This window comes from Cannabis sativa, chromosome 6 (assembly GCF_029168945.1).
Source record: "Cannabis sativa cultivar Pink pepper isolate KNU-18-1 chromosome 6, ASM2916894v1, whole genome shotgun sequence".
In the NCBI taxonomy this organism is placed as follows: domain Eukaryota; kingdom Viridiplantae; phylum Streptophyta; class Magnoliopsida; order Rosales; family Cannabaceae; genus Cannabis; species Cannabis sativa.
Genome location: NC_083606.1, coordinates 7,042,409 through 7,330,766, shown reverse-complemented (window position 1 = coordinate 7,330,766; position 288,358 = coordinate 7,042,409). Strand labels below are relative to the sequence as shown.

The window sequence follows — 288,358 nt, the reverse complement described above, 5'->3', positions numbered from 1 at the left end:
ATAGACAAACAGAGAGGTGTCAGATCGTGATGCTTGAAATCCCCATTGCAACAAAGTAGTCCTTAGCTTTTCATTCTAAGCTCTAGGAGCTTGCTTTAACCCATAGATAGCCTTGTGAAGATGACAAACATGATTAGGTTTGGTGGGGTCTTCAAAACCTTTGGGTTGTCTCATGTACACAGTTTCATGTAAGTCACCATTTAAGAATGCATTACTAACATCTAATTGTCTGACTGGCCAATTTGAAGTAACAGCAAGAGATAGGACTGTTCTAACCGTAACAGGTTTAACCACAGGACTAAATGTCTCCTCATAATCTATTCCAGGTGTTTGTAAGTATCCTTTAGCAACTAATCTTGACTTGTAGTTATTTAGAGAACCATCAGCATTGAGTTTGATTCGGTACACCCACTTGTTGTCAATGACATGCATATCCGGATGGTAGGGAACAAGAGTCCAAGTGTGGGATTTGATCAAGGCTGTGTTTTCTCTTTGCATTGATTGAAGCCATTTGGGATCCTTGAGGGCTTGCTGAGTTGTTCTAGGTTCAGTTGGGAAGAGAGATTCTTGTAAAGGATGTCTTGTTGCCATGTATGCCTTAGGTTTGTAAATGCCACTTTGAGATCGAGTTTTCATGTGATGAACCCGATTTATGATGCTGGAAATTGGTGCTGTAGCAGGGACATTATCTGGTGGAATAGAGGGATTTGTGGACTGCTGTAGCATTACAGTAGCATCTGTAATTGAGGAAGTGGGCAGTAGTAGGGAAGATACAGTCAAGTCAGGTATTGGTGATGGAACAGTAGGTTGCTGGTGTGTAGTTGCTGGGTTACTGGGTGAAATTTCTGGTTGAATAGATGGTGGAGGGACAGGTATTGATGCTTGATTGGTTGGGGCAACATTTTGGTTGGGCATAGGTATGGGAGAAGCACCATGAGCACAACCAGGAGATGAGTTAGCATCAGTAACAAGGTTATTATGAAAAGAAAATGTAGGAAATGTAGCAGAAGAGGAAGATTGTACCTGACTGTTATTAAAAATTGTAAAGGCAGGAAAGTGGCTTTCATTAAAGACCACATTTCTTGCTATGTATATTCGGCCATTGGAGTTTTCACATTGATAGGCCTTGTGATGTGAAGAATAGCCAAGAAATATGCATTGATCAGATCTATATTCCATTTTATGATTGTTGTAAGGCCTTAAGTGAGGAAAATACGCACAACCAAAAGGCTTTAGAATCTTGTAATCCAGTTGAGTCCCAAACAAGCTTCCATAAGGAGTTTTAAACCCAAGAACAACTGTAGGAAGCCGATTGATTGTAAAAACAGCACATTGAAAAGCATACCACCAATAGGACAAGGGCAAACCAGCTTGAGCAAGAAGAACCAAACCGGTTTCAGTTATGTGGCGATGTTTTCGTTCAGCCCTTCCATTTTGTTCATGATCATGTGGACATGGATGTTGAAAATGAATCCCTTGATCACTAAGAAATCGAGCAAAAGGCCTATACTCCCCTCCCCAATCGGATTGAACACTTTTAATGGGCAAATTAAATTGTTTTTCAACCATGCTTTTGAATTTTATAAAAATATCAAATGCTTGAGATTTGAGAGTTAAAGGATATATCCAAGTATATCTAGTGTGATCATCGATAAAATGAATATAGTATTTAAAACCTTCTTTAGATTCAACATGGGACGGCCCCCACAAATCGGTATGAATTAATGCAAGAGGTTGGGAAGCATGGCCAGTAGATAGAGGGTAAGAAAGTTTATGACTTTTCCCTTTTTGACATGCAATACAGAATTGTAAATCTTTTAAAGTCCCACTATGAGAAATATTTGGTAAAAGTTTGCTTAAAACAGTAGCACTAGGATGGCCCAATTTTTGATGCCAAATGTTGACATCTTGTTGCAAGGTAGTAGATAAAGCAGTTGAAAAACAATGTAAAGGGTAGGCTGAATCAATTTCTTTATTATTGAGAGATGAAGTACAAGAGTCTACTGTCATACCAGTAGAGTTATTACAAAAGGATTTATGAGAAGAAACAGTAGTGAGATTGCATTGTAATGCAGGAGATGATGAATCCGATTCACCAAGAACATAAAGGCCATCTCTAACTGGTCCCTTGAGAAGCACAGCCCCTGTGAGTTTGTCCTTAACAAAACAACAATGTTTGTGAAATTCAAGATAGACATTATTATCATTTGTTAGTTTAGACACACTAACTAAGTTCTTTTTAATTACAGGAACTTTAAGAACAGAGTTTAAACGCAAGGGATATGAATTATTTGGAGATATGAAGGTAGACCCAACATGAGTGATGAGTAATTGCTTACCATCACCAACAGCTAAGGACTTGGTTCCAGTGTAGGGAGAGGGTGATTCAAGAGATTCAGATCCATTAGTCACATGAACATTGCTCCTGTATCAACAAACCAAAGATTATCATCACCAAAGTCAGGAATAACGGTTGAGTTATATACCTGATAGTCATCTGCAGTGTCCAATTCAGTAAGATAAGCCCGTGGAATATCATTGTTTGGCTTTGGAGGAACAAAGTTCTTATCAAAACGATAGTGGCAAACAGCAGCCGTGTGCCCACTTTTGAGACAAAGTTGACATATGAGACGATTTTGAAAGCCAAAAGAGCCACGGGGTGGCAGTTTTCCACCAGTTCTTGAAAAAGACTCAGAGGCATTTCCTCGAGCAGCTGGTGGGATGTATCGACCGGGGTTGTTTCTATTGTTTCCAAAGGCCATATTGGCTTGAAGCTTCATAGAGACATCGGACATGGTGCTGTGATGTTCAAGTCTACTCTCATGAGACATGAGAAGAGCTTGAACCTCATCAAGAGACAAAGAGTCACTTCTTGAAGTGATGCCAGAGACAACCGGGTCAAATTCAGCACCTAATCCATTCAAGATCTGAAGAACAATGTCTTGATCACTAATGTTAGAACCAGCAATGATCAAGGAATCAGCAAGACTTTGTACTTTATCCACATAGTCAGAAATCGAGAGAATTCCTTTGTGAATATTTGAAAACTGACCTTTAAGCTGTAAAAGTCGAGCACGCGATTGACTAGCAAAGCGTTGTTCCAACGCACGCCAAACCGCGAAGGAGGTATGATGATTTGCAACCGAGGCCAGGACACCTTCAGTCATGGATGATCTGAGCCATGAAAGGAGGAGTTGATCACGTTTCTTCCACTGTTGATAAAGAGGGTTTGGGTTGCCATTGATCAAGATTTGAGAAGGAGGAGTGCCATTGAAGAGAATTTCATCTAAATCATGCCCAATAACAGTTGGAACAACTTGGGATTTCCAAGAAAGGAAATTCGCACGATCAAGCTTGATCGTGAGGGATGTCGACAGGGAACTGGAAAAGGGATTCCAGACAGAGGAGCTAGCAATGGAGGATTGGGTCGTCAATTCTGGAGGAGGATTTGTAACAGTAGAGGGAGTAGGATCGGGAGATGGAATCGAGGACTCCATGGAAGACTTCTGATACCATGTAGAAGCTAATCAAGCATGAATTGGTAAGAACCAGCTATAGGTATCACCAAGAGAGTAAAACTCATAACAGAAAGAAACAGAGAAAATGCAAGAAAAGCTTAACTCATTTGAATGAGCAGCTGGTTTTATTTATAGCAGTAGGCACTTTACATCAGTTAGTTACAAAACAATAAACTGACAACATAACAGAAAATTAACTAACTAAAGGAACGGTTTAGTGTCTAATATGGTTTCCATGATCTACTATACGGTGTTCTAGGAATTATGGGCATTGTTAGTAGTTATCATCTGAATCTGTGTTGGAATATCTTTGGTTTTATACAACACAAATTTTCTTATTTCTCGTGTGTTGCTGCTTCGGTTGGGACAGGTTTCTTTCAAGACAAAAGTTTTCCATCCTAATATCAACAGCAATGGTAGTATATGTCTCGACATTCTGAAAGAGCAGTGGAGCCTAGCTCTTACCGTATCGAAAGTAAGACAGCAATGGCAGTATTTTTTGAGGATGGATATAGATATCATTCTTGGCATCCCGTTGAGAAGTGGGGTTTGTGCAGATAGCTGGTGTTGGCATTATACTTCAAATGGGTGCTATACTGTAAAGAGTGGGTATGCGGTTGCTCTTGACATGGAGAGTGAACATAATGGAAGCTCTTCTGTGAATCAGGCTCACTGGTGGAATGGGATGTGGAATTTAAAGGTTCCACAAAAAGTCAAAAATTTCCTTTGGAGAATGTATCATCGGGCTCTCCCGACTAATTCCCAGCTTATCAAGCGTAATCTTCCTATTTAGTCGATATGTCACAGATGTGGTGAGGATACGGAGACTCCGGAGCATGCTTTTGTTTTTTGCTCTTCATTGTCTCCAATTTGGTCTAAGCTGCGGATTTGGAATCTTCTTTATCGTGGTAGGCGTGGGTCTTTAGCGGAGTTGCTTGTTTATCTCTTTGACATGCTTGATCATAATAATTTTGCGTTATCATCTATGTTATGGTGATGGATGCAAAATGATAGGAACTCTCTTCTGTTTGGGAAAAAGCAATCTAGATTAGATGTGATTGTGGAGTTAGCTAAGGAAGCTTTGGAGGAGTTTCAGGGGGTGGTCGCGAGTGGTGGATGTTGGGTTTTGGGGGCCTGTGATACTGGTGGCTCTCGATTGGGTGTTGGTTCGGTTGGGGTTGGGCAGGGGCAGGCAACGAGTGGTGGGTGTGAGGCTAGGAGGGAATGTTGGTGCCCACCGTGTTGGGTGAGTTTGTGATGTCGGTTGATGCGGCGGTGACTCCGGGTAGGGGATACGCGGGGTTTGGGTGGGGGTGGGGGGTTATTCGAGGCAGTGAGGGTGTGATTTGGGCGGCTTGGGCAGTGGGCGCTGTTGGAGTGTAAAGACCGCTTAGTTTAATTTGGAAATTAGCAGTTAATCACGTTTAATTATGAAAATTATTTATAGCTATTTAAATAATTATTATACTGTTATTATTGAATTCAGAGATGCATTTTTATGTCATGTAGTAGTTTTCATAATTTTGCATTCCGGTGCCCGGTATTTTGGAACTCGGTTATTGGCTCAGTAAAAATCACAACTTAGTATGTTAATAGTTTGGGACGGTTTATTAGACATTGGGAATGTCGGGAATGGCCGGGAATTTAGAATTTCCCAAAAATACCCCTTTAGTGTTATTTATGTTATTTTAGTGTGGAGGGGCAAAATGGTCTTTTTGCCACAATGATATTTTGTCTTCTAGTGACTTTATTAATTGAAAATAAATGTTAATTGTTTATTGTTGGCTGAAATAGATTATTGCCTAAGTATTCCATTTATCTCATTTTCAACACTTAGAAAAAAAAAATAGAAAAAAAATTCAAAAACACTCTCCCTTTTCCTCTCTCTCTCTCTCGGCTGGTTGCATGGGATTCTAGGGCTGGGTTTTCATTGATTTTCAAGCTAGCTTCAACCTAATTTGTGAACTCTTGTTGTGGTATGTGCTCCCTAGCTTTCTTCCTTTGTTTTCTTGGAAAAAAATGATGAAAAATATGAGTTATGCATGTTCAATTTTGATGTTATTGCTGCTGTAGTTTTAGGTTATTTTCTGTGTTTTTCTATGCTTGAATTGAATGGAATTAAGTAGGTTTCATGCATGCTAGTTACTTGGTTCAAGTTTGTGAAATTTGGTTCAAAAAGCTATGATTTTCTAAGAAATGTGTTCAATCTGTTAATTGCTTGCTGTAGATGTTTGTTATTGTTTTCAGAGGTTATTCTAGGCTTGATTAAGTAGATTTGAGCTAGTTTGGATGCATGTTATTTAGGTTTACTCAAGTTTGAGTTTGGAACTCAAAGCTTGAGCTTTAATGGTGATTTTTGTTATTGTGCTTTCTGGGTGGTTTTGAAGCTTTAGAAATGTTCTAGGGGATATATAGAACAGGTCTGGAAGGTTTCATGTGAATTGGAGTTGATTTGATTGAGTTATGAATTTTTGATGTTGCAGCCTCTAACCCTACCAGAACGGAAGTGGGAGGATATCACGATGGATTTTGTGGTCGGGTTACCTAGGACCACGGGTTTATTTGATTCCATCTGGGTAGTGGTGGATCGATTTACGAAATCTGCTCATTTTTTGCCGGTTAGAACAACATTTACAGTGGATCAGTTGGCAGAGTTGTATGTCAGAGAGATAGTAAGACTTCACGGGGTACCGAAGTCTATAGTTTCGGATAGGGATCCGAAGTTCACCTCCAAATTTTGGCAGAGTTTGCAGCGAGCAATGGTACAAAGCTGAAATTTAGTACAGCATTTCATCCTCAGACAGATGGTCAGTCCGAAAGGACAATTCAGATATTGGAGGACATGTTGCGAGCCTGTGTTATGGATTTTGAAGGCTCATGGAATAAATATCTACCGTTGATAGAATTTTCTTACAACAACAGTTATCAGAGTACGATAGGGATGACTCCCTATGAACTGTTAGACGGTAGGAAGTGTAGATCTCCCATTCACTGGGATGAGACATGGGAGAGGAAATACCTAGGTCCAGAGTCAGTACAGCGGACCAATGAGGCAATAGAGAAGATAAAAGCTAGAATGCTTGCCTCACAGAGTAGACAGAAGAGTTACGCAGATCCGAAACGCAGAGATGTTGAGTTCCAAGTAGGGGACCATGTGTTTTTACGGGTATCTCCGATGAAGGGGATCAAACGTTTCGGGAAAAGAGGCAAGTTATGCCCTAGATTTACAGGACCTTTCGAGATTCTCGAGAAGATAGGTCAAGTGACATACCGGTTAGCATTGCCTCCAGCTTTATCAGCAGTTCACAACGTATTCCATGTCTCAATGTTGAGAAAATACGTTTCAGATCCCTCTCATATACTCAGTTATGAGAGCCTAGAAGCTAACGACGACATGACTTACGAAGAACAGCCAGTGCAGATCCTGGATAGAAAGGATAAAGTCCTTCGGAATAAGACCATAGCATTGGTCAAAGTTCTCTGGAGAATAAGCAAGGTGGAGGAAGCCACCTGGGAGCTAGAGTCAGATATGAGAGCTCAATATCCAGAGTTATTCAGGTTAGATTTCGGGGACGAAATCCTTTTAAGGGGGGAATAGTTGTAAAGACCGCTTAGTTTAATTTAGAAATTAGCAGTTAATCACGTTTAATTATGAAAATTATTTATAGCTATTTAAATAATTATTATACTGTTATTATTGAATTCAGAGATGCATTTTTATGTCATGTAGTAGTTTTCATAATTTTGTATTCCGGTGCCCGGTATTTTGGAACTCGGTGTTTGGCTCAGTAAAAATCACAACTTAGTATGTTAATAGTTTGGGACGGTTTATTAGACATTGGGAATGTCGGGAATGGCCGGGAATTTAGAATTTCCCAAAAATACCCCTTTAGTGTTATTTATGTTATTTTAGTGTGGAGGGACAAAATGGTCTTTTTGCCACAATGATATTTTGTCTTCTAGTGACTTTATTAATTGAAAATAAATGTTAATTGTTTATTGTTGGCTGAAATAGATTATTGCCTAAGTATTCCATTTATCTCATTTTCAACACTTAGAAAAAAAAATAGAAAAAAAATTCAAAAACACTCTCCCTTTTCCTCTCTCTCTCTCTCTCGGCTGGTTGCATGGGATTCTAGGGCTGGATTTTCATTGATTTTCAAGCTAGCTTCAACCTAATTTGTGAACTCTTGTTGTGGTATGTGCTCCCTAGCTTTCTTCCTTTGTTTTCTTGGAAAAAAAATGATGAAAAATATGAGTTATGCATGTTCAATTTTGATGTTATTGCTGCTGTAGTTTTAGGTTATTTTCTGTGTTTTTCTATGCTTGAATTGAATGGAATTAAGTAGGTTTCATGCATGCTAGTTACTTGGTTCAAGTTTGTGAAATTTGGTTCAAAAAGCTATGATTTTCTAAGAAATGTGTTCAATCTGTTAATTGCTTGCTGTAGATGTTTGTTATTGTTTTCAGAGGTTATTCTAGGCTTGATTAAGTAGATTTGAGCTAGTTTGGATGCATGTTATTTAGGTTTACTCAAGTTTGAGTTTGGAACTCAAAGCTTGAGCTTTAATGGTGATTTTTGTTATTGAGCTTTCTGGGTGGTTTTGAAGCTTTAGAAATGTTCTAGGGGATATATAGAACAGGTCTGGAAGGTTTCATGTGAATTGGAGTTGATTTGATTGAGTTATGAATTTTTGATGTTGCTGCCTGCGAGGAACCGGAATTCCGGATGGGGTTCTGAAATTTTCCAGAACCGGAATTCCGGTTGGGGAAAATTCAGGAACCCTAGATTTCCTCAATTTTATGTTTTTGGGGGTATTGCCATGCTTTTTATCGATAGGGTAACTTTTAGTTCCTAGTTTAAGTCCCCGGGAAGTGGTTTAGCGTATCACTTATAGTGTTGTGATTTTGATGGTTTAGGAGCCTGTAATCCGCCGCGCAGATAAGTTCCGGTCGAGGGTTGGCCAAGCACACCTGAATTCGGAATCCAGGTAAGATTAGTATAACAGTATGCATATGTAGATTACATGTTTAGCGTGCATGTAGGAAGCCTGTTAGATTACATTAGTTATGTATGTTGGCTTCGAACCATCCAACTGTGTCATGTCGGTACAGGCTGGAGTATGACCAAGAATGGAGTATGACCGGTTCGACCGATCAGTGACACTTAGGTTGGTGGTTCCGTACTATTGACGTATCACGTCGGTACAGCCGGAGTATGACCAAGCACTCGAGTATGACCGGCTTGACCGATCAGTGAGCATCCGTAACATCGTCAGACAGCCGGAGTATGACCAAGAAATGGAGTATGACTGGTTCGACCGATCAGGCTGTTACTTGTCAATAGTACCGTCCCTATGAACGTTCAGAACTCAGTACCGTGTTGGACACGGCAGTTAGGGGGACTCAGTATCGTGTTGGACACGACAGTTAGGGTTATGATCAGGGGTATGGGCGTCTGATCATGACCGGGTTTTATGTATGAATATTATTATGCTTTTCTTACTGAGTCTGTCGACTCACAGAGCTACGTTTATGTGTAGGTAAAGGCAAGGCTAGAGCTGATGGACCGTGAGCGAGCCGGTGAAGATTGTACATGTCGGGGCGGTTAGGCCTGGAGCGTACGATCCTCGGGACAGCAAGGCTAATTTTTGTAACTAGTCGCTAGGCGACAATTATTTTGTATGAATAATAAACTTTTGTAAATGATCTTGTAATCGGGATCCCGAGTCTTTTGTATAAATATTTTATAAGTTTAATTAAAAAGCAAAAATTTTAATTAATCACGTTTTCCATAAACCTCGTTGACTAGCAACGAGCTGCACAACATGTTTAAAAATCACGTAATATGCCTATGTTAGTTAGGGTGTTACATGGAGACTTTCAGGTAGTGGTGGCTGAGCTCCTTGCAATCCGTACGGGTCTTTTGTGGGCTGTCAGGTTGGGGTTTAATTTGGCGCGAGTGGAGACGGATTCTTCTGTTGTTAATTCTTGGATTAATTGTCCGGATAATATTCTTATGTTTAAACCAATTGTTGAGGAGATTATGTCTCTTTTAATTGTTGTTGGTGGTGATTCTTGTTGTGCCATTTCGCGTGATGCAAATGGTGTGGCCCACGCACTAGCAAAGTCTGTTACTAGTTCTTTTCAGTTGTGGACTGATGATTGTCCTAGATTTATTAGTGCTCCTGTAATAACTGATTTGATTTGAGTTAATAACATATTTTTCTTAAAAAAAAAAAAAAAAAATCAAAGGGGCGTTGGGGATAAATGCCTGAAATGAGTGGTCATCTTACATTTACTTATTTATATTTGGTCTCTTCTCTTCTCCACTCATATCATATCCCACAAGCTTATCACTCTCTCTCTCTCTCTTCTCTCTCTCTCTCTCTCATTCTCTTTTAGCTAAAACTGTCTTCTTTTTCTTCCTGTTGGCAAGCCTTTTTCTTTATTTTTCTTTTTAAATTGTGATTTCAAAACCTTTTCTTTGTTGTCAATTTCTTTCCTAAAATTATATAAACATAAAAAAGAAAAAAAAAATTGGTTTATAGTTTATTTCTCTTCTCCCTTAATTTGTGTGTAAGAAAGCTTAAAAACAAAAAAAAAAAACCTTTCCTCTGTTTGAGATATAGGATCTTGGGCTTGTAATTTAGTAAACTTTTGTTTAATTCCATTTAAAAAAAAAAAAAAAAAAAACCAATTCTCTGTTTGAAATATAGGATTTTGGCTTGTAATTTAGTAAGGTTTTGTTTAATTTCATTCAAAAAAATAAAAAAGAACACTGATGTTTTCGGAAATGAAGGATTTTGGTTTTTATTGTTAAAGAAGAAAAAAAAATTGGTTTTTATTTTGTTTACATTGTTAGAATTATTTTTTATTATTTTTGAAGGAGAGAGAGATCTAGCCTTTAATAATTTGTGTTTGGATTCTGGGAAGACTTATTCCTCTACTAACCATTACAAGGTACACTTTTTTTTTTCTTTTACTCCTTTTTATTATCTCTACTAAACCATATTATGCTTTTTTTTTCAATTATATGTGAGAATTTAGCATTAAAATTGTTTTTTTTTGTTTAAAAAAACATTAAAATTGGTTGTTTCAGACAATTGTTCTCTTATATGTGGTCAAGTCAACGTGAGCAAGTGTGAACCAATTGATGAAGTGACCATAAATCACATTGACTTGGGTAATTTCACTAACTCTTTCTTTTTCTTTTTATTTACTGTATGTGATTTAAGTAAAGATGTATAGTTATAGTTACTTTACATATTTATTCTTATTTGATTTGGTATTATTGACAGGTTTTTTCACTTTAACTCGTGCTTCACTTCAGAATATACAAGTTTCATTACAATCATAGGTTAGTAATATTGTTTTATTTATGTATGTATTCAGAACAGAGTAAGTAGGTACTTTATACTAAATTATGACAAATTTAAGTTGTGTACTTTATACTAAAAATAATTATGAATTTTAATGTACTCTTATGTTAACATTAAATAACTTAAATAATCAATATTTAAATTTTAATAACTATTTTATTATACCTAATTATTTTTTATTCAATCCGTGTATTTATTTACTTTATTTAGACACTAGGAAACAAAAGCCGCGCGTTGCGCGGTTTTAAAAAAAAATCATTAGCTATATATATTATTGAAAAAAGTTTATTTTTTAAATGTGAATTTTTTACAAAGTTATATCATAGAAAAAACTGAAGTTTCTAAAAAATAATAAAAATGCATTGAAAAAATATGATTTATCTTATCATTCTTAGTCTTACATATATAAATTTTTTTAATTATTAACAATTAATTTATTAAAATATCTTTTGAGAAAATTTTTTAAGGTGTATTTTTTCTTAAAAATCGACGATCACTATATTTTAAAACAAAATTAATAGTCACTAATAACACACATAATTTTTCACTGATAAATTAATAAAAAAAATATATAAAACATTATTTAAACTTTCAATAATAAGTTACAATTATTAATATTAATTATTACTTAATTTTTCTAATAATAGACATACAACTACTTAATTAATTAATTAGCATTATTCATAATTTGTTATAAATATTAAAATTACTACATAAATAGAGAGATTAGCAAAAGAAGAATATACCGCCACCTCTTTAATTAGTTTTTTTTTGTTGTGGGAAAATTATTATCATATTATTGTTGCATTTATTTTTAAATAAATATTATAAGTTGAATGATCATGTAACTTTACTTTTTACTTAATTAAATTATTATTATTATTTTAAGACAAATCAATTATTTAATTATATTATTTATGTGAAATTAAAAATTGAAATTATCAAAAATTATGAAAAATAAGATATTTGAAAAATAAAGTGTCATCTCATCTCTCTATATTATCATTGTTTTTTTTTTCACTTTTGAGAGTATTTTTTGATTTTAACAATAGAGATGAATTGTTATTGTTCAATTAATTTTTTTAATAATAAAAATGAGTATCATGATCACATAATAATGTCAAGACATTTATTTTATTACAAATATAGAACCATTAGCATTTATTAACACAAAATATATTTTAAATAAATAAATTAAAAATAATATTTTCCATCATGTACTTGTTGTAGTTGCCTCTATTTTTAGGTATGATCATTATTATTTTGCATCATCTACACTATTGAGAGTGAGATAACATTCTCTATGCATTAATAAATCATCTCAATATTTAATGAGAAAAAATGTATTGTAAGACTAAAAAATTATACAAATATTAGGAAAGAGAAAAAATGAGAAAGTATCTAATATTACACTATATATATATGTAATATTTATACATGTGTATAAAAAATAGAGTAAAAAATGATAAAAAAAATGCAAATATATTGTTAAAATATTTACATAGAGAAGTGAAAGGAATGAATACTTGACATTATAAAATGATGATGAAAATAATAAAAAAAAAATTGAATAAATTTAAAAAAAAAAATAGAGAAAACAAATAATTAGAAAGAAACCTCATATAAAATGCTATTTTTTTTAGCATATATGATCATCCATGGCAATTTGTTCCAATCTTTTTAATCTTCTTCTTAAAATTCTTTTCCCTTCCCATCTTCATATATGTGTCAAAGTGTTTGTATTTTTATATCTTCAACTCATCTATATATATTATATGAAAATATGAAGAGGTATAACCAAAGGTCTCTTAAAATAAATTTTGTAATTATAACATGAATTTATTGAATAGTTTTTTTTCTTTTGAAGAATGCCAAAAGCTTTATTTATCATAAAATAAATATAAATATGAATTAACAGATAATTAATTAAAATAATTAGAAAATGAATAAAAATTTGAGAAAAAAATAAGAGAATAGAAAAATTAGCTCTTTGAAAAGTTAAAGAATTACATTATCTATCCTAACATTAGAATTGTATAATTATATATATAAATATATAGACAGATATATAAATATAGCTATATGTATATACTTTTTTGCAATATAAATATGTATGCATATATTTTGAATTGTTAAAGATTAATCAATTTTATAGGTTTACAAAATTACTATACATATATTATATTTTTTTGGGTGTAATAAAATATCTATATATATATATAGAGATGAGAATACTAACAGTTTAAAAGAATACTAATAGATTATAAAAAATTAATAATGGAGAGGTTACATTATTTTTTTCTTATTATTCAATAGAAAAAAAATTAGAAAACATAACAAAATAGAGAAAATAGAGAAATGGAAGGAAAAGATGCCACATCAATGCTCTTATGCTTTCCTTTATTTATATATATAGATATATAGATTATATTTATTTTCTTAATTAAATAATTCATTTTTGGTTATTTTGTATGACAATAGGTGGAGTGAATAAAGTGAGTATTCAATCAGTGATCTTTTGGTGTTTGATGGAAGACTGAACTACAAATTTCAACTTAGTTAGTGGTAATTAAATATATGCATATTGATCTATACATTATTTTGGACAGTAATCTTTATCAGTTTTAGTTGCTAAATATTTTATAATATCTAACTGTTAATTTTTTTATTTTTTATTTTTTGAAAGGGAGCTGTTAAATTGTTTTGGAGTTAGCAAAAAAAAAAAATCTATTAAATTGTGTTTGGATGCCTTTAATTAAATTAAATGAGATATTTATTTACACTTTCATAAAGACAACTACACTCTAATATTAAAAAAAGTAACTTAAAATAATTTTTAGAAAATGCTTTTATATTTTTAATTTTATTTTCACATTTTTTTCTCTTAATATTAATAATTATTTTTATTTTATTTTCATATTTATTTTTTAATTTTTTTTAATAAAAATTATATAATTTTTATTTTAATTTTTTTTGTCTTAATTTAAAATAAATTTTATTTTTATTTTATAAATATATTTTTTTAAGAATATGAGATGGAAGAAAAATAATAATAAAAATAATATAAATTAGGAGAATTAGTCTCTACACTATTTATTTTACTTTTTTTTTTTATTAATTTTTACGGTTGGGGTCATTCTGATATTTGCTGCGAGGGTTAATATATGGATTTGGGTTGCGATTTAGGTTGTTATGTGTATTTCCGTATAAATAAAAAAAATGCTTTTAAAAGTAAAAAAAAAAAAATCTTATAAATTAAAGATATATATTTTATATAAAATAAAAATTATTAAAATGAAATGTTTTTGTAATTTTTTGGGATGGAAATAAATGTGACATGTGATTAGATATTAAACTTTAAAGAGTACATAATATGTCTCTTAAAAAAAAAGAGTACATAATATGTTAGTGTTTGGTAAATGGTATACAACAAAATAATGAGAAAGGTTCTAGAAGATTAAGCTGATAAGGAGGAACCCCCTGGGGCCTGATGATGAGATAGATTTGGATTTGAATGCATATCAAGATTCAACCTCACAATGTACTCACTCAAAATGTGGATTTTAGATCTATACATTTAAAATGTGTATTAACTTTTTGTTATAGATTTTTTTTTTGAAGAAAACTAGTTTTATTCAAATCAAAAATCAGTTAAATAAGTTGAATAAACATTAGGCAGAACAATAAATTTCACAAAACTACGATCGTAAAATTGTGAAAGCAACAGGTACATAATGTGGTGCTTTCTTTACCTGGACTAATGGCCAAAAGTGGCAAACTCTCATTAGAGAAAGACTTGACCGGGCTCTGGGTTCTGCTGACTGGGTAATTCATTTTAAGAAGGCCGGAATTAAAACTCTTGCAACTAGACACTCGGATCACTCGACCATTGTTCTCGACACGATGAGAGATAGAGATAATATACGGGTGCCTTTCCGTTATATTGATGCTTGGTCTTGGGATGAGAAGTGCCATCAGGTGGTGAGGGATGCTTGGGCCACGACTATTAATGGATATCATAGCTTTATTCTGTCAAAGAAATTGGCTTCTACCGCGATCGCGCTGAAAAAATGGAATGTCGAATACTTCGGCTTTTGCAAGGTGAAACTGAATATGCTGGAAAATGTCTTTCGGGAGATTCAAAAGAAAAGCCCGTCCCATGAGAATGCGAAGCTGGAAGAAGCTATTCTCCTAGAGATGGAGGAGATAGAAGCGAGACAAAATTCAATTTGGCGTCAACAATCGAGGGAGCTCTGGCTGAATGAAGGGGATAGAAATTCTAAATTTTTTCATGCCTCGATGGTGATTCGGCAAAAACGCAACTTCATATGGGTTATGAGAAATGATCAGGGTGAATTCGTGGATGATAGACGTTCGATTGATGAGCATATCCGCAGAAATTTTGATCAGGTTTTTGAATCTTCTTTGCCTTCAATTCCTGATGATTTGTCCTCTATGTTCCCTAACCCGGTGAGTGAAGCGGAGAATCAGACTCTTCGGGCTCTTCCTTCTTCTGAGGAGATCAAGAAAGTTGTGTGGAAAATTCCCCCTCTCAAATCCCCTGGCCCTGACGGTTGTCCAGGTAAATTCTTCAAAAATTACTGGGATATTGTTGGAGGTGAAGTGGTGAATACTGTGCAGGAATTCTTTCGCACAGGAAGGTTCGTGGCCGAGTTGAATCGTACTTTTATTGTGCTGATCCCTAAGCGTTCCAATGCGGCCACCTTTGATGATTATCGGCCTATTAGTCAGTGTAACACTTCTTACAAGATCATTTCGAAGCTGCTGTCGAATAGGATTCGTAAGGTGTTGCATAAGTTGATCTCCCCTATCCAATCGACTTTCGTGAAAGGTAGATGGATAGCTGAAAACTCCATAATTGCTCATGAAGTGATCAACTATTTTCGTCAACAGAAGGGCAAGAAAGCCTTTGTTGGAATTAAGTGCGATTTGTCTAAAGCTTATGACCGCCTTGAATGGAAATTTATTGAAGTTGTCCTACATGCTAATGGATTCGATGCAAGATTTATTAACATGATCATGTGGTGTATTAGTTCGGTTAAATTCCAAGTTCTGCTCAATGGAGGCCTTACCAAAACCTTCGTTCCTAGAAGAGGGATCAGGGAAGGCGATCCCTTGTCCCCCTATATTTTCATTTTGTCTTCGGAGGTTCTTTCAAGGTTACTGCTAGCCAATGAGGCTACTGGGGCGTTGGAAGGTGTTTCGGTGTCTCGTCAAGGGCCTTCTATCACGCATTTGATGTATGCTGATGATACCCTTCTGTTTGCAAAAGCGGATCTTAACTCATTGAGCTGTTTGTGGGATTGCATCGACAAATATTGTTCTTGGTCTGGTCAATGTTTAAATCTCTAGAAGACTAAGATTACCTTCTCTAATAACTACTGTCATTTCTTGCGGTCGAAAATTGTTAACTCGTTCGGGCTAAAAATGATGAATGGAGATGAGCAGATCTTAGGAAATCCTTTCTTCATTCACGGAAACAATGTGAGCAAGTTCAAATTTGTGGTGGACAAGGTGGCTAATCGGCTTGAGGGATGGAAAGCTAAACTCTTATCGCAAGTGGCTAGAACGGTGCTAGTTCAAAATGTTATCCAGACGGTTCCTCTGTATTCTATGGCGGTTTTTAAACTCCCTTCGGCCATTCTTGCAAATCTAGATTGTCTATGTAGACGATTTTAGTGGACTGGGGATACTGGGAAGGGACGATATCTGTCGCTGGTTATTTGGGAAAACATCTGTAAACCTAAGATTTGTGGGGGCCTCGAATTTAGAAAGTCTGGGCATAACAATATGTGTCTTCTGGCCAAACTGGCATGGATGCTAGCTAGGGAGAGTGATGCCTTGTGGATTAAGGTTATGAAAGGGAAATACTTCCCTCATTCCTCCTTCCTAGAGGCTGATAAGAAACGGAATATTTCCTTCGTGGCAAGGGGAATTTGGGATGTTAAATATTTAATCGAGGAGAATGTCGCTTGGAGGGTCGGTCTCAATTCTAACAGAAATCTTTAGGATTGTGACTGGCTGATTTATGATGGTTTGAGGATCGGAAAAGACGACTTGAATCCTTTAGTGAAGGAGCGTCTGGTTATTAATGAGCTCATTGATTGCGATAGTGGGGATTGGAATTTGGCCAAACTTTCTGTGGTGTTTTCCCCTGGGGCAGTGGCTAATCTTCAATCGATAGTTCCCTCAGATCTCGACTCTCATGACTCCCTGGTATGGACTCCTAATTCTAGTGGTAATTTTTCTGTAAAATCTGCTTACTGGGCTCTTAACAAGCACCTGTTCTCCGTTGATAACTCTCTTTATAAACAATTGTGGGAAAGTTGTTTTCACCCTCGTGTAAAACTTTTCCTTTTGAAGTTATATAGAGATGCCCTGCCTACAGGGTCAAGATTGGCGGCTATATTTGGCAATGAGTTTGGTCCGTGCTGTATGTGCCATGCCCCGTCTGCAAATTCAACCGAACATCTTTTTGGGCACAGTGATGTGGTCAAGAAACTCTGGTTTCTCCCTAAGTGGGGTATTAGGATCGAAGCTTTTGACTTGAGCAACGGAAGGAAAGTACTTAATTGGATATTCAATGCCCCGTTTTCTAAGGAAAAGGAGGCTCGGGCGGTTGATGACTTTAGAATGTATATCCAGCGGTGCTTCTCTACAAAATTTGGTTTTTTCGAAACCAAGCTTTCCATAGTGGTTGCTCCTTACAACTAGAGATGATGTCTAAACTCATTGGCCGAGAATTCGAGTTTCATTGGAATTTGGCCTTGGATAATCGGGCTCCTCCTCCTCCTCATCCAATTGCTGGGTTCTCTCACGAACCATCTGATGGTTTTATCATTGAAGTGGATGCTGCTTTTGGCAAAGAGAACATGACAATGGGGGTGGTTGTTAAGGATCAATCCAAGCAATTGGTCGCGATATATGTTAGCAAGTGCAAGCTCGTTGGTGTGATTCATGGCGAACTATTGGCAGCTTTGAAGGGGATAGAGGTCTCTCTTCTGCTGGGGCTCAACAGGGGGGTGATTCTCTCTGACTGTCAAGCTCTTACTAAGGCAGTCAAAGCCAAGGCGGTTCCTAACTGGTCCATGGCTTCTTCTTTCTCCAAGTTCCTGCAAGCTGTTGAGGGGGCTGAGTTCTCTCTCCATTGGATTCCAAGATCGGCTTATAGGGGTGCCCACACCCTTGCTAAGTGGGGTTTAAATAATTCGTGTTCGGGTTTTGTTAGCTTATGGGACGTGAATCCCATGTGTTCACCATTATCATTTCTAGCTAATCTAGTTTTAGGGAGATGGTTCCCTTTGTAAGCATCATCCTTTTTTTTTCGTCTTTTTCAATGAAGTTTATTTTTAGCTAAAAAAAAAAAAAAACAGGTTCATAATGAATTAAAGAAACATTTGGCAGAGAAGCTAGTATACACTTTCAATTTAATTAAATTAGGTGGCGTTTGGTAACACTTTTTTAATCAGTTTTCTGTTTTTAAAAGTAGAAAAGTGAAAATATTTTTCAAAAACATGTTCTATAAAACTGTTTTTACTTTTCAATTTTATAATTAGAAATCAAAATTTTAAAAGCAAAAAAGATCACTTTCAATATTTTTTTAAACATTTTTTTTTTTTCTTAATCAATCTTTTGGATTACGACCAGACCCAGACCCAAATCCCCTCTCCACGACCCTGGCGCTGAACCCGACTTTTGACTTGAACCCGAATCCAACCTCGGACCTAGACCCGACTTAAATAAAATCAAAAAATAAAAATAAAAATAAACTTTACAGAACACACTTTTGTTTTCTGTTTTTAAAATTGAAAAACAAAAGTGGTTATAGAACGCATTTTTGTTTTTCAAAAATAAATTTTTTAAAAACAAAAATTTTACTTTTATTTTTTTATTAAAAAATTTAAAAACAAAAGTGTTACCAAACGACACCTTAATTTGTAAGATATCTAATTATCTTATTTGAATTAACTGACACTTTTTTTTAGAATCAACTAATTAAATATCTACTTTTGTTTAATATCTTTTTCTTATTTTGGTATTACCAATGCCAGGTTGGACTTTGACTTGTGCCATCAATTTGGCTTGCTTCTGAAGATATCAGTTTCACTTCTACCCATAGGTTAGATTATTATATAAATATTTCAATTTATTTTAAGTCAAATTGTGTTTATTTATAAATTTGACTCTCTCAAAAATAACGAAAAAAATAACAAAATAATATAGTTATATAATATCATTTATATCATATAGAGAAGAAAAGTGCACATAATTTAAAAATGAACTTTTTATTTTATGCAAACTATTGCTTATATGTATATAATGCTGAATAAAAGTTATACTTGTAACATAAATATTAAATGTGATACAACAGATTAGAATGGTGAGCTATGCTTAAGCTCTTGACTTTACTATTTAATGTGTTTGCAGTGTGTGGTGTGTTTTTTAGCTATTTTTTCAAACCAATTTGCACATGCAATTTTACAATTTGACTCTGCTTCTGAACATACAGTAGCCTTGTTTGTTAGCTAATTTGTTAATAACTAATCTAGTTGGTTAGATTAGTTGTAATCACAACTGTTAGCTTTCTTGTTACTATGTTACTTCGTGTAACTATTTTTAGCTTTCTTTTTAGCCAATTCATTTAGCTTGTATAAATACAATTCGCTCTGTAATTCTTATCAGACTGAAAATTTCAAATTACCTAATTACTACGATTGATTACCAATTTTCAATTTAATCTAATTATCAATTCATTTAACCAATTCAAGAATCAATTGATCAATTTCAAATAGATAGAGACAGAAATTTTACAAGCTTCCCCTGCATCGTAAACATAATTCGGTCGGGTAGTGCTTGGATTTCGCGAACCAGGGTAAATAACTCCACTAAAATGATTTGGAAATTTACAATTTCCAGTTTTTACAATCTTGCAAGATCCTTACAGAAGTAATTACCCCAAACAACCAAAACCCTTGGCAGCTCAAGCAAGATCCCCTTACTTCAAATCATTGAACTCCCTTCAATGGAAGTCTCGATCTGAACTCCTTCAGATCTCATGGTGAGGATGCAACTAAAATCCCTTCAGTCTGAACTCATCATCTTCAAATCTTAATCAACAACTTTGGATCTTCATCCACAAAGTTCTGAGCTTTAACCTGTAAAATAGAGAAAGATAGAATACAAAACAACAAAGCCCGACCTAAAGAATCTCCGATCAAAAAGTTATTTAATGAAAATAATAGCAATAAAAAGTCTCAGTGTTAACAGAAAACCAAGACAGTTGTAACAAAAAAACCTAAAAAAGTCTGACGTGGAAAATACTAAATCATAAAAAGCTAGTTACAGCAGTCTAACATGCTAGACATGACAAGACATAAGCTCTCATGACTGGACATGACTTGGAAGTGTTTGCATGTGACTTTTATTTGATCCATATGGGAAGTGCCGAGACAGTTGAGTGGGGTGTGTTGGCTTGTAAAAGTTTCAATGGGTGTAAGTCACACAAAGACATCCATAGAGATGTGAAGTTGTTGAATGAATGCATCAAAGAAGCCAACAAGACTAAGAAGACGGAGCACAAGCGTTAAGATGGCGCTAAGTTTGAGTGGAGGCCAGAGGGATGTGCCAGTGAGACTTAGTAGTCATGTGAGCCTGCGAAGGTCAAGAAGGGTGCTAGAGTTTGCTTGAAAGCCAGAGGACTGCATCATTCGAACTTAATACATCGTGGGAGCCGGTACGACGTGATGCTAGTGCAAATTAGTCGGATGGTTGAGTGGACAATGCATGCATATGGAAATCGATAGGAGTGCTATTTGAGATAGTTGACTCAAAAGTCACATCATGCGGGATGCACTTTTAGATGGCATGGTGTGCATGAAGAGTTGCGCGGTCAGACATTCGCGTGTGAGCTTGTTGTCAAGGATGCCAACAGATGAAGTGGGGGAGAGACCCTCATGGTTCACTCATCAGACTAGGGATTCATTACAAGCATCGAGATGAGTATCATGTGGATTGATAGTTGTTCAGTATGTAAGGTCAAGAAGACTCGGGACACAGGCAGTGTCGGTTATCTAGGGTGAAAGTCTACAGGACTCAGGTACTAAGATAACACTATGGCAATATTGGCCTAAGGTGAAAGTCAGCAGGACTAAGGTACTAAGGCAACATAGAAATGTCGAGGGGCGAAGAGTCAGAATAACCGAGGCATTAGTTTAACTTCTTCATCAAAGTGACATTTGGAATGGAGGGACCGTATGCGAGTATGCGGTTAGCTTGCGAGCTATACCTTGAGAGGTATTCTTCTAAGAGAGAGAAGTTCTTCCCAAGTTGAGGTGGGGGAGCCCACTAATTTATATGTTTGATGAATTAGGGTACTTGTTCAGTTTTGGTATGTAAATCCAGAGAGAAACAATACAACAAATGGGTTGTTCAATGCGAAGACTTGCATGATTACTACAAGCTACAAATAGACAATATGCAGGGGCGTAGGCTGAGATCAAGACTGAGCTAGTTTGCGGCATGTTATGGGCATGCTTTGTGTTTATGGAAACACTGGTGTTGTATAAGACATTGTAAGCCGAATGTTTTAGAGAGCATATGCCGATGGGAGATAGCAGATTGCGATGACTTCAAGTCTTAAGGGTAAGACTTTGTGTTATCAAGTTTGTCGAAATTTGGCGAGTTATCAGAGGATGTAGGGTTGATTTTGGGAGATGGACTTGTGACACAGTTTAGAGAGCCAACACGAGCAAGAGCCAGAGGGAAAATTTGTGGTTTTGGGTGATTGTTAGATCATTAACAACGTGAAAGAAGCTCAGAGGAACAGGTATCTAGTGGGTCAGAGAGGCCTTTTGCATGAAGTCCTGGGTGTGTGGTAGGGCCGGAGGGCCAATATTTTGAATACTTCGCTAAGAGATTTTGTGCAAGAGTGCCCTTAGTGCTGCATTGGGTGCAGTTGGCTTGCGAGCCTCGTCCAGGTGGGACGCATCAAATTTTACCCTGCAATAAGAGTGTTTTGCTCGATTTCCAATAGGAGGATGGTGCGCCATGGAATTGGCGTATGAAGTTTTCAAAGGGACTTGTTTAGAGAGACTTAGCTTCAGTGGAAGTGTGTTCTGTAGGTGTCGTTGGGTACGGTTGCTTGGCAAACCTCACCCCGAAGAGTGCACCATACTTAGTCCTTGTCAAAAGGTGTATGCATTGGACAATTGGTGAGTGAGCTACTATCAAAGGAGGTGTTAGCTTCAGGGTCAGTGTTGCAAGGGCTACTTAGTTGACTGGAGGGACATTGTGAGTGACTCGAAGGAGTTCGTGTTGGGGGAAGTATTCTAGTGCAGAGGCACTACTCCATGGGTGGTTCTGAATAGCGACAGTGGCACAGGTTCTTTGATCAAGTCTAAGAGTGGGCGAGGGAGATCGTCGCCAAGAGGGTGGGTACAAAGATAAAGGGACAAGTGCAGACTTAGGATTCGAATGAAGCTTGGAGTAAGCTTAAGAGTCGAGATCAGGAAGATTTGCATGCGGTCTGTCGATGAGGGCATCGACATGTTAAAGTGGGGGAGAATGTCATGTGCATGTCAAGATGGCACGTTACAAGCTAGGTGATGCCCACAAGTTGGCCAAGTGGTGGTCAAGTGGTGGCGCATGTTGTTGTGCATGTTGGTGGCATGCTGATGCTTAGTTTGTACGACAGTGGCATTTTCGTAAGTATCTTCAATATTGTCCGAATTAGGATAGGACTTGGTATTCGCTATTTATTCGGGTCTACGAATACAATGACGCAATTGGAAGTGAGAAACTATGTGATTTGGTATATGGTTTGACCATATGTCTACATAGAAAAAATCATATATGGTCCTGGTAGAAGGCTAAAAGCTTAGAATGTTCTTTAAGGGGGGAGTACCTGGTGTCAGCTCTCCACCACCCCATGGCACCTTGGTGCTAAGTGAGCTACTACTAGTCAGTGGGACTAATAGGGCGGGCATATGAGGACTACGAGGGGGCTCATATGTCTCCATGAGTTGGAATACTCATGGACATTATCGGGCCAACCCGATAATGCGTCTAAGAATGCTGTCAGAGGTTAACGGGTACGTTTCCATTAGCTTGTCGGTATCCCGCTTGCACGGGATGTGGCCTAAACCTACAAGAGATGTTGTGGTGCGTCTTAGCCACGATTCTCAACACGAGATGACACGGGTAGTCATTCGTGGGCTGGTTTGCATACGCGCATGGGACAGATGCACCATGTTGGAGAGAGACAGATGTCTAATGTGTGCAACTAGTTTGGTGGCTTGTCTCGAGGGCCTGCCACATGCGTGGAGGCATGGTGCCTTGAGGATTGGTCGATGAACGTATGGGAGTGCTTGGACGATGAGAGAGACTGTTCAGACAGTATCGAATTGGGCATGATGGAAGCGTTGGCACGTCAGCTTAGTGTTGGCATCTTGCCACACATGCTACCTTGGTCACGAGTGACTAGGTGAGCGTCGATGTTGGGATTTGCCTTATCTTAGTGGGAACCTATGGACAGTGCGAGTATCTTGGCTAGAGAGTCTCGATGCATGGATGCACTCATGGATGCTTGCGAGCATGACTCGGGGAGAGTTGTTCGAGAGACAGAAGTGTGCACGAGGCACACGATCGCGCAAAAAATGAGCCCATTATTACTCGGATGGTTGGAAGACTGACCTTGTCTTAGAGAAGTCAAGGTGCCGCACGGGTGATCCGCTACCTGAAAAGATGAGCCCGTGACACCAGGGGATGTGCAAGTTTGGCACATGGACGCGTAACTTGCACATCCATGGCCAAGTTACTTTCATGTTTGCATGGCCAAGGAATGTGAAAGTTTGACACATGGCCAAGTGACTTGCACATCCATGGCCGAGTGACCTTGATGCTCACATGGCCGAGTGATCTCGATCTTAGCATGGCCGAGTGACCTTAGTCTTGACATGGCCCAGTGACCATGGTTCTTCACATGGCCGAGTGACCTTGATGCTCACATGTTTGAGTGACCATGGTTCTTCACATGGTCGAGTGACCTTCAACCCTACTTGGCCGAGTCACCTTTATCCCTACTTTGTTGAGTGACTCCCAAGCTAGGGTTTGGTTGAGTGGTCACAGGATATACGCGTGACCTGGTCATTGCTTGGGTGATTCTTAAAGTCAGTTTCTTTCACTTCTTGAGACTAATCGTTGACTAATTTCGAGAATTAGCCTTATAATTTTTCAGGATTAACAATAGGTAATGGTTACAAATTGTGGTCATTATGAGATCGTTATAAATAATAATAATAATAATAATAATAATAATAATAATAATAATAGTAAGTATTTAATTGTACTAATTACAACGGTTATAACAGTTCTATAACTCCTTGATTAATGATACTTGAATGTTTGATCGTTATCTTTGTTGATTTAATGCGCATTTGCACTTTTCCTAGATGATACCGCAGTTTGATCAAATATAGAGAGGTCTCTTTCGATAATGCAAAGTACCTATTTTACTTAATATTGTGAGGTCTATCATTAGTATAGTCTTTCTCGCGGGGAGAGAAAATTTATCCCAATAACATTTATCTATAGCATGAACTATTTATATATTTTTTTAATTGTTTTACATAGTAAAATAATAATTAAATTATTTTTTTTATATTTTTAATAAAAATATTAATTAAATACTTTTGCATCAAGTTTTACAATTGTACATTAAAGCACAATACTATAATTTGATGCAAATTTATTACAAAATTACTTTTTGTATCGAATACATCTTTTACCTCTCTCATTGGAAATAATCTAACAGCATTATTTTTTAGGGTGTTTTTTTTTTTTTTTTTTAATTGTACAATAAAAATAACATAATTACAAAAAATATGTCAAAAAAATAATTTTTAAAATGTATACATTTGAAGACATATTTACATAAAACTATACAAATTGATCATTAAATATTATTATGAATTAATGAGTAAATTTACTATAAATATACATAACACTATCCTTAACAATAAATATTTTTAGAATTGTAATACAATACAATAAATATTCACATTGATATTAAATATGTGGACATGATTCTAATCATGTTAGTGATATTCAAAAATGTTTTCTTACTCAATAAAGAATAAAATCTCAATTAAACCCAAATCAACATTATACTACATTTTTTATTTAGAAGAATTATATTAATAATATAATAATGTAGTAGGCTTATTATAGTAATGTTTTGGAATTTTTTTAATAATAATATAATATGTCATTTAAATAAAAAAATTATTTTATATAATAAACATACTAAATATTTTTTTAATTATAATATAAATGTTTATGATCTATTTTAATATGATTTATTATAAATTTATGTTTATTTTATAATATAATTATTAGAAAATATATAATTTATTACAAATATAAGTTGTTTTTTAAATATAAATAAACATGTTTCAAAATAAAATTAAATAAATAATAAATAGTTTGATATATAATAAACATACTATTTTTTTTATTATAGTATACATGTTTATTATCTATTTTAGTATGATTTATTTTAACAAATATTTAATAAAAATAATAAACAACAATGTCTTGATAATTATATATGTTTAATTAAAATTAAGAAAAAAAAAATAACCGTACAAATAATTTTGCAAGTTATAAATATGTTTTATATCTATAATAATTCTATATATTTTTTACCAATATATATCTTTATTATTTATAATATCATATGTTTATTAAAAAAACATTAAATAAACGATTTCATAAAATTAATTAAATAGTCAGAATATTTTTTTTAAAAAAAAACTAAACATACTAAATATTCTTTTAATTCAATAATTAATATTTATTATTTATTTTATTATGATTTATTATAAATTAATATATAAGGTAAAATTACATTAGTATTATTTAGTGGCGGATCCCCAATTTAATTTTAAAGTAGGCTTAGTTATACATTGAAAAAAATCCAAAACAATAAATGACTAAACTAAATTTAAGTATAGGTTTAACAACATCTCCCTATTCTTCATAAGTTTGAATTTGGTTAAAATCTTATACTTTGTTGGTTTTTTTTTAATAAAAAAAATTTAGATACACTTTGAAAAAAAGGAGCATGAGGATTCGAAACATGGTCTCCCATGTAAACTCAAAGCATCTTAACTAATTATTCTATTTAACTACTATATATATATATGTGCAACCAACAATTATATATTAATACATTATCAAATCTTAAGGTGGGCTTTAGCCCTCCTTCAACACTCTTAAGTCCGCCTATAGTATTATTGCTTGAGCACTTAACGTTGCTAGCATAAATTTTCTGTTAATATATCTATGTATTAAATTTTAAATTTTTTATTAACTTTTTGTCATTTTTATTATTTTGTTAATATATCTATGTATAGTATTAAATTATAAACCATTTATATTTTTTTTATATAAAATTAATAATAAAATTGTTATTTTTTATAGTTTTAATAAAAATATTAATTAATATCTATGCGCATTAGAGCAGAATACTATAATCTGATTCAAACGCATCACAGAATTATGTTTTTGTTACAATTTTCACTTCTCCCATTTTACTTTATTTTTTTATCCAAACATGAATTCATTTGAGAACATTTTCATAGAAATATGTTTACAAATCTAATCAGTCAAGTTTAAACCTGATTTTATTTTGGCATTTTGTTAGAAAAGATTAGCTTAATACATATAATTTTTGTATAATCAGGAAAACAAGAAGATAAAGAAAGAAGCAAACAAGTATAGGCTATAATGTGTGATCCTGTTTCATCGATTTGTGGGGCGGTCGTGGGTGAATTAATCAAAGATCAAATCTACCGGTGCGTGAGACATGTGAATCGACTTTGTCACTGTGCAACTCACAGAAGGAATGTAAAGCAATTGAATGAACAGCTAGAAACATTGCACAAATACAGAAATGAATTGTCAAAGGATGTTGAGTCGAAGAAACAAAAACAAGAACAAATTCATAAAGAGGTTATCGATTGGCTCCACGAAACACAGAATAATATCTTTGAAAAGCGTGAAGAGGCAGAGCATGCAAGCCAAAACTATTGTTATTTCACATTCCATCCAAAAGCAACTATTGATGAGGACACATTTCTACATATCAAAAATAAAATAGATGGTTTAATCGAACGTTACGTGAATTTTAATGGTCGCATTTCTTATCCTTCTCCTTATTTAGACAAAGATTACATGGCCTTTGAGGGAAGAAGAAGAATTTTGGAAGATGTGATGAATGCACTCAAAGATCCTTTGTTCGGATGATTGGGGTTTGTGTGGAATGGGTGGCATCGGCAAAACCACACTTGCAAAAGCAATAGCTCGACAAGCAAAAGAAGTGAATCTGTTTGATAAGGTGATGGATAGTGCTGTTTCTCAAACTCCTGATTTTTCAAAAATTCAATGTGAAATAGCAAATCATCTTGGTTTTAAATTCGACACTGTTGAGACCGAACCCATAAAAGCAGATAAGCTTCGCCAAGAGTTAAGTAAACAAGTGAAGGTTTTGATTATTCTTGATGATATTTGGAAGGAAATAAATCTGTTTAAAATTGGAATACACTTTAGCAATAATCAAAACGGGTGCAAGATTTTATTCACTTCAAGACGTCAAGGTTTATACGTTTCTACTTCTACAAGTGAGTTTGCTCTCAGTCTTTTGAAAGAGGGTGAAGCAAAGGAGTTATTTCACAGAGTTGTTGGCGAAACACTTGATGAAGAACGCGAAGACCTCTCAAAGGAATTCGTTTCAGAATGTGGAGGACTTCCGCTTATTATTAATGTAGTTGCATCTGCATTAAGAAGAAAACCTGCATATACATGGAGGACTTTCTTAGAAAAAATGAAAATAGCAGACCCGGAAAATGTTGGTGATGAAGTGAAGTTAGTGTTTCAGCGTATAAAGCTTAGCTACCAATTTTTGGATAGCGAGGAGGCCAAATCACTACTATTGCTTTGCACTATATTTTCAGAAGATCAACTCATATCTGATGATGATTTGTTAATGTACAGTGTGGGTTGGCCCTTGTTAAAGCATGGCAACACATTGCAGAATGCAAGAGACAATCTGCACACCCTAATAGATACATTGAGAGAAAATTATCTATTGTTGCCTAGTGATGTAAGAAGAAATCACTTTGGATATCACTGGGTCAAAGTTCATGATGTAGTTCGTGATGCTCTCAAATCAGTTACCTCGGAAAGGAATTGGTTTCCTCTGTCTAAGTATGCAAAGAATGGAGAATTGCCTAAAGGTGACCTCAAAGATGTTGCAATTTCGTTACGTAATGATTTTACAGAGAAGCTTCCTGACAAATTGGCATGCCCAGAACTTGTTTCATTCATTGATGACTTTAGAGATGAAAAATGCCTTATGGATAGCTTTTTTGAAGACACAAAAATACTAAGAGTTCTGAAGTTAACAAATGTTGATCTGCACTCACCACCTTCATCCTTTAGTTGTCTACTTCAGAGTCTCGAAACGCTTTGTCTAAACAATTGTGACTTAGAAGACACAGCATTTCTCGGAAGTTTCAAGGAATTAAAATGTCTAGATCTTTCAAAGTCCAGATTTAAAACATTGTCAAAACAGGTGGGTCAGCTAACTCATCTACAATTGTTAAATTTAGATCGTTGTAGAGATCTCAAAGTGATTGAACCTGCTGTTATCTCAAGCTTGATAAATTTAGAAGAGTTGAACATGAGAGATGTGAAGATAGCATGGGAGGTTGAAAAAGTCAGCAGTGAAAGAAGTAATGTCAATCTTGCAGAGCTAAAGAATTTGCCCCGGCTGAACACATTATATTTGGAAATCCAAAATGATACTTGTTTGTCAAAAGATTTCATCTCTAGAAACATGAAGAGGTATCAAATAACTGTAGGTGTATCTGACTTTGACTTTCTTTACGACTTCTTCCAAGAATATCCAAGAGCCTTCATGTTGGAGCTTCACAATGCTAATTTGATAAAAGAATGTGGTTTTGATAAGCTTATGAAAGAATGCCAAGCATTGCTGCTGGTAAAATGTGAAGATGTCACCATTGATATTTATGTATCAAATGCTGATGGTTTCCCCGAATTAGAGGTCTTTGAATTACATGATGCTTCTAATGTTAGATACTTGATGGAGTGCAATCATCTCGTTTTTCAAAACTTGAAGAATTTGAAACTCGCAAGACTGCCAAACCTGCAAAAGATGTATGCTGGAGAATTGGTAGCAGGCTCATTTAGTAAATTAAAAGATGTGAAAGTAAGTGAATGTCACACACTGAAAAGTCTATTTCCAATCTCAACTATTGCTGGACAGCTTGAAAAAATGGAAGTAGAGTATTGTGATATGATGGAGAACATTGTTTTCCATAGAAGAGAAAATGGCAACCACCAGAAGATTGAGTTTCTCAAACTACAGAAATTGGTTCTAAAAGAGTTACCAAAATTAGCTCAATTCTGTAAGGTTGAGTGGGAGCAAAATTTTGCTACTTCATCATCATTGGATTCGTCACCAAGCACCAGTATATTCCCATTTTTTATGGAAGAGGTACGTTTCTTCTTTCAATTAATAATACTATTATATATCTTTTCAACTAATTTAAATGAAATTTTATTTTCAGAGATATAGTTTGGTTGAATATGGAATTATTATTTTTTATTTTTTTATGAAATTAACGAATGCTCTATTTCAAATGCGGTTGATGATAATTATGTAAAACACTGCTCATCCATAGAAACAAAAATAAAAAAGTGCAAAAGAGAAAAAAGAAAAAAGAAAGAAAGAGAGATTTAGGGTTTTATTGTCCAAAAGATAATAGGAGAAAAAAGAGAGAATAGGGCCAAAAATTATACGATGATGATTATAGGTTATTTTTATGAATTTGTTCATAATTAAATTTATATATATATATATTTTTATAGTCGTATTTTTTTTTAGTTTTACTATTTTTTTTTAAAAAAATACAAATTTTATATAAAAAATATATTTACTCAAAAAAAAAGTGTAAGACTAAGAACACAAAAGTAACTAAAAAAAGGGATTTTTTTTTATTGGTTTTTAAAGTACAAGTTTGCTAATATATATGTATATTTAAAAAAGTTATTTTATGGGAAAATTTTAGAATAAAGTTAAAAAAAATGAGAGAGATAGAATAAGGTACCTGGTTACCTCCTTATGGTAATTTGTTATCCTTACCTGATTTTTAGATATTTTTTAGGGGAGTTCTATTTACACTCGATAAGATGATAAATACACTAAATTATTAAAAAATATATATAAACTTAAATAATTTTTTAAAATTATTCTTAATATTTTTTTTTAACTTTTTTCCTCGTAGTATTTTATATTAATTTCAAAAATTATTTTGATTTTATTTTTATAATTTTTTCTATCTCATGTATAAACATTTTTTATTTTTTTAAGAAAATTTTATATAATTTTTTATTTTATTTTTTTTGTCATAATATTAAACATTTATATAATTTATTTTTATTTGATAAGTATATTTTTTAAGAATATGAATTGAAAGAAGAGTTAAAAAAATTTAGTACAATTAAAGACATAAATTTTATATAAAATAAAAATTATTAAAATGGGGTGCCTTTAGAAATTTTTGGGGTGTAAATAAAATTTCCCTATTTTTTTTTAACTTTTTCTTCAATTTTCCCATAAATAACCTTTTTGAAAGAAAAAAAACCATATTTTTGCACAAAAAGTATAAAAACTTATAATATTTATAATTTCCTCTAAAAATAACAAAACATCAACTAAATTACATCAAATAAAAAAGGGAAAAATATAATTTTAGATCATTTATTTTGTAAAAGTTATAAATTCAACCATTTGTTTTGTTAAATAATAATTTAAACTTTGTATTTTTTAAAATTGTACAATATAATACGCTGAGCTAATTTTTCATTAAAATAAAACTTGATAATACCTTACCTAAAGCCTAAAGGTGTTATGACCAAAATGTTTATATTTTTTGATTTGTTTGTGTTTTTTTTTTTTTTTTTGAGAAAAAATTCTGTTATTAATAATTGGAAGCGTCATTTACAATAACAGAGAAAATGGAAGGAGGGAAATCCTCATACCACACACAATCATTATCTAACGCTAATGCTTGCTTAGCCAAGCCATGAGCAGCTTGATTTGCATCTCTTCGGACATGAGACACACAAACATTAGGGAAATAGGACAATTGATTTCTAACATCAGAAATAAGATCTCTAAATCCTAAATTTCTAGATGCTAAACCATTTAAACTAGTAACTAGCAGTAAGCAATCAGATTCCACCAAATCTAGATGAATATGTAAAGATTGAGCTCATTGGAGACCATAATAAAGAGCCTTTGCCTCCATTTCATGAGGTAGTAAATTCCCAGGCAGTGGCTTAGAGAGAGCAGCTTGTACATGCCCACATGAGTCCCTTATGATGGCTCCAAGTCCCATCTTATTGCTGGTGGAGTCAATTGCAGCATCAACATTCAATTTCAATTTTGTTGGAGGAGGTGCTGTCCATGGATGATGTGCCGCAACTGGGGAGGAATGCTGAACTGGTTTTGAAGCACCCATGGCCTGCTGAAAGTTGCAGAGATGAACCATGGCCTTAGCAGCAAGAGCTTCTGGTTTTTGGGGTTGTTTATCATGGATGATGTTATTTCTATCAAACCAAATATACCACATTGTGCATAATGTCTTTTTTAATTCAGATTTGGTGTAAGTTTGAGATAATAACATCACATAATCTCCATCTTTCATGCGACTAGCAGCTTGAAAATCAATTGAAACATCAGTAGAACGCCATATTGCTTTAGCATGACTGCAGCTAAACAACGCATGCCCCACTGATTCCCATGCATTTGAGCATAAACTACAAGAGGACGAAGTGATTATTTTTCGTTGGAATAAAGCTGCAGCAACCGGCAATGATTGTTGGATAACCTTCCAACCAAAAATTTTCACTTTCGATGGAATGCTTAGTCCCCAAAAAGATTTCCACCAAGTGCTGGAAGTTTCTGAAGTGGAGGACTGATGTTGAGTTTCAATCGAGCAAGCAAAATGGTAGCCCGATTGAACTGTATATTCCCCAGAATTATGATTATTCCATACCCAAATGTCCTCTGTAGCAGAAGCTGCAAGAGGAATACTGAGGATTTTAGCCACATCTACAACAGAAAAATCCCTCTTAAGTAAAACCAGGTCCCAATTGAAGTCAGCAGTGATGTAATTGGAAACCCGATTGTGTGATAAACCAGTATAACAAACTGGTGTGAATTGAGTATTTCCTGGAATCCAAGGATCCGAATTACATCTAATGCCTTGGCCAGTTCCAACTTTAAGACGCACTCCTTGAATTAACAAATCACGCCCCCAACATAAACCTTGCCAAGTCATTGAAGAATAGGAACCTTTAGCAGCAGCCATGAAGTCACCATTTGGATAATATCTTGCCTTCAAAATTCTTGCAAGCAAAGTATTTGGATTTTGGAAGATACGCCACGCTTGCTTCGCTAACAAGGCTTGATTGAAGTGAACGTAAGAACGAAAGCCCATACCCCCTTCCATTTTTGTTTTACAAAGGAATTTCCATTTCTTCCAATGTGTTTTCCTATTTTTTTCGGTTGCACCCCACCAAAATTGAGCCATCATAGAGTCCAATTGATTGCAAAAACTTTTAGAAAGTTTAAAACAACTCATAGCATAAGTTGGGATTGATTGGACGACAGCTTTCAAAAGAATTTCTTTTCCTCCAATGGAAAAAAGTTTATCATTCCAGGCATGTAATTACAATTTCCAAATTCGCTCTTTAATATCTGCAAACAAAAGCTTCTTATCTTGCTCTGAATAAGCTGGGAGGCCCAAATACTTTTCATGGCATTCACTGATTGGCATTCCCAAAGTTTGACTGAAAGAATGTCTAATTGAGGATGGAGTATTTGGAGAAAAAGACAAAACAGACTTATCCTCATTAAGAAGCTGTCCAGATGCTCTATGATAAATATCTAAAGCTCGTTTTATAGCACCTGAGGATCGATCATTTGCTTGACAAAAAAGCAGACTGTCATCAGCAAATAACAAATGTGTAATAGGAGGAGACCTTCGAGAAATAGCTAGCCCTTGTAACCGACCAATAGATTCCTCATATTGCAACAATCTAGAGAGACCTTCTGAGCATATCAAAAACAGGTAAGGCGATAACGGATCACCTTGACGAAGACCACGCTCTGGAGTTACTGAACCTTTGACTTCACCATTAATGAGGAAGGAAAAAGAAGTTGTGTGTAGGCAAGTCATAATAAGAGAAATCCAACGAATATTGAAACCCATCTTGCCCATTACCGCTGCTATATAAGACCATTCAACTCGATCAAAGGCTTTACTCATATCGAGTTTCAAAGCAGCATAACCTTAGTTCCCTCGTGTTCTATGCTTCAGACTATGCACCATTTCGAAAGCCACTAAGACATTATCTGTTATTTGTCGATTAGGAAGGAAGGCACTCTGAGTTTCAGAGATAACATTCGGTAAAACATGCTTTAACCGAAGAGCAATCATCTTAGAAACCAACTTGTAAATGACATTACATAGGCTTATTGGCCTATAGTCTTTCATTGCCTTTGGTTTCTTCAGTTTTGGAATGAGTGTAATGAGTGTCTTATTGATTGTTGTTGGGTTACCTCCATGATTTAGAATATGCAAAACCACTTGTGTGACCAAAGACCCAACCACTTCCCAGTTGTGTTGGTAGAACATAGCAGACATGCCATCAAGACCAGGATTTTTATCAGCTCCCATAGTTTTTAATGCTGAAAAAACATCATCTTTAGTAAAATCTTGGAGTAGAAAATCATTATGAGCATCTGTAATAGTGGTTGGAATTGTTGAGAGAACATGATTGAGAGCCCAATGATCCTCTTCTGAAGCTTTGAAAAGAGTTTCAAAATAATTTGTGATAACAGAAGTAATTTCATCCTTGGAATACAAAGTTTGACCATTAACATCCTGTATACTTCTGATACTATTATTTGCTTTCCTTGAAGAAGCTTTGGCATGAAAAAATTTCGTGTTTCGATCACCTGAAGTGAGCCATTCCACCCTAGAATGTTGTTGCCAATATTGTTCCTCATTAGCTAGCAGTTCATCTAAAATAGCTTCTGCCGAGGTAATTTTTTGTGAAAAATCAGTTGCTGAAGTTGTGTCATTATGGAACTGCTGAACTTTTTTCTGAGCTTCTTTGATATCCTTTCTCATATGCCCGAAGGTATTATTATGCCACTGCTGCAAAGATTGAGCACAATCAGCTAGGCTCACGGTCAATTGATCAACACAATCAGTAGCAAAAGAGTGGGCCTTCCAAGAATCAGCAATCAATCGAGAACAGTCAGGAGAATTCAACCACATACGTTCAAACCGAAATCTTGATTTCCTCCTTTCAACAGTATGTTGAGTAGCAAAACTAAGCACTACAGAAAGTGCTCTATGGTCAGAACCATAGTAATCTTCATGCGTGACAGTTGGTGGTGTCAAATTGTCAAGCCACACCGAATTGACAAAACACCAGTCAATTCGTTCTTTGAGTGCAGCAGGATTTTTCCTACTTCTTGACCAAGTGAAATCATCTCCATTAAAGGGCAGCTCATGCAAACAACATTGGTCTAAAGTAGATCGGAAAGCCTCCATTTGATTATCTTGTCTTAATGGTCCACTATTTTTGTGAGTATGGGAAAAAATCTCATTAAGATCTCCTAACAACAACCAAGGATCAAGTGGAGAAACATCTCTAAGCCGTTTAACTAGAGTCCAAGTATGTTTTTTATTTTCAGTTTCAGGAAACCCATACACAGCAGAAAGATGCCAACGAGGACCATTATCACACACCAAGTAACAATCAAAATAATTAACATTCATTGAAAGAAGAGTTACATCGATATGATCCTTCCACAACAACATGATACCCCCTTTCAACCCAGTTCTAGGAACTTCTAAACCACAATTAAAACATAAAGATTGCTTAAAACGAGAAAGAGAATTAACTGTAACCTTTGTTTCCATAAGAAACAACACATGGGGATTTTGCTCTTTAACAAGCAAACGAAGTCTTCGGAATGCATTCGGGTTCCCCAAACCCCGAGCATTCCAACTGACGATTTTCATGGTGAACCGCGGGATTGCTGTGCAATCTCCGCGTAGTTGTCAAACACATCAGTGGAATCCACAGTTGCAGAAACAGACTGACTTAAACCAGCAACTTCTGACAAGGAAGGAGCAGTTTCAGAATTGTTAGCTCTACATCTCTTCAAAGTTTGTCTCATGGAGTTTGTGTCAAATTGTCTTTTGAAAACTCTATTCGGATGATCATTTTCTTGGCCACCAACATTAAGCTTGGAAACAATTGTAGCAGCAGGAGCAGTAGTGAAAATAGCCTTCGAAATAGCAGGCAATGGTACTGGCCTCAACGGATTAATAGGAATTCGAAATGAAGTAGGACTGGGAGGATACGAGGCAAAGGTATTGAGATTAGTGGCACTGGAGGTATTCATTAAATCTGATCCTAAGTCAGGTGTGAAGACATCTAATAAAATAGATGTAGACTCAGTACCAGAAGAAACAATATTTTTTCTCTTATCATTAATTGTTTTATCAGTCCCAGGGGTAATAATGCTCTTCCCTTTATTCTTAATTGTCAACTCAGAAGCAGAGTTGTTGTGGCAGGGGATAGACGATTGGTCTATGTGAGAGGTAAAAGATAAATTATGCAAAGATGATGGAGCAAAAGAAGGTTGTATGGGGCGATTTGAAGTGGATCTGTTAACAAGTGAGGGGGCTAAGGCATTGTGTGTGTGATGAGCATGGTTTTGATCTGTCACAGGGCCAGAGTTTGAGGATTCTCCAACAAGTAAAGGAGACGGTTGAGGATGGGGTAATGTTTGTAGTTTAGGAACAACAGATGTCAAAGATGTTCTGGCCAAACGAGTAAGCAGAGGCCATGTATTGCCTTTGGGGAAGTCTGTCCTATAACGATCATAAGAAGAAGATGGCAGTTTCGAACCTTTAATTTGAGGGCCATATGGCAGTTCAGGCTCAATATTCAGATCAAGTTTCTCCAAAAATAGTGGACATTTTTTATAGAGATGGCCAATCATTCCGCATTCCATACAATAGTCAGGCAACCGCTCATATCGGAACTCCACCCAAAATTCATCCTTAATTTTTGGAAGAGAAATCATTCTACCACGCAGCAATGGTTTGTTGAGATTAAGGTTGACACGAAAACGCAGAAAAGGACCCCAACCCTCATTAAGCGAGTCATCATGGACAGCAAGAAACTCACCAAGAATAGACGCCAAGGCCTTGGCCAAAGATCTCGACTTACTAAGAAAAGGCAATCGATAGGCTTGAACCCAAAAAGGACTGTAAATCATGATATCTGGAGTAACATTCAAATGCAAAGAAGGATCGATAAGTACAATGTGGTGATTTTGAAAGTGCCACGGCTCCTTATCCAACACTCAAAATCGGTCTCCTTCACATCCAAAACAGACCATAAACAAATCCGAATGGTGTTCTTTGATGTTCACTTTGAAACGCCCATCCCAATGGTCTGCCATCTGTCTTTGAAACGTGGATAACCAGACTTTCTTACTAGTTAGAACACGAGCAATAAGAATAAATTCCTGGGAAACATCTGCATCAGGACCATCATCAGTAATGGCCAGAATTTCACTCTCATTTTCAGTGAGAGTCATTGTCGACTTCATTTTATCAAGAAGTGGATTCATGGAGAAAGCATAAGATATCACAGTAGGGTAGAACCAAAATAAATAAACAAAAAGGTAGATCAGATAGGATCGATAATGGTGATGGTGGAAGAACAGGGGAAGTGGGTTGGAAATAACTGAAAAAAAATTGAAAAACTGCCACAGAGCATGAACATGGGCAGACACTCTTTTTTCTTCCTCCTTTTGTTATTGGTGCATGCATTCTTCTAGAAAGGATCTAATCGTCATTTTGAAAAAAAAAAAAATTAGTTTAATTATTTTTTCATTGATTTGTTTGTGTTAAGACTTGGCTTTAGGTTGGTTATATCAAAAGAGAAAAATTGATGAAAAATTGAATTCATAATATTATTTTGAAAAATATAAAATTTAATTTATTTTTTAACAAAATAGAATGTTCAATTAATAATTTTTGCAATACACAAGACCAAAATTGTATCTACCCATAAAAAACAACATATACCCAAATTGTATTCGTAAGGAATAAACTACGAAACAACAAAATAATAACATGAAGCAAAATAAAAACAATAAGAAATCAAATTTGTGTTATTAATTCCAATTCAAGAAATAACAAATCAAAAAGGCAACGAGACATTTAACTCTAATTGTATTAATAAGAAACAAAAATATAATAAGGCAAAAGCAACAAGTCATTCACTTCAAATTGTATTAATCCAAAATAAACTATTAAAAAAAAAAAACCAATAAAGAGTACTAAACATTCACCTGTGAAACTTCAAAAAAATACAAAAACAATCTCAAAAGAACAACTAAGTTTAAAAACAACTAAAAATTACTTATAAATCAACTCAATACATTAAAAAATATACTCAATTAGAAATTAATGTATTGCAATATGATATTAAAAAAATACTACTAATTCAAAATAAATTAGACATCTACCTATTACATTCCTAAAATAAACTAAAACAATATACCAACATATACTGATATACATAAAATCAACTTGTACTACTAGGAACTAATTACCTAATTTATCTTTATTTTTTTCCCTTTTTATGAAGTTGATTAGACTTTTATTTTGTAGGTGGTAGCATTTCCTATTTTGGAGCAATTAAGTTTGAGTTCACTTGATTGTGTAGAGATGATTTGGCAAGATCAAGTTCAAGAAGTTTCATACATGCAGAATTTAAAAGATATAAATGTTGAGAGGTGTCACAAGTTAAAGTATCTTTTTTCTTCTGTTGTGGCAAGAAGTTTGGCTCAACTTAAAACTCTAAAAGTAAAGGAGTGTGAGAATATGCAAGAGATAATAGTCATAAAAGAAGCAGGAAATGAAGAAGGAAGTTCGATGGAGACTATTTGTTTCCCTAAACTAGAGAAGGTTAATCTTTCTTCTCTTTCAAACGTCAAAACTTTCAGTGGTGGAAACCATTTGGCAATCGAATGTCCATCCTTGAAGATATTGGAAATAGAGAAATGCCCAAAACTGAAGACATTCCACAAAAGTTGGAGCAATGAAATTGAAGCAGCAGAAGAGCCTTTGTTCAATGAAAAGGTACACTTTACGTTTTATTTTCAATTTGTTTTTTATGCATGTCCTATTTCAAATGTGGTTGACGATAATTATGCAAACACTACTCATCCATAGAACCCAAAGAGAAAAGTGCAAAACATAAGAGCATAAAAAAAGTGTATGATTTATTGCAAAAGATAATAGCAAAAAATTACTTACAAACGATAATATAATACTAAAATACATTGATAAGCTTATAATAATAACTCTTACAGTAGATCAAGTAGTTTTGTATTATAATGTGTTTTAGAAACCTAGCTAATGAGGAACTAGTCAAGTGATAAAAGCTGGCGCAAGAATTGGGTAAAGTTTTATGATGACTGTTTAATGGAAAATGAACTAGTAAGAGTTTTTTCAAAATGTCATATACCTATTTAAAAAAGCTACATGGCAATGTTGCTCTTCATCATAAAGCTGAATTGTAAAACATTAAAACTTCTATATTAATGTCACTTAAAATAAATTTGTTATATTACTAATATCTTACATAATTCAAAGAGTATTTTTATAAGAGGTACACTTAGAGACAAATCAATGTTTTCAAACAAGGCTTCCTCAAAAAGCCTTTTTTGTACTATATTTAGGACAATAGAGATAGTATATCTTTTGCTAGCTTCAATTATAATGTGGTCTTCGGGACTATCTTTGTGATTCAAGTCATCAATTAGGGAATATTTCACAAATACTCAAAAAAATTAAAAAATTACAAAAATATAGTTGGACTGAAGTGTAAATATTTTACAGTTTTATAATTTTATTTATAGAAAATACGGTCTTTTGATGTATTTTATGTTGTTCTCTTGTTAATTTGTTGTTGATTTTTTGTTATTTGTATGCTATTTTTTTTTTTATTTTGATGTTGTTTAGATATTATTTTCCTGTTACTTTTATGTAGCTTTCTTGTTATTTTTATAGAACACTCTAAAAAATGTAAGAAAAAAAAATCTTTGAACGTATAAAATATATAAATTTTACAAAAATAGTGGTTTATATAATTATCCCCATTAATTACTTTGAAAATCTAAGTTTAACATCAATATTTTTTGTATTAGTTTAGCTTTGTGCGAATTAGATTTTAGGATTTTGAGGTTTGTAATTTCATTTCTTGAGACAAAGATGAAGAAGAAGTGCTCTAAAAAAAATGTTATTTTTATTAGTTAAATATTTAATTTTTAAATAATTTTTTAAGAATTTTAATATATTTCTTATTAAGTTAAATTAAGAAAATTTATTTTTATTTTTTGAAAAAATTAAACTTATTTAGAATGTGACATAATAATATGTCGGCATATGTCTCCTAACTAGCATTTAACGACCTTAACTAGCAGCTAACAGTCAAAGGGCACTGCTCCAACAAACTCGTGACCAAAAGGACTATCGCCAGACGCCACCTTTTAAATATTATCAAATAGATTTGGCCGCAGCAAATAACCCTAAAATATTATCACTTTTTGTATAAATAAAATTACTTTTTTTAATAAATATATCACCCTTTATAATTATGCACAAGCACATATAAATTTAATTGATATATTTATAATATAATGTTATTCTAAACATTTATTATACATATAAACTATAATTGATTAAGTAAAACAAATAATAACATTAAGCATTAAAAACATCATAATACAAGAATTATAGATAACCAAATAAATAAAAATTGTGGTAGAGTCTTTAACCATCTCAAGTGGAAAATATAAAATTGTGCTATATTTAGTAATAATTAAAAAGACTAATTTACATAACTTAATACAAAATTTTATATTTGATTACCCTTCAGCATATAAATAATTGTTAAAAAATAATATAAAATAGATGAGAAGAAAGAAGAAGAAGATGAAGAGAGAAAGAGAAAGTGAATGAGAATTTCTGAGTTATTTATTCCAATGGGGTGAACTCCTATTTATACAAATACAAGAGTGAGATATTAAGAAACTAAGAAAAAGGGAAACTAAGGAAAATAGGAATGTTGATTACAATTAATGGTAATAAATAAAAGATTTGGACATCCACATAATTATTAATATTTATAACACTCCCCCTTGGATGTCCATAATAACTGCCTCATTAAAAATCTTGCTAAAAACTTGATCAAAGGAAAAAGAGTATAGTGTAAACTAACTCCCCCTCATTTAGGCATTTGTGGAGATCTTCTAATCGACGAATTTCGATCTTGTTTGCCGTCTTCTCAAATATTGATATTGGTAATAACTTTGTGAATAAGTTTACAAGATTGACACTTGATTGAATATGTTGAACACCAATATGCATTTTCTTGAAGCGTATAAAGAAGAATTTGGTGAAATGTGTTCTAACTCTATCTCCTTCAATGTACCTCCTTTTAGTTGACCGATGCAAGCAGTATTATCCATAGAGAATTGCTTGGGTTGATACTTTTTCATCGAGTGCAATCCATATATTTCCCGAATATGCTATGTCAATGATCTCACTCCCACACATTCTCTACTTGCTTCATAAAATGCAAGTATGTTAACATGATTTATAGTTGCCTCGTTAAAAACCTTGCTAGAAAAAGTGGGACAAAATCTGAGCTAGGGAAAAATAGTACAATATATATTTCATATTCATAAATATTTGCAAGTTGCCTCGTTAAAAACCTTGCCAGGAAAACCCAGTGGGACAAAACCTGAGCTAAGGGAAAAAGAGTGCAACATGAATATGTCTCCCCCTCATGCACATATGATCCATAATTCTTTTGGTGATAATATATCTCATAAGATTATTGTTATCACTTTCAAAATATCATCATATACAATTTTTGATCATATATTTTCTATAACTCTTCCAGAGTATGTATGGACTTCTAAATTATAGATGAGGGGTTCGTGGAACATTAATCTTTATCCAACTAATTGTATCATTCATGTGTGTATACAATCTTGTTCATACTAAAATTTAACATTTCAAGTAGATATGTACATAACACATTAATGGTACTATAAATTTTCATTTGTGACAATGATGGTACTCCAAGATCATATATTTGTTCCATCTTGTTGTATGATCTTAATTTCCATATCAAATGATCATATATCTATAATTCTTAATACATATGAAGTACTTCAGGACTTCAATACTAATGAACAAACTTTATACATTTAATATTTCTCGATATACAAAAGAAATAAAAGTTTGTTTTGCAATTAATCAAAAACTCTTCAAGAGTCTATCACAACGTATAATTTACGTATTTATACTGCATAGACAACCATACGTATTTTTCAAACAATAATTTACTTACATGTCTTTATTTCATACAAAGATCTTTGTCATATAGTGCGCGCGACTTAGAATTTATATCACTTAAGACATGTATTAAATTCTTCTAGAATTTTTAGATAAGGCTTATTCCAAATTCTCACTATATTAGGAGCTCCAAATAAATAACCTTTTGTTGCAACATTTATGTGACGCTTATAAATCCTCATAAAATATATTCCAGGCTATAATCAAATCATGATTATATTTTCTCAATATTTAAGCCTTATTTTAATCAATCTCATGTCAATGTAAACTTTGTACAACAATTCATTATGTACAAATACATATATGCAAATTTCTCATTAGAAATATTTATTTGCACACCCTACAGGTCTTACTTCACTTTATGTGAGTAAATTTGCCTGGATTGCGTAATAATATTTTGACCAAAAACAAAATGTATGTCGATGATTCTCGACAAATCTAATACAATGATCCTTGCTATCTCATGTTAGTTTATTGCATATGCACACATTCAATATTTATTGTTGACAAAAATTTCAATAAATGATAATTTCCTCCCATATTGACATAACTTATAGAGATCTCTTTAAATTACATATTTTTCAAATATGTTTATCATTTATAGGTACCTATATAGAATCACTTTAGTGATTCAATTATGATCAAATGTGTTATGTCTAACTTCTTTTGGGAGTCTCTTCAATTACCGTTTTCATCACGGTTATCATTTTAATACCATTAAGGTATCTCCATGAGTACCTCTAGATTTGACAACTTCAGGGCAAATCAAATGAACATTTACTAATAATTTCTATATTGTTCATTTACGCTTCAAGCGTTTTCAACTCATTCTAACTCAACTTTGAATAATATTGATTTGCAGTTGGTATATATCATTTTAAACTATATTGTTCTTATATACTTTGTGCAAGGATCATTTTCAAAAATTATCATCAATCCCAACTGCTTCTCTTCCCCTGATCGAGAGAATTTTTAAAATTTGTGATATCTAATAATATTAATATACCTGTAGGGATTTCAGTATATCACAATGCATCAATATTTATTTAAACTCATATATACTATATGACATTGAACTTTAGGTTCAATAAACTTCAGTTTCAAGTTCAATCCTTATGAACTTAATTCATTTCTAAGAATGAGTCATACGTGTATAATTAGAAATACATAAATTTACACATTTTGTAAATGCATGATCATATAATCTTATTACATCGATAAGAAACTATGCAATAAAAATCTAACAATGGTTCAAGATTGTTAAAGACATAATTTAAATATTTTTTTATGTGCAAATATATGCACATTCTTCTTTTGAGCCTTATAAATTAACAATGAGAAGAATCTTCTGGTTCTTCAACAAAATTTAGTCAAATCATTTGACAATTTATTGCATATGATTGATCATGTCAAAATAATTCAATTCATGAACTTCAAGTTCACTATAATTTGTATTTCAATGAAACTTTCAAAAGGTAATGTAAATTCATTACAACATAATCATTACAAGTTTCATTTTTATATACACGAATAATATAATTATATTATTCTCCAAAACATATACACTCTTCAGAGTCACTATTATGTTTATCAATCTTTATATTTCTTCAGGAATCACTATCATCAATTCAATGATGTGTATAATTTAAAAGATACATGACAACTTCATCATGTTATTATAATGGTCAGATAGATATAACCATAATATATCATTCATTTTTTCTGGTATCTTTTTAACAAGTCGTCTAATTTATTTAGACTATTCATCAGTCTAATTATCATGACTTGATATATTATATATTTAAATATACAACCAGTACATATAATTATTTATTTCTTATTACTTTCATAACTAGATAAAAGTTATACATCTAGGTACATACAAATATATTTTACTACTCCAAGTAGCAATTGTATGTAAGACTTCTTCAGGAAGCTTTTCAAATAATCATTTTGTGATTCTTTATCACTTTGATTATATTGGATCACTAACAAATATTAGTAAGTTATATATTCACTTCTGGGAATATGCAAACTGAATTATATAGTAACTATATATATACATATCCTGTACCAACAATAGTTTGAAACTATTGATTTCAAAAAATAATAAAATATGTACATATTAATTTACTTCTGGCATTGCCAATATATGTGAAATCTATATTCTTTGAAATAGAATTTCATGTCTATTCATTCTCTTGAGGGAATGATATTTAAATATTCTAAATGTACAATAAGTTTGTACAATTCACATTCTATTCAATAATCAAATATACTTTTATCTTGATTATAAGTGTGTCCGTACTACAGGTACGCGACTACTATTATTCAATTCCACACATGATATATAGATTTTATACACTTTGTGTGGTATCTCATCTTTTGGTTGTTTCCACTTTCTTCTGGAAATATTTGAGTAGTAAATAATGCCATCGATTATTTAAAATCATTAAATTCACTTTGGGGAATGACGTTGAACAAGTAGGACATTATTACAAATTTCATAAAAATTTATTACTTGTTCATCCATAAAAATATAAGAAATTATTCAGCAATTTCTTTTACGATATTTCAAAGAATATATGTATGCAATTTTTGCATAGTCTTCAAGATGTATGCAGAATTTAATATGTCAGATTCAATAATTTCTAACATTGCAAGTAATAACAATGTATAGTAACATGACTAATACGAGCAACCTTTAAAAGTAATTGACGTCAATTCGTATCATTCTCTGCAGGGAATGATGAACAATAAATACATGTCTCATGTATTTAAATAACATTAGTCATGCTCACTGTTATTCTTATACTTTAATGTTTCAATGCAATTTTCTTAATATTCTTTTTAGGTATTCTAAACCCACTATAAAATTGTATCAATAATAATCATTTTTAATGATTCTTTAGTTGTATTCATATAAATACAATCATTTTTTTCGACAAATATAAAATATTTACTTCAGGAAATGTTTGTCGAAATCTATATCGATATTAGATTATTTTTCATTGTCCTCAAAGAATACAAGAACATATATATAAATATGTATTCATCTCTTTCATTATATATCCATCAACTATATAATGAATATTACGTTTGCATAATCTTCAGGATATATGCAAGATTTTATTGAGGACGCATAATCATCAGGATATATGTAATTTTTTATCGAGGATGCATAATCTTCAGGATATATGCAATATTTTATCGAGAATGCATAATCTTTAGGATATATGCAGTATTTTATCGATGATGCATAATCTTCAGGATATATGCAATATTTTATCGATGATACATAATCTTCTGGATATATGTATAATTTATACAGATTTTCTCTATCATATCATTGACACGCATATATTGTGAATATTATAAATGATAATAACATAATATATATCTCTATATATATATGAAATCAATAATAAACATATAGAAGCATATACATACATATATAATATATAGATATATGAATAAAAATAAAATAAAAAAAAATTCTTGAAATTGTTTCAGTCAAATGAGTATATATATAAATATATATTTAGTGTATAGTAACTTTGAAACAATTCAAGAACTTTAACAAAATACTTACATTGGGTCTTAGGCAGAGACTCATGCTTGAAGCTTGGGCAGAGACTCGTGCTGGTAACGTGTTATAAAATAATATAAAATAATATAAAGTAGATGAGAAGAAAGAAGAAGAAGATGAAGAGAGAAAGAGAAAGAGAAAGTGAATGAAAATTTCTGAGTTATTTATTCCAATGGGGTGAACTCCTATTTATACAAATACAAGAGTGAGATATTAAGAAACTAAGAAAAAGGGAAACTAAGGAAAATAAGAATGTTGATTACAATTAATGGTAATAAATAAAAGATTTGGACATCCACATAATTATTAATATTTATAACAATAATAATGTTATTATTAATTTTATTACTATAAATAGTCAATTATTTATTATTACAACTACATAATTATAACACAATACAAATTATATAAAAATATAATATGTATTGTGATGTAATTTTGAATCATGTGCTTTATTTTATTGTGTAAAATTTGATACAATTTTTACTTCGTACTAAATTTGACACATAATTATTAAAACAAATTTTTGGAAAATTGAGTTATATTTTAACAATACATTACCAATTACATGCTCTTACAATACAATTAATAAATTCTAAACAATTATTTGGAAGGAAATACACTTTCACCATTTAATTGTTTACTTCACAAATATTTGGTTGGAGATGACATTGAGAACATGTATGTTTGGTTGGAATAATGGAATGGAAATGATTTTAATTTCATTCCAGTCTTTTGTGTAGTTGCATTTTGAAACATTAGAATTTTTTTTTACTATTTTGTTAAAATGACTATTCTTTTTAAAATGGCTAAAAAAGTGCACTCCAAAATTCCATATTGAACCAAGAGCCTACTAAGCTATAACTCCATGATAGAGTTTTGGTAATCAAATAAATTTTATTTAGTGTGATTAAATCTATAAAAAAAAAATTACATATTAAAAAAAATTTAATTATTTTTTCTGTCAATTTATATAATTAATAAATTTTATTTCATTATACTCTTATTCATATTTTCGTTCTCATTCTTATTTCATTAATGTCAACCAAAAATTGTTTAATTTTTGGAAGTACGAGCGGAGTGGTTTAGTACATGTAAACTATTTATAAATTTTAAAAAACTGAATCCCAAATTGCTTTAAAAAAAGTATAAAAATATAATATCATCATAATATTGGTTTAATGGCTAAATTTAAAAATTATTTTAATTTTAAACAGATAGTGCATAATATTAAATTTTAATTTATTTATTGAATTATAAGTAAATTTAAGATTAGTGCATTTGTTAAATTCATATTAACGTTAATGTTTTTTTTTTAAAAAATAAATTAACTAAGCGATATTTCTACTAGTATTTGATTTTTTTTATTTCTTCTCCAAGATAGCATATTTTCTATGTTTAGCCCCTTTTTTTTTTGCCTAGAGTTATTGTTTGTAATCCATTTTAGCAAAAAAAAAATCATTAGCTAAAAGCATAAACTTATTTTTCAAAAAAGAAAATTAATTAAACTAGCAGTGTTCATGGAATGCCTAATGGATAAAAATGTAACCGTTACAAAATAAAAATGTAATCAAACTCTTTAGATAGTTATTATATAAATGTCTATTTTCAAACTTCTTTCCAAGTGTTCCAATATTATTAAAAATAAAATCTAAGTAAATTAAAAATTATGTAAATTATTATTATATTTTTATAAATAGTTTTTTCAAAAGTTATTTTAATTGCTAGAAATATTTCGCTTCTCCCAAAATAACTTCTAAATTAAAAAAAAAAACAATTACTTTTATTTTTAATCCAATACACCCCTAAAAGGACTTTCTTAATATTTATGAAAGTTAAAAAAAGCTTATAGAATCTAACTCAAACAGAGTCACTGTCCAATCGAACAACTTCACTTAAAATTGATCAAAATTCAAAACCTACATAAATGATCTTTGTCATGAATGTAAAATGCTAACCTAAACTAAATCTTTGATTTCTCATCTTATATTTGCTGATAATTTTAGGAAAAAACAAATGTTCATACTGAAATAAAATTATATTTAAGAATGCTTTGATTTGTCTTTATTCCTTTGTTTTTGGTTGATTTTATATATTCATTTAGGGTGATTATTCAATGATTACATTTTTATTTTGTAACGGTTACATTTTTTTTAACCTGTAATAGCAAGTTACCAATAGGTAAAAATTCTTTTTTTAGAATTAATTAATTATAAAAAATAATTAAGTGAATATTTAATAAGACCTCTTTTAGCAATTAATATTTATAAATAACTTTTTTATATAAATCCATACTATAATTATTTTAACAGTTAAACCATTTAATTATAATATTTACAATGAAATTTATTTTTATTTTTACAAAAATTAGACTTCTTTTTACACAAATTAAAATTTTCTTTATGTATAATAAATTTTTAAATAATTAATTATTTTTAAATGATATTAAATTATTTTTTTACAACTAGAAAAACTAAGTGTGCGTTTTTCTATTTGAGTTTGTGGTTGTTTCGTTTTTTGGGGGAGCTTGATTTTTTTTTTTTTTGACACTGGTTTGGTTTTTTGAATAAATGACTCCTTATAAAAAAAAATGGAGGAGATTAGCCCTTTTTTTTTTTGAAAAACACATTCAACCTATTTTAATTTTGGAGAATTACTCCATATACTATTTTTTTAATTTTTTTTTCAAATTTACGGTTTGGGTTTCTAAAGTGGTTGCAGCGCTAGTTGCAGTAGGAGTTTTTGTACGATTTTTTGTTGCAATTTAGGTTGCAGTGCTAGTTCTAATAGGAATTTCTATGCCTAATTCCGTAAAAATACAAAAAAAAAAAAAAAAAAAAAGCTGTTTTGATGTGTAAAAATGAAAAAGCCCCTTTAATTTTTACTTTAAAATATTTAAATAAAAAACTAAATAATTAAGTGTAATAATTTTAAATAATAAAGAGTTTTGCTATAAAAATTTTAATAATTTAAGGGTAAAAAAATTGTTAAAAGATTCTTTTTTAATAATAAATTAAGAAAAATTAATTAATAATTATAATTAATTTAATTTTAAAATATAATTAATCTTCATTAAAATTTTATAAGGAAATAAATTATTAAGTGACTATTAGATTATAAGTTAATTATTATTTATTTTTATTTAATTTCTAAATTAATCACAATCATTCAATAATAATTTAATGGCTAAAAAAAACATAACCATAATAGTTACATGTTTAATGTAACTATTAAAACCTCCTCCAATATATTTATAATGTTAGTAAATAAATTAGGATGTTAAGTTTTCACGTGATTTCAAGATATATTTATTATTATTATGTATAATCTCTTATACTGTATGTAGCTGTGGGTTAAATAAATTAATAAATAAAAAAGGATACTTGGCTGTTTTCTATTTAATACTTTCTTCCAAATAAATTCTCAAAAATTATTGTGAAAAAAAAAATCATTTTCTTTGACAAAAAAAAATAAAAAATACCATATTTATCAAAGTTTCTTTAAAAATGTCATACTTTGTGTATTACATAAATTTGCATTTACTCTCCACTCCCACCCAAGTAGATATTAAGATACATACATATACCTTATTAATTATATAATACAGAACTAATGTTTGACTGCATTATTTATTGATTTTGTTTTAGTCGTTATATGTAATGCTGCTAACATTCTCATTTTACATGCTAAATATTTTAAAACAAACTTCATTTTTTTTTTCTCAAAAAGGAAATAAAATTAATTAGAGTTTGAAAGTGTTGTTTTTTTCTGATAAGCCCCGAGATCTTCGGATCGAGAACACAATAAAACAGTAGCCAAACAGTAGCAAAACAGTAGGAATTGTATATTAAATGTATTGAGAAATTCAATTACAAAAGATAGGAGCCCTTAGGCTCCTTTGGTGCAATTAGAGTATTTACTCAAAACATTGCCTATCTTCCCTACTATCTTACTCACCTATATATACTAGTGTATTCCCTCCTAAACATTACCCTCAAAATAAAGACTCAAATATCCTTTTATTTAATATATGCTAGCCCACCATACTAATCCCAAGGCCTAACATTACCGGCCGCCCGAAATTCACCTTGTCCTCAAGGTGATTGATCAAATCACTCGAGTCTAGAGCCCTATGCTGTGTGCGACCTCTGTCAAAGAACCAGGTTAGTAATGTGGTATTCTGACATGTCCTTGATGCACCATTGGCTGGCTGGCCTGGATCCCAAATGATAAATGTCTTTGCTGAGTGAAAAATTGGGCCCACGTGTGATATTATATGAGTGACATATGGAATCCACTTAAAAGGAAAAGAGATGGGTTTAGAATTTCTTAGAAGGTGGGCCTGATATAGAGCCCAATTAAATGGACTGGGCTGATTGTGGTAGGGCTTGGGCCTTAAATAATTGGGTTTAAGTTTAAGTAAATTGAAGCCCCTCCCCATCATCGTCTTCTTCGAAAGAAGATCCCCACTTCGCAGCTCTTCTCTTCGAGATGGTGTCTTCAATGGCTGAACCTCAGGCGACTCTTCCAGCGACCACGTCTCCCTCTTCTTCGTCTCCGGCGACGACTTCCACGGTCGGTTCGGCTCCGTCACCGCCAGCAACGTGATCGACCTGTCCATTTCTTCAGCCTTGAACCTTCGATGGTACACTGAACCTTCGCACGTGAATTGGGAACGGAATCTGCGAAGCAGTAGGCATTTCAGTTCATTCCACGTTTGAAAAGGATGTCTACGATTTTCCCAGCAGAACCAACTCAGAGCTTCTCCTCCGAGACTATGAATTGCAGCGTCTAATTTTTCAGCCGGTGTCAACTGCTGCAAACTGAAGTGCCATTCAACTGTGTACGCCCATTCATCGGGGTCATCTCCGATGTCGAACGACGGCAATTCAATTTTCGAAGCTCGAAAATCAGATCGCATCCCCGCGACATCCAAGTTTCTTCTATTGAACTCCCCTCGACCGATCACCACAGATTCGAGTTTATCACCGATTCTGTTTCTCACAGTTTCCGCCTCTATCGACTTCAATCCAATCACTCTTGATTCCATTTTTGCAGTCACCGACGATCACCAAGAACTTCCGCTCTGATACCAATTGATAAGCCCCGAGATCTTCGGATCAAGAACACAATAAAACAGTAGCAAAAGAGTAGGAATTGTATATTAAATGTATTGAGAAATTCAATTACAAAAGATAGGAGCCCTTAGGCTCCTTTGGTGCAATTAGAGTATTTACTCAAAACATTGCATAACCACCAATCCTCCTAAGTATTCTATATATACTATTGTAATCTCACTCAAACACTCCTCTTAATACAATGACCCAATTACCTTTTTATTTACTATATGTTAGAACACCACACTAATCCTAGGTCCTAACATTTATTGATAAGCCCCGAGATCTTCGGATCAAGAACACAATAAAACAGTAGCAAAAGAGTAGGAATTGTATATTAAATGTATTGAGAAATTCAATTACAAAAGATAGGAGCCCTTAGGCTCCTTTGGTGCAATTAGAGTATTTACTCAAAACATTGCATAACCACCAATCCTCCTAAGTATTCTATATATACTATTGTAATCTCACTCAAACACTCCTCTTAATACAATGACCCAATTACCCTTTTATTTACTATATGTTAGAACACCACACTAATCCTAGGTCCTAACATTACCGGCCGCCCGAGTTTCACCTTGTCCTCAAGGTGATTGTTGAATTTACTCAAATCTAGAGTCCTATGTTGTATGCGACCTCTGTCAAAGAACCAAGTTAGTAATGTGATATTTTGACGTGTCCTTGATGCACCCTTCGCTGGTTGAAGTAGTGTTTGGCGCCCTCTATCAAAAACTCAATACTTGAATGGCACTAGTAAAGCACCAAGGTTAAACTTCTCATCCACCAAAAGTATTTTACTTTTGCCTCCAATAACATGATAACCTTCACCATTTATGAGCAAAAAAGTCACTTTCAAGTGTTCTTTCCCATCTCTTGTCTCATGATTGTGAATGTAACCTTTTGGGTAGGACATCCAAAGTTGCACCCCTTTAAAAATAAAATGACACATTTCTTTATTTAATTGGGCCCTGACCACAACTTGGTCAAAGCCATATAAACTTTGGAATGTCTGGGCCCAAGATGGAGTAAGTAAATCATAGTGACCCATTGAGTTAATTTTGCTCTTGTGGGCCAAAGCTGAAATACATCTTAAGGAATTGGGCTTGGGCCTTACTTGGTAGGGTTTGGGTGAAAAGAAGCTCCTCCCCCCTTTCTTCTTCTTCAGCCGCCCCCCTTGTGCGGCTGTCCCTGTCTTCAAGCTTGGACTCTCCGGCGAAGCTACCAGCGACCTCGTCTCTCTCTTCTCCCACTCCGGCGATGACCTCTGCTGTCGGTTCGGCTCCGTCTCCGCCGGCAACGTGATCGGCCTTGGGATCGGCGATGAAATCCAGCCCAATGCCGCCACCAGCAGTTCGTCTCTCTTCTCCACCTCCGGCGACGACCCCCTCTGTTGGTTCGGCTCCGTCCCCGCCAGCAACGAGATCGGCCTTGGCACCTCCCGCGACACCTCCGGCAGTTCTTCTTCCTCCGCCGCTCGCACTAACAGTGCTACTTCTTTCTTCTTTGGCGTCGACTTCCTCGGCATTTTCTTCTCTGGCCATGTGTCTTCTTCTCCTTCAACATTCCGATTCATTCGTTGCTGATGTGCGAGCGAACCCCATGGAACAACTTCCAGATCCGACACCGTCTTCAACACAGCCTTCCTCTCAGGCGATGTCCTCAGCTGCTGTTTTTTCTCCGTCTCTTCATGAATTGGTGGTGCAGCAGCGATAGTTTTCCTGAAGCTATCGAGTCTAGCAAACGCTCGTTGGTGTTCTCTTATTGCCCTGTCCATTTCTTCAGCCTTGAACCTTCGATGGTACACTGAACCTTCGCACGTGAATTGGGAACGGAATCTGCGAAGCAGTAGGCATTTCAGTTCATTCCACGTTTGAAAAGGATGTCTACGATTTTCCCAGCAGAACCAACTCAGAGCTTCTCCTCCGAGACTATGAATTGCAGCGTCTAATTTTTCAGCCGGTGTCAACTGCTGCAAACTGAAGTGCCATTCAACTGTGTACGCCCATTCATCGGGGTCATCTCCGATGTCGAACGACGGCAATTCAATTTTCGAAGCTCGAAAATCAGATCGCATCCCCGCGACATCCAAGTTTCTTCTATTGAACTCCCCTCGACCGATCACCACAGATTCGAGTTTATCACCGATTCTGTTTCTCACAGTTTCCGCCTCTATCGACTTCAATCCAATCACTCTTGATTCCATTTTTGCAGTCACCGACGATCACCAAGAACTTCCGCTCTGATACCAATTGATAAGCCCCGAGATCTTCGGATCGAGAACACAATAAAACAGTAGCAAAAGAGTAGGAATTGTATATTAAATGTATTGAGAAATTCAATTACAAAAGATAGGAGCCCTTAGGCTCCTTTGGTGCAATTAGAGTATTTACTCAAAACATTGCCTATCTTCCCTACTATCTTACTCACCTATATATACTAGTGTATTCCCTCCTAAACATTACCCTCAAAATAAAGACTCAAATATCCTTTTATTTAATATATGCTAGCCCACCATACTAATCCCAAGGCCTAACATTTTCTCTTTCCTTTTCAGATTCCTAATTAAAGTAATCCATAAATAAAATTTTATTTTCAAACAATATAGTTGGTTGAATTTGACAAATTATTTATTTTTATCTTTTTCCTTCATATTTTGCAGGTGGTATCATTTCCTATTTTGGAGGAATTAAAATTGTACAATCTTGATTCTGTAGAGATGATCTGGCCAGATAAACTTCAAGATGCATCTTACATGCAGAATTTAAAAGATTTAACTGTTTATGAATGTCATAAGTTAAAGTATCTTTTTTCTTCTGCTGCTGTGGCAAGAAGTTTCATTCAACTTAGAAAACTGGAAGTATGTTACTGTGAGAATATGGAAGAGATTGTAGTGATAAAAGAAGGTGGAGAAGAAGAAGGTAGTTCCAATGACACCATTTCCTTCCCTAAACTACAGAACATTCAGCTTTCTCTTCTAGGAAACCTCAAACGTTTCAGTGGAAGAAAGCATTCTGCAATGGAATGTGAAGGATTAATGAAGAGAAGTTGTAGGAATGAATTTGAAGAAGCTAAATTACAACCTTTCTTCAATCAAAAGGTACGATTTACATTTTATTTAGTTTCAATATGTCTCTGATATGAGATGCATACCTTGTTTCAAAAGTGGTCAATAACACAATATGTTTTAGAAACCTAATTAATGATAGAAATAATATAAGTGACAAAATGATTAAATATTCTTTTTAAGTTTTTATGATGCATCATTGTTGTTAATAATTTGCAGTGATGACAAGTTGATCCTTTGCAGCGATGGTGTGTATGTCGCGTGAATTCAAGATCAATGTAACTGTGGCTCTGGTACCATTTGTAACGCCCTTACTTACGTAAAATAAGATGCCATAAATAAACTGGCGTTAAGATACTAATGTTGCCTTTATTAAAAAAAAATAACAATTTTCAAAACATGGGTACCCAGTTGAAAATAAAGTATTACCACTTAGGGAAAAGTAATAGAAAATTTAAACGACAACATCCTCGATAAGTTTAATAAATTAAAAAAAAAAACTTTCAGCGGAAGATGGCCAAGACCACACGCAGTTACATGATCACACGAGATACACCCCATGCTGCCAAGACTCAACTTGTCACCGAAAGCTTACATGCTTACTTATCTGCACATAGGGGGTAAATAAGGGGTGAGCTGCAAAGCCCAGTAAGGAAAAACAAAATACTATGTACCAGCATTCACACATCATAGCACAAACATATACATCACACATACAACAACCTAATCACAAGTATAAATAGAGGCAGCCATACAAATACTGAAATACCACACACTCACCCTCCAGCTTCCATACAAATCTAGAGTGTCTTACGTTCTTAACTAGAACGCAGTACCAATAACCAGTGCACCCTTACGTACACTGCCTCACTTACCACATCACCATACATGTGTGGTTTTCAACCACTTCCAAGTACCTGGAACATGATTAAACAACCATATACAATTTATCGATAAAACGCTATTTCACCGAAACTATCACATTCCATAGTTTCAATACAATTTATTCAAGGAGTCATACTAGGTACTCAAACCATATAAAAAGCAAGTATCAAGTATAATTATTTTTCCTTACCTCAACTCCGCTGTAATTAACTCCTACGATACCTTCTAGGCCCTGAAGATTTCGAAGACACGGAACGATGATCGGTTGATTGCTGACCCCGAAGCTCTTAAGATTAAAACAATTGATTTGGTGCAATAGAGAGGATAAAAAAGTTGAGAGATGGTGAGAATAAATGAATACGATACTATCTGGCTGCTAGAGTTCTAGAGTATATACGTATATAACATATCGTATAATAGGTTTAAATTTAAAAATAAAAATCTAACTAATCAGATAAAATTATGCTGATTTAAATTTTAAATTTTAAACTAACTAATCTAATGCCTCACTATTTATTTATCTAACTATTTAATATATACATATATATCATCATTTTCTCACCCACTCACACGCACAACAAAAAAGAAACAAAAAGATAATAATAATAATAATAATAATAATAATAATAATAATAATAATAATAATAATAATAACAATATAATTGTATCACACTTAATATACCAAATACCAATATATGTATATAAACTGGATATTACATCAATAGTTATATTTTTATTGTAACGATTACATTTTTCTTAACCTATATTAGCAAGTTATCAATAGGTAAATTTTTTTTAGAATTAATTAATTATAATTAACTATTTTCTTAAAATAATTAATTGAATATTTAACAAGACCTCTTTTAGCAATTAATATTTATAAATATTTTTTTTTATATATATATAACTCTTGTTATACTCGAAATTCGGCCATCATTTCAAAGAAGGGCACATGTCAAATTAGGAAGAATATGAATTAATGAATGTAACAGTAATTATATTTGAAAATAGAATAACTCATTAATGGAGAAGTAACAGAGTATATTTACAACTCGCTGACTATAACATCTTAAGCGAGATAAAAATATACAAATGGTTGTCTCATACGTTAACGAGAAGTCATATGCCATTGGATGTGTAAGGCGAGGCATCAACCTCATTACGCATGAATAGATGAAGGCGAGATATAATGAATGTTAAGACACTTAGCGTATAATACACATTATACTAACTAAGTACAACAGTTAGAAGAACTTCAGTGACGGATAGCGAGACGTCCATCTCGCTATAGGAAGGAATGCTTTCGGTACTTTTACTAATCAACTTCAGACATCTTTCAATGAGATTCATAGTATCAGCGAGTCAGTTCTCTCGAACAGAAGGTGACATTCAACTAACGTTGGCTGTTGAAGTTCATCTTGTCACCAAGCTCGCAGAAGTGACAAGGCTAACATTATTAACCTCGGAGAAGATGTGGGAAAAACTCTAACTCGTTATCAAGGTTATTGATAGCGTGTTCCTACCGAGACATCCCAGAACATTACGATTTACATTATGTTTAATACATGATTACCTTGATCCGGTAAAAGCAGACCTATCACAGCTGTGTGATTTTCAAATATTAACCGTATTTATTTTACGTGGTATGCAATCAAACCCCACGATTTCAGGGAATAATTGTTGTAAAGATATTAGCCAACTATGTAATTAACTGCCTGACTATGTAATTATAAATAGAGGCATGTTACACTAAAAAAGGGACGAAAAATTCATAAGAAAAAAAGCCCTAGAACAATATCAGAAATCTAATAAGATTGACTTGTGGACTATGCAGAATTTTAACTACAAAACCAAACCTTCGTGTTCTTGCTTTTTTGTCTTTACTATTTCTATTTTCTGTGCAAGTCTATCACCATTTAGGCTCAAATCTAGTTAACGAAAATCTGCGTTAACAAATCTCTACTATAATTATTTTAACAGTTAAACTATTAATTATATTATTTACAATGAAATTTTATTTTTATTTTTACAAAAATTAGACTTCTTTTTACACAAATTAGGATTCTCTTTATGTATAATAAATTTTTAAATAATTAATTATTTTTTACAACTATAAAAACTAAGTGTGTGTTTTTCTATTCGAGTTTGTGGTTGTTTTGTTTTCTGGGGGAGCTTGACTTTATTTTTTGACTCTAGTTTGATTTTTTGAGTAAATGACTCCTTATAAAAAAAAGATAGAGGCGTTTAGCCTTTTTTTTGAAAAATACATTCAACCTATTTTAATTTTTACTTTTAAAATATTTAAATAAAAACTAAATAATTAAGTGTAATAATTTTAAATTAAAGTTATAGGTATAATAAAATTTTAATTATGAAATTATATGAGTATAATTTTAAATTATAAAGAGTTTTCCTATAAAATTTTTAATAATTTAAGGGCAAAAGAAATTGCTAAAAGATTCTTTTTTAATAATAAATTACAAAAAATTAATTAATAATTATATTTTAGTTAATTTTTTAAAATATAATTAATTTTCATTAAAATTTAATAAGAAAATAAATTATTAAGTGACTATTAGGTTTTAAGTTGATTATTATTTATTTTTATTTAATTTTCAAATTAATTACAATCATTCAATAATAATTTAATGGCTAAAAAAAATATAATCATGTTGGTTACATGTTTAATGTAACTATTGAAACTTCCTCCAATACATTATAGTAAATAAATTAGGATTTGAAGTTTTCATGATTTCGAGATATATTTATTATTTTATATAATCTCTTATATTGTATGTAGCTGTGGGTTAAATAAATAAATAATAAAAATAAAAAATACTTGGCTGTTTTCTATTTAATACTTTCTTCCAAATAAATTCTCAAACATTATTGTGAAAAAAAAAATCATTTTCTTTGACAAAAAAAAGAAAACATATTTATCAAAGTTTCTTTAAAAATGTCATACTTTGTGTATTACATATAATTTTGCATTTACTCTCCACTCGCACCCAAGTAGATATTAAGATAGTACATATACAATACATACCTTATTAATTATATAATACAGAACTAATGTTTGACTGCATTATTTATTGATTTTGTTTTACTTATATGTAATGTTCCTAACATTCTCATTTTACATGCTAAATATTTTAAAACAAACTTCAATTTTTTTTTTCTCAAAAAGGAAATAAAATTAATTAGAGTTTAAAAGTGTTGTTTTTTTCTCTTTCCTTTTCCTAGTTAAAGTAATCCATAAATAAAATTTTATTTTCAAACATAAAGTTGGTTGAATTTGAAAAATCATTTATTTTTATCTTTTTTCTTTATATTTTGCAGGTGGTATCATTTCCTATTTTGGAGAAATTATACTTGAGATCACTTGGTTCTGTAGAGATGATTTGGCCGAATCAATTTCAAGAAGTATCATACATGCAGAATTTAAAAGATTTAACTATTTCTAGATGTCATAAGTTAAAGTATCTGTTTTCTTCTGCTGTGGCAAGAAGTTTCATTCAACTTAGAGAACTGCAAGTAAGTCACTGTGGGAATATGGAAGAGATTGTAGTGATTAAAGAAGGTGGAGAAGAAGAAGGTAGTTCCAATGACACCATTTCCTTCCCTAAACTACAGCAGATTGAGCTTATCTTGCTAGAAAACCTCAAACGTTTCAGTGGAAGAAAGCATTTGGCAGTGGAATGTGAAGGATTAATGAACACAAGTTGTAAGAATGAATTTGAAGAAGCTAAATTAGAACCTTTGTTCAATCAAAAGGTACGCTTTACATTTTAGTTAGTTTCATATGTGTCTGATGAGATGCATACCTTGTTTCAAAAGTGGTCAATAACACAATATGTTTAATAATAGAAATAAAGATGGCCACTCTTGCAAAATTAATATTCTTCTAAGTTTTTATGATGCATGCATGATTGTGGTTAATAATTTGAAGGGAAACGAATCCTCACTAAACATAAATAAATCTTTATATAATATCATTATTAGTTTTTATATACTGAGTAAAGTTTGATATTGATTTTTTTTTTCAATACTTCAGGGTACATATCCTCTACTTAATTTAAAATATAATATTGTTTGCTGAATATATATGCAAAAATTTCATACATATATATTTTTTCTCTTTTGTAGGTATCATTTCCTATGTTGGAGAACTTAAGATTGAGTTCACTTGATTCTGTAGAGATGATTTGGGCAGATGAACTTGAAGAAGTATCTTACATGCAGAATTTAAAAGCTTTAGCTATTTATAAATGTGATAAGTTAAAGTATGTTTTTCCTTGTGCTATGGAAAGAAGATTGGTTCAACTTAGAAAACTGGTGGTAGGGAATTGTGATAATATGGAAGGGATTTTAGTGATAAAAGAAGGAGGAAGTGTGATGGAGGAGCTTCACCTTATAAATCATCATCATCATCCAATGGCCTTGGAGATATTGCAGATATCATACTGCCCAAAATTACTAAAGATGGTGATGATGATGAAGAGTTGGAGGAGTAGAGAAGTCGTAGAGGGTGAAGACCATACGTTCACTGAAAATAAGGTACACACCCTTTCATTTCATTTCTTTCAATTATTGCTATTTCCTAATATCATTTTCAAATTGCTTTAATACATTAGGTCTTACACTGACTTTTTGAAATGTAATCAAAGAGTTGACTCTTCTAGGAAAAAATATTTTAAAAAGTGAATTAGGTAGTTAATTTAGATAAAAATAAATTATCACTGAAAATATATTTTTTAGAATGCTAGCTATGTTTAGTTTTTTCCAAGTGCGATATATATAGATGTGTATTCATGATTGAGTACTTTAGATACTGAAGCAGGTATACAATACTAAATGTATATTAGAATTTTAATATCATTTCAAAATTAATTAATTTGTTGTAGCTAGCTATGGTTTAAATAAACTAAAACTAAGATTTTAAGAGCATGTTTGGTATTGTTTTCTGTTTTTTGTTTTCAAAAAATTGTTTTTAGAAATGAGAACAAAAAATAATTTTTGAAGTTTTTAAAAACAAGTCATGTTTGGTTAGTGTTTTTTAAAAACAATATTGACTAAAAGTGAATTGGTTTTTAAAACAGAAAACTACATTTTGTTGTTTTCAAAATTCTTGTTTTTTGTAACTTTATTTTCTGAAAACTATTTTCAAAAAACAAGACCAAACAAGTCAAATTGTTTTTAAAAAATAATTTTCTGTTTTTAAAAACAAAAAACAGTTTTTTAATTATGATGTCAAACATGCACTAAGCTTTTACATTCTCTTTTTTCTTTTGCATAGAGCATACAAATATATCACAAAAATATTTTTTTTATGTCAAATATAATTAATACAACTTTTACATCTTTGATTGAATGGTATAAGAAAGAGAAATTATAAACAAGTTATATATTTAAAATGAGGAAATTATAATATATATATAATTATATATATACACTAAGAAACATAAACGCGCTTTGCGCGGTTTTTATAACAATTGAGAATCGCATATATTTAAAGAATTATATATATTTTTTAATTTTTCTCTTAATTTTTTTAGAAAAATATATAGTTTATACTTGAGGCTACAATCCCCCATTATTATTATTTAAAGCAATTAAAAAAAATGATTTTACTACTATTGAAATTCATGGTGAACTTTATGGTTATGGTATAACTTAAATTATTAGAATGGTAATAAATTGTTATTTTTTTCTCCCTTGAACATTTGCCCAATAAAATTGTATTTCTGAACTATTATCGATACTAAATAATTGCGCACATTATAATATTTGACCGATAAAATAAAATAGTTGAGTTATATATGATAGTTTCCCAAGAATAAAATGGATGTTTAATAAAAAAAATGTATAAATATAATAGTTTTTTTAAAAAAAATTAACATTATATATATTGTTTATGAATTTTTTATGGCGCACTCCTGTTTTAGGCATATAGATATTTTTTTTTCTTTTTGTGTGCAATGATGTAAATTGTAGTTATTTAAAATATTTTGTAAAAATATTAAAATAATTTAAATAATTCATATGCCAAAAAAGAGTAATTAGTATAAAATGCTAGTTTCGCACTATGAAGTTCAACTATAGACGTGCTTTTGGTCTTCTTATAGATTAGACATTCATGAATACCACAACAAAAAGACCTTACAAATTTATAATGATATATGAAGTTATAGGATGATATTTATGTGCTCCTAATAAATTAATTATTATCAACTATAAGTATAATTATTGGTTGATTACCTATTTATTTTTTAGTAAACTTAAAGATAATTAAATGAGAAAAATAAAATAAAAAGCTAATAAATTATTAAAAATTGAAAGAAGCAAGATTAAGAAACAAATTCACATAGGTTGTACATGATTCTGTTTGAAAATCATGATATGATGTCAAAAGGCATTAGAGTTAGTCCTTTGGTGTTTTCTCCCTCCCCTTAATAATTCTAAAAGATACTAACAAAAAAATAATGTAATAAAAAATATATTTTAATAAACAAACATTCAGTACAAAAGAATTTTTAAAAGAAAAAAAGGAAATACATAATAATTTATTAACGTAAACCAAAAAGATAAACAGATCACTTCTATTGTAATCATGATCACTATTATATATTGATATCAAGAACTTTTAATCTGGTTAAAAATTTTCTTAAAAGTTATATTTCTCCATTTTTATTTTTATTTTCTGTGGTTTATGTATTTTTACAATTTTAAACCTATAAATATATATATATATATATTTCATTACTAAAAGTAATATTTTAGATTCAAAAAAAATTATGTATAGGAGTGTTCTATGATGTAGTTTACTCGGTAGCCAAGTGTACTACAAACACTCTAAACGATATCATCAATAGAAAATCAATAAATTATAACCTAATAATTCAAATTAGACTTTTTCTTCGTTTTGCTTTCTTTTTTGTTTTTTTTTTCTATGAAATTTTCAATTGGATATTAAATAAAAACGACCTTTATTGATACAATAAAACCAACAAATAATACTAACAAAAATATTGACCAAATGAAAGGGGAAATAAGAGTAAGATACAGTTGAGTTTGATTTTAAAAAAATAATAAAAATAATACTTGAGTCAAACGATGTCCAAAACATAGCGACAAGATAGAGGCGTATATGAGCGTGAGTGTGTTCATAATGGCAAAAAAGACAACTCCAATCATTAATGTTTTAGAGCTTCTTGGAAAAAAAAATAGGGAGGATAAGTAGCTCCATGGAAACGACAAAAAACTCTACATGAGTTGGTCGTTATTAGATTGTGTCTCCACCGACTGCCACTCACTTGTATTCTTTCATAGAGAAAAAAAAAAGGGGTATTTTACATAAATGTATACATTTTTTTTAAATAATTACAAAAGATGTGCAAAAAAACACAATTTTAAAAATGCACATATTTGAAAACATATTTATAAAATTTCATACAAATTCTTAATTAAATTATAATAGATATATTAATGATTCAACTTTCTATATTTAGATTTGTATAAACTATTTGTATAACTATTTTCTTATTATGTTTTGTTGTGTATGGTATTGTAATATTTTTTTAATATTGCTTATATGTTTTTAGTGTTTTTTTTTAAAAAAAATTTATATATGTTTTTGTTAAACTTGATGGGTTGTTTTTGTTTATTTTTTTAATGTATTTTTTTGGTGGAAGAATTATTCATGCTTATCTATAAATGTCCTTTTTTTTTGGTATTTTTATCTTTGTTAGTTGTTTTTTTTTTGTGGTGTTTCTTATTATGTTTTGTTGTATATCGCATTGTAATATTTTTCTAATATTGTTTATTTGTTTTTAGTGTTTTTTTTTTAAAAAATTTATATATGTTTTTGTTAATCTTGATGGGTTGTTTTTGTTTATTTTTTTAATGTATTTTTTTGGTGGAAGAATTATTCATGCTCCATCTATAAATGTCTTTTTTTTGGTATTTTTATCTTTGTTAGTTGTTTTTTTCTTTTGTTGTGTTGTGGTTTTTTTATTATGTTTTGTTGTGTATTGTGTTGTAATATTTTTTTAATATTGTTTATTTGTTTTTAGTATTTTTTTTAAGTTATATATGTTTTTGTTAAACTTGATGGGTTGTTTTTGTTTATTTTTTTAATGTATTTTTTTCACTTTTTATTATTAATTTAAAACTGTTTATTATTTTTAATCGTTAATTATTTTTTTATCTTATATTTGAAATATTACATCTGTATATTTTAAATATTATTGTTTATAATTAGAATCTTATTATGTTTTTTAATTATTAATATATAAATTTTGTTAATTAGTAGGCTTACTCATTAATACCATATCAATTAGTCATAAAAAATAGTTATACAAATATAAATATAGAAAGTTGAATCATTAATATATCTATTATAATTTAATTAAAAATATGTATGAATTTTTGTAAATATATTTTCAAATGTGTACATTTTTAAAATTGTGTTTTTTTGCACATTTTTTGTAATATAATTGTTTTTGTTGTACACTAATGAAAAAACCCCCCAAAAAAAATGTGATTGAGTTAGGAAGATTCCAACTTGAATATTTGAGGATAATTTGTTAGAAATTACACCTTATTCTATAGAAATAAGCTCTAGCTATGAGAATGAAACAATTGAATTTTTTTCATGATAGAAATTAATAATTAACAAATTTTCACTTAATCATGCATATATAACATTGAGTATATATATAAGTACAACAATATAGATATTTCGAGCAAGTGAATCTAGAGATATATATATTCAGAGATATTAGCGTACCTTCAAAATAGTATCAAAAAGAAAAGACATATATATTTTTCTTTAATATATTGAGGAGGGTAAACCTCAATACCTTTTTTTTTGGTTGTGAATGAAATTGTGAAGAAATGTTAGAATAGAGAAATTAGAATTGAAAAATTGAAAAAATAGAGCAAATAGATAAATTAGAATGAAAAAATATTAAAGTGTCATCCCACCAGCTCTAACAAAAAGATTACAGAAGATTAAGAAGAGGAAACGCTATATCATCTACCCTAACAACAGAATTATAAATATATATTAATAGATATATACATAAATTAAAACTAAAATTATGCTAATGGCATAAAATTAGAATGTCACCTGAAGAATAATGTGCTATATGGGGTCATATCATCACTTTACTATGTTGTGAACAAACTTATTATCTTGTGGCTTTCTTCATTCTCCTCACACAACACACCAAAGTAATCAAATGCATAAGAAGAAATATAAGAAGGATTTTTTTTTTTCAAAAAAAAAAAACTGATTATTATAATTACTAACATATATAATTTGTAGTCTCTTATCATTATACATAGAGAGTAGAGCATACATTGATAAATAAATATATAGGATTTGCATCATTATAAGAATATATACTATTCAAATGGTTACATTTTTAATGTAACCATATGGTTACATTTTTATTTAACCTGTAATAGCAAGTTACTAATAGGTAGACTTTCATTTTTTAGATTTAATTAATTATAAATAACTATTTTCTTAAAATAATTAATTAAATAGTAGACATTCATTTTTTAGAATTATTTAATTATAATTAACTATTTTCTTAAAATAATTAATTAAATATTTAACAAGATCTCTTTTAGCAATTAATATTTATATTTAAATCCTTACTTGAATTATTTTAATAATTAAGCCATTTAATTATAATATTTACAATAAAATTTATTTTTTTTTACAAAAATTAAACTTCTTTTGACACAAATTAAAATTCTCTTCTTATAATAAATTTTCAAATAATTAATTATTTTTAAATGATATTTAATTATTTTGTTACAATTATATGAACTAAGTATGAGGCCTCAAGCTAATCAATCAATAACAAGTGCATCCATTTTTTTTTCTAAAAAATCCTTCAACTTATTTCATTTTTTACTTTTTAAATATTTAAATAAAAAAATTAAATAATTAAGTGTAATAATTTAAAATTAAGATTACAAGTATAATAAAATTTAAATTTTGAAATTATATGTGTATAATTTTAAATTATAAAAAATTTTGCTATAAAATTTTAAATAATTTAAGTATAAAAAAATAAATTGCTAAAAGATCCTTATATAGTAATAAATTGCAAAAAATTAATTAGTAATTATAATTAATTTAATTTTAAAATATAATTAATCTTAATTAAAGTTTTATAAGGAAATAAATGATTAGGTTACTTTCAGGTTACAAGTTATTTATTATTTATTTTTATTTAATTTTCAAATTAATCACAACTATTTAATAGTAATCTAATGGCTTAAAAAAATATAACCATGATAGTTACAATAAAAATATAACCATTGAAACCTCTTCCTATATATGCATATACATATTGTATATCTTTACAAATCTAGAGCCACCTCAGAAGGAAACTCAAAAGTATTTGTGTCTTGCTTTTGTCAAATCAGCTCTCATTTCTTTTAGCTAGCATATATATAAACAAATATAGCGCTCTCTCTACTGTAACACATGATGAGTTTATAGTTGATTTCTTATTCTAATAAAAATGTGTACACACTCATATAAAAAAAAACAATTATTGGCATTGATATATATTTTTGTAACCATTTATTTCAATATGAAACGTTTGCTTAGGTGGCGTTTGGTAACACTTTTTTAATCAGTTTTTTGTTTTTAAAAGTAGAAAAGTGAAAATATTTTTCAAAAACATATTCTATAAAACTGTTTTTACTTTCCAATTTTATAATTAGAAATCAAATATTTAAAAACAAAAAAAATCACTTTCAATATTTTTTTAAACAGTTTTTTTTTCTTAATCAATCTTTTGGATTACGACCAGACCCGGACCCAAATACCCTTCCCACGGCCCTGGCGCTGAACTCGGCTTTTGACTTGAACCCGAATCCAACCTCGGACCTAGACCCGACTTAAATAAAACAAAAAATAAAAATAAAAATAAACTTTAAAGAACATACTTTTGTTTTCTGTTTTTAAAATTGAAAAACAAAAGTAGTAATAGAACGCATTTTTATTTTTTAAAAATAAATTTTTTAGAAAGAAAAATTTTACTTTCATTTTGTGATTAAAAAATTAAAAAACAATAGTATTACCAAACTGCACCTTAGTTTAATATGAAACCAATAAATATAACTAAATGCATACATGAAAATGATACTAACTAAATGTTTACGTTAACGTTTGCTTACCTTAATATGCATACACTCAATAGGTTCTTTCTTTAGTTGTTATCATCTTTTCATATTCTAATTTTGGAAGAAAAAAATATATAGTTATAACAATGAAAATAATAACTCCTTTGTTTAATTATTATTAATGATAATAGATGATTTTTTTTTTTTGAAGAAAGTAATCAAACTTTATTTAACTTTCAAACTCAGCCACCAAACATGGTAGCAAATCAGTTGGGACATCCCCCATACTGAAAGTACGATCAGGGTAAGAAATAGCAGCTCTAGCAATCGTGTGAGCTACTAAATTTGCTGACCGTTTTACAAAAGAAATAGTAACACCCCTTGAATTCACAAGCAAGTTTTGACACTCTTTAATTACATCACCAAATAAAGAGATCATATGAGTTGGATTACGAATAGCTTGTACCACCACCAAACAGTCTGTCTCAAGGACCACTTGTTGCCATCGTTTGTCCTTAATCCAGCTAAGAGCCTCACGAACTCCAATTGCCTCCGCTAGCTCCGGTCGTACAGTACCATGACAAAGCCGAGAGACTCCCTCAACCATAAAACCATGTTCATTTCGAGCCACGATTCCATAGCCATATGCACGACTACCCTCAAAGATTGATGCATTCACATTAACCTTGATTTCATTTGCATTAGGTGCGCACCATCGGTCTAACCCATCCCCGACCACTAAACCTTTCCGTGATGTCTCCAAATATGGAGCTTGAGCCGAATTCCATTGTTCAAGATAGCAAGTGGAGAAAGCAACAATAAAAGAGGCATTCGAGGTTTTATTCTTCCATACCTTGTCATTTCTTGCACTCCAAATGGCCCAACAAATTATGCAGAAGAGTTTTCGGGTTTCAGCATTGACAGTGCTAAAAACTGTCCCACACCAGTCCAAAAAACAAGTGTCCTGCTGAATCGGTACCATGATATTCACCTTTTCCCAACATTGTGTTGCAATAGGACAAAAAGCATGTGCGTGCATGATTGTTTCATTATGCAAACCACATACCGGGCAAAGGCTATTCACATCAACTCTCTTGATAATTAATTGAACTTGAGTTGAAAGGCAATTAGTACCCCCTCTCCATATCAAGTTCTTAACTTTTGGAGGAATTTTTAAACGCCACAGTAATGATAATAGATGATAATTCATACATCATTATTAATTATTAATTGTTATTTTTTTAGGAACGGTCTTGAGTTTCATTTGTAATAATGTTTACATTATTGAAAGAAAATGAGAAGGAAAAAAGTAATAACAAATAAAAAATAAAAAAAAACAACAAATTAGATAAAATAGAAGATTATGAGGAGGGAACGCTACATCATCTACCCTAACAACAGAATTATATAGATAGATAGATAGATTCTAAACAATTATATTACTATACATATATAATTAAAATGAGGAAATTATAATATATATGATAAGAAAATTGTAAAAATTCATTGTAAAACTGGCCAAAATCTAAGACTGAAAGAAAATAAGAAAACCAATACAAATTAGCTTTTAGGAAGAATTAAAATCATGTAAATTGTTTGTTTGTGTTAAATGCAGATGCAAATGAGGTGTTCGTTGAGAGGAGTGTGTGTGTTTTTCCTTTTAAGGTTTTATATCTTTTTAATTAAGTTTATTTGTAATCATTGATTAATTTGATCTAAAAGTTAATAAATAGTGTCAAAAATAATGTAAAAAAAAAAGTGTGTCCACAGGTCTCATACTTCAGCCAAAAAAATTAAAATTTTAAATTTTAAACTTTATTTTCTATCATTATATAATCCATATAAACTACAAAATTTTGCATTACAAATTATACTCATTCATCTCTTTTAAGTTATTTTTTTTCTATATCCATCCCACATAGTATAGTAATATATATATTAGGAAGAGGTTTCAATGGTTACATTTTTATTGTAACCATCATGGTTACATTTTTTTAAGCCATTGGATTACTATTAAATGGTTGTGATTATTTTAGAAATTAAATAAAAATAAATAATAAATAACTTGTCACCTGAAAGTAACCTAATCATTTATTTCCTTATAAAACTTTAATTAAGATTAATTATATTTTAAAATTAAATTAATTATAATTATTAATTAATTTTTTGCAATTTATTACTATATAAGAATCTTTTAGCAATTTATTTTTTTATACTTAAATTATTTAAAATTTTATAGCAAAACTTATTATAATTTAAAATTATACACATATAATTTCATAATTTAAATTTTATTATACTTGTAATCTTAATTTTAAATTATTACACTTAATTATTTAATTTTTTTATTTAAATATTTAAAAAGTAAAAAATGAAATAAGTTGAAGGATTTTTTAGAAAAAAAATGGCTGCACTTGTTATCGATTGATTAGCTTGAGGCCTCATACTTAGTTCATATAATTGTAACAAAATAATTAAATATCATTTAAAAATAATTAATTATTTGAAAATTTATTATAAGAAGAGAATTTTAATTTGTGTCAAAAGAAGTTTAATTTTTATAAAAAAAAATAAATTTTATTGTAAATATTATAATTAAATGGTTTAATTATTAAAATAAGTCAAGTAAGGATTTAAATATAAATATTAATTGCTAAAAGAGGTCTTGTTAAATATTTAATTAATTATTTTAAGAAAATAGTTAATTATAATTAAATAATTCTAAAAAAGGAATGTCTATTTAATTAATTATTTTAAGAAAATAGTTAAGTATAATTAATTAAATCTAAAAAAGGAAAGTTTACCTATTAGTAACCTGCTATTACAGGTTAAAAAAAATGTAACCATATGGTTACAATAAAAATGTAACCATTGAATAGTCACTCATATATATTACTAAAAGTGACAGTTTTTTATTTAAGTTTGGTTTTTCATTTTTCGATTAACTTAAGTGAATATAAGTTTTGTTTTTTTTTTTTGTTTAATTAAAATTATTTTTTACCAATTCTATGCAAATATATTTTTGGCTATATTATATTTTAAGTTGTCATGTATAATTTTTGATTGATTGTATTTAAATTTTTATAATTTTTTTTATTTATGATCGTTAATTTTATTTTTCGTTTTGATCACAATTTTTTTGTATTATTACTTTTTTTTTGTTTGAAAAAGATCTTGCCTCATTATCATCACAACTTTTTAGTTGTCTTATTTTACAATTCCATCATGAATTTTATTATAAAAATTAGGCTAATTAGTAATTTTTCTCCCTGAACTTTGACATGTACTAAATCGTGCCCCTGAACTTTTTTGACCGTTAAATATTCCCCCTGAACTATTGAGATTGTTAAATTTAAGGACTTTTGTCTAATTTTAGTAAAAAAATTCTAACTTGGATGAAAGTTCAAGGGGCATGATTTAGTACATATCAAAGTTTGAGGGGCATGATTTGATAGATATCAAAATCTGGGGAGCATGGTTTAGTACATAAATAATCACTGAAACAGTAAAATTGAATTAAATTAGACAAAAGTCCTTAAATTTAACAATCTCAATAGTTCTTGGGGAATTTTTAACAGCCAAAAAAATTTAGGGGGCACGATTTACTACATGTCAAAGTTCACAGGAAAAATTACTAATTAGCCTAAAAATTAATATATTATTATTATTATTATTCAAAACATTATTATTATTCTTTTTAATATATATATAATATACTAGGAGAAAGCTACGTGCAAGGCACGTATACTTAGTTTTATGTTAGATGTTTATAATATAATTGAGAATAATTCAATAAATAATCATATAATTTAATTTATTATTTAGAGAAATTGGTGAAGAGTGAAATACACCAACTTGAAAATTTCTTAAGAAATTGGCAGTAATTATAGAAAAGATTTAGAGAAATTGGTGAAGAGTGAAATACGCATGGCTAGATTATTTTTCACTGATAATTTTTTCTCCATTTTTCTTCTACTGGGTTTTACAACTCAAAAGAGCCTAGGAAGAGTGAAGGAGGTGTGGCCATAATACTGACCAACAATATTCTTCTTGAAACATGCACACAAATTTCAAGCAATGCTATATTAAAGATTTACAGATTAAAAGTTAAATAAACATTTTTTTAGTTATTAAAAAAGGTAGTGAAGAAAAAAAGATTCAATTATATGAATCCCTAAAGAACAATCATTACCTTAAAAGAGTAGGTGATCAATACTTTTGTTTAGGTGAAAAAAGTAGTAAATTTAACAGGATCTTCGGGATACAAAACAGCTGAATTGCTTGTACATGAATGAGAGTTTCTTTTTCTCCAATTGACTGAACTTTGCTCAACAAAATACCATCTCAACACAAAGGAACAACAAGACTCAAGAATGAAAGCACAAAATATAATTACACATTAATGCACCAGTCATGTGGATTATGATAAATTACTTGCGCACCACCACCATCATCGTCATTTGGATCTCCAGCTTGTATCATCACCTTACACCTATAGCCAGTAGACATTTTAATTACATCCATAATCATGTTTATGAGTAATAACTATCACAATTTGAGAGAACACTAATGCACCTGATTGCAGGATATGTGAGAAAGGTAGCAACACTCTTAGAGACTGCACCTAACACAAATGCTGAAAAATTCAGAAAGAGCTTCAGGATATATATCTTTGTTTTAGATGATAGAAAACTGTATATTGAAGATAATTTATGAATCAATATACAATCTCAACCTAATTTCTCTTTGATTAAATAGTGTTAAGTTATAGATAACACATGAAAATACTAAAACTTTAAAAGTTGAATTAAATAATCTATTGAATTCTTATCTTTTAAGCTTGAAGAATGCTAGAAACAACACCTCTGAAAAGCAGGGTTCCAAGTCAGTAACAGGGACATTCCAAGTCCATCAAATGCATCACTCCAAGTTCCCTCTGTAAGCGTCTTCCACAGTCCTTTGAATTTTTCAAAGGTAGTTGTTTGCATCCTTAAGGCAGCTGTATCTAAGGACTCCATAGAAGTAAATGGTAATTAGATAGTCTTAACACATTTATAGAAAAGAGAGTAGAGTCACAATCAATTGGCGGCTACACAATGGAGTATCACCTAACACTTTAAAGGATGATAACACTGGACCACATACAGCATAGCATGCTAAACTACATCAATGCCAAGACTAATAATGCTGCTGAAAATGAAAATAAAAACATTTTATAATATAATAATTGATTAGTGTGGAAGTGTCCAGAACAGGACTCTTATTTGCATATTTCCCTTCAAGACGGGAAAAAAGTTGTTTGTCCTTTATTATATGGAAACATAAGAGTAAAAATCACCATTAAAAGTGAAAAAAAATGCCATGAAACAGATGTGTAAACAAATAAATAAAAGATGAATCAAAAGTTTAAACTCAAAGAAAATGCTTCCTCACCATGTACTGAAAAATTAGGAACACTTCATCGTTTTCTTGGATAACCTCGTTCAATTTCATGATATTGGGATGACTCAGTCTACGGAGGACCTGTAGAAGTATGAGTTTATGAAATGCTTTGAGGATTACATGTAGCGTGCAACAAAGAAACATAAATTCTCCACAGAACATACCTTTATTTCTCGTAATCTCCAGTATTCTTCCCAAAAAAATTCATTGTCTAGACACGATCACTAAACATACCTTTATTTTTGTTCACGTGCGTCATCCTATCCCCTATTCTCCTCTTATTTTGATTTAAACGATCTCTTTCTCAGTCTCTGTCACGATCACGCTCTCGTTCTCGCTTGCTCTGATTTAAACAATCTCTTTTTGGGTCTCTCTCACGACCTTGCTCTTATTCTCGCTCTCGATCCCGATCACTATCTCGATCTTACTTCTCACTCCCTCAATCGCTTATAGTCTCGTCGTTTCTTGTAACTCGACTGGTCCATCTTCCTCTGCCAAAAAAAAAATAATAATATTAGAGAATAAAAATGATTATTACTCAATCACAAGTAAGAAATGGAAAGAGAAAAGAAGAAAAGGCTTACTCAGGCGTATGAAAAATATACATATATATTTTCTTATAAATTATTATTTATAAAATGAAGAGATTTATTTTTCATCCATCTAATATTCCACTCAATCGCAAGTAAGAAAGAGAATGAAAAAGAAAGAAGAGGCTTAATGTATATACTATTTTTGGAATGCAAGTAAGAAAGAGAATGAGAAAGGAAAAAGAGGCCTAGGGTTGCCTTCAAATCAACCAGTATCAAACCCTAACCCTAATAAGAATCTTAAGAATGGACTTATGAGATTCATGATATAATAAAATAGTACCTTGAAGGTGAAGAGAGGCAGGGGCCTGGTAGACGTCGAAGCTAGGTGTCTTGGGAGAGAAGGAAGAAGGTGACTTAGTTTTGGAGTTTGATTGTGGTGCCTCTCTTCGTTGTTCTCAATCACAGAGAAGGAAAAAAAAATTGGGTTTAAAAATGGAATTGTAAATCTTCAATCGTTTTAGTATATTTTATGTTTATCACAATATAAGAAATATTTGTAAATCTTCAATATTAAATTAAAAATTATTTCTGAATAAAAAACTTAAAAAAAGAAAAAATCACCCAAGAATTTTTCAAAAACCAAAAATTCTGTTATATAGCCACACTTTATATGGAATAGATATAAATTTGTGCAAACTTTTCCCAATATATGTAAATAAAACCATAAACTTTTAATAATCATGATACTAAATCTCTTTTTCACTTTATAGTCAAATTTTTTTCTTCCAAGATCTTTCGTAAATTTTTATTGCAATCAAAATTTATCTGCTTTATATAATGTATACGATTGAGAATGGGATATACGGGTTTGTGACTCCGGCTGTTGGGATATATGGGTTTGTATAATGTATTTTTTATAAGTGTGTTCAAATATTCTAAGAGGGATCGATAAGTTTTTTAAATGGGTTGTGATTCTCGAATATTTAAATATTCAGTTTAAATATCAGTTCAAATATTAATGGAATTTATTTTATTATTATTTTATTATATACAAAATAATATTTTATTATTTTATTAAATAAAAATAAAAAGTCACCTATAAATTTCTCATAAACCAAGAATTTCAGTTATATAGGCACACTTTATATAGAATAGATATGTGCGTGTTTTCTTTTAATTTTTATAAATCTACAAAATTTCTTCTTTTAATTTTGAAAATGTTAATTATTATTTCTTTTTAATATATTTTGAATTCAATTTATTGTTCGAAAAGTTTTTTTTGTTTTTTTGAAATAAATTATTCTAAAAGCTTTAAGCATTTGTATTTATTTATTTTTTTTCAAAAATATACTATTATATTTCTTTTTATAGAGCTTTAAAATAAATATTTTTTACTAAAATATTATTATTTAGTTAATTAAATTATATATAATATTTTTATTTTAACCTTCAAAAATTAAAACACATAACCTAAATATATATCAATATATATATTTTTTTAAAAAAAATATAAAACAAATTGGATCTATTTAATGGACATATTTTATCTTTATTATTACATTATTCATTTTATTTTTATAGAAAGAAAATTTTACATCTCATATATGTGATGTCACCATGTATATATGTGCATACACATGCATATATAAACCAATATTTTCATGGATGTTCACATATTTTGTCAAATGTTTTATAACTTTAGAATCATTGCTTGTTTTCTTATTGACTAACTTGTACGAAAAGAATTGTATTGCTATATATGTATTCTTTGTGATTAATTATTGTTTTAGTTAGTTTTATTTAATTTTAATAACAATAATAATAATTAATTTTAGGTTGTGGTCCCTAATTTAGAAGAAGTGAGTTTGAAGTGGATGTTCATGACATCATTTATGTCCTTTCAAAATTTGAGAGAGATTCGTATATCAGTGCATGATGGAATGATAAATTTAATGAATTCCTCCACCGCCAGAAGTCTAGTACAACTTCAGAAAATGACCATTGAGAAGTGTAAAGAAATGAGACAAGTAATTGTGGATGAGGAGGAAGCTGGTGAGAATGTGATGGTCTTCCCCAAATTAGAGGCTTTAGCACTTCATCGTTTACCCAATTTGAAAAGCTTCAACTGCGGAAATAGTGAGATACAGTTTCCTAATTTGAAAAAAGTATTTGTGATTGAATGCCCTCACCTGGAGAATTTCTCTTCTGGAAATGTAATCACTTCTAAGTTGGCTAAAATAATTACAAAGTTACGGTATGAATACATTTACGATGTGATGTATGAAGAGGGCATAGAAGAGGTTTGGAAGGGTGATCTCAAAACAAGCGTAAGAATGATTTGGGAGGAAAACAAACAAGCATTGGGTATGTATGTATATATATAATTCAATCAGCCATAATTATTCTTGTTTTTATTTAAAATCGATGCGTATCAATTATGAATTATTCCTCTTTTCTGGACATTATTTTTATGTATATATTCCTTGATTGATTGTTGTTTCAGAACGAGCAACCCATGAACAGTGAAGACTATGATTCTTGTTCTACTTCTTCTTCCGAATAATTAAGTTGGTTCAAAATAAAACGGTAAGAATATTTTAAAATATTTTATATCTTATTTATAAATTGTTTATTATTTACGTTTTGGGGTTTTTGATATTGGATGAAATTGTGCTTGTGGTCCATTTATTAGAATTTATTAGGAGCTTTGAATAATTATATAATTTTATTATTATTATGAGTTTTTGACCTATTTTTTTCTTGGGAATTATGACAAAAATCTAGAGTTTGGAATTTTACAAAATTAGAATTACTTTCTTTTTTGAAATCAATTAGAATTACTTTCATATAATAAAGTTGAATCACATTTTCCATTGCATATATATGCTATAAATTATTGTTTTTTTTTTATTGTTTTATTAACTTTATTTATATTATTAATTGAAGAGTTTGATGACAAATTTTTTTTATTTTTTATTTTTTTCATCAAGAAAATATTTTCTATTAATCAAACATGTACAAATTTAAGGGAAATCCTCTCAAAACAATGCTTTACAACCCTTTTATCTTATGGAGAACAACTCTATCTATGCTAGATAAACACCTTTCTTTAACAAGAGTAAGTCTGCACTTCAGACTTTCTTTAATTCTATCATTAACACATCTTGGACTCAAGCATTTATTCTCATATATACAAGTATTCTTATTCAGCCATATGCAATATATTGTACCTGCTAAGACAACAAAGAAAACATCCCAATGAGTCTTCTCGGTCTCTTTTTCTTGAGCCAAATCTGAAGATCCTCAAAATTCATAGGCCAAAGTTGACTACCAAGCCATTCCTTAATCTGTTGCATGATTCTCCAAAAGTAAGGGCAGTCAAAAAATAAATGAATATGTGTGACTCAAATTTCCACTCACAAACAGGGCAAAGCCTTATATCTATTGGCACATGTTTCCTAACTAGATTATCTCTAGTTAAAAGATTGTTGTGAAGAGATTGCACATAATGAATCTATGCTTCGGGTCCGAAAGTTTGCACCATGTTGTTGCCATAAACTCATATTGTTCTCCATTCACGAGCTTAGTATAGATCTTCCCAATCTTAAATTTTCCATTGACCTCTACTTGAACAATGTCCTCCTTGGTGAAGACATTCCTAAGTCTCAAGCGCTTTCTCCAATACCAACTCACATTATTTTTTAGCTCTAAAGACCAAATATTTTTGCCCTTAGGTAAATGCTATTCACCCATTTGAGCCAAAGCGCAACCTGTTTAGAATTAATTGCCCAAAGGTACTTAGCTAACAATGCCTTGTTCCATTTAGGACCCTCTCTAAATCCCAATCCTCCAAGCTTTTGGATTATAAACAAGTTCCCAAGACGCCATGCGCATCTTACTTGTATTGCCTTTTTCTCCCCATAAAAAATTCTTGCATATCCGATCTATCTATTTGGCCACCTTTTGAGGGGGCTGAAAAATACTCATCCAATAGCAACGAATTCCAATCAAGATAGTGTTAATGAGGAGAGCTCTATCCGCAAATGGGAGATGAAGACTAGCCTAAGTGTGTAGTTTCATTTTGAGCTTCTTGATGATGGTCTCACAATCCTCCTGTCTCCATTTGGTTGCTCTAAGGAACACTCCAAGGTATTTCAATGGGAATTTCCCTGTGCTAAAGGGTATCAGATGTTGTATCTCCTATCTAGTTGCTTCATTAACTCCTACAAAATAAATGTTAGACTTGTGGTGGTTTTCTTTGAGGCCCGAGCAGTTGCTGAAATGAGAGAAAGCATCAGCTATGCTCTTGATTGAGTTATCATTTCCTTTGCAGAATACAATAAGATCATCAACAAAGCATAGGTTGATTAGTTTCAAACTCTTGCATAAGGGATGAAAAGCAAAACTCTTTTCTCTAGTCTTCTATTTTAGAGTCTGAGTTAAATATTCCATCACCAGAACAAAGATCAGAGGTGAAATCGGGTTCCCTTGTTGTAAGCCTTTGGCACCTTGAAATTTTCCATTCAACATATACTAAATTCCTAACATAGCCCATCATCCATGTAATAAACTGTCTCAGAAAGCAGTAGGTTTTTGGCAAAGATTCCAAGAATTCCCAATCAATTGTATCATAAGCTTTGCTTAGATTAATTTTCATAAAACATCTGGGAGAGATGTTCTCTCTTTGGTATCCCTTCAACAAATCCTATCAAATGAGTACATTATGAGCAAGAGAACGATTCTGAATGAACACATTCTCATCTACAAGGATCAGTAGAACTTCAGACAATCTCGAGCAAATCATCTTTGATATACACTTGTATAAGTGTTGCAACATGCTATTGGCCTGTAGTCTACAGCTTGAGAAGGAGTTTCAGTCTTTGGAATGAGCATGAGAAGAGTCTCATTCAGCTGAATCGGTAGTTTCCCATGCAGAAAAAATAAGATAACAGCAGATGAGATTTCTTTGCCCAATTCTGTCCACATACTTTTGAAGAATTTTGACCCGAAGCCATCCGGTCCATGGCATTTTAGATCTGGTATGGAGAATAGTGCTTTCTTCACATCTTGCTGAGTAAAAGGCTTGATGAGATTGATCTGTTGCTCTAAGGAAAGACATAGCCCTTCTTTCGCTATTTCTGGAAGAATAGATTCTGTAGTTACAGTTGTAGTCCCCATGAAACCGTTAAAATAAGAAAGAAAATGAGTGATAACTTTTGGATAGTCATCCTCAATCTTGTCATTCTCATCAATAAAGGTTGTGATCCTATTTGCCTCCCTTTTTTTTTTCTTAATATAAGCATGGAAATAGGCTGAATTTTCATCTCCAAATTGTAGCCAATCTACCTTGCTTTTTTGTCTTAAGAAGCTTTCAATTTGTTTGATGTTGTTGGTATGTTTGTCACGGGCTACCTCTAGTTCCTCATGGAGCTTTACACAGTGGGGGTTCTGTTGTAAATCCATGCGAGCCTTATTGTATTACTCCTTTGTCTTCTCATATTTAACTTTAACATCACCAATCTTTTCTCTATTAAAGATCCTAAGATCATCTTTGTAGTCAATACAGCTTGACACATACAGCCACTAGATCTCTCCCCTTGACTTCCTTCCTCCAGCAGTTGAGGACAGTATTACTAAACTCGGGATGCACAATCCACATATTTAAAAACTTGAAAGGATTGTACCCCAAACTCCCCAAATTCAAGCTTTTAATTACAACAAAACAGTGATTTGAGATGTCTTTCCATTGAAAGTGAGCCTTTGTCTTTGGGTAAAGATCTACCCAATCTTCATTTTTAAACACCCAATCTATTCTTGAGTAGATTCTTACTCCATTCTCCTGGTTATTTGTCCAAGTGTAATGAGATCCGCTTCTCTTCATCTTATTAGCTAATCCCAAGAATAACCACTTATTTGCTTCCAAGATTTCACCAGTTGTATCCGGTTTCCCTCCAATTCTATCACTATGATGAAACACAGTGTTAAAGTCTCAATAAATTAGCCTAGGCTTCACTAGCATGTCTAAACTAGCTAACATTTGCCATAGACATTGTCCTTCGGCTGGAAAATTGCTCCCATATACTGTAGTGAAGCAATAGTCTTCATTAATACCAGTCATTCTTACTCTGTAGTGTACAAACAAACTGCTTATTCTTTCTATCACTTCAATCGAAACAAACTTACATAGCCAAATGATTAGTATTCTACCTTCTATTGTTGGACTTGTATAATATTCCCATCCTACAAAAGAGGATTTCATTATTTCTTCAACTTTACTACCCCTAACTTTAGTTTCCAAGATTGCTCCAATTGCCACCTTATTTGTACACAAAATTTCTTTAACTTTCTCCTGTTTCTTCCTTTTATTGAATGCCTTAATGTTCAAACTCAGTATATTGCAATTATTCATTCTGTAATACAATGAATTTATTCCCCTGCTTAATCATTCTTTTCTAAATTCTATCACTTTTCCTCTTTCGAACCTCCCACTGCCCTTCCTTTGTCTTCCCCAACTCCCAACTGTACAATGCTCCCTTTCTTTCTTACTGTCGAAACTTGTAGTGTGCTATCTGTCACAGCGGTTTTTGTTTGCTGAATATTCTCAACAGTTGCAGCAGCAATCAGGTGTGAGGCATCAACAACATCATCCACGGCAGCAGCATTATGAACCACTTCTTGAGCATTAACAACCACGACACCGGCTAAATCTTTAACCTGAAAATCATCTCTTATTCCAGTAGACACAGCAGCATTACGAACCACTGCCTAAGCACTATTAACCACGACATCAGCTAAATCTTGAACCTGAACAGTAGACACAGTAGCATTCTGTACTCCAATATTCAGATTCAATCGCAATTTCATCAAGATCAAGTTTAGCAATTACCTTTCCCCGACCCCTTTTGTTCATGGCTGAGTGTAGTGAAGTCTGGCTCCGACGTACTTCACCTTGGTCTTTAATTTCTCCCAGTGTTGTGAAGCATGATCTTGAAGCATCACACCTCCATTCTTCCCTGAGCTTGGATTAGAAAAGTGCGACGGATCTGGGAGATCAATGTCGAACTCTTTGCTATCAATTTCTTCCTGTTGCAACGGAAGACTAGCATCCATTGCATCATCAAAATCACAAGCTAATTCTTCAGTTCCTTCCATTCCTAGCAAATTAGCAGCAAGCGAACGCTGATTAGAACGTTGCAATGGATCTAGCTTCCGGTTGGATTTCTTCTTCGTCATCGGAAGAGGAAGTCGTCACCTTACGCCTTCATAATGGAGAAAAAAAAAGGTTCTTTATATTTGATCTAGTTTTGATTATCAAAATTCTGAGTTGTTTTAGATCTTTAATTTATGATTGAAATCAGGTTTTGATGGATTAGATCTTGAGTAATTATTTAATGTTATTTTTCTAAATAAAAGTTATTATCAATTCCTGTGAAGTAGTTACCATCAAAGGTAGTTCAATCCCTGACATGCTCTGTTGAGCAACGATAATAAATGGATCATTGGAGCTGCCCTTAAGATTGATCCCCTTCTACCTAGCATGATGACATATATAGTTGATGATTTGGTGTCATATAATTGCATTGACAGTACTTATGACTATGAATACGTTTTAGGTTGTTTAGTTATACATAGTTGTTGTGATTAATTTATTGGGTTTCTCTAATAATTTATGAGTTGTTGTTGTGGTTTGTATGTGTAGGTATGGGATTAAAAAGCTAAGGAATAGGATGGAGTCGGTAGCTATTATGGGGGATCTTGGACAGTCCGAGTAATGCATAATGTGACAAATCCGACTTGTACGGTTGCCAAGTCGTTCATGTCTTTCAACAACACACTATTTCAGTCTTTTATTTTCTTTTAAGAACTCATGTTTTGCTCTTAAAAAAAAAAAAGAACCTTGTGTTTTAGTTACATTACTTTTCACAAATTTTATGTACCGACTTATTTTGCTTTTTATTGTTTGGTTGTTTGGGGTCCAAACTTTTACATTAAAGACAATTTTATTTTGGTTTCAATTATCTCTTTACAGTTATTAATTATTACACTTTTAAGTAACTCGTAAACCAAATTTTCAAAATAATTAACTTTTAAAAGTTAAATAACGTGGTCTAAATTATTTAATGTTATTTTTCTATTTCTTTTACCAAGTTATGTATTGCATTTTGAAATTTTTTCTTTAACTCCTCTTTATTTTTTCTCCTGTGTTTAACTCCAAAAATTATTTTTCACTATATTAGGCAGTTGGATTTAAGAGTGGTATTATATATGGGATTATTTTACAAAAACATAAAAGCAACAAAAAAATTACAAAAATACGGTTTCACGGAATTTTAAATATTTTTACGATTTTTTAATTTTATTTACAGAAAATACGATCTTTTATGTTACAATCTTGTTAATTTGTTGTTATTTTTTTGTTATATACATGTTATTTTTTTGTTATTATTTTCATGTTATTTTTATGTAGTTTTCTTTTTGATTTTATATTATTTTCGTGTTATTTTTTGAAAAACCGTAAAAATGTAAAAAAAAAAAAAAACATTCTTTAAAGGTTATAGGACATTGTCAGTGAATCGGAAAACTCAATTTCATCCCTAAATTCTGGCTGGTGTATTAGGAGATTTGAGTTTTGACTAATGGAAATGATGCTCATTGTATGTGCTGTGTTGTGTTGCATCATTTATTTTGGTTTGTAAGTCATTTCTTTTTTCCCATTGTGCTTACGGTTTGGTTTCATTCAGGCTATTTATTTGGTATTTAGAATGCTGATTTTGAATAAGTTTCTCCTTATGAAATTAGGGGATTGAGAAAGAGAAGAAGAACGGGTCAGAATGATTTTAGACCAATCATTTCTCAAATTTGAATTATTAGTTAAACTAGAAAACAAATTGGGTTTTGCATGGGGTTCTATTTTTATTTAGTGATAACTAAATTATAAAATAAAACTATCACATTTTAAATATGATATAGTTTAATATAATTTTTTTAATAATAACATGAATAATTATTTTTCTAAACTTTCATTTTTTACAAGAAAAATAAATTAATATTATAAAGTCTTAATTTTTTTTAATTATTTTGAATTTGATGAATGATAATTTTTTATTTATTATATATACTATTATATGGTTAGTTTTCAAAATTATTATCATCACCCTACTCACTTGTAGTCACAATTACATTCAAAATCGTTGTCTTAACTTTGTCTCACTAACTTGTAGTCATCACTAATGAGCAGGGTCGCCTTGAAACAAAGTGGGCCACAGGAAAATTTTTTTTTGGGCCCTTACGTTAGGAAAAATGTGGTATTTTTTAAAATCAGTAAAAAAAAATATATAATTTTAAAAGAAAAAAAAATTTGGACCCCTGGGTTGGGTAGGGCCTAGGCACAGGCCTAGCCCGCCTATGCCCAGAGCCGGGCCTGCTAATGAGTTAACTATTTACTTTTACACATAAGTGATTTTGCAATTTGGTTTTTTTTAGTGAAAATTACACTAAATATGGGATTCTATAAAAAAGTTTGATAAATATGGCTTTTTCAACTTTACCACTCTTATATGGCATTTGTCCAAATCTGAAGTTTTTTATGGTATTCCCTTTACCATTTTTTGTAAATTTAATTTTTAAATCCCATATCAAACCCTAAACGATACTCTCTCTCTCTCTCTCCACAATCGGATTGAAACTGAAGGCCACACTGCTCAGCCGCTGCCTCTCTCCTTTCTTCTCCCTCTGCAGACCACCGATCAGTGGTAGCTCCGGTGACCAAATCCCATCTGGACCACCGCCACCGCCTTTTGCCTTCTCTACAAGTTTTTCACTATGAAACTCACTATCAAGCACATGAAAATGTTATATTATAAGTATTTGATGTAAGCAACTATTATGCTATTGCTCTTGAAGAAGAGAAGACAAGTACTGAGTGAGTACTTGATTTTGGAAATTTATTTTCATCAATCGATTCATTCTATTCCATTTTCAAACCAACACCTTTTAACTTAATTTCATACCCACCATTGTTGATTACATGCATTTTTGTTTCTAATTTTTTTAGGTAATTCCAAGTTATTGAAAAGGAAGAAGAGCAAGAGGTTAATCATACATAAATTAAGGTCAGCTACTCACTTCACTTGTGTATTTATTATCATTTTTTTTTTAATTTTTGTACTATTTTTATTTTCATTTATCTTTTGAGATAGGTTTTTTGATATTGTGCTCTTGAATTTTTTGTATATTCTGTTTTTATGAATAAAAAAGTTTTGATTAAAAACTTAGTTTGATCATTCATGATAGATTTTGGCTAGATTTTGTGATTTGCCAAATGAGGTTGTGGAGAAAATCATGTTTATTGAAACCAGTGCTAAGGTTGAGTTTAATATAAAGGTAAACCCATTCTGAAAGTTATCATGTACTATTATTTTCTAATTTTTCTTTCGGGGGAGTATTGGGTGGGAGAATTTATTATGAAGTAGTCAAATATTTTCAGTAAATGTTTTGGAAGGGATATGGAAAATAGCCCAGGGTTATAAGATGATATTAAAATCTTCTCAAATACTATTTTTCATATTTGTGTTTAGCATCAGTTTGACCAATTTACAATATTACTAAACTTGCTAAATAATTGAGTGATGTGAACCTCATGTTGGGAATTTCTTCTTTCCATTTTGATTTGCTATTACTCATGAGAGTATATGGATTACGTTACAATGCTTGAATAATTTTTCAGGCACTCTTTCGGAAAATTACTGCTGCTATACCAGGAATTTTTTGATGTTGTGCTCTTGAATTTTTTTGTATATTCTGTTTTTATGAACAAAAAAAGCTTTGAATAAAAGCTTAGTTTGATCATTCATGGCAGAAATGGCTAGATTTTGTGATTTTCCAAGTGAGGTTGTGGGAAAATCATGTTGTTGGTACCTCCAGATTGTTTAATACAATTTAAATTGGTGAACAAGTTTTGGATTTTTTATATTTCTACTTTCATTAACAATCCAAAATTTGTGGCCAAACACTTTCTCATGACTAAAATTCAATTTTCTATGTCCTTACTTTGTTTTAAAGAGCCTTCCCCTGGTATCCCAGGTTGGTATTGCTTCTTTTTGCTGATTCTCGATTTTTTCATATGGTTCACATGTTTGAGGGTTTTGTAATGATGTTCAATTTATTTGCTTTACATAACTGGTTTTTATTGTTATATTTTTGATTGGTTGTTTGCTATAATTAGTTTCTTGTTTTAGTAGTTTAATTTTATAAGTCATTTCTTAAGAACTTTTATATGGTATCTTAGTATTTTTTTTTGTATAATATATATTTTTTTTTTCTGTAAGTTTGTCATATTTTATTTATTTTTTATATGAGGGAAACTGGTTTTATAAGTTTTGTTAGGATTTTGTATGAGTTCACAAGTTTTTTTTTAATGGTTTTACATGTTTTGTTATGATTTTTCATAGAGTCAAAACTGGTTCCACAGGGTTAACAAATTCGAAACTGGTGGTTTTCACATATTTTGAGAATTCTGTAATGAGTTGCTCCATTTTATGATGTTATTGTATATCTTTTATTTTAAGTTTCTTTTTATTATTTTATTTCTAGGTTTGAAACTTGTTTTCACACCTATATTTTGTTTTTAGATTATTGTTGTGTATTGTGTGTTGCTTTGATTATATTTGTGATCAATATTTTTTATTTTTTGTATTTGCGTGTGTGTATTTTTTTTCTCATTTGGTTTCTGATGAAACTGGTTTTACATGATTCACAAATTCGAAACTGGTTTCACATGGTTTACAAATTCGAAATTGGTTTCACAGATTTTAAGGGTTATGCAATGGGGTTGTTCTATTTTTTTTTTATGTTAATGTATATTTTTTATTTTAAGTTTCTTTTTATTATTTTATTTCTAGGCTCGAAACTGGTTCTCACACTTCATTGTTGTTGTGTGACAAAACTCATTTTTGTTTGGTTTTTATAATGTTCATTGTTGTTGTTGTAAGATGAAACTGGTTTCAGTTTATTTTTTGTATTTTGTTCAGATGGAATATGATTCCTCTAATAAGGATACAATGAAAGATGTTGTTAAAGATTCAAGTGTTGACTATAAGAAGAAACTTCATCTAATTAAAATTAAAATTCTTAGGAAGGTTATTCACAAGAAAAAAAAATAAAAAAGTAAATATGATCCAAATTTTAAGGATTCATCTTTGGTATGTATTTTTTTTTTTTTGAAATATATTAATTTGTTTTAATTTATCTTCTTATATGAATGTTCAATTTTTAGTTGGTTGTACTAAATAATTGATTTCCGTATTTAATTGTTGGTATGTTATTTTACGTAATTGAGGTTTAAGTTTTATTTTTTCTTTTGTTATTTTAAGAAACTAGTTTTACTGTGTCAGATTTACGTAATTTACTTTCTTTATGTAACTAGTTTTTCTGTGTCAAATTTTAATTAGTTGTTTAACATAACTAGTTTCAGTAATTTAAATTTATTTATATGTTAAGAATTCTCTTGTGGTATGTTTTAATTTTTTTAATTAACTAGCTATTTCATGTTTTAATATATCATTTTACTGTTTTAGGCTTCTTATGTTTTTGTTTCTATATTAATTGTTAGTTTTGTTTAGTTAACTATTTAATGTAATTGGTTTCAGCAGTTTAATTGTTATTTTTTTTTAAGAACTAGGTTTTATGTTTCAAACTATCTAATGTAATTGGTTTCAGCAGTTTAATTGTTATTTTTTTTAAGAACTAGGTTTTATGTTTCAAACTATCTAATGTAACTGGTTTCTGCAATTTAAGTGTTAGTTTTATTTTTTTAAGAAAACTAGTTTTTATGTTTCAATTTATCTTTTGATTATTTTAGGTTGTATTGGTAACTTGTTTCCCTTTTTAGTTATTATTTTTGTTGTTTTACGTAACTGGCTCTAATATTTTAGTTTTTGATTCGGTTGGTTTAAATAATTGGTTTCTCAGTTATAGTTTTAACTAGCTGATTATTGTAACTGGTTTCAGTGTATCAAATTCTAATGTCTAACACCAGTGACAACTCCAATGTCTAACAATGGTGACTTTCCAGTAATGAAGACAACTCCGACGAATTTTTCGATGATAATCTGACAACGATAACAACTTCAACGAATATTTTCATTCTATTTTCTACTTTTTTTTGTGGCTAATATTTTATTTTAGTGGGTAATGACTATTTTGGATAGTGTACTGGGTTGATGATTAAGTCTTGGAGCTTTTGAGAAGTTTTTACTAATTTTATTTTGGTATTGTATTTGATTTGTTCAATATTCCATACAGTATTTAGAATACAAGCATGTAAAATTTATTTATAGTTTTTGATATCCATAACATAACTGGTTTTTTTTTCATTAAGATAACAACTCTCTAGCAATTTACTCTTATTCTATTTTTTACTTCTTTTAGGACTAATATTATTCTTTAGTGTATAGTGAATATTTTGGTAGTGTGTTGATGGTCTAGTATTGGAGTTTCTAAGAAGTTTATAACTGGTTTTAACATTATTATTGTGTCAGTATTAGTTTTGGCATTAGTTTTGATAGTGGGTTGATGATCAAGTTTTTGAGCTTATAAAAAGCATGTAAAATTTATATAAGAGTTTTGACAAGTGTATAGTTGGTTTTTTCATTAAAAAACTGGCTTTGATTACATAGAATAAACTGTTGTTTTAATTTATTGCCTTAACAAAATTATATTACTATTGTTTTAGCTTTTGTAGTTTTTTGGTTTTTTTTGTAAAAAAAAAAAATTATAGTCACAGTATTTGTGTAAATAACTGGTTAATTTATATGATAAAATATGAACCATAATTTTATAGTTTTTTATGGCATTCTTTTTTATCTTTAATGATTTTCCCATATTTTTAAGTTTGTTTTTGAAAAAATGCCATATTTAATGCAATTAAGTTTGCATGCCACATTTATCAAAACTTTGATTTTTTTCCCATATTTTTTGTAAATAGCCTTTTTTTTACTATATATATCAAATAAAATCTATTAATTAATAATTATGAAAAAATAGATAAAATTGTATCCAATTAAATTTAAACTTATGATTTAGATATTTGTTGTTTATTTATTCAATTTTTATTTTTTATAATCATTTAATCAAAGAAATAAAAGTGTTGAAAAAGTGCCACTACAATCACTATTGAAACTTCAATAGCATTGAAAAGACTTACTTTTGTTCATTGAGGAGATCTCTCATGTATTTCAAAACTGTATAAGGCACTACAAAAAACAAATCTTACTTTTAATCACAACAAAATTTGTGATTAAATGTGAAAATATTATGACTAATTATAAATTTTTATGTTGTGACTAAAAGATCCGTGATTAAAAATATTATGTTTTTTAGTCACAATACTTGTCGTGATTAAAATTAAATTAGTAATAACTTGTATCCAGGGGCGGAGCCAGGATTAAGTTCTTGGGGGGACCAATTATTAAAAGATAAGTATCGATAAAAAAAATTAATATTTGTTTCAGCAATAAAAGTTGATACTTTGGATAAAAGATATATTCACATAAATAAGAAAGACTATTGAAAGCACAATAATCAACACATAATCAAAATTTGAAGGGAAGAACTAGAAAAATTAAGGTAAAAGTTTTTATTAGGGATATTCTACTTAATTACTTTCTTAGGATACTTAATTTATTAATTAAAAATAATAGAATAAATCTATAATAAGTACACCTCTTAAAAGGGGTGTTTTGACACCTTCCTAGCTATTTGTTTTGATATTTAGGAGAGTTTTAAATCTATTTTTTTTTTTCATGATTGTGTATATTATAATTATTTAAGATTACTTATAAATTTTTAAAAGATTCCAAATAGTTTGTAGTGCCAAAAAATAAGGTTTAAACAATTACTTATTCTGTGCCGGAAAAGAAAAAACAATCACTTGTGCAACAAAATATTTAAATCTTATTTTTGGCAATGTAAACTATTCTAAAAAATTTACAAATTATTCTAAATAATTATAATATACATGATTATAAAAAAAAAATTAAATTAAAAAATTCTTCTAAATATAGAAAGAGATAAAAGATATAAATATAGAAAGAGATAAAAGATATACTTAAACAATCTTATTTTGAAATGTACTATAATTTTTTTAAATAACATACTTATATATTTGTGGCAAAATTTAAAAATAAGACACTTAATTTTTTTTTTACTCTAATTTTTTTCTATAAATAGTAACAAGCTATTATAGCTATTATTAATTTATAAATAATATATTACCATATAAATTATTATAAAAATAAAAAATAAAAACAAGTTAATAATTCAATATACTACTTTTTACCTTTTTCCTTGGATTTTTCTTTGTAATGATGAACTATGAATTAATGCATATATATATATATATGGTTTTTGTTCATTAAGAAGACATATACATTGATTTTTAGAAATTTTGAGGGGCCAAGGCCACCACAACTACACACCTACGTCCGCCCCTACTTGTATCTAAATACTATGTTTTAGTCACAAGTAATATTTTGTTGTGACTAAAAGTTACATTTAATAAAAAAAAAAAAAAGATCAGTGTTATCTCATATGAACACAATAAACTGTAGCTTCGTTCCATATAATTTTATTATCAAAATATATAGTTTTATTTTAAACTCCATATATAATATAAAAATATATAATCACCCTAGACGTCAATCTAACCATCAAATAAAGGAAGATATATTTAATATTAGAAAAATGTACTACATGTGGAGAGAGAGCCTTGCAATTATAATTAGGAGTCATTGTCTGTGAATCATTACTGTATTTTTTTTGGATTAAATATGGTTCTTGATTAATTTGTTAATTAATTAAAAACGACAGAGTTACATGGCATACAAAGAGCGATGGAATTTATGGATAAACACTCGTCGTTGAATGATGGGAAAAAAAAAAATAGAAAAATAAAAAATTGAAAGTCAATAGTTCTAGAAATTTTTACATGAAAAATCTATTTTGCACAATTTATTACCTAAATACCTCTACACGCCTATGTCTACATTTTTACTTACAAAGTTGGTTTTATTACACAAATACCACTTAGTCATCATTCCATCCATCATCTATCAAATCCTACTCTCTTCCCTCTCTTTTTTCATTTTCTATCAATCAATCCATCATTTCACTCTCTTTTTTTCTTCTTTTCTTTTTTATTTTTAATTTTATTTCAATTTTTTATTTTTTATTTTTAATTTTATTTCAGTTTTTAATTTTTTATTTTTATTTTTATTTTCAGTTTTTAATTTTTAATTTTTTTTCCATAACAATTCTTCTTTTCTTTTTATTTTTAATTTTTAATTGTAAAGCTAGTTTCTTATATATTGTTGCTTAGGTCTAGGATTGACTTCTATCAATCAATCCATCATTTCACTCTCTTTTTTTCTTCTTTTCTTTTTATTTTTAATTTTATTTCAGTTTTTAATTAAATCTTTTTAACTTATTAGTTTAACTTTACAACTTCTGAAATACTTTCATGACAAAAGAGAAGACTTTGACTAGGCCATTCAACTGATATAAGCATGTACAAATAAATTCGTACAATTTTAATGTCATTTTCATTCTCGCTGGACTAGCTCAAAGCCACGTCGAAATAATTAGATAACAAAATAAAATAATAAGAAACAATTACCGATGATATTCTATACTTGAAAAGAAAACGATCTAATTCATGCTTATAGTAGTATTGACGTGAGTAGAGTTATAAAATTAATATTAGAAAAGTATTAGGACAAACATGATTAAGATTTATGAGTAAAGGTGGCAAAGCTAATAGATTAGATTAACACAGTCGGTCCCATTTTTATATCATCAATGGGTAACAATGAGATTTATCATGGATGTTGATGTTCAAAGAGTTTTTCCTGTATTTTAGTTTGTATACAGTTGTTTTGTAGTTTTATTATAGTTTTGCTACTTGCATATGTTATTTCACTATAAAATTAATATGCAACTATTTGCACAAAACTTACTATGTATAACTACTATTTCTTAGTCCCCATCAAATTAAATTCTTGCATAATATATAAACTATCATAAAACGATAATGCAACTATAAGGCAACTATTTGCACTTGCATACAGTTGTTTTGTAGTTTTATTATAGTTTTGCTACTTGTATATGTTATTTCACTATAAAATTAATATGCAACTATTTGCACAAAACTTACTATGTATAACTACTATTTCTTAGTCCCCATCAAATTAAATTCTTGCATAATATATAAACTATCATAAAACGATAATGCAACTATAAGGCAACTATTTGCACTTGCATACAGTTGTTTTGTAGTTTTGTTATAGTTTTGCTACTTGCATATGTTATTTCACTATAAAATTAATATGCAACTATTTGCACAAAACTTACTATGTATAACTACTATTTCTTAGTCCCCATCAAATTAAATTCTTGCATAATATATAAACTATCATAAAACGATAATGCAACTATAAGGCAACCAAAACAAAAAATAAATCAAAATGCAACTGTATATAACGTAGATGTATTATTCATGAGGTTTTTTTTTTAAAAATTTTTCACATCATACATTGTTTTAGATTTAGTGGGAGCTCCAGATCTGTTTGTTACAGATCTACATTTCATGAATATAGATTTCGATATTAGGGGGAGTTATCTTGATCGAATAAAATAGAAAACAAATGTGTAATTTCAGTTTCTTCACAGTTTTTCTGATTTTTTTTTCGTCATTTTCAGTTTAGATCATTGCAGGTATTCTTTTCCAGTTGATTTTGCCAGAATTAATAGTTGTATTTTTCTCGTTTTGGTTTCATTTTGGTTGTTTTGCGGTTTTGAAACGAGCGCGTATTTTCATCTTCATGGTTCGCTCTGTACAGCTGAAGGCTTAGTGCATGTGGTATTTTTGTAAATATTTGTATGTGGACTGTATAAATGTTTAATGGGCCGGCCCAAAGTATTTTTGTAATTTTTTTTCCTTTTTTGTATTTTTTTGTTTTTTTCCCATAGTTCTATGTATATTATGTAGATTTTTCTTTTTTTTTTTTTAAAAAAAAAACACTTATTATTAATTAATAATATTAAAAAAATAGAAAACAAATAATAATGGAAGCACCGTATATATATACATTAATCTTCTAATTGAAAAAAGTTCTATTATCTCATTTCATATCTAATAATAGCTACACAACTATATATTTATAGACTTTCACATTCTTTGCAAATTACTAATAAGCACCAATAATATTTTCATATTCTAATATTTTTCAACCTTCTCCTCTTGGTGGTAAAATTAAAAATAAAACTAAAAATAAGCACAAACAGGTAAATACTAATTACAGCCCATTTCATCTTTTTTTTTTATTATTTTTTTAAGCCCAAGCCCAAAAATCTCTAGGCCAACACAATCAATCTTCTTTTATATTATCTTTTCTACATATTTTATCTATATTTTTCTTTTTTAAAAAATAAATAAAAAAATTATTAATATTCTCCCAAGATAGGTTTGTTAGAGAGATATGTGGCTAAGATGATTTTTTTAATTTAAAAAGAGATTATTAATATTTAAAAGATTGTTTATTTAAAAGATTGTTTAATTTTTTGGGTTTAATTATTGGGTATATTTTTTAACGGGAGATCAAACATAATCGTTAAATTTAACAGAATATTCTTTTATTTTTAAGGATATTCTGTTAAACCAAAAAATGCCGTTAGATAAGCACTTTTTTATAAAGATATATATATATATATATATAGATGTGAACTTAATTAAGTCCAGCTACAACAGTACTGCTTCCTTTGAAAAGGTAGGTAGCCATTTAATTGAAACAAATAAAATGATGTATGTAGTTGTCTGTGGCCTGCTGTTCATCATCACACTCATCATCTTCTCCCTCTCTCTTTTATGATTCATTGATTACTTTTTCTTTGATGTCTGAGGCTATTCGTTTGGTGGTGCATCTGCATGCAAACAAATTCTGTACATTTTAATATGTTTACTTGAAATAATAGAAGTGTTGGACTACATCTGCATGCCTCTTTTATTATTTTCTTCAAAGTTACAACACTTTGATTTGATGACTACACAATACATTTTCCCCGACTTCCCTAAATAAATGTCCTTTAATTGCTTTAGTTTGCTATTTGGAATAGAGTTGAACAATCTTTTTTGTTTTTTTATTTGCATAAGATATTGTCTTGCTTTCAGTTTTGGTTTCTGAATTATTTTATATTGGTATTATCATTATAAATAGATCTGACATGCTCTGTTAATTGAGCAACGATAATAAATGGATCATTAATTATTGGAGCTGCTCTTAAGATTGATTCCCTCGTACTTAGCCTGATGACATATATAGTTGATGATTTGATGTCATATATTTGCATTAATAGTAGTTATGACTATGATTACGTTTTTGGTTGTTGAGTTATATATATACAGTTGTGATTAATTTATTGGGGTCCTATAACTCATCAGTTGCTGTGCTTTGCATGTGAAAACCTAAGTGACAAAACCGAGTTATGTTATGCATAATGTGACAAACCCCATTTGTAGGGTTGCCAAGTGGTTCATGTCTTTCAGCAACACTTTTTTCAGTTCTTTGTTTTCTTTCAAGAACTTATGTTTTGCTTCAAGAAGGAAAAAAAAAAAAAAAATCCCTTATGTTTTCCCAACATTACTTTTCTGCAAGACGTTTTGTTTTCTATTGTTTGGGATTCCAACTTTTGCATTAAAGACAATTTTATTTTCGGTAAAATTATCTCTTTTCACTTAAGGTAAATACCATTTTGGACTCTGTATTTTGCAAAAATTACAGATTGGACCCTGTGTTTTGTTAAATGACAAAATGGACCCTGTATTTTCTAAAATAGTAAAAATAGGATCCTGAGCTTAATTTTTGACAACTTTTTTTTTAATACAACCAACTTGAAGACAATGCTTAATACGAACAGATACAGAAAATGTAAACAGTTTTGTCATATCACTTTTAGATCAGATTATAATTAAACTTTATTTTGACAAAAAATCAATTCAGGGTCCTATTTGTACTATTTTAGAAAATACAGGGTCCATTTTGTCATTTAATAAAACACAGGGTCCAATTGGTAACTTTTGTAAAACAGAGGGTCCAAAATGGTATTTACCCTTTCAGTTATTACACTTTTAACTCGTAATTCAATTTTCATAATAGTTAACTTTTAAATGTCGTTGACCATTCAAAATTTGGAGTGAAATTTTCATAGGGCCAAAAAATTAACTACACAATATTCTTACTGCTAATTCTAAGAAAATTCTGTAGTGCATGCTTAAAAAGGGTACACTAATGCTTCCCTATTTATTTTGATATCTAGGAGAAATTTATAGTCAAATTATTAATTTATGGTAATAGTATTGGGATTTGTTGAAGTAAATTACACTTATAACCAAGTCCCTTTACACACAAATATCCACATCAACACACTTACAACAGATATAAAACAAAGGACTCAATCTTAGGTGGATTTGCTTCTACTGGATCAATAAATAGGAGTTAGTTACAATAACAGTTGTAACTAACTCCTAGATCTGTGATCAACCGACTCAATACAAGTATATAAACATCAAATTAAAGCAAATACAACACAATACATACAGATCAGAGAAAAGAGAAAAGAGAGAAGAGAGAAGGAGTAAACCCTTGTTTTGAAGACTTCTGCTCCAAGATCTAGAGATGAGAAACCAAGTTCTCGTCGTGAGGAGGTAGAAGGGGGAAGTACATGCACAAACAGCGTAGAAACAGAGTTAGATCGAGAACACATCAGTGAAGAACAAAATCAAAAGTGTACACAGAGAGAATCGAGCTTACCTGATCGTTTTTCTGTGACAGGAAGCTCCAAAACCTTGTAAATCTGACATTATTGATAGTGGATATCAAGCTAATCTCTGAGACGAGCTTGACGAAGACATAGCCCTAATTTTTTGGGGTGAACTCTGAAACAAATCTGGTGTTTTCTCTCCTTTACTCTTGTTTTTCATTAACTAAACCTATAAATCTGTGTGTGTGGGTGAAATTTCTGGGTTTCATGCTTAGGATTGAGCAAGTTCTTGAACTTGCTCTGCTAGGGTTTCGAGCTTTCAGATTTGAGTGGCTAAGTGAGGATTGTGTTTGAGTGTTAGGGTTTCTAGACTCTTCTTAGAAAGTCTTTAAGCCAAGGGTCTAAACAACCCAAGAATTGGTGTCGTGTGGGTTATACGCTGCCGTTTAAGTCTAAACTTAAGTTAGACTGAGGAAAGATGATTTTAACCTTGTATGCTGATATTTGCTGTTTTGTTGGTGTAGGTTAAATTAGTAAAATCCTATAGTGGTATCAGAGCCTGGTTTGGCTAAAGGAAGATCAACAAAACTAAAAACAGAATATTAGGAAGTTGGCAAGAAATCTGAAAGAAAGATTACCAATCAAGAACATACTCAAACCTGAAAGAGGATCAAAGTTCTGAATCAAATTCAGATCTAGAAACAGAAAAAGAAACAGAAACATCACAAACTGAGATTTCTAAAACTCTATCTGATTTTCAATTTTATTAATATGAGTAACATAAAGGTTGATATTGATAAATTTGATGGTAAAAGTGATTACAAAACCTAGAGAAAGAAAATCAGGTCTCTCCTAGCTCAACAAAAATTGCTAAGGGTGCTAGATGAACCTATTGAAGGCCAGAGGGAACCTCAAAGATCCAGCAAGAAGAATACCTAGAAACTGCTACAGGAATCTTAATATTCAACAATCAAATGCAATAATTAAATTTGTAGACAAGGAAGAGACTTCATCAAAGATTTGGAAAAAGCTAGAAGAGCAGTTTCAACAGAAATCTTTGACAAACAAGATTTATCTCAATGAAAGGATTTTTGGTTTCAAGATGAACCAATCCAAAACCTTAGATCAAAATCTTGATGAATTCTTGAGAATGCATATTGAACTTGCAAACTCAGGGGAGAATGAGGCACTCAGTGATGAGAACCAAACCATCATCATACTTAATGCACTGTCAGAAACTTACAGAGAAGTAAAAATAGCAAATGGAAGGACCTCTATCACTCTTGATGAGGTTATCTCTACCTTGAAATCAAAGAACTTAGAGATGAAGACAAAAAGAAATGGTGGTTCTAATGGAGAACTAAATCTGAGTAGAGGAAGACCTACTCAAAGGAAGCCTTGGCAAAGGAAAGGAAGGAGTCAAAGTCACAGCAGGGGTCCAAACAAAGGACAAAACAAAGGAAGACCTAACTCTAAAGGGCCACAAGACACAGAAGGATGCTACAACTGTGGGAAACCTGGACACTTCAAGAAAGACTGCTATTTCTTGAACAAAAACAGAAAGAACAAATTCAATGGGTAAAGAAATGACTACAATTCTGAATCCAGAAACCCTAAAAATAGAACAGATCGCCAAAATGCAAATTTGGGTGACTGTTATGAAGATGGGGAAGTTTATATTGCAGGATCATCTTTTAAAGATGATTGGATACTTGACTCTGGCTGTACTTTTCATATGACTAATAATAGATCTATATTGACTGATTTCAGGGCCTCTACTAAAGGGAAGATGATTCTAGGGAATGACCAAATCTGTGAAATCAAGGGAGCAGGAACAGTGACATTTAAAATGCATGATGGGGTCACTAGATCACTAACAGGGGTAAGATATGTTCCTAATTTGTCCAAAAATCTTATTTCACTAAGTGTGCTTGATGATTTGAAAATAGAAAGCAAAATCAAAGATGGACAAATGAAAATCTGCAAAGGATCTATGACTAATCAAAGGAGTGAAAAAGAAAGGTCTATACTACATGATAGGAGAACCTATAGTTAGAAGTAACAACACTGTTGGACAAAACACTATCTTGCAAAGTCCAAAAGATGCTAAAGCTATACTATGGCACAACAGACTTGGACACATAGCAGAAAATGGATTGCAAATTGTTAATGAACAACAACTGCTAGGTAAAGATAAAATCAACAAGGTGGAATTTTGTGAGCATTGCATACTTGGAAAACATCATAGACTGAAGTTCAAAACAGGGATACATAAATCTAAAGGTATATTGGATTATATACATTCAGATTTATGGGGCCCTGAAAAGACACCAATTCATGGAGGTAACACTTATTTTATGTTTATAGTTAATGATTTTTCTAGGAAAAGTATGGATCTTTTTACTTAAGAATTAATTTTCCAACATAAATTATGTATCCCACCTCCCTCCGAATTTGTTACTAGATATTTATGATATTTAAATTGATTTCATCTAATCACATTCCAAATATCACATAAGTAAAAGTCTCACCGTCTATTTTTATATAAGAAAGACTCTCAAATACAAATAATTGATTAATGAAAAAGAAAACAATTAATTATGGGTAATTATTCAATGAAATATTTGTTAATTTTGTTAGCGATTCTTCTCCGAATGGAGCTGGATTGTTTTCGATATGGGTGCAACAATACAATGCTGAATGTGGGGTTCTTTATATGAGGACCAGTAATGTTAGAGTGGTGGCACTACTAGAAAATTGAGTTTTAGTGACACACATTGCGTAACTCTAAAAGTCTATAGTGACACTTCAACGCGCGTCACTAATGAGGCTGACTGGAAAAGCAGTTTTTAGTGACGCTCCAAACGTGTCACTGAATGCTTTTGCCCTCAGTGTCTGCGCGTCACTATAGGGGTACAATGTCATGTTTTGTCAGACTAGAAAAGCAACAACCACTTACATGGAGTGTCACTATATCTTATTTTTTTTTTCTTTTTTATTAATATTTTTAGAGATATAGTGACACACCAAAAGTGCCACTACATTATATATTTTTTTTAAAAAATATTATAATTAATTATTTTAATTCAAATTTGATATATTATAAATAATAATTTATATTAATTATATACAAATACAATTAAATATAACAATAATAATTTTAATTGACTAAATGTAAAATTTATATAAATTAGACTATTATAATAATTCACGTTAACACAACTAATAAATATTACATATTAGTTTATTATACCAATAAATCCATAACTATAAAATTATATAATAACTATTGGTATATTAAAACAAAAAACAACTAAATAACCGATAACATACCACTTGCCCATTAGTCTATTAAAACAAAAAACAACTAACGTCGGTAAGCTTGAATAACCGATAACATCTCACTTGCCCAATGCTCTTTCACTTCATCAATTTCTTCTTCTGTATAATTTGCATCACTTAACTACAAAATTTAAAGATAAATAATATATTAATTAAAGTTATCATCATATACATTAATAATAATAATAATAATAATAATAATAATAATAATAATAATAATAATAATAATAATAATAATAATATATGACATATTTATATAGTTTATATGTTATGTACCTCGGCCAAAAAGTGTTTCCGGTTCGAAGCTTGAATTAAATCTTTCATCATCTTCATTACATAATATCCACATTCGGTGTCTTCCAGTTGATGTGGACACTAAAGATTTTTCTTTAAATTAATAAAATTCTTAATAAAAATATAAATGAATTTTTTTTTTTAAAAAAAAGAATACGTACAGTTGGGCGTCGAACTTTTAGCTTCGGTGGAATTTCTTTCCTTATCGCCCTGTAGTAAGTTTGAAATGCCAATGTGACCGTCTCTCTAATATCAGGTCGATTACTCAAGTGTGAGTTTTTAGGATCCATGAAACATAACCAATAAGAGTCGGGCACTAATAATATCAACATCCAATGCTCACTATATAATCCAAAAAAAAAAAGTTAATTAGATTGAGTATTAGATCACAATTTTATTTATCATACATAAAACTAAATTTAAATTTACCCATCAATCCAAGGAGTGACCATGTACTGCTGATTATTTGACATTTTTTTGATACGTCTATACAAAGAAGAGACACGTGCATCAAGCGATGTAAAACGAGTGGCTACTTCATTCGGATTAACAAATTGAAACAATTGTTGGCGATTATGTTGTACGAGCCATTGATATAGTATCCTAATATAAAATTTAGCCAAAGTTAACTTACATAAATTTTGAATAGATAACATGAATAATGTTAAAAGTAATAAATTTATTATATATCGAGTAATATACCTCATGTAGCACGTGATGATACCTTGCCCAATCTTTTTGTTGAAAATAAAGTCCAAGATGTCTTCCTTCGATATGTACAAGCCTGACATATCTAGATCAAATATGTGTCTTTCAATGGATACTTTCACATTCGCATTGTTAGGCCACGTCGATACAATTTTATAAACCTCATTCAAATGATGACCTCTAATTACAGGTTGTTGCACTTCTTGTGACAGAGGTTCACGAATATGACGTGTAGGCTCTTGTTGTTGTTGGGTTAATGGTGCTGCTGAGTGTCTTGATTTGGTAACTAGAGCATCCTGCATATTGATTTATTAATTAATTAAAATTAAAAAAAAAGTAGTTTTTCTAAATAGTTAGATGACAAATAAACCAGTTGTGTCACCTGATCGGTCCAATCATGAAATATGACGAGATGTTTGGGCCATGCTATGACAACCCCAATAGCTTGAGAAACTACGCACACATCCATGTCAACCATGGGGTAAGGCAATGGAGCTGCTCCTTGAATAGGGTGTTGGATGGTCACATGGCAATCAACTTCACCCATGTCTACATTGAAGTCATTTGGTCTAGTATCAAGATGAAACCCTAGTGCAACAATATTATCTCTAGATTGTATTGCTAATCGACATTTACGACGCTGCACACAAAGTATAATTCATACATATCGATAAGAACAAATAATTTTTTTAAAAAAATTAGACAATATTTTCCCTATAATATTAACCTAACCATCCAACAAACACACAATAAGTTTTTCCTATATATTTAAATTTATTACCTCAGGCATAGGAGGCGGTTCTAATGGTGGGTCTGGTACATAATAGGTTGTTGGCGGTTGTGGTACATAAACACATCCTTGGATCAGTTGCCCACGAGCATCTTGATATTGTTCTCCGGAGTTCGATCCTGAAGGAGCTCCACAAGATCCCCGCCAACTGTATTGTTCTTGAAACATCTTTCTCATCAATTCTTCTTGTTGTCGACGGAATAGCTCTTGTTCTCGATGAAAAGCCTCTTGTTGTTGTCGAAAAAGTTCTTGTTGTTTACGAATTTGATCTTGTTGTTGATGTACAAGTTCTTCTTGTTTTTGAATGCGCTCTTCTTGCTCGCAAAATCGTTGCTCCACATCAGATGTAAGGATTTGTTTCTCTTTCCCTTTGCTTGACCTAGGTCTTAGGGTGTTCCAAAACTGTGTCGGGGTCACACCAAATCCTACACCTCGAACTCGTCCTCGTTCCTCAGGTGTACCCAATGCATTTGTTAGCACGTCCTCAGAACCTTGTGGTTCCCACTCGCCTTTTTCTTGAAGCTTTCGGTAATGGTCCTGTTAAATTATAAAAAGTTAAAGATATAGAATATTAATAGTGAATCAACACTTATGAAATATTTATTAATACTTACAATTTTTCGTTTAATCTCTTTTGCATCTTCAGAAAGCTCTCCTTTATTGTCAGTTCTTGCTCTTGACCATAAATCAGCTCTATCAAAACCATTCAACTGATGCCCAAGTTATTTCTCTAATTCAGCCTCAGCCCGCACATACCCTCCTCGTCCAAGTTTGTGGTTATACTTATTCATTGCTCGTACATCTTGCATTTTCTTTCTTAATGCAAGCCATTCTTCTGAAATTCTAGATTCAACAAATTTTTTTCAATCCTCTTCTGGTATCAATTTCTCATACCCTTTTGGTTTCCTAGGAGGAAACTCATCCGGTCTCTCTTTTATGCTTTTCAGAACCCAACTATTGGTTAGATTAGTCTTCCAATTTCTAAAGCGTGCAGCAGTATGACTCAACATTTTGGTTTTATGGTTCGGATCTAACTCAAATGTTTTCTACAATACAACGAAGTAAATCATGTAAGAAAAAGAAAAATAGAAGTAGCAAACACTTAAATTAATTAATCAAATAATACCTACATTCATGACCTCCCATATCTCTCTTTTTTTGGCGGCGGGGACTTCTTTCCAACAATTGCAGAGAATTGACACAAGCCTGCGTACCGTAGACCCTAACATCGAAGACATATCTACTCGACCAATACCAGTTGGTTGACCATAGACATTATAATCAACGAAAAATACGCCTTCCTTCACTTCTAGATTGGATTAATCTAGGCAATAGAGAAGGTCCCCTAGAAGGTTTCTGACTGCTGTTCTCTTCTCCAACCCCATCAGCATCTTCTAAATCATCCTCCAAATCAACTTCCAAATCATCCTCTAAATCATCCACATCATCACCGCAAGGATCATACATCTGCGATACGAAACTAAGTTAATAATAATAGAAAGAACAAACGGATAATACATCAATATAGATAAAAGCAAATAATAGAAAATAATACAACTCAATAGAACCATATAGCTCAAAGCAAATAATAGAAAATAAACAAACTAATATCAGAACTCCATATTTAATACCTTATAATTTTATTAATCAACCCATACACCTTCACCATTTTCACGAAAAGTACTATCATCATCAACCAAATCATCATTTTCTGGTATAGTGAATGTGACATGTTGTTCTACAAGTGGTATATCATGCAAATCATCATTTTTGTTACTCCAATCCCTTGTTTGTGTTGTAAGCACAACTGACTATTGCTTGTTTGCTGGATCATTCACATAAAAAACTTGTGTGGCTTGTGATGCCATCATGAATCGATCATTTTTGTGCCCAATTTGATTTAGATTTACTAATGTGATTCCAAAGTTTTCTTTTTTCACTGCAGTGTCACTCTTCACCCAATCACAAAGGAAAACAGGCACTTGCGTCCCGATATAATCTAACTTCCAAATTTCTTTAATTACTCCGTAAAAAGACATATCACATTGAACAGGATTTCTATCTTTCGAAGTAGATATTTGAACAGTTCTAGCAACAAGACTAACACCGCTGTTTTGTGTAGTTTTATCATTATCATACTCTGCTGTATTAAACTGAGTACCATTCACCATATATGTTAAAAACTTTGTCACACTGAAAGAAGGACCTCTAGAAATCCACTTGACAATATCGGTGACATTAGTAGATGTTTTGCTCATTTCATTCACAACCTATTCACAAAATACTTAATTAAAATCCATATAACACTAAGAAACATCAAAACTACTTTAAGATCATGTATTTTTACCTTGTTCTCTAACCAACTACTAAATGTTCGATAATGTTCATCCTGTAGCCATCTTTGATTCCTAGCTTTAGATGGGTACTTTGCCTTAATCCAATTAAAATGTTTCCTTCAAAGTTAAATCAATTAATTAAACTTATTTTGCAAGGATTCATAATGCAATCATAAAGATTATGAATATAAACTTACTCAATGTAAGGCTCAATTTCAGTTACATTCTGCAACACAAGACGATGTGCTTCATCTCGTTCATCTCGGCTAACAGTGCATACAACACTACCTCGACGACTTTGAATCCCATCATTGGTTACATCACGAACTCCAATGCTCTGTAAACTCGATATGTATTCACAGCAAAACTCAGAAGCCTCTTCTGCAATATAGCATTCAATAATATACCCTTCTGGTCGAGTTTTATTCCTAACATAGCCCTTCAGAATCTTCATGTATCTCTCAAACGAATACATCCATCTAAAGTAAACTGGACCACACCATTTAACTTCTCTAACTAAGTGAACTGTCAGATGAATCATTATATCAAAGAATGCAGGAGGAAAGTGTTGGAATTATTTTACTAGGATCTTAGATCTACTCACAAGTATGTTGATTAACACCCTAAATATGAACTTTCTAAAACGATGAAATAAACACATATAAAGTTTAGGAAACCTTACATTGGGTGCAGCGGAATATAATGACTCCTTCCGTTCAGATATCTAGCCCTTGATTCCTTTATGTAGCAGAGCATTATCAATATCTGAACCTGGATCTCTTTCTCTGAATCTTTGATGTTGAAACCTGCTTCTTGCTGAAAGTCTTTCTTCACGATCTTCCTCACTATGATTGAGGTATCACTTGCTGTGTGTGGGCACTACTCTCACACTAAGATTTTTGAAATTGAAGAGGGAAGGAGAAAGAGAAGGGTCAGCCAAAGATAGGGAGAGAGAAGGCTCAGTTTTTTCTGAATCAGAAGTGTAGAAATTTAAGTGTAAATTTCCTGAAGCCTTCACTATCTATTTATAGCATTCCACTAGGGTTAGGTTTGAATTATTTGGCATTAAAATAATGAAAAAATCAGTTTAAATTTCCTACAAAAGTGGCTTCATTTGAACAAGATACAAATGCCATAGATTAAAAAAATGGTAGTGTCTTTTGATGACTTAGGTATAGTTACATCAAAGAGTTCTTAGAATACTTCAAGTGGATCCTGGTCACAGAATACCTAACTCATATTCCATACAGTTTTAATCCAATAATAGAAGATGGATATTAAACACTTGAGAAAGTGTAACTGTATTGTATTCTGGAATTAGAAATATAAGAAAATTTCTATTTGGAATCTAAAATTAAAGTCAAAGACTTAAATTTATACCAAATATAATGAGTAATTCTATCTTGGACCACCACTACTAATACAAACTCTAAGTCAGATTTGCCCATACAAGTAGGAGATTTCTAAGATTGAGGATTTATATCAATTGGGAATAGAATTTCGGGATTATAATCATATGCGTCATTTAATTTCTTAAGAGAAAATATAGAATGACATGAAATGATTTCTAGACCATTCATCCAATGATATGTTATTGAGCTAATTCGAAATGAATAAGCTAAGAGGAATTAGGATAATTTCGTTTAAAATAAGAATCCAACGATGCTTCGATAAGCGAAAGTCAAAGTAATCTTATTTATACAATCTTCTTGTTTCATATCGTAAAAATACTAGTCTAAGGTGTCATCAATTGATGAACAGCTAGATGTCGCATATACAATATTTATCTTTCGAGATCTAACACTGTTGCTCCAAAATTTGCCCAAAATACGTGGACCAGTCAAGAGGGGACACGTGGATCAGATAACTTGGAAAGATTTGCTAAGTCTTTTTATGCCACCAGGAAGCGCTATTAGCATGGGTCCCGGAGGAGACATCCGGAGTACAAGTTACTCTTGGAAGCTAGTATAGCGTAAAGGCCCTCCGGGATGTGTCAGGTCTCTCCCGAGAAATCAAGTCGCATTTAATGCTGCATGGGAGGAAGCGTGTTGGGACTGTAACACGCAATAAAGTCTGACGGCACAACCCCCGAACAGCAGCGCTACAGTAATGATCATTTAAGTCTAGCGACGGCTACTCTGCGAAGAGTCACGTCAATCATAAGACAAAAAGGACATTCTCCATAAAAACCCTACAGCACCTAGGGATTGGACCATGCATCACCCATGGTATATTCATCGGAAATGCCCAACTTTATGGATACTTACAGACACATGTGTAAGAACAATTCTAGGGATTACCCCACCAAAACACTATAAATACCCCCTCAAAGCTCATTTAATGGGGTCGGAGGATCTTGGTTGCAAAAGAGCAAGAAGAGAAAAAAAACTCACCAAGAACATTCTCTGTATTTAAGAGAAAAACATTCTCTCAAGTGTAGAATCTGTATTAAATACATCCATTAATAGCAGTGGCTCGTGGACTAAGGCTCATTAACGCCCCAACCACGTAAAAAGTCTTCATCTCACTTTCTTACAGCTCATTATTATAATTATATTTTAATAGTTGCCGAAAACCTCGGTCAACATTTTGGTGCTTTCATTGAGAGCTGAGGAAAGCTGCTTCGCAACAAGCATTTAACTTCACGATAATGGTGGAGACAAGAGCTACACGTCATCCTCGCCCTCCAGAAGACGCTCAAGATCCCAATGAGGAAGATGTAGCCTCAAGGGCAGCAGAGGAGTCCGAGGAAGAAGAAGAAGGAATAGTTCCCGATGAAAACCACGAGGAACACCTCGACGAGTATGCTTATGATGATGGAAGCTACCAAGAGCTGGTGCTCCTCAGACAAAAAGCTATCGATCATGAAGCTGAGATCGAAGCTCAGAAAGTGCAAAATCAAAAAATGCATGAAGTGATGCTAGCCATGCAGAAAGCCATGGAGGCAGCTGGTATTCACGTGCATCCCAAGGCGATGGCCGCTGGACTCGACGGGGAGCCAGCGACGTCTTCGCCTAATTCCCAGCAGCAAAGGCCTAGGGAACCTAGCCCTATAAGGCACCCTGCTGAGGAAAACCAAACAAAAAACCCTACTTCTGCCCCTGGTCGAAAGAAAAGGGCGCAGGATCCGCGAAAGGTCCGCTCGGATTTCCCTAAAGGGAAAGGTCCGCAGAGGGGCAAGCCCCAAAGAGGGAGTCTTGGCCCTCAGGATCGAGGGGACCGGAAAAGCGTTTCCGTGCACCAGGAACCAGGGGGTAGAGGAAGAGGAGGACAGAGATGTCCACCCATTGATCTGAGAAATCAAATCAATGGGAATCAAGGCGACCTCCGGGATCACCTTGACCAAAAAAGATACAGACCCGTAGTCTCCTCGGGTACTGTAAACGAAGGGATTATGGCAGAGCTTGCCATACTTCGAAAAGATATTGCCCGAGTCTCCCGGAGGCAGAAGGGAGATGACTCCGACTCGGACAGTGAGGATCGGGAGCCTTGTGCCAAACATATCCTGGAGGCGGAGCTCCCTAAAAACTTCAAGATGCCCGAGATGGCGGCATATACTGGGAACTCCGACCCCAGTGATCACTTGTCACGATTCAACCGAGTCATGACAGTCATGCGGGTCAGCAATGACGCCAAATGCCTATGCTTCCCCCTCACTCTGAGCGGATCGGCAGAGGAATGGTTCAAGAAATTGGAACCAGGATCGGTGGGATGTTGGAACAAACTCCAAACCAACTTCCGGAGACAATTTGTCGCCGCCAGGAAGGTCAACTTGGAGGTTAGTGCCTTGACCAACATCAAGCAACTGCCCACCGAGACCTTGAAGAATTACATCAAGAGGTTCCGAGAGGAAGCCTCGAACACCAAGAAGGTCGACGACGGACAATAGCTTGCGCTTCTCCAAGCAGGAATCCGCACCGGGACTCCCTTCTGGAACGAATTACAGCAAGAAGGCGCTGCTAGCCTTCAGGACTTCCAGAAGCGAGTCCAAAAATATATTAACCTCGAAGAAGCCCAGATCCTGGCTTACGGAGGCTATTATCCCACCGGGATAGCAGGATACATGCCAGGAGTATCGCCCTCGGGTACTGTCCCGACCGCGACCCCTCCGATAAGTGGCATACAGTTTTCTGCCACTCCCGGATACAGCCAGGGCCAAGCTTTGCCCCCGGCATCTTCCCATTACGGCAACCCGTCCGGGGTGAATGGACGGGCTCCTTCACAGGCTGCCCCGACTGCTAGCTTAACAGGCCCTACCCAGGGGTCGAGAAGCAAAAGGTCTTCCAAGGGCAGCACCCGAACGGGAGAGAAGCGCCAAAAGAAGGGGTACACACCCCAATACACCCAGTACACAGAGCTCACGGACTCTCAGGAACGTGTATATTTTGCCACAAGGCAGAATACGCACTACCGGAGACCCCAGCCATTGTACAGAGACAGCTCCCGGAGAGATCCGAGTAAAAGGTGCGAGTACCACAACGACATTGGCCACAGCACCAATGAGTGTAAAAATCTCAAAGATGAGATTGAGAATCTGATCCGTTTGGGCCACCTCTATGAGTGGATCAAAAATAGGTTGCCCCACCTTAACCCGGGGCAGGTGGCAGGGGGTATGCCTTCGGGAACACCAGGGGGTACAGCAGGAGTATTGCCTCCAGCTGCTCCCGCAGGTGACACCCAGCATATACCCGGACTACCGCCCCGGCCTAATGGACGGGTAGCCATGATCTCCGGAGGTCCCCATATCGGAGGAAACACTCGAAAGGAGCGAAAGAGATATGCCGAGGCCGCAAGACACAGTGAGGTGTGGGAGGTCACTCAACTCCCAGCTCAAAGGCCTCGGCTAATGGACCAACCCATAACGTTCACGGAAGAAGACGCCAAGACGGTGCGTTTTCCTCATCACGACCCGCTGGTCATAGAGACCCCCATCGCAAATAAAGTGGTGGCTAGGGTCCTGATTGACAATGGAAGTTCCGTGAACTTGCTCTTCAAAGAAGCCTTCACTGCGATAGGGTTGACCGACCGGGACCTCTCTCCTAGTGGATCGCAGCTCACAGGGTTTAACGGGACAACGCTAATCCCGATGGGAAAAGTCAGGCTCCCGGTTACCCTGTGCCCGGATACCCCCCAAAGCACATTCAAGTATTGCACCTTCGTGGTGGTAGACTGTCCAACAGCCTACAACGCAATCTTAGGCCGACCGGCCCTCGTCGACTTTGGTGCAATAACTTCAATCCGACACCTATGCCTAAAATTCCCTACCCAGGAAGCCGGAGTCGGAACGGTGAGGGGAAATCAAGGAGAGGCCAGGCAATGTTACAATGTTGCCACCCACTTGCCAGTACTCATGGTCCGGGGGCCCCCTGAAATAGAGAAGGCTGAAGAAGACGAGCTGGATCCTCGCATAGGATCCGAAAGGGTCGTAGAACCAATGGAGGACGTCGAAGAAATACCAGTGTGCGACGACGACTCCACCAAAGTACTCCGGATAGGGAGAAGCCTAGATCCGGAGGAAAAAGATAAAATAATAAAAACACTGAAGGGCGCCATCGACATTTTTGCATGGCGCCAAGAAGACATGACCGGCATCAGCCCTCATGTCATCACCCATGTACTCAATGTCAACCCGGACATGCCCCCTGTACAGCAAAAGAGACGCCCGCTCGACTCGGTGAAAGCCGAGGCCTTAGAGAAAGAGGTGGATAAACTTTTGTCCAATAGCATGATCCGCGACGTATACTATCCGGAATGGCTGGCCAATCCGGTCCTGGTGCCCAAGCCAAACGGGACTTGGCGGGTTTGTATAGATTTCACAGATCTAAACAAAGCCTGCCCAAAGGACTGCTTTCCGCTGCCCAGGATCGACCAGATGGTGGACGCCACGTCCGGATTTAAGCTGCTATCTTTCATGGATGCCTATGCTGGGTACAACCAAATAAAAATGCATACAGCAAACCAGGAGTGCACTAGCTTCAGGACCGATAAGGGGGTATACTGTTACCTAGTCATGACTTTCGGACTGAAAAACGCCGGAGCAACCTATCAAAGAATGGTTAACCGGATGTTTAAAAGCCTCCTGGGACGAAACATGGAAGTATATGTAGACGACATGCTCGTCAAATCCAAAGCATGCAACAGCCATGCAAGCGACTTAGAGGAATGTTTCGAAGTCGTCCGGAGATACGGCATGAAACTCAACCCGAAAAAATGCACCTTCGGGGTCAAGTCGGGAAAATTCCTGGGCTTCATAGTCAGCCAAAGGGGGATCGAGGCGAACCCGGAGAAAATCCAAGCTCTCCTGGACATGCCATCCCCCAAGAAACATAAGGACGTGCAAAGTTTGACCGGAAAGGTAGCCGCACTGAGCCGCTTTATCTCACGGTCCACGGACAAGTGCATACCCTTCTTCAACATACTGAAGAAATGCCAAAAGTTCGAATGGACAGATGAATGCGAGGAGGCATTCAAAAGGTTAAAAGACCACATGGCCAAACCTCCTATCCTATCAAAACCCGTCCTTGGAGAAGACTTGTTCCTTTACTTGGCCGTCTCCGAGCATGCGGTCAGTGCTGCACTAGTCCGGGAGGAAGAAAAAATTCAGCACCCCGTGTACTATGTTAGTAAACGCATGGTAGGGGCCGAGACAAGGTACCCGGTTATTGAAAAGTTAGTATTCTGCCTCCTGATGGCATCACGGAAGTTGAGACCATACTTCCAAGCCCATCCGATCAGAATTTTAACCAATCATCCACTCCGGCAAGTTCTCCAGAAGCCTGAAGCATCCGGAAGACTCCTCAAGTGGGCAATGGAGCTGAGTCAGTTCGACTTACATTACGTGCCCCGGATTTCCATAAAAGGCCAAGCCTTGGCGGACTTCATCACCGAATGTAATGAAGCCGAGGCAACAGCCAATACACCGGAGCCACCCATCCCCACTTGGAGAGTATTTGTGGATGGAGCTTCTAATGAAAACGGTTCAGGAGCCGGAGTGGCTATGATATCACCTACTGGGTTGCGGCTCCAGGCAGCACTCCGATTCAACTTCACAGCTTCGAATAATGAAGCCGAATATGAGGCCCTGATAGCAGGGCTAAAATTGGCTAAAGCTGTAGGAGCCAAGAGGGTGGAAGTCTACAGCGATTCTCAGCTGGTCGTAAACCAAGTTTCCGGAGAATACCAAACTCGCGGCGAAAGGATGGCCGCGTACGTAACAATAGTCCGAGAACTGCTCCACGAGTTCACGGACTATAAAATAGAAAGAATCCCCCGAGAAAAGAACGCTCACGCGGACTGTCTGGCTAAGTTAGCCTCGGACAGCGAAATCGAAGAGCTGGGGGTAGTACCAGTGGAACGCTTGGCAGAGCCAAGCATCAAAATAAAAGAGACCACACAAACGGTTGGGCAAGAACCCAGCTGGATGGTCCCCATCATAAAATACATAACCACGTGGTGAGTTGCCCCAAGAGAGGGCACGTCTCGAAAGATTCGCATCGTGCTCATCGTTATGTAATGATGGATCAAATTCTCTACCGGAGAGGACTCAGCATGCCTTATTTAAGGTGTGTATCGGACCCTGAAGCTAGACAAATCATGCTGGAGGTCCATGAAGGGTTCTGTGGAGATCATACGGGAGGACCCAGCCTCTCAAAGAAAATATTGAGGCAGGGATACTTCTGGCCAACAATGAAAAAAGATTGTATAGACTATGTCCAAAAGTGTGACTCGTGCCAAAGGTACGCGAACATACCGAGAGCTCCTCCAAATGAGATCACTTTGATGACCAGCCCCTGGCCCTTCGCGGTCTGGGGCATAGATCTCATCGGGTCTCTACCTACGGGAAAAGGAGGGGTAAAGTATGCAATAGTAGCAGTGGACTACTTCACCAAGTGGACAGAGGCTGAGCCTATGAAGACAATAACTGCTAAGAAGGCATTGGACTTTGTTATCAAAAACATAGTGTGTCGATACGGCTTGCCTCACAAGATAGTCTCAGACAATGGAAAGCAATTTGATTGCGAGGAATTTACTGACTTTTGCAACCAACACGGAGTGGTAAAAAGCTTCTCCGCGGTAGCCCGGCCTCAGACAAACGGCCAGGCGGAAGCAATCAATAAAATCCTAAAGGTCACCTTGAAAAAGAAGCCGCCGGCTCCGTAAAAATAATCGGCCCGAAGAATTGCCAAGGGTATTGTGGGCCTACGGACGACCCCCAGAACCACAACCGGTCACTCGCCGTTCTCGATGGCGTACGGTTGTGAAGCAATGGTCCCGGTGGAAACATTATTCCCATCCCACAGGAGGACGACTTACGATCCGGCCACCAATCAGGCCCTGCTCCAAGAAGCTCTGGATCAAGTCGAAGAACTCCGGGATGAGTCCCAAATACGGATGGCCGCTTATCAAAAGAAGGTGACCAAGTATTTTAACTCCAAGGTTAAAAACAGAAAATTCGCTATTGGGGATATGGTCCTAAGAAGGGTTTTCCCAGCCACCCAAGAACCCGGAGTGGGGGTACTTGGACCAAATTGGGAAGGACCATATGAAATCGAGGACGAAATCGGTTCTGGCACTTACAAACTGAAAAGAATGGACGGAACTACTGTCCCAAGAGCCTGGAATGCCGATCACCTCAGAAAATATTACCAGTAGCGAATTAAACTTAGATTTTGTTCAAAGGGTTTGTACCGTCCAAATGTATGCCTCCTCTATATTAAATAAAACCGAGTGCCTTAAAAACAAAGTTTCTATGCCACTCAGGGGGGTACTAGGGTATACCGCACGGACAAACAAGAACAATCTAAGTAAAATATCCTGACCCAAAGGGCAGGTCAATCTAAGTAAAATATCCTGACCCAAAGGGCAGGTCAATCTAAGTAAAATATCCTGACCCAAAGGGCAGGTCAAAAAATATGCGCAAAAATAAAGAGCGTAAGTATAAAAATCCTGAGCCAAAGGACATGTTGAAATATATAAGTGTGAAAAAAAAAGATCGCATATATATATAAATAAAAAAAAATATCCTAGCCCGAAGGGTAGGTCATACACACGTAAATGGCCCGGGGACAGGCCTTAAGATATAATTGTCTCCCCTTCAAATAAAAGCTGCCGCCTATATGAAAATTGTTCTAAGGCAGCAGCAAATATGTACAAACAAAAAAAAAAGTTATAAGAAGAACGGGTAGAATCTGGGTCAATAATACGGCAGCTCAGTCAGCCCGCGGTGGAAGACGAGGTCCAATCCGTGCCTCAAGCTCAGCATCAAGCCTCTTCTTCTTTTCCCGAAATTTGGCAATCATGTCCTCGGGTTTGGGATAAAAAGTAAGCTTGATACTCTGATCATTGGTGGCCCAAGCCATGTAGACACCATCATCAAAGCGCTTCGGGCACCGGGCGCAGGAGACAGGAGAAAGGAGCTCGGCCCTCTTGGCCTTCCTGGTAGACTGATCTTTGTAGTCCCGAAGCTCCTTCAACTCCGCAGCTAGAGCGGCCTTGGATTCGATATCCGACTGGTGAGTCTCCTCTAGAGACCTCACCTTGGCGGCCATTTCATCCAAAGCCTCCCTGGCCTCCCGAAGATCTCGCCTGGCCTTCTCGGCAGCCTCGGTTTGAGCCCTTAGTTCCTCCTGATGATGGGCCTCCATCCTGCCTCTCCGCTGGGCCTCGGCCTGGATCATGGCCTCCGCCTGAGCCTCCCTCCGGGTGGCCTCCTCCTCCTTGGCCTTGGCCTTCTCTTCCTTGGCCTTGGCCGCTGCTTCCTGGCGCTCGGCAGCCTCCTGGTAGATCCGCCTCTCCGCCGTGAGGTCTTGGAGGACCTTCCCGACGTCGTTCATGTCCCCAAAGCCTGGCCGAGCGAAGCCATGGTTTATGATGTTCCTGGAGAGGCGACCAGCCTCAGCAGCAAGCTGAACCATAACGGGGTATAAGGAAAAATTTCTCAAAGGAAGAAAACAAAATACAAACAACAAAAAGGAAACGCAAGAAATTGCAAAGTACTTACCACTGTGAGGGAATGGCTGAGGTCCTGGACCTGGAAGATGGAGTTCAGGGAAGCGCAAGTGGCAAACCGCTTGGGCGCACAGCGTGTAAGCTGAGAAGCGAACTCACCGGTCATTTCCGCGGCAAAGGGAGCCAAAGTGGGCCCTAGGAGGGGACGGAACCAGTCCGTTAAAGGGTCCAGGTTGAGGTTCCACGGATCATGATAGTCCGGATGGTTGATGCTCGCCTCAACCTCAGCCCGCAGAATCCTCCTAAGGGCCTCCACCTCGGCATACCCCCGGGAGTACTCATCCATAGCGTAGTTGTGTTTGGCTATGCGAAGCTCCTGCCTCACCTCATCCCCCGGAATCGGGGTAAGATCAATGTGAGGAGGAGCAGGATTTTCCTCCATCGGAGAAACCCCGCCGTCTAGGCCATGAGCAGGAGTGTCGGCCCTCCGAGGCCTCTTCGGCTCGTCCTGGGCAATCATCTTGCCCTTACGCTTGCGAATCAGAGCCACTTCAGGCTCCTCCTCGTCCTCCTCTGCTACCACTGGAAGGGCTTGAGGCTCTCCAGTACCCTCGACGGCTTCCTCCGAGAAGTCCCACCCTTTCCCTTGGCCTTCCCCCGGAAGCACCTCCTCGTCATCCACTAAGTCAATGGTTTCGGGAGGAGCGCCGGAAGGAACCTTCAAGGAAGGAGCCGGGGGAGAGGGGGTGAAAGCCGGAGGAGCCACGGGAGTATGAACCCCAGCAAGCTGTTCCAGGATGGCAGCCATGGAGGTACCTGTTCCAATAAAATAAGCAAGTGTTAGAAGTTTGTGAGAAACTTCTTATAAAAGGTGCAGCAAATAAACTACTCCTACCCGAACTTCCTAATTCGGCCCTAGCAAAGTCCCGAACTTTAATGCTGGCAGCATCATCTCCAAGATAACTGTCCGAGGGCCGAAACCAGCTGGACGCTATGTAAGCCGACGGACTTAAGGGAATAGGTTCCGGAGGGCCGGAGCCCATCCGGGACCGACCTAGGTAATCTCCTAAGTTCGTAAAATAAAATTCCTTCAAATGATCCCCCCACCGGGTCGACGGCATCTTAAACCTACGGAGACGCTCGTCAAACCCTATGGGCCTATGACTGGTATATTCATCAACGGAAGGAACATAGCGAATTATCAAGGGAGACTTACCACCGCACCTAAGTGCTAGCACCGGAGCACCCGAGTTTGGTTCGGGGGCTGAAGGCTGAGGCCGGGAAGTCTGGTTCTCAGAAGAACCTTCAAGACGAAGGGGCCTCCCGGCGGAAGGACCCCCAATCTCTTCTTGAAGTATCTTGTCAAAAAATTTAGCTTCGGACTTCCCGCCAATGGCTTGGCTCCTTCGCACCACCGGACTCCCCGCGCTAAGCCCTCTCCCAGAGGCAGCCTGGGCCTTAGAATACGCCTTCTCCTGGGCCTTCCGGTAGAGATAATCTTGGTACTTCTTCTCTGCCGTAGCAATGAGCTCATCCCGGAAGGCCTTCTCCGCGACCGGTGCCCTCACATTGGGGCAGATGACCTTTGAGAGGTTGGAGTCATCCACGGATTGATGAGAAAGGATAAGTTTAGCCTTCCTGCAATTCTCCGTGGTGACCAGGCCCCCGACATCAAGATCGGCATGATCGTAGGAGGCGAAGGCTTGGGCCCTTCGAAGGAAAGCCTGAGTGGGGAGCGTCCGCTGGTAAGGTGGGATCCGCACCCACTCCGTGAGAAGCTCTGGGTGGTCCACGGCCCTGAACCCGGACGAGAAGAAAAATCGGTGGCGGTACTCCTTAACATGAGTCTGCCTATTATATGGAACCACCCCCTCGTTAGCAGGGTGGATCCGGAACCCATAAAAACCATCCTTAAGTTTGTCCCCTTTCTTGGGGACGGATACAAGTTCATAAAAATATAAAATTTCCGCCGGGCTGGGAGACCCCCAGCCGCGGGCGGTGTAAAAAATAAATAAGCCTGAAAGCAGGCGGTAAGCTTGAGGGATAAGTTGGTATGGCGCAAGGCCGACAAATACAAGAAAATTCACAAAGTAATCTTGGAGCGGGAGCATGGCACCGGCCATCAAATGGGTCTGACTCCAAGCCCCGAAGCCGTCATAGTTATGATTAGGCGTCTCCGAGTCACGAGGAGGCCGGTGGAAGGTCCCTGAGGTAGAGGGTTTGATCCCAGCCACATTAATGATGTTCTCCAGCTGGTGAGGGCAAGTCAGGGTCGATCGAAGCTCGGCCGCTTCCCAACCAGTGGCGCGGGACTTGTACCCTTCCTGGGCAACGGGTCCTAGAGAAACCTCCTCCAGGGTGGCTATGTTTTTCCCTTTCTTCTTCGAAGATTTTGAGCCAGAAGCAGACATTTTATGTTCTGAGAAAAACAAAAAGAAAAAATCCAGCAGTTAGGCCCCATACCAAACCCTAAATCAGGAAGAAGGGAGTGGGGGTCCCCTAACCGCTGGAAAGAGGCCCCCTCCGGACACGTGTCACCTGAGAAACTCAGGAGAGAATCCCTGAACAAGTGTCGGGTGCAGTAAAATCGCAGAAAAGTGGTTTTGCAAAAAAGAAAAGAAAAGAGAAAAGCCTTCCTATGCCCTAAGCAATTGCTAAACGAAGAACACATGGCCTTCTTCAAACAAAGCTGTATGCCTACAACAGAGGCATGACAATGGCGACTCTACAACTAACACAGTAAACATAAAGCAGAACTCGAAGAACTTAAACACTCACACACCCAGAAGCCTCTAAGTGCGAACCCAGAAAACAAACGAAGTAAATGTAAGCATGTTATTATCTAAAGATGCAAGAAACTTACAGTTGATTGTTGAACTGGGGGTACTGAGTGTGGTTGAGTGAGAGTTGAGAAGCACTGGCAAAATCGAACACTGGAAAATTAAAAGAAGTGTTTAAGTGTTAAAGCAGTTTGTGCTACTTTGAGGAATTTTCTCTCTGAGAAATTCGAGCAGAAATGGCAAGGAATGGAAAGTAACCGAAATGAAGGAAAGGTGGTGGCTTTTATAGGCAAAAGTGCATGAGGAACAGGCGTCTTCACCTACCAATCGCACGGTGGGGGAAACGCACGATTCGAATTCCCAAAAGATCAACGGACCAGATCAATCTACCATTAAGGCGGTGGAAACGTTTGAGTATCCGTCTGACACCATCAATGCGCCGCATCAATCATGGGGCGTGAAACGAATCGACCTCTGCAAAAGCGAATCGCCGCATTTAATGCCATTATTAGACACACCTTCACGCGCCCCCAAGTCGTATCAGAAGACCGAGGAGGCGGCTGGAAACATTCCTGCAAACAAGCATATTGCTGCATTAAATGACATCATTTAATGTGCCCCCACGCGCTCGAGGCTCAAGCTAGGGGAACGAGGGGTCAACCGGAGACACTTGAACAAGCCTTGGTTTATTTTACTAAGTAAACAAGGCTTGGGGGGTAAATGTTGCTCCAAAATTTGCCCAAAATACGTGGACCAGTCAAGAGGGGACACGTGGATCAGATAACTTGGAAAGATTTGCTAAGTCTTTTTATGCCACCAGGAAGCGCTATTAGCATGGGTCCCGGAGGAGACATCCGGAGTACAAGTTACTCTTGGAAGCTAGTATAGCGTAAAGGCCCTCCGGGATGTGTCAGGTCTCTCCCGAGAAATCAAGTCGCATTTAATGCTGCATGGGAGGAAGCGTGTTGGGACTGTAACACGCAATAAAGTCTGACGGCACAACCCCCGAACAGCAGCGCTACAGTAATGATCATTTAAGTCTAGCGACGGCTACTCTGCGAAGAGTCACGTCAATCATAAGACAAAAAGGACATTCTCCATAAAAACCCTACAGCACCTAGGGATTTGACCATGCATCACCCATGGTATATTCATCGGAAATGCCCAACTTTATGGATACTTACAGACACATGTGTAAGAACAATTCTAGGGATTACCCCACCAAAACACTATAAATACCCCCTCAAAGCTCATTTAATGGGGTCGGAGGATCTTGGTTGCAAAAGAGCAAGAAGAGAAAAAAAACTCACCAAGAACATTCTCTGTATTTAAGAGAAAAACATTCTCTCAAGTGTAGAATCTGTATTAAATACATCCATTAATAGCAGTGGCTCGTGGACTAAGGCTCATTAACGCCCCAACCACGTAAAAAGTCTTCATCTCACTTTCTTACAGCTCATTATTATAATTATATTTTAATAGTTGCCGAAAACCTCGGTCAACAAACACTATTATGTATGTCTAATGGTGAAAATCCACTAGGGATTTATCTCATTAGATAAACAAGCCAAGTTAGACCAACAATGAAGATTCTAAATTAAACTACAACTTAATAACAGAAAATAACATGGTTCAATATAAATTCATACACAATTCAGAAATTATAAACATATAGCAAGCAGGAATGACTAGTGAAAATACTAAAACATACAATCCTAAATAACTTCCAAGGTTTTCAACAAACTGATATTAGTGTCCCGTTTAGGCGAGAGTCAAAGCTACCATTCATTGAATAGAGTTGTCAGCTCGTCTAAAATGTTAAACATTCTAGCAACCTTTTATTCGATCAAGATTGGAATTCAGCGTTGTCCCGTTTAGGCGAGAGTCAAGGCAATTCTATCTTATGAGCTTCCACCATTGTTTCATAATTTGCAAGTCAAGTATGGTCGCCACCATTAGGGTGATCCATACCATACAAAACACTTACAAACTACTTATCATGCGAGGTTAAACGGTGCGAAATTGCTAATGACCGTTCCTCCATTAGGGAGGATTACTCACTAAAACAAACACGGTGTAAAACCTACAATGGAGATCGAATATCTTAATAATAAAGCTCATTATTTAAAGAGAGTTGTATTTTCTTTGATTCTCTTTATTTAATCTATTTATTTTAAATATATATTTATTTAACTAAAATTTCCAATTTAGAATAAAAAATTCTAAATATAAATTTTAATTTAATATTTATAAATTTTACTTAGATGGAAAAGAAAATAATATGAATTATTTCCATCTTAGTAATAATTTTCAATAAATATTTGGAAAAATATTCAATTTAAGTTGTTACAAAATTAATATAAATTAATTTACAACTCAAATTTAATATTCTATAAATATATATTGCATTTCGAAAAATTAAAGTATTTAAGAATACAATTTTTGAAAATGCATGTTAAAATAAAAAATTAATCCTGGAAAAATTATTCTAATTTAATGTTAGCCCAAAATTAATTAATAAAATTAATTTACAACAAAAAATATAATTTTCCTATTTAATTAAATATATAAGAAAAATTTCAAATATTTAAGTATGATGATTTATTCTAATTTAATGTTAGCCCAAAATTAATTAATAAAATTAATTTACAACAAAAAATATAATTTTCCTATTTAATTAAATATATAAGAAAAATTTCAAATATTTAAGTATGATGATGAAAATCAACTTAAATATTAATTTTCTATTTAATTAAATACACTAGAAAAATACTTCAAGCAAAAATATCATCTATCTAGATTTTCCTTTGACTAATTAATTCAATTTCTAATAATATACTTTAATTCAATTTATTTTAAATTAATCAATAAATGAAAAAATCATTGATTTAAGTTGATCCAAGAATTAATTAAAATAAATAATTAATTTACAACTTAATCTATTTTTCAAATAAAATTTGAAATTCCAGCATTTAAGAAATGCAATTTCAAAATTTGATTAATAAAATAAAGAAAAAATATATTTTGAAAATTATTTAAATTTAGTTGAAAAAATAAATTTCAACTAAAAATAATTTTCTATTTAATTAAATGTCATGAAAAAGAAATATTTAAGTATGATGATAAAAATCAACTTAGATATTTAATTTTCAAATTAATTAAATGTATTAAATTCAAGAAATAAATAATTAAGTGTAGAGAATGCTTAATTATTAATCTCTAGTTTAATACTAGGAAAAAATATACTTAAAATAAATTGTACCAAAATTAATTATATAAAGAATTAATTTCACAATGTATAATATTTTCCTATTTAATATTAGAAATAATAAGTAGTCTAGAAATAACTATCTAGAAAATATCTTATTTGACTAAGTATCTTTTCCACAAAATTTGAAAAAATATCTAATTTAAGTTGTATTAGAAAAAATCTAGAACTTATATATTTTCAAATTTAAATTTAATTAAATATCAGAAATTAAGTTGTAACCACTTAATTTAAAAATATTCCATTTTAAGTTAATATTCGAAAAAATATTAACTTAAAAAATATCTAAAGAATCTTAATAACCAATGCCTAAAATTCTTCAACTTAATTTTGAAATTTAAAATTCAAAAGATATTCAGATTTAAGTTGATTAGTTGTAGATAACTAAATATCAACTTAAATAGGAATATTTAATGAAAAATTTAAATTAAGCTCCAGAAAGAATCTAGATGGTTATAATTCTATATTTAATTAAATACAAGAAAATACATATAGTTTAGCTTAGACTAAAGAATTCTTTAAACTATAATTTTCTTAAATTAATTTCAAAATAAATGAAATTAATTATGTTGCTAATCAATTTTATTAGGTTAAACTAGTTTAATTAACCTAGTACAGTTATTCAAATCAGGCAAATGGGCCTTCACAATTGGGGTGGTTCATGTGAGGGGGTGCTGGGTTCAGTATGTCGTACCCACTTCTATGGATCCCAACTCTCACACAAAGCCCAAAAGAGAGGAATTTAACCTTAATAAGAACAACTGTTATTAATTGAATAAGCCCAATAACTAAATGGGCCTAAATAAATTATATCAAGAACTATGATAATTTATTTTAGCAACAACAACCTATATGCATCTATAATAAAATTAAACATATAGGCTCACACAGGCACACTTTGGATGAGTCCTATCATGTTGCTAGGTCATACACAGATGAAAGAAGATTGTAAATATACCTGTTACAAATTATTATCCTGACCAAGGGAGCCATCAGATCAATAGATCTATCAAAAAGTAACCATGGCTATTTGCAATCAAGTAATAATAGGTTTTGAAAACTTACACACAAGCAAAAACACATACTCCTGCAACAAGGTTAGCTGGATAGTTGGATGTAGGATTTATTTAATTTTAAATTAAATAATTAATTTCAAAAATTATTAAAAAAAATTCGAAAATTTTAAAAAAAATTGAAAAATTAAAAAATTTCGAAATTTAATTAAATATTTAAATTTAAAATTAAACCTACAATTTTTTTGAAAAAATTAGATTTCAACCAACCTAAATATCATTTCAAAAAATTTGCTAACTACTTTTAAATTTTAAATGTTATTTTATAAATAAAAATTAAATAAAAAATTAGAAAAGATAAATAAATATTTTTTTCAAATTTTAAATGTAATTTAAATAAATAAAATAACAAAATTTAAAAAATTAGCAAAATATCTTATATCATTTAAAAATTACATGATTATAATTATCTTATTTTAAATTTAAAATAAGATAAGATATAATCAAATTTTAAAATATGATAGATTTTTAAGCAAGAAGATAGATACTAATTCTATTCAAATTCAAATTACACTAATATCTTGAATTAAATTTAAAAAAATATTAAATTAATTCAAAATGATAATTAGAATTGAATTAGGAATAGTAATAGTATAAATATAGAACTACACAAAAAATCAGAAGTTAATTCCATGAAAAAGCATGAAAAATCGAAGAAAAACGAAAAAATTGTGAGCTGTACGGACAGTTTCCGCGATCGCAGGAAAATTTCAGCACAGCCCCGTTTTTTTCAAATCTTCAAAAATTCATAACTAATTCAAATAAAATCGAAATTGAGTTCTGTAAAAAAGTAACTTGCTTAATTTTTTTCCATACTATCCAATAAAAATAATTCCAGAAACAGAATCGCAATTATTTTTCACAAAAATTTACAAACATCAATCAATCATCAAATAACACTCAATACAACATGATACCATCCAAAAACAAACAAAGAATCGTTTTAAAGTCCAAATTTCTTGCAAGTAAATCAATTACCATGGCTCTGATACCAGTTGTTGGAATTATTTTACCAGGATCTTAGATCTACTCACAAGTATGTTGATTAACACCCTAAATATGAACTTTCTAAAACGATGAAATAAACACATATAAAGTTTAGGAAACCTTACATTGGGTGCAGCGGAATATAATGACTCCTTCCGTTCAGATATCTAGCCCTTGATTCCTTTCTGTAGCAGAGCATTATCAATATCTGAACCTGGATCTCTTTCTCTGAATCTTTGATGTTGAAACCTGCTTCTTGCTGAAAGTCTTTCTTCACGATCTTCCTCACTATGATTGAGGTATCACTTGCTGTGTGTGGGCACTACTCTCACACTAAGATTTTCGAAATTGAAGAGGGAAGGAGAAAGAGAAGGGTCAGCCAAAGATAGGGAGAGAGAAGGCTCAGTTTTTTCTGAATCAGAAGTGTAGAAATTTAAGTGTAAATTTCCTGAAGCCTTCACTATCTATTTATAGCATTCCACTAGGGTTAGGTTTGAATTATTTGGCATTAAAATAATGAAAAAATCAGTTTAAATTTCCTACAAAAGTGGCTGGCCCTATACAAGTGGATTTGGGCCTCACTTTTTGCAATTTTGCAGTTTTATGTTTTCTGCATCTGATTTTCTCAAAAACGCCAATTTTCTAATTCAACCATTTAAATGCCAATTCTAACTATTTAATAACTATAAATAATTATTAAATAATATTGTCATTTATCATATTTATTAATTGAACCATACAAAGTATCATAATTAACAAATATGCCCCTAAAAACTCTTTCTTTACAATTTCGCCCTTACTTAGTGAAAATTTCACAAATAGACATAGTCTAATTTGAGAATTATAATTGATTAATCAAAACCAATTACATGAGTCTTACAAGCAATATTATCTCAACTAGTGGGGGGACCATGGGTCTATATAACCGAGCTTCCAATAAGTAGATCAAGAATTTAGCACTAAAATTCACTAACTTATTAATTCTTCGTTGAATCCACGCATAGAACTTAAAATTGCACTCTCAGTATATAGAATGCTCTATATGTTCCACCATATAGACACATCATTAGTTATCCATTGTTATAATCCTAATTTGATCAATGATCCTCTATATGAATGATCTACACTGTAAAGGGATTAAATTACCGTTACACCCTACAATGTATTTTATCCTTAAAACACTTGACCCCGTATAAATGATATTTCAGCTTATGTGAAATGAGTACTCCACCATTTATGTTCGTTTGGTCAAGCTCGAAGGAGATCATCCTTTGCTTACTATTCGCCAGATAGAAGCTATAGATTCCATGTTTATGCTAGCGCTCCCACTCAATTGCACTACCATGTTCCCAAAATGTACGTATCACCCTGACCTAAAAGTAGGCTTAACTAACAAATCAAAGAAGACGAATAGCCTTTCAAGATTGAGCCTAATCATAACAGGATTAAGAACATTTGATCTAGGATCAACTAGGCGATATTGACTTAAATTGATTTTACGGTAAGTTTAATTAAATCTAAGTCAAAGTTCAATATCGGTCCCTTCCGATGCATACTCCATGCATCCAACCTGAGCTTTACTTTAACCAATGCTCTGGAAAGAACATAGCACTTCTCCAAATGCAAGTAAACTCTGTTGTAGATTATCATATCAGTAAAACCCTATGTCTGATAAATCTAGGAAACTTTATTCACATAGTCATGTTTACTTTCCAATGTGTTGACGACACAATAAACAGGATCAAGTATGTGAAAAGGGTTTCAGATGAATTTATACATTATATATATAATCATGAAATAAATCATGTGAACCATGCAACATTAAATGTTATTTCTGATCTATATTAATAAGTAAATCTGATTATATTGAAATGAGTTTTATTTACGGCATAAAACCCAACAGAAAGAATTGCTCAAACTTACACAAGATATAAGAGATTTCATCTTGTAGCTCTTGTAGGTTTGACATATCCACCACCTTAGCGCATAGTGACTTGAAAAACAAGCACAGCCTAGTTATTATCTCTCGAATTGTTTTCGGCAAGACTGATCGAATAGCCACTGGTAATACATGTTGCATCAGAATATGACAATCATGAGATTTCATGCCACTCAAACTACAAGTTTGTATGTTTACCAACGAACTTATATTTGAACAAAATCCATCTGGAACTTTCATATTGAACAAACAAGTACAAATTTCCTTTTTTTCATCTTTAGTTAGTGTGTAACAAGCTGGAGGCAAATATGTCCTATTTTTCATAATCTTTGGAGCCAGTTTTTCTCGCATTTTCATTTCAACCAAGTCTTTTCTTGCCTTAATTCCATCTTTACTCTTTCCAGGAATATTCAATAAAGTTCCAATCAAACTATCGCAAACATTTTTCTCTATGTGCATAACATCTAAATTATGGCGTACAACCATATGCTCCCAATACTCAAGATCAAAAAAAATTGATTTCTTTTTATAAAGTGACTTAGGTTCCTCCATAACCTTAGACTTTCCACGACCTTTCCGCTTTTTAGATGCACAAACACTTGACTTCCGTAACTTGAAAACAATTTTAGACATCTTTTCAAGTACCTGGGTTCCGTATAAAGCTTCGGGAGCATTTCTAAACTCTTGTTTACCATTGAATGCCTTAGTCCAAGTTCGAAGTTTATGAGTATCCTTCAAGAATCTCCTATGTCCCATATAACAAACTTTCCGAGAATGTTTCAAGTATTCGGAACATGTTTGTTCTTCACAAATAGGACAAGCTTTATAACCCTTCACACTATAACCAGATAAATTCCCATAAGCAGGAAAGTCATTAATTGTCCATAACAATATAGCTCTAAGATTAAATTCTTCTTTCCTGTAAGCATCATAAACCTTAACACCTTCATCCCACAAAATTTTTAGATCATCTATCAAGGGGGCTAGATAGACATCTATGTTATTACCAGGTTGTTTAGGTCCTGATATCAACAATGTCAACAATGTGAATTTTCTCTTCATACACAACCATGGTGGTAGATTGTAGATAACAAGCATAACTGGCCAAGAACTATGCTTACTGCTAAGAGATGAGTAAGGATTAAACCCATCAGTAGCAAGACCTAGACGAATATTACGAGGTTCATTTCCAAAAGAAGGCCACTTCATATTAACTCTCTTCCATTGCAAAGTGTCAGCTGGATGTCTTAATTTATCATCATCTATTCTCTCATTTGCATGCCACGACAAACTTTTAGCATGTTTGGCATTTTTAAATAACTGAATAAAACGAGGAATAGGCGGAATGTACCACAATACCTTCGCAGGTACTCCTTCCTTAACATCCACACCATTTCTTTTCTTTTTCCATCGTGACTCCCCAAAAGTAGGACACGATTTTAAATTTGAAAATTCTTTATGATACAACATGCAATCATTAGGACATGCATGGATTTTCTTATATTCCATGCCTAATGTACATATTGTCTTTATGACCTCGTAAAATGAAAGCGGCATCTCATTTTTCTCCGGCAATAAGTCATTCAAAAAAATAAGTAATTCTGAACAACTAGTATCACTCCAACCATGTTTAGCTTTCAAGTTGAACAACCTAATAATCGCTGATAATTTTGTAAACTTTTTACAGCCGGGATAAAGCGGTTTCTCTGCGTCACTAAGTAAATTATCAAACTTACTTTGGTCTACTGCCGATCCATAATGTGCATCTTCAATCATTTCATCTAATGGATCTCAATTCACCTCTTCAATATACTCACTTACTTTCTTAGGCTTAGGAGAAGTGTTTGGTCTACTAGGGGGATTCTCCCCATGACTATACCAAATATTATAGCTTTTGTCAATCCCATTGAAAAACAAATGTTCCTTGACCTTACTTAAATTCAACTTTTTTACATTTCCACACTTAACACATGGACAAAAAGTATCATTTGGGTCTACCATATTTTCCATACAAAATCTTATGAAGAATTCGACCCCATTTCTATACTCCTCAGATAACCTATTTGTTGACATCCATTTTTTATCCATATTTTTCTTCCTACATCATCCGTATGAAATTATAAAAAAAAAAATTAAAAATAAAGCACATAAAATTTCATTAACAATACGATCAAATCAAACAAGCAAACATTTATCAATAATAACATATAAAATTCTAAAAAAAATTGGACAGCATTTCCCCTATAATATTAACCTAACCATCTGTTATAGCGAACAAATAATTCAAACAATTCAACCAACATGCAATAAGTTTTCATCCTTATACCACCGCAACACAATCAAATTTTCGTAGAATCTACTTCACTAAGGGACACAAGTTAGAAACCTTCCGTTATCACCGCAACATACAATTATGAAAACCTACTTCACTATGGATGAATATTTAGGATATTCAAACTCCTCTAACATTGGTATAATATTAATTAACATAAAAAGAAAATAAATATGCACACGTACCTCCTCTAATTTAAAATGATCACGTTAACTTTGTAACAATCCTTGCTAGTAACCAAAACACTAATAATAACATTGAAAATAAACTATTAAAATAGGTAATAGAAATGACAATCATCATGATCAAGCTAATAATAATAATAAAAAGTATAGTTTACTTTGCTTATTATTCTCTTTCTTATGTTTGAGATTTGAAAATGCCACTAGAAAATTATTATTTTCCAATAAAGTAATGATTTAGAGAGTAGACAACATAGTATTAAAAAAAAAGTTTCATGTAAACTTTGACTATCAAAAAGGTCAAACTTTTATTAAAACTAAAATTATAATTTATAATATTTGTTTTTTAAAAGATTTTTATCATGCTAAAAAATATTTTAATTTTTATATTTAGATTAAAGCTCTAGATACAAAATAGAGTATCCCCAAATTTTAATAAATTTTTTGCTCTTTCAATTTTTTTGAGCTTGTACACACCAAATTCTATTTTAAAATAATCTAAAATAACAAAAAAAAAAAACATTGATAAAAAAACAACATAAATAATCTGAAATTAAAAAAAAAAATTATATTTAGATTCAAATTTTAAATAAAAAATTAGGGTATACCTAAATTTTCTATTTTAAAATAATCTAAAATAACAAAAAACAAAAACATAAATAAAAAAACAACATCAATAATCTGAAATTAAAAAAAAATTATATTTACATCCAAATTTTAAATACAAAATTAGAGTATACCTAAATTTTAACTAATTTTTTTTATCTTGCAATTTTTTTGAGGTTATACACAACCCACATTATTTTAATATAATCTGAAATGAAAAAAAAATTTAAAAAACGACAATGAAAATTAAAAAAAATAAAAAAGTTACCTGAGATGGAGGAGCACGCTGCGCCTAAGATGGAGGAGCACCGGTCGCCTGAGAGGGAGGAGCTCCGCCGGCCTGAGATGAAGAAGAAAAATAAAAACTAAATATTTATAAAAACAAACTAAACAAAATCAAAAACCATCATACTTACCTCCTTTGACCTTTGGAAGATACTCTTTGATGTTGGAGGGTGTCGCCGGCAGTAGGGGGGAGTTATTTGGTGGCTGGTATGAGGTGTGGGTGGGGTTGCAGGCGTCTGGTAGAGGAGAAGAGGGTTTGGGATCGATGAAGAAATGAAATTGATTATTAGGGCTGATAATCGATATATGGTATTTTTCTTTTTTATTTTTTTTATAAATAAAGGGGTACAGTGACGCGCAACGCGTGTCAGCAAACGTGTTTCCCCACGTTTTCTGCGCGTCGCTAAAGCCACGTGTGGCGCTCAGGTACGTTCCCTTTTTTCTTTCTTTAATATCACATTGGGGACAATGTGTCACTTTAGTTTGGGAGAGTGAACTTAATTTTTATTCTGCAAGTTTTGACATGTTTTTTTTTTTATGTCTTTTAATTTTCAATTTTTGGTTTTTAGTCAATTTTCTTAATGTGAGTCAATTTGAAAGTAGGTAAATAGCATGATTTAAAAAGTTCATTTATTTTTCGTAGAACCCGTGTGCTTGGTGATATTACATTCTTGACGAATTTTAATTTGTATTTTAGAAGAACATGAAATCATATTAGGTAATTTTCTAGTAATTGATTTGGTTGATGTATGCTAATTGTGAATTGTGCCAACCCTGCAATTTTATCCTACTTATCCTTTTTGAGACTTAACCTATTCTTTGTTTCTACACATATTGAGCTTAGAAAAAGATAAACCCATGAATATGTAAATTTAACCCTAATTATACCACAAGTAAATCTTTAGTTTTGGAGAATTTGGATGGGAAGTTTGTATGTATGTGTATGGGAAAAACTGTAAAAATTGAGAGAAAGATGAAAAAAAAAAAATTGATTGGCAACAACTTGAAAAGAAAAAAAAAATCTGACAACCACTGTCCAATTCAAAAAAAAAAAATACAATAAATAAATAAATATAAAGTTGTTGTAATCTTGTTGAAAAAATTGGAAAAAAAGAAATCTCTCACGTAATTAGAAAAGGAGAATTGGTATTGTCTGTGAAAAATTTCTTTTAGGTGATATGATTGGAGAAGTTTATGGTATAGGAAAACCTAAATGACCATTTCAACAGTCCTTATCTAAGCCTAACATTACAAGCCTAGAAAGACCTTCTGGTTATTGGTTGTGCATTAATTTATATTAGTGGCGAATAGTAAGTATTGCAAGCATATGGAATTTTGGGTTAGTGGATTGATGGTTGAAATTGGCATGCATAAAGTGGTTCAATTGTTAGTCAATTGTGTTCTATGGTTTCGTGAGCTGAATGAAAATAAATTGAAGTGTGTCAAGGGCGTAATTAAATTGAAATTCTAGATTGTATCCATAAGTGAAATTGTTCATCATCATTGAGTCTACTTGAAAAATTACTCATTTCTGGAGATTGACTTGTTTAACTTGTGTTTATTTTTTAGTGTTTTACTCAAGGATGAGTAAAAGTTTAGTAGTGTTGACCGATGTTTTCGGCAACTAATAAAATATTATAAAGTTAGAGAGCTGTAAGAAAATTAGAGAAGGATTTTTACGTGGTTGGGGCGTTAATGAGCCTTAGTCCACGAGTCTTTGTTATTTATGGATGTATTTAATACAGAGAATGTATTTGGGGAGTGTTTCACTCTTATAAATACAGAGAATGTTCTTGGTGAGTATTTACTCTACTTGCTCTTATGCAGCCCAAGATTCTCGATAACATTTAATGAGCTTTGAGGGGGTATTTATAGTATTTTTGGTGGGGTGATCCCCAGAATTATCCTTACAAACGTATCTGTAAGTATCCATAAAGTTGGGCATTCCCAATGAATATACCATGGGTAATGCATGGTCAAATCCCTAGGTCCTGTAGGGTTTCTATGTGGAATGTCCTTATTGTCTTTTGACTGATGTGACTCTTCACAGTGTAGCCGTCGCTAGACTTAAATGATCATTACTTTGTAGCTGCTGGTTGGAGGTTGTGCCGTCAGACTTTATAGCGTGTAGCAGTCCCAACACGCTTCCTCCCATGTGGCATTAAATGCGACTTAATTGCTCAGGAGAAACCTGACACGTCACGGAGATGCCTTAACGTTACTTCGAGCTTCCGGGAGTATATGGGGTTCCATATGCCTTCTCCGGGAGCTACGTCCTGGAAGCCACCTTACAACACACAGACTTAGCAAATATTTTGGATTGTACATTGCTTGATCCACGTGTCCTTGTTTGGTTGGTCCACGTATATTGGGAAAAATTAGGGGCAACATTTACCCCACAAGCCTTGTTTATTTGAAAAAATAAAACAAGGTTTGCTCAAGTGCTTCCGGTTGACTCATCGGTTTCCTGACACGAGCTTTGAGCGCGTGAGGGTGTATTTAATGATGGCCTTTAATGCAGCGATTCACTTTTTGCAGAGGTCGATTCGTTTCACGCCCATTGATTGATACGGCGCATTAATGGTGTCAGACGGATACTCAAACATTTCCACCGCCTTAATTGCAAACCAATCTGGTTCGTTGATTTCTGAGAATTCGAATCGTGCGCTTCCCCCACCGTTCGATTGGTAGGTGATGACGCCTGTTCCTCATGCAGCTTTGCCTATAAAAGCCACCACCTTTCCTTCATTTCGGTTACTTCCCATTTCTTGCCAACTTTGCTCAAATTTCCCAGAGAAAAAATTCTCAGACCTAGAAAAACACCTTTAAACACTTTGCAATTTTCTCCAGTTCTTCTTCGTTTGTTACTGTCAGTCCTTCTTGTCTTCATTTGATTCACAGCAGGACCCCCAGTCTCAACACTTCATTGTAAGTTCCTTGCACCCTTTGCTTCATTATTAATATGCATGGCATGCTGTTACTTATCTGTTTGTTCTTTTCTGGGTTTGTATTCGAAGTTTCTGGGAATGCAAATGTTTAGATCCTTCATATAATCGGTTTGAGTTTACTACTCTAGTGATAGGACTACTGTTGTCACGCATTTGTTGTTATTTTTTGTAGAAGACCATATGTTCTTCGTATAATGGTCGCTTTAGGGCATAGGATAGACTGTTTTCTTTCTATTTTCTGCCTTTTCTTTTTCTTTAGTGCGCAATACCGTCTTCTGTCCAGGGAATCCTCCTAGGGTTTCCTGTATGACAGGTGTCCGGAGGGGGCCTCTTTCCAGCGGTTAGGGGACCCCCATTCCCTTTTTCTTGGTTTAGGGTTTGGTATGGGGCCCAACTGCTAGAATCTTAACTCTTTTTACAGAATCGAAACATGTCTGCTTCTGGCTCAAAATCATCTAAGAAGAGTGGTAAGCGCCTGGCTACCCTCGAGGAGGTCTCCCTGGGTCCTGTTGCCCAGGAGGGGTACAAGTCTCGGGCGACCGGATGGGAGGTGGCCGAGCTTCACTCCACTCTAACTTGTCCCCATCAGTTGGTGAACATCGTGGAGGTAGCTGGAATCAAGCCTTCCACATCAGAAACCTACCACCGGCCACCTCGTGACGCGGAGACGCCCAATCATAACTACGGCGGCTTTGGGGCCTGGAGCCAAACGCATTTGATGGCCGGAGCCATGCTTCCTCTCCAAGATTATTTTGTTAATTTCTTAGTTTTTGTCGGCCTTGCGCCATACCAACTTATTCCCCAAGCATACCGCCTGCTTTCAGGCTTATTTATTTTTTATTCCGCTCGGGGATGGGGCTCTCCCCGCCCGGCGGAAATATTGTATTTTTACGAACTTGTTTCCGTCCCCAAGAAGGGGGACAAACTTAAGGACGGTTTTTACGGATTCCGGGCCCACCCTGCCAATGAAGGGGTGGGCCCATATAATAGGCAAACTCATGTTAAGGAGTATCGCCATCCTTTTTTCTTCTCCTCCGGGTTCCGGGCAGTGGACCATCCGGAGCTCCTCACTGAGTGGGTCAGGATTCCTCCTTACGAACGGACTGCATTTACTCAGGTCTTCCTTCGGAGAGCCCAAGCCTTTGCCTCCTATGACCGGGCTGATCTTGACGTCGGGGGCCTGGTCACTACGGAGAACTGCAGAAAGGCAAAACTCATCCTTCCGCACCAATCCGTGGGGGACTCTAACCTTTCCCGGGTTATCTGTCACAACGTGAGGGCGCCGGTTGCGGAGAAGACCTTCTGGGATGAGATCATCGCCACTGCTGAGAAGAAGTACCAGGAGTATCTTTATCGGAAGGCTCAGGAGAAGGCATACTCCAAGGCCCAGACAACTTCCGGGAGGCCACTTCGCATGGGGAGCCCGGTCGAGAGAAGAAGCCAGGCGATCGCCGGGAAGCCCTTTCATATTGGGGACTCAGCGGAGAGAAGGGCTCCAAGGCCACAGCCTTCGACTCAGGAGCCGAACACTGGGGCTCCTGGTGCCAGCATTTCCGGCTCCGGTGGTAAGTCTCCTTTAGCAGTTCATTATGTCCCTTCTGTTGGCGAGTATGCCAGTCTTAGGCCTGTAGGGTTCGATGAGCGTCTTTATAGGTTTAGGATGCCCTCGACCCGGTGGGGAGACCATTTGAAGGAGTTTTATTTTTCCAACTTAGGAGATTTCCTAGGTCGGTCCCGGATGGGTTCTGGTCCTCCGGAGCCCGTTCCCTTAGGCCCTTCAGCTTATATTACATCCAGCTGGTTCCGGCCTTCGGAAAGCTATCTCGGAGATGATGCTGCCAGCATCAAAATTCGGAACTTTGCTAGGGCCGAATTAGAGAGTCAGGGTAGGACTAGCTTGCTTGTCATATCTGAGTGTTGGTGGTTTCCCACGGATGTTCTAACACTTGCTTTCTTTCTTTTGTTGTAGCAGGTGCTTCCATGGATGCCATTTTGGCCGAACTTGCCGGGGTTCACACTCCTGAGGCTCCTCCTCCCTTTACTTCTTCCCAGATGGCCCCCCCTCTAAAGATTTCTTCCAGTGCTCCTCCAGACACTATTGACTTAGTGGATGACGAGGAGGTGCTCCCGGGAGAAGGTCAAGAAAAGCAATGGGGCTTTTCTGAGGAAGTTGAAGAAGGTGCAGGAGGGCACCGGGCTCTTCCTGAGGAAGTTGAAGAAGATGAAGAAGAGCAAGAAATTGCTCTGATTCGCAAACGCAAAGGCAAAATGATTGCCCAGGAGGAGCCCAAGCGGCCACGGAGAGCTGATACTCCGGCCCACGGTCTAGATGGTGGGGTCTCTCCCATGGAGGAACATACTGCCCCTCCCAATATTGTGCTGACTTCGGTTCCTGGAGACGAGGCGAGACAGGAGCTCCGGATAGCTAAACACAACTACGCCATGGACGAATACTCCCGGGGGTATGCTGAGGTGGAAGCCCTTAGGAGGGTCTTGCGAGTTGAGATGAAAAATACTCTCAACAACCCGGAATACCAGAATCCGTGGGATCTAAATTTGGACCCCCTGTCGGACTGGTTCGGTCGCTTCCTTAGGCCCACCTTAGCTCCCTTTGCTTCGGAGATGACTGGCGAGTTTGCGTCCCAGCTTACCCGGTGTGCACCTAAGCGGTTCGCTGCTTGTGCATCCTTGAACTCCATCTACCAAGTCCAGGATCTCAGCCACTCCCTCACTGTGGTAAGTGTTTTGTAGTTTGCCTTTCCCCTTATTGTTTTCTTTTCTGGAGATTCTTACTTATACTTGCATTATTTTTTAGCTTGCTGCTGAATCCGGCCGTCTCTCCAAGAACATAATCAACCATGGTTTCGTCCTGTCCGATTTTGGGGATATGGACGAAGTCAGGAAGATTCTTCAGGATCTTACTGCTGAGAGGCGACTTTATCAGGAGACTGCTAAGCGCCGGGAGGCCGCTGCCAAAGCTAATGAGGAAGAGGCTAAGCGGAGGGAAGCGTGGGCGGAGGCAATGATCCGGGAGGAGGCCCTGCGGAGAGATAGGCTGGAGGCCAGGCACCAGGAGGAGCTGAGGACAGAAGGTGAAGCCACACGAAGGCCAGGCGGGAGCCTCGGGAAGCCAGGGAAGCCTTGGATGAGATGGCTGCCAAGGTGAGGTCCTTAGAGGAAACTCACCAGGCAATCTTAGAATCCAGGGCCACCCTGGCCGCGGAGCTGAAGGAGCTCAGGGACTTCAAGGAACAAGCCTCAAAGAAGGCAAAAAGGGATGAGCTTCTTTCTCCCATCTCCTGCAGCCGGTGCACCAAGCGTTTTGATGATGGCGTCTTCATGGCTTGGTCTACAAACGACCAGAACATCAAGCTTACCTTCTACCCCAAACCTGAGGAAATGATCGCCAAATTCTGGGAAAAGAAGAAAAAGCTTGATGCCATGGTGGAGGCACGTATCAGACCTCGTCTCCCTCCTCGCATCGATTAGGCCGCTCCGAGTTTGACCCAGTTCAACCAAGATTTCACTCTTTTTTTTTATATATATATATGTTTATTTACAGCTATTTTTCTTTTATTTAAGACAATATCTTACATAGCTGTTTTAACGGGGAGACAATTTCTAAGGCCTGTCCCCGGGCCATTTGTATATATTTCGACCTGCCCTTTAGGGCTAGGATATTTATACGTGATTTTTTTTTATGCACATATTTCTCTTTTGGACCTGCCCTTTGGCATAGAAACTTTGTTTTTAAGGCACTCATTTTTATTTAACATGCGGAGGCTGTATACATTTAGACGGTACAAACTCTTTAAACAAAGTCTAAGTTACATTCTTGGCTATTGGTAATATTTTATGAGGTGATCGGCATTCCAGGCCCTTGGCACAATGGTTCCATCCATTCTTTTTAGCTTGTAAGTTCCTGAGCCGATTTCGTCCTCGATTTCATATGGTCCTTCCCAATTTGGCCTAAGTACCCCCATTCCGGGTTCTTCGGTGGCTGGGAAGACTCTTCTTAAGACCATATCCCCAATAGCGAACTTTCTGTTTTTAACTTTGGAGTTAAAATACTTGGTCACCTTCTTTTGATAAGCTGCCATCCGTATTTGAGACTCGTCCCGGAGTTCTTCAACTTGATCCAGGGCTTCTTGAAGCAAAGCCTGATTCGTGACTGGATCGTAAGTCGTTCTCCTGTGGGACGGGAATAACGTTTCTACCGAGACCATGGCTTCACAACTGTACGCCATTGAAAAAGGCGAGTGACCGATCGTGGTTCTAGGGGTCGTCCGGTAGGCCCATAACACTCTTGGCAACTCTTCAGGCCAGTTGTTTTTGCAGGCCAGCAACTTTTTCTTCAGGGTGACCTTTAGGATTTTGTTGACTGCTTCCGCTTGACCATTTGTTTGAGGTCTGGCCACCGCGGAGAAGCTTTTCACTACTCCGTGTTGGTTGCAGAAGTCAGTAAATTCTTCGCAATCGAATTGCTTTCCATTGTCAGAGACTATTTTGTGAGGCAGGCCATATCGACACACTATGTTTTTGATAACGAAGTCTAATGTTTTTTTAGCAGTTATGGTCTTCATGGGCTCAGCCTCCGTCCATTTGGTGAAGTAGTCTACTGCTACTATTGCATACTTTACTCCTCCTTTTCCTGTTGGCAGGGACCCAATAAGATCTATTCCCTATACCGCGAAGGGCCAGGGACTAGTCATCAGGCTGATTTCATTTGGAGGAGCTCTCGGTATGTTCGCGAACCTTTGACACGAATCACACTTTTGGACGTAGTCTATACAATCTTTTTTCATTGTTGGCCAGAAGTATCCCTGTCTCAATATTTTCTTTGAGAGACTGGGTCCTCCCGTATGATCTCCACAGAACCCTTCGTGGACCTCTAGCATGATTTGTCTAGCTTCAGGGTCTGATACACACCTTAAATAAGGCATGCTGAGTCCTCTTCGATAGAGAATTTGATCCATCATTACATAACGATGAGCCTGGTACTGAATCTTCCGAGACAGTGCCCTTTCTTGGGGAAACTCACCTTTTGTTATGTATTTTATGATGGGGACCATCCAGCTGGGTTCTTGCCCAACAGTTATTGTGGCCTCTTTTATTTTGATGCTTGGCTCTGCCAAGCGTTCCACTAGTACTACCCCCAACTCTTCGATTTCGCTATCTGAAGCTAACTTAGGCAGACAGTCCGCGTGAGCATTCTTTTCCCGGGGGATCCTTGCTATTTTGTAGTCTGTGAACTCGTGGAGTAGCTCCTGGACTATTGTTACATACGCGGCCATTCGCTCGCCGCGTGTTTGGTATTCTCCCGATATCTGGTTTACGACCAGCTGGGAATCGCTGTAGACTTCCACTCTTTTGGCTCCTACGGCTTTTGCTAATTTCAGCCCTGCTATTAGGGCTTCATATTCGGCCTCATTGTTCGAAGCCGCGAAGTCGAACCGTAGGGCCGCCTGAAGTCGTAGTCCGGTTGGCGATATCATCGCCACTCCGGCCCCGGACCCATTTTCATTGGAGGCTCCGTCCACAAAAACTCTCCATGTGGGGATTGGCGGTACCGGCATATTCGCGGTTGCCTCGGCTTCGTTGCATTCAGTAATGAAGTCCGCCAAGGCTTGGCCTTTTATAGAAATTCGGGGCATGTAGTGCAAGTCAAATTGACTTAGCTCCATTGCCCACTTGAGGAGCCTTCCGGATGCTTCAAGTTTTTGGAGGACTTGCCGGAGCGGGTGGTTGGTTAGTATCTTGATCGGATGTGCTTGGAAGTATGGCCTCAATTTCCTCGAGGCCATCAGGAGGCAAAAGACCAGCTTTTCGATGATGGGGTACCTCGTTTCGGCTCTTATCATGCGTTACTGACATAGTACACAGGATGCTGAGTTTTCTCTTCTTCCCGGACTAGGGCAGCGCTGACCGCGTGTTCGGAGACAGCCAAATATAGAAATAGGTCTTCTCCGAGAACCGGTTTTGACAGGATAGGAGGCTTGGCCATGTGCTCTTTTAGTTTTTTGAATGCCTCCTCGCACTCGTCCGACCATTCAAACTTTTGACACTTCTTCAGTATGTTGAAGAAGGGTATGCACTTGTCCGTGGACCGTGAGATGAAGCGGCTTCGGGCAGCTACCTTTCCGGTCAGGCTCTGCACATCTTTATGCTTTCTGGGGGATGGCATGCTCAGGAGAGCCTGGATTTTTTCCGGGTTTGCCTCAATCCCCCTCTGGCTGACGATGAAGCCCAGGAACTTCCCTGACTTGACCCCAAAAGTGCATTTCTTTCGGTTGAGCTTCATGCCGTATCTCTGGACTACTTCGAAACATTCCTCTAAGTCGCTTGCATGGCTATTGCATGCTTTGGACTTGACGAGCATGTCATCCACATAAACCTCCATATTTCGTCCCAGGAGGCCTTTGAAAATCTGGTTGACCATTCTCTGGTAGGTTGCTCCGGCGTTTTTCAATCCGAAGGGCATGACTAGGTATCAGTATACCCCCTTATCGGTCCTGAAGCTAGTGCACTCCTGGTCTGCCGTATGCATCTTTATTTGATTGTACCCAGCATAGGCGTCCATGAAGGATAGTAGTTTGAATCCAGAAGTGGCGTCCACCATCTGGTCGATCCTAGGCAGCGGGAAGCAGTCCTTCGGACAAGCTTTGTTTAGATCAGTGAAATCTATACAAACTCGCCAAGTCCCGTTCGGCTTGGGTACCAGGACCGGATCGGCTAGCCACTCCGGATAGTATACATCGCAGATCATGCCGTTGGTCAAAAGTTTATCCACCTCTTTCTCCAGAGCCTCGGCTTTCACCGAGTCGAGCGGGCGTCGCTTTTGCTGGACTGGCGGCATGTCCGGATTGACGTTGAGTACGTGGGTGATGACATGAGGGCTTATGCCAGTCATGTCTTCTTGGCGCCATGCAAAGATGTCGATGGCGCCCTTCAGTGTTTTTATTATTTTCTCTTTTTCCTCCGGATCTAGGTTCTTTCCTAGCGGGAGTACTTTGGTGGAGTCGAGGTCGCACACTGATAATTCCTCTACATCCTCCATTGGTTGCACAATTCTTTCGGACCCCACACGGGGGTCTAACTCATCTTCTTCAGCCACTTCTGGCTCAATGGATTCCCGGACCATCAGTACGGGCAGGTGGGTTGCGACATTGTAACATTGCCTTGCTTCCCCATGGTTTCCTCTCACCGTCCCGATCCCAGCTTCTTGGATGGGGAACTTCAGGCATAGGTGCCGAATGGATGTGACTACGCCAAAATCTACCAAGGTCGGTCGGCCGAGGATTGCGTTGTAAGCAGTTGGACAGTCCACCACCACGAAAGTTCAGTATTTAAATGTGCTCTGGGGGGCACAAGGTGACTGGGAGCCTTACTTTTCCCATTGGGACAAGTGTTGTCCCATTAAACCCTGTGAGTTGGGACACACTGGGCGAGAGGTCTCGGTCCGTCAAGCCTATTGCGGCGAAGGCCTCCTTGAAGAGTAGGTTCACGGAACTTCCATTGTCAATTAAGACTCTGGCCACCACTTTATTAGCGATGGGGGTCTCTATGACCAATGGGTCATGATAAGGGAAGCGCACCGTATTGGCGTCTTCTTCCATGAACGTGATGGGTTGGTCCATCAGCGGGGCCTTTGAGCTGGGAGTTGAGTAACCTCCCAAACCTCATTGTGTTTTACGGCCCCTGCGTATCGTTTGAGCTCCTTACGAGTAGTTCCTCCGATATGGGGACCTCCGGAGATCATGGCTACCCTCCCGTTAGGTCTGGGCGGCAGACCGGGGATGTGCTGGGCGGCGCCCGCGGGAGCAGCTGGAGCTAACGCTCCTGCTGTACTCCCCGGTGTTCCCTCGGGCACACCCACTGTCGCCTGGCCTGGATTGAGGTGAGGCAGCCTATTTTTGATCCACTCATAGAGGTGGCCTAACCGGATTAGGTTTTCAATCTTGTCCTTGAGATTCTTGCATTCATTGGTGATATGACCAATGTCGTTGTGGTACTCGCATCTTTTGCTCGGATCTCTCCGGGAGCTATCCTTGTACAATGGTTGTGGTCTCCGGTAGTGCGTATTTTGCCTAGTAGCAAAGTACACACGCTCTTGGGAGTCCGACAGCTCCGTGTATTGGGTGTACTGGGGAGTGTACCCCCTTTTCTGGCGCTTCTCCCCCGTCCGGGTGCTGCCCTTGGAGGACCTTTTACTCCTCGAGCCCTGGGAAGGGCTTGCCAGGCTAGCAGTCGAAGCAGAGTGCGAAGGAGTTTGTCCATTCATTCCGGACGGGTTGTCGAAATGGGATGACGCTGGCGCCAAGGCCTGGCCCTGACTGTATCTGGGGGTGGCAGAGAATTGTATGCCGCTTGTTTGTGGAGTTGCGGTCGGGGCATTACCCGAGGGCGATACTCCGGGCATGTACCCTGCTATCCCGGTGGGATTGTATCCTCCATAAGCCACTATTTGGGCTTCTTCGAGGTTGATATATTTTTGGACTCTCTTCTGGAAGTCCTGAAGGCTAGCAGCTCCTTCTTGCTGTAGTTCATTCCAGAAAGGAGTCCCCGTACGGATGCCTGCTTGGAGAAGCGCAAGCTGTTGTCCGTCGTCAACTTTTTTGGTTTTCAAGGCTTCCTCTCGAAACCTCTTTATATAGTTTTTCAAGGTCTCGGTGGGCAGTTGCTTGATATTAGTCAAGGCACTGACCTCCAGGTTGACCTTTCTTGCAGCGACAAACTGTCTCCGAAAATTGGTCTGTAGCATGTTCCAACAGCCCACGGATCCTGGTTCCAGCTTCTTGAACCATTCCTCCGCGGACCCACTTAGAGTAAGTGGGAAGCACATACATTTGGCGTCATTGCTGACTCTCATGACCGTCATGACACGGTTGAACCGTGATAAGTGGTCGCTAGGATCGGAGTTCCCGGTATAAGCTGCCATTTCGGGCATCTTGAAGTTCTTAGGGAGTTCCGCCTCCAGGATGTGCTTAGCACATGGTTCCCGGTCCTCGCTATCTAAGTCGGAGTCGTCCCCTTTCTGCCTTTGGGAGACTCGGGCAATGTCTTTTCGAAGTATGGCGAGTTCCGCCATAATTCCTTCATTTAACGTACCCGTGGAGACTGCGGGTCCGTATCTTTTTTGGTCAAGGTGATCCCGGAGGTCACCCGGGCTCTTGGTGCACGGAAACGCTTTTTCGGTCCTCTCGATCCTGAGGGCCAAAGCTCCCTTTTTGGGGCTTGCCCCTCTGCGGACCTTTCCCTTTAGGGAAATCTGAGCGGACCTTTCGTGGATCCTGCGCCTTTTTCTTTCGCCCTGGGGTAGAGGTAGGGTTTTTTGTTTGGTTCCCTTCAGCAGGGTACCTTATAGGGCTAGGCTCCCTAGAATTCTGTTGTTGGGAACTAGGCGAGGACGTCTCTGGTTCCTTGCCAAGTCCAGCAGTCATTGCCTTGGGATGCACGTGAATGCCAGCCACCTCCATGGCTTTTTGCATGGCCAGCATCACTTCTTGCATTTTTTGGTTTTGTGCTTTCTGAGCTTCGATCTCGGCTTCGTGATCGATAGCTTTTTGTCTGAGAAGCACCAACTCCGAGTAACTACCTTCGTCGTAGGCATACTCATCGAGGTTTCCCTCGTAGTCATCATCTGGAATTCCTTCTTCTTCCTCGGAACCCTCAGCTGCTCTTGAGGCTACATCTTCCTCATTTGGGTCTTGAGCATCTTCTAGGGGGCGAGGCTGACGAATACTTTTAGTCTCCACCATGTTTGTGAAGTCAAGTGTTCGTTTATAGTAGCTTTCTTCAGCTCTCAATGAAAGCACCAAAATATTGACCGAGATTTTCGGCAACTAATAAAATATTATAAAGTTAGAGAGCTGTAAGAAAATTAGAGAAGGATTTTTACGTGGTTGGGGCGTTAATGAGCCTTAGTCCACGAGTCTTTGTTATTTATGGATGTATTTAATACAGAGAATGTATTTGGGGAGTGTTTCACTCTTATAAATACAGAGAATGTTCTTGGTGAGTATTTACTCTACTTGCTCTTATGCAGCCCAAGATTCTCGATCCCATTTAATGAGCTTCGAGGGGGTATTTATAGTGTTTTTGGTGGGGTGATCCCCAAAATTATCCTTACAAACGTATCTGTAAGTATCCATAAAGTTGGGCATTCCCAATGAATATACCATGGGTAATGCATGGTCAAATCCCTAGGTGCTGTAGGGTTTCTATGTGGAATGTCCTTATTGTCTTTTGACTGATGTGACTCTTCACAGTGTAGCCGTCGCTAGACTTAAATGATCATTACTTTGAAGCTGCTGGTTGGAGGTTGTGCCGTCAGACTTTATTGCGTGTAGCAGTCCCAACACGCTTCCTCCCATGCGGCATTAAATGCGACTTGATTGCTCAGGAGAAACCTGACACGTCACGGAGATGCCTTAATGTTACTTCGAACTTCCGGGAGCATATGGGGTTCCATATGCCTTCTCCGGGAGCTACGTCCTGGAAGCCACCTTACAACACACAGACTTAGCAAATATTTTGGATTGTACATTGCTTAATCCACGTGTCCTTGTTTGGTTGGTCCACGTATATTGGGAAAAATTAGGGGCAACAAGTAGTATTAAATTTAGATTAATTTTAGTATATTTTTAATTTAGTTTTACTCGTATTTCGAGCAATTTTACGCTTGTTATCTTTTTATTCTTGCAGATTTAAAATAGAAGAACATTAGAAAAATATCAACGAAAAAAGATGAAAAAAAAATAAAAGATCGCATAAAATATCAATGTGGAAAAATCAGTAGCCTGCCTAGAAAAAAAGATATTACGCGCCAAACTCATGGAGAAAAAGGCACACGGGCCTCAGCCCAGGAGTAGGCATGTCGCGGCCCGCAGCATGAAAATCGTGTGAAGATGGCATACCGGCCACAACCCAACAAGGAGGGTGTCGTGGCCCGTCTCTTTGTGGAAGCAGAAAAAGATTTTTGCACGTGGGCGTGGATGGCTTCCTGATTCAAAGTTGAATAGGATTTTCAGCATGTGCGTTTTTTTTTTTTTTTTTTTTATCTTTGTAGTTCCTCAATGACTATATAAGGAGTGAGCTTCAGTTGATTTCGGTAAGCAATTCGAAAGGAAATAAAGAGCAGAAAAAGGAGTACGAATTTCACAAACTAACTGCAATACTGGAGGCATTCTTCAGAGGATTTTCAGCATTCTTTTCTTCTCTATTTTCGTTCGTACTTAATTAGTTTTAATTGCTTGATCACCAATTAACTGTGTATGATTTTGATGCAAGATCTGCAAAGTTAGTGTCAATTATGCTATAGTGAAATAGAACTGAATTTCGATATAGGACGAGAGTACCTATATGGTTTAGATAGCTTATAGGGTTTCTGTGTTTGATGACTGTTGCATGTTTAATTTATCACGAGAGTAGAAAATTTCTATGTAATTGAGATTTATATATCTGAAAAAACTATAAATTATCTTAGTAAACCTGCTTGTAACGCCCCGATATTTTGCCTTATTTTACAAAAAAATACTATTTTCATGCATAATTTGAAAAGATGAAAAAAGAATAATAATTTAAATACAACAGTGGATTTTAAAAAAAAAAATCAAAATGCAACAGAGAAGGATCCTTCATTTGTAAAACAAGATACAATAAGTAAATAATTTTAAATAATGCATTTCCACTGTGTTAGATTTATCAACTTCTTCAAATAAAACTAAGGCACCACCGGCGTTCTAGATCGTTTGGCCGTCCGTAGCCGCTCAGAGTATACGTACTAGAACTGACCCTGCTCACTATACATACTTTCCTGTCTTATACCTGTAGGGGGAAAGTAAGGGGGGTGAGCTAAAAGCTCAGTAAAGAAATGCTTATCATACAATACCATATAATATCACACATACCATTAATATATTTATTAAGTTTTAGCAATATCATACACCTTATTTTATTACCATAACCAAATAATTGTATACATAGAAACCTTTATCATATAGGTCCATAATAATTGTATCACACCATACATATATACAGAGATCATAACTCCAGTATCATATTCATAACATAATTATATCAATACTATAAATAATAATGTAATTACCATAACATTAGCATATCATAGCCATTACTTATATAACTCGGGCCTAGCCTGGCCCTACAATATCCTGGGCCTAATCTGCCCATATAATAACCTGGGCCTATGCAGCCCTACCATTGTTATAGGATAGGGTATCTCTATTTCAACAGTATTATCATTGTATCATACCCACCATAACAATCTCATACACGACTCAGTAAAATGTAGGGTAGGGTATCTCTACATTCAACGGCCTTATCCCGTATCATACCCCACCATGGTCCCTCACTTTACCTGAGACGTTAGCATACAACATATAACATACAACATACACCATACACCATACACCATACACCATACACCATACAGCATACAATACACAACATACAACATACAACATATACAAGTCATAACAATCATAATTTATATATCAATTTACGAATATTGTGTCCATACCACACATTCTCAGTACCATATACAAACTTATAATAACAAATTATAACTCATATTTTAGTACACAAAGAATTCAAATTTATGCAGATAAATACATATAAAACTATCTAATTTCCTTACCTCAAATCCCGCTGCTTAAGACTTGTTATCTCGTCACTACTACCTATAACAACACATGGGTCAAGGCCCTAACATTAAAATTCGGACTCTTACAGTACAGCAGAAAGAACACTATTTTTGACCAATAACTACACGAATTCAGTGAAAGTTTCCTTCATAAAAATTATAGGAAATTAATTATCTTTCCAATGATATATGAATCATTAAAAATAGATTAAAACTGAGGGAGTTATGATAGTTTTATAGAAACTATTTCTGAGAAGGAATATGGAGTAACGAATCACAAGAGACATCGGGCCTAGAAAGTTTTGATACTTAAATATTCCAAATGAGAGAATACTCTCTTCATAAAAGTTTTATAAAATTGAATTCCCTTTCTAATGAAACTAAAATCTTTGAAATCGGAGTTATAACATAAGAGATATAGATATTATACCGAAACAGTTTCTTAGAAATCCTGAAACAAATAGATTTCGAACTACAGCAATAAAACAATAATTTTAACTTAGAATAATCAATAATTGGTGAATGGTTTCTTCATAAAACATTTAGAAATTGAATTATCTTTTCAACGGTATTAAGATCGCTAGAATCGAATCATTATTCAGAGAGATATTCGGATTTTACTGAGACAATTTTTATAGAAAATATGAAAAAAAAAACGATTTACAACAAACAGCGTAGAAATATTAATTTTTGACATAGATAAATTTCGATTCAGTAAAACCTTTCTTCATAAGAATTATGGGAAATTCAATAAGCTTTCTACAGGCACCAAGATTGCAAGAATCGGATGAGTATTTAAAGAAAAATTAAATACTATTTTAATTTGGATATTATACTGTTATTGCATAGAAATGGGTAATAGAAAGATAATCATATAGTTCATAATGAATAGATACAATTCAAATCGAAAGCCTTAACATTTATGCACTATTAATTTTCTTTATTAATTTACTTGCTTTTCCCAAAATTTAAAAGCAGAACAAACTAATTTTCTATTATTCACCTAATGGAGACTCTGCTTTTGATTATTCGTTTATGATATAATATGATTAAAGAGGTCACTACACATTATTTAAATCTGGTAATAAGTAATGGTCTTCACGCGGGTTTCTTTTCTACACTACTTTTTTACATAAACCATGATGATCAAATTGACTCCACCCAACCCATCACTTCTTTTATTATTAATAATACAGAATATTTTTTAATGAAGAAATTATTTTCGAAATGCATCTTACATCTATAGAGACACGATTTTGTCTCGTGATGTACTTTCACGGAATGTATTCCGTGGTACATAAGATGGATCTCGGGGTACATTAAATGAGTGTCAGGGTACGTTTATACTTTTTAATCCTAATTACTCCTAGATCAATCTCAGCCGTCAGATCAAATAAGTCCTTCATCTGACGGCTGCCGTACATCAAAGAATGCATTCCGTGAAAGTACAATTACACGACAAAATCATATACATTTATATTTGGTCTCTCTCCTCTTCTCTACTGTTAACTCTCTCATTTCTCATTTTCAACTCTCATTCTCTCTCTCACTCTCAGCTCAACTCTCATTCTCTCTCTCATTTCTTCTACTCTCATTTTTCTTTTTAAGATCTGATTTCGAAAGGCTTTCTTTGTTGTTCATTTCTTTCGTAAACTTATATAAATATAAAAAAAAAAAATTGCTCTCTAGTTTATTTCTCTGTTCTCTTAATTTGTGGTTGAAGAAAAGCTTTTTTTTAAAAAAAAACCAGTGTGTCCTCTTCTCTGTTTGAAATGAAGAATCTTGGTGTGTAATTTAGTACTCTTTCGTTTAATTTCATTCAAAAAAAAAAAAAACAATGATCTTTTCGAAAATTAAGGATTTTGGTTTTTATTGTTAAAGAAAAAAAAGAGATTTTGGTTTTTATTGTTAAAAGAAAAAAAAAAAGATTTTAATTTTTATTTTGTTTACTGTGATTTTTCCTTTATGTAAAAGAAAGAGAGATCTAGCCTTTAATAAGTTGTGTTTTGATTCTGGAAAGACCAATTCCTCTACTAACCATTAAAAGGTACTCTTTTTTTTTTTACTCTTTTACTCTTTTTTAGTTTTACTATCTCTACTAAACTATTCTACTCTTTTTTTTTTTTTTTGGTAGAGGTAGCATTATCATTGCTTGAGATAATTGTTCTCTTATACGTGGTCAAGTCTACGCAGCAAGTTTGAACCAGTTGATGAATTGACCATAAATCACATGGCTTTCGTGATTTCACTAACTCTTTCTTTCTTTGTTTTTTTATTTACTGTTCAGAATATGTGATTGAAGTAAAGATGTATAGTTTTGGCTACATATTTATTATTATTATTATTATTTGGCTTGGTATTATTGACAGGTTCCTCCACTTTAACTTGTGCCTCACTTCAGATCTGCTTGGCTCCTCAATATATAAGTTTCATTTTAATCATAGGTTAGTGATATTATTATTATTATTATTTATTATTTCATAGAAAATAGGTCACTACTATACCGATTGTCTCTTACATTAAATTATGACCAATTTACTATCTAAAAAAAAGATTAATTACATATTTTAATAATAATAAATTAAACAAACAATATTTAAATTTTAATAACTATTTTATTATATCTTTTGTAACGGGCTGTAGGTCTTTTAATAATATATTTCCTCGCTTGTTTTAAAAAAATAACTATTTTATTATACCTAATTATTTTTTATTCAATCCGTGTATTTATTTACTTTATTTAGACATTATATTTATTTTCTATTTAGTTTTTATTTTCAATTGAATAATTCTTTTTTGCTTATTATTTTGTATGACAATCTGTGTACTGAATAAAGTGAGTATTCAATCAGTGACCTTTTTATGTTTGATGGAACACTAGTGAACTGCAAATTTCAATTTAGTAAGTGGTAATTAAATATATGTGTTTGATCGATAAGTTATTTTTGATTTGGAACAGTAATCTTTATCAGTGTTGCTAAATATTTTATAATATCTAACTGTTAATTTTTTTTATTATTATTTTGAAAGGGAGCTGAATAAACATTAGGTGGAACAATAGACTCCATTGCAGATGTCTTACGTACTTATAATGCTAGAGCATTTTCACGATATATTATTAAAGTGAACAACTATTTCTTCTGAAAAAAAAAAAAAGTGAAAAACTATTTCTATTCAAATTTGGTGTGTAGAATGTCTGATTATCGATCTTATTTGAATTAAATTACTTTTTTTTCTTTCTTAAAATCAACTAATTAAATATGTTTAAAATCTTTTTCTTGTTTTGGTATTGCCAGGCTGGACTTTGACTTGCCCTTTCAATTTGGCTGCGTTAGTGAAGATATAATTTTCAATTCTACGCAAAGGTTAGATCATTGTATAAATTTTCAAGTTATTTCATTAAATTGTGTTTCATTTATAAATTTGACTCTCACAATAATAATGAAGAAAATAACAAAATAATATTGTTATATAATTTCATTTATATCATATATAGAAGGAGAGTGCACATAACTTGAAAATAAACTTCTTATGCAAACCATATATGTATATAATGCTAAATAAAAGCAATACTTATAACATAAGCATTAAAAGTTATGCAGCAGATTAGAATGGTAAGCTATATGGGGATAACCTCTAAGCTAAGAAACTCTCAACTTTACTATTCATTGTATTCAATATATTTGCCATGTGTGGGGTGTGTTTTTCAGCTATTTTGTTAAAACCAAATGACACATACAGTTTTTACAATTTCACAAATGCACCACAAAATTGAAATTTCGTATTTTAATAGTATCAGTTTATTATTTAATTAAATTCTTAATTAAATATAGAATAATAAAACTGGTACTGAAACAGTTTTATAGTAACTATAAAAGACAGCTTTGTAGCTTCAAAATAAACCAGAAAAACAAATAGTGTAGAAAAGTAAAAACACACAAAGTTTTTGTACGTTGTTTCAACAATTCTTTCAGATTGTTACTAGTCATAGAGCCACGCCCAGAAATAAGATTCATTAGGTAGATCTTAAAAATACAAAATAATTAACTTATGCATAAATAGACTCCCTCTTATTGTATGCCGCAAGCTTAATGTATTCCACCTTCTAATCTAATCTTGTGAAATTTCAAGTGCCACTACTACAAAATTGGGCTTTAGAGGCGGTTTTTAAGGGTTTTGGCGTCGGTTTTGGCGAAATTCGCTACCGACGCTGTTCCAGGTGACGCTATAGGGTTTAAAACAACCGACGCGAAAGGCTCCCTATGAAAAAACCGACGCCATAGGGTCTTGGTATTCACTAGCTTTACAATTTCATCTTTTAGCATAATTTATATATATATATATATATATTATTTTATTATTAATATAATTAAATTAAGTATAAATTATATACAATAAGCATAAATAAAAATTAAATTGAAAAGTTAAATAAATACACATTTACATTAATCTAAGTGTTTGTATATTAGCTATCTTTTTATTAATATTTTATATTTGACATTATGTGTTTGTATTTTTGTAGTATATTAGTATATTTTTTATAATTTTTTTAAGTTATATTAATTTTGTATAATAATTAGTATATTAAATAATAAATAATGTGTAATATTTTTTAATTTTTATGTAATTTCATATTTTTATACATTTAAATTTTTCAAGACCAATAAAATAAAACAATAATTTAAGGACCAAAATAAATAGACAAAATTAGAGAAAGGGCTAAACTTTGCATGAATTTTTTTGAAAACTTTGAATATTAATAACTTTTGATCCGATTATCCATTTGAGACGATTTTTTTTTAACTTGGGTATTTTTTCGCGTTCTACGCATCCCAAACAACCTATGGCGATTTGGCCAACTATTTTGTCTAAAAAACGATCTTTTGTATACTAAAATCATGTTATGCACATCTTTCACCTAACTTTTTGTGTTTTATTTTGCTATTTTACTTAAATAAACTAATAAAATTCTAATATTAAGTATTAGAATCAATGTTAAATAAAATTCTTTTATATCTCTTCTAATATTTAAATAAATTCATTGTAGTTAATTTATATAAAGATTGTGTTTTGGTATATTGGTAAAGACTTATCAATTTATCTTTTTGGTCACAAGTTCAAATCTCATTAGACCATTTTTTGTATATCTTTTTTTTTTAGCCTACTATATCTATCATATGTATTACATCAATATTATTCTAAAATTACTCTAAGTATTTAAGAATTATCTAAATATATATATATATATAAAAAAAAACATTCTTATAAAATTAAGTTAAAGAAAGCATACCTTATACTAAAAATTATGTACTTGACTTCCGATAAAGTGACTTCCGATAAAATCCTAACAACCCAGTTTAATAGAAAAAAAAAAAATCAAATATTATCCTAATTCTACCGAAATTTCGGCAACATGACGGTTATAATTGAACATTTCCAAAAAAATTCAAACCTATTAATAACAACAAAACACAATTCAAAACAATATAAAATAATCACAACAACATTTAGCAATATAAAAGTTTACCACCCATCTGACTGCAGTATATGTATTCACAGAACCTACTTCACTACGGATGAATATTTAAGATATTCAAACTCTACTAAGCATTCATAATTATTATAATAAAAGTTAGTAAATGTATACCTCGAGCTACCTTGAAACCGATCAACACCAAATAAGTCGGATCCTTGCAAATTGACCTCACAACCTACAACGTAAAGAAATACTACAAAATTACCAATTTTTTTATTTAGCTACTTACTACTTATATAAATTATGAGTAACTAGTTAGTAATAAAAATACATGAATATGAATGAAAATTAGTAACTTGCTAAATAATTGTAACTAACTATTTACTAGTTACTAAAAAAAATAAAAACACATGAATAAAATTGAAAATAGAAAAAAAAAAATTAATACAAAATATAGTTAATTTCTAAATTTTTGTTTCTAAACTAATTTTATAGAAATTAATTTCTAAACTTTTATTTTAATACTCTCCTATCTCATTCTCATCACAATATTTAATTAACAAAACTATTAGTTTAAACTTTAAAATACTCAATATATACATATACAATATATAAAATACTCTCCTATATCACATTTCTCATTCACAATATATATACACACAATACATATTCAATACAACACAAAATACATACATATATACTCTCTTATATCACATTTTTCATTCACAATATATATACACACAATACATTTCTCATTCACAATATATATACACAAAATACATATTCAATACAACATAATACATATTTAATAATATAGAAAAACCCTAAAAAATTTATAAAATAAAAAATAAAGCAATGTACATTACTAAAATTAGTAGAAATCAGATTTATACCTTAATAGACGTTGAGATACAATGTTTTCTCCTCTAAAAACGGTGGCCGGAGGTATAACCACCACAACCACTACCTCTACCTTCGGTTTACCCTAAAAAATGAGGAAAAATGTGATCTTTTCAGGTATATAGTTTTAAGTATGAAAAATAGAAGATTTAGAAACAAAAATGAGCTAAAATGGTGAAAAAATGGTGAAATGGGGGTGATTTTTCGTGGTGGTTGGCGGAGAGGGTTTGGGGTTTCTCTGATTTGGGGATTTCTGGGCTGGCTGGTCGAATGAGGAAGACGAAGTGATGAGCTAGGGTTATAAACCCTTTCGGCGTCGGTTATTTGGAAATAACCGACGCCATAGGGGGGCACACCCTATGGCGTCGGTTATTTCCAAATAACCGACGCCAAAAGTGGCGTCAAATTCCCTTCTAAAAATTTTTAACCCTATGGCGTCGGTTATTAATTATTATGCTGAAAAAAGCGACTCTAAAGGCTTGTTTTGTAGTAGTGTGCTTGAACTCCCTTTGATCTCCTTGAAGAGTGCTTGTTTCCTCTCGAGGCAAGACCTAAAAAACAATCTCCTAAAAGCTTGTAAAACCTTTTCCCGAAGGTAGCACTGTTGCCCTTCTTTTTTTGCATACTTGAATAAAGACTCAAGACAATACAAAATACATATAAACAGAATAAGAGACGAACATTCTCTTCTATACAAAGCAAAGACACTCTTTTCTTAAGAAATGAATACAATTTAAAGTGTATGAAAGAGATATATGACGTAGCTGCTATAAGGTGTATTTATAAGCAATATATACCTTATTAACAGCTCACACACGGTCTGAACAAGACCACAACTCACTAGACAATTCCTTAAAAAAGATCTTCTTTTAGCCCAGGAATTTCTAATTCTGTACCTACAGAATCGTGAGCAGTAAGTGCAACTTTCTTTCTATAAAAAAAAAAGTCTTGCTTTGGTTTTCTCCACAAGAAATTTGAGCAAACATATTAGGAAACTCATACAAGATCAGATTAACAGAACTGGATAGATAGAGAAAGGATGAGTCATCAAACTTACACTTTATACCTTATTTTTCATAAATAGAAAAACTAGACAGTTTTCTTTCCAAATACAAATTAATTAATACGAAAAATATAAAAGTCAAATACACAAAATATATATATGGAAACTAAATAAATACCACAACTAAAATTAATGAATAAATTATAAAATATTTTTGTCAAATTAAATATGCCAAAAATAAAATTGAAAATCTCCTCCTTTGGCACTTTAATTGATAAAACATATTATAAGAAGAAAACATACACCAAGTGTTAGAAACAAAAACAATAGAGTATACTCCCCCAAGCATACTGACACATAAAACATATAACTTTTAAAATAGAAAAAAGTTCACAAACCACAAACAAAATAACTCCCTCTAAAACAAGGGTCCAGAGTTGTAACTAACAATCTAAAGAATAAATACTACCCCTTCTTTTTGTCTATCAAGGAGCTAAAGATAACAAACAAAATAAACAAAGTCATAATAGTTCAACAAACATAGAAATTAAGCAACAAGATAAAAAATGAACCACTTAAGCATATCATTGGATCGGAAGAATTTCATGATGTTGTTCATCCTCCTGAGAAGCAAGGCTTGACTTGACTCCATTTTTTCCAAATGCAAGTTGAATTCAGCCATTTCTGTAGGAGCAGAAATGGAGGCATATGCAGCAGCAGGTTCATCAGTAGCATCAGGGGAAGCAGAACGAGCCTTTTTCTTAGCAAATTTTCCTTGAGGAGTTTTTTTGGGACTTTAAAAGTGGTACCAACAACAGGCATTTCAATGGATTCATTCTCAAGAACCAACTCCTTTTGGTTAGACAAAATCTCATAAATCAAGTGATAAAAAATAAGATTAAGCCTAAGTTTCTTGCCCTTTTGAAAAGAGACAATTTGCTCCCAAATCGTGTCAGCCAAATCAATTTTTGTACTAGTAGAAATTTTGTACAAAAAGAAAGCAAGTTCATAGTGATTTTTCCGGTAACAATGCCAATTTCGACGAATTTTTTGGCTCCGGCAGCAACTCCGACGACTTTTTCGGCATCGACCGCTACTCCAGCGACTTTTTCAGCACCGACAGCAAACTCCGGTGACTTTTTTGGCATCAATGACAAACAAAACTTCCTAAACAAATGAAAACATTAAATATGGGATTTGAAAACCTAATTACATATATATGACATATCAAATACCATAAAAAGACCTAAAAACAAAAAATATCATATAAATTAGTCAAATTTAAATGTGTCATATTTATCATAAGAACTTTTAAAATCCCAGTAAGTGTAATTGCCATAATATTTTTGCGTGTTAGAGTAGAATACTATAATTTGATGCAACTTTTACTTCTCCCATTACGTTTTTTTTTATCCAAACATGAATTCATTTGAGAACACTTTCATAGAAATATGTTCACAAATCTTATCAGTAATGTTTAAACTTGGTTTTATTTTGGCATTTTATTAGAAAAGATTAGCTAAATATATATAGTTTTTGTTAATCAGGAAAACAAAGAAATAAAGAAAGAAGCAAACAAGTGTAGGGTGATGGGCGAGCCTGTTACAACGATTTGCACGACGGTTGTGGCCGAATTAATCAAAGATCAAATCTATTGGTGCGTGAGACATGTGAATCGACTTTGTCACTGTGCAACTCACAGAAGGCATGTAAAGACACTGAATGAACAGCTAGAAGAACTGGAGAAATACAGAAATGAATTGTCAAGGGATGTTGAGTCGAAGAAACAAAAACTAGAACAAATTCACAAAGAGGTTACCGATTGGCTCCATGAAACAGAGAATAATATCTTTGAAAAGCGTGAAGAGGCAGAGCGTGCAAGCCAAAACTTTTGCTATTTCACATTCCATCCAAAAGCAACGATTGATGAGGACACCTTTCTACAGATCAAAAATAAAATAGATGACTTGATCAGACGTTACAAGGATTTTGATGGCCGATATTCTTATCCTAATAATTATTTTGACAAAGATTACATGTCTTTTGAGGGAAGAAGAAGAATTTCAGAAGATGTAATGAATGCACTCAAAGATCCCACTGTTCAGATGATTGGGCTGTGTGGAATGGGCGGCATCGGCAAGACCACACTTGTAAAAGCAATAGCTCGACAAGCAAAAGAAGTGAATCTGTTTGATAAGGTGATGGATAGTGTTGTTTCTCAAACTCCTGATTTTTCAAAAATTCAATGTGAAATAGCAAATCATCTTGGTTTTAAATTCGACACTGTTGAGACCGAACCCATAAAAGCAGATAAGCTTCGAAGAGAGTTAAGTAAACAAGTGAAGGTTTTGATTATTTTTGATGATATTTGGAAGGAAATAAATCTGTTTGAAATTGGAATACATTTTAATGATGATCAAAATGGATGCAAGATTTTATTCACTTCAAGACGTCAAGGTTTATACGTTTCTACTTCTACAAGTGAGTTTGCTCTCAGTCTTTTGAAAGAGGGTGAAGCAAAGGAGTTATTTCACAGAGTTGTTGGCGAAACACTTGATGAAGAACGCGAAGACCTCTCAAAGGAATTGGTTTCAAAATGTGGAGGACTTCCGCTTATTATTAATGTAGTTGCATCTGCATTAAGAAGAAAACCTGCATATAGATGGAGGACTTTCTTAGAAAAAATGAAAATAGCAGACCCGGAAAATGTTGGTGATGAAGTGAAGTTAGTGTTTCAACGTATAAAGCTTAGCTACCAATTTTTGGATAGCGAGGAGGCCAAATCACTACTATTGCTTTGCACTATATTTTCAGAAGATCAACTCATATCTGATGATGATTTGTTAATGTACAGTGTGGGTTGGCCCTTGTTAAAGCATGGCAACACATTGCAGAATGCAAGAGACAATCTGCACACCCTAATAGATACATTGAGAGAAAATTATCTATTGTTGCCTAGTGATGTAAGAAGAAATCACATTCGATATCACCGGGTCAAAGTTCATGATGTAGTCCGTGATGCTCTCAAATCAGTTGCCTCGGAAAGGAATTGGTTTCCTCTGTCTAAGTATGCAAAGAATGGAGAATTGCCTAAAGGTGACCTCAAAGATGATGTTGCAACTTCGTTGCATAATGATTTTACCAAGATGTTTCCTGACAAATTGGCATGCCCAAATCTTGTTTCATTCATTGATGATGACTTTAACGATGAAAAATGTATTTTGGATGGCTTTTTTGAAGACACAAAAATGCTAAAAGTTCTGAAGTTGTATCGTGTTGATCTGTGCTCACCACCTTCATCCTTTAGTTGTCTATTTCAGAGTCTCGAAACTCTTTGTCTAAACAATTGTGACTTAGAAGACACAACATTTCTCGGAAGTTTCAAGAAATTAAAATGTCTAGATCTTTCAGAGTCTAGATTTAAAACATTGTCAAAACAGGTGGGTCAGCTAACTCATCTACAATTGTTAAATTTAGATTTTTGTGGAGATCTCAAAGTGATTGAACCTAATGTTATCTCAAGCTTGATAAATTTAGAAGAGCTGTACATGAGACGTGTGAAGATAGCATGGGAGGTTATAAAAGTCAGCAGTGAAAGAAGTAATGTCAGTCTTGCAGAGCTAAAGAATTTGCCCCGGCTGAACACATTATATTTGGAATTCCAAAATGATACTTGTTTGTCAAAAGATTTCATCTCTAGAAACATGAAGGGGTATCAAATAATTGTAGGTAGTGAACCTGACTTTTACTTTTGTTACAACTTCTTCGAATCATATCCAAGAGCCTTCATGTTGGAGCTTCACAATGCTAATTTGATAAAAGAATGTGGTTTTGATAAGCTTATGAAAGAATGCCAAGCATTGCGGCTTAGTGGATGTGAAGATGTCACCATTGATATTTACGTATCAAATGCTGATGGTTTCCCTGAATTAGAGGTCTTTGAATTACATGATGCTTCTAATGTTAGATACTTGATGGAGTGCAATCATCCTGTTTTTCAAAACTTGAAGAATTTGAAACTCGCAAGACTGCCAAACCTGCAAAAGATGTATGCTGGAGAATTGGTAGCAGGCTCATTTAGTAAATTAAAAGATGTGAAAGTAAGTGAATGTCACACACTGAAAAGTCTGTTTCCAGTCTCAAATATTGTTGGACAGCTTGAAGAAATGGAAGTAGAGTCTTGTGATATGATGGAGAACATTGTTTTCCATAGAAGAGAAAATGGCACCCACCAGAAGTTTGAGTTTCTCAAACTACAGAAATTGGTTCTAAAAAGATTACCAAAATTAATTCAATTCTGTAAGGTTGAGTGGGATCAAAATTTGGCTACTTCATCATCATTAGATTCGTCACCAAGCACCACTATATTCCCATTTTTTATGGAAGAGGTACGTTTCTTCTTTCAATTAATAATACTATTATATATCTTTTCAACTAATTTAAATAAAATTTTATTTTCAGAGATATAGTTTGGTTGAATATGGAATTATTATTTTTATTTTTTTTATGAAATTAACGAATGCTCTATTTCAAATGCGGTTGATGATAATTATGTAAAACACTGCTCATCCATAGAAACAAAAATAAAAAAGTGCAAAAGAGAAAAAAGAAAAAAAAGAAAGAAATAGAGATTTAGGGTTTTATTGTCCAAAAGATAATAGGGGAAAAAAGAGAGAATAGAGCCAAAAATTATACGATGATGATTATAGGTTATTTTTATGATTTTTTTATAATTAAATTTTTATATATATATATATTTATAGTCGTATTTTTTCTTAGTTTTACTATTTTTTCAAAAAAATACAAATTTTATATAAAAAATATATTTACTCAAAAAAAAAAAAAAAGAGTGTAAGACTAAGAACACAAAAGTAACTAAAAAAAGGGATTTTTTATTGGTTTTTAAAGTACAAGTTTGCTAATATATGTGTATATTTAAAAAAGTTATTTTATGGGAAAATTTTAGAATAAAGTTAAAAAAAAAATGAGAGAGATAGAATAAGGTACCTGGTTACCTCTTTATGGCAATTTGTTATCCTTACTTGATTTTTATATATTTTTTAGGGGAGTTCTATTTACACTCGATAAGATGATAAATACACTAAATTATTAAAAAAAAATATAAACTTAAATAATTTTTTAAAATTATTCTTAATATTTTTTTTTTAAACTTTTTTCCTCGTAGTGTTTTATATTAATTTCAATAATTATTTTGATTTTTTTTTTATAATTTTTTCTATCTCATGTATATACATTTTTTATTTTTTTAAGAAAATTTTATATAATTTTTTATTTTTTTTTTGGTCATAATATTAAACATTTATATAATTTATTTTTATTTGATAAGTATATTTTTTAAGAATATGAATTGAAAGAAGAGTTAAAAAAATTTAGTACAATTAAAGACATAAATTTTATATAAAATAAAAATTATTAAAATGGGGTGCCTTTAGAAATTTTGGGGGTGTAATTAAAATTTTCCTATTTTTTTTTTTAACTTTTTCTTCAATTTTCCCATAAATAACCTTTTTGAAAAAAAAAAAAAAAGCCATATTTTTGCACAAAAAGTATAAAAACTTATAATATTTATACTTTCCTCTAAAAATAACAAAACATCAACTAAATTACATCAAATAAAAAAGGGAAAATATAATTTTAGATCATTTATTTTGTAAAAGTTATAAATTCAACCATTTGTTTTGTTAAATAATAATTTAAACTTTGTATTTTTTAAAATTGTACAATATAATACGTTGAGTTAATTTTTTTATTAAAATAAAACTTGATAATACCTTACCTAAAGCCTAAAGGTGTTATGACCAAAATGTTTATATTTTTTGATTTGTTTGTATTAAGACTTGGCTTTAGGTTGGTTATATCAAAAGAGAAAAATTGATGAAAAATTGAATTCATAATATTATTTTGAAAAATATAAAATTTAATTTATTTTTTAACAAAATAGAATGTTCAATTAATAATTTTGGCAATACACAAGACCAAAATTGTATCTACCCATAAAAAAACAACATATACCCAAATTGTACTCTTAAGGAATAAACTACGAAACAACAAAATAATAACATAAAGCAAAATAAAAACAATAAGACATCAAATTTGTGTTATTCCAATTCAAAAAATAACAAATCAAAAAGGCAACGAGACATTTAACTCTAATTGTATTAATAAGAAACAAAAATATAATAATGCAAAAGCAACAAGTCATTCACTTCAAATTGTATTAATCCAAAATAAACTAAAAGAAAAAAAAACCCAATAAAGAGTACTAGACATTCACCTATGAAACTTCAAAAAAATACAAAAACAATCTCAAAAGAACAACTAAGTTTAAAAACAACTAAAAATTACTTATAAATCAACTCAATACATTAAAAAATATACTCAATTAGAAATTAATGTATTGCAATATGATATTAAAAAAATACTACTAATTCAAAATAAATTAGACATCTACCTATTACATTCCTAAAATAAACTAAAACAATATACCAACATATACTGATATACATAAAATCAACTTGTACTACTAGGAACTAATTACCTAATTTATCTTTATTTTTTTCCCTTTTTATGAAGTTGATTAGACTTTTATTTTGTAGGTGGTAGCATTTCCTATTTTGGAGCAATTACGTTTGAGTTCGCTTGATTGTGTAGAGATGATTTGGCAAGATCAAGTCCAAGAAGTTTCATACATGCAGAATTTAAAAGATTTACATGTTGAGAAGTGTCACAAGTTAAAATATCTTTTTTCTTCTATTGTGGCGAGAAGTTTGGCTCAACTTAAAACTCTAAAGGTAGAAGAGTGTGAGAATATGCAAGAGATTATAGTCATAAAAGAAGCAGGAAATGAAGAAGGAAGTTCCATGGAGACTATTTGTTTCCCTAAACTAGAGGAGGTCAATCTTTCTTCTCTTTCAAACGTCAAAACTTTCAGTGGTGGAAAGCGTTTGGCAATCAAATGTCCATCCTTGAAGAGATTGAAAATAAAGAAATGCCCAAAACTGAAGACATTCCACAAAAGTTGCAGCAATGAAATTGAAGCAGCAGAAGAGCGTTTGTTCAATGAAAAGGTACACTTTACATTTTATTTTCAATTTGTTTTTGATGCATGTCCTATTTCAAATGTGGTCGCATCGACAATAATTATGCAAACACTACTCATCCGAAAGAGAAAAGTGCAAAACATAAGAGCAGAAAAAAAAAAGTTTATGATTTATTGCAAAAGATAATAGCAAAAAATTACTTACAAACGATAATATAATACTAAAATACATTGATAAGCTTATAATAATAACTCTTACAGTAGATCAAGTACTTTTGTATTGTAATGTGTTTTAGAAACCTATCTAATGAGGAACTAGTCAAGTGATAAAAGTTGGCGCAAGAATTGGGTAAAGTTTTATGGAAAATGAATTAGTCATCAAAAAATTTATGTATGGCCATGCCATGAATAATATTGAATATTTGTTAAAACAAAAATTCTGTTTTCTGCACAAATTATACACTAAAGTAAGAGTTTTTTTTTTTAAAAAAATGTCATATACCTATTAAAAAAGCTACATGGCAATGCTCCTCTTCATCATAAAGTTGAATTGTAAAACATTGAAACTTCTATATTGATGTCACTTAAAATAAATTTTTTATATTACTAATATCTTACATAATTCAAAGAGTATTTTTATAAGATGTACACTTGAATCAATGTTTTCAAACAAGGCTTCCTCAAAAAGCCTTTTTTGTACTATATTTAGGACAATAGAGATAGTATATCTTTTGCTTCAACTATAACGTGGTCTTTTGAAATAATAATAATAATAATAATAATAATAATAATAATAATAATAATAATAATAATAATAATAATAATAATAATAATAAGGTGGTAGGTCTGGACTATGACTATCTTTGTGATGCAAGTCATCAATTAAGGAATATTTCACAAATACTCAAAAAAATCAAAAAATTACAAATTTATGGTTCGACGGAAGTTTAAATATTCTACAGTTTTTATAATTTTATTTATAGAAAATATGATATTTTGATATATTTTTATGTTGTTCTCTTATTTATTTGTTGTTGGTTTTTTGTTATTTGTATGTTTTTTTTTATTATTATTTTGATGTTGTTTAGATATTATTTTCTTGTTACTTTTATGTAGCTTTCTTATTATTTTTATAGAACACTCTAAAAATGTAAAAAAAATCTTTGAACGTAAAAAATATAAAAAATTTACAAAAATAGTGGTTTATATAATTATTCCCATTAATTACTTTGAAAATCTAGGTTTTGAAGAACATCAATATTTTTTGTGTTAGTTTAGCTTTGTGTGAATGACTGTTAGTTTTTAAGATTTTGATCGAGGTTTGTAATTTTATTTATCTTGAGACAAAGATGAAGAAGAAGTGCTCAAAAAAATGTTATTTTTATTAGTTAAATATTTAATTTTTTTAAGAATTTTAACATATTTTCCTATTAAGTTAAATTAAGAAATTTTATTTTTATTTTTTAAAAAAAATTAAACTTATTTAGCACATGACCTAATAATATGTCGGCATATGTCTCCTAACAAGCATTTAACGGCCTTAACTAGCAGCTAACAGTCAAAGGGCACTGCTCCAACAAACTCGTGACCAAAAGGACTATCGCCACTAGGGGTGTGCATAAATCGATCCAATCCAATGAGAACCAATAGATCCAATTATAACTGACCGCCAAACATTTGATATCCAATTATGATCGGATCGGATTGGATGTTATTTTTAAATATCCAATTGGATCGGATCGGATGGTGGATGAGGTGTCCAAAAATCTAATACATCCAACATCCAATCGAACTAATTAATATTTTTATTTAGTTTGAATGAGTAATTAGATTTTAGATTGTTATACGTAAAATCTATATGTATATATGAAATTCAACATTAAAATTTACTCTTTTTTCTTTGATTGGATGGATCCAGTCCAATCCAATACATATTGGATCTAAAATATTAGATGAATCCGATCCGATATAAAAAATACTAAGTCTAAATATTAGATAAACCTAAATTAAACCAATAAATGTATATGAGATACATTCATTGGATAGAACCGATCTAATTCAACATCCAATGGATGTTGGATCGATTGGATAACCGAAATTAATTGGATCGGATCAGATGGTAAAATCTAACATCCAATATATAATTGAATCGGATCTGGATAGGCATAAAAATATTGGATGTCATCCAATAATTACCCCTAATCACCACCTTTTAAATATTATCAAATGGATTTTGCCGCAGCAAATAACCCTAAAATATTATCACTTTTTGTATAAATAAAATTACTTTTTTTAATAAATAAATAAATTACCCTTTATAATTATGCACAAGCACATATAAATTTAATTGATATATTTATGATACAATGTTATTCTAAACATTTATTATACATATAAACTATAATTGATTAAGTAAAACAAATAATAACGTTAAACATTAAAAACATCATAATACAAGAATTATAAATAACCAAATAAATAAAAATTGTCATAGAGTCTTTAACCATCTCAAGTGAAAAATATAAAATTGTGCTATATTTAGTAATAATTAAAAAGACTAAATTACATAACGTAATACAAAATTTTATATTTGATTACCCTTCAGCATATAAATAATAATGTTATTATTAATTTTATTACTATAAATAGTCAATTATTTATTATTACAACTACATAATTATAACACAATACAAATTATATAAAAGTAAAATATTTATTGTGATGTAATTTTGAATCATGTGCTTTATTTTATTGTGTAAAATTTGACACAATTTTTACTTCGTACTAAATTTGGCACATAATTATTAAAACAAACTTTTGGAAAATTGAGTTATATTTTAACAATACATTACCAATTAGATGCTCTTACAATACAATTTAATAAATTCTAAACAATTATTTGGAAGGAAATACACTTTCACCATTTAATTTTTTACTTCACAAATATTTGGTTGGAGATGACATTGAGAACATGTATGTTTAGTTGGAATAATGGAATGGAAATAATTTTAATTTCATTCCAGTCTTTTGTGTAGTTGCATTTTGAAACATTAGAATTTTTTTTTTTTACTATTTTGTTAAAATGACTATTCTTTTTAAAATGGCAAAAAAAATGCACTCCAAAATTCCATATTGAACCAAGAACCTACTAAGCTATAACTCCATGATAGAGTTTTGATAATCAAATAAATTTTATTTAGTGTGATTAAATCTATAAAAAAAATTACATATTAAAAAAAATTTAATTATTTTTTTGTCAATTTATATAATTAATAAATTTTATTTCATTATATATATTTTCGTTTTCATTCTTATTTTCATTAATGTCAACAAAAAAATTGTTTAATTTTTAGCAGTACAAGCGGAGTGGTTTAGTTACTCTAGTACATGTAAACTATTTTTAAATTTTAAAATATTGAATCCCAAATTGCTAAAAAAGAAGTATAAGAATATAATATCATCATAAGTAAAATTAAGATTAGTGCATTGACTAAATTCATAATAACGTGAATGTTTTTTTTTTAAAAAAAAAATTAATTAAGCCATATTTCTACTAGTATTTGATATTTTTTTTTATCTCTTCTCCAAGATAGCATTTTCTATGTTTAGCCTTTTTTTTTTATTTGCCTAGAGTTATTGTTTGTAATTCATTTTAGCCAAAAAAAAAAAAAAAAAAAAAATCAATAGCTAAATGTATAAACTTATTTTTCAGAAAAGAAAATTAATTAAACTAGCAGTGTTCATAGAATGCCTAATTCATGAATCCAATCCACATGATCAAATTTATTCCATTCCGCAAAGTGCATATATCTACACTTGTGCGGATCAGATGTTAATTCATATGTAAAAGTAATCGATCTAATCTAATCTGCAGATATTTATATATAATTTTATGAATTATATATACAATAAATATTTTAATTAAAAAATTGTACTTTAAAAAACATCTAATACATATGATACAAATATATTTAAAAATTTAATAGATCAAATGTATATTTTATTTTTATCTTTAAACAAATATAATCCAAAATAAAATTAAATATTTAGTTATACATATACTTTTGTTCTTCTTCCTTTTAATTTGTTTTTTTTTTAATTTTAATTTGTTGTTGGAGACATAAGAATACAATATAATAATTTGATTTATTTTGTTGTTAGTAATATGAAAAAAAAAAGTTATTTTTTCATAATTATTATTAAATAATTCAATATTAAAAAATAACCGATTTAAAATATTTGATCCAATCCGCACTTTTGTAGATTGAATTTGAGTTATTATGCGGATTAGATTGGATTCAAGATATGAAATCCGCACTTAGTGCCGATCGGATGCACTATGAAAAAAATAGTGCAAAATAGATTGGATAAACACCCCTAATTTAAACTCTTTAGATAATTATTATATAAATGTCTATTTTCAAACTTCTTTCCAAGTGTTGGAATATTATTAAAAAAAAAATGTAAGTAAATTAAAAATTATGTAAATTATTATTATAATTTTATAAATAGTTTTTTCAAAAGTCAATTTATTTGCTAGAAATATTTCTCTTCTCTCAAAATGACTTTTAAATAAAAAAAATAATTACTTTTATTTTTAATTCAATACACCCCTAAAAGGACTTTCTTAATATTTATGAAAGTTAAAAAAAGCTTATAGAATCCAATTCAAACAGAGTCAATGTTAAATTTTTTTTTTTTTTGAAAAATGCGTTTATAAATAAAATTGAAGTTAGACCTCATGGTCATTACAAAAGATATTAACAGTTATAGTAGATATGTCTATGATGCCCGTGACATTGTTGGCAAACGCCCATTTGGCCACATTATGGGCCGCGAAGTTACAGTTTCTAGCTATAGAAGAAAAATTACAATTAGTCATAAAAGCAGAGAGGAGTTTGCAGGGCACACATAGTTCTCAATCCCCCAAATAGGGTTATCTCCTTTTAGGTTCTTGATTACAATCTCTGAATTACTCTCCACCAAAACAAAAGGAAGATGCAAACAAATCTGGATAAACTGAAAATATATCAGAAAACCAAACCCCTAATTGATAATTATTATATAAATGTCTATTTTCAAACTTTTTTCCAAGTGTTCGAATATTATTAAAAAAAAAATCTTAGTAAATTAAAAATTATGTAATTTATTATTATAATTTTATAAATAGTTTTTTCAAAAGTCAATTTATTTGCTAAAATATTTCGCTTCACTCAAAATGACTTCTAAATTAAAAAAAAAAAATGACTTTTATTTTTAATCCAATACAACCCCTGTAAGGACTTTCTTAATATTTATGAAAGTTAAAAAAAGCTTATAGAATCTAACTCAAAGAGAGTCAATGTCCAATTGAACAACTTAACTTAAAATTGATCAAAATTCGAAACCTTTACTTGATTAGTCAACTATTCTCGTCAAACTATTTTCCAGCAAAACCACACCCGAGTACACCTTCACTTCTGAGTTTCTAAATCTCTCTCTAAATGATCTTTGTCATGAATGTAAAATGCTAACCTAAACAACATCTTTGTATTCTCAGCTTAATTATATTTTCTGATAATTTTAGGAAAAAACAAATGTTCACACTGAAATAAAATTATATTTTAGAATGCTTTGATTTGTCTTTATTCCTTTGTTTTTGGTTGATTTTATATATTATCCATTTAGTGTGACTATTCAATGGTTACATTTTTATTTTGTAACGGTTACATTTTTTTAACCTGTAATAGCAAGTTACCAATAGGTAAAAATTCTTTTTTTAGAATTAATAAATATTTAACAAGACTTCTTTTAGCAATTAATATTTATAAAGAAGAAAACGTCGGGGAGGGAGGTGGACGATCTCCAATTTTGGATTTTCTGGCGAGGGTTTTCTGGTCTGAAATGGCGATTTCAGGTTATGTAAGTTTGGAGAAGACAAAGCAGCTACAAAATAATAGGAAATAAAAATGTCCTCGGTAAAACTAATATCGAGGACATGTCCTCGGTACAGAAACTTAACACCAAAAAAAATCGCGAATGTTTCCCGCTAGTGCGAAAATACCAATAACGATGACAAGTCCTCGGTATAGATGTCCTCGTTAGAGACCCAGTTTCTTGTAGTGATATAAATCCCTACTATAATTATTTTAACAGTTAAACCATTTAATTATAATATTTACAATGAAATTTTATTTTTATTTTTACAAAAATTAGATTTCTTTTTACACAGATTAGAATTTTCTTTATGTATAATAAATTTTTAAATAATTAATTATTTTTAAATGATATTAAATTATTTTTTTACAACTAGAAAAACTAAGTGTGCGTTTTTCTATTTGAGTTTGTGATTGTTTCATTTTTTGGGAGAGCTTGATTTTATTTTTTGACACTGGTTTAGTTTTTTGAGTAAATGTCTCCTTATAAAAAAATGGAGGAGTTTAGCCTCTTTTTTTTTTTTTTTGAAAAATACATTCAACCTATTTTAATTTTGGGGAATTACCCCATATACTATTTTTTTTAACTTTTTTTTTCAAATTTACGGTTTGGGTTTTTAAAGTGGTTGCAGCGCTAGTTGCAGTAGGGGTTTCTGTACGATTTTTTGTTGCAATTTAGGTTGCAGCGCTAGTTGCAATAGGAGTTTCTATGTCTAATTCTGTAAAAAATACAAAAAAAACTGTTTTGAAGTGTAAAAATGAAAAAGCTCCTTTAATTTTTACTTTAAAATATTTAAATAAAAAACTAAATAATTAAGTGTTATAATTTTAAATTAAAGTTAAAGGTATAATAAAATTTTAATTATGAAATTATATGTGTATAATTTTAAATTATAAAGAGTTTTGCTATAAAATTTTTAATAATTTAAGGGCAAAAAAATTGTTAAAAGATTCTTTTTTAATAATAAATTATGAAAAATTAATTAATAATTATAATTAATTTAATTTTATAATATAATTAATCTTCATTAAAGTTTTATAAGAAAATAAATTATTAAGTGACTATTAGGTTATTATTATAAAATAATATAATATAATATAAAGTAGATGAGAAGGAAGAAGAAGAAGATGAAGAGAGAAAGAGAAATTGAATGAGAATTTCTGAGTTGTTTATTCCAATGGGGTGAACCCCTATTTATACAAATACAAGAGTGAGATATTAAGAAACTAAGAAAAAGGGAAACTAAGAAAAAGATGAATGTTGATTACAATTAATGGTAATAAATAAAAGATTTGGACATCCACATAATTAATAATATTTATAATACTCCCCCTTGGATGTCCATAATAACTGCCTTATTAAAAATCTTGCTGAAAACTTGATCAAAGGAAAAAGAGTATAGTGTAAACTAACTCCCCCTCATTTAAGCATTTGTGGAGATCTTCTAATCGACGAATTTCGATCTTATCTGCCGTCTTCTCAAATGTTGATGTTGGTAATAACTTTGTGAATAAGTTTACAAGATTGACACTTGATTAAATATGTTGAACACCAATATGTATTTTCTTGAAGCGTATAAAGAAGAATTTCGTGAAATGTGTTCTAACTCTATCTCCTTCAATGTACCATCCTTTTAGTTGAGCGATGCAAGCAATATTATCCATAGAGAATTGCTTAGGTTGATACTTCTTTATTGAGTGCAATCCATATGTTTCCCGAATATACTATGTCAATGATCTCACTCACACACATTTTCTACTTGCTTCATAAAATGCAAGTATGTTAATATGATTTATAGTTGCCTCGTTAAAAACCTTGCCAGAAAAATCCAGTGGGACAAAATCTGAGCTAAGGAAAAAAAAGTACAATATATATATCATATTCATAACTATTTGCAAGTTGCCTCGTTAAAAAACCTTGCCAGGAAAACCGCAGTGGGACAAAACCTGAACTAAGGGGAAAAGAGTGCAACATAAATATGTCTCTCCCTCATGCACATATGATCCATAATTCTTTTGGTGATAATAGATTTCAAAAGATTATTGTTATCTTTTAAAATATCACCATATATAATCTTTGATCATATATTTTCTATAACTCTTACAGAGTATGTATGGACTTCTAAATTATAGATGAGGGGTTCGTGGAACATTAGTCTTTATCCAACTAATTGTATCATTCATGTGTATATACAATCTTGTTCATACTAAAATTTAACATTTCAAGTAGATATGAACATAACACATTAATGATAATATAAATTTTCATTTGTGACAATGATGGTACTCCAAAACCATATATTTGTTCCATCTTGTTGTATGATCTTAATTTCCATATGAAATGATCATATATCTATAATTCTTGATACATATGAAGTACTTCAGGACTTCAATACTAATGAACAAACTTTATACATTTAATATTTCTCGATATACAAAAGAAATAAAAGTTTGTTTTGCAATTAATCAAAAACTCTTCAAGAGTCTATTACAACATATAATTTACGTATTTATACTGCATAGACAACCATACGTATTTTTCAAACAATAATTTACTTACATGTCTTTATTTCATACAAAGATCTTTGTCATATAGTGCGCGCGACTTAGAATTTATATCACTTAAGACATGTATAAAATTCTTCTAGAATTTTTAGATAAGGCTTATTTCAAATTCTCACTATATTAGGAGCTCCAAATAAATAATCTTTTGTTGCAACATTTATGTGACGCTTATAAATCCTCATAAAATATATTTCAGGCTATAATCAAATCATGATTATATTTTCTCAATATTTAAGCCTTACTTCAATCAATCTCATGTCTATGCAAACTTTGTACAACAATTCATTATGTACAAATACATATATTCAAATTTCTCATTAGAAATATTTATTTGCACACCCTACAGGTCTTACTTCACTTTATGTGAGTAAATTTACCTGGATTGCGTCATAATATTTTGGCCAAAAACAAAATATATGTCGATGATTCTCGACAAATCTAATACCATGATCCTTGCTATCTCATGTTAGTTTATTGCATATGCACACATTCAATATTTATTGTCGACAAAAATTATATGATAATTTCCTCCCATATTGACATAACTTATAGAGATCTCTTTAATTTATAGGTAGCTATATAGAATCACTTCACGGATTCAATTATGATCAAATGTGTTATGTCTAATTTCTTTTGGGAGTCTCTTCTAGAGTATCGTTTACATCACGGTTATCATTTTTAAATCATCAATACTTTATAACATTAAGGTATCTCCATGAGTACCTCTAGATTTAACAACTTCAGGGCAAATCAAATGAACATTTACTAACAATTTGTTCATTTACGCTTCAGGCGTTTTCAACTCATTCTAACTCAACTTTGAATAATATTGATTTGCAGTTGGTATATATCATTTTGAACTATATCGTTCTTATATACTTTGTGCAAGGATCATTTTTCAAAAATTATCATCGATCCCAACTGCTTCTCTCCCCCTGATCGAGAGAATTTTTAAAAATTGTGATATCTAATAATATTAATACACTTGTAGGGATTTCAATATATCACAATGAATCAATATTTATTTAAACCCATATATACTATATGACATTGAACTTCAAGTTCAATAAACTTCAGGTTCAAGTTCAATACTTATGAACTTAATTCATTTCTAAGAATGAGTCACACGTGTATAATAAGAAATACATAAATTTACACATTTTGTAAATGCATGATCATAAAATCTTATCACATCGATAAGAAACTATGCAATAAAAATCTAACAATGGCTCAAGATTGTTAAAGAAATATAATTTAAATATTTTTTATGTGCAAATATATGCCTATTCTTCTTTTGAGCCTTATAAATTAATAATGAGAAGAATCTTCTGGTTCTTCAACAAAATTTAGTCAAATCCTTTGACAATTTATTGCATATGATTGATCATGTCAAAATAATTCAATTCATGAACTTCAGGTTCACTATAATTTGTATTTCAATGAAACTTTCATAAGGTAATGTAAAATCACTACAACATAATCATTACAAGTTTCATTTTTATATACACGAATAATATAATTATATTATTCTCCAAAACATATACACTCTTCAGGAGTCACTATTATGTTTATCAAGCTTTATATTTCTTCAGGAATCACTATCATCAATTCAATGATGTCTATAATTTAAAAGATACATGACAATTTCATCATGTTATTGTAATGGTTAAATAGATATAACCATAATATATCATTTATTTTTCCTGGTATCTTTTTAACAAGTCGTCTAATTTATTAATAGACTATTCATTAGTCTAATTATCATGACTTGATATATTATATATTTAAATGTACAACCAGTACATACAATAAGCTATTTCTTATTACTTTCATAACTAGATAAAAGTTATACATCTAGGTACATACAAATATATTTTACTAGTACTCCAAGTAGCAATTGTATGTAAGACTTCTTCAGGAAGCTTTTCAAATAATCATTTTGTGATTCTTTATCACTTTGATTATATTGGATCACTAACAAATATTAGTAAATTATATATCCACTTTTGGGAATATGCAAACTGAATTATATAGTAACTATATATATACATATCCTGTGCCAACAATAGTTTGAAACTATTGATTTCAAGAAATAATAAAATATGTATATATTAATTTACTTCTGGCATTACCAATATATGTGAAATCTATATTCTTTGAAATAGAATTTCATGTCTATTCATTCTCTTTAGGTAATGATATTTAAATATTCTAAATGTACAATAAGTTTGTACAATTCACATTCTATTAAATAATCAAGTATACTTTTATCTTGATTATAAGTGTGTCCGTACTACAGGTACGCGACCACTATTATTCAATTCCACACATGATATATAGATTTCATGCACTTTGATTGTGTGTGGTATCTCATTTTTTGGTTGTTTCCAATTTCTTATGGAAATATTTGAGTAGCAAACAATGCCATTGATTATTTAAAATCATTACATTCACTTCGGGGAACGACGTTGAACAAGTAGAACATTATTATTAATTTCTTAAAAATTTATTACTTGTTCATATATAAAAAGAAATTACTCAGCAATTTCTTTAACAATATTTCAAAAAATATATGAATACAATTTTTGCATAATCTCCAAGATGTATGCAAAATTTGATCTTTAATATATGTCACATGCAATAATTTTCAACATTGCAAGTAATAACAGTGTATAATAACATGACTAATACAAACAATCTTTAAAAGTAGTTGACTTCAATTCGTATCATTTTCTGCAGGGAATGATGAACAATAAATACATGTCTCATGTATTTAAATAACATTAGTCATGCTCACTGTTATTCTTATACTTTGATGTTTCAATGCAATTTTCTTAATATTCTTTTTAGGTATTCAAAACCCACTATAAAATTGCATCAATAATAATCATTTTTAATGATTCTTTAGTTGTATTCACATAAATACAATCATATATTTTTTTTTTGACAAATATAAAACATTTACTTGAGGAAATGTTTGTCAAAATCTATATGGATATTAAATTACTTTTCATTGTCCTCAAAGAATACAAGAACATATATATAAATATGTATTCATCTCTTTCATTATATATCCATAAACTATATAATGAATATTACGTTTGCATAATCTTCAGGATATATGCAAGATTTTATTGAGGACGCATAATCATCAGGATATATGCAATATTTTATCGATGATGCATAATCTTCAGGATATATGCAATATTTTATCGATGATGCATAATCTTTAAGATATATGCAATATTTTATTGAGGATACATAATCTTCAGGATATATGTATAATTTATATAGATTTTCTTTATCATATCATAGGCAAACATATATTGTAAATATTATGAATGATAAGAACATAATATGTATATATATATGAATCAATAATAAATATATAAAAACATATACATACATATATAATATATATAGATATATATAGATAAAAAGAAAAAAGAAAACAAATGATTCTTGAAATTGTTTCAGTCAGATAAGTATATATATAAATATATATTTAATGTATCGTGACTTTGAAACAATTCAAGAATTTTAACAAAATACTTACATTGGGTCTTAGGCAGAGACTCATGCTTGAAGCTTGGGCAGAGACTCGTGCTGATAACGTATTATAAAATAATATAATATAATATAAAGTAGATGAGAAGAAAGAAGAAGAAGATGAAGAGCAAAAGAGAAAGTGAATGAGAATTTCTGAGTTGTTTATTCCAATGGGGTGAACCCCTATTTATACAAATACAAGAGTGAGATATTAAGAAACTAAGAAAAAGGGAAACTAAGAAAAAGATGAATGTTGATTACAATTAATGGTAATAAATAAAAGATTTGGACATCCACATAATTAATAATATTTATAACAGTTATAAGTTAATTATTATTTGTTTTTTATTTAATTTCCAAATTAATCACAATCATTCAATAATAATTTAGTGGCTAAAAAAAAAACATAACCATAATGGTTACATGTTTAATGTAACTATTAAAACCTCCTCCAACATATTTATAATGTTAGTAAATAAATTAGGATGTTAAGTTTTCATGTGATTTCAAGATATATTTATTATTATATATAATTTATTATACTGTATGTAGCTGTGGGTTAAATAAATTAATAAATAAAGAAGGATACTTGGCTGTTTTGTATTTAATACTTTCTTCCAAATAAATTCTCAAAAATTATTGTGAAAAAAAAAAAATCATTTTCTTTGACAAAAAAAAAAATACCATATTGATCAAAGTTTCTTTAAAAATGTCATACTTTGTGTATTACATAATTTTGCATTTACTCTCCACTCCCACCCAAGTAGATATTAAGATACATACATACCTTATTAATTATATAATACAGAACTAATGTTTGACTGCATTATTTATTGATTTTGTTTTACTTATATGTAATGTTCCTAACATTCTCATTTTACATGCTAAATATTTTTAAACAAACTTCAATTTTTTTTTTCTCAAAATGGAAATAAAATTAATTAGAGTTTAAAAGTGTTGTTTTTTTCTCTATCCTTTTCATATTCTTAATTAAAGAGTAATCCATAAATAAAATTTTATTTTCAAACATATAGTTGGTTGAATTTGACAAATTATTTATTTTTATCTTTTTCCTTCATATTTTGCAGGTGGTATCATTTCCTATTTTGGAGGAATTACAATTGTGGGGACTTGATTCTGTAGAGATGATTTGGGCAGATCAACCTCAAGAAGTATCATACATGCAGAATTTAAAAGATTTAACTATTTCTAGATGTCATAAGTTAAAGTATCTGTTTTCTTCTGCTGTGGCAAGAAGTTTCATTCAACTTACAAATCTAGCAGTGGGTGAGTGTAAGAATATGGAAGAGATTGTAGTGATAAAAGAAGGTGGAGAAGAAGAAGGTAGTTCCAATGACACCATTTCCTTCCCTAAACTACAGTACCTTGAGCTTGATGGTCTTGAAAACCTCAAAAGGTTCAGTGGCGGAAAGCATTTGGCAGTGGAATGTGAAGGATTAATGAAGAGAAGTTGTAGGAATGAATTTGAAGAAGCTAAATTACAACCTTTCTTCAATCAAAAGGTACGCTTTACATTTTATTTAGTTTCAATATGTGTCTGATGAGATGCATACCTTGTTTCAAAAGTGGTCAATAACACAATATGTTTTAGAAACCTAATTAATATAAGTGACAAAATAAATATATATTCTTTTTAAGTTTTTTATGATGCATGATTGTTGTTAATAATTTGAAAGGGAAACGAATCATCACTAAACATAAATAAATCTTTATATAATATCTTTATATAAATCTTTATATAAGAGTAAAGTTTGATATTGATTTTTTTTTTCAATACTTCAGGGTATATATCCTCTACTTAATTTAAAATATAATATTGTTTGCTGAATATATATGCAAAAATTTCACACAATTATATATTTTTTCTCTTTTGTAGATATCATTTCCTATGTTGGAGAAATTAGAATTGAGTTCACTTGATTCTGTAGAGATGATTTGGGCAGATGAACTTGAAGAAGTATCTTACATGCAGAATTTAAAAGATTTAAATGTTGATTATTGTGGCAAGTTAAAGTATGTTTTTCCTTGTGCTATGGAAAGAAGATTGGTTCAACTTAGAAAACTGGTGGTATGTGGGTGTCATAATATGGAAGGGATTTTAGTGATAAAAGAAGGAGGAAGTGTGATGGAGGAGCTTCACCTTATAAATCATCATCCAATGGCCTTGGAGAGATTGAATATAACAGACTGCCCAAAAGTAAAGATGATGAAGAGTTGGAGGAGTAGAGAAGTCGTAGAGGGTGAAGACCATACGTTCACTGAAAATAAGGTACACACCCTTTCATTTCATTTCATTTCATTTCTTTCAATTATATTTATTGCTATGTCATGCATCCATATAAATGTTCATTTTCAAATTGCTAAAATACATTAGATTTTACACTGACTTTTAAAATGTAGTCAAAGAGTTGACTCCTAGGAAAAAATATTTTAAAAAATGAATTAGGTCGTTCATTTTAGAAAAAAAAAAATGAATTACTGAAAATATATTTTTTTAAAAAAATGCTATATTTCGTACGTAGTCTTTTCCAAGTGCGATATCTAGATGTTTATTCATGATTGAGTTTCTATAGTGAAGGTATACAATAGTAAATGTAAATTAGAATTTTAAGTTTTCATATCATTTCAAAATTAATTTGTTATAGCTAGCTATGGTGCGATATTTAATTATCATAAATAGATTAATGTAATTAATGTTTGTAATATTATTTTGTAATATCTTATCCTTATATTTATTATATTAATGTTTTAAAAATTATTAATAATAAAATATTTTTAATAAAATTCAAAATAAAAAATTTCGTAAAATTAATTAAATAAATAATAAACAGTTTTATAAAATAAACAAGTTGAATATTTATTTATTAAAGAATAAATATTTATATTTTAGTATGAATTAAGCTTTTTTTTAAATAAAATACAATATCAAAATTATAAACATTAATATATATATATATAAATATAAATCAATGGTTAAAATTACTAAAAATAAACATGATACACGTAGAGTGACATAATAAACATATGTGAATATTATTATTTTGTTTAATAAATAGAAAACAAAATAAATATATATATATATACATACAAAGTATTTTATATTATTAGTATGTTATTATAATTGTAAACATAAAAACAGACATAGCCAATTTATAATAAAATAAATATATTTTCTTTCTATTATTTCTATATATTGATTATTTTCTAATGAGTTAGTGAATGAATTTTCCATTGAAATATAATTCTTACATCAAAAAATAAATAAACAAACATACTTTATAAACTCTAAATATTATTTAATTAGAAAATATAAACATGATACAATAAACAAAGAAATAGATAAATAATTTTTTATAAATATTATTATTTTTTAAAAATCACTAAAAAATAAACATGTCACACATATATAGACCGATATAATAAATATATGTGAATGTTATTATTTTGTTTATTAAATTAGTATGTTTAATTAATAGAAAATAAAATAAACACATATATACATACAATAGTATGAATACATTTATATTCAAATTATGTATTTATGTTTAAATTTAACAAGAATTATGGAATCTAAAAAAAAATATAAGATAGTCAATAATTATTACCATATATATCATAAAAAAATTGAAAAAAAGTTTCTAATTGTATATAAAAATGTATGAGAAAATGGTAATAAATTTTTTTACACATATTTTGTAATTAATTAAAATAATATATACAAAATTGTAAAATGCCCTTTATAATATATATATTTTTTTTTTTTGACAAAGTGATTAAAATCACTCATGAATTTATGACGCCCACGTCCGCCACCGGCGCTGGAACCTCCTCGAACCAGGATAGCTCATCGTCTAACCGCAGAGCATGCTTTGCCAACCATGGGCCGCTAAAATTTTAGAGCGAGCCCCATGAGACAAAACTGCCCCCGAAAATTTAGACAATAAAGCTATAACATCTTCAAGCAACGCTCCTAACTCAATAAAATACTGAAGTTGCACGTGAAAAAAACATCATAAAACAGCATAAAACTTTAATTAGAAAACTATTCAAATTGAAGAGAATCAACCAACCACCAAGACTAAGCAACTAGAGCTCCCTATAAAATACTAGAACTAGCCAAAGGGATTACCCTTTGGCTAGTAACAACTAAATTATAGAATTCTACTTCATAACCTTCATAGGATCCCTATTCCTTACTTTTACCCTTTTAAAATCAAACATAAATAAAATTTTCCTTTTAATACCCATTATTCTTTAAATATTCCAAATATTATATACTAATTATTTCATTTTATCTCTTAAAAATATTACTTATTTATAGACTAAAACATGTCAAAATCCTTAATAAGTCAAATTATTTATTATTTTATTTATAGCGTAAAATATAGTATCTATAATGTTTATTCAACCTAAATTAAACCAAAATTGTATTAATATCCTTAAAACTTAAGATTGCACTTTTCACATTCAAAAGTACTATTTTCCTATTACCACTTCATCATACATTTAATTAATAATATTAAATTAATATTAATTAATCCAATTCGATATTATGACATAATGCTTCGTTATTTATTATTTAAATAGATAACCTCCTAATTATTATACCATTCAAATTATTATAAAAACTATTCATATTAGTATCTTCCTATACAACTAATAAGGCAATAATCTCAATACTTCATTAGCATTTACTTCCCATTTATTTCAATATCTTCCCAAAAATAAAAAATAAAATAAAACAAAGTATTCTCAATTCACAATTAATGTCCCTATCTCCAATTTATTATAAAATCCCACATTTATAATTTACATACCAAAATTAATATTATGTTATCTATAATAAACTCATATTTATAATTTATATACCAAAAATTAATATTATGTTATCTATATTAAACTAATAAGGCAATAATCTCATAATTATATACCATAATTGTTAGCTATTAAATTTTATAATATTTTTAAAATTCATGATATCTTGTAATTTTAACCAATTTCCCTAAATAATTAGGGGACAGCCATAAATCATACGCGAAAACCTTAAAGGCACTAAAGCCATAAACTATGGCGCAGCTCATCCATTAAATTTGTACTTCCATTTCTTCCATCAAAAACTAATACCACTCATCCAAAAATTCTTTAAAAATACAAATAATATAATAATTTTGGTACATTCCCATGAGAACAAACTAAATTTTCATAATAATTTGACTTCCCAAATATATCTAAACCAATATATTCTCATTAGACCATTAGCGTTTCCACCTCCCTTTATTACAAGATCCTCAAGATTCTTATTCGTCAATTTACTTAATTAATTATAACATTAGAATCTTAATACTAAAATTCCAAACACTTTCCTTTTATGCTGAAAATTCCTAAAAAAATATAAACCAAAACATAGCTAATAGAAATTAGCGTTTGAAGTAAACCTTATTTCAGTTTAAAATATTCTTTAAATCATACCTTAACCAAAATAATCTTTTTATTCCGACTAATAAATCTGTATAGTGCATAACTTATTAACTTTAAAATATTATTGTGTCAAAATTTTCTTATACATTCAATACCGAAAAACGTGAAAATTTAAACAAACTACCCTAAATAATTAGGGGCCCAACCATATAATAGGTGCTAAAGCCTTGTAAGGCGCCAAAGCCATAAATAATGGCGCAAAATAAAACAAAATCAATATAAAATAAACCTATAACAAAAAAGAAAAATATTGAAAAAAGAAAGAATATAAAAGGAGTTGTGAACCAAAAAAGAAAGAAAAACATTGAACTCATTTATAGAAACAAACGATAGACAAAGAAAATTAAAGAGAAAACTCTCAAGGTAACTTGAACAACGAATATGATCAAGAGGTATTAAACTACAGAAAAGTTGCTTCAGAATCGTGATCACTGGCCCTTAATATAACCAATTCTTTCACGAATCACACAGACATTATATCAAACAGTATATACACCAACTAAAATACTATCACAATTCACATAATATCGAAATACGGCTATATAAAATGGAATGAATTCAGTCTACGAAAACGAAAAAAAAAAAAAGAAAATCAGAGAGAGAGAGAGAGATATTTACCGTGATAGTTTGTTGGAGGATCAGAACGATGGAGAAGCAAGTACTAGGGATGCGATCTGTTATGCAAAGCCTTGCATGAATCTCTCTCAAACTCTCAAGATGAACTCACAAAGTGATTGGCCGATTGGCCATTGAACACAAGATCAGTTTTAGTAAATTGAATTGTATTGATTTGAGTGTGTATGAATGTTACAACAATGAATTAGCACTAGTTAGACATTTATATACATGTCTTAGGAAAAGCTAGGAGTTAGTTATTAACTAACTTACCTAACATACCGAACTAGAGCTTACTAACTTGACACGTGTACAATAGGTAACTAACCAACTAACATTTCACAAATCTCCACCTAGGAACCTAATGTACAGAATCAAAAAGAGATTACACACTTTAAAACAAGAAACATACAGACTTACAATTGACAGAAAATAACAAAAACCAGCCTTTTAGGCTGCAATTTGAAGTAAGTCTAAACAATGCTTGAATTTTGCTGTGGGAAGTGGTTTGGTAAGCATATCAGAGGGATTTTCATGTGTTGAAATCTTCTGAAGCTTGATCTTTCCTTCAGCTACAGTGTCTCGAATGAAATGGTATCTCACATCTATGTGTTTGGTCCTCTCATGAAAGACCTGATTCTTGCTTAAATGGAGTGCACTTTGACTGTCACAATGGATGACAACTGTACTCTGTTCAACACCAAGTTCCCTGGTGATTCCTTTGAGCCAGAGTGCTTCTTTGACAGCTTCAGTGCAAGCAATGTATTCTGCTTCAGTAGTTGACAGAGCAACTACAGTTTGTAAGTTTGCCTTCCAACTGATTGTGCTATTGTTTATTCTGAACACAAAACCAGTTTGAGACTTCCTTGAGTCTAAATCTCCTGCATAATCTGAATCTACAAACCCTTCTATTTGAGTATTAGATGTGTTTGGACCATAGATCAAGCCTATATCCATTGTTCCCCTTAAGTATCTTAGTATCCACTTCACAGCACACCAATGTTCAGTGCCTGGATTGCCCATGAACCTGCTAACAGCACTCACAGCATGACTTAGATCTGGTCTGGAGCATACCATTAAATACATTATACTGCCTACCACATTAGAATATGGTATATTTTCCATGTATTTTGTATCTTCATCAGTGCAAGGTGATTGGGAGCTATTTAATCTAAATTGCATGCCAATAGGGGTGCTTACTGGTTTGCAATCCAGAAAATTGAACTTCCTTAGGATCTTCTCGATATAGCTATGCTGGGATAGCTTAAGGCATCTTTGTTCTCTGTTTCTATCAATCTCAATCCCAAGAATTTTCTTTGCAGCCCCTAGATCCTTCATGTCAAATTCTTTGCTCAATAGCCTCTTGATCTTGTCGATTTCATTTCTGTCTTTGCTAGCTACTAACATATCATCAACATATAGCAGCAAGAACACTAATCCTTTTGCCTTTCTCACATAAACACAGCTGTCATAGGCACTTCTTTTGAACCCTATTTTGGTTACAAAATCATCAAACCTCCTATACCATTGTCTAGGTGATTGTTTTAGGCCATATAAGGATCTCTTCAATAGACATACATGATCTTCTTTCCCTTTCTCCTCATATCCTTCTGGTTGTCTCATATAAATCTCCTCCTCCAAATCTCCATGTAGAAATGCTGTTTTTACATCTAGTTGCTCAAGTTCTAGGTCATTATAGGCTACAATGCTGAGAAGCAATCTAATAGAGGTGTGTTTCACAACAGGGGAGAATATTTCATGGTAATCAATACCTTCCCTTTGTGTGAAACCCCTGGCCACTAGTCTAGCCTTGAACCTAGCTGGTTCAATCCCTGGAATCTCATCTTTGTGCCTATAAACCCGCTTGCAACTCACAACTTTCCTTCCTGCAGGTAACCTTATGACTATCCAGGTCTTATTTCTTCTGAGGGAGTCCATCTCACTATCCATAGCTTGTCCCCACTGATGCTTGTTCACTGATCTCATAGCTTCTCTGTAGGATCTAGGCTCTTCTCCTTCTGAAACATTCAGTGCATAGTAGATGACATCAGCAAAACCAAATCTGGTTGGTGGTTTTATTGCCCTTCTCTTTCTATCTCTCACAAGTTGATAGTCCTCCCTCTCATGATCTTCATCATCACTCATTCTTTCTTCTGGTTCTTCATCTACTGTTTCTTCTATTTCTACTTGTTCAGAATCCTCCTTTTTCTGATCTGGCTCCACCTCAAACTGAGATTCACTGTCAATTGTTAATTGATCAGTTGCAGGGTTGCTTTTGAGAGTATCCTTGTACATTCTACTTTCATCAAAGGTTACATCCCTGCTTGTGAAGTACTTTTGATGATTCCCTTCTTCAATACTCCACAATTTGTAACCTTTTACTCCATCTGGATAACCAAGAAAAATACATTTTCTTGCTCTTGGTTCTAGTTTATCTTGCCTAATGTGAGCAAAGGCAACACAACCAAAGACTCTCAAGTGATCATAGTTGGCATTCTTCCCTGTCCAAGCTTCTATGGGGGTTTTGAATTGAATTGCAGATGAAGGACATCTATTTATTAAGTAACAGGCTGTGTTAACAGCCTCTCCCCAAAAATTCTTTGGTAATCCAGCTTGTATTAACATGCATCTTACCCTCTCCAAAATGGTTCTATTCATTCTCTCTGCTAAACCATTTTGTTGAGGGTTCTTAGGCACTGTTTTATGTCTCCTTATGCCAACTTTCCTGCAAAAACGAAAATTCATCTGAACAGAACTCCATTCCATTGTCAGTTCTCAAGTTCTTAACCTTTCTACCAGTTTGAGTTTCAAGTAGGATTTTCCATTCCTTAAACTTAGTTAGAACATCATTTTTATTTTTCAAAATGTGTATCCAAACATACCTTGAAAAATCATCTATGATGGTAAAGAAATACCTTGCTCCACCTCTGGAAATGGTTCTGGATGGTCCCCATAGGTCTGAGTGTAAGTAATCCAAGATGCCATTGGATGTGTGCTTCCCTGTACCAAACTTGACTTTGGTTGACTTCCCCAACACACATTGATCACAGAAATCTAGATCTTGTAGCTTGTTCTTACCAAAAACACCCTTCTTTTCAAGAATTTTAAGACTTCCATTGCTTTGATATGCCCCGCCTCTTATGCCGCATTTCGTGTTTTTCTTGGCATCACAGGCTGCAACATTTACTTCATTAATCATGGTATTTCCTTGTAATATGTAGATCCCATGGTCTTTGATTCCTTTCATCACCATTCTTGATCCCATAATCACTCTCATTGTTCCACTTTCTATTCGAACAGTATACCCTTCTTGATCTAACATAGCCACAGAAATTAGATTTCTCTTTAGTTCAGGAACATGCCTTACTTGCTTCAACTCTGCAACACCTCCACCATGAAGCTGTAATTTTATTTTTCCCATTCCAGTGATGGGACATGATCTGTTGTCTCCCAATCTTACAGTCCCACCTTCCAATGCTTGATATTCACTGAATTGTGATTTATCAGGACATACATGAAATGAACATCCTGAGTCCATCACCCATCCAGTTCTTGAATTTGAGTCTGAGACAACAAGAACTCCAAAGATCGTCATATCCCTCATTGTTATCACCATCAGAAATTAACCCTGCATCACCAGATCGATTCTGATTGTAGCTTTTCAGAATTGGACAATCTTTCCTGAGATGAGTAGTCTTGCTGCAGATGAAACATTTTCTTTTGAACTTAGAATTAGATTTTCCTTGATCTTTGTTCTGTCCAGTGTGATCCTTGTTTCCTTTCTTGGAATTCTTTCCTCGAACAAACAAACCATCTCCATCAACTTCATCCTTCTGTTCAGATTTCTTCTTAAGCTCTTTTGACATCAAGGCATTCTGAACTTCTTCGAGAGTCAATGATTCCTTTCCAAACATCATAGTATCCACAAAATGCTCGTACGATTCAGTGGGCAATGAGTTTAGAACTATGATGGCTTGATCCTCATCTTCGATCCTAATTCCAATATTCTCAAGATCAAGAATGATCTTGTTGAATTCGTCCAAGTGATCCTCTACACTTCTCCCTGTTACCATCTTCAATGCATACAATTTCTGTTTCAGAAATAGTCTATTTGCTAGTGACTTGGTCATGTACAGACTTTCCAATTTCTTCCAGACCCCAGAAGCTGTTGTCTCCTTCGAAACTTCACGTAACACTTTATCTCCGAGACTTAGAATCAAGGCACTGTGAGCTTTCTCGAACATCTCAGTCTTCTCCTTAGCTGTCATGGAGGTTGGTAAGTCTTTCTCTTCCAAAGAAGGCCGCTCAAGGCCTTCTTTGAACTAACATGGCCCTCATCTTCACACGCCATAGGCCAAAATCATTCTTTCCAGAAAACTTCTCGAGATCATACTTTGCAGTCCCCATTTTCTTGGTTGTTCACTGAATTTCTTGAACAAGAATCAAGACAATTCTTTTCGAACTTCCTTCTCCAATGCTCTGATACCACTTGTTATGCAAAGCCTTGCATGAATCTCTCTCAAACTCTCAAGATGAACTCACAAAGTGATTGGCCGATTGGCCATTGAACACAAGATCAGTTTTAGTAAATTGAATTGTATTGATTTGAGTGTGTATGAATGTTACAACAATGAATTAGCACTAGTTAGACATTTATATACATGTCTTAGGAAAAGCTAGGAGTTAGTTATTAACTAACTTACCTAACATACCGAACTAGAGCTTACTAACTTGACACGTGTACAATAGGTAACTAACCAACTAACATTTCACACGATCACAAACAACGATGAAGAAATAGAAAGGTTGAAGTGTTGTGAGAGGTAAGAGTAAGAAGAAGAGAGAGGACAGTGGAAATATTCCAGTCACAACATTATATTAATCCTACCTCTAGTCTAACATAATTTAATATAATAAAATTTTATAGAATATCACTAACCACTAAATCACCCACCTTGTAGTAATGTGACTTATAGCAATGCACAATCACATAACAACTTTGAGAGTCCAATATTTACACAAATAACAAGGCTTATGTTATTGTACTTAGTTTGACTTCTGATTATAATGATGTTATTTAGGGAGGATTTAAATCAAGCTTAAAACATACAAAATAAACATAAAGATCATTATATTATCTACATAACTACATACATGTACATGAAAACACAATCACACAATCAATTGTATGATTACAGTAACAGTAATAACAGTCAAAACATGATTTTTTACACGTGAAAACAATGCAATCATTTCAGATCTAATATTACATCAAACCAAAATATTGAACAGTAATTCTAAAAACTAATGATAATAATAATTATAATCACAGCACGAAAAAGTCCTTTCTACCAATCATTTCTCTCTAAAGCTCTTACCAACTCTTAATTCAAGATTAAAACTTTTTAAGAATGAAAACATTTTCCACCAAAACAAACATAAACCCAATTCAAAATCATCATAAACCTTCAAAATCACAACAAAACCCAATACATAACACTAAAAAAGTAAAATCAATCTACATAACCAAAAAACGAAATGAAAGAGAGAAAAAGTATACAAACCAGAGTGAAAACGAGCGTTCTTAGAAGAGGCGAGGAAGGACCTAAAGGCTCTAGCGCCCTTTATAATATTATATATATACATTACAAACAATTATATTACTATACATATTTTCATTTTCTTATACTATATTAGAAAAGTAAGTTTTGTTTTTTTTTTATTAGAACTTGGTAGTTGATGACTCTTTTTTATTCAATTTTTATATTAATTGTATATAGGTTATATTTATGGAAATTATTCACTTTATTCATTCAATAAATTAAGACTCCCTTTTTCTATCCCACTTTTTTTTTTCTATCCCACTTTTGATCATTATTATGCTTATCATTTTCTTTCTCAAATACAAGTTTGAATGATAATTTTGTTAAATAATTTTATATAAGAACCATAGACACTATTTATTAAATACACATATAAATGGTAAAATTTTATGTATGCATATTTTTATTATAGATATTAAATTTTAATAAAATATATGATATTGATAATCGAAAAATAAATGTTTATATATAAACTTTAGTGTTATATATTGACATTGTTCATTAAACATATATATTTTGTAAACTTATCTATATAATTTTTTAAGGGTTTTTTTTTCGTACAACAAAAATAATATAATTACAAAAAATGTGCAAAAAAAAAAATTATTTTATAAATTTATACATTTTGAAAACTTATTACATGAAACCATACATTTTAATTATTAAATAATAAAATATGTTTATTAAAATTCAAAATAAACAATTTCGTAAAATTAATTAAACAGTTTTATAAAAATACACAAGTTAAATATTTTTTTTATTAAAAAATAAATGTCTATTATCTATTTTAGTATGAATTATTATAATTTAATAAGATTTTTTTTTAATAAAATACAATATCAAAATTATAAACATTAATGTATATAAATAAAAATTAATACTTAAAATTACTAAAAATAAACATGACACATAGAGTGACATAATAAACATACGTGAATATTATTATTTTGTTTATTAAATTAGTATGTTTAATAAATAGAAAACAAAATAAACATATATATACAAAGTATTTTATATTATTAGTATGTTTATTATAATTGTAAACATAAAAATAGACATAGCCAATTTATACTATCTAAAATAAGTATATTTTCTTTTTATTGTTTCTATATATTGACTATTTTCTAATGAGTTAATGAACGAATTTTATATTGAAGTATAATTCTTACATCAAAAAATAAATAAACAAACATAACTTTATAAACTCTAAAAATTATTTGATTAGAAAAAATAAACATGACACAATAAACAAAGAAAAAGATAAAGATAAACAAATTTTTTTTTTTATATATATTATTTATTTTCTAAAAACTTACTAAAAAATAAACATAATACACATAGAGTGATATAATAAACATATGTGAATATTATTATTGTGTTTATTAAATATAGAAAATAAAATAAACACATATATAAAATATTTTATATTATTGGTATGTTTATTATAATTGTAAACATAAAAATAAACATAGCCAATATTATCATATATATAGTAATCAATAATTATTACCATATATATTATAAAAAAAATTGAAAAAAAAGTTTTTAATTATACGTAAAAATTATGAGAAAATAATAATAAATTTTTTTTGCACATATTTTGTAATTAATTAAAATAATTTATACATAATTGTAAAATCCCATTTTTTAACTTAATTTTATATAAACATAGTATTATATTAATAAGGGCTTTTTTTCATAAATGTACAACAAAAACAAAATAATTACAAAAAATGTGTAAAAAAAAATTATTTTAAAAACTTATATATTTTGAAAACTTATTACATTAAATCATACATTTTAATCATTAAATAATAAACTATGTTTATTAAAACTCAAAATAAACAATTTCGTAAAATTAATTAAACAGTTTTATAAAAATAAACAAGTTAATTTTTTTATTAAAAATTAAATGTTTATTATCTATTTTAGTATGAATTATTATAATTTAATAAGATTTTTTTTAATAAAATACAATATCAAAATTATAAATATAAATATAAATTAATACTTAAAATTACTAAAAATAAACATGACACATAGAGTGATATAATAAACATATCTGAATATTATTATTTTGTTTATTAAATTAGTATGTTTAATAAATATAAAACAAAATAAACATATATATACAAAGTATTTTAATTATTAGTATGTTTATTATAATTTTAAACATAAAAACAGACATAGACAATTTATATTATACTAAAATAATATACTTTTTTTCTATTGTTTCTATATATTGATTATTTTCTAATGAATTAGTGAACGAATTTTCTATTGAAGTATAATTCTTACATCAAAAAATAAATAAACAAACATAACTTTACACCCACGGAGTAATGGCTCTTATACACAGGTACGCCACTCTGACTGCTTCCTGGATTTATGACTGACCCTACAGACCAACACGAGTATTTCTAGCGTGCTTTGTCCTCACTCGCACGCTTCCTGGGAAAACTTCCCAGGAGGTCACCCATCCTAAAATTGCTCCAGGTCAAGCACGTTTAACTGTGGAGTTCTTTCGTGATGGGCTACCGAAAAACAAGATGCACCTTGTTGATATAGGTAGTACCAATCAATCCATTTAAGCCCTCTTCAACTGTGTAGTCCCATACCTAAACAGTCTCAGAATCATCCCACTTGACCTTCCCTAAGCGGTGTGGGATTGCACAGCTTACCCGGTATTTTCCCTTACGGATCACGGGACTACTGACTGTCACAATCACCCCCCTTACGGGGTCCGACGTCCTCGTCGACCACACTTCCGGCTGGGTCAAGGCTCTGATACCATTTGTAACGTCCCGGCTTCAAGCCTCCATTAGGCTCTTACACCCACGGAGTAATGGCTCTTATACATAGGTACGCCACTCTGACTACTTCCTGGATTGATGACTGACCCTACAGACCAACACGAGTATTTCCAGCATGCTTTGTCCTCACTCGCACGCTTCCTGGGAAAACTTCCCAGGAGGTCACCCATCCTAAAATTGCTCCAGGTCAAGCATGCTTAACTGTGGAGTTCTTTCGTGATGGGCTACCGAAAAACAAGATGCACCTTGTTGATATAGGTAGTACCAATCAATCCATTTAAGCCCTCTTCAACTGTGTAGTCCCATACATACACAGTCTCAGAATCATCCCACTTGACCTTGCCCAGGCGGTGTGGGATTGCACAACTTACCCAGTATTTCCCCTTACGGATCACGGGACTACTGACTTTCACAAGTATGTTGATTTAACAACCTAAATATGAACTTCTAAAACGATAGAAAATTAAACACATAAAAGTAATAGAAATCTTACATATGGTGCAGCGGAATATATGTCTCCTCCCACTCAGATCTCTAACCCTTGATTCCTTTTTGTCGCAGAGTATAATCAAGATCTGAGCCCGAATGTCCTTCTTTGTTGATTCTGAATTCTACACAGCCTTCCTCACTATGATTGAGGTATTACTTGATGTGTGTGGGCACTACTCTATCACTTAGAGGATTTCGAAAAATAGAGAAGGTAGAGAGAGAGAGAGAGAGAGAGAGTGGCGGCTTCAAGATGAATTTTGAGTGAAAGAAAATAATGTCAAAGTGTCTGTACAACTTGAAGCCTTTTCCTTTTATTTATAGAAGACCACATTGGGGTCATGGTTGAATTACTTGGCATTAAAAAATGAAAAGTAAATGGGAAAAGGGAAGCAAGGTGGCCGGCCTAGGCAATGTGGAAACAAGGCCTTCCACTTTTTCAACTTTTCTTTTCCTACATTCCTAGTTTCCCATTTTGTCAAAAACTGTCAATTCTTTTATTCAACCACATAAATGTCAAATCTAATTATTTAATAATTATAATTAATTATCAAATAATATATTGTCATTTATTTATTAATAATAAAACTAATTAAAGTTTCCCAATTAATAAATATACCCTTCAAATTCTCTATTTACTGTTTTGCCCTTAATAAGTGATAAATTTTCAATTAGACACAGTCTAACTTGAGAATTATAATTGATTAATTAAAATCAATTAAATGAGTCTTACAAGTAATATTGTCTCAACTAGTGAGGGGACCATGGGTCTATATATCCGAGCTTCCAATAAGCAGATCAAGAATTTACTACTTAAATTCACTGACTTATTAATTCTTCGTTGAATCCACGTATAGAACTTAGAGTTGCACTCTCAATTATATAGAACGCTCTATATGTTCCACCATATAGACACGTCATTAGTTATCCATTGTTATAATCCTAATTTGATCAATGATCCTCTATATGGATGATTTACACTGTAAAGGAATTTAATTACCGTAAGACCCTGCAATGTATTTTATCCTTCAAATACTTAACCCTGTATAAATGATATTTCAGCTAAGTGAATTGAGTACTCCACCATTTATTTTCGTTTGGTTAAGCTCGAAGGAAATCATCCTTTGCTTTCTATTCGCCAGATAGAAGCTATAGATTCCATATTTATGTTAGCGCTCCCACTCAATTGCACTACCGTGTTCCCAAAATGTACGTATCACCCTGACCCAAAAGTAGGCTTAACTAACAAATCAAATAACACGAATAATACTCTTGAGATTGAACCTAACCATATCAGGATTTAGATCATTTGATCTAGGATCAACTTAGTGATATTGAATTGAATAGATATTACGGTAAGTTTAATAAATCTATTTCAAAGTTCAATATCGGTCCATTCCAATGCATACTCCATGCATCCAACCCGAGCTTTACTTTAACCAATGTTCTGGAAAGAACATAGCATTTCTCCAAATGCAAGTAAACTCTGTTGTAGATTGTCATATCAGTAAAACCCAGTGTTCTGATAAATCTAGGAATTCTTTATTCACATAGTCATGTTTACTTTCCACTGTGTTGACAACACAATAAACATGATCAAGTATGTGAAAAGGGTTTGAATGAATTTAAAAATCAAAAAGACAAACAATTATAAGGTGAACCAAAACATACACAAATGAATGAAAAATACTTCTGTTACTTTATTGATATTGAATAATCTGGATTACATTGAAATAGAGTTTTATTTAGGGCATAAAACCCAACATTATGGGCACTAACTCTATCACAAACTCAATTTCTCTGTGTGGTAATAATCCGGGTAACTCCTCTGGAAACACATCAAGGAACTCAGCGACTACCCGTGTTTCCTCCGGCTTTCTTTCAATTTTCTTGGTGTCATCAACCACATTAACTAGATACCCTCAGCACCCACGCTGCAATAGTTGCCCAGCCTTTATTGCCGAAATAATAGGGGTGCGGGGTTTCTTTCCTACCCCACTGATCTCGAATGTCTCTCCATCTTCTGGTGTGAAAACAACTTTCTTTTTCTTGCAGTCAATTGATGCTCCATATTTGTAAGAAAATCCATGCCCAAGATTACATCAAAATCAAATAAATCTAATACAATCAGGTTTAGAAATAATTCCCTACCATCTATCCTAACAGGTATACCCCTAAGCCAATTTCTAGAGATTACAACCTCCCCAGATGGTAACATGGTCCCAAACCCCACAGTAAATAACTCACTTGGTGCGTTTATATGATTAACAATTGTGCTAGTAATAAAAGAATGAGTTGCACCAGAATCAAACAAAACTTTACAAGTGGTGTTGGCCATAGGAATCTGACCTGATACAGCTGAAGGACTGGCCTCAGCTTCTGCTTGAGTGATGGCAAAAACTCTGGCTGGGACATACTTGTCGTCTTTCTTGGGTTTGCTTTGTTCCAGTCTGTCCCCACAGTGGGCAATTGCGTTTGATATGTCCTTCCTTTCCACATTTGTAGCATGCTTTTGCGCGACACTCGCCGAGATGACGTTTGGTACATTTAGGGCATTCTGGAATGTTTCGCCAACTGCTGCCATTAAATCGTTGGTCGTTATCAGTTTTGTACCTCTTGTCTTGACTTGAATGCACGGACTGGTCCTGTCCCCGTTTCTTGTGGTCATTAGAATTGGCTCCACCTTTTTTAGATTCTCTCCTGGTAGCATTTTCCTTCCAAATTTTGTTTTCACTCCGCTCAGCCTTAAGAGCAATTTCGACAACTTGCTTCAACTTTCATTTCAGCATGAGGAATTATTATTTCATGTTTAATGACAAGAATCTCTCGTTCCTCAATTTCGCATCAAGAGGCGGGTTGCTTGTGGGTTTTTGACAGAGGATAAATGAGCATGTTTTCAATTTAAGCTTCAAATCTTGAGTATGAATTACAAGTTTTCACTAGCACTCCTTATGGGCATGTCATGATAGCGACTCAACGAATGCACTTGTTGGCTTGGTTCTTTGATAGAGGACGAGCACAAGTTATAGCTTCAAATTCGGTATAAGACCAGACGGGAAGTACCGCAGCTACTCGCTAGATTTTTGACAGAGGACGAGGGCCAGAGTTTTTGTTCTAATGCTTTCTCGTGAAAGGGTAGTTTGGGCAAAGATTGTTGTGGAAGCTTGTTGTTCTTCACCTTGAGGAGAAGGTGAATTTTGAACGCCTGGTATTGTTAGGCCTTGGAATACTAGTAGGGGTGTGCATAAATCGATCCAATCCAATGAGAACCGACCGATCCAATTACAACCGACCACCAAACATTGGATATCCAATTGTGATCGGATCAGATTAGATGTTATTTTTAAATATCCAATTGGATCGGATCGGATGGTGGATGGGGTGTCTAAAAATCCAATACATCCAACATCCAATCGAACTAATTAGTATTTTCATTTAGTTTGGATGAGTAATTAGATTTTATATTGTTATACGTCAAATTTATATGTATATATGAAAATTAACATTAAAGTTTTACTTTTTTTTTTCTTGGATTGGATGGATCCAGTCCAATCCAATACATACTGGATCTAAAATATTGGATGGATCCGATCCGATCCAAAAATTACTAGGTCTAAAATATTAGATTAACCCAAATTAAACAAAAATATATATGAAATACATCCAATGGATAAAACCGATCTAATCCAACATCCAATGGATGTTGGATCGATTGGATGACGAAATTAATTGGATCGGATCGGATGGTAAAATTTAACATCCAATATATGATTGGATCGAATCTGGATAGGCCTAAAAACATTGGATGTGATCCAATGAACACCCCTAAATACTAGGATATTAAATAAAAAGGCATAAGTGTAATTGTAATGGGGTATGAGTATTATATATAGGAAAGAATAGTAAAAGAAAGGGTGTGAAGAATTTGGTTTTGTTTGTAACTGTTTTGGGAGAAAACTAGGCTCTCGAAATCCTAAGTATTAATGAAAGGCATTTTGCCATTTTTATCCAAAAACTACAGCTATTTCTCTATTTTCTACAATTGAAGAATCTTTATAGGAAATTCCTATCATATGATTTGGCAGTGAGAATCGTTCAAGAGGAATTTAAAACAACATAAAAAATTTAAAAGGCACAATAAGATAGTAGTAATATATAGTTAGGGGATAAAAATCATATACATTATATAATATATGACTATGTAATATAATTTTTAGTTTAACGTTATTTTTTGTGTTTCCCTATTAATTTTAACAGAATACACGATTACTTAACAAAATATTGTTAATTAATTTAAATCAAATGAAATCAAAGGTGGCATTATAAACTTAATGAAAAGATAAATAAAACCTAGAAAAGGAAAACATTATTTCTCCCTCTTAACGCACACTCCTCTGGAAATTTGATTAAACAACATCAATAACAGATTTTACATCAATCATGATCCCCTGCCTCAAAGAACCTGACCAAAATCATCATAATCATGGAAATTAGCCATTTTTGTGCTTGGAAAAATTAAGCGAGGAAGATAAGAGAGATAACAAGAGAGATTTGATCTTGATTTGTGTTTGACACGATTTTGAGATTGAATTTGTCTCAAAATATAATCCCAATTCTTTTAATGAACATTAAAATTGCAATAATTAGATAATGCCCAATTATTAAGTGTAATTGATTAGTTTTTGAGGTACAAAATTAGGATAAATGTAGTTTGATTTGAAGGAGAAAACATAACTACAAAATGATATGAAAATTGTAAAAATTCATTGTAAAACTGGCCAAAATGTAACACTGAAAAAAATTAGGAAAACCAATACAAACTAATATTGTGGGTGTTTCTTTTAATTTTGTAAAACGATCTGCTAATAAGGTTGCGCATGTTCTTGCGCGATCTTCTCTTTCTGAGACTAATTGTACTTTGTGTGGAGATGCTTTACTTATGGTAGTTGCATCTTTGGTTTTAGATGATTTGTTTTAATAAAATTCATCATTATTCAAAAAAAAAAAAATCATATAAATTGTTTGTTTGAGTTAAATGCAGATGCAAATGAGGTGTTCGATGTGTTTTTCCTTTTAAGGTTTTTTTATCTTTTTAATTAAGTTTATTTGTAATCCATTGATTTTATTTGATCTAACCGTTAATAAATAGTAATAATGTAAGAAAATGTGTGTCCACAGGTCTATATACTTCAGCCCAAAAAAAATTAAAATTTTAAATTCTATATTTTATTTTCTAAGGGTTTTTTTATTTTTACACTTCAAAACAGTTTTTTTTTTTTTTTTTTTTTTTTTTTTTTTTTGCATTTTTACAGAATTCTACATAGAAATTCCTATTGCAACTAGCGCTGCAACCTAAATTGCCACAAAAAATCATACAGAAACCCCTATTACACCTAGCGCTGCAACTACTTTAGAAACCCAAACTGTAAATTTGAAAAAAAAAAAGTTAAAAAAATAGTATATGGGGTAATTCCCCTATTTTCTATCATTATATTTTTTTTTTGAAAACTAAACATTCATTAGAAATAAAAATTAGACCTCACGGTTATTACATAAAATGTTCGTAGGAATGGCAGATATAGTAAGTCGACCAAATCGGTTGTGGGTAAACGTGCACTTAGCCACATTATGGGCCATAACATTACAAGTTCTAGAAATATTACAAAACAAACAACTAGCAAAAGAAGATCTGACTCTATTATAAATATAGGAGTAGTTTTTAATTTCCCATTTAGGAGCCTCCTTGAAAATGGAATTGACTACTGCCTTGGAGTCACTCTCGACAATAATAAACTTAGATCCATGATCCATAGCCTCCTCTAAAGCCATGCAAACAGCCGCCGCCTCACCACACAGAGCGTCAAAGTAATCCAATTTTGCTGAAGTCACCCAAATCAACTCACCAAGGTGATTCTTGGCAACTACTGCAATGCACATGTGATCTGATCCTAATTTGACGTCGTAGTTCAGTTTGAGCCAGTCTTGAGGAGGCGGGCACCAGGTAAGAGTTCGGCTTGGAGGAGGAGACTAGAAAAAGGATGAACTATAATCTGCAAAATAGTGAGAAACAGAGTCAATACATTGTATGATATTATCCATTCTGTGGTTATGTACCTTATCATTCCGCACTCTCCAAATTGTGTCCACAACAGTGGAGGCAAATAGGAAAACCTCATCTGGGTTTACATCTTGGCGCTGAAGGTTCCAGATAAATTTGACCCAATCCCAGACTCTAGTCCCCGTGTTCACCAGAGGGTAGATTTCCCATGGGGATGAGCGCCACAGCTGGTAAGCGAAGTTGTAGTGTAAGAAAAGGTGCTCAGGCGATTCATCATCCATTTCACAAATTGGGCACTGGGTGTCCTCAATAAAGAGAAATTTGTTAAGAGCTGATCTAGTCGGGAGCGCATTAGAGAGAATGCTCCACCACAAAATTTTGTGACGCTCCGAATTCTTGCTGTTCCAAAGGACATCACAGTGGGGATTCATCTTGAGGGCTTGGACAATATAAGCCGATTTACAGGAGAATTTTCCATTTCCTTCCTTTGTCCAAATCCAGTGGTCTCTCCCCTGACCCGTAGGGCTACCACCTTTTAAAATGACTCCAATTGTTTCTTTGTCAAAAAGGCTATGAAGCTTCTGGAGATCCCAATTACCCCTTTCAGTCAACAGATCTGCCACTTTTCCAGATAGAGGGATTGTCCCCCCTTTGGCCGTTGGACAAAAGTTCTTACCATGAGTGATCCAAGGGTCATCCCATATATTCATATCCTTTCCATCAGTGATTACTTTGCATGCACCTTGTCTCAGGATATCATTAGCTTTTACAACATTCTTCCAAAACTAGGAATCAGTAGATTTGGCCTTGCATTTAAGCATATACGTACCTCTCAAGTATTTAGCTCTCAAGATTTGGCAGCAAAGCGATTGGGAACCGGTGAGCAGTTTCTAGCCCCATTTAGCCAAAAAGGGCAAATTCATTTCTTTGGTTTTTCGAAAGCCAAGGCCCCCACGGGATTTAGGAAGACACATCTTATCCCAAGATTTCAAGTGCATCCCATGGTTGCCTTTTTCAAAACCCCACCAAAAATTCCTGACCATATCATCAATTTTTGTAGCGAGCTGAATAGACAGTTTGGTAGTTTGCATAGCGTATATCGGCATAGCCAGGCCCACAGATTTAATGAGAATAGCATGTCCTGCCTTGGACAAAATTTTTTGCTTTCCATCCCTGTAATTTGGCTGTCAGGTTTTCCAGGATAAAGTTGTAATCTACGTCCTTGTGTCTTGATCGGAACAGAGGGAAACCAAGGTATTTGATGTTGCCTTTCGGACTTCCAATACCAAGGGCATTTCTAATCTCTTCCCTCATCCTCTCTAGGGTATTGTTGCTAAAGAAGATAGATGTTTTGAGTTTATGAACACATTGTCCCGACCAATCACAAAATTTATCAAGACAATTCCACATGGCCATGGCCTGCCCCATATTCGCTTTCCCAACCAAGATAAGATCATCCACAAAGAAAATATGGGAAATATTAGGGCCAGTCCGACTAATTCTAATACCTTTGATCTCACCTTTTTTCACAGCTTCCTTTAAAAGTCTAGACAACATTTCTGCAACCCAATTAAAAAGATACGAGAAAAGCGGGTCATCCTGTCTCATACCACAGGAAGGTTTGGTTCTACCAACCTCACCCCCATTCAGACAAACATTAAGTGTTGTGGTAGAGATACATTGATCAATCCATTGACAGAATCTATCTGGAACCCCAAAGAACCTTAAGACATGATCCACAAACTGCCAGCTAAGTTTTTCATATGCTTTCATAAGATCAATTTTGATTGCAAAGAAACCCTTTCTGCCCTTTTTCCTGTTAAAGGAATGTATGATTTCCTGAGCAATAACATTGTTGTCTTGAATATCCCTACCATGAACAAAGGCAGCTTGAGTAGGGCAAATGATTCTAGGCAGGATAGGCTTTATTCTATTTGCAATGATCTTGGAAATAACTTTATACGCAACATTGCAAAGAGATATAGGCCTAAAATGGTGACTCCTTTTCAGATTTTGGATTTTTGGAATAAGAACAAGGTTGGTAGCATTGATCCCCAAGTACATTGAGTTGGTTTGAAAGAAATCCTCAATCATTTCACAGAAATTGCCCAACACAATTTGTCAGTAATGCTTATAAAAGAGAACAGACATTCCATCCGGGCCAGGCGCTTTGTTATTACTCATGCTAAAGAGGGTTCTACGAATTTCTTCTGAGTTCTGGAGTTTGAGTAGCTCGTCCTGATCAACTTGAGAGAGACGATCAGGAATTAAGTGGGCACCATTCAGCCTCTGCCCTTGGGTTCTAGTCTAGAAGATCCCCCTGAAATACTCAAGAAATTCCTTGCCAATCCGATCCCTGGAGTGGAGCCAGTGACCATTATTGTCCACTAAACTCTCGATTGAATTTCGTCCCCTACGGAAAGTAGCAGCAAGAAAGAAAAACTTTGAACATTTATCCCCCTCCTTAATCCACGAGACTCAGGCCTGTTGATTCCAATAAAGAGATTTCCTTTCCTGTGCCTTATTCAACTCCACTTGGATCACGTGCTCTACATCCTAGTCTCTCGTTCCCACAGGGAGAAGTTGTAACTTTTCAAGCTTAGCCTCGAGCTCTTTAATTGTCGTGTTAATTTTTCCATATTGAAGCTTGTTCCATTGGATAAGGGCCACCTGAGTGGCGCCTATCTTTTTAAAAAAACGGGCAGGGGCCAAAGGGAATTCAACTGATTCCCACGCATGAGCAACAACCAGGTTACTTCTCTCATCCCGAGTCCAAGCCTCTTCAGATTTGAAACTCCTCTTGAACTTAGCAGCAATCCCTCCAAAGTAAAGGCAGAGGGGTCTGTGATCAGAGTTGCTGGTATGGAAAGATCGGAGAGCGGATCTGGGGAAAAGAGAGTTCCATTTCTCATTAACAAGGCCCTTGTCGAGAGCCGATTTAACATGGGCGACGCAGGACGATGGTTATCCCAAGTTAATTTATCTCCATGGATTGGTAAATTAATGAGACCTCAAGAGTTAACCAGGTTCGAAATAATGGGGATAAAGGGGTCCTTCCCTTTTGAGCCCTCCCTCTCTGATTCATTGAGCACAAAATTTGTATCCCCCAAGATTAGCCAAGGGCCGCCAAATTTATCTCCCATATTTTCTATCATTATATATTCCATAAATTATAAAGCATTGCATTACACATTATATTCATTCACCTCTCTTAGTTATTTTTCTCTAAAGCTCTCCACATATATGATTCCACATAGTATAGTAATCTATATAGGGGACTTTTATTTTCACTCCATAAAATTATAAATACACCCCATTATTAAAAAATAATATAAATTTATATAATTTTTAAAAGTTACTCTTAATATTTTTTTTTAAATTTTTTCATCACATTATTTAATGTTAATTTCAATACTTATTTTGATTTCATTTTTTATAATTTTTTTTAACTCGTGTATATATATATTTTTTTTCTAAGAAAATTTCATAAAATTTTTTATTTTAATTTTTTTGTCATAATTTAAAATATAATCTAATTTAATTTGATAGGTATATTTTTTAAGAATATAAATTGAAAGAAAAAAGTTAAAAAAATTTAGTACAATTAAAGATATAAATTTTATATTTAATTAAAATTATTAAAATGTGGTGCCTTTAGAAATTTTTGGGATGTAAATAAAATTTCTCTATATATTGGTGTCGTTTGGTAATACTTTTGTTTTTCAATTTTTTAATCACGAAATGAAAGTAAAATTTTTGTTTTTAAAAAATTTATTTTTGAAAAACAAAAATGCGTTCTGCAACAACTTTTGTTTTTCATTTTTAAAAACAGAAAACAAAAGTGTGTTCTATAAAATTCATTTTTATTTTTATTTTTTGATTTTATTTAAGTCAGGTCTAGGTCCGGAGTCGGATTCGGGTTCGGATCAGAAGCCGGGTTCAGTGCCAGGGCCGTGGGGAGGAGATTTGGTCCGGGTCTAGTCGTAATCTAAAAGATTGATTACAAAAAAAAAAAAAAAAAAAAACTGTTTAAAAAAATATTGAAAGTAATTTTTTTTTATTTTTAAAATTTTGATTTCTAATTATAAAATTGAAAAGTAAAAACAGTTTTATAGAACATGCTTTGAAAAATATTTTCACTTTTTCACTTTTAAAAACAGAAAACTGATTAAAAAAGTGTTACCAAACGGCACCATTACTAAAATTAACAGTTCTTGATTTAAGTTTGGTTTCATTTTTCGGTTAACTTAATTGAATTTTTTTTTTTTTAATTAACATTGTTTTTTTTCCAGTGCATGCATCATTTTTGACTTAATTGAAAATATATTTTTGACTATATTATATTTTAGGTTGTCATGTATAATTTTTGGTTGACTATATTGAAAATTTTATTATTTTTTTATTTACGATGTTAGTTTTATTTTTGTTTTCATCACCTTTTATTTTTATTTTTTTGAAAAAATCTTGCCTCATTATCATTATAACTTTATAATTGCCTTATTTTACAATCTCATCACAAATTCTATTATAAAAATGAATGTATTATTATTATTATTATTATTATTATTATTATTATTATTATTATTTTTCAAAACATCATTATTCTTTATTTCTTTTAATATGTATAATATATATGTATTTCCTTTTAATTTTCAAAAATCTACAAAATTTTCTTCATTAAGTTTTGAAAATGTTATTATTATTTTTTAATTAATTTTGAATTCAATTTATTGTTTTAAAAGTTTTTTTTTTTTTTTTTGAGATAAATTTGTTTAAAAGCTTTGAGCATTTGTATCTATTTATTTATTTCAAAAATATACTAGTATATTTTCTTTTATAGAGCTTTAAAATAAATATTTTTTACTAAAATTATATTATTTATTTAATTAAATTATATATAATATTTCTATTTCAACCTTTAAAAATCAAAACACATAACCTAATATATCTATATATATATTTTAAAAAAAAAATAAAAAGATAAAACAAACTGGAGCTATATTTGTTGGACATATTTTATCTTTACTATCATTAATATTCAATTTTTTTTTTTTTTAAAAAAAAAACAAAATTTTACATCTGATGTGATGTCACCATGTATATATATATGCATAATATATATTACTAAAACTGACAGTTTTTTATTTAAGTTTGGTTTTCATTTTTCGATTAACTTAATTGAATATAAGTTTTGTTTTTTTTTTTTGTTTAATTAAAATTATTTTTTCCCAATTCTATGCAAATATAATTTTGGCTATATTATATTTTAGGTTGTCATGTATAATTTTTGATTGATTGTATTTAAATTTTTATAATTTTTTTTATTTATGATCGTCAATTTTATTTTCGTTTTAATCACAATTTTCTTGTATTATTACTTTTTTTTTTTTTTTGAAAAAGATCTTGCCTCATTATCATCACAACTTTTTAGTTGTCTAATTTTACAATTCCATCATGAATTTTATTATAAAAATTAATATATTATTATTATTATTATTATTATTATTATTATTATTATTATTATTATTCAAAATATCATTGTTATTCTTTTTAATATATCTTTATATATTAAAAGTGCTGAATTAAACCTAAAAAAATTAAACAATCTTTTTTTAAATTAAAAAAATATCTTACCCACATATCTCTCTAACAACCATTTTTGAAATTTTTTTACACGGCTAAATTCAAATTTTAAAAAATAAACCCAATAATTAAACCAAAAAATTAAATAATATTTACAATTAACTTACATATCTCTCTAACAAACTACAATTTTTGAAATTTTTTTACACTGCTTCATTCAAATTTTAAAAAATAAACTCAATAATTAAACCCAAAAAAATTAAACAATCTTTACGATTAACCCATTCATCACCCATAAACACAACAAAAGCCTCTCTCTCTCAATTTCACCTAAAACAGAATGCAATCATCAGTTAACAAATGCAACATATATTATAACCTTATTATTATTATTAATTTTGTAATATTTGTTTTTCTAGGTCAAAGATGTTCTTGCTGCTATTATTTTAAGAACTGGAACAAATGCAACATATCTTATAACCTTTTCCAATATGTTTTTACTGGACATAAAAGTTTAATTTAAATTTATTATTCAAATCTCTCTAAATTAAATATTATTTATTTTTGATTCATTTATTTCCTTCCAAACTCATAATATAATACTTAATATAAAACATAGCATACGTGCCTATAATATTATTCTTTTTAATATAAAACATTGTTATTCTTTTTAATATATATAATATATATGTGCGTGTTTTATTTTAATTTTTAGAAATCTACAAAATTTCTTCTTTTAATTTTGAAAATGTTATTAATTCTTTTTAATATATTTTGAATTCAATTTATTGTTCTAAAAGTTTTTCTTTTTGTTTTTTTGAAATAAATTATTCTAAGAGCTTTAACCATTTGTATTTATTTATTTTTTTCAAAAATATACTATTATATTTCTTTTTATAGAGCTTTAAAATAAATATTTTTTGCTAAAATAATATTTTTTTTAGTTAATTAAATTATATATAATATTTTTATTTTAATATTCAAAAAATTAAAACACACATAACCTAAATATATATATATCAATATATATTTAAAAAAAATAAAACAAATTGGATTTATTTAATGGACATATTTTATCTTTATTATTACATTATTCATTTTATTTTTTTTTTTAAAAGAAAATTTTACATCTCATGTGACACTACTACAAAAACCCCCTTTAGAGGCGGCTTTTAAGCCCTTTCAGCGTCGGTTTTCGCGAAATTCGCTACCGACGCTGATCAGGGCGACGCTAAAGGGTTTATAAAAACCGACGCCATATGTACCCCTATGGCGTCGGTTATTATGAAATAACCGACGCCATAGGACCCCTATGGCGTCGGTTATTATTAAATAACCGACGCCATAGGGGTACATATGGCGTCGGTTTTTTTTAAAATAACCGACTCCATAGGGGTTTCTTAAATTTTTTTTCAGCTTTCATTAATATATTTTTTTTACATTTATTAAAAATCTAAATTTATTTTTGTATTATTAATTAAATTAAATTAAAGCATAAATAAAATTAAATTAAAAAGTTAAATAAATACAAATTTACATTGCTCTATATGTTTGTATATTAGGTATTTTTTTATTAATATTTTATATTTTATAATTAATATGTGTTTGTATTCTAGTATTTTAGTATCATTTTTATAATTTTTTAAGTTATGTTTTATATAATAATTAGTATATTGAATATTAAAATAATGTGTAATATTTTAATTTTTATGTAATTTAATATTTTTACACATTTAAATTTTATAATATGGGTTTGTATTTTTCTAGTATATTATTATTATTTTTATAATTTTTTAAGTTATGTTTTGTATAATAATTAGTTTATTGAATAATAAAATAATGTGTAATATTTTAATTTTTATGTAATTTAATATTTTTATACATTTAAATTTTATAATAGGGGGTTGTATTTTTCTAGTATATTATTATTATTTTTATAATTTTTTAAGTTATGTTTTGTATAATAATTAGTTTATTGAATAATAAAATAATGTGTAATATTTTAATTTTTATGTAATTTAATATTTCTATACATTTAAATTTTATAATATGGGTTTGTATTTTTCTAGTATATTATTATTATTTTTATAATTTTTTAAGTTATGTTTTGTATAATAATTAGTATATTATCCCAATATTTTTGTTTTTTTTTAGCTTACTATATCCATCATTAACACTCAACAATATCTATCCTATGTATTAATATTATTCGAAAATTACTCTAAGTATTTAAGGATTATCTAAATATATATAAAAAATATTCTTACAAAAGTAAGTTAAAGAAAACATACCTTATACCAAAAATTATGTTCTTTTTACTTCCGATAAAGTCACTTCCGATAAAATCCTAACAACCAAGTTTAAGAGAAACGAAAATCAAATATTATCCTAATTCTACCAAAATTTCGTCAGCATAACGGCTATAATTGAACGTTTCCAAAAAATTTAAATCTATTAATAACATTTTCCTAATACCATTAATAAACAAAATTTGAGAACCTTTCAAATATGAACTTTGACATTGATAATCATGGTACTAACACGAACATGTTATGAGTCAAATATAAAGACCTACTAAGTATAATAAATGCATAGACACATCAATTAGATTATACAAGACAAGTGCCTAAAGTAACAAACAAAACAAATGTCACCTAATTTCACGAACATGTTTTGAGTCAAATATAAAGACCTACTAACACGAACATGTTTTGAGTCAAATATGAATGTGTTATGTCACCTAATTTCTTACAACTAGCGAGTAATAACCTAGTTATTTATGTTATGTACTTTTCCTTTAACATTTATGTTTTTTATAATAAAATTTGATCCAAACTCTACTGAAATTTTGGCAAAGATAACTACTGTAATTGGACGTTCCCAAAAATTTTAAAAGTGCCTAAAGTAACAAACAAAACAAATATAACAATACAGAACAAAGAAACTAACATAAACAATACAAAATTTATCCACCCATCCAACCGCAGTACATGTATTCGCAGAACCTACTTCACTACGGATGAATATTTAAGATATTCAAACTCAACTAAGCATGCATTGATAATTATTTATACTAACAAAAGGTTAGTGGATGGATATACCTATTGCAAATTCGATCAACACCGAAATATGTCGACCCTCAAATATTAGCACACAACCAATAACATAATGCAATATACAACCAATTTAAAATTTTAATTATTAAATTACTTACTAGTTATTAAACAAAGTAGCAAGTTACTAGCTAGTTACTAATTTCAATAGTTAATTTTTTAAAAAATAACATATAAATATATATACATATATAATCAATTATATATTCACACTACCATTATTTTAAAAACTTTATCTCTAAACTAATTAAATTCCTACTACCTCTCATTCTCATTCACAACAAATATATATACAATACAAATACACAAAATACACAAATAGTATATACACACAAGATATATATAAACACATATTCAATAATAAAACACAAAATATAAACATATATATATTATATATCAAGTTAATAAATATTTACCTTATAAACGCAATCCGGCGATAAAATGCTACAAAAATCCGACCACCTCTAGAATACACACAATATAATATTAATAAAATAAAAAAATTCTAAAAAAATTTACAAAAACGAAATAATACCAATGTACATAAATAAAGAAAGCATATTTATACCTTAATGGACGTTGAGACTCAACGTTTTCTCCGCTAAAATCGGTGGCCGGAGTTATACCCACCACCTTTCTTTGTAATAGGTTCGGTTTGGTATATAGAGGGGAAAAAAACTAAACTTTTTTACAGTATAGGTTTAGGTATAGAAAATAGAAGATTTTAAGACAAAAATGGGGTAAAATGGTTAAGAAATGAGGGAGAATGAGGTTGTTTTAGTGGTGGTTGGCGAGGGTTTTTTCGTGGGTTTGGGGCTGCTGTGGGTGGCTGTTCTTCGTGCTCAACAAGGTGTGAAATGAGGAAGTGAGGAAGACGAAGCAGACAGACTCTGATATATAACCCTATGGCGTCGGTTATTAGGTATTAACCGATGCCATAGGTGCCACGTGTCGAATAAAGGTGGCACCTATGGCGTCGGTTAATACCTAATAACCGACGCCATAGGGTTATATAAAAAAACCCTGATTTTTCCCAACCCCCAACCGACGGCATAGATATATATACACTCTATACCTACGGTTTTTACCAAAAAACCGCCTCTAAATGTCAATGCAGATATTTTCACCCCCTTTAGCTTCCCTTTTTATAAATTAGATTGAAAAAAGGGAAGCTAAAGGCTTAGATTGTAGTAGTGTGATGTCAACCATGTATATATGTGCACACACATGCATATATAAACCAATATTTTCATGGATGTTCACATATATATTTTGTCAAATTTTTTATAACTTTAAAATCATTGCTTGTTTTCTTATTGACTAACTTGTACGAAAAGAATTGTATTGCTATATATGTATTCTTTGTGATTAATTATCGTTTTAGTTAGTTTTATTTAATTTTAATAACAATAATAATAATTAATTTTAGGTTGTGGTCCCTAATTTAGAAGAAGTGAGTTTGAAGTGGATGTTCATGCCATCTTCTATGTCCTTCCAAAATTTGAGAGAGATTTGTATATCAAACCATGATGGAATGATAAATTTAATGAATTCCTCCACCGCCAGAAGTCTAGTACAACTTCAGCATATAACTATTAGCAAGTGTAAAGAAATGAGACAAGTAATTGTGGATGAGGAGGAAGCTGGTGAGAATGTGATGGTCTTCCCCAAATTAAATACTTTAGAGCTTCATCGTTTACCCAATCTGAAAAGCTTCAACTGCGCAAATAGTGGGATACAGTTTCCTAATTTGGAAAGAGTATATGTGTTTGAATGCCCTCACATGGAGAATTTCTCTTCTGGAAATGCAATCGCTTTTAACTTGCGTAAAATAATTACCAGTGATCATGGCATAATAGGCGTTCGGATGGGTGATCTCAAAACAAGCGTAAGAATGATTTGGGAGAAAAACAAACAATTGGGTATGTATATATATAATTCAATCAGCCATAATTATTCTTGTTTCTACTATAACTCTATTATGTGTATTAATTATGAATTATTCCTCTCTCTAGACATTATTTTTTGGTCTATAAATTCATTGATTGATTGTTGTTTCAGAACGGGCAACTAATGAAGAGCATGCAACTTGTACTTCTTCCTCCAAATAATTAAGTTGGTTCAAAACAAAACGGTAAGAATATTTAAAATATTAGAATCGCTTTTTTTTTTTTTAAAAAAAAATATTTATATGTCTTATTCATTAATTGTTTAATATTTACGTTTTGTGGTTGTGCTATCATTGTTATCCATTTATTAGAATTAATTAGGAGTTTTGAATAATTATATAATTTTATTATTATGAGTTTTTGACCTATTTTTTGCTTGGGAATTATAACAAAAATCTTGTTTGGAATTTAATTACGTTTTTTATTTTTAAATCAATTAGAATTACTTTCATATAATAATAAGTTAGATGACATTTTGCATTGCATATATATGCTATAAATTATTTTTTTTATTATTATTTTATTAATTTTATTTATATTATTAATTGACGAGTTAGATGCATGACAAACTATTTTTATTATTAATGGGTAAATATTTAATTTGTATCTTATTTTTTTAAATAATTAACTTGTAACAACTCAGGTATAATTTTAGGCATTTAACAATTTTGTATATATTATTTTAATTAATTGCAAAATATGTACAAAAAAATTTATTACCGTTTTCTCATACATTTTTATATATAATTAAAAACTTTTTTTTTTTTTTTTTATAATATATATGGTAATAATTATTGATTATTATATTTATAGTAATATTGGCTATGCTTATTTTTATGTTTACTATTATAATAAATATACCAATAATATAAAATATTTTATATATGTGTTTATTTTATTTTCTATTAATTAAACATACTAATTTAATAAACAAAATAATAATATGGGAAATTATAATAAATGGCCCCAAATCATAGGTATATAATTTTATTAGCATAATAAAATTATTTTAATGTATGTATATAATTTTATTGTCATGCTACATATATTTAATTATTATTTTTTATATTTTTTTATTGTATGATTATTTATTTTAAATAATATTTAATTAGTTTTTATTTTATTATATACAATGGTCATGGTATATATATTTTAATTGTGGTATATAATTTGGTTAGTATAGTATACATACATATTTATATTAATCTATATTTTTATTAATATTATTTTTTGTATATATGTTTTGGTGTATGATATGTATTTTTTGTTATACGGTATATAATTTTTTTAAATAATATTTAAATTTTATTCTCTATTGTACTTTTGTTGACATGATGTATAATTTTATTAGCATCTTATATATTTTTATTTTTATTTTTTATTATTATTATATATATTTCTATTGTAAGGTATATATATTATGTTATATGGTATATAAGTTTTATTGTATAGTATATCATTTTATTTTAGATAATGCATGTCTAGTTTTTATTTTAGTATACATAAAGGTGATATATAATTTTGTTAATATGATATATATAATTTTTTTAATAATATTATATTATTTGTTTTATTTTTTATTGTAGGTATATACGTTTTATTGTATGGTATATGATTTTTGTTGTCTATAATATATTATTTATTTAATATGATATTAAGTTTCTATTTTATTATATATATTTTTTGGTATGTATTCATATTTTAATGGTGGTATGTATAATTTTATTAGCATGATATATATATTTTTTGAGTATTAATTTAGTATTGTTATAATTTCTTTGTGGTATATAATTTTATTACTACGGTATATTAATTTTCTGTAATATGATATATCTAATACTGCTGTATATATTTAAATAATCTAATATATTTATTTATTTTTCTTACAATATAATAATATGCAATACTAAAAAAATTATATAACTTAATTTTATTATTATATATATATTTTTTAAAAAAATATGTGATAAATGTATTTTTATAATTTTTATTAGCTAATTTATTATATTTGGCCATTTTCTTAATTTTTTTAAAAAAATAGACATTTACTAACTTAGTTACCAAATTTAGGGTCATTTTGCATCTCAATCCTAATAATATTCACATAGGTTTATTATATTACTCTATGTGTGTTATGTTTATTTTTTAGTAATTTGTTAGAAAATAAATAATATGTATATAATTGTTTATCTTTATCTTTTTCTTTGTTTATTGTGTCATGTTTATTTTTTCTAATTAAATAATTTTTGGAGTTTATAAAGTTATATTTGTTGATTTATTTTTTGATGTAAAAATTATACTTCAATAGAAAATTCGTTCACTAACTCATTAGAAAATAATCAATATATAGAAACAATAGAAAGAAAATATACTTATTTTAATATAGTATAAATTGGCTATGTCTATTTTTATATTTACAATCTTAATAAACATACTAATAATATAAAATACTTTATATATATGTTTATTTTGTTTTTTATTTATTAAACATACTAATTTAATAAACAAAATAATAATATTCACATATGTTTATTATATCACTCTATGTATCATGTTTATTTTTAGTAATTTTAAGTATTGATTTATATTTATATACATTAATGTTTATAATTTTGATATTGTATTTTATTAAAAAAGATTTTTTTTTTCAATTATAATAATTCATACTAAAATAGATAATAAACATTTACCTTTTAATAAAAAAAATATTTAGCTTATTTTTATAAAATTGTTTAATTAATTTTACGAAATTGTTTATTTTGAGTTTTAATAAACATATTTTTTTATTTAATGATTAAAATATATGGTTTCATGTAATAAGTTTTTAAAATAATTTTTTTTGTTGCATATTTTTTATAATTATGTTGTTTTTGTTATACATTTATGAAAAAAACCTTTCATTTCTTGATTTTAATAGATAATAGGGAATTATTTATTTATGTGATTATTACAGCTTAAAAGTTTTAAAATAATACTTGGAAAATCTTATTTTAATTTAGTTATGTGAGTGGATTGTTTATAGTATATATATAGTTTTGTGCTGTTTAGTGTTATAGTGAGAAATAGATTATATAGTTTAGGTATATTATTTCCTTTATCAGGACCATAAAATAATTCTATAGAAAGTGTTATTTGGTCAATTTAGTGAAACTAAGTTGTATATCACTAAAAAAAATTATTTTAACGTAATTTTTTTTTTAACTAAATATGACTTTTGGTCATAACAAAAAAATAACTTGTGACTAAAACATAATATTTAGATACAAATTTTTAATATAATATTATACAATACAATATGATGTACTACAGTGTACCAAACAAATTTATTATTAATTTAGTATTTAGATTATACATTTGGCATTATTTCTTGGTGAATGAAAATATGACTAAGTGTGACACATTTGATAGTGTGTGTGCTGTGTGCGCGCGCAATAGGGAGACAAAATGGTCAAGGGATCAAAAGCACTTAAGGAAAAAGAGAGGTTACCACTTGAATAAACTAGTGTAAGCAGAGAGAGACTTGGAGAAAAAAACTTAGGAAAACTTGAGAATTTTGGTCAAGAATTGGATCAAGATCAAGAATGGTAAGCCTATGGTCTTTCTCATGGGTATTTTTGGGTTGTAGTAGTATGCTTAAATGGTTAGTTTTGTTTGTAGAAAGTATAGAGTCAAAGAGGCGGCAAGGATAACATATTTCAGATTCAACATATATAGTTTTCTGTTTTCATATTTAATCTAGTTTTGATTATCAAAATTCTGGGTTGTTTTGGATGTTTGAAATCAAATTTTGATAAATTAAAAAAATAGGAGTTGATGTTAATTGAAGTGATTATCAAAAGTTTGGTAGGCAGATGCCCAAATTTAGCACCACTGCCAGCCTTGATGGAGTTTGGCTGGCATTGTGGAGCATAAGGGTCACAACTTGGGTGCTATATATATATCACCTTGAGGGCTGTGTAAGGGTGTGTTTGGCTCAAGTGAAAGAGATGGCACCAGCCCGTGGCTTTGATGCCTCGGGCCGAGAGATTTCTAGCCACACTCATGGTGGAAGTTGTGGCGATGATGATGGTTATGGTGTAGTGAGCCTCACAGGCTCAGGGGCTCTGGCAAAGGTGGTTGCATCCTCAGAGCTCGGAAGTTTAAGGCTACAAGGCTAAGAGTCTTGGCACATAAACCGAGTCATGCAGCTAATTTACTTTTGTGGACCAAGGCTTGGAAATGTTGCATTTCAGGCCCATTAATTGTGGTTTAGGCGCTCATGAATATATTTTCAGGTATTGAAAATTGTTTGGAGACTAGTATAAATCCCATTCGAGAGCTTATATTAGAATAGAAGAAGAGGAAGGAGGAGTTGATGAGCTGGTAAGTTAGTTTTTCATCAGTTAGGGTTTTGTCATGTCATCTCAAATATTTTGAAGATCCTGTTCTAATTTTAAAAAGTAGCCCTCTAACAAAAAAAAATATATAATTTATAAATAATATTTTTTAAATATTATCATATTATGAAAATACAATTTCAAGCTAATATCAAACATTATAGGAAAAAAAATAAAAGACATTAAATAAGAAAAAGAAATTAAGGAAAAAGCTTTTTTTTTTTAATTTGGCATAACACATTAGGGCATCTCCAATAGTAAAACTTTAGAGAATGCTTGGTGAGGTGGACATATTATGTGGAAAAACATTGAGCTTGTCTTGTTTGATGTTTGGGGACCCTGATTTCACACTTGCAATGATGGTTATAAATACTATCTCAACTTTGTTGATGATTACACAAATTTTGTGTGACTCTTTCCAATGCAAACCAAATCTGAAGAGAACAAACTGTTTTATCAGTTCAATGCCTATGTAGAAAGGTTTTTCGACTTAAAAATTAAAAGTGTACAAACTGATTTAGGAAAGGAATTTGAACCATTGTACACCTTTTTTCAATCTTTTGGCATTGTCAAAAGAAATTCTTGTCCACACACACATCAACAACAAAGTAGGGTCGAAAGGAAACATAGGCCTATTGTTGATATAGCCCAAACTCTTTTAGCTCAAGCTCAAATACCATTAACCTTTTGGTGGGAAACTTACACCTTAGCTACCAATATCATAAACAGACTTCCAAATCAAAATTTAGACTTTCTATCATCCTATGAAAAACTGTTCAAACAACCACCAGATTACAACATGTTTAAAGTGTTTGGATGCTCATGTTTTTCTTTGTTAAGACCCTATGAAGCACACAAAGTCTCTTTTAAATCTGCTAAGTGTCTGTTCATAGGCTACTGTCTAAATTTCGAAGGGTATCGATGCTTACATCCTAGTGGTCGAGTGTATGTTGCTAGAAGTGTCACCTTCAATGAACTGGAATTTCCCTATAATGAACTGTCTTCTGCAAACACTAGTCCCTCTCCAACACAACCAATATACACTGATCCAAACACCTATGGAATACCCAATTTGACTATCAATCAGCCACCCTTACCTCCTCCTCCCCCACATCAACCTTCATATGATTCATCTTCTCAGTCCAATAATGACAACAACACCACTGCTAACAGTTCTCCATCTTCACTCTCTACTTCCTCATCACATTCATCTCAAAGTTCCCATTTCTCAAACAAAAGAGTTGATCAAAATCAACATCACATGATCACTCGATCGAAACTTGGTATTTACAAACCAAATATCTATCTCTCCACAATCAACTTTAACTCAGAATCTACCACAGTCAAAGAAGCCCTTGCTCATCCTAGGTGGTCAAATGCTATGAACAATGAGAACAATGCCCTTAAAATAAACAAGACCTGGACTCATGTTCCCAAGCCACCTGATGCTCAAGTCATAAGCAACAAATGGATCTTTAGAATCAAATACAATGCAGACAACTCCATAGCTACATACAAAGCCAAGTTAGAAGCCAAAGAGTTTCAATAGTCTCCTGGCATAGACTTCTTTGAGACTTATAGCCCAGTAATCAAGCCTTGTACTATAAGGGTCATGTTCACTCCTGTTGTCACATACAGTTGGGAAATTCAGCAAATAGATATCAACATTGCCTTCTTAAATGGTGAGCTTCAAGAGAATGTTTACATGGCTCAACCCGAAGGTTTTGTTGACCCTCAATTCTCCAATCATGTCTGCAAACTCAACAAACTTATTTATGGACTAAAAATAGCTCCTTGAGCTTCGAATGATAAACTGAAACAGTTTCAAGTTCCATGGGATTTTTAGTAATCAAAGTTTGACAACAGTTTGTTTCACACCATCAAAAATGGAAATTTGTTGCTCTTATTGGTCTATGTTGATGACATCCTCATTATAGGAGGTGACCCAGATCAAATTCAACAACTCATTCAAATTTTACATCAACAGTTTGCCTTAAAACAACTTGGACCAGTTCACTATTTCCTTGGCTTTGAAGTGAAAAGAGAGTCAGATACTGTATTTCTCACTCAACAGAAATACATTCAATATTTGCTACTTCGAACTAAAATGCCAGATGCCAAACTCAGTCCACTCCTATGTGTTCAACTTCCAAGCTAACCCATGAAACAGGCTCTGTTTTACAAAATCCAACAAAGTATATAAGCATCTTCGGAACCGTACAATATTGTGCCATACGAGACTAGACATAGCCTATGCTGTCAATAGGCTAAATCAATTCATGAGCAAACCAACAAATGAGCAATGGGGAGCCTGCAAATAGACACTTCGTTATCTAGTTGGCACCAAAAATCTTGGTCTCACTTTCAAACCGGCAAAAGTTCTTGATCTTCAAGGGTTCACGGATGTTGGCTGGGCTGGCTGTAGCATTGACAGAAAATCCACATCAGGCTACAATATTTTTTTGGGTGGAAATCTCATTAGCTGGTGCTCAAAGAAGCAACATGTTGTTACTCGATCCAACATAGAGTCAGAATACTGGGCTTTAGCTTTAGCTACATCTGAGATAATGTGGCTTCAATCTTTACTTGTTGAGCTCTCTATAAAGTTGTTTCAAAGTCTAATTCTTTGGTGTGAGAACATGGAAGCTGGTTCTTTAGAATCTAATCTAGTTTTTCACGCTCGGTCTAAACATATTGAGGTAGATCTTCACTTCGTCCGTGATCGAGTTTTAGCTAACCAACTAGATGTGAGATATGTCGACTCCACTCATCAGATTGCAGACATATTTACAAAACCTCTTTCAGCATCTTCCTTCAACTATTTCAGGCACAAGTTGACACTCGGTGTTCACCCGTGCAACTTGAGGGAAGATATTGGAATAGAAGAAGAGGAAAGATGTAACGCCCATATTTGAAAATTTACTAAATCCAAAAGCTAATTTTATTATATTATAATTATATAAGCTTATAGGTCGGGATCCCGAGATTTAAACACAATTGCAAATTACATTTACCATATAAAGTTAAGTAATATTTTTTTTTACAAAACATAGGGCAACTCAAAATGTTATAAAACCTAAACCCTCCAGGTTGCACTGTCGCGATATGTACAATCATTGCCAAGCTCTAACTCACTGCTCCTCCAGCTTAGCCTTTCCTTTACCTACACAAGGTAGCAAACTGATGAGTTAACACACTTAGTAAGATATACATAACATATATAACAGTGATGTTGTACAAGCTTTGTGCTTAAGCCGTCCTAATCTCAATAACCGAGCTCACCAAGTGGTTAAGAACGTTCTCAACGGAAGTATAACCATTGCACCATATGCACTAAAGTACCAACTCTGTACTCGTGCTGGTAGGGCCTTTATTATACTTCCAAGAGTTACTAAGTGTTGTACCACATGCACGACGTATGCCCTAGTACTCGTGTTAGTAACACTGTAACTACTTTAAAACCCTACACTGTACTAACACCCATATAATTATACATTTAACAGTGCTAGTAGTGTAAACAAATGATAACATACATCCATTAACATATATATACTTTATGCTATCTTACCTCGTTTCCGTGCTTAGGTTTGCCAGTCAGCCTGAGTGGAATTGCAGCTAGACGTTTCATAGGGCCCTAAATCACATCATTGTAATTTTGGCGAGAGACACACTAAACACTTCTTTGGGACTTTAAGGTCAACTAGGAATAACCCTATCAATAAAAGACATGACCATACCCTAAAATCAACAATTTTGGAAAAACTAGGGTTCCTGGAAAAATCTCGACCGGAAAATTGGTTTCCCAACCGGTTAACCAGTTTACTAGGTATCCTGAGGGCAAAACCGGTTACCTGGTTTCTCAAGTCCCACAAAACCAGTTAACCAGTTTTGTGCAGGAAAACCCAAAATCGACCCCCACACCACAATTCAACCCCAAATCCAATGAAACCTTCCAGAACACCTGTACATTCTATAATGAACCAAATTTAAGCAGTTTACTAGGTATCCTGAGGGCAAAACCGGTTACCTGGTTTCTCAAGTCCCACAAAACCAGTTAACCAGTTTTGTGCAGGAAAACCCAAAATCGACCCCCACACCACAATTCAACCCCAAATCCAATGAAACCTTCCAGAACACCTGTACATTCTATAATGAACCAAATTTAAGCAATAAAACTCAGCAAACAACATAGAAACTCATTTCACCATTGAAGAGCAAAGTTTGGATTTTCAAACTCAAACTTTGCCCAAACACCTCAACAACCAATAATTCCAATACAGAACAACTTAAACAACCTAAAATAAACATCAGAATCCTAACCCAAACATCGATTGGTACCACAGTACCCAAAATCAAATATTCAAACACTTCTAATTTAAACCTCGAGAAATCAAAAGGAAAGAAGCTAGGAGGTACTACCTTGAATCAAAGCTCTCCAAAATTGGTAGAAATCACTGAATTGAGCTAACAAAATCCAACCCTAAGTTAGAGAGAGAGAGAGAGAGAGAGAGAGAGAGAGAGAGAGAGAGAGAGAGAGAGAGAGAGAGAGAGAGAGAGAGAGAGAGAGAGAGAGAGAGAGAGAGAGAGAGAGAGAGAGAGAGAGAGAGAGAGAGAGAGAGAGAGAGAGAGAGAGAGAGAGAGAGAGAATGGGTAAGGAAATGTGTTTTTTTTGTTCTTAGGTTTATCTCTTTAAAATTAATCCCTTTTTCTCCTATTTTAATCAATAACACAACTAAACCTACAACAACTATTAAACCCACAAAATTACAAAATCCCTCAAGGTAAAAGACCAATATGCCCTTAACATAAAGCAAAAGCAACCAAACTCATCAAGGGCAAAATGGTCAAACCAAACTTCCGATAATCTCCAAAACCTAACAATGACGCCTCGCTATTAATAAAATTCTATAACATACAAAACGTGACTCTCTAATGGCTCAACGTCACTTTCCACTGTTACCGAGCACAATTACAGAAAATGAGAGATTTACATATAGCATAATTATTATATATTAAACTTTAAATAAATCTCCACAATATGTATATTTCAAATATAATAGTTAAATCTTATGAATAAACCCTAATTATTTAATAACTCAGCATATTAAACTTAAGCGGTCTTTACAAAAGAGCGGTCTTTACAAAAGAGTAGTTGATTGCTGGCAAGTTAGTTAGCTAGGTTTTAGTTAGGATATTGTTTTTTGTTTCTGACTAACTTTGGTTGGTAGAGTTTGTATCACGTGTTAGTCATTGCATATTCAAAGTGTATATATTTGTACAATGAATGAGAGTGGAGATCAAGCTGCTATTTTCTATCTTCCCATTGTGTGCAATTCCATTTCTCCCTCTCTCTTTTTCTCTCTGCTGAACCAAGTATTCTTGGTTTTCTTCAGCTTAGGCTTGGATTTTAACTAGAGACTTAGGATTTGGATTCGGAGCTTGGGATACTCTAGAAATCACAATCTTGGAAATAAGATCCATAAAGTATTTTGGTGACTAGGATGCTTTAATAGTGATAAATTTTGCTTTCAAAGCTCTGAATAGGAGTTAGGCTCGGCTTTGGGGCTCGAGGCTTGAGAATTTGTAACTTGAGTTACACTTGGATAATTGATTTAAGAATTTAAACATAACTTAAATTTATATTATCATAAATATTATTAGCTAAGAATAATAATTTACTATGACCACTTTAATACTATTACATCTGTTCTTTGGAACAACCATTACACACAGTGGTTGTCATGTATTAGTGAAGTTTATTACTCTTGTTGAAGGTCTTAAGATTTGCCTTCGTACTTAGCCTAATGACATAGCTGATGATTTGGTGTCATATAATTGCATTAATAGTACTTATGACTGTGATTACGTTTTTGGTTGTTGAGTTATATATAGTTGTGGTAAATTTATTGGGTTTCTATAATAATTTATGAGTTGTTGTGCTTTGTATGTGTAGGTATGAGATTAAAAGGCTAAGGATGGAGTCGGTAGCTGATGGGATTGGGGGATCTTGTCCGAGTTATGCATAATGCCAGAAATCCGACTAATAGGGTTGCCAAGTTCATGTCTTTCAACAACAATATTTCAGTCTTTTGTTTTCTTTTAAGAACTTATGTTTTGCTTCTTAAAAAAAAAAAAAAAAAAAAACTCTTGTGTTGTAGTAACATTACTTTTTACAAATTTCAACTACCAAGACTTATTTTGTTTTTTATTGTTTGGTCATTTGGGATCCCAACTTTTGCATTAAAGACAACTTTATTTTGGTTTAAATTATCTCTTTATTACTCGTTACACTTCTAAGTAACTCAGTAATCAAATTTTCAAAATAGTTAATTTTTAAAGGTTGCTGAACATTTGAAATTTGGAGTGAAATTTTCACTGGGACAACATATTCATGGTGCAATAACTTACTCTTATCTATTTTTGTATCTAGTAAAAAATTTTAGTTCAATTTTCTTTTTTTGGTTGTCTATTTTTAGATATTTAAGGCATCTTGTTAAATTTTAAAAAATATTTAGAAAAATTTAACACGTCGAAAATAGAGTTTAAAGTTTCAACAGTCTGTTACACGTGTGACTTTTTTTTTTTTTTTTTGATGAATCAGCTTTAATTTCATTACTCCAATAAACCATATTTACAATCAAAGAGCATCCCGTTTAAAGGGACCTCATCTAGAAAACATCTGATTTGTACATTTGTATATCTATTTTCCAAACACTTTCTATTACATCTATAAATTTCTAAACCATTCCAAGTCTTTTGTCTCAACCTGTTTCGGCCATGTGCTATATATTCTATGCTTTACCATTTCTTTGACTGTACAACATACTCTATTTACATCCTCATCTTTCCCATTCCATATCTTATCATTCCTAGCTCTCCATATAAGGTACACTAGGCTTGCCACTAAAGCCGAAAGGGTGTTCTTCTTGAACTTGCTGTATTTGCTTCTTTCAATCCATCTCAAGAGTCTTGATAAGGATTGGGTAGAAACTTTCCATCCCAACCAATCCTTAATCATCTGCAAGCAATGTTGTGAGAACGAACAAGAGAAAAAAAGATGATCACATGTTTCTTCCTGAGCATTGCAAAGCACACAACTCGAATCATTGATAATACCAAATCTATGCAATCTCTCTCTTGTTCTTAGCCTACCCTGGATAGCAATCCACAGAATAAAGCTACATTTTGGGATATTAAACTTTCCCCAAACTTCCTTACTCCAATGCATCTTTAGTTGTGGAGGGACTAAAAGTTTATAACCAAGGGACAGATGATACCTGGATTGTGTGAATTGTTGAACATCCACCATTGTTGCAATTTGATTCTTGGCCTCTACTATTTTTTTCCAGTACCAACTCCCTTGAACGGGGGCATTGTAGCCCCACCAATCATCTTCCCGAATGTATACACTGTGTATCCACCTAACCCACATGTTATCCTCCTTGTTAGCAATCGCCCATACATATTTGAACATTGCAGCTCTATTCCATTCCTCTACCTTTCTGAACCCGATTCCCCCTTCTGACTTAGCTTGGCAAACAGAATTCCAAGCTACTAGACCTGGACCGGTCATTGCATGCTGGCCCTTCCATAGAAACGCTCTACAAATGGCTTCTATCTCATTCACTGTTTTCTTAGGTAAAATCATTATCTGGCTCCAATAAGAGTGAATGGACATGAGTACTGAATTCACTAGAACCGCCCTTCCAGCAAAAGAGAGATTCCTAGTGCTCCAAACTTTAATACGGGAGGTCATTTTCTCAGCAAGCTCTTTACAATCTGTGCTTGAGATTCTTTTGGCACAAATCGGCACTCCCAAATATCTAAACGGAGCATAGTGCCTACCAAAACCAGACATATCTAATATTCGTTGTATTTCCCTGTCATTCATTCCACTAAAATAGACAGCAGTTTTGGTAGGATTAGGATGCAAACCTGAGGATAAAGAGAATAGTTTCAGACCCTGTAGCATGAGGTAGACACTTTTGAAGTCACCTTTACTAAACAAGAGCACATCATCCGCAAAGCTTAAGTGGTTTAGCTTGATTTCCTCACATCTTTCATGAAACCGAAACTCTTCTTTGGAACCAATTCTTTGCATAATCCTGGACAGGTATTCCATTCCCAGCACAAAAATGAGAGGAGACATGGGGTCCCCCTGGCGTAATCCTCTCTTTGACTCAAAGAAACCATGCAGGGAACCATTAAACATCAATGAGAACCTTGGAGTTCTTACACAATTCATCACCAGCTTTATAAACTGACTAGGGAATTGTAGGGCTTCCATCATTTCTTCTATAAAGTCCCACTCCACTGTATCATAAGCCTTCTGAAGGTCCAGTTTTATCATGCAATTAGCCTTGGCATTCTTCCTTCCGTAGTGTCTGATGAGGTCTTGACATACCATTACGTTGTGAGCAATAAGTCTTCCTTTTACAAAACCACTCTGGTTCTGAGCAATGAGGCTTGGTAGGATATTCTTCAATCTAGCACAGATCATTTTGGTGGCCACCTTGTAGACAACATTGCAGCACGCAATAGGCCTGAAATCTTTCACTGTGTTCGGGCACTTCACTTTTGGAATGAGGGTGAGAACTGTGGAGTTTATCTCTTTTAATATTCTCCCTGATGACAAAAAGGATTCCACCGCTTCATATAAATCATTCCCTATCAGCTCCCAGATATCTTGGAAAAAATAACTCGAATATCCATCTGGACCTGGAGCTTTGATCCCCGGGATCGCAAACAAGGCAGCCTTACATTCAGCTTTCGAGTACTTCTCCATTAACATTTCAGCTTGCTGCTTTGTGACTTTTGGCCCCATATTAACAACACTATGAATGACTTTTTTCCTATTTTCCATGGAGCTTCCCAACAACATCTTATAATAGGAAATAAATGCCTTAGTTACCTGTTCAGGCTGCTCCGTTCTGGTTCCATCTAGCTGTTCAATGGACCAGATTTTGTTCTGTCGTCTTCTCTCCCGAAGGCTTGAATGGAAGATCGAAGTGTTATCATCCCCGTTTTTGACCTAAGATACTTTTGCTTTCTGCTGTAGCATGGATGACAGATCACTATGAACCTTCAAAAAATGCAGCCGAGCCTCTAATTCCTCCTGGTGCAGCAACCGACTGTGTGGTTCTAGTTGCAACTTACTTTGGCACACTTCTAGCTCTTCTTTGGCCTTTGCTTCTGCCACATGAAGCTCAGAAAAACCTTGCTTGTTGATCTCTTTCAACATACCCTTCATAGCTTTGAGTCTTGTAACTACTTGATACATCTTTGTTCCATTGATTGGTTGTGCCCAAACATCTTTGATTTTCTCTGTATAAGTCGGGTAAGAGCTCCACATTCTAAAATATTTAAATGGTTTTTTACCATTAGGTACCTCAGAATGGAAATTTAACACCCCCGGGGAATGGTCAAAAATTCCTTCATTAAGGAATAAAGCTTCAGCATTCGAGTGTTTGCCCATCCAACTTGGGTTAGCTAGGATTCTATCAATTTTTGAATAGATCCTATCTCCACCATGTTGCTTATTATTCCAAGTGAAGAAATTTCCACTCATTTTCACATCTTCAAGCTGACATTTTTCAACAACTTCAATGAATTCAGTTGCCTTGTGATAATGAACTCGGTCTCCCACTCTTTCTTCTCTATTCAAAATTTCATTAAAGTCCCCCAACACTATCCAAGGATCACATGTTGACATCTCTTTTAGTTCCATCCATAGTTTCCTCCTTCCTTCTTTATCATTCAAGGCATACACATAAGTGACATAAAACTCATTCCTCCCATCTGCTGTAACCACCTTACTATGAATAAACTGACTATCACACTTGATTATATTTACATGATAACACTGAGGATTCCAAGCAAGCACTATCCTCCCCCCTGGATGCCAAGCTACATTTGAAGTAAAACACCATCCATTAAAAACTCTCAAGTACAAGGCTCCTAGTTTAGAAGCCTTGACTCTCGTCTCGAGGAGACCAACTAACCCAATCTTTTGTAAAGCAATAAATTTCTTGACTAGAGTTTGCTTTTGTTGGTTATTGATCCCTCGGACGTTCCAACTTAAGATCTTATCCATTGGATAGAGGAGGAACTCCCCCTCCTCCAATCTTATCTCTTACATCATCCATCTGCTGATCTAAATCTATTCGCTGTCCAGGAATTTCAGATGCAACCAAATCACAATAACTTGTTGATGCTTCAGCTAGGACTTGAAATGTGTTGCCCAGTTCCGTTGGAACCCCAGCTGGTTTTTCTTTCACTTTCCACTTTTTCCCAGCTGGTTTAAACCCCTCTGCATCGGTCTCAGCTGGTTTTTTCCCCTGTTGTTTCTCTGTTAACAGTGCTCCATTATCTCTCTTGTCCCCTGTGGCTTTGATGATCCACTCCTTCCTCGAACCCGATCTCTTTTTACACTCATCAGTGGAATGTCCCAACCCGAAACAATGAGTACACTTGAGAGGTTTCCATTCATACTTGATTACAACTTCAACATTATTACCATATTCATCTTCAAATTCTACAATATCTGGGAACTCTTGATTCATTGATACTTCAACAAGTACCCTTGGAAAAGATAACTTGTCTCTCTCTTTAGTAACTGAATCCACCATCACCGGATTTCCCACTTGTCCAATTATCTTGAATAATGATTTTCCCCCCCAATATTTCAGCTCCAATTCCTCTACTTGTATCCAAATCGGGACTAAGGAAACATCTTCTTTTTTAAAATTCACGTTCGGGTCCCAGGCCTTCATAATGACAGTCCTCCTATTGAAGAAAATGTAACCTCCTGCTAGCACTTTGTCTCTGCACTCAATAGATTCAAATCTGATCAAAAAAATTCCATGTGCCAGCATTCCCACCTTGTCAACCTTCCCTGCCCACATACGTCTAGGAAAACCATCTAACACAGCTAAAGGTGGGTTTGCCCCTAAAACATAGCAAACAATGGAAGAGGACCAGTAGGATATCTCATCTTCAATGTCCTCCATTTGTATTTTCACCTTTTTCCCCTGTTCTTTGCTAACAAAGGAGCTAGCTAGATTTTTCCTCACAGAATCAGACCTAATTACAGGAGGTTGAGGCATATTACCTTTCTTGATTTCGGCTGAGCATTGTTGATTTGCTTGCATAAAGAATGCGAACTCCGTGCGAATCTCTTCCTGCTGCTGAATTTCTCGTAGAGAAGACTTTGGTGAAAGAGGGGCTGGAAATAGGTCAGACCTCTCAAAATCGTGGCCATTCAGAGACGCCCCTTCCTCCTCGCTTTCAGAAAAATCAATCGGTTCAACCCCTAAAATCTCATCCAGCGACTTCAATTTCTTCGCACCACCAGATGAATCTGGTCCTTTCTTTTTCTTCTTCTTTCCCGTCGAGTTCAGATTCCCCTGTGCCTTGGACCTTGTTCTTGCCATTGCACCAGCTCAGGGAGCTGCAAGGAGCGAGACAGAGAGAAAACTTTTTGTTGCTTTAGTTTGTTTATACTCCGACTTTTTTTTTTTTTTTTATATACATATATGAAATAGACGATTTGAACATTGCTTTTTATATTGTAAATTATTTTAAATTTCTCAAAATATTATAAAATACTTTAAATAACTATAACATACATCACCATAAAAGAAATAGACTAAATTTCTATTTAAATGTTGAAATAGTAGAAGATGCATCGTGCAGTGGTAGAGCCAGCCACAAATATTAGGGGTAAAAAAAATTAATAAAATTTACATTTATAAAAAAATATAAATTTTATAGAAACTAGAGTAAATATATGAGAATAAAAATGAAAATATGTAAAGATATAAATTTATATGGACAAAATTATAATATGTGATGACAAAACTAAAATAAAAATTAAATTTATAGGAACAAAAATACAAATATATAAAAAAAATACATACAAAAATAAATTTTAAAAAATTAAGTGAGATCATGTGCCCCACAACCCATGGCCCTCCGCTAGGGGTGGACAACATCCAATCCAATCCAATTGAACTGAACCAATACAATCCAATCCAATTACAAAAATTGGAGATCCAATTACAATTGGATTGGATTGGATGCTAAAAGTTAGATTCTAATTGGATTGGATCGGTTATTAAATGTCAATCTCAAAATTCAATTAAAAACCGATCCAATCCAATTACATTCATATATGTTAAAAAAAATATTTATATGTATTTATATAATAAAAAATATAATATGTATTAATTATATTTTTATTAGATTTAATTTTTGTGTTAAATTTGTAACAGTTAGTTGTTTTGTGTATTTATTTTCATGATGTTTGTTTTATTTTATTACTTAGAAATGTTGTTGTTTTAATTATTTGAAACTTTTAGTTGTATTACATTGTAATAATAGTATGCTTATGGAGTATTAAACTTCTTTTTTTTTTTGAATGAATTAAACTTAAATAAAATGTAATATTTAATTTTTACGTAGTTTTTCTTCATATTTTTATGTTAATATTAAAATTTGGACGCGTAATTAGATATCCAATTAAAAAATCGATCCAATCTAATTAGTAATTGGATTAGATTTTGAGGTTTAATTGGATTGGATCGGATGATGATTTTTCAAATCCAATTACTTATTGGATTGGATCGGATGAGGAAAAAAATGTTGCATTGGATCGGATGCCCATCCCTACCCTCCGTCACTGGCATCGTGTATCTTTTTTTGAGAATTAACACATAATTGACCAAATAATCATATCATTTTTTTTTATTTATATAAATAAATATAATAATATTTAACTTTGCAAGAAAAGTTATAGTACTAAGCTCTTCTAGGCTTAATTGGAATCAACAGTACTATAGGGATATTTTTATAAATATCAACAAAAAATTAATTATACAAATTTTTAAATATTTTTACTGTGTATAATTTTTTTAACAAAATTATTGACTTTTAATGTTTTTATGTTATTTTCTTATAATTTATAACAATAATTTTATTATTTTTTGTATGTTATTTATTATTTTTATGTTTTTTATAGGATAGTGTAAAATTATAATTAAAAAAAATAAAAAATCATAAAATTGAAAAAAAAAATTGTTAATATATATATATGTATATAAAATTTAACTATAAAAATGGTAATTTTTTTTTTTAAAAAAAACAATATTTTATGTAGATTTTACTAATAGATATACAACTTGAATCTAAGCAACTATAGTTCGATCATCAATGCTATATATTGTTGGAAGTTATTGTGCTCCAATAGAAATATCAAATCAACAAGATTAGAACTCTATAATAAATAATACAAAGGACAAAATCATAGATTAAATAATGTTACAGCACTAAACAAAATATACATATAAAATAGAAAATAGAGATGCTGAAGAATTACAACTCAAAGCAATAAGCTACACATAAAACACAATATATAAATAGCATATATATAAGAGATGTGAGATCAATCTCAACACCACATACACCACAAGTGTATAATAGGGGAATCATTAAACTTGAACAAGGTCTTACACCTTTGTCCAAAAGCTTATTTCCCCTACCACAAACACTTAAGGAAAAGAAAAGAATGGAAATAACTTTCTGGATTTATCAAGCCTAAAGTGTTTCTAGCAATGTGCTCTCTTGATAGAAACTAGTTATCCGACAAAGTGAACCCAAGACCTGTATTTATAATGTTTTGAGGATCACATATGAAAATCAAATTCTCTTCACCACATAGTTGTTACCAGCACTTTAATTGGTATTTAACGGGAGAATAACGTTGGACAAGAGAGCTGGAAACATGCTCAATCAACTCATGTACGTTTATGGACGTTTTCAAAAACTTGCTCCAGGTGTTCAAAAAATAACCATAAAACAACATATTAACAACCATTAAACAACTGTTTCCAGAAAACTCAATATTGAATTTTTATAACTCCTCTCCGCGTTAAATCTTTCCTGAACGTCCCAATAATCATTTAAATGATATAATTGAGTATTGTAACAGTTTCTAATTACAGCAAGAAACTTATCCCATTGATTTCATAACTTCCATATGTAATAACTCACTTAATTACATGGCATCCTTAAATCTATTTTCAGATTTGTATCTCCTCATATGTTACAACTTTTATGTTTATTATTATACTACATATGATATAATACAACCTCCAATACATAATATATATTAATCTTATATTAATATATAATATGTCACATTTAAATATTTTAATCTATATTATATTATAACAAATAATATAACATTTCCCCACTAGATTAAAATTTGTGACACGCCATTGTAACATTATTTAATCAATGTAGGTTGCAATTTAGGTTGCTTAGCTAATTGCAATAGAAATTTCTATATAAAATTTCGTAAAAATGCAAAAAACAAAAAAAAATTAAAGTATAAAAATAAAATAAAAAAAAAGTCACTGTTATATATATTACAAATCTAGAAATCAATTATTATTCTCAACAATGGTAAACCGAAATAACATAAATCAAGATAAATTGTTAATGTACAAATAAAAATGGTTCATTTATGTACATATTACAAAAAGAATAGATGAAATTTGTTTTTTTAAAATAAAAATAAAAATAAAATCCCTTAACAATAGGTCTATTTTTTATATGAGGAAAATAAACATTTCTCTTATATCTTAAAATAGTTTCTAACCGCTAAATAGTTTCGAAAATAATTTCATAAATTTAAATGAATAGAAATTAAATTAACAACTCTTTCCTCCTTTCCGGCGATAATATTAATGAACAAAGAGTCTTTCATTAACATTTTGTCAGTGATTAAAGAGCCCTTATTTTGTGGATCTTCAAACATTTCTAGTACATAATTGAATATATTATCATGTTTAGTTAACAAAAGCATATTTGTGACCGTCAGTAGTCCCGTGATCCGTAAAGAGAAATACCGGGTAAGCTGTGCAATCCCACATCGCCTGGGGAAGGTAAAGTGGGATGATTCAGAGGCTGTGTAGGTATGGGACTACACAGTTAAAGATGGCTTAAATGGATTGATTGGTACTACCTATATCAACAAGATGCATCTTGTTTTTCGGTAGCCCACATCACGGAAGAACTCCACAGTGCTTGACTTGGAGCAATTTCAGGATGGGTGACCTCCTGGGAAGTTTTCCCAGGATGTGTGTGAGTGAGGACAAAGCACGCTGAAAACACTCGTGTTGGTCTGTAGGGTCAGTCATCAGTCCATGAAGCAGCCAGAGTGCCGTACTCGTGTATAAGAGCCATTAGTCTGTGAGTGTAAGGGCCCAATGGAGGCTTGAAGCGGGGACGTTACAATATTTCTTTTCCCTGCATAAAAAATAAAATAAGAAATAATTATTATATTTATAAAAAAAAAATGATATGAATGTAACAATTTTTAAAAAAGAAAAAAAAAATACCTCAATGGTGATTAAAGAATTTCTCTGTGCCATGGACAATGACATGGCCATCATTGTAAATATTTCAGTGATTAACCTTCACTCTATTGATTATAACAGTTCCATCATCACGTACTTCATCCACAATGAGATTTTGCTTAACACTAGCCGAAACTAGAGTTGATCCTTTGAATAAGGTTTCCTTATCAACCTTTGACATAACAATTTGATAATCAAAATTGTTCCACTCTTTGAATCCGATGGCTTTGTCGGGCGGAACAAAGAGAGTGATAGCGTTGTTACCATAAATGGTGAATCTATTTTGACGATCAACAAAGAATAGGAGTTCGTCGCAATAGGTTTGAACAGATTGAAGATTTCTTTCGAAAATCGTCACCATGAAATCATAGCCTACGAATTCTCTAAGAGCTTTTGTGATGTTTTGGATTTGTAAAACTGTAATGGTAGAATTGTGTTTGGGTGATCCATTGGAGTCCGAGTCCAAACAACAGGTTAGACATGTGTAATGAAAATCATCTTCGTAATCAGTTTTCCACATTGGTGGATAATAAGAAATCTTACTTTGAGAGGGAATTATTATTGTAATTATTAGGAGAACAAACAATGGGAAAAAATTTGAACGAGCAGCCATGAACATATGATATGATTACACTTGTTGGTTTGATATGAGAAGTACTAATAATATTATATATTTATAGCAAATAATGTTATCTAATTACTAAAAAATCTCACTTAATTTGAATTTGAAATTTTTATATATATTAAAATATCATATGCCCTTTAAAAAAAGATAAATATGTATCAAATAAGATAAATAAGAAAAAAACTTAGGACTTTTCAAAAATTCAAAGGAATCATATTTTTCGAATTCAAATCATGTAAGAGTGTGATACAAAAGAAAAGAGCTCTTTGCTAATTAATATTAGGTGTGAGGTGCGATTTTCTGTACTACACCTGGATCGATTGAACGATTCTCATCTCAAGCTCATGTATATGTGAATGATGATCAATGACTGAATTCGTGGTTGTAATTAGGGTGAACGTACGTGAGTTTATATGGATTATAGTATATTTTTATTAAATCAATATAAATATGAGACATTCTTAAACCACCCATGCAACCCATCCTACTAAGGCATCATTGACACCCCCTGAAGAAGCAAGAAAATACCAGAAGGGTGATGATGATGATGATGAGGAAGAGGAGCAAGCAGAAGCATGTGCCAATGAGACAATGCCGCCTATTCTCCAGACTGAACCGTCACTAAACTCCTGGACTCAGGGCACTTACGATAGACTAGATCACCTTATCAGGCAAAATCAGTATCTTGTTTAGTCCAATATCTTGTTCAGTCCAATCAAGCCCAAGCTGCTTACTATAACTCATATCAGCAGTAGCAGCATGAATTTGCTCAAAGGCAAATCCAAGAGTTGAATTCTGCTTTCTCTCTATGGAGGATGGACCCCAATGCTCCCGACCACTTCTCACAGCCACTGCCATGGTACCCATACCAGCCATCACCACCACCACCGTGTGGCGCTCAGGTACGTTCCCTTTTTTCTTTCTTTAATGTCATATTGGGGACAATATGTCACTTTAGTTTGGGAGTGTAAAGCCCGCTTAGTTAATTTGGAAATTAGCAGTTGTTTATGATTAATTATGAAATTATTTATAGCTATTTAAATAATTTATTATACCGTTATTTATGGAATTCAGAAATGCATGTTATGTATATAGTAGCTTTCATATTTTGCATTTTCGGTGCCCGGTATTTTGGAACTCGGCGTTTGGCTCAGTAGAAATCACAACTTAGTATGTTAGTAGTTTGGGGACGGGTTTTAGACATTGGGAATGTCGGGAATGGCCGGGAATTTAGAATTTCCCAAAAATACCCCTTTAGTGTGTTTCATGTGATTTTAGTATGGAGGGGCAAAATGGTCTTTTTGCCCCAATGACTTTTTTTGTCTTCTAGTGACTTTTTATTTGAAAATTAAATGTTTATTTTAATTGTTATTTGGCTGAAGTAAATGAGATAAATGGCTTTGTTTTATTCTCTAATTTTTACAAAAAATGCTAAGTGTAGAAAATAGAAAATTTTGAAAAGAGCTCTCCATTTCTCTCTCTATTTTCGGCTGAAACTTTGGGAAGCAAGGAGCTGATTTCTCCATTGATTTTTACTTGTTAATCCACCTCCTCTTAAGGTCCTTTGCAAGCTAGGTTGTGTGAAAATTATATTGCTTTATAATTGCGCAAGTGTACACAATCACAAACAAGTAATACAATGATAAGTAATCAAAGTTCGTCTCCACAGGGACTTTTTACTAAATAATGTTAAATCAACTAAAAGTAATTCCAAGAATTTCAAATAAAAATAAAATGAAATCACACATCAATTCACAAGAAAAATTTATAGCCTTGAATCTAAACTTGAGAACTAATTTTTTAAACTAAATAAACTAAAAATAAGAAACTAAAAGTGATTAAAATGGTGGTAATTTCAGATTTGGAAATTAGACTTGGGTGATTAATTTCCACTTGTATGTCCCAGTTGATACAAAGAATGACCCAAAGAATGATTCAAAGAATCCCGCGAGTTAACAAATTTCAACAAAAACCAGCAAGCTTTTTCCAAAACTTGCAACTAACCATTCATAACCTCACAATGCATTCCTACATCAGTTTAGATCACAAATAGCCCAAATAAGCATCAAATCCTTAGTTATACATGGTAGCAAAATATTCCTATTTCACTACTAATTAATACCTAAAAATAAAGGTAAAAATCATGCATCAATTAGAAGGGTTCAACTAGGTCTTACTTTTCCAAGTAAGATCTAGCTTGCTAAATGTTAAAAATGGCCAAGAATTAACATTCATTCAACTTTTCATCACATCTAATTGAACTAAGACAAGATTACTTCATCATTGCAAAATCAAAACACTAGTCCATACAAGGGTTCATAACCACCCAAATCTCAAACAAATTTAGTTCATAGCTGAAATTTGAAACTCAAAACCAGAAAGTATGTTGTTCATGAAGTTAAAGAAAAGCTTAAAGTGAAGAAAATGATACAAAACGAAGTGGAGAGCAAGAGAGATGAGTGTTGAGCTCAAATCCTTCTTTGAATGTTGCCTTCTTCTCCTTCTTCTCAATCTTCTTCTTCTTTGTACTCTTCTTCCTTCTTAGTACTTAGAAACCTTCTTTTCTCTGCTGTATATTTCGTACTAGTATTCAAGTGCAGCCACCATTTTTCTATTATGACCTCCTCTTTCCTTTTTGTTCCCCAATTAGGGTACCAAAGTTTACCCTAATTGAAAATCCAAGTCATCACCCACTTATCCTTCATTTTCCACATGTTTGTTGAGTCAATAGCCAAATTCCGCCACCTCAGCTCGTTTTTCTTTTCATTAAAGCCAGCTGGACTATCTGCCAAAATAAACTTACTGGGCTGACAAATTGCTACGCGATGATTGCTACAGCAATGCCAGTCAGCAATAATCATTTTTCTGCTCCTTTTTCTCCTTGTCCCAAATATTTCCAAATACCTATTCTTGTATTTTTTCTGCTTAAAACACATAAAAACAATAACATAAGTCTATCTAACACTTACTAATACACACACTTCTATTTATTACAAAGACACAACAAACTAAACACAATTACATAGTATAAACATTAATTGCTCCACAATTCACATTAAATTCAAGCTTAAAGATATGAAAATAACTCTAAATCTTAGAGTTATCAACACCCCAAACTTAGAATCTTGCTCGTCCTCGAGCAATGACAACACAAAATAAACAAAGTAAAACACAACAACACATTTTACACAAAGATTCACACACAAGACACATAAGAGATTCCATAAAAATTCAAGTTGGCCTAGCGAACATTGATGCTCTCAGAAAAAAAATGGAATTAAATGGATTAGGAAATTGCTTGCCGTAACTTTATATGCTGCCCTTTTAATGTTTTGTCATTGGATAACATTAATATTTCCCAGAAGTCACCTAATCAACAATTTATACAAGTATATCCCACCTAAACTTTGAACTTCTCTCCAACTACCTTAAACTTTTTTTTTTTATATTCATTTCAGCTCCATAAGTTGGATTAGTGCACTCCTCTCCACTAATATAGTCTAAACTTATCCCCTTGATCAATAGGACTTACTAGGCTTGTAATGTTAGGCTTGGGTTAGGGTATGGTAAAGGATGTATTTTAGCTAGCTCAACACCTAACCACTTCACTTGTCAAAAACCGAGCCTCTTCCTAATGATATTTTTTTTTTTAACTCACTCCCCTAATTCAATACTCACAAGTACTTGATATTAAAATTAACTTCTCTTGCTATGTTTATTCTCTTTTTTTTTTTTTATTTAATTCAAATGGGTGAAACACCCCAAACTTAGTTGCAAATATATTTATATACTTTTTTTTTTCTTTTCTGATTTTTTTTTTTTTTTTAGAAAGGAATTTAGTACTATATTATACTTATATATAGTAAGAGAAAGTTAATAAAAATGCATACTAATAAACCTTGTGAGCTAATTCCCCCACCCCAAACTTACAACCCAACATTGTCCCCAATATGGCTAAAAGTATAATCTTGAATTAGCTCGCCACAAGTTACACTCACCGCACTCACCCCAAACTTAATGTGAAACTTGGCTCTTGACAAGTGAGCAATTAAGTTAGGACATATGTGGAAATGCAAATTAAGATGGATGTGATATGTGTGATCGGGTTGCACAACAAAACGAGGCTAACGGCTCAAACTTGGGTGACTAGGGCAAAATTGATTGAAAGGGAGAGTTAGAAAGGCTCAAACGTCCAAGGAAGGCCTAAATCATTTCTAAGGGACAAATCTAACTAGGATTTCGCTTCCAGGAGATGCACTAACCAATTCTAGATGCTAAAATTACATGTGAAATAATCATATGAGAAAGGCAAAGCATGGTGGAATAAATACAAGTATAAACTAGTGAGGAGAGACTAAGGGAAACATCCATAATATCCAACAATGCAGCATGATAAGGCAACAAGTAAAATTAGGCAGCAACAATAATGGAATGGGCGGAAAGTATCATCATCGAGCAGAACACTAGGCCACAGAAAAACTCAAAAAAAACTCTCAATGCCAAACTAACAACCACATAAACAACATAGAATAAAAGTTCCAAGCACAAAAACAACACACAACTAGCACAATACAATCGAAAAAACAAACAACACAAAACAGAAAAATATAAAATAGCTTAGGTATGAGAAAAACTCCCTCTACTCGGAGTCCTTGATCCACAAGAGGCAAAACTAAGTACAAGCCCAATGATTTGTACCGACTGTAAATCATACCAAATGATTGCCTCCTTAACATTTCTCACGTGTTCCTTTTTATCGACCAACTCATTTAAACCCCGATATAAGAACACTCTTGTCGCCAAATAAAATTGTTGAACCATTGCTATAGCAACTCGGGCACAACTTTTCTACCCCAAACTTAATTTCTTTGCCCAAATTGAAATTTCTTCACTTCCACAACCTTCTTCACTTGATTTCCTGCACATTGAAAGAAAATAATTTCTCAATTTCACCATGACAATTATTTACTAATTATATAATATATATATATTTTTTTTCTGTTTTTTTTTTAACTTTTCTTCTTCTTGTTTTTTTTTTCTTTTTTTTTTTCAAGGGGTGCCTTCATTGATTTTTTTTCTTTTCATTCTTTTTTCCAAATTTTTCATTTTTTTTTTTCAATTCAATCTTTTTTTTTTCTTTTTCTTTTGGCACCCCCAAATTACAAGTCTCAAACATCCTTCAAAGAGATAGAGGTCTTTTCTCGGTTGACCTCTCCACCTCCAAACTTCACTCCTTGGCCATTCACTAAGAATTTTCTTCTTGAAAGTGCATCACGAAGTTCCACCACCCCATCGGGATATACTCTTACCACCAAGAAAGATCCATCACACCTTGAATCTAGTCGTCCATGAGTAGCCTTCGTTAAAGAGTTGGAAAAAATTACTTGTTGCCCAACTTCAAACATTTGAGACCGAAATTTTCTACCAAGCTTCTTTTTCTTTCTCTTCTTTTTGGGGGGTTTTTTAGAGTCAAATGATGCTTTGTCTTTGCTTTCTTGTGCCTCGTGATCCTTAGCAATTTCTTTAAGGAGAATCTTCTTTCTCACCTTCTTACTAACTTTGAATTTAGACTCCTCAACCATGTTAGGATCCATATCTCCAATTGCTAAGCATTCTCCTATTGCATCCGGGGCACGTATGGGATGGAAAACCTTGAATGTGGCTTGCTCATCTTGAGCTCTCATGGTGAGCTCTCCTTTTTCAACATCTATCAAAGTCCTTCCCGTGGCAAGAAATGGCCTCCCTAAAATGATTGGAACTTCCCTATCTTCCTCATAGTCAAGAATAATGAAGTCCACGGAAAGATGAACTTATCTACTTGTACCAAAACATCTTCAATTTTTCCATCCGGATGAGCCATGGAACGATCCGCTAGTTGCAAAGTGACGGTGGTTGGCCTTGCTTCTCCAATTCCCAACTTCTTGAAAATAGACATGGGCATGAGATTAATACTAGCTCCCAAATCACAAAGAGCTCTTCCAACATCCCGTCCCCCAATAGAAATTGGAATTGTGAAGCTGCCCGGATCTTTCAATTTAGGTGGAATTTTGTTCTTCAACATAGCGCTACAGCCCTCGGTCAAAGCGACCGTTTCAAACTCACCAAACCTCCTTTTCTTTGTCAAAATATCTTTTAAGAACTTGACATAATTTGGCATTTGCTCTAGTGCTTCTACCAAGGGAATATTGATATGGAGCTGTTTCAACACATCCAAAAACTTCCTAAATTGTCCATCTTGTCATTGCTTTCCGAAATCTTTGAGGAAATGGAAGGGGTGGTTTAGTACATACCGGTGCGGATTGCCGATCGTCGATTGCCGACCCGATGCTTTGTATCAACCGGTGCAGTATCAGCAATTTCTTGGGCAGTTTTGTTACTCAATTTTTCGTCGATTTGGATTGAAGTGGGCTCCCCACTACCCTTTATTTCCTCCTCAGAATTTTTCAGATTCTTGCCACTCCTTAGCTGAATGGCATTGCATTGCTCCTTCCCATCCCTCCTTGGATTTTCTGTGTCACTAGGCAAAGAACCTTGCGGCCTAGCTTTTAATTCATTGGCCAAATGTCCAAGTTGCAACTCTAAGTTTCGAAGAGAGGCAGCTTGACTTTGTATCACCGCATCATTTTTGGCCATATAATCCCGCATTAGACTCTCCAAAGAGCTTGGTTGGGCATTTTGAGCATGTTGTGAATGTCGGGGTTGTTGTGAAAAACCCGGTGGATATGCTTGTCTTCCTTGGGCTGGTGCGGTACTTGAGCTTGCTCCTTGACCTCCCCAAGACAAATTAGGATGATTCTTCCAAGATTGATTGTAAGAGTTTGAGAATGCCCCATTGTTTCTGTTAAAATTCTGATTTCCCATGTAACAAACGGACTCCGGATTAGATGGACACTTCTCAAACACATGCCCTTCTCCACAAAACACACATGAGACATCATCACTTTGAATGGCAGCAGCTGGTTGAATATTTTTAGCGTTCCCAATACTCAAATTCTTCAAAACATTCGTCATGGAAGCCATTTGAGCTGTCAAAGCTGTTATTGCATCCACCTCAAGGACTCCCGCCACTTTTCTACTTGTTGGAGCTCTAGTGTTGGACCATTGGTAGTTGTTACTTGCAATGGTCTCCAAAATCTCAAATGCTTCATTGTAAGACTTCGACAAAATAGCACCATTGGCCGATGCATCTAACACCATTCGAGAAGTTGCATTCAAGCCATTATAAAAAGTCTCCATCTGAATACAATGTGGAATGCCATGATGTGGACACTTTCGCAAAAGTTCCTTAAACCTCTCCCACGCATCACTTGTGGACTCATCTTCAAGTTGCTGAAAAGACATGATCTCACTTCTGAATTTTGCATTTCTAGTAGGAGGAAAGTATTTCCTCAGAAACTTCTCAGCAAGGTCATTCCAATTGGTCACAGAATCAGGCGGCAAAGTGTTGAGCCATGATCTAGCTCGGTCTCGTAGTGAGAATGGGAATAGCTTCAACCTTAACACCTCTTCACTTACTCCTTGGATCTTGAAAGAATCACTCACCTCCAAAAATGAACGGAGATGGAGGTGAGGATCCTCAGTTGGCATCCCGCTGAATTGCCCCACGGTTTGGAGCATTTGAAACATCACTGGCTTGAGCTCAAAGTGCGGTGCTTGTATTTCAGGCCTCACAATGCCTGGGTTGAGCTCATTAAACATGGGGGCTGCATACTCCCTTATAGCCCTTGCTCGATCATCTGCCAACATGACGGGATTAGCAATTTGTGGAGCAACCCCATCATCATCAAAATTTTCAGCCATGATGTCTCGACCCTTAGCCTTTTGAACCCTTCTTCTTCTTCGGAATGTACGTTCAATCTCGGGATCAATAGGAGCAAGTTCAAAGTCCTCTTGTTGGTTCATACACTATAGATACCTGAGATTTCAAAGAAAAAAAAACCAGCAAGATTAAAAGCACAAAAATTCTTAGAATGTCAATTAGTTGATAAAACAAAATTTAGAACTTAAAGTCCCCGGCAACGGCGCCAAAAACTTGTTGTGAAAATTATATTGCTTTATAATTGCGCAAGTGTACACAATCACAAACAAGTAATACAATGATAAGTAATCAAAGTTCGTCTCCACAGGGACTTTTTACTAAATAATGTTAAATCAACTAAAAGTAATTCCAAGAATTTCAAATAAAAATAAAATGAAATCACACATCAATTCACAAGAAAAATTTATAGCCTTGAATCTAAACTTGAGAACTAATTTTTTAAACTAAATAAACTAAAAATAAGAAACTAAAAGTGATTAAAATGGTGGTAATTTCAGATTTGGAAATTAGACTTGGGTGATTAATTTCCACTTGTATGTCCCAGTTGATACAGCAATGACCCAGCAATGATTCAGCAATCCTGGCAGAGTTAACAAATTTCAACAAAAACCAGCAAGCTTTTTCCAAAACTTGCAACTAACCATTCATAACCTCACAATGCATTCCTACATCAGTTTAGATCACAAATAGCCCAAATAAGCATCAAATCCTTAGTTATACATGGTAGCAAAATATTCCTATTTCACTACTAATTAATACCTAAAAATAAAGGTAAAAATCATGCATCAATTAGAAGGGTTCAACTAGGTCTTACTTTTCCAAGTAAGATCTAGCTTGCTAAATGTTAAAAATGGCCAAGAATTAACATTCATTCAACTTTTCATCACATCTAATTGAACTAAGACAAGATTACTTCATCATTGCAAAATCAAAACACTAGTCCATACAAGGGTTCATAACCACCCAAATCTCAAACAAATTTAGTTCATAGCTGAAATTTGAAACTCAAAACCAGAAAGTATGTTGTTCATGAAGTTAAAGAAAAGCTTAAAGTGAAGAAAATGATACAAAACGAAGTGGAGAGCAAGAGAGATGAGTGTTGAGCTCAAATCCTTCTTTGAATGTTGCCTTCTTCTCCTTCTTCTCAATCTTCTTCTTCTTTGTACTCTTCTTCCTTCTTAGTACTTAGAAACCTTCTTTTCTCTGCTGTATATTTCGTACTAGTATTCAAGTGCAGCCACCATTTTTCTATTATGACCTCCTCTTTCCTTTTTGTTCCCCAATTAGGGTACCAAAGTTTACCCTAATTGAAAATCCAAGTCATCACCCACTTATCCTTCATTTTCCACATGTTTGTTGAGTCAATAGCCAAATTCCGCCACCTCAGCTCGTTTTTCTTTTCATTAAAGCCAGCTGGACTATCTGCCAAAATAAACTTACTGGGCTGACAAATTGCTACGCGATGATTGCTACAGCAATGCCAGTCAGCAATAATCATTTTTCTGCTCCTTTTTCTCCTTGTCCCAAATATTTCCAAATACCTATTCTTGTATTTTTTCTGCTTAAAACACATAAAAACAATAACATAAGTCTATCTAACACTTACTAATACACACACTTCTATTTATTACAAAGACACAACAAACTAAACACAATTACATAGTATAAACATTAATTGCTCCACAATTCACATTAAATTCAAGCTTAAAGATATGAAAATAACTCTAAATCTTAGAGTTATCATTGCATGTGAATTATTGTGATACTTGCTGTTGTGAATTGTTGTTATTTTCTAAGGATTAATCTTGCTATTTTAAGTAGTTTAAAGTTAGTGTATGCATGATGGTTACTTGGAATCAAGTTTTGAAGTTTTTTAGTTCAAGAGCATGAATTTTGAAAATATGTGTTGAATCTGTAAATTACTTGCTGTAGTTGATTGTTTTCTTTTTCAGAGGCTTAGTTATGCATAATTATGTAGGTTTGATCTAGTTTGATTGCATGTTAGTGGATTCTAACCAAGTTTGAGTTTTGGAACTCAAAGCTTGGTCTTTAATGGCAATTTGTGTATCTGTGAATTCTGGGTTAGTTTGATGCCTTGGATTTGTTCTTTGGGGTATTTAGAGCAGGTCTGGAAAGTTTGGGACCAATTGGGTTTGATTTGGTTGAGTTAGGAATTTTTGAAAAATTCCTGCGAGGAACCAGAATTCCGGTTGTGCAACCGGAATTCCGGATGGGTGTCCAGTAATTCCCAGAACCGGAATTCCGGTTGGGCAACCGGTCTACCGGTTGGGGAATTTTCAGAACCCGTACGTGTTTTTCCTCGTTTTTATGTTTTAAGGGGTATTGCCATGCTTTTTATCGATAGGGAAACTTTTAGTTCCTAGTTTAAGTCCCCGGGAAGTGATTTAGCGTGTCACTTATAGCGTTGTGATTTTTATGGTTTAGGAGCGCAATCCGCCGCTCGCCTTCGCCCAATCGGGTTGACAAGACACACCTGAATTCGGAATCCAGGTAAGATTAGTATAACAGTATGCATATGTAGATTACATGTTTAGCGTGCATGTAGGAAGCCTGCTAGATTACATTAGTTATGTATATAGGCTTCGAACCATCCAACCCTGTCACGTCGGTACAGGGTGGAGTATGACCAAGAATGAGTATGACCGGTTCGACCGATCAGCCGACATTTGGTTGGTGGTTCGGTGCTATTGACCTATCCCGTCGAGACAGCCGGAGTATGACCAGCAGCCGGAGTATGACCGGTTCGACCGATCAGGAGGATACTTGTCAATAGTACCGTCCCTATGAACGTTCAAAACTCAGTACCATGTTGGACATGGCAGTAGTGGCTCAGTACCATGTTGGACATGGCAGTAGCGGGACTCAGTATCGTGTTGGACACGGCAGTTAGAATTATGTATGAGTATTATCATGCTTTTCTTACTGAGTCTGTCGACTCACAGTTTACGTTTATGTGTAGGTAAAGGCAAGGCTATAGCTGATGGACCGTGAGCGAGCTTATGAGATTGTACATATCGGGGCAGTTAGGCCTGGAGCGTACGATCCTCGGGACAGCAAGGCTGAATTTTTGTAACTGGTCGTTAGACGACTTTTATTTTATGTAACAGTTAAACAGTTAAACTTTTTGTAAATATTTTATAATCGGGATCCCGAGTCTTTTGTAATATTGTTTATAAGTTTAATTAAAAAGCAAAATTTTAATTAATCACGTTTTTCCATAAACCTCGTTGATTAGCAACGAGCTGCACAGTACGTTTAAAAATCACGTAATACGCCTAAGTTAGTTAGGGTGTTACAATTTGGTATCGTAGCCGCTGTGTTGTCTTCCGAAGATCGTCACGACATGTACAATCATCATCAGCAGTTAGCTCGGTTCACGGTTCCGTAAGCCTTTATTGCTTTAGTAGTTTATTTTATTCAGTTATGAAAAAGAAAAGCCTGTTAGGAAGCATGTTAGTAGCCTGATAGTAGAATAGGCGCATGTTTCGTTTTTAATTTCCAAATTAAGCGGCATTAGTAAGCTCTCCTTGAATACGACCTGATATGCCAACTCTTGGTTTCGCGGACGGTTCTAACTAGATGGACGCCAGGCGGACCACCAGGAGTCAGGGCAACTCAGTGGGGTCGAATCAAGGTCAGGGAGCTTAGTTTCCCCCACCTGCTAGGGGCCGAGGTAGAGGTCCCCGAGGCAAGGCTCGTGGTCGGGGTGATGAGAACCCGCCACAGCCGCCTGTGCCCCCGCCCGATCAGGGAGCCCCGAACTGGGAGTTGCGGTTTGCGGAAATGCAAGCCCGGATCGAAGAACAAGACCTCGAGATTCAGAGGTTGAGACAGCAGGGTGCTCCAGCAGTTCCAGTGCCCGTAGTTTCAGTGGCACCTGCCCCTGCTGCCCAGGCCGAGATAGTGGTGGCGGCCCACAGAATGGAACCTCTGTATGAACGGTTCCGAAAGCAAGCACCTCCGGTTTTCCTGGGAGGTCCGGATGTAATGAAAGCCGAGCAATGTCTGACGGTGATCACCAAGATTCTGAATTTCATGGGTGTCACCGGTAACGACAGAGTGGTGTGCGCCACGTTTCAGTTCCAGGAGGACGCGTTGGTCTGGTGGGACATGGTGTCTCAGATCCATGACGTCACCACCATGACCTGGGAAAGGTTCCAGGAACTCTTCAACGCAAAGTATTACAATGAGGCGGTCAGAAGCGCCAAGAGGAAAGAGTTCGCTCACCTGACCCAGCGGGAAAACATGAGCGTCACTGAGTATACTACTCAGTTTGATCGGTTGGCGAGGTTAGCCTCGGGAATTGTGCCGACCGACTTCAGCAAGAGGGAGAAGTATTTGGACGGGTTGAATCCCAGGATCAGGCATGACCTGATGATCACCACCGACGACAGCACCACCTATGCTCAGATGGTGGAGAAGGCACTGCGAGCTGAGGGCGCAGTGGGGTGCATGTCGGGACCGCCCAAGATCTCGGTGAGTGGCGGAGCTCCTACCCCTCCTGCATCAGGCTATAGCAGGGGGAGTAGTGGTTCGGCCATTGATCGAGGAAGAGAGCACCCATCGCTTCCGTGGCTCGAGTCGAACAAGAGGTTCCGGGGAACCGCAACGCAGGAGTCGTACTGGTGGTACTGAGACCCGATTCTCCTATCCCGAGTGCCCTATCTGCAAGAGGCACCATCGGGCGAGTGCAAAGGTCGTGGGATGCTTTCATTGTGGCATGCCCGGACACTTCAAGAGGGACCGTCCCCGCCTCCGACCGCAGGCACCGCGAGCTCCGGCGATAACCACTCCGGCCAGTGGTGTTCGCTATCACGCAGCCGATGCGGATGCCGGCCCATCGGTTGTCACAGGTCGCCTTTCTATTAACAACTCGCTATATTCGCGTCGTTTGATTCTGGGGCTACACATTCTTATGTGGCGGCCAGAGTCTTTAGTAAATTGGGTAGACCCTATGATAGATATGAATCAGGGTTTGGAACCTTGTTACCTGGCGGAGAATTGGTTATCTCCAATAGGTGGATTAGGTCTATGCCGATCAGGATAGATGGTAGAGAGTTAAGTGCTGATCTGATAGAGATGAGTTTAGTCGAATTCGATATTATTTTAGGAATGGATTTCCTATCTAAATATTCGGCGAGCATTGACTGTAAAAGGAAGATGGTGGTCTTCCAACCGGAAAGTGAAGAACCATTTGTATTTGTTGGTTCGGTTCAGGGATCTCGGATCCCGGTGATCTCGGCTATGTCGGCGAGAGAATTATTGCACGGCGGTTGCTTAGGGTTTCTGGCCGTGGTGGTGGACACCACTTGGCCAGATACCATTCGGCCAGAAGACATTAGAGTGGTTCGGGAATTTTTGGATGTTTTTCCCGAAGAACTTCCAGGGTTACCACCTCAGCGGGAGATTGATTTCGTGATTGACTTGGCACCAGGGGTGGAACCGGTTTTCAAAGCCCCGTATAGGATGGCTCCAGCTGAACTTAAGGAATTAAAGATTCAGCTCCAAGGGTTGCTTGACATAGGGTTCATTCGGCCCAGTGTATCACCCTGGGGAGCCCCGGTTTTGTTCGTCAAGAAGAAGGATGGATCTATGAGGATGTGCATCGACTACAGGGAGTTGAACAAGCTGACGGTGAAGAATAAATATCCATTACCTAGGATCGATGACTTGTTCGATCAGCTTCAGGGGAAGACGGTCTTTTCTAAGATTGATCTCCGTTCGGGTTATCATCAGTTGAGAATCCGAGAGGAGGACATTCCGAAGACAGCTTTCCGCACTAGGTATGGACATTACGAGTTTCTGGTTATGTCATTCGGACTAACCAATGCTCCTGCAGCATTCATGGACCTGATGAATAGAGTATTCAAGGATTTCCTCGATATCTGTGTGATTGTGTTTATCGACGACATCCTCGTGTACTCTCAATCAGAAGAGGAGCATGAGTTACATCTTCAGATGGTACTGCAACGGCTTCGAGAACATAAGCTTTATGCCAAGTTCAAGAAATGTGAGTTCTGGCTATCTCAGGTGTCCTTCCTAGGGCACATTGTGAGTAAAGATGGGATCAAGGTGGATCCCGGGAAGATCGAATCCGTCAGGGATTGGCCAAGACCGAAGACAGTGACAGAGATCAGAAGCTTCTTGGGTTTAGCAGGGTACTACCGTAGGTTCGTGGAAGGGTTCTCCAAAATTTCAATGCCCCTAACCGAGCTTACAAAGAAGAATCAGCGATTTATCTGGTCAGATAAATGTGAAGCTAGTTTTCAGGAGCTGAAACAGAGGTTAATTACCGCTCCAGTGCTAGCTTTGCCTTCGGACAAGGAGAAGTTCGTAGTATATTGTGACGCATCCAAAAAGGGTTTGGGGTGTGTATTGATGCAAGCCGACCGGGTTATCGCTTATGCCTCCCGTCAGTTAAAGGATTATGAACAGCGATACCCGACTCATGATCTAGAATTGGCCGCAGTGGTTTTTGCACTGAAGATTTGGCGGCATTACCTTTACGGGGAGAAGTGTGAGATCTATACCGACCATAAGAGTCTCAAGTATTTCTTTACTCAGAAGGATTTGAACATGAGACAAAGGCGTTGGTTGGAATTAGTGAAGGATTACGATTGTGAGATCCTCTATCATCCCGGAAAAGCCAATGTAGTGGCCGATGCCCTGAGCAGAAAGGGTCCCGGGCAAATAGCTAGTATGGTTCGGATCTCACCTCAGCTAGCAGAGGATATGGTTAGATCCAGCATTGAGTTTGTGGTAGGTCAGCTTCACAACTTAACGCTGCAATCTGACTTATTGGAAAGAATAAAAGTCGCTCAGATGACAGATCCGGAGTTAGTAAAGATCCGAAATGACCTATTGAATTGAATAGATATTACGGTAAGTTTTATAAATCTATTTCAAAGTTCAATATCGGTCCATTCCAATGCATACTCCATGCATCCAACCTGAGCTTTACTTTAACCAATGTTCTAGAAAGAACATAGCATTTCTCCAAATGCAAGTAAACTCTGTTGTAGATTGACATATCAGTAAAACCCAGTGTTCTGATAAATCTAGGAATCCGTTATTCATATAGTCATGTTTACTTTCCACTGTGTTGACAACACAATAAACATGATCAAGTATGTGAAAGGGGTTTGGATGAATTTATAAATCAAATAGACAAACAATTGATTAAGTGAACCAAAACATACACAAATGAATGAAAAATACTTCTGTTCCTTAATTGATATTGAATAATCTGGATTACATTGAAATGGAGTTTTATTTAGGGCATAAAACCCAACAAACTCCCACTTGCACTAATATAAAACAAATCAGTACATTTCAATTAACCCTAAATTCTGACGGTGCTTTTCGAATGCAGTCACTGCCAAGACTTTGGTGAATGGATCAGCTAAGTTGTCCTGCGTGTCCAATTTTTCCACCAGTACATCCCCTCTTGCCACATATTCTCTGATAATATGATATTTTCTTTCTATATGCTTACTTCTCTTGTGGCTCCGAGGTTCCTTACTGTTGGCTATAGCTTCATTGTTATCACAAAGCAGGACTAGAGGCTTTTCCATTCCAGGTACTACACCAAGACTGGTGAAGAACTTTCTAAGCCAGACAACCTCTTTAGCTGCTTCAGCTGCAACTATGTATTCCGCCTCCATGGTAGAATCCGAAATAGCGGTTTGCTTCGCACTTCTCCAAACCATTGCTCCACCCCCAAGAGTAAACACCATCCCAGATGTAGATTTCCTGTCTTCAAGACATGCCTGGAAATCTGAGTCTGTATAGCCTATGGATTTAGAGCACCACCCTTGTAGACTAATACATAATCTCTTGTACTCTTTAAGTATTTCAAAATATACTTAACATCATTCCAATGTTCCTGTCCTGGATCTGACTGATACCTGCTCACGATTCCAACTGCATAGCAGATGTCAGGTTTAGTGCATAGCATAGCATACATTAGACTTCCAACTGCAGAAGCATAAGGAACTTTTGCCATGTCTTCTATCTCTTGAGGATCAGTAGGACACTATTCCTTAGATAGACGGATACCATATCTAGAAGGCATATTTGCCCCATTGATATTAGTCATGGAGAATCTCTCTAGAACTTTGTCAATGTAAGTTGTTTGAGAGAGAGCAAGGGATCTGTTCTTCCGGTTTCTGATAATCTGAATACCGAGAACATAGGCTGCCTCACCCAAGTCTTTCATGTCGAATTGAGTGTCCATCCATTCCTTGATGTGAGTCATTTTCTTGACATTGTTGCCAATGATCAAAATGTCATCAACATAAAGGACCAGGAATACTACTACTTGGTCTTCCTTGAGTTGGTAAACATAAGGTTCATCTTCATTCTGATGAAAGCCGTAGGTTTTAATGATCTCATCAAACCTTTTGTTCCATGAGCGAGAAGCTTGCTTAAGGCCATAAATGGACCTATTTAATTTGCAAACTTTATTTTCCTGCCCAGGAAGAACATAACCTTCTGGTTGCTCCATATAGATGGTTTCTTCAAGAAGCCCATTAAGAAAAGCTGTCTTGACATCCATTTGCCAAATTTCATAATCGAAAGCGGCAGCTATGGAGAGAAGAATTCGGATGGATTTGAGCATGGCAACCGGACTAAAAGTTTCCTCATAGTCCACACCTTCTCTTTGGGTATAACCCTTGGCGACTAGTCTAGCTTTGAAAGTTTCGACTTCGCCTCCAGCGCCTCTTTTCTTCTTATAGACCCACTTGCATCCGATTGGACGATAGTCATCGGGTGGCTCTACATATTCCCAGACTTTGTTCTTTTTCATGGAATCCATCTCTGAATCCATGCCGGCTGACCATCGGTTCCGTTGCGGACTTGCCATTGCCTGTTTATAGGTTAATGGGTCGTCATCAATACCGTCACCAACGGCCATATTGATTTCACCATCCAAGCCATAACGAGATGGTTTTGTAGAAACCCTCCCACTACGACGAGGAGCGGTGACCTTCTGAACAGGAGCTTTGGTAGTAGTTTTCTCAGTTGCTACAACTGAGGGAGTGGGATGTTCCTCTTCTTGAGTAGAAGAGGATGGAACATTTGAAGGAACTGTATCTGTAAGCATTTCCTCTAATACAATTTCACTTTTCGGTTTGTTGTCTTTCATATAGTTATCTTCAAGGAAAGTAACATTTGTAGAAACAAATACTTTATTATCCTTGTAACTATAAGATAGTCCACCCCTAGTCTCTTTAGAATTTCTGACAAACATGCAAACTTCAGTTCGCGATTCCAGTTTGCCTTCTTTCTTTCTCAAGACGTGAGCAGGGCACCCCCAAATCCTATAATGGCGTAAACTAGGTGTACGACCATTCCATAGTTCGACGGGTGTCTTAGGGACTGCTTTAGATGGTACAACATTTAAAATGTCATTTGCCATTTGAATAGCATATCTCCAGAAGGACGTAGACAGAGTTGAATAACTCAGCATAGACCTAACCATTTCCAAGAGAGTGTGATTTCTTCTTTCTGCAACTCCATTTTGCTGTGGAGTGCTTGGGGCAGTATATTAGGATTCAATTCCAAGTTCAGTTAAATGATCTTTGAACTGCATATCCATATATTCTCCACCCCTATCAGTTCGCAAGATCTTTAATGTTTTACTTAATTGGTTTTGAGCCAAAGCATGAAATTCCTGAAACTTTTCAAACGTTTCAGATTTCTTTTGCATTAGGTAAAGAAAACTGTATCTAGAGAAGTCGTCAATGAAAGTGACGAAATACTCATAACCACCTCGGGCTTTTACATTCAGAGGTTCGCAAACATCTGAATGCACTAACCCTAGGGATTGTTTGGCACGCTCTCCCTTTGCAGAGAAAGAACGTTTGGTCATTTTTCCTTCTAGGCAAGACTCGCATACTGGCAGTTCTCCTAAGACGACATTTTTTAATGGACCGTCTTTGGTTAGCCTATTGAGTCTATCAAAGCCTATATGACCTAAACGTAAATGCCATAGATAAGTTTGATCATCATTATCAATCTCTTTTCTCTTAAGGCTTCTAGGTTTAGCTACATTGAAAAGTTCAGTATTTAGTGAGATTTGAGTATCAGGTCTTAAAACATAAAGCCCTTGTTCCATGTTAGCAACACATATATGAAATCCATTACGAGAAATTGAACAATTTGAACTCGAAAAATTCAATATATAAAATTGTGTTTGTAAACATGAAACACTAATCAAGTTTCTACTAAAATTTGGAATATATAAAACATTCTCTAAAAGTAAAAACTTCTTTGTATGAAACTTGATTCGGGCTGTTCCTCTAGCTTTAACTGATACCAACTTGCCATTTCCAACTTTTAGCTTTAACTCATCTGGGTGAAGATTCTCCCAAGTTTCAAGCAGCTGCAATGAAGAACATACATTGTTAGTAGATCCAGAATCAACAATCCAGGTGGATTTGTCATTCTCTAAAACACTTGATTCAAAGACAAAAGCATCACCTTCGTTTGAATTGTCTAGAAGCTTGGGACATCCCAGAACGTTGCGATTTACATTATGTTTAATACATGATTACCTTGATTCGGTAAAAGTTGACCTATCACAGCTGTGTGATTTTCAAATATTAACCGCATTTAATTTACGTGGTATGTAATCAAACCCCACAATATTTCAGGGGATAATTGTTGTAAAGATATCAGGCAACTATGTAATTAACTGCATGACTATGTAATTATAAATAGAGGCATGTTACACTAAAAAAGGGACGAAAATTCATAAGAAAAAAAGCCTTAGAACGGTATCAGAAATCTAATAAGATTGACTCTTGGACTATGCAGAATTTTAACTGCAAAACCACGTAAAAACCTTCGTGTTCTTGCTTTTTTGTCTTTACTATTTCTATTTTCTATGCAAGTCTATCACCATTTAAGCTCAAATCTAGTTAATAAAAATCTGCGTTAACAAATCTCTACTATAATTATTTTAACAGTTAAACCATTTAATTATAATAATTAAATTTTATTTTTATTTTTACAAAAATTAGACTTCTTTTTACACAAATTAGGATTCTCTTCCTATATAATAAATTTTTAAATAATTAATTATTTTTTTAAATAATATTAAATTATTTTTTACAACTAGAAAAATTAAGTGTGCGTTTTTCTATTCGAGTTTGTGGTTGCTTCGTTTTCTGGGGAAGATTGACTTTGTTTTTTGATTCTGGTTTGATTTTTTGAGTAAATGACTCCTTATAAAAAAAAAAAGATAGAGTTTAGCTTTTTTTTTTGAAAAACACATTCAACCTATTTTAATTTTTACTTTTAAATATTTAAATAAAAAACTAAATAATTAAGTGTAATAATTTTAAATTAAAGTTAAAGGTATAATAAAATTTTAATTATGAAATTATATGAGTATAATTTTAAATTATAAAGAGTTTTGCTATAAAAAATTTAATAATTTAAGGGCAAAAAAAATTGCTAAAAGATTTTTTTTTTAATAATAAATTACGAAAAATTAATTAATAATTATAATTAATTTAATTTTAAAATATAATTAATCTTCATTAAATTTTAAAAAGAAAATAAATTATTAAGTGACTATTAGGTTATAAATTAATTATTTTTTATTTTTATTTAATTTTCAAATTAATCACAATCATTCAATAATGATTTAATGAGTAACAAAAATATAATCATGTTGGTTACATGTTTAATGTAACTATTGAAACTTCCTCTAATACATTTATAATGTTAGTAATAAATTAGGATTTTAAGTTTTCATGTGATTTCAAGATATATTTATTATTTTATATAATCTCTTATATTGTATGTAGCTGTGGGTTAAATTAATAAATAAAAAAGGATACTTGGCTGTTTTCTATTTAATACTTTCTTCCAAATAAATTCTCAAAAATTATTGTGAAAAAAAAAAAATTCTTTTTCTTTGACAAAAAAAAAAAAATACCATATTTATCAAAGTTTCTCTAAAAATCTCATACTTTGTGTATTACATAATTTTGCATTTACTCTCCACTCCCACCCAAGTAGATATTAAGATACGTACATACATACCTTATTAATTATATAATACAGAACTAATGTTTGACTGCATTATTTATTGATTTTGTTTTACTTATATGTAATGTTCCTAACATTCTCATTTTACATGCTAAATATTTTAAAACAAACTTCATTTTTTTTTTCTCAAAAAGGAAATAAAGTTAATTAGAGTTTAAAAGTGTTGTTTTTTTTTCTCTTTCCTTTTCAGATTCCTAGTTAAAGTAATCCATAAATAAAATTTTATTTTCAAACATATAGTTGGTTGAATTTGACAAATTATTTATTTTTATCTTTTTCCTTCATATTTTGCAGGTGGTATCATTTCCTATTTTGGAGGAATTACAATTGCTGGATCTTTATCATGTAAAGATGATTTGGGCAGATCAACTTCAAGAAGTATCATATATGCAGAATTTCAAAAATTTAACTATTTCTAGATGTCATAAGTTAAAGTATCTGTTTTCTTCTGCTGTGGCAAGAAGTTTCATTCAACTTAGAAATCTAGCAGTGGGTGAGTGTAAGAATATGGAAGAGATTGTAGTGATAAAAGAAGGTGGAGAAGAAGAAGGTAGTTCCAATGACACCATTTCCTTCCCTAAACTAGAAAACCTTGAGCTTCAGGATCTTGGAAACCTCAAAAGGTTCAGCAGCAGAAAGCCTCTGGCAGTGGAATGTGAAGGATTAATGAAGAGAAGTTGTAGGAATGAATTTGAAGAAGCTAAATTACAACCTTTCTTCAATCAAAAGGTACGCTTTACATTTTATTTAGTTTCAATATGTCAGTGGTCAATAGATCAAGATTCCCAAACAATAAGTGACAAAATAAATATTCTTCTAAGTTTTTATGATGCATGATTGTGGTTAATAATTTGAAAGGGAAACGAATCATCACTAAACATAAATAAATCTTTATATAATATCATTATTAATTTTTATATACTGAGTAAAGTTTGATATTGATTTTTTTTTTTTCAATACTTCAGGGTATGTATCCTCTACTTAATTTAAAATATAATATTGTTTGCTGAATATATATGCAAAAATTTCATGTATATATTTTTTCTCTTTTGTAGGTATCATTTCCTATGTTGGAGAAATTAGAATTGAGTTCACTTGATTCTGTAGAGATGATTTGCGCAGATGAACTTGAAGAAGTATACATGCAGCATTTAAAAGATTTAGAAGTTTATTTTTGTCACAAGTTAAAGTATGTTTTTCCTTGTGTTATGGAAAGAAGATTGGTTCAACTTAGAAATCTAAAGATAAGAGGGTGTTGGAATATGGAAGGGATTTTAGTGATAAAAGAAGGAGCAAGTGTGATGGAGGAACTTCACCTTATAAATCATCATCAGCCAATGGCCTTGGAGACATTGTATATAACAGACTGCCCAAAAGTAAAGATGATGAAGAGTTGGAGGAGTAGAGAACTCGTAGAGGCTGAAGACCATACGTTCACTGAAAATAAGGTACACACCCTTTCATTTCATTTCATTTCATTTCTTTCAATTCCTAATATCATTTTCAAATTGCTTTCATACATTAGGTCTTACACTGACTTTTTGAAATGTAGTCAAAGCTAGAGTTGACTCTTCTAGGAAAAAATATCTTAAAAAATGAATTAGGTAGTTAATTTTAGATAAAAATAAATTATCACTGAAAATATATTTTTTAGAATGCTAGCTATGTTTAGTTTTTTCCAAGTGCGATATATATAGATGTGTATTCATGATTGAGTACTTTAGATATTGGAATTTTAATATCATTTCAAAATTAATTAATTTGTTGTAGCTAGCTATGGTTTAAATAAACTAAAACTAAGATTTTAAGCTTGCACATTCTCTTTTTTCTTTTGTCTAGAGCATACAAATATATCACAAAAATATTTTTTATGTCAAATATAATTAATACAACTTTTACGTCTTTGATTGAATGGTATAAGAAAGACATATTATAAACAAGTTATATAATTAAAATGAGGAAATTATAATATTTATATATATATACTAGTAAAAAGTTACGTGCGATGCACGTATACTAAATTTTATGCTAGTTTTTTTCTACGTTATTAAAAAGTGATACAATTAAAAATTAAAAAAAATATTATTAGTTATTAGGTTCAACATCATTACCCTGTGTTCATTTTTAAGGAAAAAAATATTTATGAAATAATAATTTATTGCAACGCGAGTACAGGCAAAATTCAGAAAATATAGCATTTATTAATAGAGTATTGACAATTTCAACAATAAATTAACTGATTGTATACTTTTTTGTCTGCTAACATGCGCTTTTGATATTTGAGTGGTGTACTCTTATTTGTCCGCTTTTCAAATTTTTCTAACACTCTCATTTTATTCTTCCAACTTTCTGTAGTTGGAGTGGTGTCCTTAATTGCTGTATATAGTGTAGTCATTTATTCACATCTTTTTCAAATAAAACAATAGATATACAAAATAAAATTAAATATAACTAAGCTCATATTAAAATCAATCTCACCTTTGAATATAGTAAAAGGTTTTTAAATTGATTCATTCTCACTTAATAATAATTGTGACAGAAATAACGAATAATAATATTATGTTACCTAATAACAAAATAGGAATCCACCAAACAACATTATGAAAATTTATTCCAGGTATAATTATATAAATCTATTACTCATTGAAGTCTATAAGAAACTCTCTAAAAAGCTCACAATACGAAATTTCACATCAAAAATCTAAAAATGATCAACTATGTAGCAGGAATAATAATACAATAACCAAAATTGCCTAGTCATATACAGTCTTAAAACTTAAAAGAGTGGCATTATTCATTCAAGTTTCGACTAAGTGTTTCTGAGTTTGAGTTATAATATTGTGTCATGTATTTATGTCCAAATATTATGTGTCTCTGGCTAATCTAGTGAAGAAGATTGAAGTTTTGATTCTCAATAAATAGAATGAATATAAGTGTATACTTTGTAGTAGGTCATTATTGTGTCATTTTTAAGTTAATGTGTCAACTTGAAAATAATTCATTTAATAAACAGAATGGAGTCAATCTAAAAATATTTTTCTACCTTAATAAGTAGAGCTATAGAAAACAAACTCAGTAACTTTTTGAGTGTTAAAAAATTGTAAATGGTTATAAATTCAGAGTAAGTAAGTTGTGTGTGGCAAATTTGGTTAAAGAAGCCAAAATTGAGGTTTATGGTTAGAAAGTAGAAGCACCGCTAGAACTTTCCTTTGTTTGAAGTAATAGTATAATAACTAATATTTTTTATTACATATTAATAATTAATTCAAGATGAACTTTTCAAAGTATTTTTGAAACATCGTGGGATATATAAATGCAATACTTTTGCATCTTTAGCAATATATATATATATATAATATAAATAGTAGTAAATTCTTATTTAATTTTTAATTGTATCATGGCATAAAATTTAATATATAGCTTTTTACTTACCATGTATGGTCGACACCTCAATTGAATAGAGTCCTATTCAATTAGTTTCTGTTTTTCGTGTCTTGATTTCAGATTATAAGAAATTATTATTTTTCTTTGGACCTTGACCACTTAATCTATGATCGTATAGTTTTAGAATAAAATTCTTATATGATCGTAGATGTATATTTATGGTATTGTTTATTCATAATTAAGATATCAAATTAAATATTTTAAACCATGAATTTCTCATAAACCATTTTATTTTTATTAATAAATCATTTTATTTTTAATATAAATATACATCTACGATCATAAACTATATTTGGTTCCCTACTCATCCTTTCAACCTCAATTATCTCTTTGTGATTTACAACCAATTTTGTCATTTTTTTCACCTACAAAATTAAATTTATTTAAAAATCCACCCCATATATATCTATTATCAAACTGTACATATATACAAAGGCTTGATTAGTTTAAAATTCAAAAAAGTTTTATGTTTCTGAAAATTTAAAAGATGAGTCCACACAAAATTTTTTGATTGGTTGGTAGTTTTAAAAAATCTGTTTGGTTTGGTTTTGTTTTTACTTTTTAATTTTTAAAATTGTATTTTTAAAATTAATAAACCATTTTATTTTTATTAATAAATCATTATTTTTTAATATAAATAAAAAATCACTCATGAATTTTTCATAAATCAAGAATTATGTTATATAAGCACACTTTATATAGAATATAAATAATTATATAATATTCTTCGCTTTTATTTATTTATATATATCACAATTGGTATTCTTTTTTTTTCCTCTCTCAATGCGATTCTTTGAGTGTGTTTACTGAGAATATTTAATGCTTAATAATCTCTTCTCATTCTTTCTTAGTTTACTATGATTTTGAACTACATTTGTGTTTTTGCCACTTTTTCTGTCCATTGTGATCTTGAACCACAATGAATTATTTTAAATAATATAAATAAAATGGACGATTATTTTATATATATATTGTTAATTTCTAGAGTTATAGTTGTGATTATATATAGAGTTGAAATATACTAAATATCAATTCAAATATTAATAGGATTTATTTTATTATTATTTTATTATATATAAATAATATTTTATTATTTTATTAAATAAAAATAAAAAGTCACCCATAAATTTCTCATAAACCAAGAATTTTAGTTATATAGACACACTTTATATAGAATAGATATACATTCTAAACAATTATATTACTATACATATATAATTAAAATGAGGAAATTATAGTTGATAAGAAAATTGTAAAAATTCATTGTAAAACTGGCCAAAATCTAAGACTGAAAAAAAATAAGAAAGCCAATACAAATTAGCTTTTAGGAAGAATTAAAATCATGTAAATTGTTTGTTTGTGTTAAATGCAGATCCAAATGAGGTGTTCGTTGAGAGGAGTGTGTGTTTTTCCTGATTAATTTGATCTAAAAGTTAATATATAGTGTCCAAAATAATGTAAAAAAAAAGTGTGTCCACACAGGTCTCATATACTTCAGCCAAAAAAATTAAAATTTTAAACTTTAAATTTTATTTTCTATCATTATATAATTCATATAAACTACAAAATTTTGTATTGCACATTATATTCATTCATCTCTTTAAGTTATTTTTTTCTATATCGATCCCACATAGTATAGTAATATATATATATATATTACTAAAAGTAAAAGTGACATTTTTGATTTAAGTTTGGTTTTTCCTTTTTCGATTAACTTAAGTGGCGTTTGGTAACACTTTTTTAATCAGTTTTCTGTTTTTAAAAGTGGAAAAGTGAAAATATTTTTCAAAAATATGTTCTATAAAACTGTTTTTATTTTTCAATTTTATAATTAGAAATCAAAATTTTAAAAACAAAAAAAAATTACTTTCAATATTTTTTTTAAACAGTTTTTTTCGTAATCAATCTTTTAGATTACGACCAGACTCGGACCAAATCTCCTTCCCGCGACCCTGGCACTGAACCCGGCTTCTGATCTGAACACGAATCCGACCCCGGACCTAGACCCGACTTAAATAAAATCAAAAAATAAAAATAAAAATGAATTTTACAGAACACACTTTTATTTTCTGTTTTTAAAATTGAAAAATAAAAATTGTTACAGAACGCATTTTTGTTTTTCAAAAATAAATTTTTTAAAAACAAAAATTTTATTTTCATTTTGTGATTAAAAAATTGAAAAACAAAAGTGTTACCAAACAGCACCTTAATTGAATATAAGTTTTGTTTTTTTTTTTTTTTTTGTTTAATTAAAATTATCTTTTACCAATTCTATGCAAATATATTTTTGGCTATATTATATTTTAAGTTGTCATGTATAATTTTTGATTGATTGTATTTAAATTTTTATAATTTTTTTTTTTATTTATGATGGTTAATTTTATTTTCGTTTTGATCACAATTTTTTTTTATTATTACTTTTTTCTTTTTTTTGAAAAAAATCTTGCCTCATTATCATCACAACTTTTTAGTTGTCTTATTTTACAATTCCATCATAAATTCTATTATAAAAATTAATATATTATTATTATTATTATTCTTTTTAATGTATATAATATATATGTGGGTGTTTTCTTTTAATTTTTATAAATCTACAAAATTTCTTCTTTTAATTTTGAAAAAGTTATTATTTCTTTTTAATATATTTTGAATTCAATCTATTGTTCTAAAAGTTTTTTTTTTTTTTTTTTTTTGTTTCTTTGAAATAAATTATTCTAAAAGCTTTAAGCATTTGTATTTATTTATTTTTTTTTTCAAAAATATACTATTCTATTTCTTTTTATAGAGCTTTAAAATAAATATTTTTTACTAAAATAATATTATTTAGTTAATTAAATTATTTATAATATTTTATTTTAACCTTCAAAAATTAAAACACATAACCTAAATATATATATGATCAATATATGTTTTTTTTAAAAAAAAAATAAAACAAATTGGATCTATTTAATGGACATATTTTATCTTTATTATTACATTATTCATTTTATTTATTTAAAAAAGAAAATTTTACATCTCATATATGTGATGTCACCATGTATATATGTGCATACACATGCATATATAAACCAATATTTTCATGGATGTTCACATATTTTGTCAAATGTTTTATAACTTTAGAATCATTGCTTGTTTTCTTATTGACTAACTTGTACGAAAAGAATTGTATTGCTATATATGTATTCTTTGTGATTAATTATTGTTTTAGTTAGTTTTATTTAATTTTAATAACAATAATAATAATTAATTTTAGGTTGTGGTCCCTAATTTTGAAGAAGTGAGTTTGAAGTGGATGTTCATGCCATCCTCTATGTCCTTTCGAAATTTGAGAGAGATTTATATATCAGTGCATGGAATGATAAATTTAATGAATTCCTCCACCGCCAGAAGTCTAGTACAACTTCAGCATATAGCTATTTGGGAGTGTAAAGAAATGAGACAAGTAATTGTGGATGAGGAGGAAGCTGGTGAGAATGTGATGGTCTTCCCCAAATTAGAGATTTTAGCGCTTCATCGTTTACCCAATTTGAAAAGCTTCAACTGCGGAAATAGTGAGATACAGTTTCCTAATTTGGAAAAAGTAATTGTGAGTGAATGCCCTCACATTGAGAATTTCTCTTCTGGAAATGTAATCACTTCTAAGTTGGCTAAAATCATTACAAAGTTAAAGCATGGATACCTCATCAATGTGATGTATGAAGATGGCATAGAAGAGGTTTGGAAGGGTGATCTCAAAACAACCGTAAGAATGATTTGGGAGGAAAACAAACAATTAGGTATGTATATATATAATTCAATCAACCATAATTATTGTTGTTTTTATTATAAATCGATGCGTATCAATTATGAATTATTCCTCTCTCTGGATATTATTTTTATGTATATATTCCTTGATTGATTGTTGTTTCAGAACGAGCAACCCATGAAGAGTGATCGAGACTATGATTCTTGTTCTACTTCTTCTTCCCAATAATTAAGTTGGTTCAAAATAAAACGGTAAGAATATTTTAAAATATTCGAAACTCTTTTTTAAATTATTTTATATCTTATATATAAATTGTTTATTATTTATGTTTTGGGGTTTTTGATACTGGATGAAATTGTGCTATCACTGTGGTCCATTTATTAGAATTTATTAGGAGCTTTGAATAATTATATAATTTTATTATTATTATGAGTTTTTGCCCTATTTTTTGCTTGGGAATTATGACAAAAATTTAGAGTTTGGAATTTTACAAAATTAGAATTACTTTCTTTTTTGAAATCAATTAGAATTACTTTCATATAATAAAGTTGAATCACATTTTGCATTGCATATATATGTGTGAGACTTTGAACATTGGCAAGCAAAAAGGTACAAAACCAGAGGTAAAAACCAGAAGGAAGAAAGAATTGAAATGCCAAAAAGAGCTCAACTAAACAGTTGGCTATTCTGTTATTTATATAGAAGAATTCAGTACAGTACAAGATGAAAAGAAAGAAACAACTGAAAATAACAGAAAAGAGAAAACAAGCCAACTGATTCAGTTAACTAACTAACCGATTTAACTATATGGCTAACAATATGCTATAAATTATTGTTTTTTTTTTATCGTTTTATTAACTTTATTTATATGATTAATTGAGGAGTTTGATGACATATGACAAATCAATTAGAACTTATTTCTAGGAGTAAGCAGAGAGAGACTTGGAGAGAAAAACTTTGGAAAACTTGACAATTCTGGTCAAGAATTTGATTAAGATTAAGAACGGTAATTCTATTGTCTTTTGTTTGTAGAAAGTATGAAACCAAAGAAGGAAAAGAAAGCATATACCATTTCAGATTCAAGATCTATAGTTTTCTGTCTTATATTTGATCTAGTTTTGATTATCAAAATTCTGAGTTGTTTTAGATCTTTAATTTATGATTGAAATCAGGTTTTGATGGATTAGATCTTGAGTAATTATTTAATGTTATTTTTCTAAATAAAAGTTATTATCAATTCCTGTGAAGTAGTTACCATCAAAGGTAGCTCAATCCCTGACATGCTCTGTTGAGCAACGATAATAAATGGACCATATTGGAGCTGCTCTTAAGATTGATCACCTTGTACTTAGCCTAATGACATATGTAGTTGATGATTTGGTGTCATATAATTGCATTAACAGTACTTATGACTATGAATACGTTTTTGGTTGTTGAGTTGTATATATATATACAGTTGTGATTAATTTATTGGGTTTCTCTAATAATTTATGAGTTGTTGTTGTGGTTTGTATGTGTAGGTATGGGATTAAAAAGCTAAGGAATAGGATGGAGTCGGTAGCTGATGGGGGATCTCGTAGTCCGAGTTATGCATAATGTGACAAATCAGACTTGTACGGTTGCCAAGTCGTTCATGTCTTTCAACAACAATTTTTTCAGTGTTTTATTTTCTTTTAAGAACTTATGTTTTGCTCTAAAAAAAAAAATCTTGTGTTTTAGTTACATCACTTTTCGCAAATTTTATGTACCAAGACTTATTTTGTTTTTTATTGTGGTCGTTTGGGATTCCGACTTTTGCATTAAAGACAACTTTATTTTGGTTTAAATTATCTCTTTACAGTTATTACTTATAAGACTTTTAATAACTCGTAACCAAATTTTCAAAATAATTAATTTTTAAAAGTTGATGACCATTAATGAAAAATAACGTGGTCTAAAATATTTACAGTATGTTTGGTAGGAGAGAGATGGGAGGAGATAACAAATCTCTTTGTTTGGCAAGAGGGATTGAAGGAGAGAAAGGAGAGGTGAGAGGATAGCAAATCCACTCAAACCTCTAATTTATAATCTCTTTAATAATAAAAGGATTGGAACTCTCCTTCTTCAATTATTATAAATTACATAAATACCCTCAATAAATAGTATTAAAAAATAATTATAAGGATAAAATAGTAATTTTAATTTAATAATTATCTATCCTTCAATCACTACATCCTTCTTACCAAACAATATAAAAGGATTATTACTCTCCTCTCCCTCCTTTATATTCTCTATCCTTCATCAACTCTCCCTCCTTCCTACCAAACATAGCCTTAATGTTATTTTTCTATTTCTTTTACTAAGTTATGTATCGCACTTTGAAATTTTTTCTTTAACTCCTCTTTATTTTTTTTCCTGTGTTTAACTCCAAAAATTATTTTTCACTACATTGGGCAGTTGGATTTAAGAGTGGTATTATATATCGTGCTTTATCATTCAAGATAGTCATTTTAAGACGTGATAAAAATACAACTGCCAAAATCAAATGGGCATATTTGCTACAGTCCCTACACTTGAGAGAACTTATTTCTTCTTAAGAATTAAAAAAAATTATAAATAAAAAATTATTTTTTTTCTTTCTTTTTTTTTCTTTCTTTCTTTTTCTTTCTTTTTTCTTTTTTTTCTTTCTTTCTTTTTCTTTTTTTTCTTTTTTTTTCTTTTCTTTCTTTTTCTTCTGCATTCTCTCTCTCTCCCATTTTGTACAACAACCAAAAAACTCAAACTTTCTCCCTAAAACCATGGCTTCCAATCCAAAACCCCACCAAGCTTTGATCTTTCTCCTTCAACTCTTCTTCTTCTTAGTCTCTGCAACCACGGGTACCTCATCTTCTTCTTCACCTTTGGCACCGACGGTATTCAACATCCTCCGACATCGACGAACCCAAAACTTGCTCCTTTCTCGGTTTAAAAACCAAGAAAAATGAACCCAGCAATCTCACAACCTCTCGGTTCACACAACCCAGAAAACTCACATCTCAAACTCAAGAACACAAGAACACGAACCCAGAAATTTCAAGCTCACAAAACAAAACCCAGAAAATTTCTTGCAAACTCTCAGGCGAACTTACCACACCAAACCGGCAGTAGCTCCAAGCTCTTTCTTCTGCGCTGCCCACCCGATCGAATCGCTGGATCTGCAACTCTGGATCTGAGATGTGGGGTTTTGTTTGGATCTGAAAAAGAAGTTTCGGTGATGGTTGTGTTGTGTAGATTTAGTTTTGGTGGTGGTGGGTAGTTCAGTTGTGGTGGTCTGGGCAGTGGTCTGGGCGGTGGTCTGGGCGGAGGAAGGGTGGTTGTGGTGTGGGAGGTGGTCTGGGCTTGCCTCTGCATATTAGAGAGAGAGAGAGAGAGAAGAAGAAGAAAGAAAAGAAAGAAAAAAAAAAGAAAGGAAAAAAAAAGAAAAAAAAAGAAATATTATTTAATTTTTTATTTAAAATTTTTTTAAAATTTTAAATTAGTTTTATTTTAATTTTTTAATTTTTTTAATATAATTATTTACGTGGACCAATAAAATTGTTCCACGTGTATATTGTGTCCACGTGGACAAGCCAACCTGGCACTTAACAGCTAAATTTGGACGAAAAGGGTAAATTGCTAACAGAATAGTAGTTTTGGTGGTTTACCCGCAGAAATTTGGGTTGTGGGGGTTTAGTGAAACCAAAAGGAAAGTATTAGGGGTTTCGCCGCTTCTTGAAGAACACTCTTTGCAAGGAGCAATTACAAGCTGTGTCAAGGACATTGAAAGACATAAATGAGTGTGCAGAGCTCTGTATATTGGAGAAATATGAGGGCAAGCTTCGGATGCAGAGTGATCTTGATGCACTTTCTGGGAAGCATGATTTGAATTTGCAAGATTGTGGGCTTTTAATCAAGACCGGGGTTCTTGGTGAGGCTACTCTGCCCTTATCTGTTGCGTGTTCTTCAACTGACACAGATGTTGCTGCTTATGGCAACATAAGGGAACTCTTTGCTCGGCTTCAGATCGGGCACTTGGAGGCAAAACATAGAGCTCTTGACTGTCTTGTTGAGGTCATGAAAGAGGATGAAAAGAATGTCTTGACTGTTTTAGGTCGTAGCAATATTTGTGCTTTAGTTCAATTGCTCCCTTGACTGTGATCTGCTCCCTTTCTGAGTCCAGAGGCTGAGAAAATTGGCTTGTTTCTGAAGGTGTGCTGCCTGCTCTCATAAGGCTTGTGGAGTCTGGTAGCAGTGTTGGTAAAGAGAAGGCTACAATGCAAGAAGCTGATGATTTCTTATGGGGCCATTGGGTATTTGAAGAAGCTGCTTGACGTTTGGAAAGAGGGAGGTTGAGAAATTTGTTCATGAGAAAATAGGAAAAAACAAAAGTTGCAAGTAAAATATATGTGAGTCTTGTATAATAGAAAAAAGGTCTTAATTTTCAGCATGTTAGCTCTTTCATTGTCTATATGAAACAAAGTAGTTAATCCATGAAAGCACAATGTAACAAAAGTAATACAATAGGTAGAATGCAACTGTATTATTTGTGTCAATTAGTTCATGTAGGTGGTGAAAATCAAATTGTGTGAAGCAAAGTTTGATTAGATGGGGGAAGATTAATTTGGATCTTTGCTTAAAGAGTTTGAGGTCTGAGAATTGCAGAAGGAGATTAATTCTTTGGAGGTAATCAATTCCCATTGGGAAAGGTGGAACAATGCTTCACTCACAACTTGTTGGGCTCTTCGTTGATTGAGGTCATTCACTAAACTAATATCACAGTGATCTTTTGAAATTGATTCTATTTTATTTTATTTCAATTTAGCATTTGGCTTATAAAGCCTTTTCTTTCCCATAATCATGCTTAGGTGTTGCAAGTAGTGATTCAACAATTATTGTTGTGTTTAATTAAATAATTGATTCATTCTTAGTTTTGTTGTTTGAACATAATAATTCATTTTCATATTTATGCTTAGGTGTTCCACAACAACCACTGCAATTGTGAATTGTTAGACAGTTCGATCCCAATATGTGGAGAGTTTAATGTTGGAGTTTGCAATGACTAGACGTTAATAACCGTTAATAATATCTTCTAATATGAGAGATTACATGAATAATAGATCAAAAGAGATTTTGGGCTTTGAAAGACACAAACCAAGAAATAAAACTCTCTCAATGAGAGGATTGGAGATATCCAATTGACAGAGTGCTTGTTTGTATCTAGAGTTCTCTAGAGTGATTGGTGTCGAGTAGCAAGTCAAAGAGTCCATTATTTCACTTTGTTTGATTCGTAAGTTTACTGGTGTCTAAAGAGCATTTATTCCTCTGCCTACTTGTACAGTATTCTACATGGAGGTTGAAGGAATGCATAGTGTGGGACAGGACGGGGACAACAACGAAGTATTGAATGCAACTACTGTGGAGAATAACCAACAAGATACGCAGGTAGTTGAAGAGAATATAACATTAAATGATACTCCATATTCAGAGGTAAATGAGGCGGCAGCAAAGGAACAAAGAAATGAAGAAGTGGAAGATCTTCGACAAAACTTCCTAGAGTCCATGACTTTGGACTTGGAGCCAGATTTTGAAATTAATGCAGAAATAGCAAGAACCGGGATACTAGCAAGTTTCTTTGAGGGGAAAGGAGTCTCTCGAACTCGGCTGAAGGGGATACTGGAGCAAAAGTGGAAACTAAATGGCCACTGGAGATTCAAAACGCTACAGCCAGGTGTATGGGGGATATTTTTTGACAAGGAGGAGGACTGTGTGTCCATTTTGGAAAATAGACCATGGTTGATTAATGGTAAGCTCTTAATAATTCACGAATGGCCGGAGCAAGGAGACTGGATGAATGTGGATCTAAGCAAGGCGATTTTCTGGGTTAAGGCTACGGGTCTACCTACGCCATATCTCAATGCTATGAATACGCCCAAGATTGCAGCAAAAGCAGGAGCATACAGGGGTTGTGACATAGTAGATCAAAAAGCTTTAGCAAGAAGGGGTTTCTTGAAGTTCCAGGTGGAGCTGTCTACAAAACACCAACTATCCCCGGGGTTCTTCTTAGACATCTATAGGGGGCGAAAAGAATGGATACAGTTCCAGTACTTTCGGTTGCCCAAATTCTGTTACAAATGTGGTTTCATAGGTCACGATAAGAATGCTTGCTTCAGGGAAACCGCCTACGCCTATCCGCCGGAGGGTGATGCAGTTCAAGCTTATGGGCCGTGGATAAGAGCGGAGTCAGCGGTCATCAGCTGTTTCAACACAAGGAACCAGCTGAATTTTTTCAGGGAGGATGCCAGGACCCTTCGACCGCCGATGAGTAAAGTTACATCTCCGATCAAGGGGTACAACGGGCAAGGCAGAGGAAAAGGACAGGCCATGGAGGATATCCCAAGACAGTTGCAAAGAGCCAATGAGAATGGCAAACTCAAAAGGAAGGTCATCAGAGTGCAGGAGAAAACGCCAGGGGCTGTTTATGGGAAAAATTTGAAAGTGGTGGATAATAACCTAAGAAGACCAGCAGGTATTAAGATTCATGATCTGGGTAAAGGAAGAGATACTGAGAATCTAAAGGGGGAAAGAAGAACAAGATCAGTCTCGCCTCGAGCTATGGGACAACACTCCAAAGGAAACTTAATCGCAAAAGAAACAGATCTTGATATTTTGAAGAAGTACTCTTCGAGACCACCACCAACAGAAAGGGATGAAAGGGTTATAGCAACAATAATGGGCCACATGGGCCCTACTTACGAGCAGATGATAGATAAACAACACAAGGATCTTTGTAAGTCAAGAAATCCACATAAGCATCCAGAGCCCACACATTTCCCTTGGCCCGTTTACGCAGAAGAAATTGGGCTTGCTGAAGAACTAATGGGCCCGGCCCCAATAGACAAATTTGAGCCTACACCCACACTCTTCCATGATCCAATAGATGTATCCAACTTAATACACGAATGCACACAACAGAGGAAAAGAAAGGCAGGCCTAACACTGGTCCCTTATGTTCAAAGAACAGAAGAAAATACGATGGAATTTTCCCAGGAAATTCCAAAGATGCCTGAGTTTGCTCCAGGGCCGATAGAGACTCCTTTCAAAATGGGCTCTGGGGCTTCAACCTCATCAACCTCTAGAGGTGTTACCAAAAGAAGGAGAGGAGCAGGGTCGAAATCAACTCCAAGAACAAGATCAAAGAATCATTCGAAGAAGGAGATGAGTCTTAACGAGGAGACTACAAAGAATCTTGAAGAAACTCTGAATTTGATTGAAGTACAAGTACAAAGTGAAGAAAACATAGTGATGGGCGAGGAGGCGGCCCTTATCAAGCCCCCAACATCCAAATGAGGCTCTTTTCGTGGAATTGTCGGGGCCTTGCAAGGGACCCGACAAACCAAGCTTTAAGAGCTTGGGTAAGGAGACACAATCCGGAGTGTGTTTTCCTAATGGAGACTAAGGTGGATAAAGGAAAGATGGATTGGATGGCTAGAAGTTTGGGCTTTGATGAGGCGGTGGTAATTCCAGCAATTGGTTTGGCTGGGGGCTTTTGTTTCTTTTGGAAAAGTGAAGTGCAGGCTACGGTTCTGGATCAGGATAACAACATTTTTGATGTAGAAATTCATGATACTCAGCGTAATATTAAATGGAGATGCTTTGCAACCTACGGACCTCCATATGACAAAGATAAAAAGTTTTTTTGGGAAGGTTTGACTCAAAAAGTGAGGAATTGTAGTGACCCCTGGGTAGTCATGGGAGATCTCAACTGCTTACTTAGCAATGAAGAAAAGATGGGAGGTAAGAAAGTTTCCTTAAGAGATACTTATTGGTTAGAGGAATTTCTTCAGAATACTGGTGGGATCGACTTACGTTTCAAAGGGTGCCAATTTACATGGCAGAACAAAAGATTTAATGGGGGGCTTATTCGTGAAAGATTGGATAGATGTGTAGGCTCGGCTGACTGGACTATTGAATTTCCAGCTGCGGGAGTGTTGAATTTTCCAATTACCATATCGGACCATGCTCCAATTATGCTTGACACCTTCATGTTTAAGCGTAAGGGATTCATTCCCTTTCGGTTTTATGATTCCTGGTCTAAAGAAGAAACTTGTCGTGAAGAAATATGCAAGGTATGGAGGCAGGATCACCACAACAGTACGAAAAGTTTGCTGAGAAATTTCAGCAACATTCGTAGAGCTCTGCAACGTTGGCAAAAAGGACAAGTGGGAGATTTAGATAAAAGGATCAGGGAGTTGGAAGAAAGGATCAAGTGGATTCAACATCAGCAAATTTCTGAGGAGTTGAGTAAGGAAGAGTCCCATATTCAAGGTCAGCTTTACGAGATTTGGCAAAAGAAGGAATCGATGTGGCGGCAAAAATCTCGTGAGCTCTGGCTGAAGTTAGGAGACAGGAGCACAAGGTTCTTTCATGCGGCTGCAGCAATTAGAAGGAGAAGGAACCATGTGTGGCACCTTCAAGGTAAAGATGGGAAGATGAAAGACACTCACAGCGAGATTTCAGGTATTATTAAGGAATATTTTAATGAGCTTTTCAACTCGGATCATCCTCAAATACCTTTGGCCTTGGAAGATTTGTTTGACAAGAAGGTGGATGAAGAAACAAACCAGGACCTATCTAGGATTCCTTCTTATGAAGAAATTAGAGAGACTGTTTTCAGTATACACCCTCTAAAATCTCCTGGCCCGGATGGTCTACCGGGTTGTTTCTTTAGGAAGTATTGGGATGTGGTTGGCAGTAATGTTTGTGCGGCTGTACAAGAAGCGTTTATCTCAGGAGAAGTTCATTCGAATCTGAATTACACCTTCATTTGCCTTATCCCGAAGGTTAATAACCCAACAAGGATGGAGCAATTTAGGCCAATCAGTTTATGTAACTTTCCATACAAGGTTATTGCAAAGATCCTAGCTAATAGGTTGAGGCCTTATATGGAAAGTTTAGTCTCACCTCTCCAATCAGCTTTCATTCCGGGTCGCTGGATTGCTGAGTCGTCAATTCTAACTCAGGAGCTAGTGCACACAATAAGGAAGAAAAGAGGTTTGGGAGGATTAATGGCGATCAAATTGGATATGCACAAGGCATACGATAGAATGGAGTGGGACTTTGTTCGTCGGGTTCTAAAAGCAAATGGGTTTGATGATCGTGTTTGCAGCCTTTTAATGTCGTGCATTACGGGGGTGTCATACTCGATTATTTTGAACGGGTCTCCTCTAAAGAAGTTCAAGCCACATAGGGGCCTTCGACAAGGAGACCCATTATCCCCATTCATATTCCTTTTGTGTCAAGAAGTTCTTTCGAAGATCATTCAATGCCAAGAAAGAAGAGGAAAGATTCACGGAGTTAAGATTGCAAGAGCTGCGATTCCAATTTCCCATCTCATGTTCGCGGATGATACAATCTTATTTGCAAGAGCCAACAAGGAAGAGGCATCGAACCTGATGCAGTGTCTTAAGTTGTATGAGAACTGGTCAGGACAAGTCTGCAGCAAAGACAAGTCTAGTGTGCTTTTCTCAAGCAATTTGGGACCTGAAAAGAAAAAGGAAGTTCTGGGAAAACTTTCCATCAAGCAATCAGATGGAGAAGAGAGGCATCTAGGCAATCCTTTTGTTTTTAAAAGGAGGAAAAAAGAAAGTTTTTTGAAGTTAAAAGAGAGCATGCTTCGAAGATTAGAGGGATGGAAGACAAGGCTTTTGTCTTACGCAGGGAGATTGACTCTAATTAAAACAGTGGCATCTTCAATGCCAATCTACACTATGTCAACAAATAGAGTTCCATTATCAACCTGCAGGGAATTAGATGCATTGATGAGGAAATATTGGTGGCAAGGAGAAGTGAGACAAGGTAAGTTTATGGCTTACAAGGCTTGGGACACAATATGCCAACCGAAAGCCTCTGGAGGCCTGGGGATAAGAAGATTAGAAGACTCAAACAGAGCCCTTTTAGCAAAGCTAACTTGGAACATAGCTCAAGGAAGGGATAAGCCGTGGATTCAGTGTCTTCTAGGCAAGTATTGCAGCAACGAAAATTTCTGGGGTGTTAAAAAGAAGACAAGTGATTCCTATATGTGGAAGTGTATCCTGGATGTGCGAAACATAATCCTGAAGGGTTCTATGGCTATTCCGGCTGATGGAAGGAAGATAGATATTTGGAATCAACCTTGGATACCGTGGATGGAGTTCAAGGATTTCAAAGAGTTAATGAATGGTCTTAGAACAAGAGGATATACTGCTAGGACAGTGGCAGATCTTTCCATGGGGAATAATTGGAATGAAGAAGTGGTGTTACAATTCTTTGGGAAGGAAATGGGAGACAGAATCCTTGAGATTCCTAGACTCCCTTATCCTAACATGGATACGGTTATCTGGAAAGGAAAACAAGATGGCAATTTCTCAGTCAAGAGCGCATACATAGAGGATCAGAAGTTTAGATTCAGAGACAATCATATGGTGTGGAAATGGCTATGGAATTCGGGGTTACATCCCAGAATTTCAGTCCTTCTTTGGAGGGTACTGAATAATGCAATACCGGTCAAGGAAAGGCTACCTTTTCTTGTAGATAAGGAGTGTTCTTTCTGCAACCATCATCTGGAAAATTGTATCCATATTTTCAGAGATTGCAGCATGGCAAGATCCCTCTGGTTCTCAAGCAGGTTCCCGTTGAGAATAGAGCAGATCCCAGGGGCACATATGCTTTGTTTTGTGCAGAATCTGGTACAGGAAGTGGAAGCGGCAGGTATTGGGAAAAAGGAGATTCTGACTCATTTAGGATGTATAATTGATCAAATTTGGCAGAGTCGGAATCAGTACAACCGGCTGGGCACTAGAGTGAATATGAGTGATCTGAGAACGAGAGTATCGAAGGCTTTTGAAGAATACTTAAACTTTACTCCAGAAGAAAATGCAGCAGTAGAGGAAGTTTGTTACAAGACGGACCAAGGAACTCAACGGAGGGAGATAAGCATTCCTCAAACTGAATGGATAGTAATCACGGATGCTTCTTGGTCCAAAGGTGAGGCAGGTCTAGCTGCAGTTGGGATAAATAGCAGAACAGGGGTGTGGGCTTCAAAAATAAATTTCATGAAGACGAACTCTGCTCTTGAGGCAGAAATCAACGCGATCGCTATGGCTTTGGAGTGGATTTTCCAGGAGAAAGGAAGGGAGATAACGATAGCTTCGGACTGCCAAATCGCAATCCAAGCTTTGGCCAGCAACCAATGTCTCAAAGATTGGAAACTACTGCACAAGTCTTTGGAAATTTTAGATTATAGAAGCAAATTTAATAGTTGTAAGTTTATTTATTTTAACCGTAATCAAATCCAATTTGTGGATGCTTTAGCCAGAGGTGTTAGAGCCTCCAAACAATCTAATGTTGTGATTCAAGGGGAGGGTGATCCCCCTGTGATCACCAATTTTCTCTTTGCTTAATGAACTATAGTTCTTTCAAAAAAAAAAATATCTTCTAATAATGCTACTTTCATCTTTATTGTTCTGGGATGAGTATTAATAGAGGAAAAAAGTTGGCAAAACTACTTTATTAGCCTTTAATAAGAAACATGTCATGCTTTGAACAAATTATTAAAGCAATACTAAGAGAAAGACAGAATAAAACATATTTGTAATCATTTATTTTATTCAAGCTTTAGGATTTTTCTGTAGTTTTAAAAAAATAAAATAGTTTTACATGTCTTTTATAAGTTGATTTTTTTAATTAAATAAATTATGCACACCATGTCTAATCATCTTAAATGAAACTGTTTGCAGGAACACCACCGTTTTGTCGATACTACCATATTCAATTTATCAACGAAAAAATGGACAATCCAGTTATATGCGGACCTCGCTAGAATGAAAAGTGCAAAATATAAAAATTACACTATTCACTACAAGAAATGTCACTTTTACCAGCACAATTCGCTACTGCACTAGTAAAAGTAACTTTTACCAGCACATTTCGCAAACTGTGCTAGCAAAGAAGTCAAAGTTTTACCAGCGTACATTTACAGTGGCTAAAATCTAACTTTTACCAGCGCATTTACGTGCTGGAAAAAGTCATCTTTGCCAGCGCTTTTTATTTTATGTTGGCAAAAATTCTAATACCAACATTAATTTGCCAATCCCCTTTTGCCAACGCATCACAAATAAATTCTATTTTTCCAGCGCAATACTAACTTTTGCCAGCATAAAAATGTGCTGTCAAAAGTGATATTTCTTGTAGTGATTGTCTCTATCGAAGCAAATGAAGATTGAAATCCACCAATGAGTATCATTAGTTTTTTTATCTACGACAAATGCTATATTCAATTATCAACAATTTAGAAATTAATTTTTAATATTCTTTTTTATCTTAAATCCATTTAAGTAATGTTTTTTTAAGTATTGGAACATCAATTTTTAGTTTAATTTTAAATTAACTTAAGAACATATTTAAATTATCAAGTTTTCTTAAACACTAATATATTGCATTCGGTATTCACTTTTAATTGACAAAATTATAAACTATAATATTTAGATACATATAATAATAATCTCACCTAATAACTAATAATATATTTTTTTTAATTTTTAATTATATCACTTTTAAATAGCATAGAAAAAAACTAGCATAAAATTTAATATACGCGCCTCGCACGTAGCTTTTTGCTAGTAGAATAGATATATGACAAAAAAAAAAAAATACAAATAACAAATTATATTCAATTAACATAAATTAAATTGAATTAAAACATTACATGAAGTCATTTAAAAAAATCGAGAAGAAATATTTACTACAACATACTTCTTTATTTGTGTTATATCCTTATTATATAATTTAAGTGCTCATTTATCGTTAATTTAATTAAAAAAAAAAACTCCTAGTTGAAGTATTTTCTTAATTGGTTTCATTTAAGGACGACATGAATTAAATTTTCCATGAATGTGAAAATTCACTAATATTAACCACGATAACAATTAATATATATGAGTTACTAAGAAATAAAAGTGTTGAAAAAATGCCACTACAATCACTAACTGAAACTTCAATAGTATTGAAAAGACTTGCTTTTGTTCATTGAGAAGATCTCTCATGTATTTCAAAAATGTATAAGGCAACCACTATAAAAAATTTTATTTTTAGTCACAAATGTCGTGACTAAAAGTATTAGTCACAAAAATTACAATTTGTTGTGACTAATTAAATGTATTTTTAGTCACAATACTTGTGGTGACTAAAACTAAATTAGTGATAACTTGTATCTAAATACTATGTTTTAGTCACAAGTAAATTTTGTTGTGACTACAAGTTACATTTAATCACAAAAAAATTATGTTGTAACTAAAAAATTATAACTAAAAGTAGCTATTTTTGTAGTGCACATCCAAAATATCAACATGCAAAATAACTTTGACAAAATATATATATATATACATTTGAATTTGGGCAAAACAATTGCTTTAAATTACTTTTTTTTTTTTGAAAGAGAACCTCAGTTCATTAGGATTAAAACAAAGTAGGATTGACAGGGGGCAATCCCTCCCCGTTACAACGATAATCAACCAACCTTAGGACCCTCGCTTGAACAGCCAGGTCATTAACAAAAGCAATACAGTTCCGCTTAACAAACTTAAGATTACAAAACTCAAACATTTTTAGCTTTTTCACTACATTATAGAACGAAATAGCCACTCTCCAATCCGGTACTTTCCTTTGTTGTAAAGCATCAACAACCATTTTGCAATCAGAGAAAACAGTGAAAGTCCTCCAATTCATCTCAACAGCCCAATCCAAGGCCAAACCGATTGCCTTTAACTCAGCATCCAAGGCAGATTTACCTTCTCCACTTCCAGCCATTGCTTTAAATTACTTAATACATATAAAACGGATAAACAATTTACTCATTCTCTTCACATATTCCTAAAAGAAGAAAATTAACTATTAGTTTGTTTGGCAGAAAATATATAAAAAAAATGCATATTTATAAATATTTAGAAAACATATACTAAATACTAAAGAAAGAAGGTAGTAAAGAAGAATCATCAAATTATAGAATTCAACATTGATTCGATTTTTTCTAAAATAAATAAAATTAAGAATTTACTTACACGTTGGATAAAAAAAAAAAGAATATTGGAGAAAAAAAATACAACCGCATCATGATCAAGCTCCAAGACTACTCTTTTTGATTTATTGTCGAACATGAAATATCATGCAAAATAATTTAATAAAATAACACAGATGTTAATTGAACAAAAGAGAATAGATAAATGTAGCATATGTAAATTAAAAACTAACACATATGTCAGTCATATCATCTCTTGAGAATAAATTCATTCCTAAATCTAAAATATGCATTAATATTTAAAGCAAAGTCAAGTTTTTGATATTAAAATTATAACCCAAAAACAGACCAAACGACATTTAAATTGATAAATTGGCTAAAAATCTCATGTCAGTAAATATAAATGGATCAATATTATCTCATATAAATACAGTATAAACACAATGTTTCGATATAATTTTATTATTAAATATATACTTTTATTTTAAACTCCATTTAATATGAAAATATATAATTACCTTGGTCAATCTAACCATCAAATAAACGAAGATATATTTAATATTAGAAAAATATATAACATGTGGAGAGAGAGTCTTGCAATTAAAAATGGGGTTCGATGACCCACCTCAAGTGACTATAGATTTTGCGTGTCAGTAATGTGGGTGACTGTAAAAGTAATATTAAGTGACACTTCAACACAGTTATTATAACTTTTTAGAGATTCTAAATGCGCGTACTGTAGACTTTTAGAATTCCAAGTTGTCAGATAAAGAAAGAGATTAAGAGAGATGAGGGTATACTGGTGTTTGGAATTTTCAATAGGTGCTAGGGTTGGATTTTTTTACTTTACTTTATCAATTAATTTTTTTTATAGATGATTTTTATTGACATATTTTATTAAACTGAAAAAGATTAAATTTATTATCAAATTTTTTTGAGTACGTGCTCTTTTTTATTGTTTTAAATATAAATATAAATTTAAGATATAGTGACACACTAAGAGTCTCTTCAATGATAGCATCTTTAAAGATGCTAACAATATCTACATTATCCAAAAATATAATATTTTATTTTATTTTTCTTTCACATCATTTTTAGCACTTTTACTTCTAAAAACACTCCAATGTTATAATAACACTCTTCAAAAATACTATAATTATTATGATCTTACATATTATTGTTTAAAATATTACTATTTTTAATTATAAATACTATCACACTAAATTTAAGAAAATTATATATTAATATAAATATGCCTAACATAAAATTTAAATTTTTTAACCAAAAGAAAAAACATTACACTAACTTTAAAAATAACAAAATTATAATTAATTAAAATAATGCAAACTTTTTCTAATACATTAATATTATATATATATTCAATTATTCAATTTTAATTAAAATATTATATATTTATTTTTTTTGAAACCATAAAAAATATTTTTATAATACTTTACTATTAAATTCTTTTATTATTATTAAAAAATTGTATATGTTTCCTAATTTTTAGCTGTATAGCATTCCTACAAATTCTTAGAATGACGATCTTTTCGATATAGCATCTCACCATTTTGTCACATTATCTATTCACTTAGACAAGCATCCTCATTTTTTTACCATTTGAGATGCTCTAAATAACATATGTTTATCCAATTGCGTGCCACTATGTAAATATTTTCTTAAAAAAAATATAAAATATTAAATTTATTTTTTAGCGACACTTTATATATTTTAGTGACTTAGATTAGAGGACACTAACATCCAAATTTTATAGTCCTTTTTTGTCGTATCACTAAAATGTAAATTTGTAGTAGATATTACTTCTGTTCCCAACAAAACCCAAAAAAAGGCTAAATATGGTTCTTGATTATATATATATATATATATATATATATAAATTACTGCACTGTATTTTTATTTTTTTTCTAGATTAAATATGGTTCTTGATTAATTTGTTAATTAAGTAAAAACGACAGAGTTACAATCCCGATGCATACAAAGAGCCGATGGAATTTATGGATAAACACTCGTTGAATGATGGGAAAAAATTAGAAAAATAAAAACTTGAAAGTCAATAGTTCTATATATTATGTAGATTTTTTTTAAAAAAAATTATTATTAATTAATAATATTAAAAAATTAGAAAATAAATATAAGAATAAATAAATATTTATAAACAGAATAAAAAATTAAATGAATTAAGAAAACAGCAAACAGTAGTATGTAGAGAGAATTTAAGTGACTTTTCTATACAATAACACAATCATCTTCCTCTACTCCTCAAACTATACAATAACACAATACATCAGAACATGAAAAAGGAGTATTAATTAACCATAAGTATATACATGATATATAATATATGTTTATGTTATATACTTACATTCCAAGTACGGAGCTTGGAGTAGTTGATGACATAATTAGCTATGGCAAACTGAATCTGATTTTCAGGTGGACAGATGGGTTCAATCTCACGGACTATGCAATCCTGAGACTTCAAAAGATCTGTGACGGTGTTCTTCAGGCACATCAGGCAGTATTGCCACCACAAGAGGGTAAGCAATTTTTACTTTCCTCAAGCCTAATTTGGCCAATCCTACTACCCCTTTCACATAGTCACCATTACCGACTAAAAAAGTTACGTAACTGTAAGCCTCTGGCTTTTCTCACAAGACTTGCCAAATGACTAATTAATCTTTCTCAAAATTGTTGCGAAGGAGAAGCTTCTTAATCGTTGGAGTTGATTAATTAAACTCTTATTTTTTACTGGATCCCATAATTTTAGTAAATCGATTAGGGGTAAAGAAATAGATTTTTTTTTTTTTAAAAGTTAACAGTTCTGTTAACTTCAAAAAAAGTTAACAGTTCTGTTAACCTCGCTTAACTTTTCAAAATAATAATAAAAAAAGAATGGTTAAAAAAAATATGTTAAACCAAGCACTTTTAATATATAAAATAAACAAAGTACTTTTAATATATAAAGATAAAGATACATATAGATGTGAATTTAAGTCAGCTACATCACTGCTTCCTTTCAAAAGGTAGCCTTACAATAATAATCGAAGTATATGACAATAAAAGCTAATATGTTGCCATTGAAACAAATAAAATGATGTATGTAGTTGTCTGGCCTGCTATTCATCACATACTCTCTTTTATGATTCATTGATTACTTTTTCTCTGATGTCTGAGGCTATTCGTTTGATGGTGCATCTGCATATGCAAACAAATTCTGTACATTTTAATATGTGTACTTGAAATAATAGAACTTGTTGGAACTTTGTGAAATGTTAGAAAATGATGTGTGTGAGTAGGAGTCCCACATGGGATAAAAATACTTCATTTGAAGTGTATAACTAGTGCAAGTTTGAGATATGGGTTTGGCCCCAAGGGCTACCTAGTTTTGCGCGCATGGGTGAGGACTCACACACAGGACCACCACACACACGCGCGCCGCCGTCCGACCGACCGTGCCCAGCCGAGCCAGCGGGTGTGGTGTCACCTTATTTTTTGGAGAAAATTTATTTCTTAAATTATTATTTATTTAATTAATTAAAACAGTTTTCTTTTTTAAATAAAAACGTGTTTGATTAATTAGTAAACAGAGATGCTTCCTGATTTATAGCATCTTCCTGATTTTTTGCATCGTTTACACGATCCCATGTTCCAACGTTCTCATCCAGTAACGTATTTCTTCCCGTTACTACTATCAGCGCATTGCCTATATAATGCGACTGAACAGTGGGAGAAAAACACATCTTTTCATTCTCAAAAATTATACGATATATACACACTACTATTTTATATTTATTTTCGCTTCGAGCAGTAGTCAGTTTTGGGTGTTTAATTTCGACGGTTCTCTATCGTGCAATAAAGTTCCGATACAGTGTGTTCGACTGGGCTGTTTTATCCTGGGGACGACGAGGCTGATAGTCTGCTTGCACAAATCTGGGCAGTGCCGCGAACGTCTTAAAGAGAGCGACCTAGTCCGCGACTCAACCCAGATTCTATTTCGGTAACTTCGTTCCTTTTATTTTCTGCAGCAACTAGTTTATAACAAAAATGTTGGCCTACATCTGCATGCCTCTTTTATTATTTTCTTCAAAGTTACAACACTTTGATTTGACTACACAATACATTTAGCCCCACTTCCCTAAATAAATGTCCTTTAATTGCTGTAGTTTGCTATTTGGAATAGAGTTGAACAATCTTTTTTGTTTTTTATTTGCATAAGATATTGTCTTGCTTTGAGTTTTGGTTTCTGAATTATTTTATATTGGTATTATCATTATAAATAGATCTGACATGCTCTATTAATTGAGCAACGATAATAAATAGATCATTATATATTGGAGCTGCTCTTAAGATTGATTCCCTCGTACTTAATTAGCCTGACGACATATATAGTTGATGATTTGGTGTGACAGTTAGTATTCCCGTGATCTGTAAGGGGAAATACCGGGTAAGCTGTGCAATCCCACACCGCCTGGGGAAGGTCAAGTGGGATGATTCTGAGACTGTGTAGGTATGGGACTACACAGTTGAAGAGGGCTTAAATATATTGATTGGTACTACCTATATCAACAAGGTGCATCTTGTTTTTCGGTAGCCCATCGCGAAAGAACTCCACAGTTAAGTGTGCTTGGCCTGGAGTAATTTAAGGATGGGTGACCTCCTGGAAAGTTTTCCCAAGAAGCGTGCGAGTGAGGACAAAGCACGTTGGAAACACTCGTGTTGGTCTGTAGGACCAGTCATCAATCCAGGAAGCAGCCAGAGTGGCGTACTCGTGTATAAGAGCCATTCATTCCGTGGGTGTAAGGACCCAATGGAGGCTTGAAGCGGGGACGTTACAAATGGTATCAGAGCCTTGACCCAGCCGGAAGTGTGGTCGACGAGGACGTCGGACCCCGTAAGGGGGGGTGATTGTAACAGTCAGTATTCCCGTGATCCGTAAGGAGAAATACCGGGTAAGCTGTGCAATCCCACACCGCCTGGGGAAGGTCAAGTGGGATGATTCTGAGACTGTGTAGGTATGGGACTACACAGTTGAAGAGGGCTTAAATATATTGATTGGTACTACCTATATCAACAAGGTGCATCTTGTTTTTCGGTAGCCCATCACGAAAGAACTCCACAGTTAAGCATGCTTGGCCTGGAGTAATTTAAGGATGGGTGACCTCCTGGGAAGTTTTCCCAAGAAGCGTGCGAGTGAGGACAAAGCACGTTGGAAACACTCGTGTTGGTCTGTAGGGCCAGCCATCAATCCAAGAAGCAGCCAGAGTGGCGTACTCGTGTATAAGAGCCATTCATTCCGTGGGTGTAAGGACCCAATGGAAGCTTGAAGCGGGGACGTTACATTTGGTGTCATATAATTGCATTAACAGTACTTATGACTATGATTACGGTTTTGGTTGTTGAGTTATATACATACAGTTGCGATTAATTTATTGGGTTTCTATAACTCATCAGTTGCTGTGCTTTGTATGTGAAAAACCTAAGGATGGTGTCGGGTAGTCCGAGTTATGCATAATGTGACAAACACGATTTGTAGGGTTAAGAGGTGGTTCATGTCTTTCAACAACACTTTTTTCAGTCTTCTGTTTTCTTTTAACAACTTCTATATGTTTTGCTTCAAGAAGGAATAAATAAAAACCTTTATGTTTTCGCAACATTACTTTTCTGCAAGATGTTTGGGATTCCAACTTTTGCATTAAAGGCAATTTTATTTTCCATAAAATTATCCCTTTTCAGTCATTACACTTTTAACTCGTAATTCAATTTTCAAAATAGTTAATCTTTAAATGTCGTTGACCATTCAAAATTTGGAGTGAAATTTTCATAGGGCCAAAAAATTAACTACACAATATTCTGACTGCTAATTGTAAGAAAATTCTATAGTGCATGCTTAAAAAGGGTACACTAATGCTTCCCTATTTATTTTGATATCTAAGAGAATTTTATAGTCAAATTATTAATTTAACTATTAGGATTTGTTGAAGTAAAGTCTACTTATAACCAAGTCCCTTTACACACAAATATCCACATCAACACACTTACAACAGATATAAAACAAAGGACTCAATCCTAGGTGGCTTCGCTTCTACTGGATCAAGAAATAGGAGTTAGTTACAATAACAGTTGTAACTAACTCCTAGATCTGTGATCAACCGACTCAATACAAGTATATAAACATCAAATTAAAGCAAATACATCACAGTACATACACCCTTGTTTTGAAGACTTCTGCTCCAAGATCCAGAGATGAGAAACCAAGTTTTCGTGGTGAGGAGGTAGAAGGGGAAAGTACATGCACAAACAACAAGAAAGAGAGTTAGATCGAGAACAAATAAGTGAAGAACAAAATCAAAAGTGTACAAAGAGAGAATCGAGCTTACCTGATCGTTTTTCTGTGACAGGAAGCTCCAAAACCTTGTAAATCTGATATTATTGATAGTGGATATTAAGCTAATCTCTGAGACGAGCTTGACGAAGACGTAGTCCTAATTTTTTGGGGTGAACTTTGAAACAAATCTGGTGTTTTCTGTCCTTTACTCTTGTTTTTCATTTACTAAACCTAAATTTGTGTGTGTGGGTGAAATTTCTGGGTTTTGTGCATAGGATTGAGCAAGTTACTACAAAATTTACATTTGGCAACGCTTATTCAACAACACTTAATAAAAAAGTGTTGTTTATTTGATTATATTTGTAATTTGACACACTTGAAAACAAGTGTTGCTAAATAACTCTCATATTGTTAAACTTATAATTTTAAAATTAAATATAAATAAGCGACAGTAACACTTCTAAATAAGTGTTGTTAATAATTATAGATAAATAAAAAATGGTAACATCTTTCATAAAAACGTTGCTATATATAATATAGGGAAATTCTACAATGCACCTGTAACACCCTAACTAACATAGGCGTATTACGTGATTTTTAAACATGCTGTGCAGCTCATTGCTAATCAACGAGGTTTATGGAAAACGTGATTAATTAAAATTTTTGCTTTTTAATTAAACTTGTAAAATATAATTACAAAAAGACTCGGGATCCCGATTACAAAAACATTTACAAAAGTTTACTGTTCATACAAAATAATTGTCGCCTAGCGACTAGTTACAAAAAATCAGCCTTGCTGTCCCGAGGATCGTACGCTCCAGGCCTAACCGCCCCGACATGTACATCCTTCATAAGCTCGCTCACGGTCCATCAGCTCTAGCCTTGCCTTTGCCTACACATAAACGTAGAACTGTGAGTCGACAGACTCAGCAAGAAAAGCATAATAACATTCATACATAAAACCCGGTCATGATCAGACGCCCATACCCCTGATCATAACCCTAACTGTCGTGTCCAACACGATACTGAGTCCCTCTACTGCCATGTCCAACACGGTACTGAGTCACTACTACCGTGTCCAACACGGTACTGAGTTCTGAACGTTCATAGGGACGGTACTATTGACACGTAACAGCCTGATCGGTCGAACCGGTCATACTCCAGCCTGTACTGACGTGTTACTATGTCCACCTAATTGGTCGAACCGGTCATACTCTAGCTGCTGGTCATACTCCAGCCTGTACCGACGGGATACGTCAATAGTACGGAACCACCAACCAAGTGTCAGCCTGATCGGTCGAACCGGTCATACTCCGGCTGCTGGTCATACTCCAGCCTGTACCGACGTGACAGGGTTGGATGGTTCGAAGCCAACATACATAACTAATGTAATCTAACAGGCTTCCTACATGCACGCTAAACATGTAATCTACATATGCATACTGTTATACTAATCTTACCTGGATTCCAAATTCAGGTGTGCCGGTCAACCTGAATGGAACTTTAACTGCGCGGCGGATTACATGCTCCTAAACCATAAAATCACAACACTATAAGTGACACGCTAAATCACTTCCCGGGGACTTAAACTAGGAACTAAAAGTTTCCCTATCGATAAAAAGCATGGCAATACCCCTAAAAACATAAAATCGAGGAAATCTAGGGTTTCAGAATTTTCCCCAACCGGTAGACCTATTGCCCAACCGGAATTCCGGTTCTGGGAAAATTCAGAACCCCCATCCGGAATTCCGGATGCACAACCGGAATTTCGGTTCCTCGCAGGCAGCAAACTCAAAAATTCATAACTTGCTCAAATCAACTCCAAATCAAATGAAACCTTCCAGACCTGTTCTATATATCCCCTAGAACATTTCTAAAGCATCAAAACCACCCAGATTGCACATAATCAAAAGTCACCATTAAAGCTCAAGCTTTGAGTTCTAAACTCAAACTTGAGCAACCTAGCTAACATGCAATCAAACCAGCTTGAATCTACTTGAACATGCTTAGAATAGCCTCTGAAAATAATTACAAACATCCACAACATCACAGCAACAGAATATAGACATTTCTTTCAAAAATCATATATTTTGCATAGAAAAACCATAACCTTAAATAACCTAACAATCAAGCACTACAAGAAGCTTAATTAACATCTAAAAACATGCTTTAAACCTCTGAAAATAACCACAACATACAGCAGCAACAACTAAAAAAACCATGCATGCATCATCAAAATTCAACAATTTTTAAAGAAGAAAGGAAGAGGAGCTAACCTAGCTTGAAGAATACTTAGATTGGAAGAGAAATGGCTTGAAAATCAAAGGAAAAAATTCCAGCCCTTTGCACACCACAACCAGCCGAGAGAGAGAGGAAAAGAGAGAGCTTGTTTTTTTAATTTTTTTTCTATTTTTTTTTTTTTGACTAAGTGTTGTAAATGTGAAAAGAAAAGGAATTTTAAGGCACCTATTCCTATTTACTTCAGCCAACAATTAACTAAATAAACCTTTATTTTTCAATTAATAAAATCACTAAAAGACAAAACACTAATGGGGCAAAAAGACCATTTTGCCCCTCCACACTAAAACCACATAAATAACACTAAAGGGGTATTTTTGGGAAATTCTAAATTCCCGGCCATTCCCGACATTCCCAATGTCTAATAAACCGTCCCAAACTACTAACATACTAAGTTGTGATTTCTACTGAGCCAAACACCGGGTTCCAAAATACCGGGCACCGGAAATGCAAAATATGAAAACTACTGAATGACATAGCAATGCATTTCTGAATTCAATAATAACAGTATAATAAATTATTTAAATAGCTATAAATAATTTCCATAATTAATCATAATTAACTGCTAATTTCCAAATTAAACTAAGCGGTCTTTACAGCACCCCCTTAAAATAGATACATTGATGTACCCTTATCTGTTTTAGCACTCGAAATAATTTTTTAGTCAAATTTTTTCTCATTATCATGTACGTTATAGTTATTTAAGACATCCTGTAAAATTTTAAGAAATTTGAAAAAGTTTAACACGCCGAAAAATACGTTCAGACAGTGTGTTGCACGCGTGACTATTTTATTTTATACGCGTGTAAAATAGACTGTTTGAACATTATTTTCTATATTGTTAATTATTCTGAATTTCTCAAAATTTTATAAGTTATCTTATATAGCTATAATGTACATGAATATGAAGAAAAAAATTAGACTAAAAAGTTCTTCTAGATACCGAAACAAGTCAAGGGTGCATCCGTACATCCTTTTTAAAGGGGTGCATTGTAGAATCACCCTATAATATATAATCCTAATTTTAGTTTTTTTTTTCAAAATAATAATCTAATTAATATCAAAAATTGTATATTTATTTTTGCTTTAAATATATATTATGCTTAGTGGGTTGTAACCTCTCCAACTGTTATTGATCACTATACTTTAACATATGAGCTATGACAAGACGACGTGGTGAAGAGAACAACTGTCCCTCTTTTTAATAAACCACCATATTAGATATCAAGCTATCATCCATATAATATCCAGTAAGAATATATATCCTCCATAAATTTGTTCAAAACTCTCAAAATACCAACACTATATATATAGATGTTGTGGACCATTTCAAGAGTTTAGCCTCAAGTTATAATTAAGCTCTTTCCATTTCTTTTCTACATAGAAGATAGTAATGATGGTGAACTTTTCTAGAATAGAGATGAACATCTTCGAGCTTTCAAAGAAAAATAAAGTTAAAGAATTAAAAAAAAAAATTCTAGAAATGCATATTTTGTTTTTGTACGAACAATATATTTAATTGAATAATCTTGAATTATATGTACTAAATTTGTATTGTAAACATGAATTTTATTGATGGAATATATGCTTATTATATTTTTTTTTCTAATTCACAAAATACAATGAATCTAAATTCAAAATAAGACAAGTACAATTAAATAATAAATATATTTAAAAAGTAATTATTAATTAATATTGATAAATAAAGAATTAATATATCATTATTAATATTGCCATAATAGTTACTTAATTATATTAAATTGGCAACACTTTTAATAAAAATGTTGTCCAATATATTTTTGAATTTGCAACATATGGTAACACTTTTATAAGTGTTGGCTTATACTACTACTTTTGGTAACACTCTAGGGGGCAACACTTTTTTAAAAATGTTACCTTTTAATTTTTTTCTTAATTAAAAAAAAGTGTTACTAAATGTATTTTTTTTTAGTAACGTTCTTGAAGAGAATTTGCTCTGCTAGGGTTTCGAGGTTTCAGATTTGAGTGGCTAAGTGAGGATTGTGTTTGAGTGTTAGGGTTTCTAGACTCTTCTTGGAGAGTCTTTAAGCCAAGGGTCTAAACGACACAAGAATTTGTGTCATGTGGTTATACGCTGCCGTTTAAGTCTAAACTTAAGTTAGACTGAGGAAAGGTCGATTTTGACCTTGTATACTGATATTTGATGTTTTGTTGGTGTAGGTTAAATTAGTAAAATCCTACAGTGGTATCAGAGCCTGGTTTGGCTAAGGAAGATCAACAAAACTAAAGAAGGAATATCAGGAAGGAAGTTGGCAAGAAATCTTGAAAGAAAGATTACCAATCAAGAACATACTCAAACCTGAAAGAGGATCAAAGTTCTGAATCAAATTTAGATCCAAAAACAGAAACAGAAACATCACAAACTGAGATTTCTAAAACTCTATCTGATTTTCAATTTTTATTAATATGAGTAACATAAAGGTTGATATTGATAAATTTGATGGTACAGATGATTACAGAATCTGGAGAAGAAAAATCAAGTCTCTCCTAGCTCAACGAAAATTGCTAAGGGTGCTAGATGAACCTATTGAATGGCCAGAAGGAACCTCAAAGATTCAGCAAGAAGAATACCTAAAAACTGCTACAAGAATCTTAATATCCAATCCATCATATGCAATAATTAGATTGGTAGACAAGGAAGAGACTCCATCAAAGAATTTGGAAAAAGCTAGGAGGAGTTTCAACAGAAATCTTTGACAAACAAGATTTATCTCAAGGAAAGGATTTTTGGTTTCAAGATGAACCAATCCAAAACCTTAGATCAAAATCTTGATGAATTCTTGAGAATGCATATTGAACTTGCAAACTCAAAGGAGAATGAGGCACTCAGTGATGAGAACCAAGCCATCATCATACTTAATTCACTGTCAGAAACTTACAAAGAAGTAAAACATCAATTAAGTATTGAAGGACCTCTATCACTCTTGATGAGGTTATCTCTGCCTTGAAATCAAAGGACTTAGAGATGAAGACAGAAAGAAATGGTGGTTCTAATGGAGAACTAAATCTGAGTAGAGGAAGACCTACTCAAAGGAAGCCTTGGCATGGGAAAGGAAGGAGTCAAAGTCACAGCAGGGGTCCAAACAAAGGATAGAACAAAGGAAGACCTAACTCTAAAGGGCCACAAGACACAGAAGGATGCTAAAACTGTGGGAAACCTGGACACTTCAAGAAAGACTGCTATTTCTGGAACAAAAATAGAAAGAACAAATTCAATGGGCAAAGAAATGACTACAATTTTGAATCCAAAAACCCTAAAAATAGAACAAATCACCAAAATGCAAATTGGAGTGGCTGTTATGAAGATGGGGAAGTTTATATTGCAGGATCATCTTTTAAAGATGATTGGATACTTGACTCTGGTTGTACTTTTCATATGACTAATAATAGATCTATATTGACTGATTTCAGGGACTCTACTAAAGGGAAGGCAATTCTAGGGAATGACCAAAGCTGTGAAATTAAGAAAGCAGGAACAGTGGCATTTAAAATTCAAACAGAACCATTTTCAAATTTAAATCAATTAATTTTCCTAACATAAATTATATATCCCACCTCCGAATTTGTTACTAGATATTTATGATATTTAAATTGATTTCAACTAATCACATAAGTAAAAGTCTCACCGTCTATTTTTATACAAAGAAAGACTCTCAAATACAAATAATTGATTATTGAAAAATAAAACATTTAATTATGGGTAATTATTCAATGAAATATTTGTTAATTTTGTTAGTGATTCTTCTCCAATATTGTCAACAAATTAATGGAGCTTGACTATTTTGGATATGGGTGCAACAATACAATGCTAAATGTGGGGTTCTTTATATGAGGACAAGTAGTTTTAGAGTGGTGGGTTTCAACAAAATAGCAGAAGCTCTCCAATCAGCCTCACGCAATTACCAAAACATGACAACAATTTTTGAAAATAATCTCAAAAAAGACATCATTCCTTACTGTGGACACTTCTTATTCTTAATCGACAAACATAGTAGATTTACCATCTACAGCTGTAACACCCTAACTAGCATAGGCGTATTACGTGATTTTTAAATATGCTGTGCAGCTCGTTGCTAATCAACGAGGTTTATGAAAAACGTGATTAATTAAAATTTTTGCTTTTTAATTAAACTTGTAAAATATTTGCACAAAAGACTCGGGATCCCGATTACAAAATTATTTACAAAAGTTTACTGTTTATACAAAATATTTGTCACCTAGCGACTAGTTACAAAAATAGCCTCGCTGTCCCGATGATCGTACGCTCCAGGCCTAACCGCCCCGACATGTACATTCTTCACCGGCTCGCTCACGGTCCATCAGCCCTAGCCTTGCCTTTACCTACACATAAACATAGCACTGTGAGTCGACAGACTCAGCAAGAAAAGCATAATAATATTCACACATAAATCCCGGTCATGATCAGACGCCCATACCCCTGATCATAACCCTAACTGCCGTGTCCAACACGATACTGAGTCCCCCTAACTGTCGTGTCCAACACGGTACTGAGTTCTGAACGTTCATAGGGACGGTACTATTGACAAGTAACAGCCTGATCGGTCGAACCGGTCATACTCCAGCCTGTACTGACGTGTTACAAGTATCGGCCTAATCGGCCGAACCGTCATACTCCGCCGTCGGTCATACTCCAGCCTGTACCGACGTGATACGTCAAATAGTACGGAACCACCAACCTAAGTATCAGCCTAATCGGTCAAACCGGTCATACTCCGGCTGTTGGTCATACTCCAGCCTGTACCGACGTGACACAGTTGGATGGTCTGAAGCCAACATACATAACTAATGTAATCTATCAGGCTTCCTACATGCACGCTAAACATGTAATCTACATATGCATACTGATATACTAATCTTACCTGGATTCTGAATTCAGGTGTGCCGGTCAACCTGACTGGAACTATCTGCGCGGCGGATTACAGGCTCCTAAACCATAAAAATCACAACATTATAAGTATACGCTAAATCACTTCCCGGGGACTTAAACTAGGAACTAGAAGTTACCCTATCGATAAAAAGCATGGCAATACCCCAAATAACATAAAATCGAGGAAAACTAGGGTTTTTGAAATTTCCCCAACCGGTAGACTAGTTACCCAACCGGAATTTCGGTTCCTCGCAGGCAGAAATTCAAAATTTCATAACTCATTCAAATCAACTCCAAATCACACAAAACCTTCCAGACCTGTTCTATATATCCCCTAGAACATTTCTAAAGCATCAAACTCACCCAGAAAGCACAGAAATGAAAATCACCATGTGAGCTCCAAGCTTTGAGTTCAAACTCAAACTTGGCTAAAGCTCACTTACAAGCCTCAAAACTAGCTTAGAACTACATAAACAAGCATAAAAACACTGCAGAAAACTAACCCTAATTCATGCAAACACTACAGCCACCAAAACCTCAATTTTCACTTGAAAACCATAGCTTTTTAACAAGAAAACTAACCAACTAAAGCAAGAACAACTAGCATGCATTTCAACCTAACTAAACATATTTAAATCAACATTTTAAACATAGAAATAACAACAACAACTAGCAGTAACAACAACATTAAAATCATCCATGCATAATTCATCTTTTTCATCATTTTTTCAAGAAAACAAAGGAAGAAAAGCTAGACAATAAATACCTCTTCAAGGATCACACAAGACTTGCTGAAAATCACCAAAATTACAAGAGCAAATCCACTTCCTTGCTGCCTCAAATGGCCGAAAAAGAGAGAGGAAAAGAGAGAGTTTTCCTTTTGAAATTTTTTTCTATTTTTTTCTAAGTTTTGAAAAATGAGAGAAATGCCACCTAACCCGCTTATTTCAGCCAATATAACATCAAATAAAACATATATTTCTCATTTATTAAGCCAAAAAAAGACAAACTAATAATAGGGCAAAATGACCATTTTGCCCCTTCACACTAAAATCACATAAATAACACTAAAGGGGTATTTTTTGGGAAATTCTAAATTCCCGGCCATTCCCGACATTCCCAATGTCTAATAAACCGTCCCAAACTACTAACATACTAAGTTGTGATTTTACTGAGCCAAACACCGAGTTCCAAAATACCGGGCACCGGAAATGCAAAATTATGAAAACTACTAAATGACATAAAAAATGCATCTATGAATTCAATAATAACAGTATAATAATTATTTAAATAGCTATAAATAATTTTCATAATTAAACGTGATTAACTGCTAATTTCCAAATTAAACTAAGCGGTCTTTACAACTATTCCATCCTTAAAAGGATTTCGTCCCCGAAATCTAACCTGAATAACTCTGGATATTGAGCTCTCATATCTGACTGTAGCTCCCAGGTGGCTTCCTCCACCTTGCTGTTTCTCCAGAGAACTTTGACCAATGCTATGGTCTTATTCCGAAGGACTTTATCCTTTCTATCCAGGATCTGCACTAGCTGTTCTTCATATGACATATCTGGCTGCAGTTCAAGGCTCTCATAACTGAGTATATGAGAGGGATCTAAAACGTATTTTCTCAACATCGAGACATGGAATACGTTGTGAACTGCTGATAAAGCTGGAGGCAATGCTAACCGGTATGCCACTTGACCTATCTTCTCGAGAATCTCGAAAGGTCCTGTAAATCTAGAGCATAACTTGCCTCTTTTCCCGAAATGTTTGATCCCCTTCATTGGAGACACTCGTAAAAACACATGGTCCCCTACTTGGAACTCAACATCTCTGCGTTTCGGATCTGCGTAACTCTTCTGTCTACTCTGTGAGGCGAGCATTCTAGCTTTTATCTTCTCTATTGCCTCATTGGTCCGTTGCACTGACTCTGGACCTAAGTATTTTCTCTCCCCTATCTCATCCCAGTGGATGGGAGATCTACATTTCCTACCGTATAACAGTTCATAGGGAGCCATCCCTATCGTACTCTGATAACTGTTGTTGTAAGAAAATTCTATCAATGGTAGATATTTATTCCAAGAGCCTTCAAAATCCATAACACAGGCTCGTAACATGTCCTCCAATATCTGAATTGTCCTTTCGGACTGACCATCTATCTGAGGATGGAATGTTGTACTGAATTTCAGCTTTGTATCCATTGCTCGTTGTAAACTCTGCCAAAATTTGGAGGTGAACTTCGGATCCCTATCCGAAACTATAGACTTCGGTACCCCGTGAAGTCTTACTATCTCTCTGACATACAATTGTACCAACTGATCCACTGTAAATGTTGTTCTAACCGGCAGAAAATGAGCAGATTTTGTAAATCGATCCACCACTACCCAGATGGAATCAAACAAACCCGTGGTCCTAGGTAACTCGACCACAAAATCTATCGTGATATCCTCCCACTTCCATTCAGGTAGGGTTAAAGGCTGCAACAACCCTGCTAGTCTCTGATGTTCAGCCTTAATCTACTGACAAGTGAGGTACCTCGATACGAATTCTACCAAATTCTTCTTCATACCGCTCCACCAGAAGTACGGTTTCAGATCTTGGTACATCTTAGTGGTGCCGGGATGCAGAGAATACGGGGTAGAATGAGCCTCCTCAAAGATCTCATTCCTGAGTTCCACACTATTCGGAACACAAACCCTAGCTTTATACAAAAGCATCCCGTTGTCTGACACTGAGAAATCCCTGGCTTGACCAGCCAAAACCTCATCTCTGATCTTCATTAATTCTGGATCGGTCATCTGAGCGGCTTTAATTCTTTCCAACAGATCAGATTGCAGCGTTAAGTTGTGAAGCTGACCTACCACAAACTCAATGATGGATCTAACCATATCCTCTGCTAGCTGAGGCGAGATCTGAACCATACTAGCTACTTGCCCGGGACCCTTTCTGCTTAGGGCATCGGCCACTACATTGGCCTTCCCAGGGTGATAAAGAATCTCACAGTCATAATCTTTCACTAATTCCAACCAACGCCTTTGTCTCATATTCAAATCCTTCTGAGTAAAGAAATACTTGAGACTTTTATGGTCGGTATAGATTTCACACCTTTCTCCATAAAGGTAATGCCGCCAAATCTTCAATGCAAAAACCACCGCAGCCAACTCTAGGTCATGAGTCGGGTATCGCTGTTCATAATCCTTTAACTGTCGGGAAGCATAAGCGATGACCCGATCGGCTTGCATCAACACACACCCCAGACCCTGTCTGGATGCATAACAGTAAACTACAAACTTTTCATTGTCTGAAGGCAAAGCTAGCACTGGAGTGGTAATCGACCTTTGCTTCAGTTCCTTAGCTTCGCACTTGTCTGACCAGACAAACCGCTGATTCTTCTTTGTAAGTTCGATTAGGGGCATTGAAATTTTTGAGAACCCTTCCACGAACCTACGGTAGTACCCAGTTAAACCCAAGAAGCTTCTAATCTCTGTCACTGTCTTCGGTCTCGGCCAATCCCTGACGGATTCGATCTTCCCGGGATCCACCTTGATCAGATCTTTGCTCAAAATGTGCCCTAAGAAGGACACCTAAGATAGCCAAAATTCGCATTTCTTGAACTTGGCATAAAGCTTGTGTTCCCGAAGCCGTTGCAGTACCATCTAAAGATGTAACTCATGCTCCTCTTCTGATTGAGAGTACACGAGGATGTCATCGATAAACACAATCACACAAATATCGAGGAAATCCTTGAATACTCTATTCATCAAGTCCATGAATGCAGCAGGAGCATTGGTTAGTCCGAACGACATAACCAGGAATTCATAATGTCCATACCTAGTGCGGAAATCCGTCTTCGGAATGTCCTCCTCTCGGATTCTCAACTGATGATAACCCGAACGGAGATCAATCTTAGAAAAGACCGTCTTCCCCTGAAGTTGATCGAACAAATCATCGATCCTAGGTAATGGATATTTATTCTTCACTGTCAGCTTGTTCAATTCTCTGTAATCGATGCACATCCTCATAGTTCCATCTTTCTTCTTGACGAATAAAACCGGGGCTCCCCAGGGTGACACACTAGGCCGGATAAACCCTATGTCAAGCAACCCTTGAAGCTGAATCTTTAATTCCTTAAGTTCAACTGGAGCCATTCTATATGGAGCTTTGGAAACCGGTTCCACCCCTGGTGCCAAATCTATTACGAAGTCAATCTCCCGATGAGGTGGTAACCCTGGAAGTTCTTCGGGAAAAATATCTAAAAATTCCCGAACCACCTTGATGTCCTCTGGCCGAATGGTATCTGGCCGAGTGGTGTCCACTACCACGGCCAGAAACCCTAAGCATCCACCATGCAATAATTCTCTAGCTGACATGGCCGAAATCACCGGGATCCGAGATCCCCGAACAGAACCAACAAACACGAATGGTTCTTCACTTTCCGGTTGGAAGATCACCATCTTCCTTTTGCAATCAATACTCGCCGAATATTTAGATAGGAAATCCATTCCTAAAATAATATCGAACTCTACTAAGCTCATCTCTATCAAGTCAGCACTTAACTCTCTACCATCTATTCTGATCGGCATAGACCCAATCCACCTTTTGGAGATAACTAACTCTCCGCCAGGTAATAGGGTTCCAAACCCTGATTCATATCTATCATGCGGTCTATCCAATTTACTAAAGACTCTGGCTGTCACATACGAATGTGTAGCCCCAGAATCAAACAGTACTGAGTAAAGCGAGTTATTAACAGAAAGCTGACCTGTTACAACTGATGGGCTGGCATCTGCATCAGCCTGAGTGATGGCGAACACCCTGGCTGGAGTGGGTATCGCCGGAGCCCTCGGGGCCTCTGAGCGGAGCTGGGGACAATCCCTCTTGAAGTGTCCGGGCATGCCACAGTGAAAGTATCCCTGACCTTTGCATTCACCCCGATGGTGCCTTTTGCAGCTGGGGCACTCGGGATAGGAGAACCGAGTCTCTGCACAACCAGGACGACTACCTCTATTCTGGTTCCCCCGGAACCTCTTGTTCTGACTTGAGCCTCCGGATGCAGTGGATGCTCTTCTCTTCTGGTCCATGGCCGAACCACTACTCCCCTTGCTAAAGCCTGATGCAGGAGGGGTAGGAGCCCCGCCACTCGCCGGAGTACTGGTCGACTCCGACATAGACCCAACTGCGCCCTCAGCTCGCAGTGCCTTCTCCACCATCTCAGCTCGGTGGTGATCATCAAATCATGTTTATGTTGGAAATTATTTTACCAGGATCTAGATTTACAATCATGTATGTTAGATTAACAACCTAATATGAATTCTGAAACAATGAAAATAAACACATATAAAGTTAGAAAACCTTACAGTGGGTGCAGCGGAATAATATGACTCCTTCCGTTCAGATCTCTTAGCCCTTGATTCCTTTCTGTAGCAGAGCATCACCAAGATCTGAACCTGGATCTCCTTTTCTCCTCCTTTGATGTAGAATTTCCATAGTCTTCCATACTATGATTGAGATACCACTTGATGTGTGTGGGCACTACTCATCTCACAAGGATTTCGAAAATTCTCTCTCTTTTCTCTCTTGAATTTCGTGGCTTATGGCTTACAAAAGAAGAGAACAAAGGTTGCTTTATATAGGGAGAAGGGAGAGCACAACTTTCTAAATAAAACAGATTCCTTAATTACTGTGTAATCAATTAACTGCCTTATTTAGTGTGATCAACCACTTTCCTATTTTCGCTAGGCTTTGATTAGCAATCACATGGCAATTAAAATTGAAAATAATAATTGGGAAACACACAAAGAGGTGCCGGCCATAGGGTGATATGGACCTCACTTGGATTTTGCAGTTTCCTCAATTTTATTTCAATTTCTCCAAAAATGTCATTTTTCCAATTCTAATCATTTAAATGCCAAAACTAATTATTTAATAACTAAAATAGATTATTAAATAATATTGTCATTTAAAATAATTATTAATTAGACATACAAAGTCTCTTAATTAATAATTAAATCTAGAAACCCTTTTCTTTACGATTTCATCCTTAAACTGTGAGAATTCATAAAGTAGACATAGTCTAACTTTTAGAATTATAATTGATTAATTAAAATCAATTAACTGAGTCTTACAAGCAGTATGGTCTCAACTAGTATGGGGACCATGGGTCTATATAACCGAGCTTCCAATAAGTCGAACCGAATTTACCAAGTAAATTCCCTAACTTATTAATTCCTCATTGAATCCACACTTAGAACTTGGAATTGCACTCTCAGTCATATAGAAACGCTCTATATGTTCCACGATATAGACACGTCATTAGTTATCCATTGTTATAACCCTAATGTGATCAATGATCCTCTATATAGATGATTTACACTGTAAAGGGATTAAATTACCGTAACACCCTACAATGTATTTTATCCTTAAAACACTTAACCCTGTATAAATGATATTTCACCTAAGTGAAATGAGATCTCCACCATTTATCTTCGTTTGGTTAAGCTCGAAGGAAATCATCCTTTACTTCTATTTTCCAAATAGAAGCTATAGACTCCATACTTATGCTAGCGCTCCCACTCAATTGCATTACCGTGTTCCCAAAATGTATGTATCACCCTGACACAAAACTAGGCTTAACTAACAAATCAAAGAACACGAGTAACACTCTTGAAATTGAGCCTAACCATATCAGGATTGAGATCATTTGATCTAGGGTCAACATGTGATATTGAATTGAATAGATATTACGGTAAGTTTTAACATATCTAATCAAAGTTCAATATCGGTCCCTTCCGATGTATACTCCATACATCCGATACTGGTAAACTTTGCCAATGTCCTGGAAAGGACATAACACTTTTCCAAGGTGTAAGAATACCTATCGCTGATTATACCTCGTCAGTCTAAATCCAGTGTTCTGACAAATCAGGGAATAAACTTTTGAACATATAATAAAGATTATATTCCACTGTGCTGACAACACTATAATCTTTAACCAACTCATATGTTCTGGACTTAAAAAGAATTCATACATTATATACCTATAATCATGAAATAAATCATGTGAACCATGCAACATAACAATGTTATTTCATATCTTTATTAATAAGTAAATCTGATTATATGAAATGAGTTTTATTTAGGGCATAAAACCCAACAAACTCCCACTTGCACTAATATAAAACAAAAAGTGCATTTCAAATAATCATTAACACCTTGATATACCAATCAAGTGTAATAGTAGTAAACTCCTCGTAATAGGATCTGATAGGTTGAATTAAACACAACCTCTTCCACTATTACTCTTCCTTAATCACAAAATCCTTGATAATGTGAAATTCCTCTCTATATGTCTACTCTTTTGGGATACTGGATTCTATACTTTTGGGCAACTACTCTTTCGTTATTCAGGAAGTAACCCTAGTAGTTAAGGCAAGTTGGAACACTGCCACAAATGTATAGAACTTTCCTTAGACTGAATAAGTATCTTTCCTGCAACTTTTAACATTCAGTCTCTCTCTGGTAGACCAAGAGCTTTCAGATAGGTTTTTACACTTCTCCAAAAATGCTACTCCACCCCCAAAGTAATCACCATCTCATCAGCAGACTTTCTAGCACAAAGGCAAGTCTTAAAATCTGATGTGGTGTAGTCTAAGAGTTTTAAACAAACATCCTTATTGACTAACATATAGTTCCTCTTCTTAATCTTAAGATTTACTTGATTTTCTTCCAATGTTCTTCTCCTGGATTAATCTGATACTTACTCATTACTCCCACTCAACAGCAGGTGTCTAGTCTAAGACATACTAAAGCATATCTGAGACCTCTCACTGTGGATTTAAGAAATTCTTTCATGGCTTTATCTTCTCTGGAATAGTTGAGACTTTTCCTTAGATAAATAAAATCTATGCTTTTGAAGTTGTGAAGCTTCTATAGATTGCCATTGGAAAGAAAATGCTCCAACATCTTACTAAAGTAAGTTGCTTACATTAGAGTAAGTAATTACCAGGTATACCACAAGCCATAGGTTTAGATAAACTCAAACCTACAATACTAGGAACAGGAAGTTTTGTTAAGTCCATTGAATAGACTTATGAACGAAAATTTCCTTTCATGTCCTTGTAATAGAAAACTTTAGGTTACTCCATGTGAATGGATCAAACCATAGTTCTCTTGGCTTTCTTCTTAGTTTCTTATCTTGACAATCCATTACTTGTTTAAACTCACAATGGATTTTAATCACTAGTATCTTCCAAGTTATAAGAAGGTAAAGTTCCTTGAAACTCTCCCACTACGACAAGGTACCGTGAACTATGTCTAAGAAAACTAAATGGTATAGACTTCTTCAGTTGTGATAAGACAACAGAGGCAGTGGGATCATCTTGTAAAATAAGATGATAGAACACTTTTGGAATCAAGAAAAAAAAATATCTCCTTTATTTGCTACTTTATTTTCAGACTTAGTCATTTTCTTAGAAAAGCAGTATTTGTTTAAACAAACACTTTCTTATCTAATGACTATGGGATGCTCCACCCCTAATCACTTAGAATAGCTAACAAACATGCAAACCAGGGTTAGCAGTTCTAGCTTTTCTTAAGATTTCGATTAGGTCATCCATGAATCTAGTAATGATTTACATTAAGTATACAACCATTGCATCATTCTGAAATTTTATTTCCATAGAAGGATTTAGGCAACGACTAGTAACTAATCATCAATATGCAACTCGAATTTCTGGGGAGGTGAGTTTGGATATAATTCAAAATCAAATTAATGATCTTTGAACTGCATATCTACTAACTTTTTCTCCAGCCCTATCAGTTCGCAAGATCTTTAACCACTTACCTTTGCTAGAAATTCATGAAAATTTTCAAACATTTCAAATTTCTTTTGCATAAGGTAAAATCTAGAGTGATCGTTTTAAGAATACAACGAAAACTCATATCCACCCCTGAATGTACATCCATCTCCGAATGAGATGAAATTACTTTCAGTGGATATAGGCATATTAACTCTTTGCAGAGAATGATCTTGTCAAAACCACTATGAACAAGATACAAATGCCTTAGATTTATAAAATATGTGGTTGTATCTTTTGATGACTTAAGTTTAGTTACATCAAAGAGTTCTTAGAATAGTGCAAGTAGATTCTGGTCACAGAATACTAAACTCATACAGTTTAAATCCATTGAAAGAAAATGGTTATGAAACACCTGTGAAAGTGTAAATGTATAATTAGTAACTCTTTCTTGGACCACCACTACTAATCTAACTCTATGATATGCCTATATAAATAGGAGATATCTAAGATTGAGGATTTATATCATTTAGGGATAGAATTCCGGGAATATAATCATATGCGTCATCTAATTTCTTAAGTGAAAATAAGACTTTATATGATTTATAGACCATTCATCCAATGATATGTCATTAAGCTGATTCGAAATGAATAAGCTAAGAGGAATTAGGATAATTTCGTTTTAAATAAGAATCCAACGATGCTCCGATTAGCGAGAGTCAAAGTAATCTTATTTATACAATCTTCTTGTTTCATATTGTAAAACACTAGTCTAAGGTGTCATCAGTTGATGAACAACTAGATGCTGCATATACAATATATATCTTTCGAGATCTAACACTATTATGTTAGTCTAATGGTGAAAATCCATTAGGGATTTATCTCATTAGAAAAACAAATCAAGTTAGACCAACAATGAAGATTCGAAATTAAACTACAATTTAATAACAGAAAATAACATGGTTCAATACAAATTCATACACAATTCAGAAATTATCAAGCACATAGCAAGTAGGAATGACAAGTGCAAATACTAAAACATACAATCCTAAATAATTTCCAAGGTTTTCAACAAACTGATATCAGTGTCCCGTTTAGGCGAGAGTCAAAGCTACCATTCATTGAACAGAGTTGTCAGCTCATCTAAAATGTCAAACATTCTAGCAACCTTTTATTCGATCAAGATTTGAATCCGCGTTGTCCCGTTTAGGCGAGAGTCAAGGCTATTCTATCTTATGAGCTTCCACCATTGTTTCATATTCTTGCAAGTCTTATACAGTCGCCACCATTAGGGTGAGCATAAACTATATAAAAAAAAACTTACAAGATTACTTATCTTTCGAGATTAAACGGTGCTAACTTGGTAATGAACGTTCCTCCATTAGGGAGGATTACTCACTAAAACAATAGCTATGTAAAACCAACAATGGAGATCGAATATCCTTATAAGAATAAAGCTCATTATTTAATGAAGGGTTTGTATTTTCTTCTACTATTTATTTTAATCCATTTATTTTAAATATATATTTATTTAATTAAAATTTCCAATTTAGAATGAAAAATTCTAAATATAAATTTTAATTTAATATTTATAAATTATACTTAGATGGATATGAAAATAACGTGAACTATTTCCATCTTAGTAATAATTTCCATATTTAGAAAATTATTCAATTTAAGTTGTTTCAAAATTAATTTAAATTAATTTACAACTCAAATTTAATTTTCTATAAATATATATTGCATTTCGAAAAATGAACTGTATAAGAATACTACTTTCGAAAGTGCTTAAAATAAAATAAAAATAAATCCTGGAAAATTACTCTAATTTTATGTTGGCCCAAAATTAATAAAATTAATTTTCAACAAAAAATATAATTTCCCTATTTAATGAAATATCTAAGAAAAATTTCAAATATTTAAGTATCATGATTGAAAATCAACTTAAATATTAATTTTCTATTTAATTAAATACACTAGAAAAATACTTCAAGCAAAATAGATAATATCTATCTAGACTTTCATTGACTAATTAATCCAATTTCTAATTATAATATATTTTAGTTCATTTATTTTAATTAACCATCAAATGAAAAAGTCACTGATTTAAGTTGGTCCAAAATTAAATAAATAATTTTTCAACTTTAATCTATTTTTCAAATAAAATTCGAAATTTCTGCATTAAAGAAATGCAATTTCGAAATTTTGGGAAATGATTAATAAAATAAAATAAAATATATTTTGAAAATTATTCAGCTTTAAGTTATTCTGAAATAAGATTCCAAACTTAAGATAATTTTCAACTTTAATTAAATAACATGAAAATAACAATATTTAAGTATCATGATGAAAATCAACTTAGATATTGAAATTTTCAATTTAATCAAATGTATTAAATTCAAGAAATAAATAATTAAGTAAAGAGGAAACTTAATTATTAATTCTAGTTTAATACTAGGAAAATATACTAAACTTAGATTGTACCAAAATTAATTAGGAAACAATTAATTTCACAATCAATGATATTTTCCTATTTGATATTAGAAATAATAACTAGTACTAGAAATAACTATCTAGAATATATCATTGACTAAGTGTTTTTCTAAAATTAACTTTAAAATATTACATGAAAAATAAATTCCATATATTTAATTAAGGCAAATGGGCTTTCACAGTTGGGGTAGTTCATGTGAGGGGGAGCTGGGTTCAGTATGTCGTACCCACTTCTATGGCCCCCAACTCTCACACAAGGCCCAAAAGAGAGGAATTTAACCTTAAAATAAACAATTGTTATTCATTGAATAAGTCCAAATCTAATTGGACCTAAATAAATTTCCTTATGTCAAAATTTATTTTAGCAACCTAGTCCATTTACTTAGTAAAAACTTAAATGGGCTCCCTATATGCATCTAAGCCCAAAAGCAAACATATAGGCTCACACAGGTCAAATGATTTGGATGGACCCTATCATGTTACTAGGTTTACACAGATGAAAGAAGTACAAAATTTACCTGTTACAAATTATTTATAAGATCTATCGTCAATTGGACTATGATTAAAATCAGATCATTGGATCATGATCTGTCAACAAGTTAATCATAGCAATTTAGATCAGATAAATAATAGGTTTGTTAAAAAATTTTGAATAAACAATATAAACAAACAAACATTGTCCATGTAACAGATGTGAGTCAAGATATTAATATAATTAAATTATTATTCTTAAACTAACCAAATAAAGGAAACTAATTTTAAAATATCTAGGTTTATTTGAATCAAATTAAATTAAATATCTAATAAGATCAATGATTTGAAAGGAAAGAATCCTCAATATCACTTTCAGATCTTATAATTTAATAAAATAAACCAATTTTAAAATAATTTGGTTAGATAATTATTATTTTAGGAATAAAATAATAAATGAATAATAATTACCATAATTATATGTCAAAATATCTCAAATTAAGCAATATTCAAATCTCTACAAAAATATCTATGTTATTTAAATATTTAGGATATGATTTATAAATTTCTAATAAGGAAAAAATGATATATATAGAAAAAATATCATTTTTATACTTATAATTTATAAATAATTAAATATTTAACAAAATAACAAATTTTTGAATTTGAAAAACATTATGGTAAGTATATCTATAAAAATATCTATGTTAATTTTAAATTTATTAATTATTTAATTTGTCATATAAGATAATTTTAATATAATATTTTAAATAAAAAGACAAAGTTATCTTTTAATTTAAAATATCTTAAATATCAAAATATCTAATCTTATAATTAAATAATAAATAAATATTAAAGAAGTTAACAAATTTTTAAATCTGACCATAATAGGAAATATTTAAAAATTGGAAACAATCCAAAATAGAAATATTTAAAAATTGGAAAAATTCCAAATTGAAAATATTTAAAATTGGAAACATTTCAATTTAGAAATATTTATTAAAGGAAAAATGAATTTTGGGAAACAATCCCATGAAAAAATTGGATTTTTGGGGAAAAACCCCAAAAATCGCAATTTTGGGAAACTGCTGCCCAGGAGGCTGCATGCAGCTGCCCAGGAGGCTGCATGCAGCAGCCCCTTACGCGCGCGGATGAGGGGCTCACGCCGAGGATCTTCGGCGCCTACAGCATGCCTGACCGAGAAAACTCGGTCAGCTGCAGGGTGCGCACGGGCGGAGGTGCAGGGTGCTGGGCCAGGCTCACGCGTGCGCATCCTGAGTGCTTGGTGCACAACGATTGAGCACCCATGCATACCCGGAATCCCAATTTTCCAAAATTCATAACTTTCTCAATTTTTATCGGAATCAAGTTCCGTAAAAATCAAAATTGCTTAATTTATCACAAGGAATCCAAATAAATTTTTTTCAAAAATTGAAAAAATATTTTTCATGGAAAACGAAACTATACAACATCAACATTCATCAAACAACACATAAACCAACATGAAACCATCCAAATCAACACAGAAACATGCAATCATCGTTTTACATGAAAGTAAATCATTACCATGGCTCTGATACCAGTTGTTGGAAATTATTTTACCAGGATCTAGATTTACTATCATGTATGTTGGATTAACAACCTAATATGAATTCTAAAACAATGAAAATAAACACATATAAAGTTAGAAAACCTTACAGTGGGTGCAGCGGAATAATATGACTCCTTCCGTTCAGATCTCTAGCCCTTGATTCCTTTCTGTAGCAGAGCATCACCAAGATCTGAACCTAGATCTTCTTTTCTCCTCCTTTGATGTAGAATTTCCATAGTCTTCCATAATATGATTGAGATACCACTTGATGTGTGTGGGCACTACTCATCTCACAAGGATTTCGAAAATTCTCTCTCTTTTCTCTCTTGAATTTCGTGGCTTATGGCTTACAAAAGAAGAGAACAAAGGTTGCTTTATATAGGGAGAAGGGAGAGCACAACTTTCTAAATAAAACAGATTCCTTAATTACTGTGTAATCAATTAACTGCCTTATTTAGTGTGATCAACCACTTTCCTATTTTTGCTAGGCTTTGATTAGCAATCACATGGCAATTAAAATTGAAAATAATAATTGGGAAACACACAAAGAGGTGCCGGCCATAGGGTGATATGGGCCTCACTTGGATTTTGCAGTTTCCTCAATTTTATTTCAATTTCTCCAAAAATGCCTTTTTTCCAATTCTAATCATTTAAATGCCAAAACTAATTATTTAATAACTAAAATAGATTATTAAATAATATTGTCATTTAAAATAATTATTAATTAGACATACAAAGTCTCTTAATTAATAATTAAACCTAGAAACCCTTTTCTTTACGATTTCATCCTTAAACTGTGAGAATTCATAAAGTAGACATAGTCTAACTTTTAGAATTATAATTGATTAATTAAAATCAATTAACTGAGTCTTACAAGCAGTATGGTCTCAACTAGTATGGGGACCATGGGTCTATATAACCGAGCTTCCAATAAGTCGAACCGAATTTACCAAGTAAATTCCCTAACTTATTAATTCCTCATTGAATCCACACTTAGAACTTGGAATTGCACTCTCAGTCATATAGAAACGCTCTATATGTTCCACGATATAGACACGTCATTAGTTATCCATTGTTATAACCCTAATGTGATCAAGGATCCTCTATATAGATGATTTACACTGTAAAGGGATTAAATTACCGTAACACCCTACAATGTATTTTATCCTTAAAACACTTAACCCTGTATAAATGATATTTCACCTAAGTGAAATGAGATCTCCACCATTTATCTTCGTTTGGTTAAGCTCGAAGGAAATCATCCTTTACTTCTATTTGCCAAATAGAAGCTATAGATTCCATATTTATGTTAGCGCTCCCACTCAATTGCATTACCGTGTTCCCAAAATGTACGTATCACCCTGATACAAAACTAGGCTTAACTAACAAATCAAAGAACACGAGTAACACTCTTGAAATTGAGCCTAACCATATCAGGATTGAGATCATTTGATCTAGGATCAACAGGTGATATTGAATTGAATAGATATTACGGTAAGTTTTAACATATCTAATCAAAGTTCAATATCGGTCCCTTCCGATGTATACTCCATACATCCGATACTGGTAAACTTTCCCAATGTCCTGGAAAGGACATAACACTTTTCCAAGGTGTAAGAATACCTATCGCTGATTATACCATGTCAGTCTAAATCCAGTGTTCTGACAAATCAGGGAATAAACTTTTGAACATATAATAAAGATTATATTCCACTGTGCTGACAACACTATAATCTTTAACCAACTCATATGTTCTGGACTTAAAAAGAATTCATACATTATATACCTATAATCATGAAAATAAATCATGTGAACCATGCAACATAAAATGTTATTTCTGATCTTTATTAATAAGTAAATCTGATTATATGAAATGAGTTTTATTTAGGGCATAAAACCCAACAGTTTAATCTTCGCATTTAACCCGTCCAGGTACTTCTCTTTCTTGCTGAAGTCGGTTGGCACTATTCCCGAGGCTAACCTCGCCAACCGGTCGAACTGAGTAGTATACTCGGTCACGGTCATATTCTCACGCTGGGTCAGGTGAGCGAACTCTTTCCTCTTGGCGCTTCTGACCGCCTCATTATAATATTTGGCGTTGAAGAGTTCTTGGAACCTTTCCCAGGTCATGGTGGTGACGTCGTGAATCTGAGAAACCATGTCCCACCAGACAAGAGCGTCTTCCTGGAACTGGAAAGTGGCACACACCACTCTGTCATTACCGGTGACACCCATAAAATTCAGGATTTTGGTGATCACCGTTAGCCACTGTTCGGCCTTCATTACATCTGGACCTCCCAGAAAGACCGGAGGTGCTTGCTTCCGGAACCGTTCATACAAAGGTTCCAATCTGTTGGCCGCCACCACTAATTCGGCCTGAGCAGCAGGGGCAGGTGCCACTGGAACTACTGGCACAGGAACTGCAAGAGCACCCTGCTGTCTCAATCTCTGAATCTCTAAGTCTTGTTCCTCAATTCTGGCTTGCATTTCAGCAAACCTAACCTCCCAATTCTGGGCTCCCTGATCGGCTTGGGGAGCCTGGGCAGCTTGTGGCGGGTTCTCATCACCCCGACCACGAGCCCTGCCCCAGGGACCTCTACCTCGGCCCCTAGCTAGCGGGGGAAACTGAGCTCCCTGACCTTGATTCAACCCCACTGAATTGCCCTGGCTCCTGGTAGTCCGCCTGGCGTCCATCTAGTCAGAACCGCCTGCGAAACCAAGAGTTGGCATATCAGGTCGTATTCAAGGAGAGCTTACTAATGCCGCTTAATTTGGAAATTAAAAACGAAACATACGCCTATTCTACTATCAGGCTACTAACATGCTTCCTATCAAGCTTTTCTTATTCATAAAATAAATAAATTAACTACTAAAGCAATAAAGGCTTACTGAACCGTGGAACGAGCTAACTGCTGATGATGATTGTACATGTCGTGACGATCTTCGGAAGACAACCTGGCGGCTCTGATACCAAATTGTAACACCCTAACTAGCATAGGCGTATTACGTGATTTTTAAATATGATGTCCAGCTCGTTGCTAATCAACGAGGTTTATGGAAAACGTGATTAATTAAAATT

At 33.1% G+C, this 288,358-nt stretch overlaps 4 protein-coding genes, 3 long non-coding RNA genes and 1 other non-coding gene across 17 annotated transcripts; 4 read left to right on the top strand and 4 right to left on the bottom strand.

The window, feature by feature from the left end:
• The first annotated feature begins 9,837 nt into the window (after nucleotides 1-9,837).
• LOC115695810 (disease resistance protein At4g27190) lies at nucleotides 9,838-79,337 on the top strand. 4 transcript variants are annotated; one of them, XM_061116980.1, is made up of 13 exons: nucleotides 9,838-10,481; nucleotides 10,621-10,704; nucleotides 10,820-10,878; nucleotides 13,382-13,465; nucleotides 18,973-19,040; nucleotides 26,664-29,498; nucleotides 37,783-38,253; nucleotides 52,907-53,344; nucleotides 57,536-57,970; nucleotides 58,343-58,753; nucleotides 73,158-73,686; nucleotides 73,826-73,908; nucleotides 79,022-79,337. In XM_061116980.1, the coding sequence occupies exons 6-12, from the start codon at nucleotides 27,198-27,200 to the stop codon at nucleotides 73,846-73,848; spliced, it is 4,608 nt and encodes a 1,535-aa protein (XP_060972963.1). In that variant the 5' UTR covers nucleotides 9,838-10,481; nucleotides 10,621-10,704; nucleotides 10,820-10,878; nucleotides 13,382-13,465; nucleotides 18,973-19,040; nucleotides 26,664-27,197; the 3' UTR covers nucleotides 73,849-73,908; nucleotides 79,022-79,337. The 4 variants fall into 4 exon arrangements, with proteins under 4 accessions (XP_060972963.1, XP_060972964.1, XP_060972966.1 ...); XM_061116981.1 differs by lacking the exon at nucleotides 18,973-19,040; XM_061116983.1 differs by lacking the exon at nucleotides 52,907-53,344.
• LOC133038742 (uncharacterized) lies at nucleotides 53,651-54,907 on the bottom strand. The gene is made up of 2 exons (XR_009688259.1): nucleotides 54,387-54,907; nucleotides 53,651-53,918 (listed from the first exon to the last, which is right to left on the bottom strand). It is a non-coding gene; the product is annotated as an uncharacterized LOC133038742 (long non-coding RNA).
• On the bottom strand, nucleotides 69,491-70,192 carry LOC133038741 (uncharacterized). Its single transcript, XR_009688258.1, has 2 exons — nucleotides 69,923-70,192; nucleotides 69,491-69,839 (listed from the first exon to the last, which is right to left on the bottom strand). It is a non-coding gene; the product is annotated as an uncharacterized LOC133038741 (long non-coding RNA).
• Nucleotides 79,338-80,937: 1,600 nt separating the features above from the next.
• On the top strand, nucleotides 80,938-84,658 carry LOC115712286 (uncharacterized). Its single transcript, XR_009688257.1, has 3 exons — nucleotides 80,938-81,244; nucleotides 81,377-81,434; nucleotides 84,331-84,658. It is a non-coding gene; the product is annotated as an uncharacterized LOC115712286 (long non-coding RNA).
• A 10,577-nt stretch (nucleotides 84,659-95,235) lies between these two features.
• Nucleotides 95,236-96,807, bottom strand: LOC133039057 (uncharacterized). Of its 3 annotated transcripts, none has more exons than XR_009688589.1 (5): nucleotides 96,472-96,807; nucleotides 96,199-96,372; nucleotides 95,931-96,111; nucleotides 95,752-95,831; nucleotides 95,236-95,596 (listed from the first exon to the last, which is right to left on the bottom strand). XR_009688589.1 is itself a non-coding variant. In XM_061117867.1 (5 exons), the coding sequence occupies exons 1-5, from the start codon at nucleotides 96,777-96,779 to the stop codon at nucleotides 95,501-95,503; spliced, it is 858 nt and encodes a 285-aa protein (XP_060973850.1). In that variant the 5' UTR covers nucleotides 96,780-96,807; the 3' UTR covers nucleotides 95,236-95,500. The 3 variants fall into 3 exon arrangements, 2 of the variants coding, with proteins under 2 accessions (XP_060973850.1, XP_060973851.1); XM_061117867.1 differs by having other exon boundaries at nucleotides 95,752-95,850; XM_061117868.1 differs by lacking the exon at nucleotides 95,752-95,831.
• A 22,734-nt stretch (nucleotides 96,808-119,541) lies between these two features.
• On the bottom strand, nucleotides 119,542-121,374 carry LOC115711047 (uncharacterized). The gene has a single exon (XM_030639384.2). The coding sequence runs from the start codon at nucleotides 121,372-121,374 to the stop codon at nucleotides 119,542-119,544; it is 1,833 nt and encodes a 610-aa protein (XP_030495244.2).
• A 19,065-nt stretch (nucleotides 121,375-140,439) lies between these two features.
• On the top strand, nucleotides 140,440-245,923 carry LOC115695813 (probable disease resistance protein At4g27220). Of its 5 annotated transcripts, none has more exons than XM_061116975.1 (11): nucleotides 140,440-140,659; nucleotides 140,747-140,851; nucleotides 140,982-141,056; nucleotides 141,909-141,977; nucleotides 147,539-150,379; nucleotides 152,609-153,079; nucleotides 237,417-237,851; nucleotides 238,178-238,570; nucleotides 243,820-244,342; nucleotides 244,477-244,562; nucleotides 245,832-245,923. In XM_061116975.1, exons 5-10 carry the CDS (start codon nucleotides 147,581-147,583, stop codon nucleotides 244,497-244,499), a joined length of 4,644 nt encoding a protein of 1,547 aa, XP_060972958.1. In that variant the 5' UTR covers nucleotides 140,440-140,659; nucleotides 140,747-140,851; nucleotides 140,982-141,056; nucleotides 141,909-141,977; nucleotides 147,539-147,580; the 3' UTR covers nucleotides 244,500-244,562; nucleotides 245,832-245,923. The 5 variants fall into 5 exon arrangements, with proteins under 5 accessions (XP_060972958.1, XP_060972959.1, XP_060972957.1 ...); XM_061116976.1 differs by lacking the exons at nucleotides 237,417-237,851; nucleotides 238,178-238,570; nucleotides 243,820-244,342; nucleotides 244,477-244,562; nucleotides 245,832-245,923 and adding exons at nucleotides 166,169-166,603; nucleotides 166,978-167,370; nucleotides 196,280-196,772; nucleotides 196,912-196,984; nucleotides 207,129-207,434; XM_061116974.1 differs by lacking the exons at nucleotides 237,417-237,851; nucleotides 238,178-238,570 and adding exons at nucleotides 166,169-166,603; nucleotides 166,978-167,370 and having other exon boundaries at nucleotides 140,441-140,659.
• LOC115703290 (small nucleolar RNA R71) lies at nucleotides 224,472-224,578 on the top strand. The gene has a single exon (XR_004009066.2). It is a non-coding gene; the product is annotated as a small nucleolar RNA R71 (small nucleolar RNA).
• Nucleotides 245,924-288,358: the final 42,435 nt, after the last annotated feature.

What these genes read in the sequence shown, in the direction of transcription:
- LOC115695810 (XM_061116981.1), top strand. Translation starts at nt 27,198, where the DNA reads ATGCACTCAAAGATCCTTTGTTCGGATGATTGGGGTTTGTGTGGAATG. An exon ending in ATACGTTCACTGAAAATAAG is followed by an intron (nt 58,754 to 73,157) that starts GTACACACCCTT and finishes AATTAATTTTAG; the next exon opens with GTTGTGGTCCCTAATTTAGA. An exon ending in GGAAAACAAACAAGCATTGG is followed by an intron (nt 73,687 to 73,825) that starts GTATGTATGTAT and finishes TTGTTGTTTCAG; the next exon opens with AACGAGCAACCCATGAACAG.
- LOC115711047 (XM_030639384.2), bottom strand. Translation starts at nt 121,374, where the DNA reads ATGATTGAAGATGCACATTATGGATCGGCAGTAGACCAAAGTAAGTTT.
- LOC115695813 (XM_061116975.1), top strand. Translation starts at nt 147,581, where the DNA reads ATGGGCGAGCCTGTTACAACGATTTGCACGACGGTTGTGGCCGAATTA. An exon ending in AGCGTTTGTTCAATGAAAAG is followed by an intron (nt 153,080 to 237,416) that starts GTACACTTTACA and finishes CATATTTTGCAG; the next exon opens with GTGGTATCATTTCCTATTTT. An exon ending in AACCTTTCTTCAATCAAAAG is followed by an intron (nt 237,852 to 238,177) that starts GTACGCTTTACA and finishes TCTCTTTTGTAG; the next exon opens with GTATCATTTCCTATGTTGGA.
- LOC133039057 (XM_061117867.1), bottom strand. Translation starts at nt 96,779, where the DNA reads ATGCAGGATGCTCTAGTTACCAAATCAAGACACTCAGCAGCACCATTA. An exon ending in TAAAAGTTCGACGCCCAACT is followed by an intron (nt 95,851 to 95,930) that starts GTACGTATTCTT and finishes AAAAATCTTTAG; the next exon opens with TGTCCACATCAACTGGAAGA. An exon ending in GGAAACACTTTTTGGCCGAG is followed by an intron (nt 95,597 to 95,751) that starts GTACATAACATA and finishes TAAATTTTGTAG; the next exon opens with TTAAGTGATGCAAATTATAC.